General features: G+C 38.1%; 1 protein-coding gene across 1 annotated transcript; it reads right to left on the bottom strand.

The window, feature by feature from the left end:
- Positions 1-99,412: 99,412 nt before the first annotated feature.
- On the bottom strand, positions 99,413-238,503 carry SEMA3D (semaphorin 3D). The gene is made up of 18 exons (XM_062581305.1): positions 238,426-238,503; positions 193,842-194,031; positions 177,214-177,374; positions 166,002-166,064; positions 164,341-164,460; positions 160,213-160,306; positions 156,730-156,858; positions 150,575-150,717; positions 136,872-136,986; positions 136,423-136,492; positions 134,937-135,081; positions 121,762-121,984; positions 118,449-118,537; positions 116,695-116,736; positions 115,263-115,420; positions 113,006-113,070; positions 110,754-110,893; positions 99,413-101,141 (listed from the first exon to the last, which is right to left on the bottom strand). Exons 2-18 carry the CDS (start codon positions 193,954-193,956, stop codon positions 100,728-100,730), a joined length of 2,286 nt encoding a protein of 761 aa, XP_062437289.1. The 5' UTR covers positions 193,957-194,031; positions 238,426-238,503; the 3' UTR covers positions 99,413-100,727.
- Between the last annotated feature and the right edge of the window lie 49,855 nt (positions 238,504-288,358).

Below are 288,358 nucleotides of genomic sequence, written 5' to 3'. Positions count from 1 at the left end.
AAAGCTAAGAGTATTTTATATATATACCCCCAGACACTTGTACACAGGCAATGCTATCTTAACATTTCATTTTGAGGGTTGGGGAAGTATTTCAATTTCAATTTTTTACTATACTGCAAAAGAAGAATACCTACGTACGTCTACATTTGCTGCAAGTGCAGCCAAAGTGGGCTCTCAGACCAATATAAACCTGCAAAAACTTCACAGGAATTAATTAAATTATTGTAAATTTATATAGGTCTAAGTAAGATAAGAGCTAGTCTATAGAAATACGTCTGAAACGATTAACAGAAATATATGAACACCTTCCAACTATAGCAAATTCAGTTTTTCAAAAATGAACTGTGAGCATTAGAATCATTTTGGGTAGACTAAACTAAGGTGGATTTATCAACAGTCTACAAAAGCTTCCTATAAACACCATTGGGGAAACAACACTATTTGGTGTGGCTATTTTAAGCACTGATAAGAAATAATACAGCCTTTTCAGATATTTCCTTTCTGCTATAGCTCTACTGGAGTCCTAAATTATATATATATGTATATATTTATATCTTCCATATTTTTCCAAATCACCATTAGCCATAATCAGTACTTTAGTTTACTCAAACTTGTATTCTGATACTTTTGATTCTAGTCAAAGCTATTGCACATTGATTGTGGAAAATGTTCTAGATACTATGCTGCATGTAATTTTTTTTCTCATAATTCCAATCATAATATAAGAGTCAAAGTCTTTTGAAATCAATGAGATCGTTTTATTAGATGTTATTTTATCACAGACTTAGCTTATGTGTGCATGCATTTCCACGGCTGTCAAAGGCATTATTCATAGCCTTAAGATTAAGCATGTGTTTATCTATTATACTAAATCAAGACTTTCATGTCTTCTCTTCAGACAAAACTTTTGCCTTTTAATCAAGTCTCAGCTCAAGAGCATGTATGGATTCTGACATTTTCAACTAGCCAACACTTAAAAATGAAAACTCTGACTTGTGGTTGTGAGGCACTTCAGAAACCATGGCGTGTAAGGTAAATAATCTCGTCTCATTCAGTAAAGGTAAAACTCATACCCTTATCAAGTGTGACACTGCTGATGTGGAAAAAAATTAAGTATTGCAACAGGTTATTAAATTGTTAATGGCCACATTCTATTCTCAGGTTTGTGGTTTGATGCAGCCTGGGCAAAATGTCAAACTGTATTAACAGTAACAGCTTATGACAAGCTCAAGGAAAAGAAAAAAAAAAAAGGTTGAATGAATAAGCTGCTCTGTAAATAAAGAGACATTGTAACCTTTTAAAGTGAGACAGGATTTAATTAAGAAAATTAACACAGATTTTTGAGATGGCAAGATATCATAATTTTCTGAATCTTACTCTATTTGTCAAGGGATAAATTTATATTTCTTAATAATTAGAAACAGTGAAATACTGATAGTGCTATCATCTGGATAGAAAGGGAGAATAACAAAGACAAAAAAAGTGATATTAAGTATCAGATGCAAGAACTATAAGAAAAAGCAAATGTTACAATATTTAGGAATTTCAGAAATATTGATATTAAACATTTTAAATGTTTTCTCATTCAATAATTTTAAACAGGCTTCCGTGTGCAGGGAGGGTTTATTAACCCCTTTCAGAGACAAGAAAAATGAAGCACAATCAAGGGTGAACCAGTGGCCTGGCCAGGAAGAAAATCAAGAATTTTAGTTTCACAACTATTCCTAGTGGTGTAGCTGAGCATCTCTCTCACTTCTCATTTTAGCTCATAGAATTTATCATCTTGTTACTGCTCAGCTTAGAACATCAAAAAAGGGAAATTTATGTAATTTAGAAATTTAATACTAAGTCATTCTTTTTCTTAGAAAGTATTTTCTTCTCGGTTGTTGCCTACTGCCTAATATCCTGTGTAATAGCCCCTGGTCAAAGAGGGTCATCAGTACCTCAAATAAGTTAATGTTAATTTGTTAATGGTTATATCCTGATGTTTTAATTAGGCAAAACTAGTTTCAATAAAGGTTCATATGTTTATCATTGTGCACAAGGATTACCAGGCTATTAAAAACTTTGTCCTGGATAAGCATATTGTTTGCTTTTTTGCAAAAAAAAAATGGAATGAAATAATGAATTATGGAGGAATGGAAGGAAGGAAGAAAACAAGTAGGGAAGAAAGAAAGGAAAGAAGATAGGGAAATAAAGAAAATAATAAAATGAAAGAAAAGGAAGGAATGATTTTTTTTGTTTCAATCACAAATTAACACACTGATGCATTTTTCCAGATACTATCCCAATTTTCCTGATTGCAGCTTAAAATCAGATGCTTCTAATTTAGCTACTAATAGCTGCTTCTATGATCTTAAAAAATGGTGATAAACAAACATACTCTGATATTCATATGCAAAAGAAGTAGGAGAGATGTGCTGGACGCAAGGGCAGGCACTTTTGATTTGAACAGCTTTATTGTTTAGACTTCTTTAATTACGTTGACCAGGTCTTCACTGACTATAAAGGGAGCTGGTCATAGATGGAGACCTAAGTTTAGATGTCTAAAGTTAGGTGTCTAAATCTGAGGCTCAAATCCACTCCTATCATGTTTTTGTCTCAGTAGGATATACGAAGTTAAGAAAAGTTCTTTTTTTATGCCTTACAGGAAGGCATTCTAAGTCTTACAGATGTGGAAATCTCATCTTCGGAAGAAAATTTCATCTCTCTCTATCTTGGGAAGCTGAGACTATTCTCTGCCTCAGATTAATTTCACTCCATCAGCTCTTTCCAACAGCTGGAAAGGGTTTCCTTTCTGAATACTGAAGCAGCAATGCTTTGTCAATGAGACAGTGTAAGATCTTTACAGCTGATAGACCATGAGAGAGGACTCACGTGCCACCTCCCCTTCCGCTTTGTGTTGGGAGACATGTGGCCTTGTCGTAGAAGTATCACCCTCTTTCCTGAAAAGCTTGCATGTCACGCTTTGAAGACTGCTTTACACCACAAAGTAGAAAAGGGACTTGCACCTATGTAAACATTTTATTCTTTCCAAATTCATCTACCATTCATTTCAGCTTCTCATGACCATTTTCTCACGACAGTGCAATGTAAGTATTAAGAAACACTAGGGACTTTAGCTCTGCAACTGCATTTCTGCATAAAGGCACTAGCTGAGGCTGTTATTTTCAACACTGAATTCTTTGCTTGATAATATCTTAAAATGTTAGTGATCCTGCAGTTTTAACATACAACATTTGTTAGTTTTATGCGCTGCAATTCTCTCTGCTATTTAGAGAGATGTAACTGTCGTGGATGTTTCCTATTACAACAAGGAACTGTAATAACTGTAATAACTATATCATAGTTATTTATTTGGGGCCTGATGCTCCAAGAATGTGAGCAAGTCCCACAGAGTGCTAATCATCCTTCATTCGCTCTGATTGTTGACTGCCCTTATCATATTGCTGGATCAGATCTCAAATATGCAGCTGTTCTTTGAACTTTTGTATGTTTTGCACCATCATATTTATGGCAGCTGTAAAATGTTGTGTATCAACTGAAGCCTGTGCCAGCATACTCTCTAAGGAAGCAGTCTTTCTCAATAGCCCCAGCCTAATTTTCCATGAGTGCAGCAATACGTATATTTTTTATCATTTTTTGATGATTACCTTTATAACTTTGAAATTACATTTGTTTCAGCTAAAACAGAAATATAAATTGTTGTTATCATTTATGAGAATGCAAATGTTAACCCTGTGTTAATTTTGGCTAGATTCTGAAATACGAATTGTGGTATTTCTTCTTGATAGCTCTTTCCTACAGGCAATCAGAAACACTACCATGCCTATAGACATTTTAAAAAGAAATAAGGAGAGAGGAAATATCATCTATTCCTGTCTCTTAGGCTATGAAAAATATCATAGAATTAGAGGAAGCACAAAACATAATTGTCATTTATAAAACTATATTGTATTTTTAAAAGATATATATGTACAAAAACCCTCCATGCAGACTAGATATAACTGCAAAACTTTCTCTAGTATATTGGCAATTACATGATTTTAAGTTACTGGAGAGAAAAATCACACTAAGAAAATTGCTGCATGAACAAAATCTGAGCAAGAGTTCTAGATTTTACAGAAAACATGGTAGTATATCATTTAATTTACAGGAAGTGGTTTCTAGGTTTGCTTAAAAGAGACAGAAAACTTGAGCATACTGTTATTGAACTGAGGTCCTCTAACTAGATGACTTTTGAACCAATTGATTCCATGAGAAGAGGTAGAAGAGGACTTCCTTACTCCCTTCCCTCTAATTTCTGGCCAAAAGTAGAGAGAGAGGGAAAACAAAACAAAACCAAATAAAACAAACAAAACAAAACAAAACCCCACAGCACTGCAATTTTCTCTCTAGAATGAAGAAATCTTTCTTGGCAACATTCAGCTCCATGGATAACTTTTTAATACCTGGGCTAATGAGCTATACTTACCTTTCCAGATAACTGAGAAAAGTATTTTGTTAGCATAATTTGTCTGGCCCTGATGGAGTTATATACAACAAATATGAATCATTCCCTGTAAGTATCTGTCTTTTTCCATTGACTGCAAAGAAAATCTGGCTAACAAAAAAGTAGACATCCGCAAAGGAGATATCTAAGGTTATACACCAAAAATTCAAATGTTTTTTTCACAGATAATTTAGCTTATTATCATATATTATTATGCTTATTATTATATCAAGTACCTGAAGGGAGAGTGTCAAGGAAATGGGGACAAACTTTTCAGTGGTGCCACGCGACAGGACAAGAGGCAATGGGCAGAAACTGAAGCACAGGAAGTTCTGCCTGACCGTGAGGGGGAATTTCTTCCCTGTGAGAGTGACGGAGCCCTGGACCAGGTTGCCCAGAGAGGTTGTGGAGTCTCCTTCTCCAGAGATATCCAAAGCCCACCTGGATGCAACCCTGTCTACCATGCTCTAGGTGACTCTAGTTGAGCAGGGAGGTTGGACTAGATGATCTCCAGAGGTCCCTTCCAACCTCAACCATTCCATGAATCTGTGATTAAATAGTTGAATAGCTCTGGTCACAGAACACACAGATACAATCTCATCTTTTAGAGTTTGCAACCATTAATGTCCAATTCCCCATGACTCCCAAGATTTATTTTGTGATAAAAATGAGGGGCTAGCCCTCCACAAGTAATCTCAGTTAAAGGAATTAAGGCAAAAAAAATACTTATTGCTATGTACATAACATCTGATGAAGAAATAATATCACATACTTACAACCCCCCCCCAAGAAAAAAAAAAAAAAAAAAAAAAAAAAAAAAAAAAGACACCCCAAATGCCCATGATTTATCCTCAGGTTTCAATAAAAGTATAGGAAAAAAAAAAAATCTGGACAGAACCTAAGGCTTGATTTCACCTGTGATGATTAAAGAAGTTTACTGATTACTATATTCTTATTTCTCCCTGTAACTCAACATTTTGTTTAGACAAAATAAGCAAAGTGAGCCTTTTGCTTACCCTGACTACTAATGGGCAACTCATATTAATATTATCCTTGAATCAATATGTGACATGGATGGCTACAAAGTAACACATTCTGGAAAGTGAGTTGTCTAAGCGCATCTTTGCACATCTTTAACCATACCCGAGCTCAAGAGACTGCAACTAAACTACAAAGCTACCAAATTTACCCAGGCCAGGAGCCCTCCTGGCAGCACCGTTTGTGATTACACCCTGCAGACAGTCACTTTCAGTAAAAGAGTGCTGTTTGTAAAGGCAGGTTTTCTGAAAGCCTCCTTCACATTGGGATGAAATGACAGTGCTTCAAAGCTGTTGTTTCTTGTTTGCTTGTTTGCTTTGTTTCTCTGCTTTGTTTTGACTTACACTTGCAGGAAAAAGAAGATCCAGACTCCAGAACAGTCAGGAGACTAGTAGACTAGTGGTTAAGCACTGAATGGGAATATGGGAGGTTGAGAAAAAGTTCTATTCTGAACATCTCTGAACTGTGAGCAACAGGCTCACACTTCCCATATATATGTGCCATCATCTCTATGCCATTGTCACTCTTTCTCTCTCTCTCTTTTTTCCTGTACGAATTAAATACATTGTCTGCAATAATTTGGAATATATATTCTTATTAACCTCTATTCTCCAAATCTTTAAAGTTATTATCAATCTCAAAATATTTATGTGAATGCCTTGCCTTCAAATTGAGTTTCAGTAAATACCTTTTTTTTCTAATTAGTTCAGCATTTTTCTTCAATACTGACTTTGTTAATTTATTGGCAAACTTATGATTTTCTGCACTTCTATAAATTGCTTTGAGCAATTTGAAATGATCTATGAACAATCCAGAATAATGAAAGTCAGATTCTGTTCATCTTTGTTGTAAACAAATGGAAATTCAGATGGAAATGGAAAACATGCAAATTAATTAGAATAAACCTCAAGGAATATAAATAATTTTGAACTTCAGTGGACCATTGTACCTCTATGTCCATCTGTCGGAATAAGCTACACTTTATGGTCAAAAGCAAGATATTCATGTCCATGAAAGCAAAAGAGCTTGTCATACATTCAGAGGTCAGCAATCTACTGAGAAAGAAAAGCAGGATGTCAAACTTTTCAATAATGGTCTTGGAAACTATAGAGTATTTGAAATGTACTTTGTTAAATGACTTTCTAAAATGATGGCATCTACCAACAGAAGAGTTCAATATTTAAGAAATCCACTGAAGCATGAGTCTTCGTTGATACAAGCTGGACATATAAATGGAAGAGTGGAACAAATAGTGGAATCTCTGAGTAGAATCTCATAGATTTTACCAAGTGGTTTATTTGCCATAAATGCAACTAATGAAAAGCCCTTGAGATAAAAGATGCCCTTGAGAAAATAAATAGGTGTTGACCTATACTAGTATACCTCTTTCATCTCATTTTAGATACAAAGGCATTGTTTTGCTGTGGTACCGAATTTTGTGTTTTTAATACGCTTTACACCAAAATTCACATGTCAATAAATATTTGCAAGAATATCTTTATTACGGTAGGAGAGCTGAGCAATACGTTTACCATCAGTCACTTAGGAGTTAGTTTACAGACCAAATGGCTTGGGAATCAACTCTTCATACAGTGCACACTTTACTCATTTAGATACTGGTAAGTCTGAGGAATGCTGTTCATTTAGGTCAATTGAGAATCAGAGTTTCAAAAAAGAAGATGTTTCATCATTCTCAATTGTTTAGAAGACTCACAGAGTTTGATCTTTTTGGAGATATCCTAGAAGGAGTGTATGAGCTGGATTTGTTTTCTGGCTCACATACCTTGAGCAGCTAAGGTTCAGCTAAAGGATCTTTATAACTGCAGATTATGAGAGAACTGGAGTGACCACAAGTTGAGTTTTACATACCAGATTGTGCTGGCAGAGCTGATAGTTTAAAGTAAAAACAACCAAAGCACACAGCCCATCCTTTAACTTGTAATCTGAGCAAGTTTGATCAGCTGCCATGGAGGAACAAGGAAGGTGGAACCTCACAATTTCATTGACTGAGAAAGCCACTTTCTGGCCTGGTGCATTCCCTTTGCACTTCCTGAGCTGTGTCAAAGCAGTAGATATGAGCCATAAATCTCCTCTTAGATTTCTACCAGTTCAGGTTCTCCAGCAGGCATAGATCTGCTACAGCCTGCTTTTAAGCAAGCTTTATTTCTTCGCAACTCTAGCCACAGTGCCGTCTGGCTATGCTCAGCTGGCATCGTGCATGATAGGTTTTCTTGCCAGATGATACAAATTAGAAGAACTCCAGGCAACTTTACTGCTTCCTGGTGTTGGCTCTGGGAAGAGAATCAAGGAACAGAGAACCCGACAGCTCCACTGAACACAGGAGAAAAGACAAGCTGGAATATCTTTAATAAAGCATAATTATAAAATAGGTAAATCATGAATATATAAATCTAAACTGACTTTTCAGCACCCAGACAGATGCCTAAATGTTGATTTATGGATGACCTGCGGACATGATATTAAGTATCTCTGCTTAGAGAAACAGCTTGTTATTTGCCAACACCAGAAAATAAAATCTTTCTATCTGAAAATGTATTGCCAATGGAGCTCAGATGAATTTAAAAATATAAGTCCCAAGGATTTAAAACTAGCCATTTCAAGCTGACCAGTCCAAATGTTTAATGCAATTAATTCAAATCTTTTTTGTGGGTATTACCTTAATTGGAAATTAAAGTCTCTGTTACTGAAGAATGAGTACAATAATGGAAAATTAAACTAATGTTCCCACTGGGGCAGTATCTGTTGACTACTAATTCAGACCCATTTTGGTTGCAGGCATCAGTATTTGGACAACACCATCTGTAAAGTGTCAGTCACACATTCAAAACAGTAAAGGAAGAACAAAATTGGGTATGAAAATTGGCATGTTTAAGCCAGGGTCTTGGGAACACTTTTGATTGTGGGTTGAAGCAACACTAAGATGACTGCTTTTAAGCACAGAGCACACCTAACCCATAGACAGCTGTGAATGATTTGCTCTACCCTTAACCATAAAACTCAGCATGGTGTGCCAAGAATCTGAATTATGAGGCAGTGGGAAAAAAGGGAAAAGGCTTCCAGTAATGAAGTGTCACCCACAAAAGAGGGAAAAAATAATGGAAAAGCTATGGTTATCTCCAGTCAAGGACAATTTTCAGTAACATAGGATGACAATTATTAGTGTATGAATTCAATCCAAAACCATGTGTTTGGTTTTGCTTTAGTCTTGCAAACTGAAACCCTTTTTATGGTGAAAGGCATCCTGCTGAAATAGAAAAAGTCATTTCATTTCTGAACTTACTTTGCATTTCCCATTAATCATATTTTCTAAATGATGCAATAACAGATTGCTAATATAATTGGCATCTATATAACTTTGTTTATATAAATGCTCCTTACCCTTATAAAATTACAGAAAGCTGCCATGAATGAGATAGGTTGCAATATTTTGGGTGAGGAGAAGTTAGGAGGCAGGTGGAAGAAAAAAAAGAGAAATCTAAAGGCTATCAGTTGAGATCTGTAAACCACATTTTGTCTTTGCAAGCCCTCCCAACCTTCTGCTTTGGCAGTGTGACAATCCTGTAATAGAACATCCTTGTCGTACCTCCAGCATTAAGCAAACGAAGAATCAGTTTCAGACCAATTGAGTTTATTGTCTCTATACAGATTTCATAGTATTGCTTGGGTAACGAAGCAGAAGAAAACTGCTGGGAAAGAACAGCCGGAATTTGGCTGCAATGAAATTAAAGTGAACTGAATTGTTTCTCTATGGGGTAAGGGAACACAGTGGATACCAGCCCACAGAGCTGTGTAAGTGGGTACGTGCCAGGAAGGAGCAAACAATAAAACTGGGTAACAACTGAATTTATCACTACGTTATTTGTTCTAAAGTAAAACGTAGAACATTCAACAGACAGTCCTGGTTTCAGAGAATATATACACTGAGAAGAACTAAATAAGACAAAGGACACAGAACAGCCTGCAGTGAGTTAGAAATTTTAAAGAATTCTTACATAACACACATTCAGTAATTGCTAAAAAAATGCTCATTGAAATATTCTTCTTTTTTTTTTTTCAATAAGAATCTGGAAGAAAAGGTAGGACAGACTATTAGGCACATTAGAAGGAAAAAAAAAAAAAAAAAGAATTTTTGACTACTCCAAAGGTATCTCCATTGTACAGATTGTGAGCTGCAGCGAACTACAATGAAATGACATTAAGAGGTCACAGACGAAATTTCTGGATACAAAAGGCACTGAAATCACAATATGTTAGCCCTAGTCTGGTCCTTCAGCTGTAAAGGAACTGTCCTCAGACATTGCTACAGACCTACTTTTCCCTATATTACACATTGCCCTACAAGACCATATTAATGCTGCTGATTATGCACTCGCAACAGGCCTAGCTGTCACTTTCAGTTAAATTTTATAAATCGAGCAACTTTCAGGACCTTACTTGTCTCATAGCTTGTAAAATGAAGAACTGAAAGTGTTATTACAGGAACACTTCATGTAATGTTTCAATATATATTTTTTCTTCTTACTACTTTTTAAAAATTTCATCAGAATTCAAGTGTTCCTGCAGAAAGTTGTCTAACATTTTTTCTACTGCTCAATCAGATTATTTTAGGCCAATTCTGTCAAACGATCATAAGAAAATTTGTTGATACTAATTTGCTTTTAATAAACAATTTGTAAATAAAAAGTGAGACTAAACTTTATGGCTGAATGATTATGTCACTCTAAGCTTGTACAAATGCAATTCAGGACTAGGACACAAGACTGTTGAAGAACAGGAAGACAGAACATTATAAAGCTTTTACCATATGAAAAGTTTCAACAAATCATGTACTTCACTTCTAAATAATTCGTCTTCTTCTATTCCTGATATACACTGGTCCATATAGTAATAAATAAATTCAAAAGTAATTATTTTCTGTAAAGATTCCATTAAGAGTACATTCCGTGTCTAAAAACACTCTGATCCCCCCCTCTCCAAATACTACTCTTAAAATGATTTTGGAAGCCCAGTTTACAAATATTCTAGTTTTCTCCTTAGTTCTTCTATAGCTCCAAGCTGAGCAGTGTCAGCACAACCGAAAAGCGCTGCTAACAATCGTACCTTTATACAGCATCTTTCAGCTCGAAGGATTCCAAGGGGCTTTGCTTTTATTACTTCGATGCAAAGGTCATTCGTTTCCAAATGACAGGTTCTTTATATTCTCCTTCCTGTGATGCAGAGACGTAGAAATGAAAGATTCAGTGAGCTTACAGGCTAAGCTATATCGCTTTACACTTTCCCTTTATGATTTCAGGTGACTTTTTTTTTCCCCCTCCCTTAGCAATGAAGGAATGCAAAAATGGGATTCTAGTGCCTAGCCCAGAGAGCCACATTTGATTAAAAATGCGGGAACTAATGCGCTGTTGGCTTTCTGTGGGCCTAGCTTATAGTTTATTATCCAGTTTATAAGAAACATGTTATTCATATAAGTGGCATTATTAGAGGCATAAATTATTGTATAAACCTAGATCTCTATTTGCAAGTGCTGTGGCTTTCATTAGGACTGCTTAAGAAAATACCCCTGATTAGTTGTCTTAGGAATGATCCCTATTAATTTACTTGTCTTCTGTCTGTCATCTGGAATTTTTTGGCTTACTGGGGAAAAGTAAGTACTATTTACACAAAGAAGTGGAAGTAAAGTATTGATCACTTCATGTTTGTCATTTCAATACCACTTCGAAAATTAGAATGATATAAGGGACTTAAAAACAAAAACTACAAAAAAATCGCTCAGCAAATTAATTTGTATCTTTTAAAATTTTATAGTTTTAGTAATTTTAGTGCTAAAAAAGCATTTTATGCTTTGTTAAAACTGCCTGATATAAAAACAAAGGCAGTTGCCTTTGGAATGGGAAAAGTTATCACCATTCCAGTATTTTGTGCAGGAACTGCGTATACCTTTCACTTTTCGCCTTTTAATGATTACAGCAATGAAACATGAACAGGTTTAGGTTAAGAACAGGTTAAGCTCCTATTAAAGTCGACTGGAATTGCATATCCAGAACGTTCAATCTTATTTAATAATTCTTTAATACTTATTTTCCAAAATATTCCCCTTTGTAAGAATGTCTTGTTGTCCTGGACTTTGATACTCAGATAAGGGGACAAAACATTTAAAGGCACTTTATTATGTGTCAGAAGGACCCTGTCATCTTACTACTGAGCCAACTTGGAAAAGGATCTGCAGTAAGACCAGAATTAAAAAGGGTGATATAAAGGGCCTTTCCTTCTCTTATAATAATAGTATGTCTAACTTCACTCACTCAGAATTCAAGTAAGCCAACGGCTACCGTGTTATGTATTGCTATAAGCTACGCCGCAAAGATTCACGGAGCAATTCAAAAAGTGCGCATATAAAAATGTAATACTTTCTTGTCAGACAAATCAATTTAAGCACTTGCAGAGTTTGCTCCTCCATCTTACAGGTATACACACGTGCAGTGGACAAGTGCCTCCAGCTGTAGTCTACATGACCACTGAGTTTACAGAAATATCACCACCATAATAATTGAGTCATAGGTCACTGACCTGACCTCATTCCATTTACCATCTCATACGTCTTTCCACAAAAAAAAAAAAAAAAAAAAAAAAAAAAAACTTTTTATAGTTTTTATAGTTTTTTCAGTGTTTAGTCTGCTACTTCCTTTAAGGTGAATAGATTGGCTAAATTCTGCTTTTCTACCCTCTCTTGATATATTTTAACACGAGCAATCATGAGTCAACATAGGTATTCAGAAGAAATGAAATGTTTAGAGGATTCAGGCAGTAATACGACCAAAGCATGGGTAGGAGCTTCCCAGAAACAGGGATGGATTATGTTTCCTGCACTGCAGGTGGCCAAGCATAAGGCTGGTGCACAGGAAGTGTGGCTCAGCCGCTTCTCCTGAATCCGGTAAAAATCTTCCTGTAAGGATGCAAGAGGGTTGTATAGTGGTAAAAAAGTTTTGTTTTTGTTGTTTTGTTTGCTTTTTTCTTGAAGGCCAAGAAGGGAGATGCTTGAATGCACAAAGCAATTTTCCTCTTACCTATAGAAAACATAAGAGAACACACCATGAATATTAGATAGCTGCTGAAACTTGCTGCTGTCCTGGGAGCGTGTGGGAATCCTTCACCTCAACAGAAAAAAGACTGATTTTCTTAGTTGATTGTATATTCAGCTCCCTTTCCTTTATACCTTTGTGAGTCACTTATTTAATTTCCTCAGAGACATTATATATTCATATTGTAGAAATCAAAAAGCAATGTTATTCATATGAATATGTCAACTACTTCTTCTGGTTGACATAAACGAAGCTACTCCTTTAACACTTCAAATTAATGTCTGTTCACTGCTTTTGGAGTGTTAAAGGAAAGAGCAGAACTGCTAATAAAATCACACATTGTCCCTGTGTTTTCATAGGACTGACGCATTACACAAGTGTTTCTTTTACTAGCTCCAGCAGTGATCTTCCCTTTATTTTCTCGCATTGCCTTGTCAATCCTCACTAGAAAGTCCCTGTTTCACAGAGGACGTGTGAGAAGTGACACATTAACTCACAGAATATGCATAAATTAAGATGGCTGTACCTGATACAAAACACTGTGGTATTAGAAGACTGGAAGGGACATGTGACAGAGGATGAAAATAAGATTAAATTAAACAAAACCATACATTTTCCACTGATAATTATGAAGATACAACAGAATAAATGTATTATGTTTCAGCTATTATAATAGAATTTTTTTTTGAAACAGATTCCTAAGATCACTGTGAAAAGATGGTCCTTAAAAATCCATGGGATGTTTGCTGAAGCCACTGATGTCTTGCTTCCATGTACTCAAGAGGATATGCTGGCCAGAGGATTTGCAGCAGAGTTCATTGCCTTACAAAGAGATGGGACTTGTGTTCCTTTTTGCTGCAACAACAACAACAAAAAAAAAATATCCAGCATGTTGCATAGTGGTGCATAACCACCAGTGGTTTTCTTTAAAAAATACATGTATTTAATACACCAATTAAAATTTGGTTTCCTATTAAAATTTTTGAGTAGATACTAAGCAATGGAAATTTATAAATGGCCTCTGAATGTAAACTTTGACATTAGCATGTTAATCTACTTATTAGACGTATTCTGGAATCATTTTTAGGCAGAGAGGCCAAGTGACATGGAACAACCTGCAAATGTTTGTACACCTCTTATTCTCTAAGCAGGTGGACTTTACTCAAACTAGCTATTAAAACCAATGAGATGTTCTGACTCCTGAAAACGCCTGGAAATTCTCCAAGTGGATACTTCTCACCTTCCAAAATCAGCTCAGGGAATAGTCTATTTACCAATAGAGACAATCATGTTCAACTGTCTGAAAATGTTCCTGCATATTATTTAGTTCATTAGTCTATCACAGCTAACAATGTTTTTAGAAGAGAAAATAGCAGAAGATAGGTTGACCAGACTGTATTTTTCTTTGTTAATCAACACAGTTTTTCAAGCAAAGGCCTTAATCTTCAGTCACTTACAGAAATTTATAGGCATGGTGCTATCTTTGAAACCACAGCTGAGTTGTTCCAAATCTGCACCAATCTAGCCTGCAGCAGAACTGCATCCCAATATTTACGCATTTGACACTGTATTTACTTTTATGGATACCTATAAAAGAATAAATAAAGTAAACCATATTATCTCCTTCATCTCCATGGGCAGATGAGCCATATGGATTTCTGCTGTGGAGATGTGGAAGATCAGAGTATAAACCTCCAGTGTTGTGTTTCTAATCTTGAAAAAAATTCACCGTGTTTGTTTCAAGGTTTCTTAGGATTCATGAGTAAGAGTGGAGTCTGTGTGCAGGATGTTCTTCATGACACTGCTGTGCAGTGTTGAAACCATATGAGAAAAAAAAGGAAGAAAACATATCTATAGTTGAATTATAAGATTTCTACTGGATGTAAAAACCCAGGTCCAGCTTATCTTGGAATACAAAGAAACCTGGTCTCTGTACTCTAGGCACATATCAGAATTGGTAGATTATTTTGTATAGTCTGGGTACCTTGCCAAAAAGAGAGATTGGTGATAAAGTATTTAAAATGGTTGCAAAAAAGGCAAATTCAAACCTAGTATCTGTGTAACAGCAGGGATTTGCACTCTTAAACTTAAGGACAATCTGGCATAACATTTCTAAGCTGATTTTTTTTTTCCATTTTGTCCAGTTCGAGTTTTTCTACTTCATATAGAACATGCAAATGTTCACCAAAGCAGAGAAGACAACTGTGAGGTAATTCATCTGTTGCTCAGTGTTTAGAGTATTTACCCTAGAGATTTCATAAGAAGTCTCTGATCTGGAGAATATTAAGTTCGCTTACATAAAATCAGAAAACTGCTACAGAAAAGACCTAAACAGACCAGCTCCATCTTGGGTAAGTAACATGGTGGCTGGGAAGATGCTCTGTGCTTAGGTGCAAAACGCATTGAAAAGGACATTGAAAATATGTTCTTCCTTAATGGCGCATGGTAAATGCCATGGAGCAGTTACTCTGTAACATGGAAGCCATCATTATTTTATGAGTGCTATGTAAGTTCATCAACCAATTTTCTTCTGTTAAATATACTTTTTTTTTTTTTCTGTTTCACATTAGACAAAATATTTTGTCTGGCCAAGTATGTCTGGGGGAGGAGCTGCTTGCAAGTATAAAAATTCATACTACTTGATTCAGAATGGATTCCTTTTCAAGTTTTGTGGATGTCCTGGAAAATTAATTAATCACACAGTCTTTTTGCTAACAAGTATTTGACAATGACATGGGAGTAGCCCATGTGGAGTGTGTTAGGATTCAAAATATTAACAACAGAACCATACCAGTTTTGTTGAAATTTTATGTCAGAGTGATTACAGCTGGAAGCACACTGAAAATTAACAACACATCACATAGCTACACATATTAGGAGTTGCAAAACTGAACTGAGTCACCATAAAAACAAGCAAAGTGTTCTTTTAGTAGTTACCCTATCTGTTTCTTTTGAAATAGCTATGATACATTTTAATGTATTTATCAACATCTGGAATCTGCTTAAAAATGTCTCTATTGTGAAGTATTTTGTTCATATCTAAAAGTGATTTATGCTTACTTATGTGCACTGATCAATATGTTCACATTCCTAACGTCTGATGTTCACCCATATTTACCAGTTTGTAAAGCTGTTTCAAACAGGAAAGAGAAATATAAAAATAAAATAAAATAAATAAATATATACATATAAAATAAATAATCGAAAGAAAATCAAACAGGACTATCAAACCTGTATATCAAATATCAGTCCTGTATATCAAACAGGAAAGGAAAATCAAAAAATAAACTAAAAATATATAAATATAAAATAAATAACAAAAAAAAAAAAAAAAAAAAAGAGAGAGAGAGAAAAGTGGGAGGGAATGTTAACACAAGCTTTCTACTTTGATACTTTAAAGAGCAGGGATGAAACTCATGAATATGTCCCTGGAGTCTGAGTCATCCAATACCACTCAGCGTTATGAACAAATGACATGAGTGAGCAGAAGAGAAACAATAATATTACTACTACATTAGATTATTCTTAGTTGGTTTCTGAACTCTTTCTTTTCTCATTCAAGTGTAACTTTCAGACATATGAAACTTAGCAGCCTTGTCCACAGAGACCAAATTCAACAGCCTATACCGAGCTTCTCCGCAGAATCAAAGGAAAGACGACAGCTCCCACGCGGCCTCCAGGAAAGGGAGATGCTAACAAAGCCATCTGAGAGGATCCAGGGAAAGTACTTTTCCTGACAGAAAGCAGATCTGTGTATAAACTAGAAGGGAGCTTATCACCCACTGGTATCATATTAACGTAAATTGTTTTTAAGAAATGAAGTCTTCGGTTTTAGTAAACATCATTACTTGTAGCAATCCAAAGTCCCTGATTGAAAAACCACCGTGTTCACAGCATAGTTCGACAAGTGTTGTATTTCTAGTGCTGTCAGAACAGATAGGAATGTGTAGGAGGAGAGGTTTGGGGGAAAAAATATTAATAAAAAAATGTCCTGAGCAGATTATGGAGGTTAAAGCAAAAAATATGCTTGTAAGGAAATGGGTTCAGTGCACCAGATCCAGCTCTCATTGAAGTCATACAATATTCCTCAGTGCGGTGTTAGTTGCAACAAAGATATTGAACTACAAATCCAAAGCCCAGTGAGGATAAAGAGTTTTCTAGTTATTTTTACTCTGGTGTATAGAAAGTTTCTTATACAATTAATAGTACTGTGAGAATCCTTAAGTCAGCCCATGGTATAAATCAATAACACCGAACTCCGTGTTAAGAAAAATACATCCATCCCCTAACATGGTTAATATTAATATATTATCATGATCAACGTTCTCACAAAATACTGTTGACATCTTGTCTAGTACTAGTTTCAAATCTGATTTAATTCTGTTTAGAGCGATGACTTTACTTACACATGGTAGGGCAATCTTTATCTGAAATGAGCTCTACAGTCTTCCAATTCCAATTTGCACACAAAGCTTCCATATAGCATCTAGTCACATGATTTAGAAATGTGTTTTGGCCTGTTTGTAAACTGAAATTTGTGACTTCAGCAGATTTATTTTACTTTTAACCAATTTCAGTCCACTCCTGCCAGGATAGGGCGTTGAAGACTTATCTGTTTAGCTTTGCATCCCCCTCTGTGCACCTTTGTCATTTCTCAGTAACAGCTTCTTTGCAGCCAAAAGTAATTTATAATCAAGAATATCTCAGAGTACTTATTTCACTGAATTTCAGTGCAGGAGAGGAAATGGCAGACACACATAAATATCCCATAGAGAGACAACTTCTTAACAAACTCCAAACTACATTTAATATTATTAAAATTCTCCTTATTCCTTCTGTTTCATCACTGAAATTATTCCCAAGACTCAAACACTCTCCAGACAAAAGCTTCTTTGTCCAAAATGATATCACAGTTCACATTCTTTCAGTTTGGGTGGCAGACATGTTACTGGAGGTTTGGGGAAAACAGCCTAATATTAATGCTTGTTTTCTTTGCAGCACAGCATGAAAGAGCTGGCATGGGTTTTGTGCTTCCAACTGGAAGCATTTTTTATGTATTTTCTTGAATGTCCAAACTAAAAAATAGTAGTAAATTCAGGTGTTTTTTGTCATGATGATAAACTAGATGTGTAGCTAGATCTAGGCACCACAAAATTGCACCTGATGTAGGTCTTGTCAATTCAGGAAAATCTTTGGCATTTTAAATTAGGTTTCAATATTACGTAGTGAATTTCCATATGAAAATAATTTATTTTAATTTCCTAATTTCCTGGTTCAAACTACACTACTTTAAGCAAGAGTTAAACCTGATGAGAAATATCTACACTGGGGATGTGTACCGATTTAAAATAAATCTTTTAAAAACTGAGCTAGAAAAATAGGACTCATTTACATTCTAACACCAAAGTCTGCTCCAGTGAAAGTGAGGGTGTGAGTACGAGTGTGTATCCTGGAGTCAGCTGAGCTGCATGATTCACCAAGATGTAGAAATGCAAAAACCCTTGAAATGCAGTTTGAACTTAATTAACTTTGTTTTGCACTTGCGGAAATCTTCTGCAGTTACATTTGCAATTACACTTGGTCAGTTATAGTAGGTTACTCATGGAGGAAAAACATACGCCACACAGTGATCTGACGCCTTGCCAATCGGATGTCCAGGTCTTGAACCAAGCACTATTCAAATCATATTACAACATATTCAAGGAAAAGAGATTTCTTTCACCAGTATTATAGCCCATTTGGAGGTTAATTTGCTTTAAGAATGTTGCAAGTTAGTGCATAGCTTCATGCACCTAAAGAGGTATTTCAAATACCTACAGTTAATTTGGGAAAAGAGAAATAACTGTATCACATAAAGTCTGTGCTATCTCAGGCCTTTATTTTTTCATCAAGCTGTAACAGGTAATATCTGAAATCTACTGCATAGCAGATGTGCAGGACAAAATGTTGCCATTCCTTAGCAAGTCCTGGATAACAAAACAAAATTTAACCTGAACTACAGAACTTTTTAGGTATTACTTTTACTAGGTTAATTAGAGAATTGTATTCTTGCAAAATTATCTTTATTTGGCAGATTTTTTCTCCTATCTGTGCTAAAGTGGCAATTTGCTTAAAGGCTCTAGAAATGGAAGAGGTCATTACAGCTGAATAAGTATATATGTAAAATAAAGTTTTAAAACATATTTTGTATTTTTAATATATGTAAAATATGTAGAATATCCTTAAATATATACATTTCTAAACATAAAATTGCACAAAAAGACGATAAACCTATTGTGCTTTGTTTAGATTTCCTATAAAATATCAATAAAATAGTTATTACCTACCTATAAGCAAAAGAAAATCTTTCTCCAAAACTTGCATTTCCATGAGCCCCTTTTGTTTGTAGAGTAATTATAGGATACTAATTGTTTTCCCATAAATTTTGTACACAAATGTCAAGGGTGGAGCTCCAACTTGTGCCCTGAATGAAATCTGTCCCATGGCAGACGGAGTGCCATTTTTCTGTCTAGACAGGAAGCATGTAGAGGAGCTGTGAAAGACCCAGTATTTGCATTATGGGTGAAGTTATTCTTGTATTTGCATTAAAATTTGAATGTAGTGCCACTAAAATGCATATCAATAATTATTTTGTTCTGTTACCAAAATTATTTTTTAACCAAGAAAAAGCAAAACATGCAGATAAAGTACACTGCAAATGAACATATCTGTGGTAAGCATGGACCAAAGTTGTGAAGTCAAAGCTCAAAAGATGAAAAATAAGATCCTCTGAATTTCAAAACCGTAATAATAGCAAATGATACATTTAATTTAAGTTTGAAAAACACTAACATAATTTAAATTGGTTTGCATGTATCACAATGTTCCATATAAATACTTGTAATAATAAATTCCACAATGCTCTGTAATAAAAATTGTTTAAAGGCTTACAAAAAATAATTAGATTTCAGTCATTGTTAACAATTTGGATTAAAAGCTTCATTACCTAGTGGATCATCTAAACTCTATTATTTGTAAGGGAACCTTTATGACCAAGATAAAGCTCAAGAGCAGTAAGGGAACTTTTTTAAGCTCTCCATTATGCCATTTAACTCACCAAACTTTAATCTTGTACTCTTACATTTTAGTCTCAGAGCTTATTTAACTATTTAACTAAAACTTGGAGGATTTGATTTAGTTCAGTTGGTTAGAGTGTGGTGCTAATAATGCCAGGGTCGCAGGTCTGATCCTCATACGGGCCACTCGTTTGAGGGTTGGACTAGATGATCTCCAGAGGTCGCTTCCAACCTTACCAATTCTATGATTCTATGATACTTACAGGAATAACAATAGAAAATAATGTCTTTAATGAATCTCTGAATTCAAATGAACTGTAACTGTATAGGCAATTTGATACATTTTTTCTTGTTTTGAGAATTTTTTTTCAAGATTATTTACAAGATTAGTCTTTACTGAGTATGTATCAGCAAATCTAATTCATGCGTAAGAAAAAACGATGTCAATTTTGTCTGACTAAAGCATCATCTTGGATGTAGGCTAGAGAAACAGCAGTTTTCCTTCTCTTTTATTTAGGCAGTACTTTAAGTTTTAATTCTATAGTCTTTAGGATCAGATAGCGGATAAGAAGATGATAGGGTATATTCCAAGATGGGAAAAGATTGTGTCCCTCTCAGTTCTCAGGAATTCTGAGGCATTCGAGGCAGCCAGCAGGAGCACGCGTAGAGGGGCTGTTAGTGTCTGCAACGATTCACAGCCCTCTGTTTTGCCATGAGTGATGAAGGTATCTTACTCACAAACTTCCTTCTGCTGATCTTGCTCTAGTGTCATCACAGCAAGGTTTGCTATACAGTTAGTCATACCAAGAAAAATGCAACATTTGTAAAAATGCTCCAGGAGAACCCAGCTACTAGTCCAGTTCTGTTCCCCACCCAGGATTTAGGAGAGGAGAGAAGCCTGAAAAGTGGTTCCTCATCTCCAGAAACCACACTGAAGTCTCCAGATGCATATAAAACTAGCACTAAACCCTAAGTCTTGGTACCTACAGCCTTACCTCAGGCCAGGCTGGACCTGGCAAACCTACATTTAGAAGAGTGCTCCAGAAGTGACTATACAATCTAGCCTTCTCCTAGGACAAGATGCTAAGCAGACTAGTAATCTTAGAAGGACACACAAAAAAATATTAATAAAGGGCATCAAGAAAAAAGAGACAGTAAATTATCAGATTTTTAACTTGAAAAGGTCCGTAGAGTCTGCCACTGTTTTTCCAATCTAACTAAATAGTCCAGCAGGGACAGCAAGTCAGGCAAACAACTTATCTAAAAGAGCAGTTCCCTGATTAAACCAGCAATAATAAATCACAGTCAAAGTATTCTCTAGTGCAATGCACTGTTTTAGCCATATAAAAGGAAAGGATATGAGAAGCTAGGTCTTAGGAAATGTGTATGGTGAAACCCAGTTTTGAAGTCTACAGAGAAATGTTCATGTGTAAAAATATTTAATTCCTCAATTCCTCTTTTTATTTCTTTTCTTTTTTTAAAAAAATAATCTCTAGAGTAATTTGTACTTTTCATAGTTTAGACTCAGGGTCCCAGAAATGAGAAATGATTCTAGAAGAAAATCACTCTGAATGTGATCATGATTAGAACTATGTAAACAAAGACAACTGCACAGTTTGTAATAATTTAGTTTAATTTATTTAATAACCGTGTAAAATCTACAATTTAGTAGCAATTTAGTAACTATTTAAATCAAGAAATACTGAATTTAAATGTGAAGAAGAAAAATTATCTTAATTTGATCTTTTAATTTAGTGCTTATTCATATACAGATATATTTCAACCCATATTTATCTTAATTGTAGTCATACATGCATATGTATGGTTTGCCTGTCACATTTTACTTTTTATATAGAACATATCTCATTCACTGTGCAGAATAGGCATTGTTCAGATTATAGCTACTTCTTCACTATTAAACTTGTGTCCCTGGGCCTCATTAAAACACATCATTCAAACTATAAAGTACATTTTACACTGAAAGTAGATCCTTCCAGACCTTCCAGGTTTACACATATGAATGAAGTATTTTTAAAACCCCTCTAGGAGGGCACAAGAAGATCTCCGATGATCCAAGGAAAGCAAACAACCAGCTTTGGTATGTTATCCTACAAAGAGCAGAATAAGCATACTGCGATCAGCAGGTCACCAAAAGGACGCAAGGATGCGAGGCAGAAGACGTAATTACAAGACTGACATTAATCTACTAAGCTTCTTAGGCAATCAGGCAAAGTCCTCTGGTTCAAAGTGGTCCTAAGAACATAGTTACCACTGATAGCATTATATGTGACTAATTGTAAAAGACTTTGGAGAATAAAGGATGTTAAAGCACAAAAACATTAGAGCATTTCCAGAGACACATCTCATATCATGAGCAAAGGCAGTCAGGAGTCAGAAGCCAGAAGCTTCTTGTAGAGCAGAAGAAGGTTGTGCTTTTGTTAGTTTCCTCCAATCAATTTTCCATGAATAGGATGGCCAAAGCAGCCAGGAGAGAGAAGCATACAAGGGAAGTGAAAAGATGAAAAAATGTGCATATACAACTAGCACGAAACCAAGAAGTCAGAATCCTAAATAACCAAGTCACAGAAGGACACAGAAGAGAAAATATTGAATTTCCTATGTGTTATTGCTGGCAATCTAGGTAATAAACACAAGCAACTGGAATTGCTCAAGATAAGTTTGACCTAGTTAGGAATTACTGAATTTGGGTTACAATTTTTCAGTAATTCCTAAATGAAATTGTGTTGTAAGATTCATATTACTGGAATCTTACCATTGATGATTATAACCTATTTAGGAAGAACTCAGTAGGGAAAAATGGAAGGCGGGTGGTACGATATGTTAAAAGTGACTTTAACCGTTTCTAAGTTATCAACATTGTGAAACGAACTTTAATAGTTATGGGTTACTGTGGTAACAGATAAAGCACTCTATGTGGAGCTGCAGACTACCAAATTATGGTCAGCCTTATAAAGACCAATATATCATCTGTAAGTGGAAAAAAGATGCATTACCATCAGGGATTTCAATTTTTAGTGGCATATTTTGGAAGTTTCATAGAGGAAACTCTTCAATACTTTCAAGATTTCTAAAATTATAAAACATTACCTAAAAAAGGTTATATCTTGTATAGGGGAATTGCAAGTTCTTTATCTCCTCCTGTAAACAAAACAAAAAACAACATAAAGAAAATTGAAATCACGGCAAAACTTAACAATTGAGCAAGTACAAGAAATAATGAGTCAATTATAACAGAAAGTGAAGAGTAAAACCTCAACCTCCAACATATTTACAGTTCATTTAAATTTTATAGGCTTGCTTCATGAAGTGGATAATGTTTATGAGCAAAATCCCTTGGGAGAAAGTAATTAAATGTGATTGATAATTGGGAATTTCTTAAGTGCCCAAAATGTCAAAATTTCTGCTAAGGAAGAAGTCTATGCTAGTTAAAACAGACATAAAAGGGGTGTGAAAGCATCAATTAATTAACTAATAATTATCATAAAAAATAGTAGGAGGTAACAGACATAAGTATATACTAGAAGATAAGAAATATAAGGGAAAAAAATCTACACCTAATAGATTTATATAAATGGCAGATTTATTTATTTTTTTCAAAGCATTGCCATACTTTTTGGGGAGAATATTCAGACAGTTAGATGATAAACTAAATATTTTTGGTAGATATACTTAGACTTCTACATCTTAATAAGATAAGTGATAGAAAGCTGTATTGCACATTTAATAGGTTTAAAAAGCCAAATCTTGTTTCAAAGTATTAAAAATTACAGTCTTCAAGTAAAATTTCTAATGTAGGTCTGTAGATTCTAGTTCTTCAATATAGACTATTTAATCTTTTTAGTCAATCACTTGAGTAAAGACAATGTAAACACATTATTGTAAAATTCACAAATGACATAAAAATTGGAGGAATGATTAATGATGAAGAGATTATGTCATTACAGCAGGATGAACTCAATTTATTGGTAAACGTACTGTGGGAAAATGATTTGCATATCAATATTGCCAAGTGGAAAGAACGTAATTATGAACGAGGGACGCAAGTTATTCTTTAGGAGTGGGAATTCTAAGGAATGGGAGAAATATCGAGTGACTTGAAGGTCAGCATGGATAATTACTTGAACATGAGTTTTCATTGTGGAATAATATAGTCCTTGAAAGTTTTAGTAGGGAAATGCCAGATATGAGTGAAGAGATTATATGACATCTATACTGGTGCTGAGGCCACCAGTGTTGGATTATTGCATCTAATTATGCGTTCAAATAAAGATGATGAAAAATTATAAAAGAGAATCCATGAACATGATTAAAGGACCGAAGAATATGTCTTGGTGGGGGGAGAAGGAGGAAAGGAATTTAATTTCCTAAATTAAAGCTTAAGTGACATGATCAGTGGTTAAACATTTTTTCCTGGAGAAATCTGATAATAGAGCATTTCTCAACCAGAAAACATAGGGATGATAATCCTTTCTCCTTTTTCCTCCCAGACAATACCAGCATTTCTGTGAGATGATTCCGACTCCCAATGATCATCAGTTTTGATGTCTCAAAATCCTTCCCTGAAGGTAGTTTTTGACCTCCACATGATTCTAATTTTTAATCTCAGTGAGAAATGTCTGAGCAATTTCTGCCATAAAAATCTGCTGAAAACATCAGCCTGAGGCCGGACCCTGTAAACTTCAGGTGGTTAAAGTCAGGCTGCCTTCCAGCCACCGAAGAATACAGCCTTATGACACACAACCCATCCTCCACTGTCATTTTCTGAGCTACCTTTAATAAGTCTTCTGTGCTTTTCATCCGTGTGACCTCACAGCATTTCTCAAAGGAGGCCGAGTGCCCTAATCTACATTTTACAATTCAGTTCCTGTGAAAAATTGGGTCTTTGTGGCTTATCCAGAGTCACAAATAAAGCAGTTGCTAGCAATAAGAACACAAAACAGATCTCCTGACCTCTAATCAGTGCTGAAGTCACCGCCAGGCCTCTCTGCTAATAATATATAGCGATCAACAATACTTCATTGTAACTGCTTCGCATACCTGTGCTCCAGACTCTGAATTCCTATTTGGAGCTCCCTAGTCCTCAGCCCACAACTTATTTAGCCAAATGAAATAATTCGAGTAAAAGCAACACCGCAGCACTGGGGGCTATCTAATTTCTGGATAATCTCAGACTCTAAACCTCAGGCAACATGGGAATTTCATTGTTAAAAGAAAATCATTTTCTCCTATAAAATGTAGAAGAGAGATAGGTAAGGTCTGAGCAGGATTTCGAGGTTCCCAGTCCCAAAGATAGAGACTGAAGTCTCCAGCTGAGTATCTTAGACACGGGCACATGGTGCATATGGAAAAGTTTCCATGTGCTACAGTTTATGTTCTAATCTAAACAGTACAATATAAACTGGGGCATGTGTTATTTCACAGATGACACAGTTTTCAAGTTATGACAGTTTAGTAGTGTCCCAGGCTCTTGGTTCCCACACATTCCACACCTTTTTCATTTTCCAGAGCTGCCATCAGAAGCAGCTTCAGACTGCTGGAGGACACTGAGAAAAAAAGAGAGAAAAAAAGATACGTATTGTATTTAGATAATAAATTGTGATGGATTTGTGTTATGACATTATCTATTGCTGTGATGATAGGCCAGGATTGTAGGCAGGCAGTTTAGAGCAGTTCATTTAAGAAAACAAAATTACTCCCAGTAGATTTCTAAAGACCATTACAAGCAGTAAATAAAATCTTTTCGCACATCCTCTTCTCCAGCTCTTATTCTCTTGTCTTCTGACATAATGAATCCTAATAATAAACAACGTTTTTATACACACAAGCACATTTTCTTCAAAATAATCTATCTATCTAGTCTTGTGAAAACTGAAATGGTGTCAATATCCCCTTATCTTAGGGTTTTGTGGTTTGCTTGTTTTTAAATTAGTTTGATCCTAGTCAGCTAGCTGGTATTTTCAATACCAGTCACATCTGATAAGTGAATCATATACCTGTTTTAAGACACCTTGATTAACCCCTTGCTTAGAAGTTAAGACCCATGTTTCAAGTCCAGACTCTTAGTTTTTCCATTTTCATATATATATAGAACTGTCATTAGTCCTTTTGCAATGAATCAGTGAAAGCGATCACGTGCAGTAGAGGCTGGAGTGAAATACCACAGATCTGCTCAAATCTTAATCCAAATGAATTCACTAGAGTCTTTGGCTTTCTTAATGGAGCTGAACATTTTGCATTTACTCAGAATTTTTATGCAATGGAGAGTTTCGTTTAGCATAGCATACATTCATGCAGTTTTGTTCTCCTTGCAAAAGAGGAATACTCAGTGGGGATGGGCACCTAAAGGTAAATACATGACAGCGGAAAGGAAGCAACATGCTAAAACATTAGGTAAGAGATGTGATCTTCAAATGAAGCTTTTTAAAGCTCTTTCATTGTCAGATTCACCAAGAAAAACACCCCAAAGTAACAGATGCTTTGTATAAAGATATGGAAATAAATTTACAACTTCTTTAAAATACAAAAAAAAAAAAAAAAAAAAAAAAAAAAAAAAAAAGGCTCTACTTTGAACTGAGTCTATTAGAGTTATACCAGTCATAAACTATAAAAGACATAAAGACATGGATTACAGCCTTCTTTGCTAAGGGCCTGAGGGCACACATAGGTTTGTTTACTACCTGCCTGTAGTCTGTGTGTCCACATATTAGTCTATGGATTTAACCTAACACATCTTCCAGGGATGAAATGATATCAACCTGTATTTAGAAAATGTCAGTGGATTAATCAGCCTTTAATAGGGAAAAAAGCAACATAAAAATACATAGGATTCACAGTCCATCCTGGATTAGGATTATCATTTCAAGATTCAAGGCATGTGTGTTGTCTTCCTAGGTTCAGGTCAATAGACTAAAGTACAATAAACCTTTCAGCACAAGAGTCTGATAGGTAACTCTCTAGCCACACTGCATGTCATCATGCACTCTGAGTTTGCAAAATGTTACTGGCATCTCCTGAAGTTTAGAAAACATGGATTCCTTTAAACTGTCATCTGTAAGTAGATTTATTTTCCAAGTTTGTGCCACTGAAATTTTCTGTTCCAGTCACCAGTATTCAAGGCTTAACTGTGTTATCTTTCTCGTATTTACAGAGATTAAAAGGATCTTAGTGGTAAACTGAGAAAGATAAGTTTTCTTTCTACTCTATGCTTGTGTAAAGGCACTTTTAAAAATGCCTTTTCTTGCTGCCACAAAATCTATTTGAAGTAAAGCATCTTGTTTCAAAGAACATAAATAACTCAGAGCAAGTTAATGCGCCGTGGCTTTGATCATGCATGTCCACTCTCATACAAATAACATGATGCAGCCAATAGGGTAATTCAAGCAAGTACAGGCCTTTTCTGTCAGTAAAAGTTAACAGCTTTGTGCCAGCGTTCTTGTAATAACGAGGAGACAGATATCGCCACATCTGAACTCTAAAGTTTCATTTACTGCTGTAGGAGGAATGATGATCAAAAACAAGTATTTAACTTTTCTTGCTATTCTCTGCAGCACATAGGACTCCATGTTTCTAATTCTGACATGTTTCAAGGAGAGGTTTTGTTTTCCTCCTTTGTAGACTGTACACTGGCTCAGTGACTGTTATGTCCACATCCTGGGCAAAATTCAGCAGGCTCCACTCATTCACCACAGCAAACAGCAGACTCCAGAGTACCTAAGTATGACGTTTTTCAAGAGGGTTTGGAAGATACGCTAAATCTATACACTTCTAATCCATGTAATTAGTCCAAATGAACCAATAAGACTAATCAAAATTCCTCAGCTAAATCTTACTCATATCACTGGGTAAAGTTACCCTAGAAATATTTATTTCAGCATGTATATCATGTTTTTATGTTTTACATAAATGTGTTAATTGTATTTGTATCTTGCTTTAGGTTCATATAAAAAGACTTAATTTTTCTTACTTAATATTCTAAACCTGTGATTATACTTTATACTTTGTTTGTCTGCATCTCGTCCAGGTTGATCTTAAGCTTTCTTTGTTTCCCAAAACTCCTGTAGAGTTTTACATCCACACAGAGTCCAAGATGTGGCCCAGTCTGTACAATCTAGGCTACAGCTCTCAAAAGACAGCAAAAATGAAGTGAATGCCACAGCACTCATGGTTATTTGGAAACAAATGATGCACAGAAAATATATTAATAATAATCAATATAAACTGTTAGAACAGTATTAAGTCAGAAAATAACAACATTAGAAACCAGGAGTTTCCTCTTGAAGTTTGGCCATCTGATACTGTAATTCTTCCAATTGAGCATAATTGACCTTATGGTGGTGGCGAGGTGGTACGCAGAAGTGCAGCCAGTTCTCTGACAGGTGATTGGGAGTAACATCCACATGAGGTGGTGCAGGCGGAGGCAGATATTTTCTTAGATTATCGTAACAATTTTGTTAAAAGTTATGGGTAGAGTTTCAAAGGGAAAATCTAATTTCTGTCAGAATATCTCTACCACCACTTACCTTTTTCCTACATCAGAAACTAAGCACTATAGGTCAGCAGTCTACTCTTTTTGGTCAAGTAATTTGCTGTATTACTTCTGTGCCTCCATAGATGACCAGTACCCAAGCAAAGCACTATTTTTAACTCGTCAGCTAGTCTCCCACTAACAGAAAGTATGCAGTCATGACTCCCTCCGCTGGGGAAATCAGAAGGGGCAGCACACCCAGAGTGCTGGGAAGGTCCCAGGCTCGGAAAATCACCTTCTTGATTACAGCATCTCCCTGGCCGGGCAAGCGAAGAAGGCAGAATTCCTGCTGTGGCTAAATTGTTCTTAAAACAAACACTTCGGTGTCCATCACTGTCAGCCTGCAATCTTTCGTGTACCCTGTGAGGCTTAAACGAACCTGCAGTCAAAGCCAACAAAAGATTCTTACTGACTTTAATGGCAGCCAGCTCAGGTCTTGAACCCGTTCAGATCCTGAATTCCCACCATAGAAAAAATAATAATAATAGGAACTGAGATCAACTGCAGTGACATAAAGATTTTGACAAGCTAATTCCTTCGAGATTTCTGAAATTATTGGCTGATTGAGTGAAACTGCTCATGTTTTCAAGTCCACGAATACTTCCCAAATTAAATATTTTACAGAAGTATTCTCCAGGCTTGCTCCAGTTTTGTTTTCTGACAGAGTCGTACCTGCCTTTGGGCAGGTCAGCTTACGTATGCTTCACACAATCTTTGAAAATGGAGAAAAATTGAAGACTGATGGAGTGAAAGGCCGTTCTTCTAACAAAGCTCTTTGCCAAACAGAACGTCATCTACTGAAATCACAGAATCATTGAACGACTCAGTTTGTCATGAATTTTTGAGTTATGTTTACAGTAGTTCTTTTTTTTTTTTTTTTCCATCTCCCCCTCACAGTCTTTAAATCAACTAAGCACTGCTTTCTGTTCAAAGCTGTAGAGAGGTCATGAAAGCTGAAGGGTTTACATGTGGCTGAAAGCATCACTTCATGCATTTTAAACACATGTGCTTGACACAAGGAAAAAAAAATAAAAGTCAATCATTTTCCTTAATGGTGCACTATCTCAGCTCCTCTGTGCTGTAAACTATGGCCAGAGTCAATCAAGAACACTAATGAGACTACAGCAGAACGAGGACTGGAAAACTTTTTGGCTCGGTAATTGACTATAAGAGAGTCCCAAGGTGCTACCAGAATATAAATTTTAAATTGTTAAAATAAATTAGAACCCTCACTGCATGCAAAAAGAAGCCATGTTCTTATCTAGTTATAGAATTATTGCTTGTTTTACTGCTCAGGATTGGGTCTGTAGTTTTCCAAAGCAGCCTGAGCTAATAGTCAACCCCAGCAGGATTTATTCTAGACCATTCTTTCAATTTAGCATAAAAAAGACATTAAAAAATGACTATGTTAAATTAAGAAATGATCATATTTTCATTATTTAATAGTTTCAAGTAACACACTAGTCATCATAAAATATTCTTTCAATGCCCACTTCTTGAATTATACAAATACCCTAAAATGCTATCATGTCTGATTTGCTATCATTTTTGTATTACTAGACATTTTCCACAGCACTTCCTTTCAAGTGGCCATTGCTGTTCTCTTTTAATAGTCTCAGGCTGCTATCTTACACAGTCTGAAATTTGCATAATTTGTGGATAATGCATTTTACCCCCATAAATCTTACTTTCACTAAAAATGTGCAATTTTTTCAAAAAGAAATTTCGAACTCTGTTTTTCAGGTTCAGTGAGTTCACAGCCTCCTTGCATAGAACATTTCCTTCTACAAATATCTCATAATCATCTGAGTCACAATTTAAGACATAAGGCCTTTTCCTTATCTTTCTTTTTTCTTTTTTTTATATCACTTTGTTTCTTTTGGTAAGAAGAATTTTGAATGTTTGTTTTTCTTTTTTTCCTTATTTTTGCTTATTTGTAACTTCTTTTGTAGTTAGGTAGCATAGTGTGTAAATCTCCTTCAAGTTATTCAATTATTTAGTTATTAATCTGAAAAGAAGATTGAGTGGTAAGAAAGCCACGTTAGGGTGAAAAGGATAAAGAAGTGTGAAAATTGTAAAAGAATAGAACTTTATGCATATAAGATTGCACCTACTAGTGTTACAATAAATGAGTCAACTTTCATTAGTTGCAAAGAATTTCAAAGAAATCAAACAATCAGTTAAGTCTACTGGTTTGTCAACACTAGGAGGAGCAGTCATGTATAAGACATAATACAAAGATAAAAGAAACTGAACTGATAAAAGGAAAAAATATCATCCAGTGATTTTCTTCTTTAATTTTCCTTTTTCTCTTTTTTTGTTTTATTTGTCCATTTGCCTTCCTTGTGATATTCATTCTTGTACTGGTGGCAAAAATTAACAGCTGCCTACACAGAGATAAATTTGTAGTGATATCATCAAAATTATTTAAGGCATTGTCCTTTGGAATATGTGAAACATACTGCTCTGCAACAACATAAAAATGGGATGGATATTTTTATGAAGCACCCTATAACTATGTATGGCTTGAAAGAAGTCTAACTACTCTGTAAGCAGAAAAGGAAAAAAAAAAAAACCTACATTCATTAGTTATTACTACATCGTTTGTCCATTCATTAGTTATTACTACACCGTTTGTCCAGATACTTTCTGGAAAAAAAAGTTAATCAAAATAAGCTACTGGTGACTGGTGGTTGAGTTGAACAGAAATATCAGGGGATGGCAAATCTTCAGATACCATTCTCTATTTGTGTTTTCAGTGTCATTTAAAGAGTAGGAGTACACAGTTTTTAACATTAAAATGTTACTAATTTAGAACAGTATAAAACACTGTACAGTTAAATCTGTTATCCTGTGAAATACAGTGATGAAGTATAGCATTCTAAATTCTTTCCTTGTCTTTTATCAGTTTTCTATGGCATATCTGGCTAGACAAAGCTGTTAAATAAATATAAAAAAAGTAATACAGAAATATAAATCACAAAAGGCACCAAAAGGAAATCGCAGCAGCCACAAAAGGAAGAGAAACAGTTTCAAATGCAATTTTCCTCTTGTGAATCCTTATTTATCTCAAATTGTGGTTAAGAGACAGTTCGACTATATTAATAAACTATACTGTTCACAAAGCCGATGTCTCCGAGGACATTAGCAGCTTTAAAGAAGTGTTGGTTTGCCATAGTTAACTCAGAAAAAAGAAAAAAGAGAGACAAGGAAAAGCAATGCAGGAGCTTTGCACTAAAGGAGAGACTCTGGTCTCTCCTCGTGAGCCACATAAAATTTTTTGCTGATGTGCCCATAAAAGGCAGAACATGCTACAAATGTGGGGTCCTCTGGCAGAAGCTATTTTACTGCAGAATGTTGGTCACTGTATATACTGGGGTATAAGATAATTGTAGGGGATTGTAGCAGGACTGAACTTTGTTGAAAGCTCCTACACATTCAGAATGTAAAACTGAAGCCAAAGCCTATAAACTGTTGGACATTTCATGCGGATTAACCATGGTTTTGTTTATGCGAGTTGTAATTAGACCACATTGCAAGACATCATGACACAAGCAGACTTTAATATATCTAAACACTGCTTTTTAGGAGTTGGGAAAACCTATAAGAGTTGCGGAGTAGTTCTGCTTCCCGAATATATTGAAGAAATGTTGATACTATGTGCATACTTTGTTTATTGATAGTTTATTTGCTATTTATTTCTAAATGATTTTCTTGTGGTGAAATAGACAAAATTGGTCCATCCCTGAAATAGCTCAGTATGAAAGTTTAAGTGTCAAATGTCTTTATATTGCTTAGACCAATGGTAAAATATTTGCCATCAGAGCCAAACTTTAGTTAGCACAAAATGAATAAACTAAACTTTGCATTCCTTAAGTGCTTTACTTTATCTGTAAAAGACTAAAAAATGGTTTTTCAGCTGGCACCAGTGGCTTTGAGGAGTGTTTTACAGTACATTTTTGCAGACTGCTTATTTCAGGTTTATTGGCCTCATAGCAGAGATTACAGAAGACCACACAATCTGAGTGATCATTTTTCTTTGCATTAGCAGAACACATTTCGAATGGCAGGAGCTAACCTTAGAGGAACCTGGGCTAATGAATGATGCTTCATGGAAAATGTTTCGACATTTAAGAGGCAGTACAGAGGGGAATCTTCAAATGTATCTTTGAAACCAATGTCCAAAAGGCACAGTGAAAGCTGATGAAATTCTGTTTGAATTCCCTGGGTTTTGCTTGTGTTCTAATCTGGCCACCATCTCCCAGTCTTCAATCTTTTATAAGCACATTATGCGGAAAAAAGTTATATATTCTAATAGCTCATGGGTAGATAACTCTTCTTCCTTTAACTGCAGCCCAACAGACTTGTATCTGAAATAGAAAGAATTTCTTTGCTGCTGGTCTGCTAGACTTCTGAGAAAAGTATTTTTGAGCACAGGCTGTGTTCCCAGCATATGTGGATTATGGAGTTCTGCAAACTCCTTTGCAATTTAAGAAGAGCTCTTTGCCTTCTCTTGAAATTATATGTGTGTGTGTATGTATATGAAGTGATTTGACTCCTATTTCTTTGTTCTATGAAACAACTATATGAAAAACAGCCATTCCTTGGGTTTAAAAGCTCATCTTTTTTTATTTATCTTTTGGCTGCTCCTTTTATAATCATATAATAAAGAGTTGAATTAGAGTTAGAAAAAAAACCCTATTATATCATCACTTTAATCCTCTTTCAAAGTTAGTATACGATAAAGTTCTCAAACAGAGAATATAACAGACAACTGTATTTTGCAGAAATTATGTGAAAATATAGGAACATGGGTCAAGCTCATCCATATTCATTTACGGAAGGCACATCTTACACCAGGAATGAATTTGGAGACATAAACAGTAGTTAAAAATAAATGCTTAAAAGCTAGCCCCGTGTACTGTTTTCATTACATGTCTGAATAATAAAAAAATGGGGAATGAAAATGCAAAACATATTGCCATGATCTGTAAGTAGCACTGTTTATTAATACAGTAGTTATAACAGTTTTCAAATAAACTGTCAGCCAAATGAAGACGTCTTCTGTAAACGTATAAAAAATGCATACCACATTTTAAGTAAATAAAAAAATATTTTATGGATGTGTTCTGCATGATCTTGCCCAAAAAGGATTAAAGAAGATCAAAACCTAAAGGACTAAAATCATTGAAGTATGTGAGGCTGTCACCCTGGAAGCTTGTGCCAAAAAAAAAAAAAAAAAAAAAAAAAAAAAAAAAAAAAAAAAAGTAGGTTTGGAAGCCTATATCTTTATCTACCCAATGTTCAGCAACAGCAAGACTGGCTAATTTCCAGGCTGTGCAAATCTCCTTCATTTGTTCATAAAAGCATCTTAAGAAATTAGATATTTGGGGCCTTAGGTTTCTCAAGGTTCACAGGAAAATTTTATATATATATATGTATAGAAAAAAATATATGTGTGTATATATATATTATATATACATAAACGTATATATAGAGAGAGAGATGGAGAGGGAGACCTCTTTACCATTAGATTCTCAATGCAATCATCTAAAAATAAAATAGTCTATAGTTACTGACTGACAACACTACTTACATAAGTCAGTTTGAAGGCTTGGAGTAAAAACATTATGACTCCACATAGTAACAATTGTTTAGTTAGAGAAGGAATTTAACGGCAATACATTGATCACACCAAAGCCTCAAAATTCCTCTATTCAAACCAGAACAAATTATCCTCACAGAAAAAAAAGATATTTCAGTTTTTGTATCACATCAATCCTTGCTTTTTGCTAAAACTGAGAAGACATATTAGCTTGTACTTTGTTTTAACTTGTATTTATTTGCTTTTGAGGAATGGTAAATGAGATTTAATAGTCATAGTTTTTGGATGATAAGCTTGAGTATATAGAGATATTAATTAAAGATAAAAATAGAAACCTATGAATCCAAGACATGAACCACTTTATCAATCCACTTAACCATCAGCATTTAAGAAACATTTTAGAAGTGTAAGATATTTTCTTATAAAATTAAAATTTTTCCTCCCCTCTTTACATTTTGCATATCAAAATGAACTCAATATATGACTTTATGACAATCTGAAAACTCCATTTCTGGTTTAGAAACTTAGAACTTGTTTGTTATTTCTTTAAAATATTATTGTCATTCAATATCCATCCAGGCCATATACTGTTATTTGATACCCATCTGACAAGCAAAAATACTCAAGAGGCACTGAAAGTTGAAATAAAAATATATCTAACTTGTGATTCCAGCCATGTCCTGAAATATGACATCATACTAAGATCACTGATTTAATTGTGTGGTTCATATAATTGGCAGCAGTTGAAGCAACAGCGCAGAACTTGCAAACTTCATTGGTTTTAGTGTATTGTGGAATCTGTCCAACTTCAGCTTATCAGAAAAATATGGCTAAATGCAGAGCTGCTCTAATTCCATTAACATTACGACTGATAAGTCATTAACAAATTTGGAATGCTGAGCAGAAAAATGCAGTTATATTTACCAATCTGGAGTTTCCTTTTGTTTTGAAAAAATGATTTACTAAACAAACACATGTGATTGTCGAACTAATATTTTTTCTGCTTATAAACTTAACAAGCTCTTTAAAACTTTCCATATTTCTTAAACAAATAATATATCTCTTCATTTCAAAAAAGTTTGTTTTCTCTAGCTTTGGAAGGAGTAGTTAAGCACAATTCTGGAGTCTCTGTCTTTACTACATTAACTTCAGGAATTGCAGCCTGATCTTTTTCCTGATGCAAAATATTAACCTTTGCCAAATACATTAGACAGTAATTAAAAACAGGTCTAAATCCTTTATCAATCAAGATTTCAAAGATTTTGTAGCAGACAGATGTTATTTTGAGCTAAGATGAAAGCATCATATTATCATGATCACAATTTATGCACTATACGGCTCTACAACCACAGTTAAACTCAGGGAAAATTTAAAAATTCTGGCTTTGTTTGAAAAAGGAGAACTAGCTCCCTGCTTGCAATTAGTAGGTGAAAAGCCAGGAGAAGAATTTCACTGATATGTACTTCTTTGAAAAGGTACCTTACATATGTAGCTGATAGGCTGAAAGTGAGTCAAAGACTCTCCAGAGAGAATGAACAGTGGTTTTATTTGAAAAATGATCACGATACCTACAGGGAATTAATGTCTTCTAAGTACTATTTCAAACTAGACTGACCACTAGGCAACAGAAGCTAGAAATACAGATTTTTTTTTTATGTTGACTGCACGACCTTTTAATTTAAACCACAAATAAGGCAAAGATGAAGAGTGCCCTTCAACTCCAGAAAGCAGTATAAACAAGCTACAGTTAATGTAGCTCAGTAGGTTATTTTATGTCCCTTGAAGTGAATAAACGTCTCTTCCTTATGTTTATAAATGATGCATCTAAATACTCACACTATAGCCAAAGTTAATCCAACTATTACATGGTTATATAGTTATCGGACCCTCTGATTATTTGACTGAGACTGGGATCTGTATTATTCTCCATTTGCTGTGGTGATTTATGGCACGCTTGCATATATTTTAAATAGCATATGCTAAAAACAAATTTTGAAATTAGATGGCAGTTTTGTTAAACTATCATTAAATTCTACCAGCCAAATGCAAAAGCAATAGTCTTATTTTTAATAATCTTTGATTTTCTTAAGTAAATCCATTGTTCATTTTGAATAACAGGATAGTAATGACATTAACTAGCTTTTCTGAAAAATCCGTGAGGACTGTTCAAAAGTGCTTGCCTGAAGTATCATCTCCTAATGATACCAAGAACAAAGCACTGTACCTGTTGTCTTATCTCTCTGTTAGCTATCACGTTAAAGATCACCGATCATCGCCATTATTCTATTGCTTGGGTTTTTTGGAACAAACAGGTTTGTTGGATAAACAGAAATATTTATTAAAATAACTTACACTCTTTTGTGAATTTTCATTCCAACAGGAACGTATATAAAATAATCATTACGTATGATTATTTCTTAGTATTAGCACTATCCAATGTTGAGTGTTTTGTGAGGCTTTTTAGCATTTTTAGCCTTATACATGATGGGGAACTTTCTTTTTTACCTAAATGTGACAGCAATTTGCCTGAATACCAAAGTTGCCATATACAAGTTGGCATTATTCAGTACTCAGATAAAGTAACCCATTTATCACACCACTGAACTTTTCAGTCATTCTAAGACTGAATACATTTCTTTGGGATGCTTTTTCCAGGACAAGTATTCTGGATATATTGCTTTCATAGGTGATGTTAACCAAAACCACTGGTTTCCTTCAGCCTTGAAATTCTCACCTGGCAAATAAGAAATATGAAACACATTGTTTGAGTTTCACCAAAGCTAAATCACCACAAGGAGGAAAGAAGGGGCAAGTCGAACATTCACTAGAAAGTTAAATTAAAACAAGGCAAACCACCCAGGAAGGAAGCTTTTGTACGTTACTTTATGACAGTAAATAAGAAACTATTCTCTCATCAAAGACAATCTTTTTCCCTTGTCAGTATGACATAACATAAGAATAATATAGTGGGCATTTTAAAACTCATAAAATGTTGGATTTACTAAATTAAGGCTTTCTAATCATCTTTACAGCTGCTGTCTTGTTGCCTGTGAACCTGTTATTGAAAGAAGATTTGGAGGGACCACCCATTCAGAGCCCATATTGCCAAACAGGGAAGTGCTAAGTTTAATCCTTAGGGGCGCTTTTCACCCCCACTGCGTATCCAACACTTCCATTAAATTACAGGGTTGAGTGACAAGAGATTTAATGTTTTGTAATGGGAAGCTAATTTTTCAGGAATTATACTAGGGGCAAGGGGTCTCCGTAGCAGAACTGCGTCAATGAAAATGCCACAATGGTGATATCACATCCAGGTTGCAAAGATTACCACCTACTGATGTCCCAAAGGTGGAGACCAAAGAACGGACTTCATAGATTTAGTTATGAGTTCAGGTTACAGAACGCAACCATATGTTTGGGGGGCAGGTTTAGCTCAGTTGGTTAGAGCATGGTGTTGCTAAAGCCAAGGTCACGGGTTCAATCCCCGTATGGGCTACGCTGAGGGTTGGACTAGATGATCTCCAGAGGTCCCTTCCAACCTTACCATGATATGATTCTATGTTGGCATGTAGGTTGTGGAGATAGAATTCCCAGCAATGGAAGGAACTGATAAGACAAAGAAAGACAGAGAGATAACGAATTATGCACAGATATATGAAAAAAAAAACATAATTCTAACATGAGAAAAAAAATCAGAAGACATTTCTAGGTTGGATTTCCTAGAGCCAAATAACCTTCCACTTCAGTTTATTGAAATACCCACCTATCAGCCAGCATAAAGTAATAGATTTTTACTTTTATTTTATCACGCAGTGGCATATTTATTATAAGCAAGCAGAGTCCAGAAAATGGACTGGAATTATCTTTAATAGCTTTAAGCTTAGCATTAGATTTGTTTGTTTGAGTGAAATCTGTAGAAAAGTATCTGTTGTTAAAGATGTGTTGACGGTAAGTTAAATGCATGTGTACTCTGATTGCCTCCGGGCAGAAACAATGACTCTATTCTCACACACAAAAGTACTTGACCTAGGGAATGCATTCAAAAATTGGGGTCAAATGGACACCAGCTGAGCTAATTTATAAAGGCCTGGTTCCTCAGAAGAAAAATCAGAAAACGACGGGGAAAAAAATTGCTGAGGAGATCCTAGGTTTTTATACTTCTTTCAGGTGTAAACAACAGCGACTAAAGCAAGACAATACGCTACATCCACATAACACAGCTGAAACAGCTGGTAATAAAAACATACCTTAAATCTCTTCAAGTTCATTTAATTATTCCAGTGTGAAATTCCATAATGAAAACAATTTCAAGGTTTTGTTTCACTCAACTCTCCCCTAAGTTGTCTGTGGATGGTTCATTTACTCCTTGCTTAAATTTAACAAAAGAGATCTGGAAAAGGTTGGTGAAGGTTAATTAACAGAATGATGCAGGTAGCAGGGCAAATAAATAGAACAAAAAGAAAGAATAAGTTTAGAGGGAAACCTTTGAAGTCATCTATTTTTCAAAGCAATAAAAATCAGAAAAAAACAAAAATGGTTACTACATCCCTTAAAAAAGGTATAATAGAGAGTCCGAGTGGCTCTTTTCCTAACTTGTAGGATTGGTGAGTCTTTATCCAAAGTAGAAATAACAGTCATAACCACCTTATCTCTACTATACGAATAAAAATGTCAATTATAACTCATATTTGCGTGTTTAAATATTAAAAGTGTGATATACATTACAGGATGCTTTATGCAGAGGAATGAGATTCTCTTTTTTTTTTTTTTACTTTTGAGTGCATTTTTTTTGTGTTTTATCCCTTGGGGATAATGGATACAGAAATGACCTGGCCCAAAAGACAGGAAAATAGACTGGCATCCATGAGGTGTAATTTCATATTCTAGTATGAAAGTTAAGGAGAATAACACTTTTTCAAACCACATGGATGTTGAGAGTACAGTATTTTCTGGTAGTCCTCGCGTGCTTTGCCAATGGAAACTATGTTGAGTACTAAGCTAAATTTGTGTGGACCTGCCTTACAACTTTTGCTTGTCCATGTACCGGTGCTTAGCCAAACAGCAGTATGTCCATATTGTCCCCGTGTGCCATACGACCTGCAATGAAAGCCTTTAAACCAGGACAATCTCTCTATTTTCCATAAGAAATATGATAAAAATCTGACAAACATTAGTAGATGTGATATTTTTCTCATGGGTAGAGAATAGAATGGAATCTGATTTTTTTTTTCTTCCATATTTTCTTGCCTAGTATATAGTGCAGTTTGTAGGGAAGGGGAGAGGATGAGGGGATCTTAACAGTGCAACAGAGGAGTATGAAATCAGTGTATCTAGCACATTTGAGGCAGCTTTAATCTAGCAAACTGAGGTAAAAAACACAATTATGGCAGCAGTATATGATTCAGCACACAAGTAAATTCATAGAGTTGTTTCCCAAATTGATTCAGCCCCAGTTATAACCTGCATTTTTGCATCTATACTACAGAAATTACCAAGTACAGCATTGCTATGCTGGAAGACACGCTGTAAGTAACTATATATGTTTCAATTAGCATATATATATATACTAATATGTAAATAACATTTCAGCTGCAGTACAACTAGAGTCTATGAGTAGGAATATGGATATTCTTTTCTTCTTGACCCTAAGGTTTTTTTTTTCCCTATTGGTGGATGAAAACAGCAATAAAACTCAAACATAACAAAATGCATTCCAGATTAGAGTTGGGTAGGGCTGTGTTTACACTAAACTAAGAAAAGAAAACATACTCTGGAGGAGCTGATTTTATGAGCAGATTTGTGCCATAACTCATGTCTGCTCCAAATCTGACATATTTTTCCTCTTCCTCAACATATTCATGATTTGCAATGGACAGTAACTCCCCTTGGAGTTGCCTTCGTCCAGATCCAACAAGCTTGAGAGGCCAAATTTAATGTATGAATTTCAGATCGAATATATTCAACGGAAAGGTCGGATAAAGTAATAAGGGGAATGGAAATATTACCACTGTCTCTGCACAAGCCATTGACTCTGCAGCCTGCATTTCCGTGCAACAAAGATGGCTGATATTTGCCGTCGTCAAGCTACTGAAATGTATCCGTGTCAGTATTCTGATCAGCAGAAATGAAACATCCACAGCAAAAATGTATGAGTTTTGGGTCTGTGAAGATAGCATATACATTACAACTGTATCAGAAAATGAAAATATAAAACAATCACAATCTTGATCCTGCTTTCAGAATACTAGACACAGGAATATCTTTTTTTTGTTCATCTGATCATGGAACTGCTTCGTTACGGATTTATAGAAGAAGTTTTATAGAAGAAATCCTTCAGAAAGCAGAGAGAATGCAAAAATCTCTGATGACACTACCTAACTCACTGTAGCATTAAGGACTCAGCAAATACAATAATCTTTATCTTACCCTGGAATTAATTTCCTTTTACTAACTATTATAAAGGCTATCGAAAAATTCCTAATAATGTCGAATGTCTTTGCGTCGTCATTACTGGCTCTAGGAGGCTGTAGTTACATGCTCTGTTTGGAGAAGCTTCTCGGGATTCACATAAGTCTTGGTTTCCTTCTCATGGGTCCTGCTCCAGGATCTCCAGAGCAGTGGAGATAAAGCTGGCATGTGAAAATATGTCATACGTTCAGCATCTCTTCTGTCACTACCAAGATGCCTTCCAGTCATGGACATAATGTGAAATTGAAATTAAATTTACCCTATTTTATATCTTAACTTATTAAGCACTATTTATATTGACTATATATTTAGATTTAATGTATGTTCACATGAGACAGTTTATTTATATTTGTAATGAATTTAAGATATTGGCAATGCCAGCTTACTGCACAACATAAAAAGCAGTCACAATAAAGTGATGAATGGCAATTCAACTTTACAAAAACAATAGAAAAAGTTATAATTAGGAAATGTTACTTTGGAGTTAGAATCTAAATTTTAATTGTTTTAAAATAGCTCATAAGAAACACCAGGCTTATTATTCTCTGCCTTTTGACAGAAAAGCATGCTTACAGCTAGCTCTGCAAAGCTTCTTTGCATATCAGCTCAATTTATTTTCTGGTATTAACTTATTGAGCTATTATTAACAAGTCTAGAAAGCTACTGGTAAAACAAGGTTTATGATCTATTTTTGTTTAACCCGACTGACCTTTACTACAGATGTTCTCACTCTGTTCTTATATATAAGCAGTGTTACTCTTATACATTCCCTTGCAACAAGTGTGAAGAAAAGCAGACTATCACAAACAATTACAGAGTAATAATACCTGGTAGAGAGCACATACTAAGAGTCAACGAAGAGGAAAGAAAAGGAAAACAGAATAGAGTGCTGCGAACCCTCAAATAATATATATAGTATCAGAATTAAGAGAAAAAATAAAGAACCAGAGGACAATACTTGAGGCATCCTTATGACATTAGATTATGAAGGTATCGGGAGGGAGGTGGAAGAAGTAGAATTTGATGCACATATTGTCAATTCAAAAAAAAAAAAAAAGAAAAAAGAAAAAGAAAAGAAAACTAGGAAAGCAATCCTGGACTTGAGGAACTGAAAGCCAAAAGAACTTAATCAAGTTCTTAAGAACTGGACAATTTAGGACAGTTATGCTCCATACTACAAAGAAAAGCTGAACCTGATTAGACATACAAAATGAATTCTCTAATCACTAGTATCACGACAGTATATATACACATTTATTCTTATTTTTTGGAAGGGAGCGAATGTTCTCCTCTTTCCCTTCCAGTTTCAGAATATCTCATTAGCTTATAAGATGTAGCTTATATGGCGTGGAAAACACTAAATGATCCTTTCCCTTTGGAGTTTCTCAGCTTGTGGCCATCAGCAATTTAGAGTCTTGTCCATAAGGCTAAATTTGGATTAAAATTGCTGTGTATTTTAGATAACATTTTCTCACATGATTGTAAAGTGCAGGTGGTTGTCAGATTTGCCAGCTAGATCCCACTTTTGTAAGACCCTGCTTTTGCCAAATATCTTGCTTTTATAAAGATTGTTGATCCCTTCACTGAAAGAAAAAAAAGAATATCCATGACTATTAATCGTGATAATCAGCTTTCTTAAAGGCCGCAGACAGTTCCAGAAGTAGCTTCCTTTTTACAGAAATGTGTAGATATGTGTGAGTGTGTGTGTGTGTTTGTGTGTGTCTGTCTGTAAATAGAAAAAACATATGAAAAACTGTCTTACTGTACAGCTATGTCCAATTTTGAGTTCCATGAAAATAGGTCAAATTTCTTCGTGGCTTATTATCCACATCAGCTTAAAGAATGAACTTCCTACAATGCATGCATACAAAGTTTTTGTACTTATGAGGAATATTTTCATATTAGAGCATTTAAGATAATTTTTCATATCCAAAATGGCTATGAAAATGGCATAAGACACAGTGTGTGAATGCAAATATGAATAATCTCTTGATTTTTCTGCCGAGGTAAAATGAAAAAATGAAACTTGCAATTACTGTTCATTTGAATTAAGCAACTATTAGCACAAACAGCCTCTAAGGGTCTATTTGTACAGTAAAATTTACCATGACAGATGATCATGCTCATACACCACATTTTTTTTTTAGCCTGGATTCAAATGTTATGAAGTCAGGCCAAACTCTGATTTCATCTTTTAGCAAAATCTTATCCCAGTTGTGTTGATCTGAAAAAGTAAATAATAGTAAGATACAGTTCCTGATTATCAGAAGAATTCTACTTCATTCTTTAACACTGAGCTGTTTGGATGATGAACTTGGTCTACATTCATGCTTATGATATGTTGCACAAATGAAAAAACTATAATGACTTGGGCCAAGATCATTAAAAACACTAGTTTAGTCAAGCTAAACCCCTGGGACTACAGGGGGAATTAATATTGCTTTTTACAGTATATCATAAATAACGGTAAAAAGTGGGTTGTAAATAACAACCCAAGTTTCAACTAGCTTGAGCTAGAGCTGTGCGCACTTAACAATATCCTGGGCCTTACTGTAACCTGTAAGTAGGCGATCAAATTAATCATCTCTTCTGATGAACTTTGCATTGCTCCATTAGCAGATAAGCAGTGCAGATGGAGCTAACATCCGTGCATCAAGCCGGTATAATCTCCAAAAAAGACAAGACCGCAGGGGCAGAGAGTCCCTGTACGCTTTGTGGGAGGCAGGAGCGATGAACAGAGTCATGCGAGCAGCGATTAAACTGAGGCTCTTCATTCTGGTGAAATGATACTGCAGCGCTTCCTCAACAGCAATGAGACAAATCGATTTGCAAATACGACCACGCAGTTACACGGGAATGCATGCTCTGTAGGACAATGTTGCCCGTTTGCCAGCTAATCAGCACCGAGCTTTTGATCTTCGTGTTCTCTGTCTAATGCAGAAAATAACGAAGCTGCCGTATGAACTTGAAGAGATCGGTTAAGCCCCGAGCTTGTTCCACATGTTTGTCGCGTATTCCGGAGGGAGTCGTGATAAGCAGCTTTTCAGCATATCACAGCCAGATTCTGTTTCACCAAAGCTAGATTCCTTTTGTGTTAAAATGAGAAAATCCACATATATTTGCCCCAGTTGCCTCTAATTTTATCCAAATCTATTTTACTCTCATCATCCCTCTTCAATCAGTACTCCCAAAGGCCAGCGCATATCAACACTCTAAGAGCAGCGTCTTGCAAGGTCTACAATTATCCAATGACTTGATATGGCAGGCTAATTGCATAAAATTGCAGCTATATCCTTTCAACTGGATTCCCCAGCTCCAAATAATCAACATCACAGAGAGTAAGGTTCTCTGCTTTAATTCTCGCTGGGTAGTCAAAATGATCCCTGCATCATTCTCCCAGCACAGTATTCAGCATAACTCAGTGTTTGAAAAATCTCTTATTTTTAATCCAATTACTTTGGTTCTTGTTCACAAAAACAATAATTTCTTTTCAGCCTTAAGCTGTAAGCTAATTAACATGATGGTTCACTAGGCCATAAAATGCATATTAAAAAATGGCTTTATGAGCCAGAGATAAGTTTGTCAGCAAATCTGTCAGGGCTGCAGAGTAGATACAGGATTTATTCTCAATCTGAGAACACTTTTCCAATTATTACCATCTTTAATTGATATTTTGATCCTTAAAAAACTTTTTAGTGTCCAATATTGTTGCCCTTCTAAACATTGCAATTACTATATAAAACCTAGTAATGAACGGAACTGGAAGGAAAATATACTGCATTTCTCAAGTGCATAACCTAGATGTTTTTAATACAAAATAGAGTCATAGCAAATTTGAAAAGTTTTGTCCACAAAATCTAGTAACTTTGATGAACAATGTAAAGCGCACAAGTTTTCAGAAAACCTGAAATAAGTAGCCAGTAAAATAGGCTTATTTACATTACTTTAGCAGTCTCAAGACTGATTCTGAAAATCACATCTCCTATTCAGAACAGCCTCTGAATATATGGTATTAGGAGTAACAAACACTCTAGATAAATTATGAGGCAACATATGTACAAAAACTATGACAAATGACTAGACATTTCTGACCAAGAGCTTTCATTCCTTACAGTAATTTTAACTTAATTTATGTTGCATACTTGTATTTCTGTAATGTGCTAGAAAATCTACAGCAGTAATGGAACAATTACATTTTAAAACTGAAATTTTAAAACATCAAAAATATGCCCCATGACTTTGGTGGCCGGGAGGTTTAAATGTTAAATTCAATTTCTCCAACACTACTGCACAGGCAAAAGCATTTCAGAATTGTGTAATAAGAACTCCCAGCAGCACTGTAGCAGTTATAACTCGGCACTACATTAACCTGGGGGGAGTCAGATAGAGAGGTTAGCTGAGTCTCAGCAGCGAGAAGTTTAATGATGGCATTTAAGGGATCACTGGACTACTGAGAAAAGTGGCCACAGCTTATGTCTTCAGAGGTATGAGGTGTCTTGAGAATAAATTAAATTTAAATCATTTAAGAAACAGAGCTCTTCTTTCCCGAAAATAGCGTGTTACTAACATGCATTACAGTTGAGCCGAAAATCCTAATTGCTTAAGTACTTGCCCTTATGCATGTGCTTCCCAAACAGTTCAAACCAGCCAGTGCACACAAAGTAAATTCGTTATGCATCAGCAACACTGAGTTCAAAACAAAGTACAGCTGCAGCAGCATTTCCCTCAAAACCGTACATGAAGGAGAAGGTAACAATATTTTTTTCTCTTTTCTTAAACAATATCAAGTTAGATTATGTCTGTAGGAAATAGGAAAGCCATCTTCCTTTAGGCTGGATCTATTTGCAAAGGAAAAATTTGTTTCCTTTTGCCCAGCAGGTTTGGCAGTCTGCACGCACTTTAAGGATGCCTTTAGTTGAATTGCTATGGCAAAAAAAAAAAAAAAAAAAAAAAAAAAAGACTAAAATTTTCTTGGAAGAAAGCTAAGAAAATAAAACATATACTATTACCTCTATCATCTCACCAGAGGAGACGTATCTTTGGTTCTGCACTGCTTATACAACTTATTTTTTGCTTTTTTCAATGCATAGTGTATTTTTTTTTGCTTTTTTTATGCACAGTGTATAATTGCTAAAATATAGATCTGAACAAAAGAGTATATGCACAGAAAATAAGTCAGAGTAGGACAGGGAAGATAGCAACAGCACAAATCACTTAGTATTATTACTTGCCAACACTTTAGTTAGCATTAGAGTTAAAGGGCCTTGAACAATTTAGTTTCAAACAGAGTCAACCCGACAAAAGATATTTTCACACCAGTGAAGCACACATACATTTTCTAGATCAATGATATCTTGATGTCAGCTAGCAATGTTGAGTGCTATTGTGACATTAAATAATAAGGCAACAATTTTAAAGTATTTGTCATCCCTTTTTAGCAACCACCTTTCTACCTGGAAAACCTCACTAAGTGACTCTCTTGTTTGTCTTAGTGTGAAAATGGAGGTAAGGTGAATAAACCCCCCCACACCTGCATTCTGGAATTGAGCTGTCTTTGAAAAAGGAAGGGGAGGGCAGACAGCAGCTATAAAACAGGAAACTATCCCTTCAATTACATAATAAATTTGAGGTAAATGCCAAGAGGATGGCCGACTGCACAACTGAGGAGGACAAGATGAAACAAGAAAATTCAGAAATAAAGACATTAAGTGAACCTCTAGGAAGAGGTATGTTAACACCTTGGGAGGAGGAAGGAAGCATTAAGAGTGATTCCTCCCACTAGCATTTATTCCTCAAATTGCAGGTCTGGTGCTAAAAGAATTTAAAATATCCATTAGCCTTTCACAGAGGGACTAGGTCATGAATTATAGCTGATGAGGAAGCAGCTGAATGAATGTCCAGTCTGGCATATTTTTCAAGCTGATTTAGAGGTTTGTGCTGGAGATTAGATTATATAGTATCTTCTTGTATTGCAAAAAAAATTTAGAGTGCAGATGTTGGTTCTGTCTTTTTATTCAGGCTGAGGAATATCTCCTCAATAGGAATAGCAATGCTGCTATTAAGCATTCTCAATTTTGGTTTCAGAATCAGGTCCAAGAAGATGTTATAAACACTTAATAAAGTTGCCATTTCCACTGAAGAGGTGGCCACAAAAACTGTCCTTAATATATGGTTTGTTTTTAAACGACACTATTTGGAAAGGATAGATAAAGATAACTACAAAATCATTCCTTTTTTTTCTTTACAAGAAAAGATTTGCCTTCTCTAATGCCCACTGCAATGAAAAATAAATACAAAAATAAGTATTTGACCAAATTCTTCCCTCTTTCATTCTGAGCCCACACAGCAGATTCCAACTGGGGTTTTACTGCTGCAAGAGGTTAAGAGTCCAGCGCATTTCCTTAATGAAAGATACACAGCTTCTTTCACTTTTCCCTCTGCTCTGCCCTCACATTTCTAAATTGTCTAGCTGCACTTTTTCCATTATTTTTTCCAGTCTTTCAAAAGGTAATAGAGCCTACTGAGAATGCAAGTTATGCACCACCACCAATTCATGGGGCACAGAGGATATAGATTTGTAATAGCTCAACAAATAAAGATTCGGTATTTGGCTCAAGCTGCAGAATGTATTTTTTTCGGGTTCTTAATGTGCTGATTTTCCTGCCTTGCCTGGTGGCCATTAAACACATGGGGATTCAACCCTAAATCAGGAATGGATAGAGAAGCGAGGACTACTAGCCAGTGGATTATACCAGCAGTGCTGTAGCTGCCCTAAAGTCTTCTGAAGAGATTTCAAGTTCAGCAGTACTCGTGCTATCCTGGTGCAGAAGAGTGAATTTCACCCTCAGGGAGCTTATACTAGCTCGTATAGTCGTCTCATTGTGGAAACCTCGCTTCAGATTCAATTTACAATATTCCCCCTCTCTCTTTCTCCTTTCCTCAGCTAACAAAAGGAAGCCTGGTTTATATTTCTCAGCACAGTATTTGCTCTCGCCTCTGACAGGCACTCAACGAGCTCTACGTGCCAGAGCCCCGCTAGCGGCAGTGCCACGCTTCTCGCCTCGCCGTCTCGTCGCTCGCCCTCCAGCACCTTGTGCCCAGCTCTCCGCCGGCTCAGCGACGCCTCTCCTGATAAGAGCTTATCGGGGGTTTTATTCTGGGAAACGAGAAAACGCACAAGATCATCATTCCACCTTACATGCAAGCTTATCTTGTCAAAATTATGAGGATTACTTTCTAAAATGGATGTTTAGACAACCGTCAGAAGCCAAAGGCAGAACAACTTCACTGTAAATGCTCTGTGCTTCAGAATCACCTTTGTTTCAGCAGCAAAACTTTTTGAGTGCAATGGCTGAGTTAAACCTAAGCAAGTGGAAAATGACGTTGAGCTAAGTTTCCTACGACTGGTCAGTGACTGGCTATGAAAGGAAAGTAAAACAACAGGTGATGGACCCTACTTACACTTTGTCTTTGAAGATGGCTTGGCCTGTGTGAATTGGAAGGCTTGGTGTCTGGATCCTAACGGGATTTACCTGAAGCTGCATATGGAGAGTGATGCTCAACAGCTTCTTATTAAGTGCCTGAGTAACACAAAAGCAAACACGTGCAAAAACTGTCCTGTGATTCTGTAGTGCCATGAACATGCGACTTAATAAACATTCATATGATTAACAATTCAAGATAGATAGATCTGATTCTTAATTTATTATTAAAGCTATTCTCATCCTTTCTTCAACACTGAATTAAGTCTCGGCTAATCTTAGAGCAGCAATTCAAAATTTTGTTCATAATATATTGCCTTTGCAGGCATTTGGGGCCTCAAGTCCCATAAACATTTGTGCTCATGCATTCATTTGTGCATTCTCCAAATGAATCTGCAAATGGTCTCACTGCGACCATTCCTACAGTTAAAACTATGCATGGTAATGCAGCTGGATTAGGCTCACTGTTCTAAACACTACATACAGACAACTTCTCCTCAAGGGCATATAAGCTAAATAGACTAAACAGACAAAGTCTTCGTGGGGAAGCAGAGGCCTAGCAAGCACTATTTAACTTACAACTTGCTACAATTCCATGTATAAAACCTTGATTTGTTCTTTTAAAGATTTTTAGGTATTAGTCTAAAGCAGTCTGACTGCTTCTCTGCAAACTTTGTCTGGAAGAAGAATCATGTCACTTGCCCAAGCTGCTAGAGCAGGTCCTTGGCACAGCTAGGAACAGGACTGCAATCTCTGCAGCTTGATTTATTATCCCTCTTCACACTTTGACAAATTTGTATCCTGGTATCAAGAACTGGAGCCACAAGCAAACATCCAAAACCTTATTATCTGAAACTGTATCACTCTAGCGAGGTCTTCTAGTCTTGTGAAATTATCCACATTCTTATCACTCTTATCATTCTTATCTTTCCAAGCCCATGCATCTTTCCATTGCATCAAACTTTCTTATTTTCTTCTCAGGTGCTGATCACTCATCAGAGTAAATTTTCTCTGTTTGTTTATCAGACCAGCTAAGACCCCAATGAATGATGATCATTATCTAGATTCAAAACTGGGTTTGGGCACTTAATGCAACATAGGTAGATTTCGGAAAACTTAACCACGGAAGCCTGTTCAGTTACCAGTTAACCCTTGACTGCATAAAAGTGTCTTCTCCTTCCTTATTCTGAAAAGCCAATAGATATGTATGGCTTAGTTTCTTTGTGTGTCAGAAAAAATGGCCTTATATGACCTTTGCATGGCTTTAACAACTAAGCCTAATTTGAATCTGATAATGCTGATGTTGGTTTTGGGACATATCAATTAGGTACAAACTAATGGAAAAATAGAAATGATTTTTTCTTCCATCTGACCAGTTTGTACATTGCACAGTGTAATAAATTATGGTCTGATATATCAGCATTTGATCAGTAAGTTTTCAGTCCTATATTTTGTTTGATAAAAGCATTCAGAATCCATTAAAAATGTCATTCTATCAGTTTTAAATGAATGGAAATGTTGTGGTTTCTCCCTATTAAAATAGACCTTTCCGTATCTAGTAACTGAAAACTTGCTAATATGCTTTTCAGCCACGAAACATTGCTATTATACATTGGATGAAGATTGCCAAGTTACAGTTTATAAATTCTTTGAAGGAGCTAAGGAACTTTCAGAGATTTACTATCATTTACGTTTCTTTCAAACGTGTTTAAAAATAAAAAATTCAGTCTTAAACTGAGAACAATCTGATCTCATATGTGCTGAACTTTAGGAGATAATAAATTCAATAGGAGTAAGTTGCAGTTGTGGATTGTTGACAAATGATTGAGTCACAAATTTGACTCAGCTAAAAATGCATCATGACAAAGATGAAAACTGATAAAGATCTTCATTTACCTGTATGTATAAATTCAAAGACACTTGAATTTGTATTCATATTTAATTTCAGTAAACAAATTAGCCTTATCCTGATTGAATACATCATCTGACTTTTCAGAAAAATCCATATATAAGCAAAGACTGAAACTCCACAAAAAAGTAGATATGGATTACTACTAGGAATAATAATGTATCTTGATTTAGTATAATTATGAAGAGGATAATCATTTGGAAGTGAGCTAATGTTCTTCAAATCTTAGCTCTTAAAATTTCTTAAAATTGTAGAATTTATGTTACTTTAGATACAGCTGTGTAATGGATATTTGCTCTTTATAAATAGACTGGCATAGACCACAGAAATCTCCTAAATATTGAATCTGCTGTGTTGGGTTCTAATTTAGAGTTGTGGTAGTTATTTAAAACTATCAAATATAAAGAGGCATTGAAATGAATTAAACTTATTATAGAAGCTGTTTTAAGTAGGGCACTGCTTGAATAATACTGTTTATATCAGCGAAGCAGAATAGTACACATTAGAAAAATATATACTAGGTATCTGCCTTAATTTTCCCTTAAAATTAAACTTTTTTCCTTATTTTTCATGGAGCATTAATTCCAAAAGAAGAATTTTTGCATTTCCTCATTGGATTCAGAAACTAGACTCAGAAATGATCAAAAAACTCCCAAGATCCTTTATAATTAATTTTTACCGATGTAAAACAGATTACAGAGTAATCTGGAAGGAATGTGAGAAGAAAAAGGCAGAGAGAAACCTGGGCGCAGAAGGCACCCAGGGCTACCTGTCGCACACAAGTGGCCCGCTAGCTATTCTTCTGGCATCATGAATCGTGCACTCCTTCCCCCAGAGAGGTGGCATACCTTCGCATCCAGCATAGCCCTTAAATGTTAATGCGCTTTCTAGGACTCCGTCAGGAGGGTCTCAAGTCTCTGACCCTCTTGCTGTACAAGGACTTTAACCACTACGCTATTATACATTAAAGTGGAGGGTTGATAACATGTTTTAAATTAAACCTAGCTTGTTCTTTCCAAGCTTTATTGTGAGTATCTTCCCTCAGGAGCAATTTCATTACTGTGATTTCCTTTACTCTGATAGCCGGCACTGAAGCACGAGGAGGAAATCAAGGCAAACTCCCTGTGTCCTAGTATTTCCTCCTGGGTGGCATATTTGAGCTGGCTTTTTGCTGACATTTCTCTTTCCCTGAATGGCTCTTGAAGCAGTAACTCTCTCTTCAAGTGCTGCATGGTCAGATGGCACATATAGAATCACAGAATGAGTAAGGTTGGAAGTGACCTCTGGAGATCATCTAGTCCGACCTCCCTGCTCAAGCAGGGTCACCTACAGCATGGTAGAAAGCGTGGCGCCCAGCCGGGCCTTGAAGATCTCCAGAGAAGGAGACTCCACAGCCTCTCTGGGCAACCTGTTCCCATGCTCCGTCACTCTCACAGGGAAGAAATTCCCCCTCACGGTCAGGCGGAACTTCCTGTGCTTCAATTTCTGCCCATTGCCTCTTGTCCTGTCACACGGGACAACTGAAAAGAGTTTGTCCCCGTCCCCTTGACACCCTCCCTTCAGGTACTTGTACACATTGACCAGATCTCCCCTCAGTCTTCTCTCCCCCAGGCTGAACACGCCCAGCTCTCGCAGCCGTTCCTCACAGAGCAGGTGCTCCAGCCCTCGGATCATCTTTAATTCCCTCTCAGCAGACACCTCAGGCAGTGCTGCACCTAACTGTAAAGATACATTGGCCCAGATCTGCAGAGGTATATGCCTGAGTCCCTTGAAAAATCAGTTGCTTCAAATGGCAATAAGACACCTGATCCACCTTTGTGGATCTGGGTCTCCTGCTCTTTAACAGGTCTCAGCCTATTATCTAAACATGGAATCAACATTGCTGAAACTTGTTTGGATTTTTGAGTTATCATCTTGCTAATAGAATTAAATTCTCTCTGTACATATTGGCTAATTTTGCTTTCATTGGAAGAGTAATTTCTGTGGTAAATGTTGCATTCTTTGGGGTGCCATAGGAATGTGCTAAGTATTGTCATCAAGCTAACAGTATTTTCACTAGACTTTTAAACACTTCTATATAGTCAAAAAAATTCTCTCGTCTGAAGATTAATTTTAGTCAGTAGAGTACTTCACATCCATGCAGGGCTCCACCTTTTCTTTCTCTATATAGTTTTAAAAGCATAATCTCTGAGCATGTCTTATTTAATAGGGAGAAAAAGTAGAGATAATTCTCCAACAGAGGGAAAGAACTGGCAAATAACCATAGCCATGTCAGCAGATTCAAGTCCTCACTTTCCAAGCTGCTACAACTAAAAACAACATATCCATTTCATCCATGCTCTATCCTAAAGGTTCAGAAGGTGAGAGGCAACTCTTGTGATGTATAAACAGTCATCTACAGCATATTTGACAATGAATTTTTATTGTCTTAAAATGACTTTGCTTCTACCACCCACAGTGTAGAAATACAACAGTGAAGCTTGTAAACCAGCTTCCATCCTGTTCTAATGATAGTTTAACAACCAGAAGAACTATAATGTTTAAATATAGAATTATTTCTGTTTACACATTTGACTATCCCCAGTGTTCCAGGGACTTTGGCAGTTTACATAATATCCTCTGAACAATAGATATGTGCAGTCTGTACTGGGTGAAATGATACAGCCATCCTTTAAAGGATTAAAAGCTGTAGCATTTTGGCTATTTTTTTTTTTCAGTCGCAGTTGATTCTGTCTTTGATACGCTTTGATATGCCTGCGTTGGCAGCCTCTTGATGCTGACAGCATCTAGATTCAGTTCAAGAGCTCCAGCTTAAATTTGCCACCCAATCCAGACTTACAGGCACCAGGCACTATGGTGATGGCTACGCTAGTAAATAAAACAGGGTGCAACAGCCTCCTGTGAGCAATGGGATATTTAAACAAGACAAGGAAAAATGTTCAAAGCAACAGTGCGTCCGAAATCTTCTCTTTCTCTCTTCTAGATTTAAGTACTAACCCTAAATGCATCTGTATGAAACAGGCATAGGCCTTTAGGCACCTAATATGCCCTAAATAAGTTATCACCTTTAAATATGAATATCTAAATGTTAATATCTTTGAGCCTTTTACCTAGGAGCTGGAACATAAATGCAGAAGCCGTGCAGCCCAGGTTCAGTGTTTTTGTCAGTTTTTTCTTTTCATCTTTTCATTTGTTGAATCAATCTATTCTTCTTGAACACCCTGCAAAAAGAAAGGCCTTATCTGCAGGTAATATGGCCTAGAATCAATCTTGGATTTGTGTGAGGAATAGACAATATTGTGAAATTTGTGCCTATCATAGGCATATTGACCAAGTTTCTAACATGCTTGGATACTTAGTGACTCTCTTTGCAAATTGTCAATAATTTGTTTCTTTTCATTGCTCATAAAACTCAATCACTGTTAGACTACCATTTGGATACAGTTTCTTCAAAACCCCAGAATTTAGGGTTTAATTTAATGTGGAGTTTAATTTGACTCTTTTGAGATGGTTGGTAGAACAATTGATCCAATACCAATTTTGTAAATTAAAGTTGTTCTCAGCTCTTTTATTTGTGTGGAATTATCTTGTACTACATTAAATATACTTTTAGTACTGGCTGAATCACATTTGTATTAACCATACAGTCCTCAACTCACGTATTTTTTTTTTCTTCTCATACTTCTTTTGCATTTTTATCTTTCACGGATGTATCCAAAAGACTATAATATATTAAGCTCTAATTTTTAAAAAAAGCCCAATGTTTTCATTGTTTTCTCACTTTTGAGAAAACCAATGTTAGATGAGTCAATCTCTCACGCTTTCCTTATAAAAGTATGAACTGCTGTGCTTGAAATTTGGTCCAAGTTCACATAAGGTACAGCCAAGTCTCATAGTCTGAAAGGTCAGAAAGAAAGACAGCGAACCCCTGCCTGTTCAGCACAGCCCTCAGTACTTCTAGTTGTCATTCTTTCTTGAACTAAAACCTGGACATATTTTTTGTCTTAGACCCAAAGAACTACACCAGAAGGCTGTACAGTGAAGTAAAGTCCTCTGAGCTTGCCTTAGTTGCCCTCTCTAGACCCTCATGATTTTTCCAGGGAGCATGAGGGACATACAGGGTCCCAAGGATGTAAACCATTGCATTTGCATTAAAGTGTATCTAGGGTTTTAAAAGAAAGGAAAAAAAATCAAAACATCAAGCAACCTTGATTTAAGGAATTTGCCTTTATTTTACAGTTATAGTAAAACCAAAATCCAGACGGTATTGCCTGACACCATTTTCTATAAGAACTGTTTCTGATTGAAAAGAAAAATTATTCTCTTTCTCTTAATTGTAGGTGCTTTATTTGAATTGATGAAGAAAAGCCAATGTACTTCCACTGCTATCAGATCAAAGGTAGAAAAAATTAGAAACCAATCAGTTGGAGGTCTGTTCAGGAATTATGCTCTTGCAAGATCACATGGAGATAATGTATTTGGCCAGCATGTGCTCTTGGTTTATATTAACATGCATATTCTCCAGCAGTAAACACAGCTGTGAAATAGAGAATGAAGGAGGAAGGCTGTGCGGCACTGCGAGCACTTCTCCATTTCATAACCTGAAGCACATGTTTGTGTTGAGCACTGTTCGCAGGGAACCACAACTCCATTAGCCAGTTCGTTTCTCCACTCTGTTAGTGTTTTTAAAGAGAGCATGGGACATGGTCCTAATACTGCTACTAAAGAAGCAACAAAAGAAAAAGAAAAATGAAAAAAAAAATGTTGGAAAACTCAGTAAGAAAACACAGGACTAGATTTCAATCTCAGTTATGCCCTAGTAAAGCCTGTTAACACAGGTCAAAGGTGGAGACATTTTAAATTGTGATTTTGAAGGGTGGTGACAATTCTGTATCTCTATGTTTATCACTCATACATCTGGTTTATATCTGGGCATGGTTATAATTTGTTAGCATCTTGAAGTATTTTTCTTTCCTTTATTATACTTGAGTACACTCTGTCTAGATAGATGCCTTCACAGTTAATTGACATAAAGGAAAGGATTGCAAATATTAACATAAGACAAAGCAATATATAAACTAATCCCAGGAATGTAAGGAAGTTGTGAAAGACTGTTAAAATATTGGGTGAATGCAATCATAAATAAACCAGGGGACAAGTAAAGCTATTTCACTTCATTTTAATACAGGACAATAGCTTGATGGAAAAAAGATATAATTAATAAGTAACAATTACAGAGTTTAGTTGGACTGTAGAGATAGAAATATATATATTTTTTTCATATAAAGTTTATACTTCATAAACACATTGCGTGACTGCCATTAAGCTCAGGAATGGCAAACAACATGCTGCAGTAGCTTAAAAGGACTTGTTTAAGGACTTTGCTAGAGACATGTATAGCTAAATCTGGAGTAAAATCTATGACCATCGTGCGAATTGATATGACAGTAGACAATGAGCAAATAAAACTCAGTGCTTTGATACGTAGTATGCGCAACACGATCTAGTCATTAGGACACCGAACAGAGAAATCTACAGAACCGGTCTGCGAACGAGATTGCAAATACCAGGTCTCACATCTTAGTCTTCTGGTGAAAACTTTGGGGTACTAAATATCTTTTGCCATGCCTACTGCAGCTCCTAGCACAGTGACTGGAACCTGTGTGATACCTCTCAGCTCTTTCAGGGGTACAATGTTACTTGTGTAGCTCCAGTCCAAAAACTCAGAAAAAAATACACTTTAATTTTCCTTATATGAATTCACTGTTTCTATTCTTAAGATCACCCAGTGACATTCTTGTTTCTGAAGCCCATAAATCCAAAGCATTTAAGACCAGTTAACAAGCCAATTAATATCTTGGCATTTGTTTCTGGAATGATACAAAATTATTTTAAAGATAAGAAAAATATGTCACAAAAATCCTAATAGCAAAGATAGAAATAAATAAAATCTATGTTAACTAAAAGAAAATCATGTACAACTAAATAAACTTTGTTATAAGAGTTCATACTTATCTAGTACATCAAATTAATTTATAGAATATATTGAGCTAAACTATTTGATAAGATTTTTTAGAGGAGAACTTGATTACAATTAACTACCTCTGGGTAAATATATGCTCTCATGATGTCATGTAAATTAGAATAAATTTGTTTAATTGGTCCAAATAAAGTATATAACTGGTTATTTTTTTGAGATTTAAGTACTATATCTATTCAAAGATACAAAGTAAAAGTTGGAAATTTTACTTTCTGATAAGTAAGAAAATATATCCAAGACCACTGGCTCATTAGTCGACTCTAAATTCCACTTTCTCCCATACTTAGAAACATCAATATATTCTCAAATAATGTCCTCTGAAAAATTTATTGCTGTTTTGTCTATTCTGATTTCTAGACTAGCACATGACATACTCAACCTTAAAACATTGTAAATTCTGAAAAGGCTATAGAAATCTTTCATTTTTAGGAAAGCTGTCTGCATGTTTTGAGTTTTTTGCTTTCATTCACTGATACTGTATTGCCAGAAATGATGTCATGCTATTCATATCATATCTCACAATAACACTTTTCTAGAGTAAACCTTAATCTCCTAAATCCAGTATACGGTGGCTGTCCAAGCAGAATAGATCTCCTTCTTTTTTTAATAAAACCCAGGTGATAAATTAAGTGCTTCTGATAAATGAGAACCCCATAGTTCTATGGATCTAATCCTCCCATGGAGAGAAATATTTGACCAAGCATAATACGTTTCTTATGAGGAAGGTATCTTTCACAAAGGAAACAAGGCATGGAATTTCTGTAACATTCCTTGAATAAATATTCTTATAAATATATTGCATATGGAAACAATAATAAAAAACAACTAATTTCATCATTCTTCTTGGCCCAGGAAACAATAAATAGGTAGGAAACCTGGCCAGATTTTTCAAAGCTCTGCTTCTGAAGGTAGGCCTATAAATTGTACCTATGTGAAAGCAATTTTCAGAGGAGCTGAACGTTCATGGTTCTCACTAATTCCCATGTGGATACAGGTACTTCTTTTTACGCAGTCAATTTGGAAATTTTTGGCATGAGATTCAACTATATAAACTCAGGATTTGTCCCAATAAAAATATGAGTGAGATTCATCATTACTTGTCTTGATATTTACTGTCTCTATCTAGCTACTTATATGGTCCCATCAGCATAGTTTTTGAGAGCCTCCCAAGATTTAAAAATTAAAAGCAATAAATCTCTCTCTCTCTTATTTCCTGTCTTCCTGTCTTCTGAGTCTGTAGAGCACAGTTTGATTCATTTATTTGGCTTTACTTTTTCAGTTTGTGAGCTTGAGTTAAAGCTTGGGGCGGGGGGGAGGTGAAAAAACAATCTTTCTGACCTTGTGTTTTAGGCAGTTTTTCTTAGCAGTGAATTACTTCCAACTATGGCCATCCCGCATGTATGCTGTCCTGGTCCACTTCCAGCACTCACCTTGCTCGTGGGTTTTCATATATGTATTCATATACATATATATTCAGAGATATTAAGCTGTGGGGGAAGACTGAGATGAGAAGCAAACCGAGGACTGAAGGAAACCAGCCATGAATGAGTGTCCTGCAGCAAGGCTGGGTGCTACGCCATAAAGTCACACTGCTTGGAACGATGTCCCCTCCACCCTGGAGATGTCTCCTTACGTCCCTCAGGACAGTCCCCAAGTCTCCCCCTTCTCTCCTTCCGCAAGAGAGGACAGTTTCTACTTTGGTAAAGGATTAAACATAGCCTTAGTAACTTTAAAATCGATTTATTGTCTGTGAAATCCGTAGTAATTAGAACAACAACAAGAAAGAACAAGTAAGCACTCGTCCGTGAAGAGCCCCGCGCCGAAACGCCGTGGCAGCGGCCCTGAGTTCACCCTGCAGTGACCGTGCGGCCGGCGCGGGGCGAGATGGCAGCAGCGCGCTCGCGGCAGCAGCGCGCTCGCGGCAGCGCGTCGCTAAGCAGGCCCGGTGTCGTGCCCCAAACACACTGTGCCTCTTCTCCGTTCGTGAAGTTCATTCCTCCCTTCCCTCAGCGTCCCTGGGCACGGGGCGCTGCTTCGGGCAAGTCTGAGAGCGACGGATTTCTGCGGCAGCCCGGGCGGGGGCCTGCTCTGACAGCGGCGGCGGTGTCCCGGCCCATGCGGACGCAGATTGCCTTTTTCAGGCATTCGGTGGCACCGAGGAGCTGGAGAGGACTCCAGTGCTGCCACCGACCTCATCGCAAGGCAGCGCTCCCGGCGGAAGGGGGAGCCCAGCGAGAGCGTTCTCTTCTGAGTGCTCTGTTCTTCTTGACCTGTCCTTTCTCTTTCTCCACTTTTTTTCTTCTTAAAACACACACACACACACAAAACCCCATGTTGCTGCTTCACTTTGGCCCTGAGCAAGGTGGGGGTGATCCACGTTCTGCCTGATATACAGCTGAGCTAAGCTCTAATTGCCAGGGACGATCACTACTGATATATTAGTCTGTACTGCAGGACAAGGTTTGTAGAGATGTTCAACAGCACAGAGGAGAAGGTTAATGATTTCTCCAGGTAGGAGATTTGAATGTTGAAAAATATTCACCATGGAACCTTTTAGATGCTGCCTGAGGGAAAATGAATAAATCGGTTCAAGTTATTGCCATTTAGGTTAGCTCATCTCCAATTACTAGGGGAAAATTTTTAGTGTAGTCGAACAAAACTGGAAATGATTATACGTCTCCATGTGGATGCGGTGGAATCTGGCTATGCTCAAAAAAATAAATTTGCATTCTTCGGACATTAATACAAAAAACAAAAAAAAAGGTGCAAATATAAATTCACAATCACATGACTATTTGTAGGCCATGGCTTATAGAATTTTTTTCCAGTGATTCAGCAGAATTTTGTCCTGCTATTTTTGGGTGGTCATAATATGAAGAAAATAAACCATATTCAGTTGTCCCAGAACTGATTTTATCTCTTAGTTTGGCAGCATGAAAAAACTTAGCACCCAAAGGCCCGATGCAAAACAAAGCAGAAATCTGTTCTGTTCCTTTCTAGTAAAGTCAAAAGGCAACACAAACAAAACTAAAACAAGGACATGTTGTTAAATGCTGAGAGAGGAAACGCAGAGATGTCGCTAACGCAGTTGTAAAGCGTGGCCGTGGCTCTGGATTTGCTCACCACCTCATGGGACCACCAGGACAGACCGGTGGAGAGCCACGAAAGGAGGCGTTGGCCCCGCGCCGGGCTGGGCAGTGCCTGCCGGCGGTCTGCGCACCACTGCCACGTCGACCTTGGACCGCCAGGAGAAACACAGCTGGGGAATGACACTGCTTTCCTAATACGCTATATTTCCTGTAACAGCCTTGTATTGCATGATGCTTGAGGCAAAGTCAAAAATTTAATTCAGATATCTCAATGCAGTACTTCTACTTTTTTTTTGTCATAAAATCCATGAATACATCTTAAATATATTATCTACAGGTAAATTAATGTGGTTTCTATAGAGTTACTTCAATGTGTCTGGCACATAAGGTAAGCATCAAATAGTTACTCTATCATACAATGTTTTGTGTTTTATTGTTTTTTAGGCTGCTTAGATATTGCCTTGAGTCAAAACTAGGAATTATTCCTCATAGCTCTCTACAAACTATTTGTCTCTTTCCTTATATTTATTTTTTTAGCTGGCTTAGATATTTAAAACATTTTCGTGTGCATGGGTCTGAGGCCAGGGCTGGGAGATATTTCATCAGGATAACAGATCATGAAAAAATAATAGTTTTGTCAATGTTTGGAAATGGCACTTTTGAAAGTGAAGTCATTATTTATGGGATCAGTGATGCCCATATACAATGATCTCAGATCTAGAATATAAATTAAATAGATATAATATGATCTTTCTCAGATGTTATACCCTAAAGGTAAGAGGAAAGAAAGCAAGAAAGCCTCTTGTCTTTATATTGAAATACTTCAAAATAAAATTGTGGCCAGTTCAGATACCAACTTCCTAAAAGAGAGCTTGCATTTTGCACGCAGTTAGCCACTTTCTTGAGCCATATATTATCTTACAACATGCTTTTGAAAATCTTAATGGTCTAACTGGCAGAGAATCGGCAATGCATTATTCCTGTATCTTCAAATACCTACATTACTTCAACAAGCTAGAGGAGACAATTAGAATAAATATTTTACTAAAAATGTTCTAAGCTAAATAGCTGGGTCTGTGTTATTCATTCTATTTATGGCTTCCTAATGAACATTAAGAATGTGCTGAAGATATTTTAACAGATGGATCATAGGGAAGTTCTGTACATAATTTACATTAGCATTCTCAAATCATTCACAGCAAAGCTGGGATTTCAGAAAATTAAAGTTTTGTGTGGTTTCTTTAAACAATCTTGTCATATTAGGGATACAGTCTTGCCAGTTTGTACAGTTTTACTTCATTTCTCGTTATAATTGTTAGCTGCTTAAGATGGCTGCTCCCAAAACTGGGGGATGTGTAAGAATCTCACTCTTCACTTAAGAGGAAATGGAGGAGGAGAAGGAGGAGGAAGAGGCAACTTTCTCTCCTCACTAATCAGAAGCAAATGCCAAAGGCTCAAAAGCAGATAACAGCAACAATAAAATTTTATATACCTTCAAAAACTCCTTTAAAAACTCTTTATTTTATTTCTGAAAAGATTTATAAATGGAGAAAATCTAAAATAGTTTTATGATTATTGAGAAGATTTTAGAGTGCTTGAGGTTGGCAGTATCGGAAATGGCAGCTTCATACTTATTCAGGGAGGCAGAGTGTATGCCAAGCAGAAGAGGCCACATTAGTCTTAATTACACAGAAACACCATAATTATTATCTTGCCTGACAACTCTGAATCTTTTTAACTGGCCAGCTGTCACATTGCTGGGGAAATATCCAGCTCCTGGCTCCTTCATGGGTCCGACTGCTGGGAAAAGAAAAAGAAAAAGAGCAATTCAAGCAGAAAGATAGCAAACCCACCACAACCTTGGTTTAAGACATGAAACTTCTAACTGCACCATAGATTAAGTGCAATTAGCGCTTTTAAAGCACTTTTCTTAGATATCTCAATGTGCTGTGGGCTGGTTGCCACCTCGGTGAATCTACGCGTAGATCTACGTGCAGAGTAGGCTTTGAGAGAACGTTTCCCTGAGTTCGTAACCTGGAATTCTTCTTAAAATAGACGTCTGGATTAAGGCAGATGGCTTGGCCCCTGAAAGTGCCCGTTTCTCTCCTCAGACAGCGGAGTGACCCTCGGACGTGTGGCTGAGGAGGAAATGTCGACGCTCGCAGCAGATCGGATGGCTCCTGCCGCGGGTATCAGCAGCAGCCTATTTGCCGGAGGAAAGCTTCTGCAGACTACTGCATCCTGTTCCTCAGAGATTACGCTGCTTCTGGTATTTGAATTAGCTCTGTTAAGGCTGAGTTGGCCTATGGTGACTGTTTACATCTCAGACCGGTTTTGACATTTCTGTGAGCAGCAAAGCAGAGAAACAGTCTCAGCCCGTCAGGAGCTGGCGGGGACTTTCCAAAGCAAGAGGTGGCATCTATGGTCCAAAGACAGAGCTGGGTTTATGTAGTTTCTTGTGCAACTCTACACCTTGGAAATTCAGGTCATTTTTTTAGTCAGATGCCAATATTTTGAATTAGCTGCTTCACATCAAACAGCTATCTTTAGGTCAGCTCTTTCAAAGCCGACCACGCAGTAAAGCTGGCGAATAAGTTTCCTGCTATCTGAAACTAGTTGTGGACATGCAGTAACTGAGGAATGTACTTTTGACCTCTATTTTACAGTGTAAATCTGTGATTCATTTATGCAAACTAGCTAATCTCAGTACAATCTTAACTTCTCCTTTATGTGGCTGATCATATTCTCACTTTTTTTGGTCAAGAGCCCAAAAGGTATGTATGTTCTTTATTTTGTTTTGGCAGTTTGGTCATCTTCCCTAGTCGCTGCAGGGAGGAAAAAAAAAGGGGGGGAAAGAAAAGAAAAGAACGGAAAAAAACACCCTAACAGTGCAAGGGACTGACAGATGGTTACAGTTTCCTGACAAATTATTTATTTGAATTCTCAAACACTCAGCTCTTACTTATGACTTTTTCACTTAAGTTTTAAGAGTCCATTTATCAACAAGAATGATCACATATTGACTGGACCCCTACTCAAAGGCAAATGTATTCATTTGTTCACTATAAGGAAATGAGTCAGTGACAAGTGAACTGATTCAGACAAAACACCCAAACTAAGGCTTCAGTCCAACATTCGAACTATTATAAATAGCTTGTCTAGGTTCTTTCTTTCTGTCTTTTTCTAAACTTTCAGTGTAGCCTCCTGCTTGATATTGCATGCCCTTGTGTAGATCTCTAACTTTTTTCCCCTCAGAAAACTATTAAAAAAAAAATCTTTGAAAATGTTTACTAGACCTTTAAAGTTGTCTTCATTTGTATTTGCAGATATCAAGAAGAATCTATTTTTAATTTGACATTTTTAACAATTTTTAACACTTTAAAGTGAGGAAAATGCTTAAAATGTACTAATTTTTCAATAAATGAGAAATTTTGCTACTAGATTTGACAAAAGACTGCTGAACACAGGCTGAAATTTTTGAAAGCTGTGTTTTTTTAGTAGAAATAATTGGCTACACAAAAATAATTTTTAGTTGTTAAAACTTAGTTTGAAAAATTTTGCCTCCTCCTTTCCTCTCACTCTGTAACTGGTGTTTTTCCAGAATGCAAGCCAAGCAATCTTAAGTTCCCTCTACTTTCTATAGTAGTCTGGAAGAGTTTTAAACTCCATTATTAACAGCAATATCTAATTTTTTTGGTCAGCTTTTCAGAATGAATGATATTTTAATAATTATTGTTACAATTATGATATATTATTATATATACTAATATTAATTTTTTTATTTTGCAATTTCTTCCTTTGCATAATGGGAGATTCATAAGCGATCTTTATGTAATATAATTCATGGTTCATATGTAGAAGCAATACAATTATGTAGAAAACAAATATCTACACTAGTCTCTTAAGTGAAGTATAGTTACTATTAAACATCCACTTAAAAAACATCACAAAATTGAAATCCAGATTTGTCATATTTTCCTTGCCTGATTTCTCTTCCAGTGCAGTGAACTTTTGCTTCTTTTCTTAGACATATGGTTCTGTGTTTAATTTGTAAGTATATACGGATCATCTGTATACATTATAATTATGGTATTATACAATATCTGCCGATATCCAGGGACCACTCAGAGCTTCAGTTTATATTTTATCTCATTAAACAATATTTCAACACATACACTGAATTTTCATATTGCACAAATGGCACATTTTCTAACTCCTAATGGAAATATTTGGGAGTCTAAGCTGGAGAGGTTCTCTTCTGGATGTGGTATTAGGTGAGTGAATGTGTGTGTGCACATATGCAGAAGGCAAAAAAAGATGATCACTGACTCCAAAACTGGCACTGTGGAACGTGGGCAATCTGGGGTGCAGCCAACCTAAAATGCAACCTCTGTTCGACCAAGATTAGTTTTACAAAATGACAGCGTATTATTTGAAGCAAGAATGTGGACGATTAAGACTCAAGGTTCTGATATGCCTGTGCTAAACTACTGTCTATCCTGGATGCAACCTGGAGTCTCTTTTTTTTCTTCCAAAATCTCCACTAAATCTGTAGCAGAATGAAACCTAGATGAACAAAAAGAGGGGTAAGAGGAGTTATTTTGGGGTGTATGTGTGTGTGGGGGGGGCTTCCAAAGGAAATAAAAGGATGACATGATTGAACAGATATCTTAAAAATTAAGTTCTTCATAAGAAAATTGATTGTACATAGTAGTAGCCCTAGAAATGAAAATAAAAGGGTTGTCATAAACATCCAGATTCTATTAGCCTGGCAACAGGAATATTCTTTATTGATTCAAGCAATTTGGGTCTCAGTAACAGAGGATTCTAGCTGCAGAGTCAATATTTAAAACATACTGAATGGACACAAAACTAAGAAAACATACCAATCAGCCCAGCATCTGAAGGCCAGCTCTAATGGAAAAAAATACCTCAGTGCTGTAAACAGACGGAGCAAAGCAAGTGACAACCTGCAAGACCACCCATCTGGGCTAGGCAGCTTGTTTCAGGGTTATCTGACCGCTTCCTTTGTCCGGGTTCGCGCGGTGACTATTGCTCTAAGTCCTATTGACAGTGACCGCAGATTAATTTGATCAGTGCTTTTTTAACATGTAAACATTCCCAGGTTTGAAGACAAATCCTGCACGCAGTTCCCAGAATGTTTGCTAGGGAAAAGAATTTAACTGTTACCTTTCTACAATCCAATCTTCATTTGGAGTTTCTGGCAGCAAGCTAATATAAGTGATAGACATGGAAGCTATGCAATCACTGCTAATAGATATCTATAGCACACTTTTAGATAAAGACTTTGGAAGCAATTTTACTTTTACCACTCTTTGCCAAGAGTTACAAAAGTTGTCCGATGTCAATTCCAAGATGAGAACTAATAGCAAGAAAGTTCCATGCAGCCACTGTAGAAGAGGATTGGTATGCAATAAGCAAAAATAAACACTCTAAAACAACTATTTGAACATAAAAAATTACTAGCACTCTTTATGGTATACTTGGTTCTGAAATAAAATGATCAGAAGACTTAGATCATTTCTTTTTATCGCTAGCCATTAAAAATTGAAATATATGAGTCAGATTCTTCCTCAGAGAAAAGAGCATACACATTCCAGGAATAGCCTTCACAAGTTCACTGGCCTACTTTTCTGGGGGGAAAAAAGTGTTCTGCTTGCATCACAAGCCCTAAATACTGCAGCAAGCTGTTGCATGTCTTGTCTTTAAATATTTATTCTTCTCCCTCATTGCAAGTTCTGATTGCTAGTTACTGATGAACACCTGAGCTTTCTATAAGACTCATCTAAGGCCCATCTGTTCCTAGCTAAATATCTTTTTCCTCACCTGAAATTGTTGAATTATTACCTTTACTTCCCTCCTCTGGAGTGCAGGCAAAGTGCTACAGGAAAGTAACTAAAAGCTCCAACAATCTACTTAATTATTAAAAAGCACAATAATAAGGGGTTTGGGGCAGATAACTGCCCTTCTTTTTTCCCGCTTTGTGAAACGCTTTCCTGGTTTTATGGGCTCTCAGGCTGTAGTGTTTCCGAGGGCAGAGTGATGACCAATAAATAGTTTTCTTGATCACTAGCTGAGGGCTAAACTACACAATTATTTCTGTTTCTCCTGAGACAAGCACACAAGGGAGGGATCTGCAATACACCAGAAGCCAAAGTAACGCCCTTCTCCTTTTGAGAATAATATCCATCTCCGACAGCAGATATAAAAGCAGTTGAAACAAGATTTCATGGGTCTCAATTCCCACAGCTTTTTCTGGGCATCAAATTTGATCACCATTATAAAACATTCTGTGTGAGTAGCTTGGACACTTCTTAAAAAAATAAAATAAAAAAATAAAAAAAACTTAGTTCTGTGTAATTTAGAAAGTAGAATGGATCAATTTTGTGGAAGACATTTTGATGTGAACTAGGCGGTTTTTAAAACAATTTTCTACTAAGTAAAGAAAGGGCTGTATTCCTCTTCGCTGAGCTACTGTGCATTATTATTTTATACAGATCTACCTATTGTGACTCCATTTTTTAGATTAATGGAAAAGTTATCTGAACCTACTTTAAATAATGAAAGCATTATAGGATTACAGGAGGAAGACGACTACTGTAGTAAAAGTTAGTTTGTGGGAATATGACACTGAAGCAACTAAAATGACACATAAAACAATTCAACTGCAATACTTCTGTCTTGTTCCTTTAATGGAAAGGGTGCCCTCTTATGACAACATTTTTGGCAGAGGAGAAAGATAAGAGCTTCCAAATGGGACCTCAGTCAGTTGTTCACTCTTTTCAGAACCAGTAACACTGAAGTTTAAGCCCACAGACTCCATATGTCTTTTATTCCTGGGCCAAACTCAGAAATCATATTTTTTATTATTAAGCAACATGTATGGTTGGCTACCAGATAGTAAAGACTTGTTTTTTCTCATGTCACTGACAGATATTTGCATAAAAATTCAGTTAGGTTAATCTGACTGCATTTAAGAAAAAAAAATAATAATTTGAAAGAAATTATAAGTCATGGCCTTTTTAGCGTTTATTCCTGCATATACTGAAACTAAACACTATGGGAATGTCCCTATGCCTCACACTTGAACTCTGTGAATGACCAAAATGCAAATCGTTTCCCTGGCGTTGAATGGTGTTAAGTGTTATGTGTCAGAAAACAGGAATGTCCTGCAAAATATAGCAGGGGAACCAAACATTTTCATACGACAGGCACCAGCAATTACAGAAAGATCTATTTTAATCTAATGCCGAGCAAGAAACTTATCAAGACTCTAGGCAAATGGGCTTGGCTTGAACATCTCAATTCTGTTTAATACTTTCCTGAGCTGTATGTAGGGATTTACAGTGTGGTGACACCAACCATCATTCTCAAAAACTGCGTATTTTTTGAGAAAAATCATCTTTCAGCTTGGATAAGATTTGGACTTATTGCAATGTTAAAGAAGAGGTTGGAGAGAAAAGCCTTTCAGGGCTTAAATTAGTACTCTTTCTGCTTCACATCCGGACAAGCACCAGAGATTTTTCTCTAAAGCTGCCAGTGTTATTCTGTTCTGTTGACCCATAAGTAGCTGAAATTTGGTTTTACTCCAGCATGCGAGTTAGGGGTTACCCTCTCACCCGCAGAGTTAGCATGTGGTCTTCTTTTTTTTTTTTTTTTTTTTTTTGCTATATAATTCCCTTAGCAACCCACACTTCTCTCTTTGCCAGCCTTTCTCTTGTGGATTGTGAGGGCTTGAAAATACGTGACATCCAAATGTTTGGAGGTCAGAGCTGGCAAACTGTAGCTCATTGTCAGGAATTATTTTTTCTGGAACTCCAAAAGGAGGGAAGTTTGTCTTTTAAATTCTGCTGAGTTTTTTAGGGAGAAGTGTAATTTCTATGTATTTAAATACATATATATATATATTTCTTTTCCTTTTCATGCAAGTCGAGCATTATTATATCACAATGTCCTTTGGGAAATATTTCTAGATAGAAGGAACATTTTGCTTTTCTGATCATTTTTGTATAGAATAGTCACATACTATTATGTGATTCCACCAGACATTTTAAACCTTATCCTTTATTAATATACTCAAGTCTTTTAACACATATTCTTGCCAAGTTGTCATCCTACAAGTGCAATGATCCAACAGTATGATTGCCTAGAAAGAACTAGTTGGCTAGGATACTCCTAATGCTTGGCAGAATCTGGTTTTATACACTTGAATGTAGATCTAAATCTACATGAAAAGCTGGGGTTTTTTGTTTGTTTTGTTTTGTTTTATTTTATTTTATTTTTTAATATATGATCTATCACTTATTAGATACCCATATTGGTGTCCAAGTTCTCCTGAAACTCTGGAGGAACAGTTTGACAAAAATCTTCTTTGAGAAGATATCATCATTTGTCAGGATAATGGCAACCACGATGAATCGTCTGCTGATGTTTGACTTTTATTTAAGAGAGAAAACAGCTTCTGGCACAAAACACTGTGTCTCTGCTCCACTGGACAACCATCTTTTTAGGGTACACCGTAGAGGTTTTTTGGCTTATTCACTAGCCTAGATGTAAAATAAGGGAGAAAGGTTGGTGTACTCTAACTGATCCCAAACTGGGCGTACACTCCGCTGTAGGAACTGGGGATTGCTTCAGCATTCGATGACACTAGGCAGAGCATAATTGTGTCTGATCTACATCTTTACTACTTAGGGAAGAATAAGAATGGTTTGAAGACTGTTACCGTCTTGAGATTACCAAGACAAAATATTCTGTGAATTTATCACACTCCATATAAAGGCTAATATAATGGTTCTTTAGCTGTACACACACACACACATACACATCCTTACACATATATATGTATGTATGTATGTGTGTGCGTGTGTATACATGCATACATATATATATACAGTGGCTCAATAGCTGACATCCAGTGGAATAATGTGCTATATACATCCATGCATCTCTAGATAGCTGAAGTACCCATGCCAGAATCTTAGCAACCAGCATCTGCAGAAGTGATCATACTTAGAAATGTTATAAAACATAATACTGGGGATATGGTCAAGAGATTATTTAAGCCTTCCTTGCAGTTCAGAGCCCTATTATTGTCTTTTGTAAGCAGTTCATAATAAGAAAGCCTGGATTTCTGAGCTATCTTATACTGACTTTTACTTATTCTATGAGTATTAGGACATTGAAAAAAAAAACAATAGAAACTTCCTCCAAATATAAGTTAAACCATATAGGTTAAATCCTAGCATAACTGAAATCAATAGCAAAATTCCCGCTGACTTCTGTGTTCATAGATCATACTTACAAAAGCTCCATTTTTGAGCATTTCTCAGTCTTTAATGTATTTAGCCTTACACTCTCCTGGTGAGGGAGAGAACAGCTGTAATTTTACAGATGGCAAAGTAACTCACACAGGTTGTGATTCACTGAACCAGTTCCACCTATTTGAAAGTTACACATTTAATCTAAATTAGTCATCTATGCTCCCTCACTAGTGAACAGAAAGAGATTTTTCCTTGTAAGGGAAAACACTTCATATCTTTTTTTTTTATTTTTTATTTTTTCTTTTTTAAAAGGGGAGGGTCTGTATAAGTTGGAGAAATTGCCCAAAAGAAGTGCCTGCATTGCACAGTTGTGTTGGAATAAGGTGACTCTGCCTCTGGAATTGTCTATTTGTTTCCACTGGCTTTCCATAGAAGGAGCTCTAGATGATCAGGTTAAACTAGATACCTAGTTTTTAGAAGTTAAAACCAGAATCTCATAGTGAAGTCTGCAAAGGAACTTAGATATCATTACACTCAGTAATGACGCTTAACTTTCTTAACTTCTAGGTGTTTGCCCACCGTGTGGAGTCCGCCGGCTGCTGGTTAGGCATTCCGGTTCCATGTACTGTGCTCCTCAGGCACCGACTGGAGTAGACAGTAAGAACTGTTTAGAAAAAGAGCAGCCGATCCCCGGTCCTCCTCAGGAGCCTAGGAGCTTATGTTCCTGATAAAGAACATAGACATGTATTATATAGGATGTAATTACATCCAGCTAATGTTCAAAGTTGGGATTTGTCTCCTGGAGCAGGGCCCCCGAGCTGTCCATTTCTAAATGAGCAATGTAATTTCTTCTGTACATTATCTCACTGCCCAGAGAACTCAAGGAGGAATCAAAAGACTGAGTTCAAAGCTCATCTTCTCACAACTTTAATGAATTTCAAATTCTCACCTCCCAGCATAAAATCATGTGACTGTTGGACGTAAGAACGTTTTCTTTCTTTTGCTTCTGAAAAAAGACATCTGATTCAGTGAACAAAAGGGATTATCTTCATCTAAACCCAGTGATTAGGACAGTTATTGGATAAAGTGGAAACCTGAACCTTGGTCCCTGCTCCCCAACTTTCATATATTTTAGCTCTTGAAGCAGAAATGGGAACTCAGCTATCACTGCCTCAGATACCAGTTACCTAAATATTCTCTTGGATATTGCTCCACTTCTAAAGTACTGTTAAAGTTTGTGGGTTGGACTACAGCTCTCAGGGACATAACATAACTGTATAGCTTTAAAAAAGGAGAGGGGAGAAGAGAGGGAGACGGAGAGAGAAATAGAAAGAAAAGTCACTTATTTTCTTACAAAGTGTTTCCACCAGAAGCTCAACAGCTAAATCTCTCTCTTTTGCCCACAAATCCTACCAACAGTGTAAAAGGTTATAATTTTAATGCTTTAACATGGACAATAACAAGTGTTTCTTCCTGAATTACAAGTACTCTCTAACTGATGTTTGCAGGCAGATGTATTTATCCCATCAAGAAATCAGTGAAAGTTTCCTCGGAGGAAAAAAAGAACTGATGATATTTCCCCCTCACTCCAGGTGAATGTTAACCACAAATACCTGTATTTAAAATGACAGACATCTCAAGCATTATGTGCTTGAGATGAAATATCAACAAATCTTATCCTTGCTGCTGAACTTTTTGACAAATTTGTTGTATTTGCTGTGTGCCATTTTTAATTACAAGACTAGGGCAAACCTAGTCAGACAGAGAAAAGGAACACATTGTGATGGACGCACACCAAAAATATCAGTTTATTTTCACCTGTGGAGGTACAGTAGCTTCTTAAAAGTATTCCTTGGATTGGAAGAGTTATTTTCACGTTGTGGTAAGGTTTGCTCAAGGTCACTATTTTTCTAATCACTACATTTCACTTGAAAAATGCAAAATAAAAATCAAAGTCACATATAACAGATCATTTAGTTTTCAGTAAATGTACCATTTACATGCACCATTTCTAACTGTGAACTAAAAGATATTTGTCAATGGGAGCATGCAACATTTCCGTTATTCATATGCTCATGAGTGTCTATTACTCATGTTCTTTTTTTTTTAGTAAGAGATAAATATCTTCTGGATTTCTACCTAGCACGCATAAAAAGTAAAAATACAAAAAGATATTTTAAAATATATACCTTTAAAAAGTATTAATATATGGACAGTAAGCTTTTTTTTTCTGAATTTCTAATATTTAACAGCTGGAAAATGTTAGCAGATAAACAATCTCATTAATAAATCATATATGTCCTTTACTTAGACAACAAGTATGGAACGATGAAGCTTCTTTCAGTACAAATTAGTACAGAAATAATGTTAAGAAGGAGATGCATATCCAATTTAATAATGGGAAAGCCTATTATGTTATTATTATTGTCCATAATTATCAACATAATTTATATTTAGATTAATAAAATACATTTTAATTATAAGGCATTTCAATGAACAACATAATACAACAATCAGAGACTAGAATACAGGACAAACTGTAATGTTCCTTGTTACTGGAACAATTTTACTAGGGTTGTAATGAAATTGTCAGAATTTGAAATGCAAGTTATGATGAGCAAAATGTGTACTTAGTCCATCTGGACATGGCAAGCTCCGCAGAGGAATTACTAGGTAAAATGATGCATCTTGTGCTGCACAAGAATCATGATTATTACTCTCCTTTCTGCTTGCAAATCCAGGAACCACTGGACACCTGTCCTTGCTTGACTTCACTGTTTGGTGCAAACAAGGTATGTGCTTTTCTTTATTTTTGTACTGCTTTGGTTTTTGTTTGTTTGTTTATATATCTCAGTATGAAGAACTGGGTAGAGATCATTAAATTCATTGACACAGAGACCTATAAGTTCTCACCAGAGTAAGACCTAAAAACACAGTATCTGCCACTACTGACTTAATTTAGAATTGAATTAATGACCTTTTGTATAATTAATTAAGTGCATTAGAATATTAAATTAATTTAATGATTTCCTTTCTTGATTAAGATATTTTGTCAAACTCTCTTTCCTTTAGGTTTACAGTTTCAATTATTCCAATTAGTGCCATTTTAAACATAGCTAATTTCAGCTTAGAGGTGCAGTCGGTGATTTTTCATGAGCAGTCACCCAGTAGATTAAAGAGGTTGACCTCTTTTGGGAATTTTTCTTCTCCAATATTTTCTGGGAAACAGTCTGTTTTGAGGGCAAGTAATATTTTGAATAAGACACAGCAGTCTTGGCCTCTAGCATTTAACTGGAGTGTTATAAAAACAGGTGCTAATATCAAGCATATTATGCATATTATGCACACACTCCCAAACAGTTCTTAAGTGATAGTTAGGACAGGGGAAAGCACCTTTTGGAAGATGACATTTCCTGAAATGTCCTTGTATTCCGCAGGAACTGCATGAAAGCAGAGTCAGCAGCCATGACGTGGTCTGAAATGAGCAGCTTCAGGAGGCCGAAGTAGGAGTGTGAGCGAGTAGGTGAAATCCTGGCCACGGCAGAGTCCCGGGGAATGCTGCTAACAGCTTTAGGAAAGATCAGGATTTTATTCAATGTGTTTTAGTAATTAAAGTCAAGTCAGGGATTTCCTAGCAAAGACAGAAGCCAAATGAAGTGTTTTGTTGGTGACAGGGCAGTAATGTTTTCACTAAGAACCATTCAAGAAGTCACTGCTGGACAGCCTTCTTCTACATCTCCTTCCCCAACAAATATCTGGAACAAACCCATGATCTTATTAAAAAGCATCCTGATTTTACGTACCAGAGAATACAAACCTCAAAATTTCTGTATAACAAAATTTTATCCCTGGGGTCATGTACAGCACTACGTATGCTGGGGAAGGAGGCATACGGAGACACGTAGCAGCTGTTGAGGGGAACTGCTGGAGCGCTTGTATGGAGCCAACAGACACTCAGATAGCAGCGCCCGTGCCAGACTGCTCTGGTTCGCCAGGGAGGGTGATACCAGAACACCCCCTCCCCGGTCTCCAGGCTGTCACTGTTGGTAGAGCTCGCACTGTAGGCAAGGAGAGAGTAATCACCCCAAGGAGAGAGCAGTCACCTCAGTGCTGAGAGCATTGCCACTGAGAACAGCATCTTCTGTTATCTTGGAGGCAGCCAGGGGTCATAAGATCATTGTCCTCTTTCTCCCACTTCAGCCATGAACACGGACGTGTCTCACCAGTTACACCACTACAGACCATGGGCACAGCACAGGGCTTGCATTCTGGTGAAACACAACCCCCACTGGAGGAGCGTGTTCAGCAGTACAACACGTCTGCCCCTATTGAATAGTCTTGCATCAATACTTCTGTCTGCAAAAAGCAGTATTTTGAGAAACTTTCCTCATGTTCATGATGTTAATTCAAACTACCACACACAAGAAGAGCCAGAATGCTAGTTCAGGGGATGCCTCTGCTATGTTGACAAATAAATCAAAGGGAAATGGATAAGCTCTTTCCAGTGCATGGCTGCCTAACAGTTATTTCCTAGAACTATCCCTTGGCAAAAAAAAAAAAAAAAAAAAAAAAAAAAAAAAAAAAAAAAAACAATATCTGAGCCCTGACCAGCTTTTTCAGAATACTTGAAAAGGAGAGTAAGGATAGAGTATTTGAAATGGATTCAAAACTTGAAGTCGTTCCTTCGCAGTACGAGTTGATTGCTGGAGTATTCAGGATACCACAGCTATTTTCACTGATCTTTAAATAAGAGAACTCATCTGAACTTTTTCTGAGTTTATTTTTACTGAGAGGAAAGCTTTAGCATTGTGCTGCTGCATGCAAGCACAGAGATTCAGGCTTAGTGTTCACAACCTTGACCCTGTGGCTTGCACATATGTATCGTGAGAGGCTCTTGCATTACATGATCACATAACAAATTCACACCCCTATTCCTGTTAAATAATTTGCAACCGTTTGAACCTGAGAGTTTCTCACTATTCAGCCGAAGCTCCATGCCAGCCAACTGCGAGTGTGCACCATATGAGCAGCTAAAACTCTTGCTGCTCTGCTGGCTGTGCCACCAGAACACACTCCCCTTTGCAGCCTAGCACGTGCCCCGCTTATGTACTTAGACGCCTTGGTTTTAAGATGCTTAGGCAGGTGGTATTGTTATGGCCTGCGAAGCAGATGTGCATCCATGACTAACAGATCATAAAATGGAGAGGTTAATAAAGGGATAAGAGGTGTCAAGCTCGCAATATCAACGGTGAGGCAGGCTCAACAGGAGTCCAAGGTGTAACCGTTGTTTAAAGGATATTATGTGATTTGCGAGGCTTATTAAAACATAAAAGCTATGTCTCAGTCTTTCTCTGCAATTCTCTCTCACCTTTCCATTGTCTTCTCTCTGCAATCCCCCATGTTTTCAAAAAGTAATTTTGGAAATATTGCTGTCGGTTATAACATCACTTTTCCATACTTCTTTAAGAGCCTTAAGGCAACTTGTTTTGTGTATTTACTTGTAAATAATCTAGCAGCAAACATTTTTGGATTCCTCTCTCTCTTTCTCTCTCTCTCCATTTCCTTTCTTTCTGTTTTTTTAATTCAGAAATGAAAGCAATCTATGTCCACACATTGCAGCAGATACTGAATCCTCATTCAGATGACAAAAAATCCTATTTAGTAAACTTGAGGGGCTCAGGAAAACAAACGAGTTAAGATACCACTACATTCGCTGAACCTCTGTTTCTAAAGTCTTCTGACTTTTTTTTTTTAAGGTTTAAGAGTGGTTAGTAGAGAACTAATGGCAATAAAAATAGTGGTATCAATTACTAACAACAGTAAATTGGAAAGGAAGAAAGGTGATTGTAATATAGGACTCGTAGAAGTAAAGAGCACATCAATTAATGAAGGGAAAATTTTATAGTAGGGTGAACTGTCCTGATTTCATGGTTTTGAGCTCCAAGATTTTACAAGCCTTGCCTTTGCTTTTGATTCGTAATAGGATCTTCATTTAGGTGTTTCTAAGGTTGCATATTTGAACACAGGCACTACCCTCAACCTGGAACTGGGTAGGCTAATACAAGCTGGAAAGACTGCATCTGAGATAGCAAAGGGAGTAGATATGTTCACCCCCCCTCTTTTTTTTTTTTTTAATTTAGAGCTCTCGCATTGCTAGTTTAGAATTACAGGATAGCAAGGGACTCTTAACTGAATTTATTTAAAATGTGTATTTAAACGTCAAACTCTGAGACTCGAATCAGGAACTTTCTTTTAGCTGAGTCAGCACACCAGCAATAAGCTAGCCTCAGCTAGAAGTCAGTCTTTGAAGATCTTACAGATCCATTAATCTACCTCTACTAATTCACCAAACTGAAGAACATAATTCAGTAACTTTCAAACTGACTCAGCAGTCCCCAGAAACTTGTGAGTTATTTGACTTTCATCCTTCATGAATTAAAAGATAAATGTAAAAATATGAAGACTTTTAGCTACAACATCTGATTTCAAACCTTGCCACAATATCGAGGCTCTCCTCATTTCCCTCCTGGATTGTACTTAATTTAGTAGAGCTGACGTGTTTGGAGTATGGAGTGTACCCAGAACACAATTTTATATCTAATTACAGAAGTTGACAGAAAGCCGGCCAAAGACGACACTAGTTGACAATCATGCTGGCTCCTTGGCTTTGATACAATACTTTTCACTGCACAAATACTAAACATCAATCCAGAAAATATGATGCTTCCCCTTTGGCCCATGTAGTAAATGAGTCTCGTCCTCCAACACATGTGCTTCTGCAGTGTTGTGCAATTAAAGTGTGTGAGTAATGGAGTGTGAAAGAGCATCTCAGACATAAATCAAACCTGCACCCTCCAGATCATAAGAGATTTTGCCCAGACTTGAATGATCAGGAACGCCTCTTGGCAAGCAACTTGCATTTTCAAGATAAGGCCAACTGCAATTGGCATAACTGGGTGCCGTGGAGAATATCATTTAGCTTCACGTGGGAATACTCTAGCGTATAACACATCATCTGTAACTTATTCCCCTTCAAGAAAATGTATGGCAATTTTGGAAGGCTTGTTCTAAATTACCGTTAGAATGTAAAGATAAGCTCTGAGTCACCGAAATGTGGAGATATTCATACCGTGTGCTTCAATGTTGACATTGTACTATTTGGAAAGGACATGAAAGATTATGGCGAAACCTGCTTGTTTTGCTTTCAGCAAAGTTGTGTTAGCCCCGTGCTGACTGCTTCTGAAAATCTTGCCTCCTTTAACATATGCCTTAGTAGTACGTTGTGCTCTAAGGGCAAAGTTCTCACATTTGTGTAATTCTTTCACATTGCAGTGGGGCCGCATACATTTCTAAGCCATTGCTGAAGAGTTTCAGTGAAAACTGAGGGCAAAATTCTGATCTTTGCATATTTTTCTCATTTTTAGTGATGCCATTGGGGGTTGTGTTTGGATGAAACAAAAGGATTCGCCATGCAGAATAGAGGTCTCAAATGACATTTTTAAATGCCGCTTGAAGAACAACAGTCAAGGATAGGGGGAGAAGGGAGGGGAAACTGTAGTCAACTAGAGAGTTTTAAGTTTTGACATAGTTTATTTTTTTAATGGAATTTGAACTAACATTTCAACAACTCAGATAAATCCAAAATGCTTCTAGTTTCAAACCACACTGGATATCAACAACATTTTTACATTATCAGGCTACTAAGCACTGAGATTCAAGTCTTGCTCCTGTTAGTGGAGGTCACTATTCAGATCTGTGACAGTTCAGTCAAACTCCAAGTGGTCTGCATCTCAGCAAGAATAGACATGACACCAGCAATACCAATTCAAACATTTTCCACGTAGTTTGACAGTTCAAGACTAGATTGATCAGTCACAGAAGAGCTAGGCGTATTTTTTTCCAAAAGAGCAGTTTTCAAATGAAAACACTAGCTTGATGTTCTTGAAAAGTTTCAGAGAAATGGCACTTTTATCAATATTTTTATTGAAGAAATCAAGCAATAAGCATCAGAGGGCTTCCTTTATCTTTGTAAACAATCTTTAAAAAATAACCTACGATTCAAAATAAAACATCTACAAAAGTCAAAACAGAAATATCTCAGAATATTTTGTTTGTCAGAAAGTTCCAAAGAGTCTGGTATTTTACAATAATTTAGAAGGAAAACAAATTTCAAAATGTCAGATTTTCCCCTTGTTTTGAAAACTAATTTAGAGCCTGTCCTTAGCAGAAGTATAACAGTAAATTGTTTGAGGCCTGGGAACATATTTTTCTGTATAAAGCAAATGAAGACTGATAATCTTTCCAAAAGCTGTGACAGGACCTGGTAACCAGGTGCTGATGAAACTGAATGGAACTATATAGCTATCTTCCTTCACTTCTCTTGAAAATCTTAGCCAAAATGAATGAAAGAATGAAAACCTTCAAGTAGACTGGAGTATCATTAAATACAATAGATTATTGCCTTTTTGGTCCTAGAATCAGGAGAATGTTTTGATTCCACCCAAAATGTTGGAAATCTACATGGACATTTAAGCTTTATTCTTCTTTAGATAGTGGAAAGATGCATAATTAAACTTCACAGAGTTAGCAAAAACAACACCATTCAGAGTTTAAGCTCTAAATTCTGGAAGTTGAATCCTGACATTGTTACTCAGGCAAAGTGACTTTTCAGAGTGGTTGTAAAAAATTACAGCAGGTTGATTATAGGTGAAAACATAAAAATTTAGCTTATAAGTTTCTTTTTTTCTATGTTTTTTATTTCTCCTTTTGAGGTTGAAGGTGTATTTATATCATTTGCCTGGCTAGTTTTTATTTGGGTTAGTCTATTTGAGAAAGAGCATTTTTTTCAATAACAACACTTACAATAAATAAATTGCTGAAAACTACAAATTTGCTGTATCTGGTAGTCATTTATAGAAGAAAATAAAAAATATATATTTTCTGAGTCTTAAAAATAAAAGTGTGGAATACCTACAATGTGAATTCAATCTGCAAGCCTCGGGGTATAAATTGATCACCAGATGGGGTAAGGAAGAAATATCCCCAGTGGTATAATATTGCACGTGCTAAGTGGGTTTAACACCTTCCTCTGAAGAATCCAGAATTGAGACAAGCTGCTGAATAAGATTGATTATTGACTTACTCTGGTAAAGCTGTTCCTCTGCTGTCATATCCTTACCTTAACAAATGACGGTTCATTTCATGGAATGGATTCTAGTAGCTTTATCTTGTGCATCTCAATGCACAACACAGCAAACTGAACAAAGGAATAAGAATACTTCCTCACTTAACTCACATTGCAAATGGAAAGCTTTTTTTTATTATTTTTTATTTTTTTAGAATATTGGTAGCCAATAGGAATTTTATTTGCAAAGTACCTAAAACTCCAGGTACTGTTAGCTGAAGCAGCAGATGTACTAGTCCTTCTGGAAATTCATCCCTTGGTCTATAGCATGAATTAAATGTGTTGTAAAAAACAACAAAAAAGACATTAAAACAAAAATTAATGGAAAAAAGTTTAAAGGACCCATAGAAATCTTACTTTAATCAAGATATTATTCAAAGATGTGAGCAAATTTAGCATCATGGCTGCTCCTCCAAAGCACAGATATCCAAGAAATCAGACAGGAAATTTTCTCAGGGTTCTAAAGGGTTAGATCCCAAATCGTGATTGTTACAAAAATATGAGAACAAGGTTGGCAGCATGACCAATGCTGCTAAGCAGTCTCAGTCTCTATTTAACTTTCCATTCATTATCCATTCTTCCTGGAATTCATTACATTAGCTATTGAGCTATCCTGGCCCTATATTTTGCTCCCATTGCATTTAAAGTGAATTTGCTGTAGTAACTCCAATGAGATTAGAGTTCGGCCTCCTTTGGAGGGGCAATGAATGTGAACCCTTCCCCGTGAGGTGGCAAAATGTTCAACTTCAGAAAACACCGGCTGATTACACAGGAGCACCCCCACACACACATTGCTGTTTAACGTTGTAAGGCTGACAGGGGAATCGGGAACTCTCAGGATGACAACGTGAAGAAAGTTTTCTTACTCTGGACTCAAAAGCTTATTCTATCCTATAGAAACTGTTCAGGTCTAAAAAAAACTCTCCTCAGCAGCTCTCTTCTCCCTCCTAAGGACCTTGTGGTATGAAGGATAACTTCAAGAGTAAGTCATAAGTAATATTTCATAGTTGAACAACAGTGCACCAGTATCAGACTTGAAAATTAATGTTGTATTCAGTTTTAACACCAGCTAGAACTGCTTTTTCATTATCCCTAAACCTCAAGCAATGGCATATCGCTTTGACCAACAGAACTGAAAAACCAGCATGAAGACTGGTGTCACATAGAAGTGAATTAAACTATGTGAACAAAATTCATTGCCTCCCTCCTGTTCCATTGCTCCTAACGGGTAAATACATTAGGATCTGCGGGGAAACCTGCAATATCAATTCTCCAAATTAAGATAGAAGCAATAAGCTCCAAGTCTTGGGGCTACCAAAGTAGTATAGATACACGGAGGACTCGTAAGATGTGACTATATTTGATCAGATTTCTAAGCTTTTTAATGACAATTGAGATTCTGATCTCCAAGATGCAGCATCCTAAGCATGGGCTTGTAAATCTGGTAGTTTCATCCAACCTTAGTGTTCACTTGGCAGTAACGCATTCACTGATACAAAGGCTGACTGCACAGCTAGATACCTAAATCTTGTATTTGGGAGGACAAGAATTCAGCCAACAGTTAGCCAGTGCTCTGCAGCTGAGTTTCCTGGACAACAGCAACCATCAAAAGAGTCATATTTGGCCCTTCTACAGTGGATCGAGAACTAAGACTGCTTTTTTGTGGTGGGCTGGCACTTGTGCCATTTTTCAGTTGCTCTAAATCAGCACCTCCAGTTTTCAGCGAAACAGGACATTATTTTTATTAAAAAGGCAAAATTTGGTGCCCTTTTAATACAAGTCTGATTAGTTGAGGAGAAGAAAAGTAGGCAAGAACAGAACTCTGGTTTTCTATGAACTTACTCAAGTAAACAAAAAATTGTGAGAAAGATTTGCCAGATAAGACAGCTTTCCTGGTTTCTCCATGGAGCTCTTGTATTCCCATTCACGTCATGCTTTGTTCTGAATCCTTAAACACAACAAATAATCATGCTTTAGTAAGCACTTGTTTGGCTTACGTGAAGAATCTGTCTGTGACGGCATTAAATCCTGACCTTTGACTTTTTCTGTCTGATGATAAAGTGATTATTTCTGCTGATTCTTAGTTTGACATCAGGGAGCCTCAGACCCTTCAGCCTTGTTATCCACCATTCTTATATATGCCTGTCATGTTTCTGTGCTTCAGATTTATTAAGACAGATTTAGTATTCTAACAACTATAGAAAAAGGTACTTCAATTTCAACTGAGGTTAGCTCACCCCCAGTCCACAAAACAGTTATCCTTTCCTTTTTTCTTTTGTCCATAGAATCACTAATGAATGAAAGCAGACAGCTCAGTTCACAGATATCAAACAAGCACTCACGGAAAAATTTGAACCCTGTAGGAGAGCAGGTTACCTTTGTAGAACAAACACTGTTAATGGTGATTCTACTATTGCTGATGATTCAGGAAAAAAAGCAAAAAAATTTGGATAAATCACACATTGTAGCTTTGTGCTGGCGTAGGTCAGGACAAAAAGGAAACAACAATAAGCATTAAAACATTTTTAAAAAGCATCGGGGTCTGCAGTTTCAAAGTAAAACTTTCATTTTTAAAGTCAAAACAATGTTTCATTTCATATATATATGTATATATCACAAAAATGAGGTGTATTTCCATGTCGAGTATGCTTCAGAAACGATTTTTTAAAAATTAAATTATTTACATTTTGAAGACAATATATCTTTTTTTTTAATTCCAGTTTAACTCGGGAAAAACATAAGCTTGTAGCCTCCCGATATACTAGCTGGGTCAGCATGGATCTGCGCTAGCTTTGGCACCCTGCTACATGCTCCAGTGATGGATATAAGCATACCAGTGGGATTCCTATGGAAAGCTGATGTTAAGACTGCTTTGACACTTCTGAGCAATAGGAGCTAATAGGCTGAAGAGCCCTTACACACATCAAAGTCAAGAAGCTAATGCGTAGCGTGGGTAACAGCAGCGAGCACGTTCTGGGTGATTTCCGCCGGCAGTGCTGGGTTTTCAGGCAGATCCATTGCGACAGTCTCCCGAGTCGCTCACTCAGAGAGGCACGGATCGTCAGGAACGCGGTGTTTTAATTCGGACTGTTCAGTCAAACCACGTTAGGCGCCGCTTGTTCTTTAGTCAGGAGGCTGAGGTCGTTTCTAGTGTTGCTGTTTTCCTCAAAGCGCAGGTCACGCCGTCAGCTGCCGTCGGTGCAGGAGCTCCATTTTACACCAGCCCTGTGTTTGTCTTCTTCACAAAATGGATGAAGCCTTTCGTTTTTTCATTTGTGCTATCATCGGTATTACAGATGCTGCCAGAATTTGCCTTCCTCTATCCACTCTTGGGCATGGGTAGAGGTTTTAGTTTGAATTGACCTTTAGTTACTACGATTAATCCTGAAGTCCCCAAGAACAGAGTTCACTACTAAATCAGCATGCCTGAGTCTTATCCGTGCCCATACTAACAAAAGCAAGGAGAATGTGCTTTTAATACTACATTCAATCTGGCTCCAGTGCCAGATTACCACTGAGAGCAGGTAGAACGGCTCTGCTCTGTCGCTTGTCCAGCTTGAGAGACCAAAAGTAGATGGTCTCTCTTTACAAGTAGATGCTGCTGCTGTTTTTGTTCTCTTTCTCTGTTTCACTTTTTACCTCTTTCTTTTTACCTTATCTTTTTCTAATGACAGCTGTCATTGACTTTCTGTCCTGGACCGTTTGTTGGCCTTTATCACTTGGTTTAGCTGTTGTGCATTTTTAGGCATTCTCTGGCATGCAAACAATTTACCCGTTGAGCCTTTGCAAATTCTACGTGCACAGTAGCTCCTGGCCTAACGCTGTTCCCACTGAGGTCAGCTGGCAGCTCGCCACAGGCTTCAGTGGGAAGAGTATCAAGATGTTATTTTAAGTGCAAATTCAGTCCCAGATCTGCAGTTTGAAGGAAGACATTGTGTCGCAGCCTTGCTTAGCTTGAACGGTTCATATTTTCGCCATTTTAACATCTTAGATCATGATCTTGGCATGTTGCTCTGAAGTTGGACACTCCCACATCTTTTGTTACCATCATTATTATATTCTCCATGGGTTCCTAGAGTGCTCTCATCACTGTTGTACCTCAGGCCTTTTCAAGAGTTCATTAAGTGACTAACATCTGTCACATGTAATTCATTCCTGGTCTCCTGGGAGTTCAGTGGAGGGTTTTGTCATGGCTTCTTCTTCTCCACCACATCAAACAGAAGCTCTCCCCTATCCTCACCATCAACTAAAAATTAGAGCTGGTAAGAACAGTCTGTCTGGAAAATCCATCTCCGGTCATAACAAAAGTTTGAGATCAAGATGTTGCACCATTCTCTGTTTTTGCTGTAGGATGTGTACCCAGTGCAGATGTGCAGGCCATCTACTTCCACAGGAGGACATCTACAGCCCAGATGTGGATCCGTATTCAAATCATACCAGCGTCCACACTGTCATTATAGGTTTTGTCCATACAAGTAATTAAGTGGGACAAGGAGCATTCCCTGGGTTTCAGGGAAATGAGATGGCCTAATGTGCATATATATCACTATTTTTTTTCCATCAAAAACAGTGACCCCAGCTATACTGTCCACTGAGAAGAGTCTGTGGTCTACGCTGCCCTCTAATTGTGCTGGAACATAGTCTAAAAGAGTACTAGCTGATATGGTTCAAAGCAGCCTGATTACAGTGAAACAGCGTGGAGAACTGCATGCTGCAATCTTGCTTATTTTACAAATCTAACTCCCTTGCCTTCCAGGTCCTGCTACAGAAGTCCCTCACTGCCTCCACATGCTCCTCACTTCTGGCCATTCTAGCCAAAGCCACAGCATGTGTCTAGCACAGCAAAATAAAAAGGTGAATTGGTCGTACCACATCTCAGCCTGAATATCGTCCTAAGACTGGGAAGTGAAAGAAAGAAATGAGAAATATCATGGCAGAGTGATATAAAAATCACAGCATAAGTTAAACTAAGGAAAAATTATAGTAAACTATACTAGAATGCACTTATCCATTAGGAAAATATTAATTAACAAAAAAAAAAAATCAAGAGTTTCTGAATAATCAAAAATCCCTTTAATTTCAGTGACTAAAAATAAATCACTATCAGAGCCTATATGGGGGATTGGAACTGACTTTCATGAGACAGTTAAAAATTTCTCTTCATTCTTGATCAGAAGGGAAAAGAAAAGTTCACAGAACTTGCAAAACTCAAAATTGTATAAAATATCACTTTGGACAGGAAATCTTAGGATCTTGCTTCAGGAAATAATTTTAGCATTAGTCTGCAACTGCATGTGTAGGCAGTGTGTTAACATGGAATGTGAAATATTCAGATTTCCAGATATCTTTCCTGTGGATGTACAAAATCAGTCTGCTGCAGGCAGACTGAATTTAGGTCTCTCATACCTGCTCAGTGTCATTATACATTAATGCATAATATCATTATGCAGTAGAAAAGGAGGACAAATCAGCCACCTTTTTTCCTTTTGTCTTCACATCCCACAATCACATTTTGCAAAATTAAAGTTGAAATACTTCCTGCAGAACATTATGGTCTTGATGAAACGACATATTTTAACCATCAAAAAAAAAAAAAAAAAAAAAAAAAAAAAAAAAAAAAAAGAAAAACCTGAACATGTTCCCACTTACTCTTTTCAACAACAGCTGGCATTAGGTCTTAACAGCTTTTTAAGAAAATACTATGTAAAAAGTCTTGAACAACTATTTCAAAACAGTTCATCATTTAACATATGAATCATGCTTGAGGCAAATAAAATAGCTTTGGATGATTCAATCTGTGTAAAGTAGCAGCAGAAGGTGTAGGATGCCACTTGTCCTGCTGGCCCGCAAAGGCGCTATATTCATTAAAAAAGCAGATTAATAACAGTGCTAATGTAAAACATTCTCATCCTAGACAATCACCAGATCAATTAAAACAATAATAAGATTGTTATCTCTCCCTCCAGAAAAGCCTGAAGTTAGAGTAGTTTTTATGCCTTTTAAAAAAAATTCTCCTTTATTCACTTAACACCACAACTTTAAGAAAATATATATAAATATCACAAAAAAATCTTGACAGCATTGTTGAGAAAAGTGCAATATCCATAATGGGAATAAAATGGTCTATTTTTCTAAATATAAAGCATACTGGATCCTCTAAAGGAAAACATTATTTTCATTAGATGTCTTTATTTAAAAATGTGGACAAGTTTAGAAGTGATATTTGTATAAAACGTTCACATATTTCTTTTCATTAAAACAGTTCTAACCTTTCTCTGTCCCCACTGTTTATGCTTCTAATGGGTCCCCTGAACAAAGTACTCAGATATTATAAATAATCACTTTTGCAATTAGCCTTCCAACTTTAAAAAAAAAGTTATTGGATAAATCAGGAATGCAATAAGACCAGTTAGGCTATTACAGAATCATTTATAGGCAAATAAATTCTAAGATAGCATGGGAATGAAACCCTGCCCTCTTTCAGAAATGTGTTTTATTTTTACTTTTAATTAAAGTAAATTGTTTTAATGATTCATACCACAATAGTCAAATGTCTGCAGGAAATCGTTGCCTTTGAGGGTTACCTAAATAGTTACTCAAGTTAGTATAAGTTCATAATGGGGGATGGAATCTACATTAATAATATGATATATGAGGGGAAAAAAAAAAGATCAAAAATCTATGAGTGAGATTCATTATCCTCAGCTAAAAAGTTTTCCTTGGTTATAAGAATCACCTTAAGAAGTGAAATACATATCAGCAAAGGCTAGATTTTTGCCATTTAGAAAGGCACAGCAATGTAATGAACATGAAATTTGACTCTTTTTTTGGAAAGCAGAATTTTCCATTTCTTCCTCTGAAATACTATTTTTGTGAGTACAAATGACTTTTGTTCTAGTGCATCCCATACCTCACTCTCTCTAAGTGAATGAGGTGTAAATCCAGGGAAACTAAGCACATGAAAAGAGAATTTTTTGTTGTATTTCCAACTTCTTCTTTTTTTTTTTTCTGCAATATGTCTCTCTGATATTTTCTTTTATATTGTCATGGTAGCTACAGTACTGCTTTACACAGAGGTGTCAGAAGGAAGAAGGATTAAAAAAAAGTAATGTATTTTAAGTTTTGCTTTTAAATCACTTTTATATTTAATTTGAGGAAGATTTTTAATTTCATACCAATTGCTATACTACAACAGATTAAATTCTAAAGTAATATTTTGTCTCCAAATTTTGATGTCTCTTATAGAGGAAATCAACAGAAATGCACTTCGCTATTCTGTACTATTCCCAAGGGATAAAAAAAGTTTTCTGTTGTTGATCAGTATTTTTACTTCAAGGACAGTAGAAATCAGTAAAATTGGTCTATATCAGATAAAGACAAGCTTAATTACTAAATTACTCAGTGGTACTGATGGATATTTAGAGAGACGGCATACTAAAAAACTGGTCTTTTTCTATTTATAATATATACTGACAGTTATAGACATCCCAGACCTCGAGCTATAAAGGACAAGAAAATTGTATTTTTGACAGTCATCTTTTACCAAGTAAGAACAGAAATTCTTTGCCACAAATCCACTTAGGTAAATAACTTAGGTTCCCTAAGTTTTAATGTACCATATGTTTGGCCCAAGATCTTGATCTAACACAGTGACAGTTGGATATGATCTTCATTAGTCTTACCTTCGCAGAGGTTAAATGCACAAATGAAACCAGTGTGTGTGGTTTTACCTAGATTTTAAAGATGATATGAACAGGGTGGCAAAACGCACACACAGCAAATGCAAGTGTCTTTCCTTTGGTGACCTAGGTTTGATCCGATGTGCACAGAAGCACAAAAAACAGTAAAGGTCTGAGTTATGCTTTTGAAAGAAGACGCCATAGAAAATATTCACACAAATTACTATAATAGAGGACAGTTGGCAAAAATGGTACGAATGATAAGAATAAAGCCTGAGCATATTTTAGTCTGAAATAGTCTTTCACTATCACAGACCATCTGTTTCCACAGGCATTGGAATGATGCTTACCAGTGTTTTGCTAGCTGGAAATAAGAAAAAAGAAAGTAGTCTGTCATGATTCCTCATGATTAAGCTAGTAATTTTTAATACTATGCTTCTAAAAATCTTTTCTTTGAAGTCAGATTCGCTAAAAACACTGAGATCATATATTTTGGCAACAGCTTAGTGTAAATCAACAAATAATTCCACTGGATTCTTATTCCTGAGTTCCAAAGTGTTCTAAACCTATGCTTTTATAATAATAAAACAAAAAAAGCATATAACAAAAAGAACAAGTTTCACTTTGGAAAAAAGGAGGTTTTTTTTTTTTTTTTTGTTTTGTTTTTGGGGTTCTTTTTTTCTCCAGTTGATCCCAGGAAACACAGTAGCAGTTTGATATTTAGACTAGGTGACATTTCTAAACCATGAAATAATGAGACACACCACATTTTAAAAGTCTTCTATAGAAAGCATTGTAAAATTAAATGTGACTGACTTAGCAAAACATTTATAATATTTGGCAGAAAATCTAGGAAATTTCATCATGAATTCCAGCAATATCCATGCAAGTAAACTAAACATAACATATTTTATATCCATTTATAATTTTAGTAATATATTTCAATCAAAAAGCTGATGACTAACACCTCATTAGATGAAGTGACAGTTGCTTAGCATGATCTTTTACATTTATGTCATTTCAGTTGAAACTTTTAAACCAAAATTGCATGAGTTTATGGCACATTTGAAAATAACATAGATAACTAACTGAAACCGGCCTGATTCTTTTCACATGCTGGTGAAAACAGAAGCAACTTCATGTCAATCAATGGAATTATTTTCTGACACCAAAACTTTTAAGAGAGGAATAATGTCAGACCGTGACTTACAACCCATTTCTTCAACCATGGTTACATCATACGCTAAGTAATCACAGAGAGGTCGAAAGATTTCAATGAAACAACTAGTTTAATAGAATCCTACCTAGCACGGGTCAGACAGCAAAATGTGCTTCTCAAATTCCCCAGTGTAAGGGTGTCTTTAGCCAGGTCACACAGAAATAGCATGCAGCTCTGGGGCTTGTTTTCCATCTTCAAGCGCAATGAATTAGTGACCATGCCGTGTGTTGCGATAGATGTCACATCAATGCACAGAGCTGTAATATTTCAGTATTGCAAATGATTTTGTAGCTTGTTGACACACACAGCATTGCTAATGTTGAAAATGAATGCTTTCTCTGCCAAAAAAAAAAAAAACCATAGGGAATCCAAGTCCATTTCATCAAATGCTTAATTTTTAAAGAATTTGGAGTAACAGAAAGATCTCTTTATCCTCATTACATGATTTAGGCAATATTAACATGAAATATCAGAAATCATTGGTCAAGTACTGTCATTAGAGAATGACATACCATAGATATGACCATAGGTAGCACCACTTAGCTGTTCTTGCTGGATTTCTGTACCACTCATGGTACAGAATAATGTGCTGCTCTTCAGCACATTGAAACCTCATGGTGATGGAGGGACTGATCCATTAAGACAAAATTTTCAAGTGAATAAACTTTGAGTAAACATTTTGGGTAGGCAGAGCAGATAAAAGAGCTGTCAAGAGATCTTAAACCAAAGGCAGGTGAACCGAAAAGGTTCTTTAGAACTCCAAAATACCCCTAGTACAGAGTCTGGGAGTTTAGGGGTTTGTAAGGTTGGACAGATGGTTAGGAAGAGGGGTACAGGGCAACTGGTTGTGGAAGGAGATCTATTTATGGGGCTGACTTTCAGATAGTCTGTGGATTGCAGCATGATTTGGAAACTTTCCTGCTTACCAGTTTAAGTTCTGGCTACTAAATTGGTGAGACTGAAATACCTGATTTTGAGTGCTAATTCCATATACATAACTCATGCTCTTTAAATAAAGTTTTCAAATTTGGATCATTTTGTGTGGACCTTTTAGAATTTGTGACTGGATCAAGCCATCTGAGGAGAAAGAGCCTATTCTTTCCAGTCATAGTCAAATCCTTTTTTTTTTTTTTTTTTTTTTTTTAAAAAACACCAACTTCCCAGTATTTGATAAATCATTAATTTGGCCCATAACGTGCCAGATTTGTAATTACAGTGCTTAAAAAATTTGTAATGCACTCATTTCAACACTTGGTACTTACAACTGCAACAGAAAGGTAAGCTAGATTCAAATGTAATAACTCAGCACTGAAATAGAGCATACATTTTCCTAATACAAGCAAAGAAATCAAGCCTTTAAGCAAGCCTTGGAAATTTAGGGTGGCTCACACCGATCCTACTGAAGCTGAATTCAACCAGAACACTCTAGGTAAATCAGTGCAACCTAAATTAAGTCTAATTTGATTATAAGGAATGACTAAGGATCAGCGGGCTGTGATTGCACTCTGTTACATTTCTGGTGCTTTCGGATATATCATTTATAGAAAATGAGTGTGAATGATGGCTATTATCCCACTGTTGGTGAGCAGCTGGATCCCATATTTCAGTAGGAAACTACAGATGACACAGCCAGATAATGATGACTTTTGCCAATAGTCTTTGATAGAATATTGTTTGTAATAAAATAAGATACTTGCATATGGGCTATAAAGTAACATTTCAGAATATGCTTTGAAAGATTTTTATTTTGTTCTTTTAAAGATTATAGTCCTGCAACAAAGTCTACAAAGACATAGGAACAAATACGCAACATCTGTGCATCTTATTTTGCTTTTCTAATAGACAGTCAGCATGTTCACAGATGTATTTTTCCCCAAATAATACAAACCAGAAAACATATTACCATTTTTATTCATTCTTGATCAAGACTAAGGAAGACGTGGTATTATTTTTATTTCATCACAAGAATTTTTATCCATTCCGTCACCTCTGAAACCATGATGCTTATGATCACTACAGTATAGTCACTCAGCTAGTTTAGGACCTATCTTCTTAATGTTTCTTCTAATATGAATTGAGATCTGCCATCAAAAGTCACATATGCATGACTCTTTGTTCCCTCAAAATGATGACTGAGATTCCATTCCATATTCCTGATTGCCCTCTCTTACAGGTATCATATATCTTATCACCACCAAAAGTATTGGGGCAGCTAGAAGTGTTGGATGCTTCTTCCAATCTTAGATTTTCTTAAATCTTTTCAGTTTTCTTAATGCATATGTTGGCTTAAACATCTTTTCTTACACAATTCCTATTACTGTGACTATCTATATATATGCCTCAGACAAAGGTCAATCTTTTTAATCAAATGAAATTCTGCATTATGCAGAAAAACAAAGGCTCATCTTTGAAAAACTGTGGTGTATGACAAAATACTGTACAGTATAAGACACACAGCAGTCTTGCATATGTATTTTCCAGGTCTTTGAGTTCCTTTCAAATATATTAGCCAATCGGTTGCCCATCATGTAAAACAAGTTTGTCATACTATCTGAAATTTTTGGCAGTTTCTTAGTACTATATTTCCTTCTCTCAGATAACATATCCTTAGATGTAAACCTACATTCTGCTACTAATAAAGAGGCCTCTATGTTGTCTAAATAAAAGCAGAACATATAAGGCAAATTAAAGAAATAATAATAATAATAATAATAATAAACAAAAAGTTAAAAAACAAAACTCAGAAGTTTTAGTGTCTTTAAATAGGTTTGTGTGTGGAGAAAAAGGATAAGAGCATGTATGATGAAAAAAAACCCTCTCTTGACAGAAACAGAACGGAGCTGCATAAGTGCATCAGTTCTACTACTTATATTCCAAAGGATATTCATTTCTCATAGAGGACTTTCATATGCTGCTGTAATGACATCTGAAAGGATCAAGCAGTAAAACTAAAGTATGGAGTTATGCACATAATTATTTGAAAATTTCTCAGATAAAGAAGGCATCTCTAAAAATGAAATTCATGTTGTGTTAAGTTAAATAGAACATCGTTACTGTCTCTAAACCCTATAGTAAAGAATGCAAATTGAAGCATCCTCCTACGAGGATATGCCATCCCCTCACAAGTAAGTAAGAAACATGATAGCTGGAGATAAAAATACTCATCAAATAGAAGGAAAAGAAACAAAGGAAATAATATACAAATTCAAAATGGTTGATTGTAATCACTACCTATTCTTATTCTTCCAAGATTTTCTTTTCACAAAAGAAAGTCATTCAAAAGCAAAGGTACAAGATTCCTGTTTTATACAACATCGCCTGTTCTCTACTGCCACTACCTAGTGTGTGGACAAGGTGCAAATCTAGAGAGCCAAACCATTTTCCTGCTGAAACTTCCTTAATTCTGTGCAAACAGATTCTGCTGTTACTGGCCCACTCAACTATTTTATTCATTTGGAAAATCTTGACATTCTGAAAACTGGAAAATACCATACGTTCTTCCTTGTTTAAAACTGAGGATTCAATCTAAGAGCAGCAATACTCCTCTTTATCTATTGGCGTTCTGCAGATGGAATTGTAATGCTTAACTGAGACTCAAATATATCGATAATTTGTCTTTGCAATAAAAGGTAGCTACATGCAGAAAAAGGATAACCCTGCGGTTAGGCTCCTGGCCAAGTCTTAAGGATTGGAGTTCACTCTTTCCTCTACCACAAATGTTTATTTTGTGATTTAGGGCTAGCTTCATAATAAGCCTTACTGTCACTCTGCAAGACCGTTACACAGAATGGCCTGAGCCCCAGCTGCTTAGTGTCCAGAATGAAATTTGTAGTTTGGGATTTTATGCCTGGGCTACTTGCATGAAGTTGAAAAGGTGTTGGAAAAGTGGAAAAAAAAGATCTAACTGGAGAGTTAGATTAGCAACAATGGCTGGCAATCATGCTTGCTGCTGAGAACAGCCCTGCTGATTTTCAGATGACCATGTTGGGGTCATGATCTGCGCACCACTGACTCCTCCAACTACACAAACCCCTGGGTGTGCTGGAGTCCCAGCACCTTTCTAGATCACTTGTGCAAACATTTCAGGACTGACAGGCTTCACATCAAAGTTTCTGACCATGCTTCTTCTGGTCTCCCGTATACTAAACACTACTGTGTTTAGTATATGGTGAATCAAGCCAGGGCATTCTAGAAAAATTGCTCTTGTGCTTCATACAAGAAGCAGTTCCCGAGCGTGGCCATTTTCTGACTCTTTTTTGTTTTCTAACTGTCAGGTGACAAGCTGCTAACAAGCCAGCAGGAAAGACTGGGACTAGAGGGAGGAATGGTGTGGTATGATGTGGCTTGGCACTGAGTCAGCCCTTCCACCTTCACCAAGGCCAGATCACTGATTCCTGTGCGACTCCCAGGTCTGAACACATGCAGGAGGGAGTAATAGTGCCTTTTTCTTTTTCTATAAAAACCATTAATAGCTGCCCCATTCTGTTTGGCATTAGCTAAAGTAGCTGTCATGCAGCAGAGCCCATGCACACTGTAGGGACAAGCTGCTAGAGGCCAATGGCACTTGGGAGCCTTTGAGGGTAGGAGAGGTTCGGGAGCTCTTGTAGACTTTGCCATTGACATAATTCCCCAGGAGCCTGGGTGTTTCTGAATCAGCACTGTAGTAGTGACTGTTGTACTTCCTTACCTTACAAGGATGTTGGGAATATACCAACCAAGACACATTCTGAACATCATCTTAGATCAGATCAAGAGACAGGGAATTTCTAACCTCTTTTCCTGAAAGTGGAATTCCTAAAAGTAGAATTCCTGATGTTTCCTGTCATTTTTCATCACTTACCTGGAAGCTTGCTCTTCAAAAGCCTTACTCTGCTGCTGTGTTTTGGGGAGCAGAGTAGAGTTTACCTTCTCTGCTGACTTCTGAAGATTTTCACTTAAGAGGAGCAACAATTTGATTATTGTGACTGGTCTTCTTTGTAATACTGTGCTAACAAAAAATGGATATTATTGGAATTCATTTGCAAATTTCTGTGTTTTCAAGATAATTAAAAAGTTAATCACAATGACTCTCACATGTTTTTAAAGCGCTTGTTCATGTGCTTGTGCTCTCAACTTCGGAAGCTAACCAGCAGTCTCAGCCCTGCAAGTGCCAGCACCTGGGCTCAACAGGAAATCACTGAGAGTAACGCCAGACACGGATAGAAGCAAACCCAGTGTTACCAGAGTCAGTCCAAACACTGTGTGTTTGTGGTTGTTTTTTTTTTTTTTTTTTTTTTTTTAACAAGGAAAAAGCCAACAACAAAGTTTTACAGGGGCTGTTACTGACCACACCTATCTTTAAGAGATAAAAAGAGCAGCTGCTAGTGCTTTCACTGCTGATTTTCTTTCCTGCATGTGGAAATAAATGTAACACTGGCAGATGTAATTGCATATAATAGTGTCCTTAAAATTTTAATGGCAAGGCAAAGAATGAGACTTTGGCTATAGAGTCAAGGTTTGTCATTTCCTGACTTAACACACTTAAGTCTCATTCAACAACTCTTAAAAAAAAATTTGCTAACTTTTTCCATGGTATATTTAGCTGTAAATTGTTTTAAAGAATTTAAGTCAAGCTAGCGAGGGGGGTAATATTTGCATTTCATAAGTGGTTCTGTGTATCCTGATGTTGGGGGGGGCAGTTAAATGTGAGCTTTCTTATAGAAATACACTCGGGAACTCGAAGTTCGGTCATTATGTACAGATAGAGCTTTTCCCGCACATAGTAACTAGGTGGGCGCAGCAGTGCAGAATGTATGAACCTCGTAGTATCCTCTACACCATGTTTTACCTTACAGCAACAGAAATGATTACGAACAGACTCTTAGCTCCCAGATGTCTGCTGTTTCCACAGTACATGTGGGCCCTATGTGCGAACATGTCCCAGAATACTTCTAGCGATTTGAATCATGAAAGACTTGATTTACCTCTTACCTCTTACCTTAAGCACAGACTTCCTCAGCTAATAGCACTTCTGGTTTCTAAGGGCCTGAAAAAAAAAGGCACCACTCACTGAAAGAGTGGAACAGAACGAATTCAGGAAGCTAATCAATTTTAGAAATGTTCCTGAGCAACTGCAGTTTGCTTTGACAAGCAAACAAGCTTGTTTACTTGTTCCAGACACTCATCACTAATTGTCTTGAAGTCTGACCTTGCTAAATCATTTCAGATAAAATGACAGATTTCCATTTAATTAGCTTTTGTTTCTATGAGTGGACACAAAGCAGAACTGCATTTATGATCTTACCAAGTGTGTGACTGCAGAAAGAAGCTCAAGGATTTCTTTCTCTCTTCTCCCTTTCCCTCTCAACTCCCTCGTCGGCTAATGAACCTGGATAATCACTAGACTTTGCAAAGTACCTCTTATCCTGCAGGAGCTGAAAGTGCTTTACCAGCTGTACGGAGGACCAGATCTGGGGCGCCCTGGCAGAATTCCCATTGACTTCAATGGGACCAAGATTGATCCTACACGAGACGTTATCAAATGCGGCCACCTGTGGGGAGGGAGCGGGGGGAACACAGCAGCTGTTTAGCAGTAACGCAGAAACAAGAGTTCAGGCTAGGAAATGAAGAATGCCGTATCCAGTTGCAACCGCAGGTGGAATTTAGGTAAGCAGAACATTATTGCCGCAGTTGGGATTTGGCGTCGACTTTCAGGCCGGCGGTACCATGGGGTCTTTCTCAGCAAAGGGTCAGAACCACTGTGGTCTAATGGACACAGCATGGGACTGGCAATCAGACATCCTCAAGTGCACCGATGTGGATGTCCTTGGAAATAACGTGTTGACCGTCTGTTAACAAAATATTCTCCTTAACCTTTAATAAATCCCATGCAACACAAGGGGCTGTACTGGAGGCTAGAAAAGGAGGTAGACCAGGGAGTCCATTTATTTTCCTGCCTGAAAATCTTTTTCCAAAATTCCCCTTTCCTTATAACCATTGAGGGAGGAAACAACACTTGATTAAAAAAACAAACAACCTTTCCTTCTCCTAGATATATCCCTATCCTGAGAACACGCCTAATTGCAGGAAACGGTCACACTCCCTTAGAGCCAAGGTGCTCCAGAGGCTGTCAGAGATGGATGCTTGATCAATTTGGCTTGAGGGTAACCGTAAAATACCATGTCAGTGCAGTCTTTAAGGACGTCCTTGCTAATCATCTATAAATGCAAGCATTAAAAAGCTGTTATAGAATCAAAACTAACAAACAGAGAGTTGCCTTTTGTGCACTGTTTTGCATGTATTAACTCTAAATCACGGTGAGGCCTGGGGCTCCTCTAAGCCATTTTTGTAGGCTCACTCTTTTTATTGGTCTGAACCGTGTTCTCTGAGACGAATCTCTGACAATCCTTACTCAAGCAGGACGTTTTGGATGTCATTTGGAGAAGACGCTTTGGATGGCTGACCTGCTATTACTTCCATAGCCTTGCTATTTCCAACACATGCTGCAGGCTTTGTTTCTCTGAAAGCTCATAGTTTCCCCTGTAGTTGAACATGTGTTTAAAAAAACAAACACAGACTCAGAATTTGCTGTTTATTACAGTACAAATGAAATATACATTTAATGGTTTCAGTTACCTTGGAGAATAAGATTGGGTTCGCTAGTAAAATAGCAAGCATGGCAAACTCGTCGCTTATTATTGGTCTGAAGTGATTTTTCAGTTATAATATTAACACAATTAGCTGCAGTCATTTACAAATAGACACTCTTATCATACTGTTTCAGTCATATTACTCTATAAATAGGCTACAACAGTGAAATTCCCCCTGCCCCCCCAATCACAAGGACAGCCTGTATACCGCTTATGCCATACAAATCAGAAAGGAAGGTTTAGGGAATACAACTCATGCGCTGGGCTTCTGAAGGAGCGATGAATTTCACCTTAGGCGAAAATGTTAGTATTTATTGGTCAAATGTGAGGTACTAATGAAAATCATTATAGCAAGTCCATTTAGTTTGACTTTCCATTTTTGGAATTTGGAGATATCCTTTTGTAATCTTTTCCTTTCTTTCCAGCCAATATACATCCCGAGATAGTCCGGGGGAGAGGGGAATGGAGAAGCAGGCATCATCCACAAAGAAAAATTCATGTAAACATTTGGAGATAATCTATTTTCTCTTGTACTTTCCCAGATGTATGTTTATTATGTTTTGAATCCAGTTTTTACAACTGAGATATGCTGACAAGCAGTCTTAAAATGTGATTATTACAATTCATTTCTATAAGAAAAGTCTTTGACAGAAGTCATGTAAAGTTTCAAACGAGGACACAAGCAGTCTCTGCTGCTGCTTTTTCTAAGCTTTGAGTACACTACATTAGGATATAACATTCCACTTACAACTTTCCCTTCTTTTTTTCTAATTTTACCTACAGAAAAAGATTTCAAAGATTTGAAAGAAAATATATTTTAGAAAAAATATTTTCTTATTTAAAAATACTTTAAATAAAAACATACTTTAATGACAGTTAATTTTTAAATAAATGTTTTAAAATCTGAAAATAAATTTCTGAAAGTTCTGAAAATAAAAAGTAGAATTTCTGAAAATTTGTTAATGCATTTTTATTTCCAAATATCTGTCCAGTGGTAGATTATAGGCCTAATAACAGGTTAGATTTTTTCTATCTATTTACAGTGACAACTTTTTAGGATTAAAAAAAAAAAAAAAAAAAAAAAGAAAGAAATACACCTTCCTTAAATTTATTCTCAATTTCAGCCTTGGCCGGATAAATGGTACAGTGCCATTTATGTCTCAGTATAGTCATCCAACCAGTAAGGCATTAATCACTATGAACATATTATGTTATCTTTATATGAAAATATCTGCCTAAACCTTCTGTCCCGCTTACTATTTTGTCATATGTTGCAGGTCCAGAAGGTCGCTGGCCTTGGACATGGTTCTAGTTAGTGGCAGAAGTAGCATGAATAAAATGATTAGAACACACACACACACAAAAACCAACCAAACAAACAAACAAAAAAAAAAAAAAAAACAGTCAAAAACACTTCCATACCCCAAGAGAAAAAGGATCAGAGTGTGAAACATCACCAAAACTGAGATGTTTCTGGGCTCATTAAAAATACCAAGGCCATCTGTTACCGGACAGAGAACTTTCTTAGCTTGCACTGTTTAAAACTATTAACCAGCAATCCATATCAATCAAAAAAATCACCTGGAAATGTACTTCTGGTCCTTACACCACATGGAATATCTTATGTTTTAAAGCACAAAAGACTGATTTTAAATTCGTAAATCGGCTACAATGACCACATAGGCAAAGGGAGAATGGAGAACTCTAAGCAAGAGTCACAAAATGTCCATTGTAGGTGCAGACCCTACCTGGTCTCTAATTTATCTCACAGTAATTCGTTTACACCTGAAACCGAATGCAAAAGCTAATGCTTAGGAATGCCGTTTTCTGAAGTCAGACTATGAAACCGTGACTTTCTAGAGGCGTTTCAGGGAAACACCAGATCTTGCAATATTTCTCCGTATGGCAGCAGATTTGCTTGAGAGAATGAGAGCATCTCAAAGGCATGAGACAACTGCCTGAACTGATGGAAGGAAAAAAAAACAGACAAATAAATACCCACTCTTCCTACTCCTATCACAACAGGTATTTCAGCCATGCATTGGCAGGTGAGAATCTGAGGACTGTAATTTGTTACATACCCTTACCTGACCAAAAGAGAGAGAGGGAGAAAAAAAAAAGAAAAAAGAAAAGTCTAGTGTTTACAATACATTTTAGGATGTTCATTATTTTGATATTATGCAGAAGTTAAATCTTACAGATCTGTCTTGTGGAATGTATAATTAGATCCCTCTCCCATGTCTTCTTTTTTGTTGCTGTAATGAACTTGCTTTATAAACCTTGAAAACTGGATTACAACTGCAAGGAATTTCACACTTCAGCCGACCACAGAAGCCTAATTCAGGGTAATATTAGCAACACAATGGTAAATTATTACAATAGAGACCATTTAAAGTTTATAAAATGTAACAGAATATATTAGAGAGACGCGTGGGCTTAATTTTCCATTCATGCAGATGTAATGCCTTAGACCTCCACATCTCATCTGCAACTGTGGGAGAGAAGAACCAGGCCCGCGCACCGTACAGAACAGCACACAGTTTGGCGGATTGGCTACTGGGCTACAAGCAGGTTACAGTCTATTTAGGCAAAGATTCAACTCTGCTGAAGCCAACAGGATTTTAGTCTTTGCTATCAGTGGAATTTGATCTGAATCTTAGCTCTTAAAATCACATTTGTTGTTTGCAATTACCCTCTGTTACAAAAGAAACAGAAAATAGCACATTAATATAAGCCCTGCTATCCATACATGCTCCTATGACAAATAATTAGCAAAATCAATTTTCATTATTAAATATTGAGACATTATTATGAGACATATGGACTCATTATATGAATACTTACAAATAGTTGTTCATAATCTGAGATGTTAAACACAGATCAATACACATAATGGTTAGATTAAAGAGTCTGTAGCACTTAAACTGTAGGGATCTTCTGATCTCAAAAGCACGTGAACCAGAGGAACTCCATTGCATTTAACCTAATTACTCCATTATGAGTGACATACATAAAAACAAGTCCAAAGACCACTTATGATTTGGAAAATATTCAGATTCTTAGATACCTCAGATAAGTGTTAACTGCTTAGAGAAAAAAAGGCTATTTGCTTTTGGCCTGAATACACATTCACACCTGTTGTTAGAGCTGTTTCCAGTAACGGAACTGGTTTATCACAATAAGTGTTAATACTTTATTCCCTTTTCTGCTAATCCCATTTTCTGTTTTATTTTAACTGACTTCAAGGTTGCTGCAAAGTTTAGGACCCTGTTGGGCTTTAAAGCTTATGTCAGTTTTCAGTATTTTTATAACTACAGCTCACATTGTGCTGGTTATTCTAAGACTCGGAAACCACTGCACCTCGATGAAACTCCAGGCGTTTGCTAAAGTAGGGTCAGAGAAAGAAAAAGATGATTTGTTATTTATTAATAATCAGATTTCTGGCTGAATGCATATGTAAATAAATAGCTATATTATATCATATGCACTAAGGAGTCTGTTTAAAATCTACAGTTATTAAGGAGGAGGCAACTTTTTTCTGCTCTGAACCGCTTTATTCAGCTCTTGAAGCAGTCTACGTTCGGTTTCATTTTAACTATGAGCCTGTTGTGGCTTGTAGTACAGCTCACAGCAGCCCAACTGACCCCCAAACCCTCATTTTGAAATTTAAGTAGATTTAGGTTTGAGCCTTTAAATTATACACAAGGTGAAGCTTTTTTTGGAAAGAGGGGGACCTTTTCCAAACCTCTCCTGTTACAGCTTCTGGGCTATGTCATCCTTTGAAGCCCTGTCTGCGATGGCAGGCTGCTGAATGACCCACTGCTCCTACTTGTGACCTTGCATTACAGTGTCCTACCTAGCAAAATCCTCTCACCTTATTTAGTGATCCCCGGCCTGCCCAGCTCATTCACTGGTCTCCAATGCCCTCTGGAATTGTGCATGTGTATCTGCTGCATATGAGAACCTGTGCCAGCTGTGAGAGCTACAGGATATGTATTACACAATGTATCAAGCCACAGATTTTTGTCTGTGCCATATTATTAAATACTTCTCCCTCGGGTAGTATAAACCCAATAGAATGCACTGATCTGGAGGATATTTAAATTATTTCCCCGTGAAGAAAGTGGCCTTATATCTCATGTGGGATTTTACATGAGGTAATTTCTTTAAGAAGAATCTCATTTCAACAACATTTGGAATAAAAGAAATAATTTTTTTTTTTTTAGGAGTAATAATATTTTAATTCAACTACTTAAATCTAATGCTTCCAGCACTGTGACCATTAGTCATTCAGGAGTGAAGTCAATGGTGAGCTTCATTTGCAGAACACATACCCCTAACCGTTTTAAACGTAAATCAAATGATTTAGTTTTCATGGAAAAGGAAAAAAATGGAAGAAGGGATTGATTTGCTTGTTTATGAAGAAGGCAAGCATGGGATAAGAACTGTCTGAAATACAGTAATTAAAGTATTGATTCATCACAAGGGAGATGCAGACCTTTGACAGCAAATGTAAATGTGGACCGTGTGTTACTATCTACATTTGATGTAGATCCACTCATTTACTTAAAGTTTGAGAAATGGGAAGTTCACAGAAATGGGACTTTATGGCCTGATAAAAATCCAGTAGGAATAATTTGGAAGCTTCCGTAAGGTGACAGCATAATCTTCCAGTCAGGAATATTGAGTATCCCAGTCTTAGGATGCTTTATATTTAGTAGTTTAATACCTGCCATACCTCCTTAGAGAAAGTTTAATTGGCCTTAAAATCAAGGCACCCAAAATGATGAGTCTCTTGTGAAATGCCTAGCCTAATAGCCTAAGTTACTTTTGCAGCAAAAAAAAAAAAAAAAAAAAAAAAAAAAAAAAAAAAAGGCAAAAAATTCTATGCAGGTGCTCAAATATTGTACTACTGATTAGTATCTTCAGCATCAGTCTCCCTGCTGATTAAAGGTTCTTTACCATGAAATTCCCTCCTCCCCACAGGCATATTTTTATAATATTTAGCACTCAGTGCTTTACACTATCAAAGCATTTTATGCATGCTATCTAATACCTTCTAATTAACTCATAGATCTCCTATTAAAAAAAAAAGCATCTAAAATTAATGACATATGGTACCGCTGGCTTTTATATAATACATGCAAATTCAGCTTTAGGGAACAAACTTGGGTAAGCTGAGATTCCTTCCAGAAATCCGCCATACACATTGCAGTATTTGTATTTTTCAACAGGGAGGAAATGAACAATGATGCAAATTGCATCCGCACAATTAGGGAGCAGGGACTGAGCGCACGCACCAGCACCAGCGTGGCGAAGGGCAGCCTACAGATTTCAGCGTCAAAGTTTTCAGTGCCTTAATGAGTTGCACACCAATTACACGGGTTTCCCACAGACTTTGCTCTCCAGATCTGGAGAATGCATGAGAAACGAGTAAAGTCTGTCGTTTTGGTATCCGTCAAAGCTCCTTTCCATGTGAGGAAGTGCCTAATTTGTCATTTCACACTCAAAAAGGCGTGAAAGGCAAAAGGGAAGGAGGTTAGATGGAAGAGGGAAAGGGGGGAGGGCAGCAGCTCATGACAAGAGACAGTAGGCCTAATTTTGAGCTTGTGTTTGTTGCTGCAAATCAGGTATAAATTCAGTTAAATCATAGCAGTGTAAAACAGGTAAGAATGTGGCCCAGTGTTTCTGCTTACACAGAAAGATTAGACTTTTAAAACCGAAATATGAAACTAGGAACAAGGAACACTTTACAAATGAGATTATGGTCTATAGCAAATTTCTAACTTACATATTTTATTTACACGTGGACATCTTTTGTTTTATTTAATTATCATAAAAAGTATTAATTCCAACAATGCATTTTTTTCAACTTAAAAATACATAAAATCTTTGGGAGAAAAATCCCAAAGAATACACACATCTGAGGAATGTCTGCTCTGTGTCAAGAGCACTGGTCTCAGCCACTAAATATGTTTCCCTCATCGTCTTTTGTTTTAGCTTTGTTGTTGTCTTTTATTTTTCTTTCCCTCTGCATAAATTGATGCTAGCAAAGGGCCAGAGAAACAGTCAGATTAAAACCTTTAGAAAGATAGGAGAGGTGCAGGCAGGAATCCCATTATTCATTAATAGGATTTGTGCACATACCTCCCACGCATCACTTAGGAAATTTACTCCCAAGCATCTTGGTGGCAGTTTCAATTAGAGTCAACATTTCATTTCAGCAGATGGACTGCAAACTGATGGCTTCTCAAACTCTAATGGATAACGTTTTATAATTTCCCTCTTTTAAACTATGATTAGCTTTCTTCTTTTTGTGGGGAAAATGAATGTTGTCCCTAAGCCAATACTTAATTTGATTTTTTTGCTGAGCCTCTCTATGCTAGCAAATCCCACCCATGTGCCTTTATACAAGCCCCATGGGTAAGGGCGAGGGGGAGGGGGGCATTTTGCAGATCTCTCACACTTTTCTACAGTGCTTCTTTTTCAGAAAGATGCCAAAGAACTAAAATACCTCTGCCCTCCTCTGAAATCTAGCTACCTCTGGGGTGGAACATGGCAGCAAGTATTAACATGGGGACACGGACACTAAATCCTATGTGAAAATTATGCAAGAAGTACAGAACACAACTCATGTAGCCTCAGGCTATCCAGAAATTAGCTAAAGTGTACATCTTTTGTTCCTAATGAATGCATCTGAACATTATTGCCTGGTGTGTGGTACTCCAGTAAGAAACATCTCATTTGGTACCGTATCCCACGATACAATCTTGAACAGATTAACAGCGATGCTGAGTTATCTGATTTCAATAAGAAGCAATATGAATTCATAGGCAAGATGCACAAAACCATAACACAGTATTTTTTTTCTTTTCATGGAAAATGTCCTTTCTTTAAATAGAATTTCCAGACTACGTAGATGGTGGCCGGGCAGGCTCGTGGTGCCTTCGGTTTCGCTTTTTCTTCATCTCCTGCACGTGCTTCCACTTGGCCCCACCTTTGTTCCGCTGCCGCCGCTTCTCGCGGTGCCACATCTGTTCACAGTACTCGTCCAGGCTGAAGCTGGGGCTGCTGACCAGCTGGATGTAATCCTTGTACCTCAGCCGCGACTCGGTGAGCAAATCCCTCACCCGGCCCTCCTCGTCCTCAGTTTTCTGAGTGCTTTCCATTTGCCCGTTCTCAATGACGTTTAAATTCAGTTTCACGATGGTGTGGATGAAGGTGTGCTCCTGGGCTTTGCAGTAATAGGCTCCCGCATCCCGCTTTTGCAAGCTGCGGATCAGCAGCCCGTGCTCTGTTTTGATGATCCTTTCATCAGCCTTCAGCTGCATGGTCGGACAGAGAAGAACACAACACGTTAATTTAATTGGGAAAAGCAGAAGTACGCCAGTGCTGTGTTGAGCTGGAGGAAAGGCACGGCTGGCACATGGACCATCCCACCTCTTGGTTGCCAGCGTGCATGAGGCATATGAAGCTCAGGGAGATACCATGCAATCCTTCCCATTTTGGAGTAGTATTCCAAATTACAGCATCTCTATCAGTAACACTTCAGCACGCACTGGTAAAAGATGCACGCTGCACAGCTGAAAGGACCCCCACATTCAGCAGACCAAAATACAGTCAGGTAGCCTACACTCTCCACAGAAGGGTAGGCTTTTAGTGCCCACAAATCCCAATCATTTTTTAACTCATGAAGCAGAGACTGTTTTTCTTGGGGTATTTGTACTGCACCCAGTTTATTCAGGTCCTTGTATGTATCTGAATCACCGGGGCATTAATATATTTCCAAGAACTCCTCGTCCTGCTGATTTTTTAAAGTTACTTGCTCTGATTCTGATCTTAAACTGGGCTTTATAAAAGTGAGTTGATGATGGCTTTGACTCACTGAGACACAGTTAAAAGCACCCACTAAGACTAGAAGACTACAGCCCAACATAATTCTTCAATTATTTCATTATTTTGACTTTTAGATCTGTGAAAAAGAATTTTCAGGAAAAATGTAAATGTATAGGAAAAAATATACAGGAAAAGGAAAAAAAAAAAGAGATATTTCAAGTGAGGGCTGAAGTCTGTCAATGTGGAACCACACTTTGATTTATGAATGGAAATATTTTCAAAAATACAGCACAACATCCCTTGTTAAAAATCAAGGGAACCTTAGAGCAAAAACGCTGTCAGGCAAATCACATATCTGGTGATCTGAAAATGATTTACAAAATAAGCTAACTCCCACAAAACAACTGGGATGGAGCAACAGGCACCCAAATACTTTTGCAGCTGGCGAACATAGAAGGTAAGTGATTTGCCAAAGCCCATACAAAGATTAATAGCAGAGGTGGAAGTAGATACGAGAGCTTTAACTGCCAGTGTCTTCTCCTAACACCAATCTTTGCTTTGAAAGTGATCCTGTTCTAGGAGAAAGCTGTCACCTTGGGGCGTGCTATGTTCTGCTGCCACGCAGAGGCTGCAGCACCAAACAGCCTTGAACGGACCTGGAGTGCAGCTTGATTAGCCCACATTAAAGCCAGTACTTTAAATGCAGCACCAGCACTGCTGGTGGTATTGTTATAACATCTAAAAACTTCAGTGCAAGGCGGAGGGCCGGGTTTAAAAGGAGGAGGGGGCAGAGAGACCCGGCGTAGGATCTGGAAAATTTCCCAGGGTGCACATCTGACCCTCCAGCAAACTTCAGAGGAGGAAGATCAGGGAGGCATAAAGATGACTAAATTAGATTTATTCACAGTGGGTAAGCTACACACTGCTTCTTTATGTAAAAAATCTGCACATGATTCCCTCTGCTGCTCCATGGGAAAAGAAGTGTGTGTGCATGTGTGTGAGTATGCAATCTATGGGTATACATATGCGTATATACACAAAATATTTTTATAAATTTAGTACACACATATGATGACATTCAGTGGTAGCAGTTTTGTAATTGCTAGATAATTTTAGAGACCATTTCTAGATCCCTACAGAAAGCAATATATACATGGACATATTAATAATACATGCAGAGGGGGCTTTGGCTTGCTACTCTATCTACTATAACAGTCCTGAGTAAGGTATAGATAGACAGACAGACAAACAGATCCATTCCTGTGTATTGCCATTGATCTGACTGTATCAGAGATGTGAAATCAACTGCTGTAAAAGCAGGACACGGCTTTCGCAGCCTGGTTCTGTGACCAAACATTTGGCTCCTGCCACCAGCTGACAGCATGGAGTTGCCCCTCAATTTTAGCTTCTTTAACTGTAAACTGGATATATCCATGCCTACTGGCACCAGCAGCAGGAAAGCTTGCTAATTTCAGCAAATTCCTGGAAAACGGATTATCTTCTGACAACAGGTGCTACACAAGCACAGGCTAGTTTTGATTTACTACACTGAGTTTAAACCAGAGAACTCGCGGTCAATACGTAAGCACTCACACAGACGATAGCAAGGGGACAGACTAGAAAAGACCACTTTTCCATCTCCAGAAGCTACAGAATAGGGCAGCAGTTTTCAATCTTAACAGCTGGTGACACATCATTTGAAGCAAAACTCTGTTCCTTTCTTACAGTTGCAGTAAATATAGGCGCACAAAAGGTATTAATGAATTCAAAGATGAGTAGCTGTAGGCAGAAATAGGTCTAGGGCAAGTGTTTCCTTGTGGTGCTGTACTCCACAAAGAGAAGGGAGAGCAGGGCCAGGTGGAAATGATCAGGTAGAGCTTTGGTTGTCCCCACGCGACAGGGAAACCTTTTTCTTCTGCTAGGCTTCACACTATTGATGGCAAATCCTACACACCAAAGTGTGAGAAACTTGGGGAAAACAAAGTTGTGAAGAAGCAGCTAAATCCCAGACATTTGGGTTTCATAAAGTGCTACCAAAGACCCAGTTCCCACACTGTCTGAGTGAAAACAGGACCGATCTCTCCAGGTTCAAGGCTCGATGCAGTTGCACCAGTCGCATCTGCCTGTCCATGGCTCTACCAGTATCGTAGTCCAGAGCGGCTCGACAGCTGCGCACCTCCCACACTTGGACACCCTCCAGCTGGCTGCTGCAGTTGGCTCTGCGCCGCTCCAGAGAGCCCCCACTAGCGCTGCGCCTATTCACCAGTGAAAGGACGGCAGCAGAATGGAAGATCTACAGCTGAAAAGACCACCGACCCCCAATGCCAGCTCCCTGCGACTTGTAGCTATTTAACATTGTGCCTTCACTTTCTGGTCTTAAACATGCTAACTAACGGAGTTGGTCCCGCTCTGCCTTGGGATACCCTAGAGAAAGCTAACAGACTCTACATTGGTTGTGCCCCTTAATCGCAGCCCATCATGACTCCCATTTTTAACGAAGTAGTGCTCTTGAAGAATATCCTGTGTTAACCTTGGGTACTGATTTACGGTGACTGTCACCTCCTTCTTCTCTGTGGCTTCGTTGTTCATTCCTTTCTTATGCTCTGGCAGGATGAAATTATGGCTCCGATTTCACACCGATTGAGCAACACTTCATTATTGTTTTTCCTCCTCACTTCTCTTTTTGGTATCCTGTTTATGTTGTTTTACCCGCAGGTTCAGAACTCTTCCTGCCTTTCCTCTCTACTTGTTTCCCCACAGGGCTCTGGAGTTTCATAAACACCTGGCATTTCATTACTTGGTAGCAGATCTTTAACCTTTCACTTGAATTCTTAATGTGTTCTTTGGTTCCTGAGCTATAGATTTAAAACGTATTTTATTAAATTTGGGGGATAGTGAAAAGCCTAGTTAGGTAAAAGACATCATTTTATCTTGGTCAATTATGGATTCACTTTTTTTTTAATATACCCTAATCAATAACTCTTGTATTGTAACTCTTAAACTATTTCTAAATAGGATTTAACAATTCAGAAGTACAAAAGCCTTAATTTATAAAAGCATGTTGATATATGCTTAAATTTGGGCATACAATAAATATTAAACAAGAGGGAACAAACTGAGAACCACAAAAATGAAGCAATTGATTAGTATTGGCTTTCTTTTGTTAGTGGAGTGGGATCAGATTTTGACAATATTTTGTCAGCAAATGGTATTTTTTAATCACTACAGTAAGGACTTAAAGTTTCCCTAAGATACATTACATAAAGCACAGAGCATGTGAGAGAAAACAGCAACATTTGACAAAAGAAAAAAACCTCCACGTACATCAAATACTAAATTTTCACAACTTGAATTTAGCAACGGAAGAAGAATAGGCATTGCCAGTAAAGAAGGCAAATCTTTAAACAATCAGGAGGTGGAAAACAACCAGGATTTGAAAGAGCTGTGGCACCAGGTTAGGTCAATGCCTTTTGTCCTTTGCTAATGATGTGTTTAGATAGCTCCCTCTTTACAAATTCACATGTCAACTCTTTCACAGTTAAAACACTGCACCTGTCTGGGAGAAGAAAGTGGCTTCAAAGCCTGCCCTCCCTCATTAATCAACATGTGAAAAAAATGCTAGAGGTAAAGCTGGCCTAATCGAGGGTTAGCTGCAATGCCTGAACAAATTGAGAGTAGGAGAAAGGAAAATGGGGAACATTTGCTGAGAATTCACATTCATCTTCTTCTCCACATTGTCTTCTTCATCACCCTCATTTGACTGGAAATGAAGGTCAGTCTGGTTTTGTTGGAGTTATTGTTACATGCCACTTTGTTGCTTTTGTACTGGGAAAATAATCATTTAACTCCAATATGGCTGTAGAGTTATTTTTTCTCTCTCTCCCCCCCCCCCTTTTTTTTTAAAAAAATCTTCTTTTATTTACTGACAAACCACAAGAAAAACGAGGAATGTGTTGCTAGTCTAATGCCACTGTGGAGACACATGAGTCTTATTATTAGTAAGGTGAAGCTAACATCTCTTTATAAGCCTAATTTTTAAACTCCTATCCCCAAATATATTCAAAGCAAAACAAAAATATCACAGGACATATCTCAATTCAGATTTTTTTTTTTTTCATTTTTATGTTTGTTACAAAGGCGACTGTGGCCATCATGACACAAAAATCTCCAGCCACAGAACGACACGGCAACTTTTGCTTCCTTCACGGACGTAATCCCAGGACAGAGATCTGGGCTGGCTAAAATGAAAAATGCATTCTGAGTCTGGCTCAAACGCAGAAAAGAAACTTTTTTGCTCCTATGGGATAACTGGGTCAAAGTGTTGTGCCTAGCAAGACATCTTCTCTAATCCTGTACTAAAACTTGAGATGGTCATTAAGCTGGGTCTTCCAGGAAAAAAAACAGCCCGTGCTGTTGGGCAGGAGTATGGGAAAGAGCGAGAGCTGTTGAGGTAGAAACCAGGATGTACTTCAGCCTTCCAGTGGCTTCCTCTCCCCTCCTCCCTCCCAGCTATGGACAGAGCAAGAAAGAGCGAGTTAAGAGATCAGCGCATGTTCTGCATGTCAGACCGTATCACTTGTTCTGTCCCCTGCAACGGTACGTGGCATTTTGGCAAATCTGGGGCCACAGGAGACTAAGGGTAAAAACCTACATCAAATTGAGAGTGGAATATTTTTAAAAGCCACTGGATACCAAAACTAATGGCTTTGTATTTGCTAATGGCCCTGCACTTGCTTTTCCAGCCTCGACACCTATTATATACATAACACAACACATAGGAATTTTAAGAGAAATAAGCATCTGATTTTTAAGCTTCAGAAAACTTCAGAACTTTAAGATGTTATGAACAAATGACATCCCAGCATTTTTTTTTTTAACACAAATTCCAGTCCCGATAAAGCTCTCCCTCAACCCAATGACTAACACGGCAAGCACAGGAATAAACATGATCAATTGCGTGAGCACCGCGAAACACAAAAGCCTTCGATATTCGACTCGTGACCTTAAAACAGCCCCAAACTACAGGGAAATGTACTCCCACTGGCAGCCAAATGACCTGGTGACAGCTTCTGTGCCACAGGAGATCCTGTCCCTTCCCACAGGTCGTTCTGGCTGGAAGTCGGAGTCTGAACCATGACCTGGCAGGTGAAATGTCGGAGGCATCCTGCTGGGCCAAATGCTTCCCATCTAGTCTGGATTTTGCCCTTTTCCTTCCCTCAGGAAGCTGTACTGCATGTCATGGACAAGGCGTAACCATCTATTTGTAAAGCGAGGTTTGAAGATTTGCTGAGACATTATAGTTACCGCTCTGGAACTAAAAGTCCGTAACTTAAGTTCCAGGTGCAGAGTCATTTGCAAAGCATGGTATTGTCATCACAATAACTTATACCTTTAAGACACACACTAAAATAATGTATGGTGTTATTTGAGAAATCTACTGCAGGAAGAGAGAAAGAGCAGAAAATATAATTGCAATGGGAAAAATTATGGCAAGGCATTGGCTGAGCAAAGATCAAGCTACACATTAAATATGACTACACTGTTTCTTCCACATATGGTATTTTGGTCAAACTGAATAAATTAAAAAAAAATGCCAATTGCTCTGTCTATCTTTGTGTATTTTCTTGGGCCTCCAATTAGGCACTAACATTGATTAATTTATTTTCAGCAATGAACTAGATTTCAAATTAGAAAACATCACATTCTTAATTTCTAGATCCTCAAATTAAAAAGAGACTTAGTGTTTTAACCTGGAAATAGCCTTATTTTCAGTGACTGCTCAGAATATCTAAAGAGCTGGTCATTTATTTAGGCAGCAATATATGTAACTAGGACCATAGCTTCGGGTACATGCAGGTACATGGCATTCACAGATTAATATGTTTATCTTCAAAAATAACAAACAAAAAAAGCCCTTAAAAAAAATGAAATGTCCCAACATGACAATTCTGGATGTTCAAACTGAGTTTGATCTCACTGAGTTCCAGTTCTTACAACATTGAAATTAACCTGGGTGAAAACATTAGAAAATCTATTCCTAGAATAGAATTCTATAGCAGGGACCAAGCAAAGCTAATAGATATATACTGTCTTTAAATGATCTTATCTTGCGATTGCCAGAGTGTGTATGCATTTATATAAACTATAGTCTTCAAAGACTGAAAAAAAAAATATATATATATATAAATAAACTAACAAAATTACCCCCAAGGAATTCTGGAACACGTGCTCCAACTTGTATTTTATCAAAGCTAGATCACAGAAACACTGCTATGGCTTTAGGGACAATATGTGGTAATATTTGCCTACTGTTAGCATTCATAATGTAGACAATCTGTCTGAAGATTTCTTCTTCAAATTTTCTTCTAAATTTGCCTCAAAGGTTAATCTAGCCTTTTAGCAAAGCTTTACTTTTCTCGTACAAACAGATGTCAGACTGTTTACACAGAGCCAGCCCAGTAAACAGCGCTGTGCAAGGCTGCTCGTGTGCAAAGTAGTATGCTGGGCGCTTGCTAGAGATCCAAACGCCGTCACACGGCCGCACGTATCCCCTCGCTTTCTCGAGGTTACAGCCTCAGCTCCTTGCTCAGCAAAGCTGGAAAATCCCACAGTACAGCAGAATTGCTGCTTCTGGTATTTATAGTACTGGTACTTTGACCCAAAATAAGAAGCGGGTTCCCAGTTCACTGCCACAGCAAACCTTTGGAAATAACAAACGGTGGCGGAAAGTAATACAGCCTTAACACGGGCTGTATTAGATAGGCTTATAGGCCGCCTTAACTTTGTTCAAGAGCCGGTTTGACCTGCAGTCTGATCGATAATCAAACGAGAAAGTCAACTTGAACTTGGCTCCCTGACCTTCAGAGGCGTAACTGAAGCTATGATTTATAAGAAAATCTACTGTTTTGTTGGGTTTTTTTTAGTTTTTTTTTTCTGAATTTGGATAGACAAAACTCAGAAACAGCTCTTCATAAGGGTCTTTTAAATCTGGAAAATGATACTTATTGTGATTATGAAATACCCATTCTTCACAGGGAGCTGGCTGCATTAGGCAGAGTTTGTGGCTTTCTTTGAGAAACCTGGGCCCACGTTATAATTATAACACCTCATTTTTATAAGGGTTGAGGCCCCTCAAAACTTGGTATAAACTTCCTGTTCAGAAAGAGAGAAAAAAGACAGCAAGAAAAGAAAAAAAAGAAAGAAAAAGGAAAAAGGAAAAATTTAAGTATCTGCTTAAATGTATTTGAAAATGAGACTTAAACACATGGTTAGAATTAGGCATGTGCTTAACTTGTTTTCCCGAGTGAGGATGGGTATAATCAAACATGTAAGGGTATTTTCTGAAATGTTGCCTTAGGGAAGTGGAGCACAGATTCTTCTGTGCAGGACAGTTAAAGGTAAATCAATTAAAGCACAAACCATGAATGCTTATTGGCCTTTAAAGACTGATAAACATAAGTTTGAGGCAGGTTTTGAGTTCAACCACCTGTGGCTGTGGGCATGCTTGGCCTGCTGATCGGAAGTCCACTTTTTTTTCCCCAAATATGGATTATAATAGAGGTTAAAGATAATATTTCAAAGCAGTAATCTCCTTCCTTTGGTATTAAGCCTGCATTATGGGAAATACTGTGTCTATAAATTAATGATATGTTCTTTCTCAGCAGAGGAAGGAATCTTTGGCAATGAAAAGCACAAGGAAGAGAAGGGAGGAAAATTAAAAGTAATGCAGTGTCACAGTCAATATTCAGTCCAGGATTTTTTGTCTCATCTGGTGGAAAATCAGAAGCATCTTGAGGCCTCCTTACTCTGGCTTCTTGGGCCATCACATAATTGGGGTAGCAACTCTGGGGTGGCCTCCTGCTTGGAGGCTTCCCTTCATGTTGCAAGCAGTGCTTCTAGACTGCTGCAGCGAGCTACATCTCACCAAATGGGGCTGTTCTCACAGGCACTGCGCTGGCCTAGACCTCCCTGACTTTGCAAAACAACGAGCCCACGTTTGCACTCAGAAGGTCTCATAGGATGAATTATCATTGAGAGTGGAAGGCCAGGCCTGAAATCATGTTATGCATTTGATAGTTCCTGTCATTCAAACTAAATGTTATCTAGGTTGAACATTTAACAGAAAAGCCTATCTAACACCTGGGACCAGCTCATCGGAAAGGGCAGTGCTTTTCCCTTCTCCTTCCCTGTTGCCATGGTTGCAATCACAGCAGGACTTGGCCTCAGACACAAAACCACTCATGTGAGAGAAAGGCTATGAAGACTCCTGAGGTTTGAGACTGACTCAAAACGAGTCCAAATCAGTCCCAGCCCGTTGACCTTGGGCACTTGCTAGGGCCCCCTATATTTTGTCTCCAGCTCGGAGAGGAATCTGCAGGAAATTGTGAAGGGCGCAAGTGGGGAGCTGGCGTTTTCTCAAGGGCTGCTCCACCAGTGAGGACCCCTAACCTGGTCCTGCAGGAACGATGCACTATCGCAGATCTCACCACTTTCTACTCCAGATGCAAGGTGTGAATCTTTAACCTGACTTCTCCACATCAGCGCAGAGCAGCATTTAAAGAAAATCCTCAGGCTCCACCAAACAAAAAAAGTGAATAAAAGCTTTTGACTGCAGAGATCATTCCTTCCTCGAGCAGAGATGGAGGGAGGCAGGGAGCCATATGTGGCAATTCTTAGCTACATTGCTTAACATGATAAGGGAAGGCAATCAGACACTAAAGTGAATAGAGGTTTGATTGAAAAGAATGTCCTGAATGTATTGTTGCTCACAGAAATAGCAGTTGTGCTAATTACTTGGGGAAAAAAAATAGTACTCTGATTTTTTACCACTGTTTAAAGCCTAATTTATCGTTTTTTCTTTTTTTTTCTTCTTTTTTAAATGAGCAGGTAAGTTAGAGCAAATAAATAAAACTGCTTACAATACAGTGCAAATGGCTTCCCTCTTCCCCACTGCATGCCCGAAATGGTGATACCAGAATGCTATGCGATAGCTAAGGCACAGCAAGGAAAAGTAAAACATCTACTAATCCCAGTAACTCCTGCCTCTCAGTACTCAGCTGAATTCTCTGTAGAGGAAACTTGCCTTGATGGCTATAACTTACCTCTTCTCGATGCTCTTCTCCAGACCGTTGAATATACCACCTAATAGAGGCTTGCTGGGATTTAGGAATACATTCCAGAAAAGTTGAATTAAATTCAATGCCAAAAATCACCTTTTCATCAGCAGTTTCATGACTAATGCCTGGAAAGCAAACATGGTACAGGAGATTAACCCTGACCTGATTTTTAAAGCAATGGGAAAATAGCCTGATTCAGAACAGATGCTATACGAGTGAGTGAAGTATAAAAAAGCAAAAGGAAACTTAACTTTTAGCTTAAAACATAACTATGAGGATTTAGAGGCGGCTGCTAACTTTCCTTCAGTGCAACTGGTTTTTAAGGAGGTCAATAAAATCTGTATCATGGGCTTGCTCCATTTTAAAGCTGAGGCTTTCACCTTTGAGGAATTTAAAACCTGCTCTGTATTTTCTTGTACGTAACGCTACTACTGAACCTGACAGAGGTGGAGCAGGGACTGAAGGTAGGCTGTAGTCACTAAGGTCTGCTTTGGTCCTCCCGGACACTGCGAAGGAGTCGCAGGACCATTTCAGTTTACCTTCCTTAAGCGTAATTTGGAGTGCCAGGTAGCATGCCCCAGACAAAACGTTACGGTTGAAATGAGCAGATCTGGGTCCCCTTCGTGGTCGTCTGTAAAACCTAAGCATGTCGTTTCTAATCTCCGCTCTCCTTTTCCCTTTCTAAGGCTTTATCTATGTCTTATTTGCCTTATCACTAGGCACAAGCTGTTTCTTACACTCTGCCTATAACAGAGAGGAAGGTGAAAGCAGTGGCTTCTCCCAAATCAAAAGTCAGCTCAACAACAAAATGGATAGAATTTTGTTTTTTCAATATAATAAGTACTTATAGGAGCCCTCCAGAAATCCAGGTTCTCTGTTTTAATTGATTTTCTTCTATTTCACTGTGCCACAGAGATTTCAGTAAAGCCAGGCAACTTCATACTGCCAATACAGTCTGCAGGTAGAGAATCTCACATGGTGGAACACTAAACTTAAGTAGGCTTTGGGGCCATAATATTATTAATTATCACAAATACCATAAATAAGCCAAGAGCTTGGAGTGGTATAGGCCAGCTTCATGGCTTTATAGCACACAGGGGTCATCCACAGCTGGATAAATTTTCTGTTGGTGGCACTACAGCAGGGCCAAGGATTTGTTTTAATTTGTGTGCTAAGTGGTTTTACTTTTGTCCAGTAAAACCAACTCTTTCACTGTTTCTTTATCCTTCCAGGAAAATGTGACATTTCTGCTGGTACTGCTGTAACTGTGAGCTTTACACAGTCTCAGATACCACTATTTGGAGACTGACGGTAAACAGTAAGTGGGGAAATTCTGGCCCTTTGGGAATCAACAGGAGTTTTGCAATTGACTTTAATGGAAACGAGATTTTTACCCCGACTTTCTAATTATGTCTGCATGTACACATGCACAGAGTCCTGTATACTGTGCAGCAGACTTGGGCTTTGATCCTGTGGCGAGCAGCTCTGATTTCTGCAGTGACTCACGCTGAGATCTGCGGCAGGCATCCAGCACTGCCGCGGCATGAAAATAACCAGAGATCAATCGAAAGTGGTGGCTTTGCTCGAATCAAACTCCGCCATACAATCAATACTGTTTTGACTGGGCTGTTCACTTTAATAAGTGAATATAAGAACCCCAGACAAACCCCCGCCTGGGTCTGAACGCTTCCCGTCCATTTTGCGCTGCCGCAGAGATTGCTGCGCAACCGCAGGATTTCGTACTGACAGAGCACGCTGTAAGCGAGCGGCTGCGGTCGCCAACGGAGCAAGCCAGACGCTATGGCAGTCGAAAAGAGGGGCTGGGAAAGGGAAGGGGGAGCTGACCGGAGCGGGTCTGGGCTCCTGTTAATAGCAGGGTGTTTCAGCAGCCGAGGGGAGGAGGAGCTGCCCAGTTTGGCAGCTGGAGCTGGGCCTTGGGACTTTTGTCCCACGGTACGCGGCGGCAGGGAAAAGGATGGAGCAGTCCCCGTTCGCCCACACGGCTTTCCTTACGGGATTATCTGCTCCGTGCAAGGATCACGAGGGGTGTTGTACCACGCCTCCATGTCTCGGCACAGGTCACTGCAGCACGAGAAACGTATTCGAGGTACACCAACAGCGACAGCTTTAACGGTGTCAGTCCCTCCGGCTCAGCAGGGATGCGCAGTCAGACAGAGACACTTACAGCAAACCGTTACTGAAGTGACCAAAGGAAAAGAAAGGTGCAAAACACTCACTGTCTTCCACATCCCAGCACTGTGCAACGGGGTCTCCATATTTGACATCTTGCCTCCTGGCTCGCCTATGGGAAGAGCATGAAAACTTGTAACACTTCAGGCATAATTGCTGGAATTCAACAACAAAATGCAGAGGAGTTCAGCAGATGTGGACTCGCATTGCTCCCACCCTACTGCTGACAATTACAGTCTTAACTAAAACCAGCCTCACCCTCAAAGCAGCATGTGGCCTAGAGAGATTTGTACAACTGACATCAAGAGAAAGGCTTGTGATTTGGGGAAAACCACTGGGAAGGGAAAGAGAGAAAAGGAGAGAGAAAAAAGTCTGCCTAGAATAAAAGATGTGCAATGTGGTGACAGAACATCTAAATGTGCTCCAGGAGCACTGTCACAGATCTTCTGGTGGGACTGGCCATCCTGGGAATACTCAGAAATATCTTTAATGTTGCCTGTTGTGAAAAAGAGCTCAGGTTCAATGGGTAATATTCAAAATTGAGCTCAAGATCTGCCCAGCATAACTAGTAAATCAACCATTAAAATGAAGAAGGAAAAGTTTAAATTTTATTGTGATTTAAAAAGAAAAAAGTCAAATCTGATTATCTTTATGAAGAAATGAATAGAGTAAGCTCCTGAGAGTCAATAGCTCTGGACTGTCTACCCAGTTCCACGATTAACTGGCTTGGTGTGTTACTCCGGGTGTGTTACTTAAAGTTACTGTGATTTAGTGTTGTTTCATTGTAACAGTACTAAAAAAAATAACTCCTCCTGTGTCAACGAGCACTTTTATCTCCTGAGAGCTAGAAATGGAAGTTCATATTTTAATTTTTCAGTACAAGAAGTTGAGACACAGGAAGGACCTCACTTTCTCACAGTCACAGTAAAGGCAGCAGGGCCTTACAAACACGAAGCAACGCCTCAGCACGAAAGTTAGATCCTGAGGCAGAGGTGTCCGCTATGGTAAAAGCTTTAGACATGCTGGAAGCACAGGCAGCTAGACAGAGGGAAATATTTAAGAAACTGATCTACTGGAGGATTCCCAAGGCCAGTCACCCATCCCTTTTTTTTGAGCTACAGCCTTTTGGCCTACCCACCAGACTGAACATCTGTTTAAGAGCATGGACCATCAATCTCTGTATCCCAGTCCCACCTCAGACTTCAGCAGGCCTCACATGTGACTAACTTTGCAGTGAGCCTGAACACTTGCTTTTCTGTTTTCATTTACATTTCGCTGAATTTAGTTTATTTTGGCTTTGAGGGAAAATACATAAAGTTCCATGACACCATGACACAATAACCTATGACTCATTAACTTCAATGGTTTGTCTAATTGCTTAGTTCCAGTCCTGTAGTCCCTAAGGTAGAAAAAGGTCTCATTCCAGAGCCCAAGCTCAAACTGCAACCTCTGACCCTTACTACAAGAATTACTGTCAGGAAGGCTTCCTCCAAAGAGGAAAGAAGAGGCTGTGAAGGCAGCGAGCTCGGAGCTCTGGCTAAATCAGCCAACAGTCCAAGAGGGGCATCACATGCCAAATCAGCAAACTTAGTTGCTGCACTGCTGCAGCCTGTGACATGCTCTCCCCTCACACAGATTCGTGTTGGTGGGTAAAGGAGGTAGGTACAGAAAGTTCAGAAATAGCTCCCTTCTTTCCAGAAAAACTGCTCCTGATGTGCACAAAACATACCACTTAAATCTCTGTCTCCCTCCCATGGCTAGCTCATGAATACAACTTGTAAGTGATACAATAAGCCATATTTAGGTTAGGTTAATTATATGAGACAGGGGAAGCTCATTAGTTTAAACTCGATGAGTTAAGTGCATTTTGTTATTGATCACTCTGGGTTACCGTACTAAACTCCACCATATGACTATGACCCTACCCAAACTCCACCGTGTGCTATGACCCTATGCAAAAAGAGATGCTCCTGCACGTCTCTTCCATTGCTGCATTCAGGCAGAGTCAGCCACAATCAGGCCCTCAATCTGAGCATCTTGTACTTTAAAGCACTTGGCATAAAAAAGGGAAGTGATGGATTCACAATGTTAGTTGCAGTAGCTGAGTTATTGTCACACATGCCCAAACAGTGTTACATTGGCTTCACAGCTCTTCTAGCAGAAATATAAATATGCCCAAAGCTTGATCAAGATTTTAAGGCAAAAGGCATGCTAAGTAAAAAGGCAACACGTCCTGATTGGGAACGTTCTTATATTCTTGCAGTGAGGACGATCTTTTACAGCTCATTGTACTTTTCTCCTCACCTTTTAGAAGTGGGTGCATATCTGGAACACGAGCTTCCATCCCAGGCACAGTATGGGTCTCTGGCGAGGCAGCAGTCTGCACAAGCCTTCCCATACGTGTGACATCTGTGCAGAGAGAGCTGAACCAATCCATCCCTGGAACCAATGTACAATTGTTGCTGCAAATCAGGCAAAGCAAATGAATTAGGAACATTCTCCAAGTAGCCCTTTTTAAAAAGTTCCCTTCCGCAGTGCCACATATGCAGACTTTCAACCTTGTCCCAGATTTTATAAAACAAGGGAGAATCCCCCCCCCCTCCTTTGCTGCAAAATGTTTCTCAGGACTCTGTGTGAACTGGCCAATCTCCATCAATTCCTGACAGCATGACAGAGCAGGGAGAGGACTGCAGGCCTGGAAAGACACCAGCACTCAACACCAACACCTTTAGCCTGAACGTGCTGTATTAAAAAATCAGAAGCCATCCCCAGCGAGAGTAGTTTAACAACATGTTTATAAAACAAGGGGAAGGATAGCCGTGACATTAAGAATCCGGACTGGGAACTAGCGATGACCTTGTGTGGATAAAACATTATCTTCTTTTGCTTCTGTTCCTCATGTAATATGGGGATAACATTACTCCCCTCTCCCCAACGTGTGAGCGGGTTGCCTGCTGAGACAAGGGTGGTCCAGCGGCTGGCTGCTGAGCCGGATCTAGCTCCAGCGGCGCTTCCAGCTGGCCTGCCACCTTTTTCCAGGGGTGATGGGACGCAGCTGTGCGATGCGTGCCTGCACGGCGGAGCGCCTCCTCCCCGGCACGGCACGCACGCTGTGCCAGGGCTGCTCTTGCCACCTCGGCGGGGCAGGAGCGGGGAGATCTGGTGTCACGCTGTCTCCTGAGCGCGCACGTGGCCACCGCAGAGTTGCCATAAAGCAGTTTCCCATAGGAAGGTTCCCAACAGGGACTGGCCCCTGCAGTTGCCAGGATTGGACCACCCAGATTTAGACTGTGAATCTGGAGTACTGCGACCAGTTTTCAGTCTGTGTGCACACAACTTTTAGCACGAGGCCCTAATCTTAGTGAAGTCGCTTGACTACTACTAACATAATAACAGCAATAACAGTAATAATAATTTATAACTAGATTGCATAGAGCCAAGCATTTCTAGTGACAGGAAAATGAAATGCGCATTGACTTAATTCACAAATCCCACAACCATATGACTAAAGATTTGTTTCCATGAATAATTACCAGCTTGGGTACACAAATTACTGTTTGTAAGCAAATGTGAATTAGGCAGGCAAACAAGTTCAAATATATCTTTCTTTCCAGATACACTCTAAGAGTCATCCATGGAAAGTTGGCCAATAAGTAACAGATATCACCTGAATTTACTAAGCTGGATGTCAAGTATATGCTATATCTTTCATTGATTAAATAAGCTTCTAAATTACCTGCTTTTGAGAAATCTCCATAGTCGAGATAAACGAAGGGTGCTGAAAAATAAATCAGTAAAGCTTATTAATTTACATATTCTTTTATTATTAATGAAAAAGAGAACAGAACTGAACATCTGCTTGACAAAAAAAGTGAATACAAATCAATCAAAGATTAATTTACTTGTTTTAAACAGGTATGGGAAAAAAACTAAAAAAAAAATAAATAAATAAATAAAAAAAAACCCTCCTCCCTCCAAAATCTCTACATATATGCTTCCAGAAATTCCTCCTATTAGTTTTCCCTGCTACTCATGAGATGATTGGTTTTAATTCATAGAGTTTGCGATTTACCCCATCCCAGGGACGAGCAATGAGCCTTCACATCAACTTAAGTTCTTATTAAGCATTATTTGAAAAGCTTAGATGGCACTTAAGAGATACATAGGGAGATCTTCTGCACCAGGATATACTTCACATTTATGAAAGACCGTGCAAGTTCTGCCAGTGACTGATGGAGGAATAGGACAGAGCTCAGAGTATTAGCTACCCCCTAATAGAAAATGATTAATCATCTAAGCCTATTGTTTAATTTTAATGTAGTCTAGGAAAAATTGAATGTTTTTTCAGCCCCTCACCCTCTTCAATTTTCTGTATTCAAAAGCATAAAGGTAACATTTATAAATGTTACCGATACAAATGTGAGGGAATGTCTGCTAAGCAGAAAAAAACAAAAATCTATTTTTTGCGTATTAAATATGATATGGTGCAGTTACCCTTGACGTTATATTTTAAGAATGCAGCAAATTGATGCACATACTGAAACTCATGATTACTTGGCAGAGCACCGAGTAGTCTTGGTATTTTCAGAGTGATATTTATAATTAGTGTCCAAGACAGTGGAAAGAAGACATGGAGATACTTTTTAAAAAGAAGAGTAGTTTCATCATATGCATGACATATCAAAAGATATATGTAGAAATGTATTCCTTGAAATAATGTTTAAAGATCCAATCCTTAGGCTCAGGAAACAGTGTCTAAATTTCAACTTCATTTATTTAATATGAGTTAGAACTTTTGGCTATGACCTCCCATAGTACATAGGAGAGAGAATATATGAGAAAGTGATCAAAATGCCAGGGATATGAATTAACTTTAATGACGAAGTAAGGTGAAAACTGAGGAAAAGTGAGATTAACAGTAGGGAAAATGCAGATCTCCATTTTTCTACTGTAAATATACTTCAATGTCAGATCTCTCACCAACATTGAGGTTAATCAGAAATTGTGCTGGTGCAGCAGAAAGGAGGTTTTGGCTTTTTAAAACTTCTGTTTATCAGGAAGTCATCAGTGTTAGCAGAGTAACTGTGACTTTTCTTTTCTATCATCCAGCCAGAATAACCATATCAAAGTGGTCAGTAATGTTCAGCCAGTTCTCATAAAAGAATTAAAAGACATTGACAATCAAAACTTTCTTCTTTTTATTAAATAATGGGTCTCACAATAAGATTGCAAGATGGAACAAGGCAAAATAAATGAAAAAGTCTTTCTATGAGTTTGAAAAATCATGGATTTTTTTTTCTTTCTTTCTTTCTTTATTTATTTTTTCAATTGACTTACCCAAGGAATATCAACATATTTAAAATTTTAAACAGTGCCCCTCTGGAAATTTGAACTAGTTCCAATAAACAAACAAACAGACAGATGAGGCCAATCTGGGCCTTAAAGTTTCCTAAAAAATATTTAATTAATATAGTTTCTATTAACACTTACCTTGAATATTTGCAGCTCTTCTAGGACTACCTCCTCCTTAGTCCACTTCTCCTTTGTGATACTCACAACTTTCAGTACTGTGCCTACGTCTGAAACATATGTAAAACCTACAATTATCTTTCAGTATAAAAGTGCTACTTCATTTCTTACTTCATATCAACTCGATCTCAGATTCTTAAAAAAATTGTGAGGTTCTAAATTTGGATTACAAAGAGAAAATTGGAATAATGGGCACTGGAAATCAAGTTACTGCATCAGGGATGTAGGCTTCAGATGACATCTGTCCCTGCTGGGTGACTGCATGGTCTCAAACACTACACTTGTGGCTTTACCACATGCACACACACGTAGGCACACACATAGGCACGCACACGCACACGCTCATGCACATACACACTCCCAGCTACAAGTTTCTGCATATTTCCTTGTCCCCAGAATTGGGGCCCATCTGACCTCCAAAGAGACCTAGCTTGAGGAGTTGCACTGGCAGGCAGTTATTTGCTTTTGTTTTAGAGGATTAATTTTCATCCAGCTGAGCTCTTTAATGAGAAGTAGGTTTCATTTTAATGCGGGGAATAATGCATTGTGTTTTTTTCTCATTTATCTGGTCTCTTTAGGGAAATTTTTGAACAAATACCTCTTTCCACATCAGAATTTGTATTTAAAATCTGTAGAAATAGCTTATTTGGGCTTATTCGGATTTTTTTTTTTTAGTTGAAATTATTTATTAATTTCGACCTGAATTCCTGGTTTGTGAAGAAAATAGCTACCCAGCTTAACTCATATCACCACAAATATGTGAATCTTGAACTGCCTTAAAAATAAACCTTGAAAATGTGTTGGGGAAGTTGGGGAGTGAGTGGCTGGAAAATGCAATGTGGAAACGACCTAAGACAACTTAATCCTAAATATTACGCGCAATATTGAAAAGATAGACTACAAAATGGAAAGAGTGAGATTTTCATTCTTGGTTTCTCCCAAACTACAGAAGATCATATCTAATCACACTAATCAAAGTTAAAAATATTTCACTTTGCCCTATGTGTTGGCCATTTTACCACACTAGCCAAGGTCTGCGTAAGTAGAAAGAACTGCAGTTCGGTTGGGTGTACAGAGCTGCGGGCGTTTCTAAACTCTGCAGCAGGATAGTTGGTTACATTCAAACACACAAGCTCCCGACCTGCTGCTGCTCAAAATCTCTTGAGTATTTGGTATATTTGTGTTCAATCTCTACATATAACATCTGAAATTTTATCTTCGATTGTATCTTTCTTTTTTTTTTTTTTTTTTTTTTTTCCATAGGACAAATTTAAGCGGGTAAGATGGAACAAAAACATGTGCTTCTGGAAAAGAAAACTCTCACTTTTAACGAAGGTAATGTAGACAAAAAACGTTTGTGTATTACAGAGTGCCACCTAGTGACTACATGGTACTTGCTGGCCTAGAGATCTCCAAACTTGAAGAATTAATCATTTCTGCTGGCCAGTAACAGTTAAGCTGTGAGTATTCTAGCTGCTAATCTTTCAATAAACTTAATTCCTATGAGAAACTATTATAATCGAGGATAGCAAAATCCTGAAAGCAACCTTTACAACCACCAAAAAGGATATTTTCTATATTTTAAATAACAAACCTGCCTGACAGCTTACGTTTTAAAATGTTTATGTCTACATTATTATCACATGGAAAGTAATTTTTAGATGGCGTGGGCACTCTCTCAAATCCTAGGCATCACACAACTTGGAAACGTGGTCACTTCTCCACTTTGATGACTAGAAGAATGACTGCCTTCAGAAAGCAACAAGGATCTTCCACGATCACGGGCAAAATTTATTCCTAGTCTTCCTAGCCAGCAGGTGGGAAAAGGCCATATTAATGTTCTTCGACATGAGTAAGCCTCTGTGCTTGCATCCTGGCACCCCCGTATCTGACAGGCGGGGATTGCAGAGGGACTCCTACACTTTTTTTCTTTGAAAGAAGGAGTTGTGAGAGGGCTTGAGCTGAAAGACATGCTCCAAGAGAGGCAATCTCCGAACTCCTGCGGCATGATACAGCTGTGAAGCTCTTGAAGGCTGAACCGACTCACACTTTGTAAGAGGTGACGCTCTGTGACATTTTAAATTCACTCTTCTCCAAAATACTCAATTTTATCACGGTACTCTGCAGAACACAAACTTTGCTTATAAGCCAGACCAAATACAGTGCAAACCAGCAGCCTCCAGGTAGATTCAGACAGAAACCTTAGTTTCTCCACAGCTCATGCCAGTAGTAGCTTAGCCCTTGGATAAATCTTTTCACCTCTGCGTACCTCAGTTTCTCCTCTTGTGAAATGGGGTTAATGACAGCAATCTCCTTAGCAAAGCATTCGGATCTACTAATGAGAAATGCTTTCTAAGAGCTGTTAATACTCACAGAACCTCAAACTGTGGATTGAGAATAAGGAATTTCAGTAAGGATTTCGGAATAAGTAGTAAGAGAGTGTATAATTATTTCTGAAATATTATGAATTGGTATGTTAATATTTCTTTGCATATCATGCTGCCGGGTGGTCCTTCCAGTGATCCTAAATTTAATTACAATGGTAGAAATAGACTTTTTTTCTTAAGGGATACAATAATCATAAAAATGTAAATAGATACATAATTATGCATAATATAACTGCAAAGCAGGTTTCTTCCCTGATAGAGTAGTTCAACCTCAGTTTGTTCAGTCCTGGACCTCTTATTTGGAGCTATGCACATTGCAAAGTAATATTTTTAAAGTGTTTAAGAGGAATAAGGCAACAGCTTTAGCTCCAATTTTAAATGTTTAGTGTCACATAAAATTTGATACTGAAGCACTAGGTCACTTTTGATAATGGAAATTACTCCTTCAAGTTACTAAAGGTTTTTGCTTGTTTGTTTGTTTTGTTGTGTTTTGTTTTTTAATGGCTGATTGACATACTGCCACCAGGAATCAGAGCCAGAGCACTACGCAGTATAAAGTCAGGTACTGAATGGCACTCAGATAGTAGGACAGTCCAGTTACACTCCACCTGAGTTATCTCCTCAAGAGCAGGATGTGCTCATCTCAGTAGCAATTCCCTAAGCCAACAAGTCCATCTAATCATAGTATTTCTAAGAAGCTCTGGCACAGACTTGAGGGCATCTAAATCCCCCTGGAAGCTGCATGTAGGACAAAAAACATTACTTTTAAAACAATATTTTAAGCTTTATGATGTGAATGAAAAGGTTTACTGGGGCCTGCTGGAGTAAAATAAAATTTTCTTAAGGGACAAGCCTTGTGCAGAACGATGATGGAAGCTCTCCTGTACCTGTTCCTAGGAATATAACATCGTATTGTCCATCTTCTGCCATGACGTGATCCACCACAATCTGTGTCAGCCGATAGTCCACATTGATTCGAGTGAATACTGGTCCTCCTGTCACTGGGTAAACTGATTTGTACATCAGTGGGTGGCGTTTTATAAAGCTGATGACTTCATCGGGAAAATCTCTGGTAGACTTTATAAGTGGGTCGTAGGTTTTGCTTGGACACTGAAAAGAGAGGGAACAAGAAGATGAGAGGAATATTAGGAAAGAAATAATAGGAGTAATTGCAGATTTGTTTGTGTGTTTTGAAATCTAGAGGTTTCTGCCTAGCTCCTCAGTTATCTTGAAAAGCAGGATACCTACCCATGTGCCTAGGTAGGCATATAAGTTTAGTCAGTTGTTTCCTTAACCTAAAACCTTGGCCACAGAAGGCTTGTTTTGTAGACACCTAAATACACAAACCCATTCAAAGAATTGCAGCTATCAGCTGCTAACAGACACGCCTTTAAAGCACTTTTGCCAGGGACCAGTTATTTACCTTACAACAGAAATAAGTTGGTGTTTTTTTGAAAGTAGGGAAGCACACTGGGATATTTGGCATTCACTTTCAGTATATATTCCTTTGGCTCTTCAAAGGGTCATTTTCTTCCTTGTTTCATCATTTTCTTCTCTTATCTTTTCATTTCAAAAATGTTTCCCCTTCATCTTCATTTTCCTTTGTCCTGCCCCCACCTGTTTATCTTTTAAAACTACTTAAAACTTGCTAATTTGTTTCATCATGACCATTTGTGCTGCTACTCAGAATTATAAATCTTCAGTTCCTGTTGGTAATATCTCCACACCCACACCTACTTACAGATACGTGCATGCTTTGAAGAAACAACTCCTACAGGTTTTTCTTCTTTCCCAGTCATAACTTTTGCTAACATAAATTAAAATATAGAGAGGAGATGAATTGCTTCTCTAAGATACTAAGGAAAAGACAGTATTAGAAAAAAGAGATTGTTTGATGTTGGATAAAGTGCTAACAATTCATATTTACATATATGTAAACCTCAATTATTAAAAGCTAAACATACTTATTGATGTATATCACTGAATGGCTTTTAAGACTATAATCAAGACTCTTTCTGTTTCTTCATCTAGCAGTATTCCTGAGTACTCTGCAGAGTATTAGATATGACATTAATAGTCTGACCATTATCACTAGTCATGACAATACAATATTATTATTGACCTGCTGCTTTCACATCATACATCCAGTATTATGACTGATTTTTAACTTTTTTTTTTTTTTTTTTTTTTTTAATATATACTGGAGTCATCAAGATTTAGTCATTAATAATTCAACAATGTAGGATAATCTCCAACATTTTTTTTAGTATTTTGGAACTACTGATAATACTATAATAGCCACTGATACTGTAAACTACATCAGAAATTTGGTCTTATATAAGTCACAAATTCAGTCCATACTCAATTAGAAACCAAGTCTTCTGCCAGGACAGCCAAGAACTCCCTCCGAAACCAGTAAGAAATCAGGGTGCTCAGTGCTTCGTCTCATACCACTGGCCCGAAAGCAACACTTGTGCCCATCAGTCATTTATTGAAAGCATTTTTTTTTAAATCAAGAAAATTCTCATGATAGGATGGGACATCCATAAAGAGTTTCACCTTCCTCATTCTCTAACCCAATCACAGTAGCTTTATCACTTCAGATATTTTCCAGGATAAGTAAATCAAGTGGATGTGAACGGAGCGAGCGAGTGACCTATTAGTGTATCTAGCTCGCCGTTTCAAGGCACAGGTATCCACATACAGTTCAGATTGCTCTGTGCTGAATAAAGCAGTTTTGCGGAGACAGAAGACGTTCAAAGGTAAGTCTGCAGTGCCCTCCGGTGGCTGCGCCTGGACAAGCTCAGCGACTCAACCCGCAGGAGCTATTCGCAGACAAACTCTTTTCTGCTTTTCTTACTTCCTCCAGGTTCAGCAAAGCCACCGAATACTTCCTCTCCGCATGGAAGAGGAAAAAATCAAATGCAAAAAGCCTAAAAAAAAAAAAAAGTGGAATGTAAGCAGAAATATTCCTGCTAGTTCCCTTTTGCTGCGTGATCGGTGATGTCCGACTGCCCCTCTGCTGGAGGCTGCTTCTGCCCTGCTGTGGCAGTGGACCAGATGAGGCAGTGCCCTGCTGGCTTGCCTTGCTCGTTGACTAATGCTTGATTCCTCTGGAGAATGTGCCCAGAGTCACTGCAGTAGAAGGCCACTAGTAAGTGCCTTAACAATTTTCCCTTTTTTAAATTATTTTCTTGTTTACTTATTGCTGGACTGAAATGTCCACATTTATCTTTTCCTTCTATAGGCAATTGGAGGCAGTTTGTTTTTAACAAACTGCATATGTCAGCTTCTTTTTCTTTTTCCTGTAATACAATCATATTCTGCAGATGTCAAATGATCCCTGTAGCTCATTATTTCTCAGAGGCAATTTTTGTTACTCATTCACGTAGCTGAAAGTTGTGTCCTAGCTCACAGCTCCGCGGCTGCAGCATCCTGCTCTCTAGCTCTGACCAGCGCAGCCACATCCTCTTCCCAGGAGGAAGTGATCCCTCCCTTAGACCATCCTTGCCTGGTGTCTCTCATCCACTCCTGAGTTTGGCTCTCACCTGCTATCGACAACCTAACCAAACTCAACCGTAAACTGTAATTTTTCTTACACACATCCCTTGTGCTTTACTCTAGGCTGGTCCTTACACTTCCTGCTTGGAGAATAATGTAAACTTTCCTCCTCAGCCTTCTTCAAATCTTTTTAATATGCCCTTTGGTGTGAGCCCAGGAACTCTTACATGTCTGATTATGTTGGTGCTTTGCAACCCACAATCTGTCGTGCTCAACGTGAACCTGCTTTCCTTCCCATGGCTTTCTACATCCCTTCACTGTCCTTTGTCTTACACTTAGTCCATCATCTGAGTATCAGAAAGCTTTTCTTTTCAGTCCAGATGCATCTAAATGCATTACTGGGCAATGCAAATCCTAGACAATAATAATAACTGGAAACTATATTCCAGCTGATGCCATCCCTATATGTATATACCACAGTTTGCTTAATTTTTAAAATTACTTCTTCCCTGTGCTTCCTGCCAGGTGGAGCCCTAACACAGTCTGTGAAGAAAGAAATATGATGAAATAATGACTCTGCAGTGTGCGGGGACAAAGTTAGCATTTGCAGTGAAGTTGCTTTGTAATCCTCCTTCATAGCTAATCCCTACAAACAGAAAGAACTTCAGTTTGCATCCCCAAATCTCCAGCTCAACATATCTTCTATGTATGGTGTCAGTTAAGGACTTGCTATAAGGAGTTGTTCCATGACACAAGGTTTGGCATTATCCAAAACATTCACATTATGAGTGAGTGATACACACAGTGCCAAGGGCTGAGCACACCCCTCTTCCTTTGCTGGTGCTTATTCTCATGGTGAGGCAACTTCGGTTACTGATAGTACAGCTCTCCCTGCAGGCTCAGTACCAGACCCGGACCCTTCTCTCCCTTGCAGACCCTTCTCCTCCCCACTGCCAGTTGCATGTCTGTGCTGAGGCATGCACACAGGACAGCACATGTCAGTAGGACAGTGCACATCAGGAGCTTTGGTCTTGCAAATTTAGCCTCCAGTTGACACAGGTATTGTGTACCCACGCCTAAGGATAAATCAATTTAAAATTCTTCACGTGATAAATACAGCTAATACAATGCAGAACTGTTCTCTTCATATACAGTTCTACACAAACATGCACCTGAATATCTAAACTAAATAAAAAGATATAGCAACTAATTAAGCAAAATCTTCTGACTGAGGATAACATTCTCAAAAACGTTAGAGATTACCTTTGATTATTCCTAAATAAAACAGGTCCGTGAAGCACAGACAGCTAATGTTCTTCTGGTTTAACTCTCTTACCCTCCAAAACAGAGCGGCAACATCTAAATGTTTGTAGAGGACAGTTCCTGGACTATCTTCACCCCCAAAGAGTGCCACGGCATTGTTTGGGGCATACCAGTTATGGCAGGTATAAAGTACGGCATGGCCCATACTAGCATGAATCAGCCTGGTGGCTGTGGGTCAAGGCTCGAAGCTGATTTCTGGTTTTGTTCAGTAATTGTGTAGCCTGAATGATTTAAAAGACCATAACCTGTTTCTTGAACTTGCTTGGACCAATTTGCATAGCTATCTAGAGACCTCATAGATTTTTTGAAAGTACTGGCTGGCCTAGCTCTGTTTCAATCAATAGGAGTTAATCCTTTGTTTCCGTATCTTTACAAAGTCTCTGAAACTGGCTACTGAAAATAGGGCTTAGGTTGCTGAATCACACAATGGCTTTTGAAAATTTCTCCGTAAGACTATTCATAAGACCAAATCTGTGCCAATTTGAATTAAGATATCTTCACCACATGTTCAGTCATTTTGTTTCAAAATATAACCTAATGTACACATGTGAAAGAACTGACAAGAAAACAAAGATGTATCTCTATTATTGTCTTGAAATACCTACTCAAAGGACATTCCTTGAAAACACAGCTTAATACAAGTAGCAAGGAAGAAGATGAAAACCTTGTTGAGAAAACAGTTCATTTGGAAATATATGTACTTCTGCTGTGAGTTAATTCTATGGACTATCTGCTAGGATTTGCACAAGAAATGTATTCTCTGGTTTGCTAAGTATAATCTCTCATGTTATGTTTTCTGCTGCACTTTCACAGACTAAAGGCTTTACAAGGTTACACCCTTGAGATGGGCTGTAATCAGCTTGACTTTTGAAGATAACAACGTTAGTTTAATAATTTGACATAGAAATACATGCTTTTTATTACATAGCAAAAGGCACTGAAGAATGGGTGTGACTAAAAAGGTAATTTTGATTTTATATTTCTTGAAAAAAAAAGAAAAAAGTGAACTATATTATAAAAGAAATGATTTGGACAGCCCAATAACTACACAAACACCAAGTCATATACGCACTTGCCACATAAGGAGTGCTTCAGAAATGGACTTTTCTTCTTATCTTTAGAACACTTTAGTCTGAGTGTCTCCCCACTCACACTGGATTCAGACCTCAAAAACCCTACTACTTTCAAAAATAAATTTATGTTTATGGGGCTGAGCTAAAGTTTTTTGAACTCAGTAGAAAGAGATTCATACTTTGTAATGACCTTTGAATCAGAACTTTCTACCAAGTTATTCTACATAGGGCCAGAATCAAACTCATTCTTCTCTGTGTCCTCAGCTGTGCAACAACCCTTTTTTTCCCTTACTCAGTACTACAGCTTGATTTTCCCTTATATGTGCATGTTCTGTGGTTCATGCTGTCACTCACTAACTTTAAGATACAGTTTACATCTTCTGGGGCTCCATTTATTGTTCATCTATCTGCAGCTGAATCCCAGAAATCTCTTTATATTTGAAAAATGGGAGTAGCTTCATGAGTCTAAAAAAATGGCCTAGGTTTTCCCCAAATTTGAAATGTGAAATGTTTAAACACCTTATCAAAAATGTCAAAACAGATGATGAGAGTAGTGGCATCACTTACTAAAAACAACTAGGATAAAACATCTACCAATATGGAATTATAAAGCTATTACAGTATTTCCAAAAGCCCAAATCCTATCATGCATGATACAGAGATATCTCTGCCAGCTTGTGCAGCACATTTAGTAGAAATAAGGATTAAAGTCTGATCCAAAGTCCACTTGAGTCAACCTTTTCCAACTATTTCAGTGAGCTTTGGATCCCATCCTAAGACAGCATGACCACCAAGAACAGCTGGCCAGGTGTGACCGTGTTATGCTTGGCAAAGAGAGCCATTTCCAGAGGCATCACTAACTGTGGCATGATGAATGGAACATGGGAATTTTGGCCCCCCTTTGGCAAAGTCCTCAGGCAGCTGTTTAAAGCTGTGTCCACCCATCATTACAGAACAATTCCTGTAGGCTTGTGCTTCCTTTCCAAGTAATCAATAGGATGTATGATGATAAAGGCTGGATGGCCAAGTGGGTGAGTGAAGTAGCCTTTCACCTCTGAAAATGTGAGTTCACATCCTGGTGCATGTCCCATGTGGTACTGGTATGGGTGTTTTCTGCCCAGTTCACAGAGGACATTTACTCACATCAGCAGCACCAGATGCGGTCTCAGATATGTGACATCATCTCCCACTGGAGGCGACGAGAGATCTGCATTCATATCAAGTGTCACAGGAGTAGATTGGCAGGGATGTTTCATGTGAATTACACAAGCATCCAGTTCCACAGAAGATCTTGTAATATAATCACTGTGCTATCTCAGCATCTTCTGCTTCTGCCATAAAGGTGAGATTCATCTCACCTAACTTAGATTCTTACCTTATGTATGTATGAACTGCACAAAGGAGGTGTCTATCTCTTTCTTTCTAACACTGAAGTCTAAACAGCTAGCTCAGATACGATGCTTTTCTTCTAGATAGTTAATGTCAAGAGAATGAGTCATCCTCAACCAATACTTCACATGGAAAAATTAGTTTTGCTAGAGAGGAATCACTCAAAGAACACACTCACCGCATAATTTATCCTTCCCAAGTCTCTTACACCTTTGCTGTTATGAATGATAACTTCATACAATGTGCATATTAAGAAATGACAAATTTAAAAAAAATATAAACCCAGCAAAATAGAGTTAAAAGTGCTATACATATCTCTGTTCAACTGCTATACAAAATCCAAGCCACAAAATTTTTAAAGAATCAATTCAGTATTTATTAAATTCTTTTCATTGCCCTCAGTGTAATCTCAAATTGACAATAATCTTTCTGGATCAAGTTCTAATCCTAGATGACCTGAAAATGTACCTATGTTCCTTATCTCACTTATCTATATCAAATTTGATCAGGAGGTGGTAAATTAAAGTTAAACTTTCTCAATTAAAAGTAAATACACACTAACACAGCTGCCCTACACATAGGTGAGATTTTCTTTTTTCACTTGTCTTATTAAATTTGCAGCTTAGCATAGTACTGGATGTGTAGATCTCACACAATACTAAGACATACGGTGTGACTGTGTTAACATTATGTGGGAACTCTGGCCAAGATTTTCAAAGGCTGGTGCCAGAAGTTAGGCTCCTAAATAAATGTCTGATTTGCCAAAATGCATAGTGCTTCACACCATCCACTGAAGTCAGTAAGACCTGCTGGATCTAACACCTATTAAAATTGTGCCAATTATTTGGGAATCTAACTTTAAAGTCTGTAAAATAATATCCTTTTCATCTAGTGGGGTATCTTTAATTCAACAATGATGTTGACTACTGACAGTTTTTAAACACAATGCTCTTCCCAGTGTGAGCTTCAAGGGTTTCATTTTCTGCTGTGCCTAAAGCCCTAGTTTAAAAGTGACTTACCACATTTAGCCTTAGAGCCACTTAACAGCTAAACACCCATAGGCTGGGTACACAACAGCGACTCGATAACACTGACTGCAGAGGGCACCTGCTTGGCAAATATCACAGCATCCAGGCTAGAATTTTTTATGCCATTTACAAAGAGAATACTACCCAGCTTCTGGGAGCATCTGAAGTAGCCAGTAGGAAACCTTAAGGATGGACAAACCTTAAATCTCTCCCATACTGGAGAATTAGATACTTTAGTCTGGGCTTCCCTCCCAGGGGAAGGTTCCCTCTCTTCCAGGCTCATGGACCTGATCCATCCTGAGGTCTCTCCTCCTCCTTCCTGTTGAACATGTTCCATTTTTATGGAATAATTATGCATTAGTTTAACCAAAAGTAGTAAGAATGTTAGATATTAACCAAGGAGGGAAAAGATATGTTTTCCACTGGAAAGCTCTTTCTTTTACATTAAGTGCAGCAGGAAGTGGGACAACAGGCTCTGCCTTACAGGATAATGTATTAACCACAGCCAGGCACTAATACAGACATGGTCCTTTTCCCTACAGTTCCCAGGCAGTGCACATTTGACTAGCAAGAGGATACAGTAAAAAATAGGGTGCAGTAAAAGCCTTACAGTCTATCTGCATTCTCCGATGGCATGAAGTTCTCCCAATCTCTAAATGGGTTTCCTTGTCACTGAATCATCAAAGAGAAAGAAGAGAAACAGAAGCACTACCTTCAACTAGTCACTTCGGTGTTAAATGTGGACCTTCCCCCACCCCAAAAGATGTACACAAATGTATAAAGAATTGCAAAGTCTGAATACTGAGGGCAACCCTGATGACTGAAGCCTGGTGTGAGCTGTCAGGATGCCAAGAAATACCTTAGGAAATGGGGTACATGGCATCTAAATGATGATTCTCATGACTTAGACACTTACTTATATGCTCTTGGAGATTTAGCTGTAGGCCATTCTGAAAATGAGGGCTGGGTTCCTGAGTCACTTAAAAACTGTGTGGTTTCTCCCGAGCCATTTGATCAGAGCTGCACAATACATTTGGCATTTGGACATGCCTGCAGAAAGCCTTAGTGTTTCTCTACAGGCTGGATGGGTTGTGCCAGAAAGAAAGCCTGGACTTTCAGTGGGAAGAATTTCTTGCTAACCTTGTAGGTACTCAGAGCAAGACTTGAAGAGGTTAGAGGAGAAGGGATGAATCAGACTCTGAAGGGAAGAAGCAAACAGTACAAATTTTTAGTGGAATCAAGAACAAACCTCTTCCCCCCACTTAAAGAGCATAAACAAATTAAAAAAAAAATCTCTAAAATAAGTTTAATGTCCCTATTTGTTTAGACAGAGGTTGGATCCACCTGACACAGGAAATTTACTCTGTGCTGTTCCAGCATCTGCACTTAACATTTAGCACACCTGTACTGTTGAGTAGTAGAGGCTGATATAAGAGAGCATTAATCTGAGGCTAACCAGACTGAGAACTGGGTGAATGAACTGGACTTTGCAGGTGGTGCTTTGTGATTCTCTGCCAACCTCTGCAAATGGGAAAGGTGACCGGGTTCAAAGAGTTTCAAAGGCTGCTAGGAGCTGAGACATGATTCATGCTGGGGAAAACATGTTGGTAAGTAGGAGGAAGTGGAGGAGGACTTCTCAGGAAAATAAACCCCTAAACTGAAACATTTAACTTAATTGAGCAGCCCCATTTACAGTGGGGAGATCAAAGGAAAGAGGAATTGGAGAAGTGAAGAATGCATTCCACTCCATGAAAGAGCAGGTGAAAGAGGAAGATAAGTTTGAAAATAACAAAGAAAACCTGTGCAACCCTCAGTGTTTTATGAACGCACTTATTAAAACAGCAAAACTAGCCAGATGGGAGGACAGCGGGAACCTTTTTGGCAGACAACGTTGTAGCATCTTTCTCTGTGGCTCAGCCCAAGTCCCAGTGAGATGAACACAACATAGCGATCAGCCTGTGCACTGCATTAGCGGAAGAAATAAAGGAAGGGATTTCATTGAAGAAAGGGAGAAAAAGCAACTGAGAAAGAAAAAAGATGAAAAAGACCACAGAACAGTCAAAATGTTGTCAGACTGTAAGGTTTCTGAAAAACAAAGCAGCTCAGGGCCATATTTTGGTGTTCAGATTGAAAATGGAAAGAGTTGAGAAATAACACTCTAAAAATGGACAAAAGGTGCATCTTCCATGCCAGACAGCTTCTTCTTGTGTCTAAGAAATGAATTAAAATGCAAAATTCTTACTTTGCTAATTCAGATATTCTTTTGAACTTTCAGCAAAATAGTTAATAAGAAATCCAGATCCATCTGAGAATATTTGGTGTTGCCTGGAATAAGAATTAAAATCCATGGTACTTTGATAGATTGGATTAAATGTTAATCAGTATCTTCAAACACTGACATTCCTCTAAAAAATCTGGCCTCAGTGATGACTTATTCATCGTCAATAAAAGGAGGATGGCTCCCATAAGAGTTTCCAAACGAGCTGAATTCACTCTGAGGTGCTCTGATACTACAATGATTACAGCTATCGAAATAGGCTACAAAATGTTCTCTCCTCCTAATTTCCTGAAAATCTCATTCTAGTGCCTTCTCTGATCCCTCATAGGGATCTGTTTTAGGACACAGAAGGAAAATTCAGAACACTTTTTAAACAACACTTCTTTATCAATGGATAATTTCCTGGATGAATCCTTAAGACTGAAAGAAAACTAGTTTTGTTATCCAGGGACAGCTGCAACCATATAAGTCCAATTTTTAAATAGCTAAAAAAGACACAGTAAAAGCTCCCTTGGTTTTCAGTTTGCCCTGTGTGCTGGGGCTGCCAGCTGCATGTTTCCTCTGTCTCTTTTTGAGACATTTAAGTATATTTCCAAATATGCTTCCAAATGTAAGCATATTTCAAGCCTTGCTTCTGTTTAATTTCTGCTATTCCTGCTTCCTACCGATACAGCGTGGGGAAGCTGCAGGACCTGGGGCATCAGCGCGTGTCGCATCCCAAGGCGGCAGGTCGGGGGTCCCCGAGCTGACACCAGAGGGCAGGCGGACCACGGCGGTCCACGGGAGAGCCCCGAACGCAGCGCTGCTCGCATTGCCAAGGCATGATCTCACGGCTGTGCTGGGAGTTTATCTCCGACACAAATTGCCACAGGAAGCATTTTGTCAAAATTTCAGTATCAAAGTGGTCACAGCCCCTGTAGTGAACAGCTTTATTTACTTAGGAGATAAAGGCAGCTGAGCAGAAAGTTAAATTAGGGTAAGCAGGCTCCTGCTTCTGTATAAATGCTGAAAGGAAGTCAGTGCCTCTCTGGAAGCCAATCTTCAAAGGAAATCTATTTGATAATATAGCCATTTTTAGACATGGCCAGTAACTTAAAATATAGGGAACATAAAATGCTAGCCAAGCTAACAGTAGGCAACTCCTTTAAGGAGTGGTGTTTCAGCGCTTACACGAACTGCAGTTTTCTGAAGGTGTGCAGCATACCACCTCCTTTCCTTACCTTTGAGCACAGCTCCCCATTTTCAGACCACACCCTAAATCTGTTCAGGTCTGGCATAGCCCGCTACAAGATGAGAGCATGGCATAAGTCTGCTTTTTATTTGGATACCCTGTCTTAAACCACTGAGCTTAAAGTATGTTGCAATCTGAGACTATTCCAGCTCACTAAGAAAAAAAGATAAATAACTATGCAGCAATACATTTACCTTATCTACATAGTAAATATTACAGATATCCTCCTTCAGAGAGGTTTCTTCAGTAAAATCCATTTCCCTTCTCAGCCCTTGGTCAGACAAACTCCTACAAAAATTCACTAAGTAGGGAGGTCCTAATGATTTTTTGGGGATCATTTTCTCACAGCTGTTATCAGGTGCTTAAAGGAAGCAATCGGAGAGTTAAGGGGTGGCTTATAGAAAATATATGTTTATCTTTAAACTTCTTAACCTTTAAAATACTTTCATGGATACTCAAATCAGTGATAAAGATCAGCATTGACATGCTTCAGCATGACATGTTTCCTTCCTTGTGAATCCCAGTTCAACCATGTGATGGCTAATACACTCAAAAATGCAATGAGCTTATGACCCGTCTGTCTGTGCAGAGTGTTCATCCTTATGGGGCACTGTGAGTTCTGCAAGAGAGTTATTTTAATCTCTTTAGATACCATGGGACTAGCTATTGTTCTCATTGGCACCATTTTTATACTTGAAATCAAAAGCATCTGCACTTCTTGACCAGTAATGGAGTTGCATGTGCTAAAAAAAATATAACAGTTAAAAAATAATCTTCTTTTGTGGGGGTACTATACATTTTTCATGAGAGAAAGATATGTAAGCCTACAGTGTCTATATTAGGAGTCTACTTGCTCCCGCAGTTCAGATCCTAAAAGGGCTGAATCAGGCTCTGAAGCTGCTTGCTCTTTGCTGAGTGTGTCACTGTTTCTAACTCGCCAGTGGTTAAAGGGGTGCATTAAGGTGTGGGACCTTGGAAAATGGGAAATGTCTAGTTCAACAATCAGCTCAGGCCTATATCTTTGTATAAAAAAAATTCTGAACTACGGCATCCAGAATTCTGCTGAAAATTATACCAAATGCATATGTGTCTGAATGCACTATTAAAAGATAAGTTGTTCAAACATGTATTATAGATGCCCCATTCCTGCTAGTACTACTGATCACTCACAAATATAGGACAGTAGTGGACTTAGCAGTAGGGTGCATTAACATTGATGATGAAGAATACACAGGGACACAAGTAAAAATATGAAAATAAGAGCTAAATAAGCTACAGAACATGGCCTGAACTGAATATCAGTATAACTAAGGTTATACTGATAGTGACATCCAGAAATCATGCAGAGCCACCCAGGTGGCTTTTAGCCAAGGCATCAATGCTAGCCTAACCTTGTTAGCTTGGTACTTGGGTAGATTTACACAGCTGCTTAGTACTACTTTACTCAGTAGTTGACCTAGATAAAGTATCTTGGATATCTATCTTACTCTTAAATTATTTCTCCTCTACTTTCTTAGTATAATTTTCTGTTTTTTTTTAAGTGGTTTCAGTTTTGGAACTATTTCTTGTTCAACTGTAAATATGAGTCTGTAATGAACTTTTTCAGCATTTTCCTTTTTGTTTTGTCCTACCGATTACACCCGAAGTCTAATAGATCAGGGTTTATAAGATATTAAGCTTAAGATACATAAGCTATTAAACTTTACTTTTCTTTCTATTGCTTATCTTTTTTCACATAAGCTCTGCAGCAACTAACTATTTATTTTACCTCGTAACACAACATGTGGATACGCACACATGCACAGCAGAATCAAAGATCAAATCACATGGAACAGGACTGCAACAGGCCCAAAGACAAAAAGAAACATGAGAATTCAAATAAAATACCTCTTCATAATTTAATACCCTGAAAGGGGAAGTATTTAGCTTTTTATGGAGTGCTGATGTCTAAGAGGTGATCTCTCCCAACAGACGGGAATACAGCTGAATAGTAGGAGACAACAATATGAGAGGCAATCAGGAAATACACAGTCTGGACACAATGTTATCTTAGAGAAGTGGAAAATGTATATATACTTATAAAGGGTAGGTAGAAGTCTGAGCTGTCAACAGCAGGGAAAGGGCTGAGAGGATAATTTAAAACATCCTGAGCGGAAAATGTAAGTTACCAGTCCAGAGGGGAGAAAAGCGTAATGACCTTCGAGTAAAAATAGAAGTATGTAATTAAGGAGACACTTACTGTACCAGGCCTGGGATATGGGATACGACCTTCGTATTGTACCCACCGATGATCCGCGCTCTCTTTGTGAGCATAAGGGCCATTGAAAACAGCTCTGATGTCTGCCATGCTGTACACACAAACCGCAGAGCCCTTGAAGACAGAGCTGAAAAGAGAAGGCAGGCTGATACGTGAACTGCAGGAGCACACTAACGTCGTCTTCAGCGCACGCCTCACCCACTGGATCGGATAATTCCACCAAATCCGATGGGTTCTGCATCAAGTCCTGCGCCTGAGAGTTGTTATAAATGGTGCTAAACAGCAGACACTGTACACTGTGTGCGGATCTGGTACCTTCACACACTCGCTGCTGCTGTCGCTGCAGTTTAGAGCTCTGCTCGCTTGGACTTGCTAGCCTTTGGGATCACTTGATAGTCATTTTTCCTAGTGGCAGTCTGGTTCCAGGTGTCATATATTGACTATGATTATGACTTTCTGCAGCTGAAGGGCATTCTTTTATATCACGTTCATTTCTGGAAGTCTGCATTTGACCAATTTTATAGGCAACTAGGCTTATAATTGCAGGTACAAAAGGAAAGATAGAGAGGAATGAGCATTCTGAGTCTTTCTTCTAACAAAAGCAATTCATTTCTTTAGTGAAAACCACAGCAGGTTGCAGAAAGATATGTATTTTAGTTCTTTCATAGGCCACTCTGGGCAACATTTCATTCAATTCTAAATATTTCATGTGATTATATGTTCTGTGGAGCTACTGTAGTGGCTGCTTCTCCCTTAAGGAATGTCTTGTCAATCTTTCACCGTACTTGCACTGTTCAAACTATGACTAGTCCTTACTAATTGCACTAAAATCAGAGATTCTGGAAACAAAAGAAATAATTATTAATTTTCTGTCTGACAGTTCTGTATAGTATGCCTCATTATCATATCTGAGATGTTCATTAATTAATTAATCTATCCCTGTGAGATAAAGGTAAATTATTCTTCCATCAACTCTGCCTATAAAAACGATGGCACTTTATGATTTTTTCATCACCAAAAATGGTATCTTGGTATGTTGCTTTAAAGTAGAATACTTTTTGATCTTAAGACAGAGCTGATGTCAGGCTGTTGCTTACAGAAATGATGACGTTTGATGACAATAAATTGTCTTAAATAGTGACTATTTAGTACTTAATAAATTGGGTTGTAGTTTGTAAATTCAACTGAATTCAGTTGATTTAAATCAGCATGTTTTTGTTTGTTTTTAATTTTACATGTCACCGTTTTGAAAAGTTAGGTACACAGAAGTTCAGGGACTTACTTACATTTTTACTTCCATTTCTGAAAATATTGGCCATAGCACTTAGAGTCCTAATATTGTAAACCTTACTCAACAGTCTCCCACCGCTCTCAAGAATCAAGATCTGGTGATAGCAGGGTTTTATTAAAAGGCCTGAGCAAAACCTTCAGGACTGCCTCTGAGGGGCAACATAATCCTAACACATACCTTGTTGTAGTGAAGACTCCATATACAAGAGGGTTTCTCTCATCTCTGGTAGAAAGTAAGAATATATCTTCTGTAATGGGAAAAGGGCTTTTTTATTAAACATTCATTGCATATTTCTGTGTTAACTACTTTTACAATACATAATTAAGTTTTATTTTTGAGCTTTAACTCTTGCTGCATGAATTCATGCTAATATTCTGAGGTTTCTCCATTTGCAGATAGTCTGTTTTCTATATAGAATCATCTGGACATTTTCCAGGTAAGGGAAAGAAAGGAGAAGGGGAAAAAAAATGGAAATTCTGAATTGAATAATTCCAGGTATAATCAGGGACCTATAACAAAAGACAGTGATATTGCCAGCAGTGGAAAATGAGTGAAATCAGAATGAGACACAATCCTTCTACAAAGCAGAAACAAGCAAGCAAGACTGATCATTCAGGATAACTTACGTAATTCATCAAAATGTGTGTCGGTTCCCTCCGGACCAGGTATCGAGCACACAAGCCTAGCTTTTAGAAAAGTAGTCCACTTGTTTATTAGGCTCCGCTGACCTCCCATATCATTCTAGTAAAAAACAGAAAAAAACAAAACCATGATTTTTTTCATCTTTGTTTTTTCAAAGTACAGGACAACCTTTTAAAAGTAGCTCCAGTAGTTACTTCTCAGCTCAGAGAATGAGCAATTAAAATTTCCTAACTATATCCAAACCTGTTTACAATATTCTCTGAACAGCTCCACAGCTGGAACGCTCCAAAACATATGTCTATGTCATGTGATTTCTTGATCGCCCTAATGCAATCCCCTTTGCAATCAACGGTTCTTCAAGAATTGTTTACACAGTCAGTAATAGTACAGAACATTTTGGATAGATTTCTCAAAAATGAAAACCTATATTTTCAAGCGTTCCAGGGATGTAAATACTGCACTGTTTGTTTTGTGTATGGATCACACAGAGATATGCACTCCAGGGAAAAACAGTCATATTACTTTAATAATCATTGTTATGGAAATATCACTCTACAAAAGGAATTTTCCCCCCTATCTATGTATCTTTAGTTTTCCAAGATATTAGGACACTTACTCAGATTCTCTGTAGTCAACAGAAGAAGGTTCACTGGAAATTTGAACTGCCCTTCTGAAGGATAGATGTCCTTCTACTGACTATGATCTTATGATCCTATGTGCTTCAATTAGGTGCATAAAGATAGGTGAGGGAAGGTAGGACTTGATAATTCCATCTAACTGCATTTAAGAAATTAAGTTATTTCTAACATGTTTGGAGTTTTTCAAAAACGTTCTTTTGAGGGAAACAGAATACTACGACAGAAGTGTTTCAAAATATGGAGATTTGTAACAAGAAGTATGACAAGGTCAGTAGTAATCAACTGTCAGGAAAGAAAAAAATGGGGGGATAATGGATCTTAGGAAGTTTTAAATTTTAAAAAGCTAGTATTCTGCTTAGGAATTTACTTCCTTCTGCGGGGTATATGAACAATCTAATGATTTTGTGTGTTCCCTTTGGCCCCAAATCACAGACATATTTCAGTCCCAGGGTGCTATTTAGTTTAGGCACCAAATTTTACATATAGACATTCCCAAGGCAATGATGCTCGAGCAGGAACCAAGAATTCAAACATTTAAGAGAAATGTTCTCATCTCTAACTGGTCTGTTACAAACTAAGGAACAGAAGGGGTCGGGGCTCCAAGGTTCGGCACTGCAAATGTGGTCATAAATAGTCGTCTCTTCCAGAGTCATCAGAACACAGAGTTTGAAAAAACCTATTGACTCTGAAGGTCTAGAACCAGCCAACAGGAAACACTGTGTAGAGGAGCTTAAGTGATATTTCCATGGATTATATTTGGCCCTTCAGGGCTGTATCATAAATATTACAGGCATTCAGAAAGAAGGTTTTAAGTGTTGAAATTCGTTTCACAAGGAGTAGCAATTTTCTGGTAATGTACTCTAACCGTCTTCTCTTTTCATGTATTTGTTAATTTTAAATAGTTTAGCTCAGCTGGAAATATTTTTTGTTAATATATCACCTTTGAAACTCTTGTTCTTACAAGAATTGCTGCCTCCCCTTTTGATTTCCCGAAGTCCTGCCAAGCCTGAAGCTTTGCATCTAGTCAACAGATTTATTACAAAGGTGTCAAAATTAGCAGCCTTAAGCCAATAGGAGAAGCCAGCTGTGCATGTGTGTGTTCTGTTCAAAGGCATGGCAAATAAACTTTGTGGCATAATTAAAACCAAACAATTACAAAGATATGACAAAGTCTCTAAAAAAGAATGAAAAAAAAACGTGTTAAGCTTTTCCTTCCTCTGTTAATTCAGATTGGCTAAACAGTTCTTGTGTTGCAGTGCTTCGACTTAGGCTTCTGGGAGATGCCCACATGGCTCTGAGATGTGCATGACTGCCTGGGGGAGGAAGCAAGAGGCATTGGGGTTGGAATAGGGAAAAAAAAAAAAAAAAAAAAAAAAAAAAAAAAAAAAATCATTGTCTAGCTCCTGCTCTTGTCATCTCAGACATTCAGCTCCTGCAAGAGACTGGAAAATCCATACTTGTGTTTTACACCCTTAAGCTGTGATCCAACAGAGTATTTTTGCAAATGTTTATTTTAAACATATCAATAGTTCCACTAAGTGAGAGAGTCTACTAAAAATTAGTGCAAACTAAACACTTTGATGGAAGGAAGCAGTCTTAGCAAGTGCTATGTGTTTTGAAATATAAGATTCCTTTGGATTTAAAATATATCCATATTTCCTCACATTCAAGCCAAGACATGATGCTAACCATGTTACTTGAATTTAAGAGACATTAGTAGAGATATTTAGTAAGCATGTTTATGTTTGAAGTATGTATCCAAACGTTGCCAATAATCCTATACCAATTATAAGGGAACAAGGAGAATCCAATGACTAGCCAGCACTCCAAACCAAGTCCTTCTGCAGCCAGAGACTGAAAAACTCACTGTGAAAAATTTATCTGAGACAGAAAAGGCCTTTTACTGGTTTTTACAGTTCTGCATATAATAGGCTGACACACCCTTCAACATGCTTCTACCTACCAATATCTAAAACGTACACTTTATTAGACTTTAAAAAAACAATTGATTAGCAATCATGTAATACTTTCAGCTCTCTTCTGCCATCTCCAAATAATGTCACATCTTTGCGTGTCTAATTATTAACTGACTGTGAAACTTCAAGAATTGATGATGGCTGTGACAGTTTTATCTACAAGGGGGACTTAGCTCAGCTCAGAGCAAGGAAGTTTAAAATTCACCAGCAATTTAGGCACATCTCTACCCCTGGATTCCCAGGTAGCAGCTGTCTTATGATGAAGATCTCCAGGTCATGAAGAAAAGGCAGCCCGCCCTTCCTAACACTATTTCTTTGGTATATATTAGGTTAGTCTGAGACTTATCTTGAAATTTCAGCTGCTGGAAAATATGTGATTTTCTTTTCTTCAGATTTTTTGTCAGACCATGTTGGCATGAACTCATTAGCCTTGCATCCTATCTGCTGACTTTGACATAGATTCCTCAGGTCATCATATTTCATCATTTTTAGCCCCTGAAAGGGTAAAGGAGATATCTGCACAGTATCTGTTTGAGACAGGGTTGGTACACAAAGAAAACAATCACTTCTGTGGAAAAGTTGATTTAATAAAATCAGTTCACAACTGATTTAGCACTGGCATGCGCTAAAGTGCTGCAAAGCTGGATGCAGATCATTATGTTAATGTAACGAGTTGTATAGGCTGAGCAATCAGTGGATTAGAAAAAAGGTTGAATAAGAAAGCAAAGATAGCATGGATAGGAGAGAGAAAATCTCCAAAGGAGAGGCCAACCAGTGCACAGGGGAACAGAAAGGGGGAGTTAATGCAAAGTAACACAATCCTAAAATCCCTATTTGACTGATTTATACCAACCAAGGACTGGGCTCAGCACCACTGAAAGCGTGTGGTATGTTGGGTACATTGAAACGATTCTGACCCAGAGATATCAGGACTGAAGACAAAGAACACTAGTTATTTCAGTGAGATGAAACGAGAAGACAAGACAAATTCAAGTGCCAGGAGGAGAGAAAGACAGCATGAACAATCCTTTCGTTCCAAAAATAGGGCTAATCTACTCGTAACAGATGAGAAGCCAAAGTATCTGAAATCTTATCTCACAAAATATCACTTCTAAGCACACTGGATTAACAGTGTTTACTATAAACTTTGTTACATTATAGATGAAGGCACTTAAGACTGCGTATTTCTTTTTGAATATAAATAAAGGTTTAATTAGCACTTACTGCTTTGCAGTCTCACAAGCTGCAACAGATACCAACACTTCCGCCTGAAATACCTTTGTTATAATAGAAAGAAGCGCCTGTAAAAACTCTGTTATTTGTTACTTGCGTTTGTCTGACTTAGGGATTTAGATAAATTGTCAGCCAGAAGGCAAACAGTTCTATGTGTCATGTGTAGAGAAAAGACTAAAAAAAAATAAAGAACTCCAAAGACTTAAACAATGAAATTATCTATGTAAGTGGGGAAATATTTCATTATGATATCAATAGAAAAAATAGAAATAAATAAAATATTTTAAACAAAAAATAAAGACTTTTATACTACAGAAAACTTCAGAACTTCAACCTTTTGCTATGATTTGGTTCTAAAAATGATTAGATTTGGAGTGAGAAATCAGGTTTCTACCGAGCGACAGTAAGAATTAAAATATCTGACGCACAGCTTAGCTGAGAATAGATACATCTGTAAATATATGGCTTTCTGAAACCACAAAAGAATACTGTTTAAATGCCATCATGTAACATTTGTGAAGTAAATTAAGGTCGTATCATATATTTTTATTGGGAGAGCTGTATGCATATCTGCAATTAATGTATAGCAGAACAGAACATATGTGACTTTCTAACACTTTGGTTAGAGATGTTACCAACCTATTGTGAAAATAAAAACTATCAGAAAAAAAAGAGCTAAGAACAAGTGATTTTAAAAAAAAACAAGTTATTTTAAAGAGTTTCTGTTGCATCAGTTTTCCATTGTGCTGTGTCTTCTACATGATATAAATTTAGCTTCCTCAAAATGCACAAATGTAAATCTTAGAATCCACTAGGCAAGCAAACAGATGGCAACAAAGCTAAAGAACATCTGCATCTTGGGCTCTAAATCTTTTGTTTGTTTCTAAGTAATAGTGACAAATTGAGCATTAGAACAGAAAGTGCAGGTATTTTGAAAATCAATCAACATCAAAGATGTCAAACACTGTGATTCATAAAAACTTTTTAAATAGTAATTATCCTGAACAGCTACTTAAATCAAAAAAGACAATGAATGGAATTTCTAGAAACAGGTTATTAATTAGAGCCAGTGGCAAGATGTGCAAAAGGATCCTCCAAAGTGAATTCTTGGCTGAACAAAAGGAAATGCTGGAGAAGAGATGAGAAAAGTGCTGAAACTGCAAAAGGCCCTAGAGCCCTACTTTTGTTTGCAGTCTCGCTAAGTGGCAAAGCCACTATAAACAGATTAAATCCCCAGCAGCAAAGTCCTACATTATGGAAAAACTAGCAGACTTCAGTCATTTTTATAAATGGAGAAAAAGCCAGTATTATCAGTGGACTTATGTCTTCCAAGTCATATTTCTTTTTAATTATTATTTTTCATTGCATACATTCTGACCATACCCAACTCTCTTAGGTGCTGTCCATACACAGGAAAGTAAGATGAAGTCTTCCTTTACAAATCTAGCTTCAAAATCTCTGGTCTGAACCTGAGGCTGAAAGAAAGATTCCTCCCATGATTTCTGTGGCTGTGGGTCAGATCCAAAAGCATCACACAACACATGAAGTGTGACTGAGAGAGAGAATAAAAATGCAGTTGAAATATAAACAAGAGAAACATGGTTTAAATATTGGACTGCTTTGTTATGGAAGTCTGGACTAACTTGAAGAAAGTCAGTTCATCTTTCTGTCTCCAGGTCTTATCTGAAAATGAAGATAGCAATTCTGTCTAGCATTTCTGTTATTTCTATGAGATGACAGAACCTTTGCACGGGAATACTTCTTACTATGGGATCGTACACTATTCCATACAAGGCAATTTCATCTCTTTTGGGCACTGTGGATATTGCTGGTTTATAATACTTCTGCTACTTGATCTTCTATACCCAAAGATCAGGATTTGGGTGGGACTCAGCCACACCTGCCACATGCTTACTCAGTAACATGTTACTGAATACAGAGTAGCCGAATGGTATAAATCTTCAGCATACAGCCGATGCACTGCAAGGTCTCTAGCATGGCAGTAGAACTGGCACATAATTAGAACTAAATTGAACCAAAAGTGAGAGCATGCACAGACAGCTCAGATGAACCGCTTAGAGATGCACATCAGCTCCACAGGAAGGCTTAGGAGAAACTGAGTCCTCTTGATTTCTAGGGTAATACATCAGCCTGATACCTCTACAGCCCTCCTCAGGCCTTCTCAAACTACAAGCTACATATCTTTTGTCTCCTCCAGAGACATGGTCAGGAGTTCTTCTAGATTTGTGAGGCTTAGCGGTTGAGCTTTCCACTAGTCAAGCTTGCTTTCACAGCTAGTTTGACTGTTTTCCACACCCTTCTTCAGGGCTGGGTATTGTCACGACTCAAAACAAAAAGCTCAGTCTAGAGTACAGCTGTGCGAACTCCAGACTGTCACTTGGTCCCTGGGGGCTGTCTTGTCTGAAAATCTTTCTGAACTCGGAGTCTGTTATAGCCCAGCACCTAACACATCACTGGTCCTACCTGTCCCATCCTGAGGCAGTCACATGGTCAGGCAGTGACCCTAAAGGGTCCTCATCTCTAACACATTACATCTACTACTCTCATGCACTGTCACTGCTCTGTACTGGCTGCCCTCATTCCCTTGGCATAAACCATGCTATTTGCTGCAAAAGGAATTGGAGAGGAATTGGTTAAATAGTATCTTCTGCAGACTAAGATTATAGGTTGTGGATCATATCTTTCAGCAAGCTTTGTGCAAGTATAAAGCCAACTGCACAACCGGTATTAAATACAGATCTCAAAAACAAAACAAACAAAAAAGCTAAACATTTGTCTCAACCTGTGCCCTTGCCCAACTAGACACCAGGCTTGGGCGGCAGGGTCCACAAATCTTTGTAACCAGTAGCAACCGTGCTGCAGCTAGTCTCACGGCTGATTTTGACTCCCTCTGCTGAAATGAGAGAGTGCCCAGTAGGACTAAGGGAAGCTGTTGGCCTGAGTCCAGAGCAAAGCTCAGAGAGTGCAGGACGAGATGACTTAGTCCCTTGACCACAGACATCCTAAGTCATCAGAAAGCTTACATGAGACTTGCAGGGTAGGGATGCCATTCTGGGCATTCACATAGTTCTAGCCCTTAAGACAATGGGAAAGAGGTTCTTTATCGTAAGTGAAAATCATAGCTAAAACTGCAAGAATGCAGTCTGAATGGGCCACATCCACCATGGAAATGTCCTTTGTCTGAACTACGGGTCAGGGAAATGGTATTTATTTTAGCTTTGAGTTCCTGCTCTTCAATTAGATTTGCTGCTATTGCATTCAGAGCAGTAATTTACTCATATTAAGCATGCAGTTATTTGGTTCACTATGGAAAATGTTGACTCTTATCTTGGAAGATATTTAAACATCATACCCAGAGGTTTTTACTGGGTTATCTTTGGATGGGATACAAATTGGAAAATCTAACCATAAAGTAAAGAAATCTTCTGGAATGTTGCTATGTCTACCATGAGAAAAACAAAAACCAGAAATAAATGGGCTCAGGTGAAGAGAGAGAGATGACAACAGCATTCTTGAATGTGTTTCAGGACAAATGCAATAATAAAATTAAGCTTTTCACTGATAAAGCTCCACTTTACTTCAGGGCCACTCAGTAATCATGCTAAGATCACACAACACATTGTTTGTCAACATTGAGAGTACTTCCACAAACTGTTCAAAGACCACCACAGACTACATATACTCTACTTCACTCATCATTGGTCTGTTCACTCTAACGCTGATGATGGGAATTTAAAATGAGCAAAAGATGATGACTGAAATGAACATATTTTTTAATTAATAGTCAGAAGCAATCTTAAATTTTGGGTAACATATGTTTATAGTTTATTTCACTATTTGATTTGCCTCTACTTGTCTGTTGTTTGAACTCTCATATATACTTTAAATCAATGATATGGTACAAACACATAAAAAATATATAAAAAGACAAAAATCTTCAAGTTATGAAATGTAGCACTCCTGACCACGAAGCTATAGGCAAGCTCAGTGACTAGACAGATCATACAATTAAATACAATAGCAGTCCTGAATTTCTAGGGTTTGAGTAGCTGTGTTGTGAAACCTTGTATTGAAGGATCGTAAAGAAGTGGGCAATGCCAATATTGGGATAAGCTATTTTCTTTATGAACAATCAAGCCTGAATTTATTGCCCAGAATTTCATGTTCTTGAATAATCAGGGAGCTAATTTTACGATATCAGAAAATTTCTAGAAACACAAAGGCATCATTACTACTTTAAAGATGTTTAAAGATCTGAACCAAAAAATCTGAAATCAGGAACTTTGGATTAAGCCCCAGAGATGCACAGGATTCTCTACTGCAGTAAATTTTGAAAGCTCTTCACTTCTCCTTCAGTGGAGTAAAGATAGTGTGCTCTGAAAAGGGTCTCTCTGGCAACTACAAAGTTTTCCAGACTTTGTTTCAGACATTTTGCAGCTGCATTTCTATAATCTAGTTTTTAAAGCTATATCCATAATGTATATACACTACAATTTCTTTTCTATTTTCCCTGAGGCTCAGTAAAATTCAGTCACTCCTCTTATACATAAGCATAACTTGCATATTTTTGCTTCATTGGTAAATCATGAAATTTCACAGAAAAAATGCTGATTACATTGTTGAAACACACCCATCAGAGACAAAAAATATACAGAACTTCCTATACTCACACTTGTACCTTTGCCAAGAAGGAAAGATGGAGCAAAAGACCTGACAAAGTTTGGCCTTATAACTCATAATTCAGTACAGTTAGAAACAAATATAGTGTGGAACTGGGCTTTCTCCAAAGCATCAGCCCTTAAAATGACATCATCTTGATGAGCATCTGCTTTTTTACATCATTTGAAAACTTTCAAATGGCACATAACATTAAAATGTAAAACTCAGAAATCCAAGAGGAGCTGGCTGCTAAAAGACAAATTGCTGCAAAGATGCATAACGAGCAAACAAGGGCCAAAGGGGTTTTTTGTTTTTTCGTTTTGATTCTGATTTTTTTTTTCCTGGGGTTGACATTTTCTTAGTGTTTTTAATTATGATCACTGAGAAACCAAAAAAAAATATATATATATTACTCATGCTTAGCATTGTGGCTAGGCAACGTTATGCTGTCAAAGTATGTAGGCATGTAACAGACAGTAAGTTCGGTCTCCCGGCTCGTCTGCAATGAGGCTGGATAGCTGCACTCACCTGGTGCTGAGCCCAGGCTAATCCGCCCTGCTGAGAACACGTCAACGTAGCTATTTTGCTTCTGGGACCTGAGCTAATACAGCTGAACAGTATAGCATCACGCGATAAGGGCGCTCGGACGTTTTTGGAGGTAGCTCAATTATCTATACGCAGTGATGCATTACACAATATAGAAACAGAAAGAATGTTAATGATCTGATTTTCCCAGCTCACACTGAAGGGATGGCTAGACTATTTCCCATGCAAGAAAAGCACCTCCTAACTCTTACACCCCACCAGCCCAGCTCCGGAGCCCGCTGGACTCCCTGTGCTCGCACTAGCAGGAGGAAAGCTCCCTCCAAGAGTACAAATTGCCTTAAAGCTTCAGACGGGACGCAAGGTCACGGCCTTGAACTCTTCTCGCGTTCAGGGCTTTGGAAATAAATTACGTTACCCCAAGGTGGAATGCAGGGTGTGTCCCATGCTCTTGACTCAGGAGCTCTTAAAATGATTACATTCCACTGTGCTGAGAAAGTACCGTTTAACCAAGAGGGCTGTGCCTAATTGCTATATTCCTGTCCCCAGGTACGGACTGCTGTACGTCGGCGTGGTGGAATGGCATACAACCAAGACAAAGAGCCCCACTGTTCCCACCAGAACAAAGCAAGCTTCTGGATACTGAATGCTTTGGGACATACGGATACACATTAGGGGCCGAAGTCTAATTTCTTGGCAGCTGAGGTCTCTTAGAAATCAGTCTCTAAACCCACATGCAGTAACTTTTGCAATACATCACCAAAACCATTAAAGAGAAGCTTGTAATACAAGAAATAGACGTTGCTGTAATAACAAACAGGATTTTCATACTGTAACAGAGAGACTACTGCTTCTGGCTAATTTACATTCCATTCCAGTGGAATGAGGTTGTAACTGAAAAAATGCTATGGAGAAAACAAGCAAAGAAAAATTTCAACAACCCTCTCCAAAAACTTTATGAAAAATCTTGTAAGATAGGATTTTTATTTTACCTTTTATTTGAGTGAGGAAAATAGGAAAAAATCCAGGTCTTTTCTAGGGTTATTTTTGCATATATGAAGTGTGCTTAAATACAATGACAATTCTGTCACTGCTTTATAGTAAGTGTGTATACAAAAGTGTAGCTGACTTGTTATTTGACTGCAAAGGGCACCGTCCATGGACGTTGCATTTTGTTCTCAAAATCTGGCTCAGGTCCTTAGCAGATGCAAACTGGTGCAGTAGCATAGACTTGAACAGTGTAGCTATAACAGTTTATGCCTGTGTTTCCAGAAACAGAAATATATGGGTCTATGCATGCCATATATGTGAGCGTATCTGTGTATGTTTTAAAAAACGGATAAAGATTTTGTGATGAATCTTTGATAGTCATTCTGTCTTTGCACTTACGACTTTACTTGAAAAGAAAGCAAATAACCCAACATATTACACTTCATATGAGCCTGAACACATCATAAAACCTATCAGGTATTACAGATAGGCCTATGATACATTTTTTCCCCTCCCTCAACTCAAAAATAGGAAATGCCTTTTGCCATGATAAATGACACAACTGGATCTGAAAGTGACTGTTGAAAGCACTTCCTCCCAATTTGCAATGATATCCCCTGGTGATATACAGAATGCAGATGACGTAAATCTAAATTAGTGCTATTCAGTGCTATGGTGCCTGCGTCATTACGAAACATGCTGCTAGATGGTAAACATAAGGATGGGCTGAGGAGCAGGACAAGCGACAGCTGTTTGACTCTGGGCAAAGAACTGCCAGGGAGAGTACAGCAATCTTCTGGGTCTGAAAGTATCCGGGAAGAGGGAATGCTTTCCAGAAAAGACTTTCCCCAAGGGAGACAACCAGTGAGAAGGCATATCGTTCAGCCAGCGAAAAACTAGCCAAAGGATAGGCTGCATTGACTAACCTCCTTATTAAAAACAAAGCCTATTCTAATTTCAGCATGTGTCTCTGACATTAATTTACAGGAGCCCCGAGGCACTCTGAGGTAGAGAATAATTAAGCTCTAGTGGAAAGAAATTGGGTTTACACCAAGCAAATGATTTTGAAAGCTGCTGGTCTCCTCCCATATACATATGTTATTCTACGCTTGCTATGGAAAGAAGGCAGAGGCTTATCTTTATGCAGTACAGACCACATTAACTAGACTGCATGAGTAGAAACCGTTATGTTATCCATCATTGTAACCACAGACATCAATTCCATATCAGAGAATTAAGCATAGCAGCTATATCACAGCAGACGACAGATCCAGAGCTCCTTAGTGGGTTAGTCTGTAAACAACAGAGTATGTTTATATATCATTAATTTATATTGAATAATCATAATAATTTTATTTATACTGAGGCTTGGCAATAATCTAGATAAATGCACAAAAAAAAGAAAAAAAAAGCAATACTCTGAATTTTCAGTACAAGTCTACATCCTTCGGGAAGTTCTCAATAAAAAAAAAGACAGTGTAAAACTAACAGTAATTATAGTCACCTTTACCTATCAGTTCCCATTGTTCTGATTAAAAAAAAAAAAAAAAAAAAAAGACTTGTTGGATGCTGAACTCTTTTGGGAGTTCCCTCTTTTCCATTTGAGGGTAATAGACACTCTTGAACATCTGGCCTTATATGTATTTGTGTGCCCATGCACAAACACACACACACACACACACACACACACATACACATTAAAACAAGTGTTCATACACGTTTTGCTACACAGAATAATACATTTCTGTTGTTACAGATTTGTATGCATAAGTATAATAAAACATGTTCAACTATTTCCAAGGTTTTTGTGTTCTTCACCTGAGTATTAAAAAATAAAATTCAAGAAATTTTTTTCCCCTTAACATGATTACTCTACAAATTCAGTCTCAGTTGAAGTACAATTTTGTCTGGTCATTAGGATTACCTTACAATACATCTGCTTTTGCCATGATATCTTATCTGCTTTTTTTTTCTAGGTAAAGGATGCTGGAGCTCTCTTGCTGATATATCTTAGTTTAATGTAATCTCCCATGTGCCTTGGGTTCAAAATGTTACCCACCAAATTTTCCTAATGCATTAAGTGCTTTCTCATAATCAGCAAATGCCATGTCTATAGCAAATCATATATGTTTGCATTTCCAGTCTGCCATTAATCATACCTATGAGAAATACCCAACTAAAGATTATCCATTCTTTTGTCTGGCTAAAAACCTCCTAGAGAACTGATTTATGAATGAAGTCTTTTTTTGTTTTCTTAACATTTAGGTCAAGGACCGAAGTGTGAAATGTCTGTGATTACTGAAATCTCAATTAATAGGGGTTCCCTGGACTGCAGAAGACTGCGTAGATTTACATATCCATACATGTCTAGTGTTTGTTTTTATCAATATGCATCCATTTTTTCTGTTTTTTTCTTAGACATATCTTACAGCAAATCATAAACTTTTTGTTCATTTATTTATTTTCAGTATTTTTCTTAAGAAGATCATGTTCACTGTCAGCAATGTTTCTCAGAAAATACATGTAAATGAAGACCTCTGAAGGAAACATCACAGAAATGCATTACCAAATCATGTGATTACCGTGATGGTGTTACTGAGAGCGGGATCATCTCAGGAGATAAACATTTGCTCAAAGCTTATATTTTGTTAAATATGATGATAGTTTCTAAGCATGCTTTTCCTGACTTTTGGCAATGACTCCTTGCTACCTATATTGATTGAAGGGTGAAGGACAGGACAAGAGAACCTACACTGACCCCACTCCTACAGCTCTAAGGGTTGTAGGAATGGAGAAAGAATACATCTGCCAGAGAAGTCAACAAACCCTTCTGCTGCAACCAGAGGAAGATATTAGCAACAACAGCAGGCTGCTAAATAGCTGACTCTTTACTGGTCACCATTGTCATATAACAGTAATTGATTTACCTTTGTGTTAGCATTTTAAGAGGCTCTTGGCCTTGGAACAAATGCTTCTTCAATGAGTACAGCACATGAAAATCAAGGTCCAGGTTAAGTGCACCATAAGGGCAGATATCTTTCATAAAGGGCAATATCAAACATAAAGAAAGAGAAGTGGAAGGGGGTAATCTTCTAAAGCAAGCTGGATACTAATAGAATTAAACTTTTAATGCTGGAACCTCAGGGGAGGACACCTCCAGATGTGGATGTAGCTTAGAAAAAAAATAAAACTTCTTAACTTCCCCCCACCCCAACCAATAATGAGGTATGCTCAGAAACAAATGAATGATCTCAGCTCCCAGCAGTGCCCAGAGATGCTGTACTGATGTATGTTGAATACACATACTCCCAAATGAATCCTCACTGAAAGCTAATGAAACAAAAGCTGTCACTGTTGCATACCGGAAAGTCAATACATTATTATTTAGATGCAAGGTTATCACTTATATTATTCTTTAAAAAAAAATAGTAACACATATTCAATATCAAGTCTATTTTTCAGTGAAGTAAATTTCAGAGAGCATTAGTTATCAATGCTCTGAAAAATTACTTGGATGGCCTGTTGGGTATCATTATTTCTTTAATTTAGAAGGAAAATAAAAAAGATATATCACAGAAACACATCAAACTTTTCTATTGCAAATAAAATGTAAGAGAGAGTCCTCACCTTACAAACCCTCCCAACTCGGGAAAGGATTGTCTTGTCAGATGTCCCACTATCTTGTGATATTTCTCGGAAAAAGAAGTAGATTTTGTCATCATCTGGGTTATAGGTGTCCGGAATGGGAAAAGTTCCGATGAATTTTGCTCCTGGAAGTTCCCCAAATAAGTTTTAAAAAGTATGAAGAAAAGTTGTAATACATGATACTACATTTCTGCTTTTATAGCTGTTTTTACATTACATCTTCCAGTGAAATTTAAAAAATACTTATGTAGACATATAGTAGCAAATCCATTATTAACTGTGTGAAAAAAATACCACGGATTCTGAAGAATTTACTCCTACTATGATGGTTTTTGTGTGTATACGTTATTATCTTCTGCACAAATATGCAGCATTGACTATCGTTCTGCATGTGTTTCAGTTCAAAATAGTTTCTTACGAAAATCTGCCTCACTCCTCTTGCCACCATTATCAGCCTTAGGTTTTCCAAAATCACAGGGTGGAATTTAAATTCATTTAATCACACATTACAGCAGTTATGAGTACAAAAATACACTACTGCTTAGAAGAGAGAGCTTACAAATGAATGAAATGAATGAATTTATTGATTTTCTATATTTATGGATTATAAATATATATAAATATAAAACAACAACTTTCCCAAGCTAACAGTTTCCTAGATGTTTGTGCTGTAACAAGCATACTGACTATATCTACAAAATGCAATACAGCATCATGCTGAGATCCCTGAGTTAGCATACCAAAGTCCACGACGGACCTGTATGTCTTAGTGGCACAGTGCCGTGCTATGCCGAGACATTAACTTGCATCGCCCAAACAGGTGAGCTATCTCAGCGTAATGGTCTGTTTGGGCTATTTAAATCTGCTTTTTTTCAAGGAATGTCATGGCATACCTTGCCTTGATATGGTGATTGCTTACACTGCTTCTGGTGTCTCTCAAAGCAAGAGACAAATATCAAGCAAGCTTTGATATTTTTGCCAGCATCGTACAGGGATGCTAACTGGCCTAAGATTTGATACATATCCTTCACTGGATACCTGTACTCCTTATTCAGTTCTTCTGCTCATAATCTCCAGTTCTGTTCTGCTCACTCACCACATTTCTCCTTTGCAATAAAACCATAAATCAAATTCCAGGGCCGAGGCACTGTAGCACAGCAGGCAACACCACCTCTGCACAAATGAACGAGGAAGTATTTGGGGAAGTGATTTTCGAGATGTTCCCTGATGTGCTACAACAAATGACCTCTTCTGAGGACCCTTGGACCACTAATGTTTTCCTTTAAACTGAAAAGAGCTACTGGCTAGGCAAATACAGTGCAAAGAGACACTTGACTCTGAAACACATTCCTTCACGAATAAAGTGCACAGCTTTGTCCCTTTGTAACAACGCAGACCACAGGAGCAAGTGGTAGGGGGGATATGGGATGCTGGAGTAAACAGAGCACATTAGTGATTTGTGGGGAATACTATTATCTGCTTTTAATATATATTCATGTTGTTGTCCCTATTGCTTTATATTAACCTTGAGAAATCTACAGTACATAAAGAATAAAAAAAAAAGAAAAAAGAAAAAAGGGTCCTTGATTCACAATTTCACAGTCTAAGACGAGAGATAAAATTAAATGGGTTTAAGTGCTGAATATGCACCTTAATGACAGAAAAAGGAAATTTATGGGTTGAAATAGCCACAGTGTTACTTCCATTTGAAACCTTTCTGACACTATAGAATGGAATCAGCAGGAAAATGAAATGATGAAGGAATCAAGCCCTATAAATTTAAGTTAGGATTTTGAAATGAGCCTAAAGAAAATATTAAATTACTCCTGAGGCCCTTTCAGTCTACTTTGAAGATTAGATCTCTAAGCATGAATAAACACATTAATATGCATCCAATATGGTTTCCAAAATATATAGTTAGTTAAATAACTATTTAATAGGAAAACCTGTGAAATACTTTTATAGCATTCTTTTAATTTTCATATAGATTTTTTTAAAATCCACATCTACAGAACTAAACTCCGAATATTCATTTTTTTTCCTTTTTTAACTTAAATTTCATTGCTTTGCTTGGCAAGTTAAATACAAAAACAAACGTCTCAATATCAATTCCTGGAACAGATTTAGAAGAATCTCTAACAAATTAAAGGAACACAAATATTTAAGGATTTTAAATCACAATTGAAAACACATTGAAAGTTAAATCCAAACAAAAATACATTTTAAATGATATGAGGACAAGGAGATTGAAAACAATTTAATAAAAGAGCTCATGATCTGAAAAGCACATTATGATTTGCAAGGGAGATCTATGTCTCATCTTTTGTAATCTGTCCATATTACATTAAAAAAAGTAAATTTAAATCAATTGGGAATTAGGTTTTTTGATTCTTTGCATGGGAAACAAACTATGATAATCATTTTAACCCACAGTTTGTTTTCTCATATACACATTTTTTCTCCTTTCAAAAATCTTTTTTTTTTTTTTTTTTTTTTTTTTTATTTCAACGGAAACTTTTCCTTCATAGCAATCTCATGGTTAGATAGTATGTAAGCAAATAGGAGATTACAGGCATCGTAAGCTCTGAGAATGGCAGGTATGGTAAATTTAGGCATTACCTTTTTTTAAAAAAAACATGCTCCTGTGGCCTATTGAGAATAGTTGTTACACCTAGGGCATCGCTGCGGTCTTCTCTGAGGTGGTCACGCATTTGCATATTTGCTGCTACAACCCCCTTCTAGGCCGATTTGTAGGTCAATGGCACACGCCTTAAGAAGGCCTACACTGAAGTAAGATTCATCAGGCCCAGAAAGAGAATACGGCGCATGAATAGCAAATCCCAGAAGATAAAGAAATGACAGAGACTCCCGACCAGTTGGAGTCTTTCCGCAGCACCAGGTTGTAGCTGGGCTTCTGGAAACGCGGGTCATGACGATACAAGGGATGGCACTCAACTTGGTGATCGGTTCACTTTAACCACCTAGAAGTAAAGCTCTCGTCTACACTCATCTAGGTCCTGCCTCCTTCGGGGAAGGACACAGCAGAGAGGAAGAAAGGGACAGCGAATAATCCCATTTTAGGACAGGTTCTGGCAATAGGTGGGGCGAGTCACGCTCTGGTAGCGCGAGTTATGTAAAGAGACAACTGAAACGACCGAGCTCAGACAGGATGCTAACTTTTGCCTTTTAAAGCTAAGCGAACTGAAACCCATCCGAAACGTGCAGGCTATAAAGAAAGCCCAGTCATTGCCTGCGAGTATCCGTCCCTGGCAAAGACGACTAAACTGCAACCAAAGAAAAACCCCCCAAAGGTTAATTCTATTCATGGAAACACTCACTCTAATGATGACTTTAGCTTCCTATAAAAGAGGGAGGAATGTGCAGCTGCTTAGAGCGTGCTTGCGTGCGCAGCTCGGGGGACCCGCCGCGGGACGCGTCCCCCCGCGCGGCCGAGGCGAGCCGGGCGCCTTGTTCTGGGGCTCTGCGGGAGGGAGAGGGGCTGACTCGCGAGCAGAGACGGCATCGCCTCCGTCCTCGGTGTCACTGCGCGCGGGAGTATGAGCCCGGGTGAGTCATGGGAAAGATTAGCTGCCTTCCTCCCTTCTCTTTCGTAGAGCTGCTATTCAGTCATCGAGATTAAGACATGTCTTAATTAGTCAAGATAGAGATGCCCTGCAACGAACTGGAAGGTGTCCTACGCATTTTTCCCTTATGCTTTGTCTTTCCCTCCCTTCCCCCAGGAAAGAATAATCCTGTTTCCAGAAAGGAAATAAGACAAAACTTTTATAGCGTTAAGATGCATTAAAGCAAAAGCGCCTCAGCCCTATGAAAAAAACAAAAAAAGTTATGCATTTTATGCTTAACCTAAGTAAAACATGAGTCACGCTTAGAAATAATTATTTCTAATTGTACAATTATTTAAGCATGTACAACCATTCCTGGAGGTATAACTCATGCTTGGTAAATGGATGGTAGATGTAGGGGACAGGAAGGTTAGATGATAGAGGCGTTTTAAACCTGAAATCAAGTAAATATTTTTTTTACACTAAAATCTGCTGAAAGCACAAAGTGAATGCAATTGATAATACTACATAATAAACTAATAACGCATGGGCTAACATATTCCTTTTTGCAGATAAGATTCCATCATTTGTACTTGCACTCATATTTTTTCCAATCCTAAAAGGACCACTTCAACATATTAGAAGCACCTAGTTTATACCTATGCCTTTTAGTATAACATTTCACAGATTATATATGTGAAATTTTAGACAGTGTGTGGCTGTAGGATTTTATATAGATGGAAATAGGGTAAACTTGAAGAATATATAGGGTCTTCGGTGTTTACGTAATGTGGGGTAGTTTTCACACTACAGTCTAACACACAAAAGCTGCTTTTCAAACCCAGACATATTAATATATTTTATCTTTTGGGGAAACTTTCACAAATGCAGCCATTTTCAGTGAAAATAGAATAAAAAAATGAAATGATCAAACAGAAAGGAAAAAGGCAGACCCTGCCCCTCCCTCAAAACTAAAGCATATAAACAATCCGCAATCCTTTAGTTTATCCTATGTTCTTGTAATATTCCCTTGTCTCAAACTGCTCAGGAGGAAACATTCATAGCGTAAAGAAATGCTTGGAACAGTGGGTATTTAAGCTCTAAGTTCTTTTGGGCTGAGAACTGAGCCTTCTTTCATACTTCTGCAATGCACATCAAGGTGGATCTATACTAATGATAACACCAGATGCTCCTTGGTTCCAAACTGCAGTAAATCTTTCTTTTTAGGATATTACAGTATCCCTTAGGAAAGAAAGCAGCCCCCCCCCAAACATCTTTCCATCTTGAGCACCAGCAGGCAGCCAGCGATAAAATGGTGGTGTAGATGCACGAGTCAAGAGCGGGCTGTTGGAAGGACCGTGTCTATATCGCATTCAGCCCGCTTCTGGTCTACATCGCACAAAGGGCTTTTTGCGGTGTGTAGCAGTAGGACGCAGAAGACAGGAGAGAAGGGACAGGTTTTGAGCCATTCATCTGAGGAACACCAGAGACGAAAGGGGTGTGGGTTATCAGAGTCAGAAGAACGTTTTGTTCAGATCAGAAAGACATTTGCTCAGAAGGACTGCTCTTACTGGGAAAGGTGAGAGGACTTTAGGTGTTTCTATCCTTTCCTCTCCACCCTCTAGGATTAACCCTGAGCTTAGGAAGTTGCATCTAGTCAGAAATATAGGGAAACAGGACTCAAAGAGTTAAGATGTGAAATTATCCCTTTCAGAAGATAACTGCTGGGAAGACAACTTAACCCTGTGGTCAGCAGGCCCTGCCTTTACAATATGCCCATAATAGTCATACAGGCATCCTGAATCAGGGCCAGTGTTGCCACATCTTTAAAGACAGTTGATGGCTAAAAGGGGGATGCTTTAATTGAGCAGGGTTAGCTTGTGAGTGAAGTTTTCCATGTTACTCTGTGTGTGGTTTGCGACTGCCTGGGTGTAAATGCGGCCAGTTTTTTAGAGAGTTTACTAGCTCAGAATGTTTTTAACAGGCAAGAAAAAGGCATGTTTTGCTTGGGAAGCTATTTTAGGGTGCCCTTAGTGGTTTTAAAATGTAGCATACATAGCAACATAGGGTGTTTTTCCCCCTTCTAAAATGGAAAAAAAAAAAAAAGAAAAGAAAAAAGAAAAGAAGGAAAGAAAGAAAGAAAGACCTCCTACCTAAAAACATGGAACTTCTAGTCTGTCATTTCAACAAGCTGTAGGGAACATTTTTTAACAAGTGATCGGAAAAAAATGTTTTAAAAATAATATTCCAACAACACTGGAAATAGAATCATTTAAATCATGATATTATCCCAATTACTGTACTATATACAGATGTATAGATCAAAGACGGAAAGAACTATTAGGTCTTATTCTCCTACTCCTTCCTTAATTAGCATTTTCACCTCTGTGACATTTCTCAGGAGCTTTTTTTTTCCACTGAACTTTTTAAAAAGGAACCTGCATAATCCAAAAATACCACAATACAATATCTATATTTATAGTTGCTGGACATGTATTTATATAGAAAAGGGACTATTAACTTCAGAGAGACGGGGACAATGCAAATGACAACAGCATATGTTTGGGATCTTACCAGTAAGCCAGTAATGTTCTGAAATGTCAGTTCTGATGTAATGGTGATCGTGAGAAGGGCCCAGAGAACGTGTTAGAGCGGTATCTTTGCCAAGGAAATCAGAAGCTGTTCCAGCATAAAGATACTCATCTGTAAATGAAAAAGAAATAGGGTTTCTACAGCTATGGGGTAAACAATTAAAACTATTTATGTTTCGTTGTGTGAACAAAACCTGTATCTAATTTGTCTACGAATTAATTTAATGTTTTAAAGTGCTATTGTCTTAAATTTTAATGACTTGTTGTTCTATGAGGCTACTTACATTTAAATGGAGGCAATATTTGCAATTACATACCTAAGTAATGAAGAACCAAGTCCAATTTCTGAATGCTTTAGGCACTCAGGAAAGTAGATATATCCCCTTAGGCTTTGATGAGTACTGAGATGGCAAGGACATTAAGGCATACCTGAACCTGCCCCATGAGAAGGGACCATGAAACTTGGGGGACCATGGCAAGGACACAGTCATCTATTGATTGTAGCTAGCCCTGTCCTCGCCTTACAGCGGTGTTGCTGGCTTCATTGCTCCTGGACTCGAGCTGGCTGAGCCTAATGGATGCTTCACTATGGGAAATGAGTGGCTTAGCTCATTACCAGTTCAGGGATCTCTGTCCAATACTTTTTTCACAAAGAAGAATTCAGGCACTATGGGAATTCTCAACTATGTAACGTGTAAATAGTAGGAATATGGCTACAGACCCACATCATGATCATTTCAGCATAGTGAGAGATTCCACTAAAATAAATGAGACATCTCACTTGACTAGGGCAGCCAGAATTTGTCTCATAAGAAAACTATATTTGTAATACAGTACAGCATGCTTGCTAAAATTGCAGTTGCTATTTATTCTTCTGCTAGCTTTGTGGGCAAGGTAAAACTCTACAAATTTAAGCATTGCGCAGCGTTTCCTCTTTTCATTTGGATCGCATTACTTTTGTAAAAAAGAAGTAAAAAAAAAAGTTGTGAATGGTTTTCATTGCATAGTGCATTTTACAACAACTCTATTTCTGGCCAAACAAAATGATAGGTTTTTCTTTTTTCTTTTTTCTATTTTTTCCTTTTTTTTTTTTTTTTTTTTTTTTTTTTTTGATGGAGGAGTTTTATTTTTACTTGTTGACTTGTAAGGTTAAATCCCTGGAATTTGTAAAAAAAAAGAAGACACTTGTCATGTTCATAAAGCATAATCACTTACAAAACAACATGATATATCAAAAATCCTCTTTACCTCCCTTCCCCAGGTTGTGTTGCTACCCTGTCTGGAAACATTTCACAAAATCTGTTAAAGAGGTCTTTTGTTGAGAGTGAATACAGAATAAATGCCATTCAATAAAGTTGTTGTGTGTTTTCATTTTGTATTAATTAAAAAACAAGACCAGGAAGGGGGTAGGCGGAGGTGGGAACTAAAAACAGAACAAAAAACCCAAGCCCCGAGCATGATATCTGTCCAGAAAAAAGATCTACCAGATTTCTTTTTCACCTCATTACTATTACTTATGTATTATTTCCAGGACAATATTGAAAAACACATCTTTCAGACAGCATGTCGCCTTTGTGAAGGAACAACAGTGCATTCTGAAAGGTATTTGTCATAATGAGGAATGGGCAGGATAATTGGTGTTTGCTAACTGACAGGCACTCAGCGATTGATAAATCTGAATAGCTAAAAGAAATTGTCCATCTTTGCTTAGTCTCCGCTGACAAGGACTTTTCAGCACTTCTCTCCGCTTTTGGAATCACTCATTCCAAGTTCCAGTTTTTCCAGAACAGCTTTGGTGAGCAGTACTTTGTAATAAAGATGGATGATGAGCAGGTGACTTAATTTTACAGTCAAAAAAAATAGCTTTTCACATAGCATATAATTTATCTGTGGAATTTACTGGGGGCAAAATACTTTGCAGAATTCAATAAAAGATTTGGCATTTCTACAAAGAATGAAAATTACCAGGTGTATTAGCTGACATACATATATGAATGAAAATAAGATGAAATACCATTTAGCTCAAATATTTATAAATGTTTTTAAAGTGCTTTCTGAAAGACATAAGAAATTTTTATCACCATTTTGCAGAGGAATAAAATGAGGCAGAGAGAAATAGCCCTGAGAGTCTCTCTGTGGCAGAGGGCAGGAAGTAAGCTCCCCTGAGTCCCAGTGCAATATCTGATCCATGAGCTACAGTGTTTTGGGAATAAAATGATCCTCAAAAGATGAGCCAAGAACACATTCTCTGGTCATGTCTGTAACTCTCTACAACACCCCTTTCGCACTTGACACTAGGCACAGTTAGAAAAGGGACATTGGAATAGCCTGATTATTAATTTTCTCTAGCCTGAAAATTCCTACATATTTAGGGATTCCTATGTATTTATGTATTTCCTCTTTTACTTAGCTAAAACATGGCAGCTTCTTCATTTAACAGGATTTAAATAGAGCAGTCAAAGCACTCGAGCGCTACTGAAATTAGCCAACAGGATAATAAATCATGGAGTTCTATTGCATTAAAAGAAGAATAGTTAAAGTTTCTAGAATTCTATTTTATAAATAGACTTCACGGTCATTATATAGTACTAGGGGTCCCTGAGAAGAATAAGCACTAGCTTTAATCTATTGTTTTTAATAAAGGAAGTCCTGCCCCATCTGTTGGGTCAGCATCACAAATCATCTATCTTATTATCTGAGAATAAAGACTGAACATTAGTCATATTCTTTTTATAACACAGAGTGACCGATACTTCAAAGCATTGTCATCACCACTCTTTGGCTGTAAATGAAAACGTCATGGTGCTTCACTCTTATCTTGTATTCATATGCTTGATGGACAAGTTAAATGAAAATTGTCCAAAGCTATGAACCAAACCATGACAAAAGTAGCCCTTATAGTGGTTTGAAATCTGGAGGTCAAGCTGACATTCCGCGGCACCGAGTGTCAGACCACACAGCACTGCAAGACATGCAGGAGGCCGATTGCGCTATCTTGTTCTGAGACTTAGAGCCTCAGAAGTGGCTACTCAAGTAAATAGAAACCTCAAAAATGTATTTTTGGAAATAGTGGATGTCAGCAGACTTCAAAGGGGAGAATATATTGATAATTGCAGAAAGAGGCCCAGAAACATTTGAAACATTTTCTGCCCGTGGCTCTGTGTGTCTGTCTGTGTGTGTGCGTGTCTTCTTAAAGGAGAAATAACTGGAAAAGGATGAAACCGCCTCCAATCTAAACTGGCAGCATTTTCATGCCCGCTCAAACGTCTCTGTATTGCTGCATTTCCAATGCATTGGTGTCTGCACACTGAAGGCTCTCCTAGCTCAAATAGCAGAAACTAACATCTGAAACTTTCCCTACACCAGAGGAGCTCTGCCGATGACGTCTGCTGGGCTACTGTCTCTGGTGTCTAGCCGTGAAGTCACTGCATACGAGAGAGGAGTGCCTGGCTCAGATGGGTCTTACCTGCCATCACTGAAGCAAAAGGCTGCTGAGGATCGAAAGGGCATTTCAACCTGCCAGATTCCAAGTTTTGAGCATCCAGCCTGAATATTGTTTCCTGAGAATAAACACATAGTCATTATCCTGGTGCGGCTGCAGAGCACAACCCACTTGGACAACCTGTCCTGCTAACATACAAAGTGAAGGTGTATTAGATCACGCAGCTATCATCCCAGTGCTGATGTCTACAGTTTGTGTCTCTGTACAATGAGTTTGTGTCTCATTCTTTTAATGTATCCTTCTCATTCTATAGCCAAAAGTATATCTTAGAAACATAAAATTATTTTCAGAAAAAAAATGCTTTGTTCATTTCTATTCAAATTAAAAGCAGGATTGTACTTAAAAGGCTCTGGCTTCTTTTTAGGAAAGTGCTGATAGACTATGTTGCAACAGGAGACCCAGAAGAGATTCTGTCTGACTCCTAAATTTCTCCAGGGACTGCTGAATAATGTTCACCACAGACACAGCTCAGCCCCTTTTAAATGAGAGTAGCATATGATCTCTCTTGTTATTTTTAACAAAGCTAGTGATATGAGAGATATCAGAATAGATCCTTGGTTGTACTTCCCAAATACATTGTGATTAATTCTTGGGTCACAGAACTAGGGCATAGAGGAAGATAAGGAAAATAAATTGTATAAAAATGATTTCTGGTGTTTTAAATGGAGGATTTTATATTTTTAATTCATTTTTTATTAAGCATTGATTTGAAGTATTATTGCAGCTTTGAATTGCCAAAATGGTCACTTTTACTTCTTCTCTTTATTATAATTGTATACTTAAACTGAAACGCATCATGAATCCTACTGAAGGCAAATAGCTTATTCAGAAAAGTAAAATGATGTCTTTGAAGGTATGGAGGCTTTCAGAATTTTGTCATTAGGAAAAAAAGATTATGAACAGAAGTACTGTAACACATCATATCTCCACAAGGATATTTAAAATCTTACTAGCATTCAGAAATCAAATCACTGTGGGCTTAATGTCTATTGTAGAGGCACACATCTTGAAAAATAAACCTCTGATATAACCCAATACTTTAAAATGGATGCAATGACTTTAAACGTTAATTTCTATACCTCCACCTTATAGGAGGACTGAAGAGTAAAAATGATAGCTAAGTATATCTAAAGATGGCCACATAGGACCAAACTTCACAGCACACTAATTCAATTCACTATCAGCATACATCCAATTACAAATGATTAAACCTTTTTATTTCATTGGGATGTTGAGATTCTATACTCTCCAGGCTCAGAAGACAAAAGCCCAGGATACTGAATAATCAAGATCCTTAAAAGAAAAAAAAATCAATCCCAATCTATGCACTTAAATTCCATTTCCGTTATTTATCATGGTATGAAGCAGAATTTAATCATCAAACGACAACCCTTGTTACTATCCCAAACCTTTGGGATAGCAGGTAAACCAAAATCTCAGGCTAGTGAAGTGGTCAGAGAACAATACAAAGTACAAAACTAAATTAGTACAAAACTAAATTAAAAAATACATTTTTTTTTTCTGACAGTAATATGTTCCAATCCCATTCTCATTTCTCCGAACAAATGTAAGCGTGAGCTGCTTGGAGAAGCCTGACAGTATCAAACACCAATAGATTGTCTCCAAGTTCAGCATTCAGGTGGCTGATAAATTTACTGATCAACATTAAACATTTTAGATTTCACCCTGACAAACTAATGGACGCTAACAGGCATTCACACAGAAATTAACTTCCTGCTTTCACTCTGGACAAAGCTTTTAAGGAAAAGTATATCCCTTGGAGAACTGTGGCTAACGGCACGGGCTGGGCCAAGCCTCTTCCTTACCAGCCAAGAGAAGTTGGCAGTGCCTTCAGGAAGAGCAAGACGAGTGTTTTAATCCTCTTTAATTGCATGATCCCATGGGGGATTTGTACGGCTTCAAAAACAGTGTGTGCTGTGGTTTTGAGTCACCTGATCCGTGCCGACTCGCCTGGTTTCACAGCGCTGGCACCAGGCAGCAGACCGGCGGCCAGAGCCAGCGGCAGCCTTCGGCGGTCCCCAGGGCACTGCCTGCTTTCACGGGCTAGGCTGCCTCAGGCCCTGGATCTCCCAAGCATCCCACAACTTCCTGTAGAGGCTGTTAATTACCAAATATCCATTCTTGTAATGGATTAAAAAATCCAGAGATTTTTTTAAAAAAAAAAAAAAAAAAAAAAAAGACTAACAGAGACTAACAGATTGGATCTAGAGAAAGTGCTTTGAATTACCACGCTGGAACCCTGGTTTCGGTTCCCACAACCAGGACACATTTGCAGCTTCCTATCAAATTCAAAGCACTGTGTTTGGAAGGAAAGGTGACCTGGCATCTGCCTGCAAATCACTTTTCTCTGGAGAAACAGTGCAGGAACAGTGGCTATAGGGTGTTTGGGGGAAGGGAAGCGGAAAAGTATTTCATGCCATTCAAAGTTGTGAACTCAGTAGGAAGTATAAAAAAATGCACCACAAGACGAGACTTAAGTAGTGATGAATACTAAAATTTACCACACTGCTGCTGAGCAACCGCTGAACCAGACAGGCAGGACTGGGAAGACAGGGAGGTGATTAGGGAATACAACATGGGAATCTTCTCTTCTCCTCCCACAAAGCAATTGATCAGGTCTAGTCAAGAAATAGCCCTTGTATAGACTAGTTGCCAGACTGAACAATTAGATCAACTCCATAATTTTATGATGTCTAATGAAAGCATCTTTCACAATGAAGTCCTTACAGATGGGATCTAAAAGCTGAGTTGTTTCAATTGGAATATTCAAAGTCCTGAGGCAAGTCTACAAGTTTATTTCTTTGCAAGACCAATTATGCAATGAGTAACAAGCAATTCTGAGAGCATTAATGATTTCCTAGGAAAGGAGCAACATCATGAAGATTTCAAGCAGCTTCAGATTTCCATAATTTAGGCAGCTGCCCTGGGTTGGTCAACCAGCTCACAGATTAGTAGATGGAATGAGAGATGGGTCTCAGCCTGGGCAAGCATTAATATTTTTTAATACATTTTTTTATCTGCTTGTTTGTTTGTTTGGATTTTTTTGTTTTTTGTTTTGTTTGGGTGTTTGGGGTTTTCTTAAAAAAAAAAAAAAAAAAAAAAAAGAAGCATTGGCCCATGATTCTGTCTGTCAGAATAATTCTGATGTGTACGTATTTCAGGTTATTGCATTTAATAATGTATCGTTGAACCTCATTTCTTACATTCTAGAATTTCCCTTAGTCCCAGGGAGAAAGAAGCTATAGCAGTATGGAAAGACTGCACGGCAGGCAAGCAGCCAGGCAGGTCACTTCTAGACACTGTCTGAGAAAACAGCCAAAGTTACAAATATAGCCAAGGTGTTATATGTATAGGAGTTAAAAAGAGACTTGTGTACTAAGTGTCTGATATACACAACACAACAGCAAAATTTTTCTGCTGTGAGGGTTTAGTCTAAAACATTTACCACTTAGGACAGAGATTTCTGTGTCACCAGCAAATGAAAACCAATCAGTTTCTAACTTCATTTCGGGAATATGCCACTGGTGACGGAGGATACGAGGACATTCACGCAGCAACAGTGTTGTAAACTATCTGCAAAGGGCTGAGATGCTGTCCTTTGACTCAGGCTCTGAGGAGTCCATTTACAAACTCTACGTTATCTTCATGCGCAAGGAACAGTAAATCATCTTTGAGATGAGAGGAATACGTATACATTAAAAAAATAGAATTATGAATCCTGAACTCTGCATGTGTAAGCAGAAAATATGTGAGGAAGTCACTTACTAGAATGTAAGACATCTGGATTAAATGTGCTCTTCACTTAGTTAATCACTGAAAGTGTCATTCTGAAGAAGTTTGTGTATTAAGTCTTTCTAAGAAAAGTGCTTTGTTCGAGAGCGATATGCACATATCAAATGTGAGCACACGAGTTGTCTGACCTGTAAAATCCACCATTTACCCTGTTATTTATATAAGCTGTTGTCAGTTCATTTTTTATACACTCACATGGTATTTTCAAATCTATGATGAATGCTAAACAAGAAGAGGGTTATTCCTTGATACGTCAGAGCAGCGAGGAAACTAAATTACCTCTTTGTGAGTTCCAAGTTCAATGTATCCACAGAGAGGGTGAAATGCTCCCGTGCCACAGGCATAAACATGGGTTCGGTTGTAGGGCTGAAGAACTCTGATAAAATTGGCACATTCCGTCTATTGAGAAGAGAAAGAAGTGTTAATATCCCTGCTTATTCTTCTGTCATACTGTACATCATACAAGGCCATCGTATGACTGTACTTAGGTCAAAACTACTGTAACAGTGATTGTTTACTGAACAGTTCAAAGCTGTGATGGCTAAAATCTTGCAGTGGCCCTCCACCAGGCAGCTCATCCGTCAGACTCGTGAGCCGGTTTTAGTTATAAGGCTCACAGTCACGAGCCATGATAAGCTGCGTGGTAACATCGCAGTTTGGAGGATATCTGTTCACTCGCTCGTAATAAACATCCCCTGTCAACAACTGCTCAGAAGTCGGATAGCCGCGGGATTAGTCCATCAATTCTCCTGCTTCTGCTCCCAGTTAAGGCTTCTGCACAAGCTTTAACATCAAAGATACATGATAGAAATCACGGTGGCAAAGTAAGAGGAGCTGTAACATACTTCCAGAGGGTATTTTTGTGTATGAGTGAGCTCTCTTTGCACCAACCACATCCTACTGGACTGTTCCTGAGCATTTCTGAGTCCACGGGGATGGATGCTCAGGTGAATCCTGGTCTAGAATACAAATATTCTCCTTCTCTTTTGCTTGAGCATAAGGATAGATCAGTACAAATCCTACATACAGAGCAATATCAGAATTTTCCCCGTGCTCAGGAGAGGTGTTGCTTGGTTCTTGTCTGCTGTAAAGATAAGAGTAGTAATGATTTACGATAAAAAGTTGAAATTTCTCAGGCAGAATGCTGAGAGAGTATTTTGAGCTGGAGTCCACATTGGTAACAGACAAGCTGGATGGAGAACAGAGGATTTGTGGAGAGAAATGGAAGAAATGCTATTATACAGCTAGAAAATGCTTATATTTATGGTGGATTCTAGATGCATGATACAATCTGTGCTATGCAAAAGACCTACCAGAGTTTTCATGTATATATGAATGCACCTTCCATACACAGAACCTTTTAAAGAAGAAGATTTGTGGTTGCAGAGAAAAGTTAATGAGTCTGAGATTATGTTTTAACATAATGTCAACTGCAGCTGGCTACAAATTAAGTTAATTTGTAATATGCACTGCTACTCTGTTTCGTTAATGACTTATAATTAAGTTAAGTTCAGGATGTTCCCAAGAAAAAGGAGCATCTGATGGGAAAGAAATGATTGTGATAACAACAGCAGAGTCATAGGCAGGCTCCAATGGATTTCAAATCAAAATCTCTCAGAGCATCTCCCAGCATATATTTCAAATGAAAGTCTTCTCTCAATGGTATCTATTACATACGTTCATTGTTAAGCATGTTTGCTGCCTACACTGTTCAATATTATTCTTGAAGCATTAACATTTAAAGAAAAGCATGACAGTGTAATGTTTTTTAAATGAAGAAAATAGAACTTCCTTTTTTGATTTATCTTTTGTCCATTCATTAGGAAAATAAATGAAAATTTAAGAATAGTTTAATAACTTTATTTCGGGCATTTATAAGCAAATATTCGGGTATAAAACATTATTAGCAACAATTAGGTAAAAATATATACTATACTTACATGGGCATCTTTCCCAGCTAGTTTGCACAATTCCACCTTTTCTTTTGCTGCAGGCCAGTAAATCTGTAACATAGTTACAGTTAAAGTTTTTTTTTTAAAAAAAAAAAGACAAACAAACATTATGAATATTTTCAATTTTCCTATGATAGCAACTTAACTATTTTTTTGAAAGAACAATTAAAATGTACATATACATGTTGAAGGAATTTACATGCGAATAGAAGTGAGTGTGGCTATGAATACATGTTGCTGCATAACAAATACAGAGGCTTTAAATCAAATCCCCTGTTCTTTTTTTTTTTTTCACTTTGTGTATCTGCTTTTTAAAACTGGTTAGTTGATCTGGCTAGTACATCTTCTCATTATCATGAATGTTTCACATATGTTTCAGAAAGATGAGCCAAATCATCTTCATTAAAATGACTGCAAATGAGGGTAAATTACATTTCTGATGAATTTGGGCCAGTCCACTTGGCAAAATAGTTATAAAAAAAAGCTGATTAGCTGTTACTGCCAATTTTCAAAATGAAAAGAAGTTTTGTTCTAGAAATTGAAGTTAGCTTAAGGGAAAATTGTAAAACAAAAGGTTCATTTGACAGAAATCAATAGCATACGGTTTAATAACATCACCTATCAACAGCAACTGAGTTTACTGTGCAAGGCATACAGATTTAGAAAATGACATTGGCGATTAGTGGAAAATCATGTTCCATACATAATGTGTAGTGTTCATTATTATTATTTCTGTTTCTTCTTTCAACTGCTCTGTAGAATCCAGTAAATTAGGTTTTGGGGTAGACAGAACCAGAGGTCAAATTACTATTAGTTATTGTAACCCCCCGATATTAATAAAGATATGTTAATTAATAGCAGCCGAGGCTCTGACCCACTGATTTCAATTAAACAGACAAAATAGGATATTATCAAGTGTATATTTAATTCTATTAAATTCAAAATAAAAGCTAAATATAAAGTCTTCCAGAATCACCATGCTAACCATGGATCTGTTTTTGCTTATTCTTATTTTCACAAGAGAGACCTGTAGCCATTTTTCTTAATTAATTGTCAGAAGGCAACCAACCAACCAACCAAACAGCCCTACTAATTTTTGAGCAAATGTTGATTAGAAAATTTTCTCTCAATTTCAGTTCTTTCTGTTCTCTTCCAAGTGAAAATGGATGTGCTGGTTTTCTGCATGGAAATTAACTTTCTCTCAAGTGAATTTTCAGTTACCTGTGTGATTAGAAGCTATTACTAAAGATAATGTATTTTACTTTATTTAAACTTTAACTTTTTACAGCAATATTTACTTAAATTAAGAGATAAGGCAGGATAACAACATTTCAGAACTGGAGCACAGATTTACTTTCCCAGAGCATTTTCTTGGAATGATGTAATGACAGCATCTAGGTACCAAAGCTCCATATGAAATTAGCTGTGCTATGTGTCTGGATCACAAGTAATGCCAGAAACTACAGAAAAAAAAAAATATTAGGAAAGTTGCAAGGCCATCCAGAAGAGCCAAAAGTAGCACCATTGAATTCATCTAGTCTCTGTATGGGCAGAGCAGGGCTGCTAACACTTGCAGCAATGATAACATTGGGATGAAGGAGATGGAGAATCTGCAGGCTTACGAGGCTTTCTTCTGGTGAAGAAAAGCTGATGAGAAGGAACCCGCCAAAGGAATGTAAGACCATGGTTCTACAAATACATTTGGCCAGGTTGAATTAAGATAAGATCTATTTTTTTTTTCACATAAACCTTAGGTCCAATTCTGCCCAAGTTCTCTGTGTCATCAAGAGAGAAGGGTAGAGGGTTTTGAGAGTTCTTGGAGAAAGACTTTCTTCTGACTACAATTAGGCATCAGGTTATGCAGACAAGATCTCGCTCCGCGGACTTCCCACTGACTGCACGGCGGAACCGGACCCGCACTGCGGGGACTTGTTCTGCACACGCTGGAAGACAGCAAACATATTAATGGACTTGACTTTACCCCTCATTCCTTCATGGGAAATAGTCTTTGTTGTACAAGCTGGACCAGTCAGGCTGAGATATACACATTCCCTGTCTTGCTGATTGACGAGAAGACCACAGCCAATTATGACAGAAAAGTCAATTGTTTTGTTTTCTGGCTACTCAACAGCCTCGTTATTTAGCATTCTGCAAGACCACATTAGTCAATGGAAAATGTAGCTAAATGATCCAACTTAAAAATCAATATACAATTATGTATGGAGGATTTAAAGTGATATTTATTTACTTTCTGTATGAGAACTGAGAGGTTCCCAGAAACTGTCATTTCTAATCTGTAATAGGTCAAGAAAATTTCATAATAAATAACGAGCCAATGTGCTCAGCCACAGAACGTAAATTCATTCCCTCTTAGATCACATACTGCCTAACAAACAGGTCTTATTCCCCCAATCATTGATACACGTAATTTTACGCACATGAATAGTCTTACTGGCTTTTCACATGCATAAACTTATTTACACGAATGTATGTTTACTTTTCTGTACAGATAGAATTAACGTCCATTTTTTTTCAGTCATCTAAGTTATTTGGTTTAACAATATGCAAAAAATAAGACTACATGTTTCAGTAATTCCTTTTGTATTTAAAATCTTTGAGTTTGTGGATGGTTTAGTGCATTGAAATTGGTCTTTTGTTTCATAAGTGTTTTCTCAGTTCAGATGCTCATTTCACAATGGTAATCTCTTATTAACGAAAGTCTTTTAATTAAATTCCTCAAAGAAAAATGCATAATGATGGTAACAATGACAGTAACATGGTAAATTAGTATCATTTCATGTTAGAAGCTGCATAAGTTATATATTATATATACAACAGTTAGAAATCTTAGAATAGTTAGGTGGTATTACTTTTAAATGAAGAATGTAAATATTTTAAATACATGAGCCATCTACTTGAAGAGGATTACTTTCACCTTTTAATCTTTAGTTTATTTTTCTTGTAAAATATCTATATCAAAATTCAAAAGGTCACAGCTACTGTAATGGTTTCCTAAGTTTATCCTTTATAACCTAATCAAAAAAAATTACGCTGTTATTACTTTTAAATAATTCTGAAAATATTTTCTTAAATTTAGTAACAGGAAAGAAATTAAAATATCCTAATGAATGCAACCCAATATATTCTCTACTAGCAGAATGAAAGAAAACCTCCCAGGAGTACAAAATTAAGTAATACATAAATATAGGACAGATAAGGTATCACGTTAAAGGGAAACTGGAAATTGATTTCTGATTAAAACAAAACATTAGAAGCTACAAACGTCTCCTTCAGATTAGCAACAGAGTGATTTCTAAAGGTAACACTTTTATTTTTTCCAAATATATATTTTACTATGAAAAAAAGTGCAAAAAGAAAACTAAATTATAAAATAGACAATTGAGATGATAGATACATAGATAACACATATATATCTGCATATATGTACTATATAAATCAGCTCAACCCAATTCTACATGTAGTAGAGCTCCTCTTAAATAAATAAATGAAGCATTTCATGTTGCCGCATGGAAATGGATCGTTTCAGTTTCAGAAAATAGGTATTATTATAAGAAAAATGATCTAATGAGTAAAGAACTGACTAAAAGAATGATGGCAATGGACTGAGTTGAAAAGAAATAAGGGTGCAAGGCAGTTACTCATGGAGTTCCTTAAGAAATGGTGTCAGCCTTGTCTTATTTCATATATTCTTCAGTAGCCTTGGCAAAAAATTCAGCACTCTACAACAAAATGTGAAGATGATATGAAGCTGGGAAGCCTCACTAATACAAGTGAAGACTGGAAATACTATGCAGGAAGAATCAAAGAACTCTGAAGACTAGAATTACAAACAGTGAGAAGAAATGAGTATAAGCTGATCATAAATAAATATAGACTGTAAATAAAATAATAATAAAAAAACCAACAACACTGAAACATCAGAGTAGCATGGTTCTGGGAGTGATGACCTTCTTGGAAAAGTTACATGACATATCCCGTAACTCTAGTTATGGCAGAGTAGATCAGTCTATTAAAGGAATAACTGCTACATGAGGTAGTCGCGGGTGAAAATCGGGAATGAGACCATCTGATGAACGTGGTTCTTGCCAGCGCCGTGTCCCTAAGATAGCCGTGCTCTTACCACCAGTGAGCACTTGAACGGTCCCATTGAGGTCAACAGCTTTCAGCAGCCCTCCGGGTTTCACCAGAGCCACTCGCATGCTTGACGCAGTGCACGTGCTTAAGCACTTCTGTATCAGTAGAGCCTTTGGTACAAGAAAAGCCCCAAGTGTTTTATTAGCGGCACATGTAGCACCAGCAGGATGTAGCAGCATCTGGCATGAGGAATACCAGCGGACTAGCATGTCGCGTAACACTCACTTAGTGACTTCGAAAAATCCCTGCGAAAACAGGGATTGCTTCCTTCCTATTTCAAAGGAATAAGCGTCACCTAAGAGAAAATAAGTTGATTTTAAATAGCTATTTGCTGCAGCCTCCAGAAAACAAAGCGAGATCAAGCTGCAAGACATCCTGGCACTGAGAAATGATACACTCAATGATGTCTCCCTGAGGAGCTCTCCTCCATGAGAAAACAGACCCCTGCGTGAAAAAGAAGTTGTGACTTAGTCCAGTGTAATCACAAAGTAAGTGCAGTAAAGGGGCCAACACGATCCAAAACCGCTAAGTCTGAAGATAGTTTACTCCCAGCTTTGCCACTGCCCTACTACGTTACACTCAGGTCTCAGTTTTTCCACCAGTGAAACAAAAGTAATATGACTCTTTTTTTTCCCTCTTTTTTTCTAAGCACAAAGTAATTCATGGTTGAAAAAAAAGAAGAGCAAAGAAAAACAGCAAGATCAACAGCACAAAGGAAATATATGATGGTGATCCAACGAAATAAGACAAAATATTAAGACTGTCACACAGCAGAATAAGACAATATCATAAATATCATAGCCCAATACCACAAAAAGGAGTGTTCATAGATTGCTTCCTGAGCACCAGGACATTTGTCACTCCTGTCTTGACCTGGGATCATTTCACTGAAAATTATTACAAGCACTAGAACTTTATTGAATTTCCCAACAAATGTCAGAAAGAATTTCATGCTTTTTTAGTATTATTTTTCTGAAAACAAAAGAGTGTTTTAATTAATGGGAAATGGAGCTGATTTTAGCATACCATGCGTGTGTACCAGTTGGTCTCTAAATACCTCACATCTGTTACACCAATGCGTCTGGTATGGGAAGTTCACAGCTCAGGGAACTGCACAGATTGTTCCTAAGAGGAAGGTTACCCTAAGTGGTTCTTGTATCTGGCTCCTGCTGTACTGGCCATACCCTAGAATTCAATATTTTAAAGTCATCAGTAAGCAAAGGAAGTAAATTCATCTACGTTCCTTATTTGAATTTCTCCCTGTATTTAAAAAATCTGAAGAGATTGTCATTTGAATTAGATTTTCAATTTAGTTTTCTTTTTAATAGCTTTATCAAGGTAGCAAGATTTAGTTAACCCTCAGGGAGAGTTAGATATCCCTGAAAGCTACGAATATACTTTCAAATATCTTTTTCTTTGGTTTCTGCCAAGGGCCCTCTTCATTTTTTGAACAGGTATTTGAACCTCTGGCACACTGATTCCCATATGGAAAATATACTTCCAGGAAGACATTTAACAAGGCTTTCCAATTCCAATTATTTTATAGTAGCAGAAAATTGAATTTCTGAAAGATAAAATACAATATATATAGTGGGAGGAGAGAGGATATGAGGAATATTCAGCTTGATTTATTACCCTCTGGAGAGGAAAGTGCCAGGGTCAGTATATTGCATTCTTTATTTTCACAGTGCCATCAATCTGAGCAAAGTGCACTGGAAATCACGGGCACATAACAGTGGTGTATTTCGATGCTGCACTTCCCAGACTTTTGGTAGCTTAAATTTGGAAGGTGGCTGTTAGAAAGTAATCTCTGATTAGAATCAAACAGACATTTTTGTATTGTATCTGCGTCAGTATTAAAGTGAGATCTCAGTGTGCTACAGTTCTCTTCTTAAAGTTAGATCCTCTGTCAACTGCAATGTTAAAAAAAAAAATGAAGAAGGCTATCTTTCCAATATTTGGGTTATTTGGTTTTTTTTTTTAACTGCATTGTCAGACATGTATTATGACCATATGTGAAAACTGAAGGAAAATGGATCAGATGCTGATTTCATTTACACTAAATCTTGAAAAACTTCGCTGTATTTGCACTTGATTTTCCACAGCATAACTCAGTAGACGTTAATCTACACTCAGAATTCTGTACACAGAAATTGTACACCAAGGTTTTTAGGGCAAACGGCATTGCTCCTTACATGTTTATTGCTTCAGATTGAAGACAAATGCTACCTTTGAAAAAATCAGGGCCCAGTATGAGCAAGAATCTTCAGACAGTAGGATACTGGTTGTTCTTTATATCAAACCATATGAGGAAGATACGAAAAAGGCAGAGGATATTTACGGAAGAGTAATTTATGGTAACAATGCAAAAGGAAATAATAGAGACACTTTCTTCCACCTAAAATTGCTATCATTACTGTTAAACAATGATATTTGGCTCCTTCTGTGGCAAAATCATGGCCATCAGCATGCAGACAACACCCTGTGAACGAATGTGAACCTTCATGTGAGGAAGGGCAAACTGTGTCCAGGTTGAGTAACAGCCTCATCATAATCTCTTCCTCAGAACTGTCTTTACTAATGGAGATTCAGGACAAACCAGTGTAAACCCAGGTGGACTCATGACCGTCCTCCTCCCTTGCTGCTTGGATTATTTCAGACTGTTTATCCAGAGCTTTCCGATCCTCATATCTTCACTTCCAGAACCTCAGAAATCTTCAAAGTCGTCTTCTGTGTGACTCTTTGGCCTCTGCTCACATTCTCTTGGAAGCCTTTTTCTCCTGACAGGTAAAAAAAGCCTCTTCTCCTTAACATTTTACCCTCAGACTCATCTACGTCTTTTCCTAAGAGACAGAAAGCTAAATTACTTGAAGGTACAGAATAAGAAGCAAGTATTCAGTAAGGAAGGACCGGTCTTGACGTTACTGTGTTTCAGGGCTACAGAGCACAGCTCAGTTTTTGCATATATATTCTTTGAGTCTCTGGCTTGAAGGCAGAACCAAAAGCTTTGCTTCAAAGCTGGCTAAATTCCCACTGTATTCAGTCCTAACTGAGATACACTTACATGGACTGGCAGGAGGTTTCCGGAGGCAATGAAGGTAAAACTGGGCTTTTAACTCCTGAGGATATTTTTTTTATAAATGTATACACACACACACAAACACACACACTCTTTTTACTACCAAATACACAGAATTAAATTCAATCCAAAAGGAGATTAAAAGATAAGTCGCAAGGCAGTTGCACCTGGTAATACCAAAAAAAAAGTAACTATTGCAAATTAGGGATGCTCCGAGCGACAATTTGTGACCCGGTGCCAATACACCCCGGGCAGATCAAAACAAGCTGCTGCAAAGCTGCCACTGGGATCTGACACGTTTATCTGTTTGGCCCACATGTGGCTGTGTCTTCTCGCGCTGACAGCTCCTGCAGGCTGGCAGCGTTTCAAGAGCTTGCTGGCCCTCGATAGCATTCCTGTTCCCGCAGAGACGGGCGGGTCGCGCTGCCGATGGCTCCCTGATAGCAGCACCCACGCATAACCCTGCCTGCGCTGCGAGCGAGCGCCGGAGCCACCGAAACGAAACGGTGCGCAACTGCCTCGCGGCTCTTTCACGAGCGTTTACCCAGCTGATCCCATTCTGTATGCACTGTTTATTTAGTTTTCAAATAGTAAAATAGCAAAGACTTTCGGCAAACTGTTAGGAAAATTCTAAGTACCAAAGTCATTCTTTCATGCAGGCTCTTAGAAAATAAGTTTCCTACAGAATTTCTTCTCTATCTGCTATTAAATATGTTTCTTTTTAAATTGCCCTTCTACTGGTTATGATATAGTTGTCTTCAAATTTATTGTCTACATTTGGAACACTACGAGAAATATAAACTGCCACTCTTCTGTGCTTTCTTTCCCTGAACGTACTTCTTTTCTTTATTCTACTCATGAGAATGAACCACAAATCCTCCTATTTATAAATAGCTTGAAATACTTGTCAGGCATCGCAGGATCTTTCAGGAAAAGACTATGGTACAGATTATGCTGTCCTTGCAATAGAAGCTGTACACTCCCTTTCAGTACAAGCTCATAGAAATTATATTCTTACTACAGAAAAATGATTATCCTTTATTAAGCGTTAAATATTTCTAGACTGCTAGCATTTTAGTCCTCTCCGTTCTTGTTTCCTTTGGGAGGACTTTTCTGTTATGCTATAGAAATTACTGTTGTTTTATAATAAAGTTCGCAAGCACTGCACTAGGAACTGGGTAGATTTTTTTCAAGCTGCTAGCTAAGGAAGTTTTAAACCAATTATACTATATATTGAATAAAAATTACAATGATTTAAGAAAATGTGAACTCAAAAAGAACTATTGATTTATTTCATTAGGAAAAAATACAGCAGGAAGTAAAACCATAACCTAATATATGTAAGTTAAATTAACTAAGTTAAGTAAATAATTAGGTTATAAAAAGGAAGTTATTAAATGATATATATACATACACTTATATATCATTTTATTATAGAAGGGGACAGGATACAGTGCTCTGAATGCTTGCATTTAAATATTATTGCAGAAATATCTGAATATACGGTATCAGACTCCGCAATATAATTTTGCCAAGTGATTATATCCACAGAAGGGGATATTCTGAGAGCAAACCGTTTCAGAGGCTCTGCTTTTTAGGTGGATCAGTAGCATCCTAACACAACAAATCTCTGAGACTGAGAGCTTCTTTAGACCTCTGTGTCCACCCAGGACACAGTATTACACAGTTAACGCTCAGTTTTGCTTCAAAGAAAGAAAAGAGAAAAACAAAACATTGTACAATCTTCCATTCTAGTTTCAGAGCTGTTACATCTGGCTCACCCTCTCAGCTAGTGTCTTTTAACCCTTCTCCTTCGGAGTCATTAATACACCTCTCATGCATAGGAACAAATTTAATATTCTAATTAACTGCTTCTATCTTCAGTGACTACATCGAATCCAATAGATTTTTTCTTCCCGATGTCCCTTATTCCAAGGGACACACTTTAGATCCGCGTCGTCCCGACACGTGTGGTTTCCTCGCACCAGGAAAGCCTGGAAAGGAGCCGCCTGGCCCGGCGCCAACCCAAACCGCGGGCAGTCTAAACACAGCGTCCCGACACCGCGCTGCTACCGGCGCTGCCCCGCAGCACCGCGGCCCCCGAGCGACCGCCGCTGATCTGAGCGGCCTCCTGCAGCCCATCTCTGCCCCCACGAAGATGCTCCGGCCGGCCCCGAGCAGACGAACCGCAGAGCACGTTTGTGCCGTTTTGTCTCAAGTCGAGCAAAAAGAAAGATTTATGAAGTCACTGATTAGCCACAGACACCGTGGGAATCGGTACACCATGAGGCGTTGCACAGCTTTTGAGCTTGTTTTAGCTTTTTAAATATAATTTGCCTCCATGTCTTATCCTAAAAGTTGGACAGCCTGAACAGTTTAACTGAGAAGTAGGCAGAAGGAAATATATTTGAACCTCCAGACTATTCTTTCTTTAGTACCGATACACAATTATTTACGAATTTTACTCTCTTTTTTCAGGTTGCCACAGTTATCTAGGCATACATTCTCTATTCAGTTTACCAAATGCAAATTCCCATTCAAATATAGAAGTTTTGTCCTACAGTCTCTGCATTGAATGACGTTGCCTGATTTTGCGTTAATTCTCTTGTCTCGGGTTGTGTTCTGGGCTTCTTAAAAAGCACGATGTCCATAATAATCAGTGGTGATCTAGCAAAAGTGAACGCAACCAGCTGGGCCAGAGGGTCTGATGGCACAAGGTGCTGATGCCTCCAGAAAGCTCTGGACTAATCAATCCCCACTGAACATGATGGGAGGTGACAGCTCTCAGCATCTCTCAGGAGGAAAGCAGCACCCCACAGAAAGAGAAATCCACTTTTCACACAAATTTGAAATATGAATAATACGGTTACCAGTAAAACATCCTGAAAAGGTGACATTTTCTGAGCAAATTACTGAGCTGGAAGATGCAAGTTAACTGATAGAGCTTTCTCGGGAAGAAATGTCCTGTAATGCTCAGAATCTGAGTTTTAAAGAACGAATCATTGTGGAAGTCAGAATAACATGTTCAGTTTGGTACTAGAAACTGTTGCATGTAATGGCAGCATGTGTTGCATTCAAACATGCGGCGCAAAATTCTCTCCTGTTACACCTGCTAAATCCCCAGGCTTCAGCTGTGTTAATTCAGGCTCAGTTATACTTTAGAACTGACAGCAGAATACAGTCATTTAAAACCTCCTGCTTGTGCTTAAAGAATATATAAAACACAGCTGGGAATTTAAATTTCCCTCAGTAAGTAGCATATCTGTAACAACCAGGAAAGCAGTTTTCATGTGTGTTCTTACACAGGCATCTGTTTTATATATATAGCAATCATTTGTGCTTGCAAAAGCACCGGTTTGTCATGTCTACTAGAAATACCGAAGGCTAAATTGCCGCTCTGCTATCCAGAGTTAACACGTCGTCGCAGAGTACGGGCAAGGGAGAGGTGTAATAGTTCCCAGTGGAAGCTTCTCCTCTCATTACTCATTCTAAATACGAATACAAACGTTAAAGTTGTCACTGACATCCTTATTATAATTTAAACCAACAAAATTGCTGAGCAATATCACGGTAACGTAAACTCAGGGATGTCGGGAAGCAAGGAAAGACCTTTCCTGAGTTTTCTTCTTTTGGGGAAGGGTGTCCATACCACAAGAGAAAATAACAAACAAACACTCCGAGCTGCATCTTTGCTGAGGTTTTGGTTTCCCTGCGCTGCAGAGGTGCCTCCAAGGCAAAGGTGGTTTGCCTGCTGCAGAACTTCAGTCTCACAAGAAGGCACAAGAAGGGAAATTCAGTTTATTAAAGTTAATCCATGTAACAACGAGAAGTGAGATTACTAAAACCCAGTACAGTGCTTTGCACAGTGAGTCTATCAGCTACCCAATGAAGCCAAAAAGGGGGAAAAATGGAGAAGAAAGGTGAAAACTAAATTTATCAGATGAAATCTGTGGAAAATAAACTGACCTTTTTTACATTTTTGTTTAAATCAACCAAGTTGAGCAGGAAGACGTGGTCTTTAGCCCCGATTAGCAGCCGGCCTCTCTCCTCATCTAGCAGCAGGGTTCGAAAATCAAGCCCCTCTGTTGAGCCCAGGAATGGGATGCAGCTGTTTGAAAGCAGCAAGTCTGTGGGAAAATGAAGAAAATCTTTATAATCAAAATGTTTACATATGACTCATTGGTGTCTTTTATAAATATATGCAACCAGCATGGAGTACGCCGGTGAGATAACTGCAGTCTTAGAGCATGTCTTTCTAGGGTCAAAATACAGTTCCTGTTAACCTTGGTTTTCTTTGGGGATTTTTACTTCCAAATTGGGTAATATTTACTTTCACAAAAGATTTTTCTATATGAAACTTACTTAATAAATTATATATGTGACACAAAGGAATTACATCCTTAGTAATTAGAAACAAAAAAAAAGACAGAATTTTGGAATATATGCACCATACCTTTTCTCCACTGTAAGAAAATTCATATATGTTTATATCACCATATTGATGGTTGCACATAATCAAGTATCAATATCTCACAGTATCTGATGCTCTACATACAAACTTCGACATAAAGCTCAGTTTGTCCATTGCCTAATATTAAATGTTGATGGCAATACAAAGAATTACTATATCGAGAACTGAAAATGTGAATCATCCCCCATCAAAAGCAGGTATATCCATATGGCATGGTATTAAAAGGGGGGAATTTAGAGGCATATTCAAGTCAGCAACGAGTAGCAGTGCCACCTCTGCGGGCCTGGGGACTCTGCCCTCCTTATGGAGGTGACAATGGGTGGCTTTTTCTGCATCCTTTTCCTTTTCTTTTCCTTGCCCGCTCTGCTGGGGAGCTCAGGACACAGTTCTGGCTATAGCTTGTTTAATTTGCCATCAAACCTTTCTCTATTAAAAAAAAAAAAAAAAATCAGCACTTAAATTTTACTGTAATTTAATAGTGGCTTCCAATCTCCTTAAAGAGGTAATTAGGAAAAATACATTTCTCTATGAAACTACTGAAAGAATGTATACTTCTCATAAAAAAAAAAAAAAAAAAAAAAAAAAAAAAAAAAAAGAGCTAAAGGGCCATAAAATAAGAAGTCTGAAACTCTTTGCTTAATGAAGACTCTGCGGACCAAATTCTGGATGAGGACACAAAAATCGTATGGAAAAGAGCATAATGAGAGTATAGTCATGTTGGGCAGCTGTTAGTTTGGGGAGAACAGAAATCAACACGTGATTCAGTTCTTCCACAAGCAAACTCTCCAAGCTAAACTATTCATTAATCTTGGGACAGAAAAGCAAATTCTATATTTAATCAAATATAAAATTAAAGATATTTCCACCTTCCTGGCACTGATTGGATAGTCTGTCCTTCCTGCTAGAGAGGATAAGCTTACTTAGATCAGCACAAGTTATTTACGCTCCCTGATCATGATGAAAACCATGGTCAATGTTTCGCAGAGACATTTCAGAATTGATCAAAATACAGAGAAAATATTCCTTTGTCCTAAGGTCTTTCACAAACTATGTGACAGGAAAAGCAAAGATTAAGTCCTGTTTTGGGGTAATAAATGGTACTGAGGGAGGAAAAAAAATAGCACCGACTACTTGGTATATAATTATTACAATTATTATTTGGCTCTGTCACTTCTATTTAAGCTTGTGTGGTTTTGCATGGCTTGCTGCTGAGTGTTGTAAGTGTACAATCTGAAAACAAATTTTATTGTACTGCAGCTCCTATTCCCCTAGGTGATATTTATTTGGCAGTACTTTGAAAAATCTTACTTCACATTGGGAAATTAAATCAAACGTTAGGCTCCACATTGCTTTGCGTCAGCACTGTCCTTACTTACATTATTTTCTGTGTAGCCAAAGATGTTGTCAGTGTTTTGCAAATTAGTAACATTTTAAAAGACCTGCTTATTAATTGATAGTAAGATCATTCAGGGGCAAATAGCATGGTTTCATAAACACCTAAGTCCCATCCAAACTACTTCTTCCCTTAGAACTTCAGCAGAGGCTGAAGAATAACAAAGCCAGCATTATAAATAAACAGAAATTTCCTAAAATAAAAGGAAAAGGCTCCCTAGACCCTAGACTTTCAAAGTTTAGCTCAGTCTACTAGAGTTTTTTCGCCCAAAAGAAACAAAGATTCAGTCCTCCTGACACATGTGTTTATTGGGTTCTCTGTTATGGGGAGCCACTTCCAGGGTTAATATAAATACGTATATATTCTTTTAATCCTGCTAATTTTTGTGTGTGATGTAAGTATGTCATCATTAGACATCATACTCAATACAAACCTCCTCCTCTGTTTTTCTAGACTTGAAATTCTTAGTGCCGGGTGTACTTTCAATTGAGAGAAGATCCTTTGACGCTGACCACAGTATAGCAGGAGGTTTATGTCAGTGATAGCTTCCTTGGGCTACTCAAACTTGTCTCAGCTGTAATTCAAAGTATTGTTTATCAGCTGAGCGTCACTTAAGCATATCATTTCCGAATAAACTTCTTCCTCTTCTCTGCCCATGACATCTTTGATGATGTAGGGGTTGGCTGCATTACAAGTTTCTTTATCTATCTATTTATCTGGTCCATTGTATATATAAATAAATGCCTTAAAAAAATTGCAGTCTAGATTAAATCTCAATTTAATGGCTGGTTTTGCACTTAGTAGATAGCATGGAGGAAGGAAAAGGAACATGGGTGACAACATACAGTACTTAGTCCTTCGCAGGCATTAACTTACAAATAAAAAGGAGAGATTCATGAATTTTCAGGCTACTGTATTTCAGCAACTCATATCACTCTCTGTTATGTTAGTCTTAAATCTCCTCTGAGGACAGACTTCCAGTCATATCATGTTGTTAGGCTGCATGACAGGGGTAATTCGGATGGAGAATGAGCTCTTGCTCCATCTATAGGAATTTGATCTTAATAAGAAATGTTCACACAGATACTCTACAGTACTCAGTTTCATCGTCTAGAGTCGTGCAGTCCACTGGTCTTTGCAAGTGTGACACTTGCTTTGCCAAAATAAACAGATCTAGTTCTCCTCACAACTGAAGGGCGACTGAGGCACCGCTTTCCACTTTCTCTCTCTCTTTTTTTTTTTTTTAATTGGAAGGAGCATCCCCAAAGGACAATAGTTATCTACTGCTCAGCTCTTGTAGTATTTCTCAGTATAGAATCCCTCAGGACAGCCACGCCACAGAGGGAAGAGAAAAAGTTGTCTCATGACTGAAATGCCCGACCAGGAACGAGCATTGCACAGTCCCTTGTACAGATATTTGTCTCACTGCATCATAAGAAAAGCATCTGTAAAATGATCCAAACTGAAATGACAGCATTGCTCCCTGATATATATATATATATTTTACTGACATAAACAATAACAAAAGCTGCAAAATGGAAAAGAATCAGGTTTGCAAAGGTTTTGTCCAGTTATTTACTATCTACTGAAAAGAGATTGGAAATAAGACTCTGAGCATGCTCACTGATAAGATTAAAACTGAAATTTGACCTAATAAAAACTGTCAAGTAAACATTAACAGAGAACTGATTAAATTACAGCCAAATTAATCATTGTACTCACCCAACAAAAACAATCTGACCTTAGGGGCTTGAAATTACCCTTCATGGCTAGATATGTTAAATTTCATCAAGGATATTGCCCTGAAAAAAATTACTATGGAAATATGACATTCATTGAGGTTCAGAAAAATGTATTTTGCTTAGAGAAGACTATTGAGTTGAATCACTGTATCTCTGTGGATAGCCCAAAATGGAAACAGCGTTCTCAGCGCACAAAACCAAAATTAGTTACAAGGCAAAGGTGATCTTTTATTGTGTGTGTTTTCAGTATTCGGATTATAATGTGTTTGCTGTTTTACTAAAGATTACTTTTTTTTTTTTTTTTTTTTTTTTAATGTTACAGGCTCCAGTCTGTCCATTAAATGAGTATTCAATAAACTTCCTATCTGGGTTAATGTTTCATGCCTAAGTAGTAGAGGCTGAAATAGTTACTGTTTCTGTTCATTTATGAAAGCATCTTGGTAGAACTGGCTCACAACAGCTCTACCATTACTTACATGATCTACAGCAGCAGAACCATAGCAAAAAGGTTTCTAATGAAAAATTGTCCTTCTGTTCTGGTACCATGCATTTACATTTACATGGTATATTTTGACTTCTTAGCCTCAAGTCGTGCTCTTGATGACTGTGTTTTCCTTCCTCAACTCCAGCACGGTGTAAGCATATAGATATCTGGAACTTGTTTGGTCAAGATTCAGAACTGCTGTCATGGCCAATCACAGAAATTTCTCTAAATTATGGACTAAGTCTAAATTGAGGGAAGCAAACCCTTAAACCTGCTTCTAAACATCTACTTCTAATGACTTATTTGAAGGACCCTAAATTTAAAGTCCACATATGTATAATTCTGTAATTTTTTCCATACAGTGAAGAATAAAATGTCATATCATTTTCTTCCAGAAAGGCTTCAACTCTCCTCTTACTCCATCACATACTTTGATATTAAACAAGTCTGTTCTGTCTTTCAAAATTAAATTGTCTCCCAGGAGGGGTTTAGTCTAGGAAGGTAACACAGGAGAAAGAACTTTCTCAAAAGATTGTTCCAGAATTCAGGACCTCTCTTGCTGCAAGACTTAAAGTATGTCAAGGCACTTTCTACTTCAAGCTTCAGTCGCTTCTCTGGGCTTATTCAGCAATCTGTAAAATAAGTAACATTCCCCATATCTCTATTTGCAAATACTTATTGAGAGACACCAAATTTGTCAGCATTTTCCAACTCAGAAAAATCCAAAGTAATTAAAATAGCTCCACCATGCGCCGTGCTTCTCGAACCAGTATTACAGCCAGTGGTAACTAAACTATACTTATATCTGTTGCAGCGCTGCCAAGACTTCTCATCAGGAATGGACTGCTCATCTTATCTCCAGATATGCTTTGCAGTGGCTATTCCACCCTCAAATAAAAATTATGAAATTCATATCAAATCCTATCGTCCTGAGAGATCTGCTTCTGTTTTCCTACCAGCTCACTTGAGAGGAGGCGCTCCTTCAAGATCGGGACTGAGACCACTGCAGTTTAATTAGTCCAGCTACTTCAGAGCCTAGTGTCCAGCCAGTCTACGGTCCTGGCGGCGTGTATTCTGAATCTGGAGAAACTGTAATAATGCGGAACAAAATATATGCTAACCACCAAAAATACACCCCATTTAAGCTTGGACTAAACAATTCTCACTTATGTTTATGAAAGTGTATTTTAGTTGTATTTTAACTCCAAACAAATTTGACTAGTGAAACAGCTGCACGAATAACTTGTAAAGTGTTATTATTGCAGAGATGATTAAAAGCTGCCTTGTGACTTCATGTTATTGGTGAAAAAGGCAAAGGCCCAGTTCACAAACTTCACGGAGCCAAACCAAATAATTAGCTTTAGACAGCACAAATGAAAATGTACCCGAGTGAAACAGTTGTTTTTGCTGAAGAAGACCTAAGGCCGTGGATTTGCACAGGTTCCCTTTCCCTAAGTAGTTTATCTTTCTTTCTTGCATAACTGCCAAAGAAAGCAAATTCATTGTTGTTTCCAAGGATAAATTAAGTCACTGTTTTTTTTGTTCTTTTTTTCGTTTTTTTTTTTTTTTTTTTTTTTTTTTGCTTTTTGTTTCTAACTGATACTGTATATATTAGAAGGCTACGTAACACAAATTTAATTCAGTGCAAATGAGTTGCAAGTGTATGAGGTTTGGTACAGTACCAATAATTGCTGAACACATACTTGTTTATTAGGAATACTTTGGTACTTTAACGGACTCAAATGTTAACCACACCTCCTCTCCAGATGAAAGACAGGTCATGTAAATAAGGGCCCTATTGCTTCTATTTCCTCATTTTCAAGTGTCAGGACTGAACTTGCCTTTCCTAGATCCTTAACCTGGCTGCAAGTCTCATGTGTGACAAGTAATTAATCTGAGTTTTGTAACCGAAATTCATTTTTTTTTTCCTCTCCATCAGACTTAAAATGCCCTTCAAAGTATCCTGAAAGTGCAGGAAACTTATTCTATGAGAGCATAAAATTCTATTATTTCTAGTGGAGTAAAATTTTAGGCCACTGTTGAAGCTGGAGGCTCATTTTCTTGACTGCTCTTGACTTAACAGAACAGGACAGCTAACCTGACTGGAGAACAAGCTTTATTCCTATTTTTTAAATTTTTATTTCAGTTTCTGTGTCAAGTAGGCAAGGCAGTCAAACTGGCCAATTTCTAAAGGCATTCTGAAGATCTGTATTACTAAATGCTGCCAAGGTGGCAAATGGACTATGAATTCGCTGATCCTGGGAAAAGACACCTTTAGATTAATTACGCTGCTCCCGCTCTTTCTAATTAGATTTTCAAACTTCAGACATCTTGCACCAACTTAAAATCAGCAGTCCTCTCAACTTGCCCTGCCATAAGTGCTTTCCTTCCTGCCTTACTTACCGTTTCCCAGCCCCTCATCCCTCCCATCTCTCAGGAAGTCAAACATATAGATAGCAATAGAGAGCTGATAGGCTTCAGGTGGAAACAACAGCAAAACCCTCTTTGGCTAACACTTGAGTGAGCTGAGTTAAAATCCATCGACTGAGAATCAGTTTTACTGCTGCAACTAGCCTACCATTTCATCTCACAAAATCTCCAGCTTCTTTTAAGTGCACAATCACGTGATCTCCAACCCAAATGGCACGAACCCCATGAAGGACATGGCCACAGCGAATTCAGCGTGGAGACCACCTGCACTGAGGAGCGGGCAGCACAAGCAGTGTGCACCGACACCAGGTTGGACCTAGTCTAGCAGCAAAGTAATTGCGTTAACTTCCACGAACGAACGCACTCCACTAGGCAGCAGTGGATTTACTCTTTTTCACTTGCACGGAGATGTGTACTGCACTTTGCAAGGATGTGCAGGTGTTAAAAATGCAACGTGAAGATTATATTTAGCAGTTTTAGGCACATCACTCTTCCTTTGTCAAACTATGGTATGTCAAATTATATGCAGTAGTATCCATCATTCCAAAACAGATGACAGTCATTATATTACATTTGCCTTCAGAATAGCACCAGCCTTTCATTTCAGATCCTTTTTTCTTCAGGGTGACCCAAAAATGGCTAGAGTATTTTCAAGTACCTGTAACTGCAAATTTCAAGTAACTTCATTCTCAGAGAAACACATTTATTATTCTGAAGACACTATATTTCCTGAGGCTTCACACAGGACCTGGGGGCAGAGAAAGCAGTTCTCTGCAATAACTTATGGCTCGTATTTCTTTGGGCCGAAAATATAACAGCAGGTTGTGCAATTTCTTTTGTCTGTGCTATTTGACAGCAGCTGCACAGAACATGACACATTTTTAAATCCTTACTCAGTTTTTACTCTGTAGATAAAATTCCATGCTTTTGGAAGTAAAACACTTGAAACAAGGAATCTGGATTTGGTTCAGTAATTTCCTTAACAGTATGATAGGTGCTGACAGATCTTTTTAGGAGTTCTGCTTTTTAAAGCAGGAGACTTTAGTCAGACCTGCTTTCTCAGACTGTGTCTATCACCAGGGTTTGCTTCATTGGGCTACGCTGGTTGTATATGAAAGGTATTGTTTTTAAAAGGGTCACATTTCCCAGTAATACTTTCATATTGCAACATTTTCGTATCAGGTTCAATTGTATTTGCCAACTTCCTAATGAGAGAAATGTTCCTAACAAACCAGGCAAGGCTAAAAGACGAGAGACCTTCAACTGCAGTGACATGAACAACTCTGCTGTAATAAAAGTGTCAAATAACGTGGACCTGTGAAGCACATTAATATCAGTTCTGACAGGCTTAGCAGAGATGCACAGTAGCACAAGCTATTTCTGAGGAAGGCAAGTTGACAGTGCAAAGGAGAGTTAATATCAGTCAGATTTACTTGCTTATTTACCTCATTAGCACTCCAGCTGTGTTCTCTACCGCTGCTGTCAACGAAAACTATCTGTAATTTTTATTCAAGCGCAATCATATGCTATACATTAGTTGTATCCAGAGCCTGTGAGCAACACAGATTTTTATACAAATATTCCATAACTGTACGTCCCACCCTTCCCCATCTTCCTCATTCAAACGCACATGCACAAACCCTAACTCTAATTCAGACTCAGAATCAGATTCTCAGTTTAACCACTGGGATCTGTAAAAATTTTATCAGCTGAGCATCCAGCCCTCAGCATATAACAAGAAGCTGTGGAGACTATTTCTCTAGCAAACTCTAAGCTTTGGACCAGAGCCTCGACAAGTTGGACTGTAATGCTGAATAAGATATAGAGATGAAGTCCTAAGTACTAACTGCATGTGTCCAAGCCAAAGATCTGACAAGAGCTGGAGCTGGTGCAAGAAAAAGGGCAGGTCCATTCATTTGGGAACAGATGAGGAGAAAAAGAAGTGCATATATGTGTTTGGGGAGAAGGCAAGAGGGAGGGACACTTCCTCCTTTCAGAAGCAGCATGCTCTCATATTGGCTCAGCTGCCATGAAACCACCGTCTGAGACAGCCTATAAGACCTCTTAAGTGTTGATGGTCCTTCAACGCCCTTCCCACAGTCCCCTGGAGGGCAGGCAAATTTTCTCATAACCGACTTCGAACATATCTTCTGGTTTTTCAATTCGACCAAGACAGGTCCTGATGAACAGAGAAGCAGAACGGATATAGTAAAGTAGGTGGGATCAGGTCTGTAAAACGACAACCAATTCAGCTGCTCCTCAAAGCGCAGATGCAACATTTGGCACTGGCGAAGGAGCAGCGGCGAGAGGGAGTGACTGAGCAGGAAGGGAAGGGAAGGGCAGGAACCTCCGCGAGCAGATTTACCTGTCGGCGGATTAGACACTTCCTCTGCTGGCAGCGGATCTGCTGTATGAGGTTCCTGCTTGCTCCCACCACACGCAACTGCTTGTTCCTGTCCCTGCAGAGGGGTTCCCCATCTGAGTTGGGCCAGATAATTTTTTTTTTCCATGCTCAGAGCCATGTGCTCTGAATGAGGAAGGAGAACTTTTATAATGACGGTGGGAGTCATAATAATATTTGATGGTGGGAGTCATAATAATATTTCAGCTGTTTCTTCCAGCTACCGGTTCAACTCCCAAGGCAAAGCTAACAGCCTTACACTAAATTGCTATAGAGTTACAGTTCAGAAATGCAGTATTCCCTAGGTCAGTTAGTCATTATCTGGGCTAGCTGTGCAGAATCAATGTTCTCTGATAGAACTGTGAAATTTAAATGGAGAGAATGGCTCTTTTTGAGAAACTTTGAATATTCAGGAAAATATTTTTCTCCTTATATTGTTTTTTTCCAGCTTTCACTTCTAAATATGCAACTAGACACATTTTATTTAATTAAAAAGCAAACAAGTAAAGCAAGATGATTCAATTAGTTGTTATGAAGACAAGTTTCCCCGATAGTTGTGCACGGGTAGTAGGAAAGGGTCACCTACAGCAATGAAACTAGAAATGATTCACATTATAACAACTCAGACTGTTGCAATGTTTGCTCATGGCGAAGTGAAATACAATTATCAGTGATACTTTCTGATACTGACAGGAATTATAAAACCATTGAAATCAGAAGTCACTGAATTGTTACATTAATTCTCTTCTGTGTTAGTTGTTTGTATTGGAGCTGTGCCCAGTAGCCTCAATCAGACCCAGTCCCGTGCAGGAATGTACAGTCCCGTGCAGATGTGTAGGTGGACCCAGTCTCCGCCTTGTAGGCTTCCTAGGCAACATTAAGACAGGAATGTACTAAATAGAAGATACATGGCAAGGGATATCAGAGATTTATGTCTGCACAGGCTAATGTGTCCTCTCCAATTACCTCTTGCCAATTATTTTTATTATTATAATATATGCACAAGCTATTATTTAACATTGTAGGCTTTAAAAAATTTTATTTAATTTTTATTACTTTTATTTATGCTTTCAGGCACACCCATGAGTTTCATATAGCTAGTTGTGGTGTTATATAATATATTTAGCCAGAAACATTTTATAAAGAGATCCAGATTGCATGGATGAAATAGAGGGAGGAGTAAAGTCTTCCCAAATTTGCCAGTAAAACCTTGATGTCTTCAAGAGCAGGACAATACTGTAACCTCTTGTTACCTGCTGTAGCCAACAAACTCCAGTGGCACAACTCAACACGCACCTCTTGTTTAAGGAAAGCGTCTATACTGGGAACAGCAGAGATGGAGAGGAAGGAAAGGGAAACGTGACTCAAGACCGGCACTGCAAACACAGGTGTCGACAGCTCGACGTTCACTGACCTCAAGAGAAGCATGCTCTCGAATCAGGCCATACAAAGACAGCAAGGCTGGGATTTTCAAAACTACTTAGCACTGGTTTTGTTTTACAACTGCCTTCAGTAAAGGCATATGTAGATGAACTTTTCTGAGAACACCCCCTTTGAAGCTGATGCCATTGATCATCTTCCCAATATCCTTCTTCTGGGGGAGCAATTCTTTGGTACTGCCTTGTCCTGCTTTTTACAAGGGACCGATCATTCCTCCAGAAGTCCTATTCTGTTTTTCTCTCATCTTCTGGGATTTAATCAAGTGAACATTCAGCAGAATAGTACAGTATTTTGTGAACACATTTTTTTTTTAATCCAAAAAAGAAAACTGTTGTGAGCTACAGGCTGTTTACACTGTTAAGAGGTTGACACGGGTCAGTTCTCTAAGGTTATTCTTAGTTCAACTGCTATGTAAACTGCTGATGTCACTGACTGGAGACTGCTCTCCAGGACATTATATATATGATAATTATATGACAGAAAATGCAACATATAGTTGGATCTGACCTCCAAGTTCACTAGCTAAGAAAAGGGAAGAAAAAAATCTTTGTAAGACATCTGCTGTTTTTCCAGTTACTAAAATATCATAAACACCATCAAGTTTATACTCAGTCTATAGTATAGAGTACAAAGAATCCTTCTAGGCAGGAACAAGAGTCCATCCTCACCGAGGATATGTTTTCAGTAGCAGTGTTCACTGCCTCCAAAAAACATTTTTGAGGCAACAGTTAGGGCAAACTCTGCTTCATGACTAGACCACAACCTGAACATAGGATCCTTTCAATTCTCACATATAAATCTCAAGTTACTTAATGAAGGAATCTAAGTCACAGTTTTTTTTTTCTTTTTTATAAGAAATCAAAAAATGACCAAAAATGAATAAAACAACAAATAAAACATGAGATTAAATAAAAAAAAAAAAAAAGAAAAAAAAAGAAAGAAACCATTCCCTCACTCAGTAGATTTTCCTTAATCTTCATGGCATTTAGAATTGTAGCTGCTGATATTGCCACAGAGCCATGGCTTTTACTGATTTTTTTTCCTCTTCCTGTACAGCTAGCACAGCTGCAGAAATGCAAGCTGATTTCTAGGCTTTTTGTACATCATTGGTTTACCATTTCCAGCCTTGATATTTGTGTAACCCCCATTCATAGTAGCGGGATTTCTGCAATGTCACAGACAACTTAAATGAGGCTCACGGGGCTACACAATTGTAACTATATTTTACATGTGTAATTAAATGATGCATGTCATGGAAATAAGTCAGCTTTACTGAAACAGAACAAACTGACCGCTCTGATGCAAGAGTTAAACATTTCTTCAATCATAAACTGAACATGTTTAAAGCAAAAATAATTTAGAAAACAGGATGCTTAGCATTGTAAAGTATTATGTTCAAAGGAACATTTTTAGAACAATAAGGAAATGTACTAACCCAGTAAAATTTTCAGAAGAATTTCTGGCACCAAAATGTTATCCTCCTTTTTCTTTTCAGCTGTCATAAGAATGGATCATTCTTAGCGGGGTTTATGCAAAAGACTACACAAAGCTAAACATTATTCTTAAACATGGCTAATTTCTGTATGGGCCTGATGATTTAATGTCACTATCCTTCAACAGAGGACAAAGACCTGTATGTCTTCAGTTTACACATATAAAAAAAAGTGAGAAGGAATGGAAGTTTGATCCTGCTGCAGTCTACTTTGTTGGCAAATCTCTTGCCATGAGTTTAGAGGAAAACAGACTGCATCTTAATTCATTTAATGTGAAAAAGTCTTCAGCCCAGAAAGCAGGTGCACACTTACATAATATAAATGTATCCTCAGAGTCTGCAGACTGCTTCTAAGGAATCCATGAAAAGCAACCACATAAAGCAAGCCAGTAGGCCTAACTCTGCTGTTAGGCATCTGTACCTACACTGAAAAAAAAAAAATGGGAGCTCTTTTTTTTTTTTTTTTATTTCCTTTTTCCTAGGAGGAGATTAACCTTCTGGTCTAGTTAATCTCTGTGAATCTCCCTACGAACACGTACACACACAAATCCATATAAAAGTACCCACCAATAAATTGGCAGAATCTTTTACACAAAAGATAGAAATAAGACTGTCTACAGAATACAAATTCTACATTTTTATACCTACAGTATAGTAATAGCACACAGAATTAACCCTGTCAGTAACAGAAATGACACTGTCCTCTAAATGACAGTAGTACGTGAGTACAAAAACTCTTCTGCATTTGTTGTCGAGGTTGAAATGAGGGCACTAAATGAGGTAGTAGATAACACAAATAAAAGGATGCACTGGTTAGGGAAGCTGGACGTCACTTCTGTGCTTGAGTTCTTCTGTGATTTGGAGAACAGTCGTAGGGTATCTCCAGCCACAGCAGAACAAACGATGAATATGCATTGCTGCTCGGAGACTGAGCGTAGCATAACACAAACGCTATTCCAAAATCTCAAAAACAGTACTCAAAAATCAGACCTGAGGTTTTTAAAGCAGTGCCTATTAGCAGATGGTTGGTTTATCTTTTTCCTAATTTTATAGCTATGCTAAAATAAAGATATCTTGTAATCTTGCAAAAGTATCTAAAAGGTAGATAGGTAGATTGGTTGAAGTCTATGTAGTGAGCACACTAGAAGCATCAAGACAGCAATGCTAATTTCTGTGGTAGGAGTGACATACACCACTATCTAAAAGCTAAAGATTGAGTGAGGAAGATAAAAAGAATCTTTGAATTTTTTAATTAATGAATCAGGTAAATGTGGGAATACAGGTATGTAATTAAAAATCTTAGCATATTATATCAACATAGGTGGAGTATATATATTCTGGACTTTGCAACTCTAATGCAGATCTTTAAATTGAGTGTGTGTTCGTAGGTTTATGTGTGTACAATCTTTTAAACACATATTTTTAGAACTAGGGCAAAGAATAAAGGAAATTCATCATCTGGCATAATGTTGATACCCACATGATTCACTGGAATATCTGGAATCTTAACATTTCTGGCACAGATTTCTGCTACTTAAGCTATCTCGCAGAAGATGAAATCCTGTAACTGCCACGCAGACAAGCTCTGAAGTTTTAATTGCTGTCTGAAAGCAGAGGGCTGGTGAAGCACTAAGGTTTAATGAAGCTCTAAAGGGACTGTGCCCTTCTGGTTATAGACACTTCTTTCCACTACCCCACCCTGCTCCTCCCCCTCCTCCTCCATCCACTGCTGACTTCTCTCTTTCTCAATTTTCTCCTTCTCCATGCTCCTTTACTACCGTTTCCTCTTTTCCTCCTCTCTTCCTGTCCCCTGTACTTCTTCATCCTCAGCATTTGTCATCTGGCTTGCTCTTTCTTCTCTTTACTGCTAGGACGTGGGAAGAAACAGGTTTCTTGCTTTCCACTGCGGTGCCCAGTGCTGCAGCTGTGAGATGAAGCAACGGAGGGGAAAGTCCTGCTTGGTTCCAGCAGTCCTGCCCTAGCACACGCTCCGCAGATCTGGGAAGAGTGAGCTACTCCACCCTATAAACACATTGAACTGGAAAGGGATGAAGCCATTTCTTGAAAGACAACCTCTTTCACAGCCAGATGAACCGGCATGTGTGATTAGGTTTTCAGAGCCTCCTGATGTGGCCAGGTTTAGTCTGTTTTCCATAGAGATGGAAAAAGGTCTCGTATTAACCTCCTCATGATATTTTAGGTCTTAACTCCAAAGAATGGAGAAGTTAGGTCTTGTCAATCACATGACTCTAAGTATTTGTAAGTATTATTAAAATATTAAGTAATAGTAAAATACGTATATTTTATAAGTATTATATAAGAGGGTTCATTTCCCCTACATCTTATTCTCAGCAGTTGTTTTAGCTGAAATACTTTAAAAAAACATGTAAGTTTAATTCTCACATCTATATTAATAGTCAGGACATCTGACTTGGTTATAAACAACAAAATGATTAATTATGATGAGTACTACCTGTACCATCTACAGTACTAAATCCATCAAGGAAGAACTTCAGAATTATTCTCTAAATATTAAGATATGTGGATGCAGAGTGGTTATTTGACCAGCATTAAAAACAAGTGAATATCATCTACTGTTTAATCAAACCTGAACTTAATTGTTTTTGAAATAGAAGTCCACGGTATTGACCACTTCAAATAACAGTTTATGAAGACATACTGTTTCTGAACATTGAAGTTAGTATCTTAATAAATAAATAAATAAATAAATAATTTTTAACTCTCTTCCTGAGTAAGAAAAGTGTGGTTTGCTTCAGAATTCAATCAGCTCTGTGTTTTCCTTTATTTCTTTATTTCTTCTCTCCTCCTCTTTTATCCATGCTTTTAGTCAGAGACATAGGAGCAAGTGAATATAGCAGACAAGGTTTTTTGGAACACTTTTTCCCCTCTCATTTCTATTTTAATACATCTGGAAATGTGAAAACAATGCAGTTACTTTTTTCTTGTTCCCTACAGGAAAAGAAAAGTAACTCCTCCAAAAACAGAAAAACAATAACATCTGATAATTCTCTCTCTTCTTGGATTTTAGTTATATCACAGCTTTCCAAATGAAGATTTATGTACCAGTTTGTATCTGTTGTTGCTTTTTTTTCTTTCTTTTTTTTTCTCCCTACAGGGATATAGGTGGAAAAGTTTGGATAGGAAACGAGAAGCCTCAAGCCAAGCAGAAAGGTTTATAAAGTTCCTAATAAAAGTTTGGGTTACGGCCTAAATATCAATCATCTACTCATTGTCTTTTTTAATGAGCTCAGGCATTTTCCCAACCACTCCCAGTAGGTCTCTGCCACTATTTTAAACTGAGATTTCTTTTCTTTTCTCTTTTTTTTTTTCCCTGTGTTGACCTTAATATTTTTTATCTCTTCTTCTCTTCTACCTGCCAAATTTATCCATCAGGATTTTGCCAAAGGCTATCTGCCTTTGAAGTACAGAGGAATTCACTGATCATGAACGTCAAATCCACAATAAATGCCATCACCATATGGTATACACTGCTATTGGGAATTATCTCGAAAGACGTAGCTGTGAAAAATCTGGCTATATGTTAGAGGGTTTTACTGCTAACGTTCATAACTCAAGTCATGTCTTTCAGTTTCCGTGTTCATTGGCGTGAGCGAGTGTAACTATTTCCTGAAATTATAAAAATGTTGTCAAGATCTCTTGATCTCGCTTCCTCTCTCTCACACACAGACACGTTGAAACGCATGTATGCATCACACGCAGTGATGTACAAAAAGCAGAAACTTGTAAATAAGTAGTATTTCATTGTGCTTACTCAATAAATTCCTGTGTGTGTTACAGCCCATGATAAACATATCAAAATCACTAGTGAAGGCTTTATAGCCTCCTGCCCCATCAGACCATCTTGAGCTTAATTCTACCACGCAGAGGAAGAGCTATGTTTGAAAATCTGACAGCAGAATTAGCTCCCATAAGGGCAGAGTGCTGACATAGTTGAAAAATAACAAACTGGAGAGTATTTGCTTTAACTAAAGAAGACCATATCAAAGTAATATATCTTCATGTCTTGTAAAAACTCTAGAAGTGTACTGTACATTCAAAACAACAAGAAATCACTTCCTATAAGAAGAAGAATTTGACATCCTCAACAGGAAACAGATTTAAGGTTAAGGAATTCAAAAAAAAAAAAAAAAAAAAAAAAAAAAAAAAAGGATTTCTGATCCAAAGAGGTAAGAAGAAAGAAAACAAAATTTTGAGTTTCATATACCAGTTTACTGTTAGAGAAAAAAAAATTATGAAAATAGGTGCTTAAACATTGACATCCTTTGAAATGCTTGGGATATTTTACCTCAAGTACTTCTCTAGAAGGATGTGGGTATACATGACATGGGTCCCATGCCATCCCAAACAGCCACATGGGAGTGTCTACAGTGAACTTGATGGTGTTTCAAGGAGCATTAGAAGCCTATGTTTAGGCACGTGAATCCCACCTAATTTACGTATAGCATATTGATTTCCTTCAAGAGCAGACTAAAAAAAAAAAAAAATAAAAACCCAAAAGACCTATTATTTCATGAATATATGCCCTTCCCCTCAAAAAAGACAATTTAATACTGTCCCAGGGCAGTAGGCTTCTGTTGTATGCTCAGGAACTGTAGTGACAACCGTGTTTCATTTTCCTGTTTAATAACAAAAATGAACTGCTGGCAACATCACATCAAAACAAAAGTGGCAGAATCAGAAAAAATGCTGAAAAGTTTACCTTTATAGGAAAGCTTAAGTCTTGGGATATTTTGTTTTGACGTTCCAGTGACTGGAAGGAACAGCATTGCTAAAGATAACAAGCTGCAGGCATGTGGTACTTGGGAAGCTCTCATTCTGCTCTCCTCTTCTGTATCTTTTTTGAACTATGGTGAAAAATCTCTCCGCTTTTCAAACAATCCAAGTTTAATCTGAAAGCAAAAACAAAACATCTGTAGATCTTTTACATCATCATATAAATAATGTTTCTGAAAGCAAGCCAGATATATCTTTAAGGAGTAGCTTAAACAGTTAACATATTTGCTACAAAGGACTTTTCTTCTCTAGTAGAAACCAAAACATTGTTAATCTGTTTCTTTAAAACTAAATTTACACATTTTGAGGTTGAAAGAATATTTAAGCTTTTAAAGAACAGTGTCTAGCATAGCTAACTTTTAATCAAAAATTAAATTAGTATAACATCCAAAAAAAGAACATTTGCCATTCATCTCATTAATTCATACTGATCCGCAGGATATCTTAATGTTTTATAACTCTCTCTTTATCTTAGTACAACAACTATTGTATATTTATGCTATGACTAGAATAGACTGTAAAATCTCAGATACCATGGGCATAGAAGCTGAGTTAACAGTGAGTACATATCCATCACAAACATTCATACATAAACTAAAAAAAAAAAAAAAGAGATATGACAAGCAGTTGTGCTTAGTTTTAACACAAAAAAAATCAATGCTCAGCTGATGAATTTAAAAGTACTTTTCAATGTGATGTTTTCTGTAGAATAACTATGAGGCATAGCTGCCTCATTACACACACCATAATGTCCTATAAACTTTAACGAGTGGTTCATGCTGAGGTCAATAGGCTGATATGGGATTATGTTAACACAGTGTACAACTAAGCCAGCTTTGTAACACTTTTCACTTAATAACAGTCATTCATATTTCATAAATCTTAAACTGTTTTACAAAAGAAAGTAATAATCACTGTCCTTATTTTCCCTATGCAAAAATTGATTCATAAAATTACAGCGAACCTACTTCCTCAAGGTCACACAGCCACCCTGGTAGCTGAACAGAAAATAGCAACAGTTCTCCTGATGTCCTGTTTTGTACCAATTGCATGGGAACCCTTTGTCCAATAACTCAACTTTCGCATATGTAAGTATTTGAATTTGCATGCTGAGTTTTGAAGGCAGAATTTGATGGTTAATAAATCACGGAGGTCAGAGCATGAAAATGCCTGTGAGACCAGATCTGTCCCCCTTCAAGTGCACCACACCAGAGGTTAAACAAGATAGTGAAATGACAAATGTCAGCGTTCAAGTAATGCTGTAAATCAGTGAGTAAGCAAATGTTTTGGTTAGTAGCTAGAGCTGGAAGATTAATGGCTCATGACTTTTCATGAATAGCATTTCAAATTCTTTTCTGAACGGCACTGAAAACACCCACTTGACAGAGTAACGCTAGCACTGCACAAGCATCGAAGGGACGCTCTCCGCTTGCCCAGCGGAAGTGCAGCACAGCCTGTTTGCAAGGGCTGTTGTTTGCAAGGCCCTTTCAGACCTGGGACACTCCATATGTCCTGCACTCAGCCAATGCAGTTAATATAGTACATCTTTCTTGGAGCAAAGTGATTTGAAAGAAGATTCCTTTGGTTTTCTGGTGTGTCTGTGCCAGAAGGATCCTGTCTCAGGAGAAGCACTTCTGCCAATAGTAAAAGACAAGTGAGTTTATAGAAAGGGTGTGATAGAGAAGAAGAGAGGGAAAGGTTTTGTACAAATGCCTGGAGTATCCTTCCTACCACAGAACATTGAGCTTCTTTCTTCTCAGTTCCTTCCTCAACATTTATATTCAGTGTCAATGTACTCCTTTTGGCCAAGTGCCATTAAATATCCATGAGATGATATGAAAAGAAAACAAAATAAACATCAAATGACTCTGATTTGCATTTCTTCCCCTTCTCTTTACTAGAGTGTAGGATCCTGAGAGGAAACCCACCCTTATTCCATATCAGTATATCTATTTGTGGTTGGAATACAAACGGTTAGTGTTGACTTTTACTATTGCAGGGTTATATCACATTAAAGAAATCTTTCTGGAGGGAAGAAGGGAGAAATAAAAAAGGAAAGGCTATGTTAAAGATAAGAAACACCACCCCAGTTCATCTTCAGTGGGATGATAGAGACAAGCCACTCTTCAAAAAGAAGCAGTTAGCAAGAAGTCAGTCTCACTGCAAACATGCTGAGAAGTCATGGCTTGAGGGGTCTGGGTCTCAGCCAGTAGCGATCTCACCAGAGGATTTAGACTCATTTTCTTGAGGCAAAGTACGGTGAAGAATCAGGACTACAGTTACCATTGATAGAATAAAGTAGCTGCCTGAACATACTGTCATTTGCTTATTTTGCACTGAGTTTGGCCTTTTGGTTGTGAAGAACCTGACATTCTCATGTAGGAGTTTTTGGCTAACAGAAGCCTTCCTTCCTTTTCTTTTTTTTTTTTTTTTCCTTTCCCTCCCTCCTTTTTCTTCTATCTGAATAATGCCTATGAAAAGCCATTTACTTTAATGTCTGACCCAAGGCATTTAGTTTACACTGGAGACAGCTGCTCTGTGAGCTTCAGCCAACCCTGTCGTGTCCTAGATTCTTTGCAAGCTGGCCAGATCGTCACATATATTTTTAGTTTTTGATGATCTTCTAATACAACTCCAGCTTCCGCGCAGATTCCTTCCAAGAATCGGATGACTTGCTCAGGTTAATGAACTTCAGACCAACTAACTAGTCATTAATCTTCAGGAAATACCCTTCCTCTCTGCAACACATGCAGTGTCAATCAGTGTCCTATGCTTACAGGAGCTGTAGTCACACAGATCAGAAGCAATTAGGCCCATGAACAGAAATAAAATATGAAATCTAAAAGCAAATCCCACTCTCCCCATCCTTTTAGCCCCCTACAAGTCAGAAGAGTTTTGCCAGAGATAGAAAAGTTGTTGTTTCCTTGATTTTTTTGATACTTCTGCTAAGCACCCCACATACTCTAAAATTGCCTCCTGATGAACAGACCTTAAGTAAACGAAGAAGAATAATCTGAAAATAAAAATGCTGTGGCTAAAGCTGCTTTCTCACATTAGCTTTAGTTAGTCTGTATCTTCCCCCTGTTATCAACCGTGAGACTGCTCGAGGAAGGAAGCTCTGCATACATCTGGCTAAAACATGGAGTATTTCCACCAGAATGAAGGGAGCCATTCGCCTGCTCCCTGCTGGGGTAGGAAACGCATTGCTGAAGAAGGGCTAATGCACCTAACTTAGGCCTGGCAGAACTTCCCTGGGGGGATAGGAGGTCATAAAGTTGTAGATTAAACTGCCAAAAGACCAAAATGGAGACCTGCTAGTATTCTGCCATCCTGCCAGTGAGAGCCTGCTGGAGGTACCTGGCCCATGTGCGATGTCACATCCATGAAACGAGGTGTCACCTCCCTGCAATAGCTCAGATTTAGTGGAGCCCATAAAACAGATTACTCTGAAGCTACCGTCTAAAACAGGAAAACCTGGAACCAATTTACTAAATATAATTTATTCCAGGCCTGTTGTTGCAATAAACAGAGCTCTTCAGCCTTTGCAAATATGCAGCCAGTAGGGAGTTCTGTGCTTATATGATTTTTTTTCGGATTATTTAACTAAACCCTATCAAAATGCAAAATCCAGCATTCACAGATACTCTGTAGCTTTCTGACTTCCCCTGGCACCATGAAGTTCAGAAGTTAGAGGACCCTAACCCACCCACAAAAACACACTTGTTTCAACCATAGCTCATATAATAAATGTGATAATCATGTACTTATAAGTAGGTTGAATAAATTACCTAGGCCATTTAGTTGCAAGATGTAAAATTGCTGGGGTTTTCTTTCTGCTCCTCAGCTATCCCCTTCTGAGATTGTGGGATTTTACTTTATTTTTTCCATAGAGTGAGTAAAGAATAAATGAGTATATCCTTTACTGGTATTAACCAAATGATATGAGTGGACATATTATTATATGACATTACTATATGACACACTATAGGACAATATAAACACACTGCTTGAATTGATTTAACACTAATTAATTCCCAAAAGAAAGAAATAGTATTCCACCTACAATTCAAATATGTATGTCTACTCATATTTGTACATACTTTACTTACATATATTCAAATAAAAAGCATATAGTTCTAACTACATGTGTATATATGTATGTGTGTGGGTGTATATATATAATGTGTGTGTGTGTGTGTGTGTACACAAAAGATTTGTTTTCTTGTCAATGTATCACTGCTAAGTTGGTATATCTGTTTACAAGAGGAATATTTCTGTGGCTGTCCACTTTGTACTTCGAGACTGTATCATGAACTGGATATTGAACATTCTGCTGAGAAAGAGGAAAAACTGCAAGCATACATGAGTCAGATTAATAACTCATCGGATAAAATAGACTAAAAGTAAAATTTAGTCTCCAGACTCACTTCATATCCTCAACTTACTTTTTAAATAACAAAGATGACATTGATCCAGACCACAATGAAACTGTGTTCTTGTACCACTTAGATGGACGGTCTGTTGATTTGGCAGAGAAGGCTTTTCTCTTCATTGTGAAATCTCAGTTTAAAGCTAACTCCATCCAAGAGCTGGTAAACAGTATTATTCATAGTGATTTCTCCATTTATTATGTAGCTTTTGTGCAGTTTATAGCACAGCAAATTTTCTCCTCTTCTAGGATTCAGAGAACTACTTCTCCTTTTTACAAAAAAAAACCCTCAGCTCAGTATCACGTCACTTCCCACCACTAGCAGAAATAACTGAACAAAAATACAACGATACAATCCAAAAAATGAAGTGAGTCTGCAGTGGGTGACTAAGGGTTGTTTTTTTCTTTTTCTTTGTGTGTATGTGTGTGTATTTAATCATTGCTACTAATATATCTAATTTAGATAGGTTTTGCCATAAAAAACGAATACTGTTAAATACTCCAATGAATAGTAGCGATTCATATGGTGCATACTCCAGCTTTGGTCTTTACCTTTGTAAAGCTTCTCACAGGATTTTTACCCCACCAATTCAATACCAGTGTTTGGAAGTCTGGACAGGTCTCTGCTCTGGATCCCATTTGAGAAGAGCCAAGCGGGGGGGGGGGGGGGTGGAGATTGGGAGACAGACAACTAAGAGTTGCCAACAATCTTATTTTCATTAGAGAGAATCAGCTGATAATAAATAAAGTTCTCCAATGGGTGGAAAATATTTTTGAGGATTAGACTGGATTTTCAGTTCATTAGGACAAAGATATACTGAAGCTAAAGTAAAAAATAGAGAGAAAGGAAATGAAACAAAAGAGAGGAAGGAGAAAGATAGGGTTTTTTTGGTTTATTTTTACAGTTTTCTGCAACTTTCTAAATATAGGGCTAAGTGAAGCTAGTTTACCGATGGAAACAGTTGTAAAAGGCACATAGCCTGTTAGGAGATAAACACTGATAGAAACAGATTTCCTCTATAGTCTGCATCATACTGCTGTGTAGAGCTTTTCTGAACATAAACATTAATATATATGTCAAATTATACATACAGGACATGAGCAATTGATCCTTAAAAGGCACTAGGATTTTTTTTTCCAGGTCCCTCATGTTAATGAGATCAGCACTTCATCCAATGATTTCACCTAGAAATCCAAGTAATATTTTCAGCATGTGATAGATAGCCTTGCACACACTCGCATGTATCATTGCGTATCATTAAAAAGAGTGCTTCTGGGAAGCTGTATCTATAGCGTTATGCCTTCTGGACATACAGCTCATCAACCCAAGACTGAGGATAAAACAAAGGCTACTCTTTTGCAAAGAGCAGATAGGCAGATGAATGAACAGTGTCTCACCAGCCAGATGTGCAACTGATGTCATCCACCCATAACTATCTACATGCTTTTCACTTTAATGTCAGATGCATATACATTTCATATGGATATTTTTTCCTTGTATGTGTGTGTGTGTTTAAGGAACTGTGACTTCTGATACTACATTTTTAATAACAGCTTCCCATAGACTTCTCTACTAAGAACCACACTATATTTCTGATTTAAAAAACAAACAAACAAACAAAAAACACAAGTAAAAAAGGAAAGCAGTGTACAGCACAGTTTAGGCACACACGTAAGAATCAAACTGAGCCAAACCTCAGCATTACATTATTTTTGGTATGGCATGACCCAGCAGACCAAAAAACCCTCTTACGCTATGAAAAGTGTTTCTAAGCTGAGGTTTGTAACTTTTCTTTATCCTCCAAAAAATGAAAAGACAGTAGGAACAAAATTCCTTGAGACCTTAATGAAAAGATAGAGCAGATGAAAGCCACTTCCCGACGAGTGCCGTGACGTTTAAAGGTTTCCCAACAGAGCCAGAGAATTTTCCTCTAAAACGTCAGTCACCACCTACAGCACTTGGAGCCGCTTGGCTCGGCTCTGAGAAAGCAGGCAGGGAGAGAAAGCAGCCGGGAGCTTGGCCCCCGCCCGCTGTCGAGAAAACGACAAAAAGCCAGGAAAGCGTCATGGTGGCAGTCAGGAAAGAGAAATGCTCATCCCGGGGAGACTTGCCTAAGCACTAACAGATCACATTTGTCCCGCTAAAACCTGAATTAACCCCAAGCAGCAATGTCAAGCCGGCTAAACCACTGACCCCGCAACTACCATTATTTTGCTGGAAGAAACATGTATCTCTAGCAGCCAACTCAAAGGAAGGATCACGGTCTTCTTTTTCACCTCCAGGAATCCTTGCCAGTGTTTTGCTAAGGAAAAACACATACTCTGAGCCTCCTTTCATAGGAGGCCGTCCAACATCTGCAAGGGTGGAACAGGAGTCCTCCAGCAGTGACAGTTTTATTATCAGAGGTTTGGGCTCGCTGCTGTTTCTGGGATCACCAATAACTAGTGGCAAGGGGTTACTTTACAGATGAGTTGCTTGCAGGAGACATGTCCTGTCATGTATTTTTCATGCTTGTGAAACAGCTGGCTTGACAGGAAGGCAGTGTAACACACTGGTGAAATTTGAGATGAACCTCCTGAATGGCCAGGCCACAGGCAAGGTGGAAGCTGACCACCGTCAGATACAGGAACTAGCAGAGGGCTTCAGGGCATGAAAGAAATGATCTTCTGAAGATGAAAGAATTAAATTTTTAAGTTACCAGGAGGTTAAAAATAGTTAGTCTACAAGATTGCTGTTAGCAGGGGAAAACTAGAAGTGAAAAACATATCTGGGAGTCTGAAAAACACTGCAAACAGTATGTGTTTTGTTTTATTTCATTTTATTTTTTATTTCTATTAACTCTGAATCAGCCATGTTTACACTGATATTACTCTAAGCTACTTACTTCGAGGCATTCTATGGCAATAAGGTAAATAACAGTCCATACTCCAAATATATGTCTATATGGCTATGTCTATAAAAACAAATAGATAGGGCACTTCTGTCATTGGTTCAAGCAATCCAGACCTAAGCCAACACCAGCTTTTATTTGGCTCCGTTAGTTAGTATACTATACCACAACATACTCTGCATTTCAGCTATCTGTGCGTTAGAGGCACCACCAGCCAGCCAGCTCTAAGTATAGGCAGAAATAGCTCGATTCTACCTCCAGCCACCCAGTCTGTCCATACAAATGCATCCCAACAGACTCTATAAATAAGTAAATAAATAAGTAAATAAATTGTAATAAAGAACAGTGAGAAACAAGACTTAAACTTATATACATTAAATACATACATTTATATAAATTTATACATATTTTATACATTATAAATGTATGTGAATATTTAAGTTCACAGTAAATGTTTGATTTGATGTAGACAGAAATTTATTGTCAATTTTTTGTTTTTGAATTTTACTTCAATATTTGTAGGCATTCAGAGATTTCTCAGTTGTATTTAAATGCTACCTATGGGAGTCTTAGAGAAAACTAGATTGTCACAAATATAGAGGATAGGCAACTGATGTTTCAGTTTGCCTTTAACACAATTAACCATTTTACAAATTGTTTCTATTGCACTAATCCTGATAAGATGCTTCATTATCTGCCAGTATTAGGTAGTTCATTATCAGCAGTGAAAATCTCTGATCTGATAATTTTCAAAAGCATCTAGTTTATTACTGGGCCCACATTCAGGCTAATATAATTTACTGATGGTTACAGAAATGTTAATTTCATGTGATATCTGGTCTTTGATCAAATATGTTTGCTGTGTACCAGACTGCATGTTTTCACATAATTTCTTTCATCAGTGTATGGCCTCATTAGTTGATGCACTGTCGGTGAACTCTGTACAGAATAGTTTGCAGGGCTTTAATACATAAACTGCAGTACTGGGAGAGACATGCTGGAAGGATCTTAATTTACATTTCCAACAGATTTTGGTTTAATAATTCATGATCATATATTTGAACTCCAGCTAAATTTTGGATTGACTTTTTGTGCAGCCTATTTGTAAACTGATATTTGAACAGATTTATGACAGGGTACATTGCAGTGGAGTGGTTTGTATTTGTATGTTAACCTAGTTATTATATTGCTAGGCTGAATGCATTTGATTTCTTCCTCGTTTTTTTTTTTTTTTTTTTTTTTTTTTTTAATATTTGGTTTGGTTTACTCTTGGAGGATGTGGGAGAGGGAGCCAGAATGGTCACTAAAACTCATCCCACTTGTAAGTTTACACAACTCATTGTATCCTAACTCAATGTGGACCTATTCCTATTGATGGGGCTCCCTAGCGTACTCATCACCATAACACCTGAATGGCCTTAAAAGCTCTAATGCCTCCATCCTCACCATTATGAGGCTACTGATTTTTTTAATGTTACCATAGGAGTGGACATCACTTGAGAAAGGTCACATCAGCAGTTAGGATCAGTACCCACATCCCCTCAACATCCAGCCAGTGCCTTAGTCACCAGGCCACCCTTCTCACCAGGGACTACATGCTGTTGGCCGTGATTCCTGTGGCAAGATCACTGACTCACATACCACATCTTGCAGTGTTTTACTCTCGATTCAAGCTCTTATGCAAACTGCAGAAAGCTACAAGCGACTGTTGTTTCATTCCCTGTAAACTCACAGAGTCTGCTTAAGAAGTAACATACAACCAGGATGAGTTCATCATGGCAGGTTATCAAAGTTTTAACAATGTTACGGTAACTGTTCATCAACTTTACCATTTTCAAGGTTCAGAACATACTGCTTTGAGACCCTAAGAGAACTTTCTGTATGTGTTGGAGCAGAAATCAATTTCTTTTTAGTGCAATGAAGTTGTTTTGCTAGTCTATTTTTAATCTGTTTTGTGAAGGGTGATAGCATGAAAGTTCCTGGAATCTAAAACAGCCATACTGAAAAAGCAAACAAGAATTCAGGCATCACCACCTCCATTCAACACAGAACTATTTCCACTTTGGTTTCAAACCACAATAACTTTCCTTTGTCTCGTGAGGACAAAGTGAGGACACAGAGTGCACAGATGAATCAATACTTAACTGAAACACAGCACAGCTTTTTAGACTGTTAACTAGTTAGTTACTGGGGAGGTTCAGGGTATGAATCCTTTCTTGCAGTCACAGGTTTGAATGAAAACCCTGCCATATTAATTCACACTTTTTAAAGCATTCTTAAATTTGGAGTGCAGCATCTACAGTCCCGTGTAAAGATCCAGTTCCCCCCACTTCCCCCCAGCCGATGTATGGGGCTGCCTTCACCGATGGTTCTTTGACAAGCCAAGAAATCCCCTCTGCAAAAAACTTAGTTACCCACAGTGTCTGCACTGTGAGGACAGACACTTTTTTCCTATCTAAAATGGACAGCAGGATACACTTGAGTGAACAGTCTCCTGGGTTAATCTCAAACAAGATCACAGCTATTTTTGTCACCACATCATCAGCAGAGTCCCTGGTTTTCATACTATCTGGGTGGTTAGAAGTAGGGGGTCCAGACAGACCTCATTCTTAGAGTGACACCTGCATGGACTATCCTGGAGGAGAGTGCTCCAACTGTGAAGTTCTCTAAAATATAATGAACGTGATTTCTTCTAGGATTTCCTCACCGAAGCTGGAAGAGGAAGATGCCATGCCAATATGGGAAATATCACTGGACAGACTAGTGTCACCAGCAAGCTCTATTCACCAGAAGAGAAAACATAAGACTTGCATTCCAGTCTGACCTCTTTTCTCCTACCATTTCCCAGAAGGATCAAGATGTGAATTCCACTATACTTATTACACTAAATGATTTTTAAGAGGGTGAGGAGAGAAGTGACTAGAAAGGATTTGGCCTCCGTGGTGACTTAGCTAGAAAAGGGCTGTAGTGGAGTAGATTAAGTTATGTTTCCACAGCCACTGCTGAGCAGGTGGCAAACATCCACCACAGGTGCTTGTTCTAAAGAGGATCCCATTCCCATTCCCAAGGAAAGTAGGCATCCCTCAAAGGAACCGGGGCCTGAAGCTACCTAGCATTCTTCAAGTCAGATGAGCCCTCAGTAAGTTTATAAAACCCCTTGGGATTCTCATGATTAACTATCTTCTATAAGCTATTCCCTACTGGGTTTTAGTGCTTTTAAACTGCTGACCCTTTGAATTAAAAAGGTAGATTTCTCTTTTCACAGCTGTGGCTCAACACAGGGAGGAATTCAGAAACATCTGAAAACAAAGCTAGGCAGAGTTTAAAACAAAATCCTTCAATGACAGATTTAGAGAGTGATGGCTGCAGCTTAAGCTTACAAATATAACAACCAACTAAATGAACATTCATTACACAATAACCTTATAAGGAACGACTTCCTGAATGGCATTTTTTTCATTACAAAAGATACAGTAAAATTAGATATTGTCTCTCTTTAAAAGGAACCTCAGTCCAAGAATCCTTCAGAAAATTGAATGCCAAACACCTCTAAAATATGGAGAAAGGTAATAACTTGTAATTTATCCTTGATCCTTTTTGTATCTGCAGTGCAAAACAGTGAAATCGCTGTAGATGGAGAAGCATAAAACTCTGAAAAGATACAGCATTTAAAATGCATATAGTTTTCACTGATTTAATTCCAATTGTATAGTAACTAACATATGCATTGTTGAATCTTCACTAAAGAGATGTGTTATTATTCCAATTTCACAGCTGGAAAAGCTGATACTAAAAACATTCAGTAGCCCTGCTAGGCAGGCAAGACGTGGAAATAGATTACATTCATTAATAATTATTGATGCTATCACTTTAAACATGATATCCTTCTTTCTACCCATTAAAGTCGGCTATTTGATGCAGTATATCAGTTTTAAATTAAAAAAAAAAAAACAAAACAAAACATAAGAGTGAAATATAAAAAAGAACATAATTAATATGTTGAAGATACTTGAGCGTGAAACACAGATGCAGGGGAATAAGCCAACAGACTATCTTCTTACAGCATTGCAAAGCAAAATGGAGATGACTACTGGAAACCTTGTTTCCCTTGTCTGTTTTAGCTGGAGCATGTGACTTGCATTAATGGCACAGGGAATAATGTGCTTGTGCTCAAATCCAGGACTGGTTGATGTCAAGTGAAGTTCAAGCATTCATATTAATGGGATGAGAACCGGACTTAGGGAATGGAAGTCTTGTGGACCTTAGGGTCACGCATCGACAAGCTATTGAACATTTCCCCTGTTGTGATGACCACCCTCCATTCTCCATGAGGTCAGTTGTCCAGACCTCAAGTCCCACTACAGCTGCTTTGTGCTCTCCCAGCAGTTCAGAAAGAGCTAATTGAAAAATTGCGCTATGTAATGTGCAACACAGGCAGAAACCTAAAAACTCCCCTTCCAGGGCAGGGCAAAATAGTCACATTTCTCCTGAACCTGGAAAAAACATAGGCACATGCATGCAAACTCTGCATTTTATTATTCTAGATATCTGCTACTAACTGAGACATATGGTGACAGGAGGGCCATTAATGATAGACAAGACTGAAAAGTTTTATCTAGGAAATAGAAAGATGACTAACAATTTGTACCAAGAACAACATTGCTTAGTTGCTCTGGTCTCACACCATTAATAAGCTGGGAGGAGGTAACAGACAGTTATTCTTTCAGATGGAATTTATGGAAACTGTGGAGAAGGAAATACCTTCTCTCAGTATTTTTCTTGACAGATTCCAGAGTATCTCTAAACTAATGGGTTATAATCACTGTAACAAACATCAAGCAGCTATTTCAGATAGGTGACAGAAATCTGTAGCAGATATAGTTTACCAAATTGTTAACACACACAAATAAAAATAGTGCAGCAGAATTTTGTTGTTCTTCATATTAAGCACAGAGGTTTGGGGAAGTAAGTGCAGCTATAATTTTCACCATACTCATTATACTAACAGCAACAACAAGAGCACTCACAGATTTTTTTTTTTTTTTTTTTTTTTTTTTTTTTTTTGCAACAATGATTCTGTCAGAGGCAAACTTAAATTTTATGGATGATAAGAAAGTTGGCTGTTTCTACTGAGAGAAGTTATAGCCCAACTCTGGCAGTTAGGACATTCAGAAAGAGTCAGTTCAGAAAGCCCAGTCAAACCTTGGCACCTCTATCCCTTCTGAGGCACCTCAGTAACATTCTTGTTTTTCAGAAGTGCTTGTATAAACATTAAAAAATACAAAATAATAAAAAGATAAGAATCCAGCTTGCAAGGCCAATCCCAACAATGGATAAGACAAATAGAGAAAACAAGATTAAAACAAATGCCTTATGTGCATAATAAAAAAATTCAGTTTTATGAGTCATTGAATTGACTCCTGAACTATGAGTTGACCATGCCTCTTTTAATTGTTCCCAATAATGATCTCCTCTCTGAAAAAAAAGATGTGCATTTTTAGCAGACATAGTTGCTACAGTTGATTGGGGTTTTTTGGTCAATAATATACGCGTGCTATAGTGCAACCCAACTTAAGTTGGGCAGAGGTTGAAGAGGCAGTGCATAGCAAATGCGCTGCTAGAAATGCCTTCTGTGTATACTTCGAGAATTATCAGCAGAAATCACTGACAAAACATTGCAAATCCATTCCTCATAGTAATATAACATGAAAACTAAAATGGTAAGAGTGCAAACCTATGCAATCAGTAATTGAGACATTTGAGCTTCTTTGAATATTAATGTTACCTCCTAGTTTCCTTTCCTTAGCAATATGCATCACTAAACATATTACTGTTTTCTGCATTTAAAGAGTACTGGGTTTTCTCTGCTTCCAACATTCATTTCCTGTTCCCCCCAAAAAATCCCTCTCAAACAACAGCTCCTTATCTAAGAATCTGAAAATGTTTGTACTCATCCAGGCCAAAGGTTCATCTAGCCAAGTCCTCTATTTTCATCAGTAAGGGTAAGGAAGAATAAGAATGCAGAATGTGTATATGATACTTCCCTCCCTAATACTCCTCCTTCTTCGTATCTATTTTCAACTGAAGTGATTTCTTGAGCCAATCTTTTGCTTCCCTGTTGTCTAGCCCCCAGCAGACAGTGCTTTCAAGTACTTTTCTTGCCTCTATTTCTGCTTTTGTAAACCTCTTGCATCTTCCACACCAACTGACAACCCATTTTGCACGTCTGCTACCTAATGTGTTATGAACCACCAACAAGAAACTGTGACAATATATTAACTTCCCCTCAAATACTCCCTCCTTCCAAAAAGGAATTTTTTTTTTTAGGTAAAAATCAGATCCCATTGGACTATAAAAATGGGAATATAATGATTTAGTTGTGAGGATCATCCAAGTATTTTGCCATTACAGGCACTATGCATATTATACCATTATTTTTATTTATATAACAGAGTCAGAGATTGGCTGGAAGGTCAGAGAAAATTACGAATGTGGTAGCAGCGGTCAGCTCCAATGGATGTCTTGCTATGATCAATGCCCAAGACGGTACATAACATTTCACAATAGATTCTTTGGTCTCAGTCCAGGACCAGCTTTACAAACTCAATTAAAGAGGCTTTTGTCAAGGTTGGCAATTATGTGAGTGTGTCAAAATCATTGTTTATATTAGTAAAAGAGAAACCTTCCAGGTTTCACTGCCAACGGTGGCTCAACACCAGCAGCAGTAGAGCTCCCACACATTGTTCTTGGTGAACACCACTTGGTGAAACGGGAAAAGCATCCCATTACCAGCAGTTCTGTGGCTAGGCCACCTAAGTGTCTGACAAGGCCCTTTGCCACAAAATTCAATTTTATTCTACTGAAATGGCTAATTTTCTCCACATCCAGAACTTCAATTCTCATTGCAAAAGAAATAAAATGGGAAGTGGGGTCAAGGATTTGACTTTTCCACAAATTGGTAACATCTCTGAAGTATATATGTATTTTTAAAATTATTAGGATAAGTAATTTAGAAAGTCTATTTTTAAATTTATGCTATAAAGGGAATATGTGCAGTTAAAAGTTCTATAAATCTTCATGTTTCAAGGTGTGAGTGTTGAAAGAAACAACATCCTACAATTTAGAGCAGTAATGTTGTGAAGATTTATGTTTTCTATCGAAACATCTGGTCCTGCAGCCCTTGGTGCTAGAATGGCAGACTGGATGAGCTACTTGTTTATTCCAGCCATGTGTTTCCTTAACTCCTGGACTTTATTTTAAGACATAATGAACATCTTACTCCCACTGGAGAATTTTTACTCTCATGAAGTCAGTAGGTCAAAACTTAAAATTTACAGCTCATGAAAGAGATTCCTAATTTGAGCTTGTTATACTATAGCGGTCCATTAGGCAAATATAAATACTAAGGAACAATTGTACTTTATACACTTCTTGCTTATACTTTACACTGCACTAGCATTAATTTAAGGGCCTGTCAGAACATAGCTTTCTTTAGTGATATCCCACATAGTGAATCATGAAGGGTACTAAATATCCGAATGGGTTACAAAATCATAGAAATACTACAGTAAGCCCAACTGAAAAATAGCACCTTTCCTTTCACTAAGAAAAAACAAATTTTAACTATCATAAGCTATGATTATTCTAAAAGGATCAAATTAGTTATATGTACTTATTTATAATTAAAAGTTGTTTAGTTACTTAGTTACTTATCTATCAAATTGCCAAGTTTCAAGCAAACTAGTGTTTGGAGAGGATCATGACAATATGACAATTCTGCCATTATCTAGAGCGTTTCAGAGTGCTTTGAAAAAATCCACATATTGAAAACTTCCATGACTTTTTCATCAAAAAGGTGATGGAAAACATTACACTCATTAAGTTAAACAGAAAAATTGCACCTCCTTTTTCAATTACAGCTATTTTTAAGATTTTTCCAAAGGTAGCTACAATTTGGCTTTGATCCTGCTATTGCAAAGTGCCAAAAATACCTAATTATAGCAGGGAAAATGTTGTGTGCACACATATGTATGTGTTTGTCTACAGTCTGTCTGAGCAATTGAAAATTATCCAAAATACACATATAGTAAAACACATAATTAAAATTACTCTTATGCAGGAGCAAATTTCTCTTTAAAGTAGAGAATAATGAAAGGACAGCAAAGACTTCTCAGTTCTAAAACATAGTGCTTCCTTTAATGAGTAATCCCTAGTGAAACGTTTACCTCGCAATCCAGGCAAGCTCAAGTGCATGGACAGAGATTTACAGAAATTCTGCCGATATTCGGTAACTTGTGAAGTGACTATGATGCCTCTGTGTGTGTGTGTGCATGTATGCATGCACACATATATTCATATCCTTGCATTCTTATCTTAAATTATTAAAAAAATATTAATATGCTCAAGGTTAGAGTACTTCAAGCTTGATTCACAAATCGCTAGAGACCAATAAAACTGAAACCTACATCCAAAGCCTCTCCAGTATCTGAATCCATTCTGACTTCAGGGAAGAAAAAAAAAAAGAAAAAAGAAAGAAAAAGATAAAATTTTGCCATAGCAACAGCACAACACAGTTATGTTGTATTGTTTCACAGGTGTATAATAGCTAGATGGGAGATTCATTAACAAGACTAACGGGTTGAATAATATTAAAAAAGTCATAAAATTTAGGCATAGCAACAGTTATAATCAAATGAACAGTTAATTTATAAAGGTGCTCTTGAAGGTAGAAGGAAAAAGGATATCTTCCCCCACCTTTTTATTATTTATTTTTCAATTTTTTAAAAAAGCTCCTACCAAAGGCACACAGTCAAAACAGTGCCTACTGCAAGAGCAGAAGGGATGCTTCTAACACTCCTCTTCCACCCATTTCTACGCTACTGCGTCTTGCCAGTGCAGGACAAGCTTTTGAGATCAGTATTTGGCTGAAGTTATAAAATAAGCAAACTTAATGGATAAAGGGAGAGTTCAGCTGTTCAATAAGCATGGAATCTCTCAATTTCATGTTAGAGCACTTTCAACTGCATTTTAATATTTCATTATGTGCACAGGACGGAGCTTTCACTGCTTTGGTCGATCCTACAGAGGCCATTGAGCAGCTTCTTCAGTGTGTGACTGCTATTTAACTTCTCATTCTGTCAGTAAAAGCAGAAGGCAGTGAGGCAGTCTACTCAGCAATTTTCTATGCTCTTAGGTTTTATACAAAAATCCCCTCCCCCTTTTTTTGTATTTTCATGTTATTAGGAAAGGGATATTAAATGCAGGCTCAATATACACCATATCCCTTTGCAGCATGTGAATTCCAGAATCGCTAAATTCACATACCTTCTATATATCTCTCAATGTATTTGCAAACTTCTGGCTACCAGCGCAAAAGCAGCTTTACAGTGACCTGTAAGGTTGTTAAAGCCATGACAGACCAAGGAAAGGCAAGATAGACTTAGAGGAGGCAAAATTCATAGAAAAGGAATACACGCTCAGATGTGGGTAGGCATAGTATGTATATTTGTGTGTTTTGTTCCATGGGGAATAACCACAGTTCACAGCAACTGAGTATGAGCTTATAGCTTATTATAATCTTATTTCTTAAATAAGAAACTGGAATGCATTTTACAGATTTTTTCCCCCAGGAAAAGCATAAGTACCAATCAATGGTCATCAATATTTTTGTTGGCATAATTCTGTATTTCATGGAAGAGACCTTTGATATGAAAGCATGGCTGAAATATCAAAATTCCTTCAAATATTTATCTCTTTTAATGATAACTGCAGCTGCACTCAGAAGCTGCTGCCCTTGGTATCACTTACATTCCCACAGGAACATAAATCTCTGTGAGGCAAGGCTTTTGAAAAGGTATTCTTCTTAGGCCACTGCTAAACACACAGCTTTATTCTTTTGATGCAGCATAGTAGTTTTATTGGGTTATGCAGGCTGAAATATGTGTTCTTTCTACTTTTCTTTTTCTTTAAGCTTATCTACTCTCACAATATTAATCTGAAAACAGGCCAAAAGAAAAGCCAGGATGAGAGATCCAACAAATTCGGAATTCAAGTACTGTCATTTGGGCCACTGAGTATCTTCAATGGAAGCAATTTAGTTCTATGCATGGGAACATTGAAAAAGAAACATTATAAAGAGACACTGCTGAAAGCTGGTTGTTATCTGCCTGAGATCAAAGGGGATCAAAGCAAATATGAAAACGTCTTTTGCGGATGAGCTAATAATGTACATTGTGAACTTGAAGAGAGTTGTTTAAATATATATATTTCAATATTTTATTTTGAGAGATGCACATTTAAATCCCATGAGTAATCCAGCAATGATAGTCACAATGTAGAAATATAGTATTACATGCAAAAATAAGACCTATTCCATCCTTGTGCACTAAGGTTAAGAGAATCTAAATGATTTATTTTGTCATGGTAATGCCATATTGTTTTGAAAACCTAGTGGCCATATTTGTTTAATTTAATTTATAAGTCTCTGGCTATCATCGCAATTCTATTCATACAAAAGTCATCTAATGTGCACTGCTATAGCTGATGTATATTTGAAAAAATCAGGAAAAAAACCTTAAAATAATAATGACAAATCTAAAGACACATCACACCCTTACAGAAATCTCAGTCATGTCTCGAGTGAAGTGTCAACTTAGAAAAATATCGTCACCCAAATAACAAACAGCATTTGCTGAACTGAATACATGTGTCTTGAATTGTGCTCTCAGGCTAATTGGTCTCAGGCTCCGGTGCTGTACAGCAGGATGCTTCAGTTGAGAAATCCCTCCAACTGGTCACGTAGAGTTCAACACACAGCCTAACAGCAATTGCTTAACTCTGGTGGCAGGAGACACAGCAAGAGATCTCCAAAACTGGGCTGAAAACCAATACTGCCGTTTGCCACAGACAACTTCAGCAGCTCAAGGAAGCAAAGCAGCAGCACATGGACCTGAGCAGAAGGGGCAGTAACATGGCAATACGCTACAGCAAAGGGAGAGCACCCAGCCTCGGGGAAAGCAACGGCTGTTCTACAGTGGTGGAGCACTGGGGGGATATGAAGATCTACATAAGGACGGACGGACCAAAGCCTCCTGAGCAAATTGCCCCCACTGAGCAAATTGGAGGCCAGTGCTGGTTCCCACAAGCCCGTCCCTAATCAACAGCCATGACTCCCTTGGTATCCAGGCTAAGGCAAGCAGGACCGAGCAAGCCTACGCCCAGGCCACCTCTGGTATCAAAGTGTAGGGAGAATTGCCTGCTTTTCATTAGTTTTGCCTTCAAAAATGGAGATGCATCTAAAGAAAACAAAAATGAATCATTATTCAAATAGCAGAAGTTGAACAACAACACGCATACCCACTGGCAGAAGATTATCTTCTTCAAGGAGACTATCATCTGACTCAATCATAATAGACTCAGAACATCTAGGCTAATTGTAAGCACCTAATTTTAAACTAATGTTTAATTTAGAAGACTACTTGGTTATAACTCCTTGGTACATCCAGTGGCAGACAGACACACAAACAACTAAAAGGAGCTTGGTCACTCTCAGAAGCCTGTTCTAATCTGTTAAAATTCATTGGGTACAAGCAGTGAACTAGAGGACCCAGTTTGATATCCAAGCTGAAGGAAAGAAGAGTCTTAAAGTTGGGAGCAACTCCTGCCCTGTATGTCAGACCAGCCCAGACCCTGAGTGCATCTTTGAGTTCAGTCATCTCTAGCCTGTGGCTTCAGATGGTAAGACGCCTGTAAACCCTCATGTTTTGATTTCAGTACCTGAGTCATTAAAAACTGACCGTTCTGAGGGAGATCAAACTGCAATGTTGCCTCCCAGCTGGTAGCTTGCTGTCAGCAGCAGCCAAGGTTGAGAACTTGGGCGTTAGTGGGCTATTGAACCGACATCTCCTCACAAAAAAAAGCATTTGACTCAGTCAGCCAAACTGGGGATCTTGGTGTATCGGTCCGACAGCTCCACTCAGTCTTTGCACAGGGCCCCAGCTGGGCAGCTGCAGAACATCTCTGTGAAAAGCACCTGCAGAACGCAGCAGAGGGAGGGAAGAATACCTCGGACGGGGTAAAACAGGTCTAACAGAGCTGGAAGTGGAAAAGGGCTGAGCTGATCACCCTGAGCGGACCGACCACAGGAACAATAGCTTCCGAAACAAAAGACAATATCTAACACAGCTCTTACAGCACAGCCAGTTCCGAGGGACAACATCGGACAAGGCAGCATCTTTTTAAAAAATCCTCAGGATATTAACTACATATTTGTGTGTTGTATTAAGAAGACTAACGTCATGACAACAGCTCAATTTAGCACAATCCATACGCCAATAAATACAATACTAGAGCCTTAAAATAATTAATTTGTTTTTGTATTTGTGTTGCTTCCAAATACTGACAGAATTCATCTAAATAAACAAACATATTTTTTCTTTTTAAATTTCTAAAGATTCCATGTTGACTGCAATTTAAGCAAATCTGGAACATTTGTTCCACTCATCTGAGGTGAAAAAAACAAAGACACATCTATCACGTTGCATTTTTCACTCCTAGAAAGCCAAAACAAGGGCCATCCAAGGAACAGGAAGTTTAATTATAAACTATCACTGCAAAACAAGATAGATTCTGGGACATATCTCTAAGCACGTATTCAATACACTAAGCCAATATAATCTTAAATGTAATTTTTGTTATGTAGGGCCAAGATTCTCTCATGGTGTAAGTAAACAAAAAAATAAGAAAAACTCACCAAAGCAGAAGCACAAAATCTAACGCAAAATACTGTTCATAATGCAGCTAGTGATTATTCAGAAGCACTCACAAGAATAGACACACATGAGCAGTCTCCATGATCAACAGCCTGCTTGTTTATAAAAGTGGCCTAAATTTGTGCTGTTTAATACCAAAAAAATGTGAAGTACAAAGTAAGAGTCAGGGGGTACAACAACATCACCTTTTCTGTATTGTAGTTTTCAGTTTAATTCACTCCTAATAAAACTTATCACAACCGGTGTATCAAGGATCACAAAAGAAGCATTTTAAAGAAAAACAGAATTACTCCAATATTTTTTCTTTTTCACTCTTTCACCAAAAAAGATCCACAATCTTCACTTTAAAACATCACTTAATCCTACATGATATACCAATTAGTTTATTCATTATTTTTGTAAAGATCAAAACAGTTCTGATAAAATTCACTCAATAGTAAAATGTGTTTCTTTAATTTTAAAAAAAAAAGTTGAGAGAAGCTGCAACCTTTCTGCAACTCATTGAGGCTATTTAATAATGCAGCAATTTGGATTTCAATTATTTAACAGTGAAGAAAATGAGTTATGTCAATAACACTGTCAAGGAGGTCAAGCCCCATAGGAATCCCTATGAATTCCCTTTAAAATCCTATGTAGATCTGTAAACTACTAAGTCATGATCTTACCCACCACATCGGCAAAGCACGGAGCTTATTTTAAACTACTGCCTCCTGACAGACTAATTCTGTTTTCACAAAGGTGAACTGGGTCTCTAGAAAGGCATCTAGCTGTCTCGTACTACGAGAAGTGTCCATCTGGTAAATCGATTCTCCTGAAGAAGTGCGTTACAGAAGTAAACATGCAAGTTTTGAATTGAATTTACCTTAGAAAAATAAAAACCAAGAAATCCACTCTTCAAAAATTCCCACTTGACACTAAAGGTGGATGCTAATTTTATTTTCTAAGAAGATACATTTCTACTTAGATCTAATAGTTACAGTGGTAAGAATACTATTACTTATGAATATCAGTAACACTATTGCCCATGTCCACTGACTTTAATGAAGTTGCCTCTATATGTTAGGAAAGGGTCACAATCCTACAATATTGGTGAAACTTGTGACTATTAGTACCTAAACATTAAATTGATCTTCTTAGCTCCAATTTGAAATTCTTTAGACAGAATCATTAACAGACATGCTTGCTCAGACCATTTCAATGAAAGTAGAACTTATCCTTAATAGATTTTGTGTAAAAATAGTTTTTGAGATCTCTGAAGTTCATGTTCCCTCACTTTAGCTTAGGTACCTGGGAAGTACAAGTTGGCTGGCAGCCTTCTTACCTAAAGCTACATACAAAAACCACTGGAGAAAACCAGGAATCGCTAAAAAAAAGAACCACATGAACTACATGAATGCATTGCTTAGCCCTTTCTGTTGATTCCAGTTTGGTATTACATACTATACGGGGTGAAAAAAACACCTACGTCCTTACTTGTTTCTCTTTTGACCATACCAGCCCAAATAAAAACTTCCAAAACCAATAAATATATAACGATAGCAATTACTTCCATTTCTCTATTTCTCCAGTTCCAGATGTATAGTTACTCCATACATAATTCACTGTGGATCATTTGCTGAAACATCATAAATGGTCCTCTACTGCAGGAGGTAATGAATCTCTCAGATGGCAGCAGTAACAGGCTGTTATCCCATTACTAAAAAAGGAAAAATATATTAGCTATACGAGGTGCATCTGCCATTAGTGGGATAGTAGTCTCACTTAAGAAGAAATAAAATAAAATAAAATATCCTGCAACACAAAATGGATTCCATGATAAATTAAGCATGAAGATTACAGAGTCAAGAACTGGAAAGTTAGGAATGTCGGAACTATAGCTGGAATGTAATGGCAAACAACGTGATCCGGCCTCTTCCTGGCAAATCTGTGCAGCAGACAGAAAATAAATGCAATAGGCTTCTAGGTCTTACTGAGCTCTCTGAAAAATAACAGGACAACATTTCTTCTTCCTTTGTTTTTATCTCCTTCAGTGTCCACCCGATGCAGTAATGACCCAGAGGTCCAGAGGAATACACGCTTTCTGATTGCATGGTTAAAAAATGCAGCCTAGTACATATACATTAGCGAGTGGGAAGGAATGAAAGTGCAGACAACTATCCTTTGGGATCCTGATAATGAAAGCACTTGCAAGGGATTTGTCACTGTTTCCCACTGAGGGGAGGACGGCTGCAAATCTCTGAAAATTAACATATCTAAATGTCTGTTAGTGCTTCATTATTATTAATCAAAATAAGAACAGTATTTTCTGGTTTTATCTCTGCAGATGTCCCCTCTGCACTCAATTAGTAAAGGAGAGGTCTGATTAGCCTTGTATATTATTAAGGGCCATGCCTCCGCTATAAAAGAATGCATGATATTATGTTTCCAAGCAGATATCCTGATTACTTCTTGTCAAAAAACAGGACCAGTTGAGAGAACTGTCACGTCAGGTACTGAAATCTTCTGAAGATGTGATATAATATTATTATCCTAGAGATAAGGGAAACAGGCTGGGGGATTTGCCCCGGTCCTGGAAATGGAAAAGTAAAGGAAAGAAAAACTTTCTTATTTTCTTTATCTCTTTTTTTTCCCTGAGCTTTTCACTTTATTTAAAGCAATTTTAGCCATTTTATTTATATATGTATATAAAATTGTGAACCCAACCGAAGCAAACTGATTTAAGGAACTGAAAAATTTATCATTTCCTAAAACTCCAGGTTAGCCAAACCACCCATGCCTGACTTCTGGTAACACTTCTGTCTCTTAGTTTTGGTGAAGGTGCACAGCAGTTTTCTCCTGGAGGTCCCAGGACATTTCACTTAATCTTCAGCCTCCCATTCTGGATCTCAGTCACATATTTCTGTGTGGCCATAGCGAGAGCACTAAGAAGCTAACCCAAGGGAGGACACAGAGAAGAAGAACTGCGAGACAGCCTGCCTGGCCATCCTGAATAACGCTCCCAATTTGTTAAGCTCTAGAAGAAGACTGAACTTCCCTAGTGTTATTGTTTTATTCTTCTTTTCAAATCATAACTTAATGTTTTTATCCTCTATGAACTATTGCACTGCACACAATAACTTAATGGTGAAGTATTTGAAAAACACTAAAGTAAATATATAATAATAATAATGTAAATGGACTGACATATGTTTATGATTATTGTTACAAATGCCTTTTAGAGAGGCCATATAGAATCCTCGAAATTTATCTTCTTTAACTGTGGCCCAAAATTCAGGGTTCTGTTAAGTACATTCAGCCTGAATCTTTTTGAGTTTCCATGTCAAGAAAGTATAGGCTTTCAAAACAGACTGAGTCTGACCATAACACCGCAGGATCAGAGACATACTTCTGCCGCAAGGGAAAGCACTTCAAACATCAGGGTGCCAGTCTGTCAACACTTATCACTCAGTGGGTTACACTATCTCTCAAGCAGATTCTCCCTCCGAACTTATACTTCATCACAGTCCTGACCTTGCCAGATAAGGCCCCTTCAACGGAGTTCAAGGCAGTATCGTGTAAGACGTGAACAGTTTATTCACTGCTTCTCATTATCATCTCAGAGTTTTGTTCTCTAGAAGCTAAAATGATTTCCTTGGCAGTTGTTGGGGTGTCTGTGGAGGAGAATGGGATGAAGAAAAGTCGAACCAAGAAAGTGTTACAGTGCAAAGGACTCGAGCAACACTCACCAGGTCATGAACAAATGATTGCTTCTGAGCCCATTTGGTGTGCAGAGTCCCAAAATGGGATGGAAACCATGACATCCAGGGCATATTGTGCTTCAGCTAATAACGTGCTTCAGATCAAGAAAAAAACAGGCAAGGCTGCATCATTCTGGGCTGTGTCATATGGACTTTTTTTTTCCCCTCTTAAATATTCCATTTGCTTTTCATGCCAAAACAAGAAAAGAAATACTTTTAGCCTTAGGGGCCTGACATAAGCCTGCAAGTAAAATAGCCAGGGCTGAAAAAGGTTTTACAGTTTTTAAGCAAGTACCCTTTTTTCATTCCTTAATCATATAGTTATAGTCAGGGAACTCACCCTAAGCTCTAAACAAACAGTGAAGTTCAGATTCAGCTGCCTTTATTTGCACTGGCATCTATGGAGACCAGGGCAAAATATTGTACAAACACAGCATAAGTGTCAATACCTTCCCTGATGAGCTTATAGCTAAAAAGACAAAACAGACAAAAGGTGAGAGGAGGCTGTAGGCATGTGTAACTGGAATGTGGTACAGTTACCCTCAATCTAGCTTTGACTTGAGTTTCTAGACCCCAAAGGCTGTCTATATCAATAACTAAAATGTGACAGATAATATTTGCAGGTCCTGAGACAGAGCAGCCTGGCTCAGCTAATTATGTCCATACAGCTAAACTTTCCCTTCAAAAAAGATTGATCTCATTCATAGTGTCTTCCGGGAACCCTCTATAACGCCATAACTTTTGCTAAGGCACTTCTTGGGAAAGTACCAGTTAACAAGGGCCCAAACCAGGCCAGTGAGCCTATTTGCAAACATTATGGACTACTGCAGTCCAATACTGTGTCTTGGCCTCGTTTAACTTACAAACGCAGATGTAACCCATCTGTCTCTCATGCGGTCTGCCTGCGAGTCCCTGCTCCCATGAGGAAAACATATCCTTAGGTGATGAGCAGAGCAAGAAAACTAGTCAGCAAGAAAACCAGCAAAGAACTACACCAGGTTTTGACGATTAAAAAATACTGTCTTTCGTCGTGTAGTTTCAACGGAAAGAACAGGATGGCCTGAAACCCTGTAATTCTTCAATGTGAATTCAGATACCAGAATCAGACCAATGGGACCATCAGCTAGAAAGGAAAAAATCAAAAGGGTTGGTAAGTTTTGTTAGGGAATGGATAGCTAAACTATAAAGAAATCTTTGAAATTTGAGAAATCCTCAAATAACAGCAAATAGCTCATATTCACTGCAATACTTAAAAGTGTCCGGCACATAGATATGCTTTTAGAAAGAACTTCACCTACCTCTCCACAGACATCCTTTGTTCAGCTTCCATGAGATATGGACCCCCAAAAAAGAAACAGTGGAGACAAAAGCCATACAGGCAGCGCTGTGACGTTGGCTCTAACACTTGGAGGGGCACTACTGACCTCTGGTACTGTCGCAGCCCTCACACCACATGTCACCACTTCTTCCCTTCTGCTCATGCCCTCTGTTTCTGTCAACATTGGCTGGATTAATTTCAGAAGCTTATGTACAATAATGCTATACCTGCTGGAAATGGATCTGCAAGACTGAGAACAGAAGGATCACTATGACTAAATGTGAGTGGAAATGGACATTAAGCTTTTCAGCTGTTAGAGCTACAAAGAAAGATAGGTGTTGAATCTCTTGATCTCTTCAACCATATGCTCAGGAGAAGTGATTAACACTGATTATACTTAAGATACTAGCAAAATTCTTGCTGGTATCCTCTTTTTATGTCCCAAAGATGTGATGCTTATTTTTTTAATCCAAATTCATGAGAAAGAAAAAAAAAATAAAACAAATAACAGCATGTATCTGTGAAGAAAGTTTCAGGAAATATTTTATGGCAAAGAACAATCCTTCTGCCATCCAGCTGTTTGTTTTGTTTTAACAATTGATGAGAGGGGAGTGTCTGCAGCTTCTTTTCTTCTTCCCTTTCCAAAAGCCTTGGGGATGTTTCTTTTCAATTTTGAGCCCGCTCTTCTGTTGGGAATTCTTTTACCAAAGTGGAAGTGTGAATGATACGAATGGAGATCATGCTGCTGCTTACCTCTTCTCTTGCTGCTCTGTGCTATTTGCCTACTTCTTCTGGAGAACACAGAAATAAATCTTTTCTTTTTACAGGTTTATCTGCATCTGTGGAAGCTAGAGACTCTGTCTCGCTAAACCATTTATAAATTCTTCTGCAGAACTGAAGTAATGTGTCTAGTGTGGAGAAGGTCTGGAGTCAGGAGCTACCAATTTGTCTGATATAGAAAGCCTGACTGCTGTAATACTCAGCCCTCACACCTCCAGGGCTGCTGAACCTCCTAAAAGCTAACAAAGCCAGAATCAACACAAGGGCACTCCAAACATTTGTTGGAGAGTCTGGTATCTCTTACTTACATGTTAAAATGCTGAAATGTGGTTTCCTTTGTTGCTGGTTCTCACCTTCACAACCTTGGGCAAAATTTCTCCCGAGTGATGCAGAATCATGCAGTGCCCCAGAGAAATTTCCCTCTCCCTGCTCCAATCCAGGTAAAAGGACAGCAGGAAAAAGGTACTATGGAGCTGAAGAGAAACTATAAAAAGCTAACACAGGTGCTACAAAAAGCAGAAAAATAGAGAGGTTTCTCTCTAGTTTCCTGTATGTGTATGTTGTGTCTGTAGACACAACTACTATGGATTTAAACAGGCTCTCTCCAACTCTTTGAAGTCAAGGGAACCACTCCAGCCTCTTTAATCAGATTCTCTTTGCTTTAGTCATTAATGACATTGGTGATGTGACATAAAAGCACCCAGCAAGCTGTTATAATCCCTTCAACAAACAGCTACCCAGATGCTCAGCAGCCATGGCAGTGATCTTCCTAAATTAAACTCTATGTAGTTTTTCCTACACTAAAATACCATACACTCCTGCAGCACTGTCAGTGATCAATAGGAAATACCAGCTCCAGCAGCTACTAACCAGTGATACAGAAACCTATCCTAGTTCAGCAGCAGACTGGAGACACTGTGGTCCAAGCTGCAACAGCATGTTTCTCTAAAGATGAAGGGAGCAGAAAAAAATTGCTGCAGAGATTATTTGGCTGAACCTGCTGGCACTGAAGCAGGCTCCTGTGTTGCCAGTTGAAAGGGTCACCCAAGCCCACTGCCCCAGAGCACTAGAGCCTAAGTGAAAGTAAATATTTTGGACTATGGTTTGCTGTCAAAGATGCTACTTTCCAAACTCATTTTTTCATCCATACCCCAATATATTCCTAGTGGGGAAATGCAGCTGAGAGGAATTAAAGGAATACTGTGATTCTAAAGCTAGGATTCCACCATCCTAAACTTAGTCATCTGAAAACTGGGTTTCAATTCATGTAGTTTCCATTTACAGTCATTAGAGAGACAAAGCCACTTCAGGGGCTGATTCATCCCAGCAACTTTAGATTCTTAGTCTGTTCTGAGGATCTCCCACTCTACTAATCAGACAGAGGATCTATGTGACCAGCCTAGGTTGTATACTCAGAGTTTTCCCCTTGCAACCCTCGATCAAAGTTCCCAAATGGACACAAAGTTCTAACAGTTGGAGTCACTGTCCCAGTAGGAATGTACCAGTACAGGCTAGGAGCTGACCTGCTGGAAAGCAGCTCTGCAGAGGAGGACTTGGGGGTCCTAGTGAACAATAGGTTGACCATGAGCCAGCAATAAGCCCTTGTGGAATACTGTCACATGTAGGCCAATGATATCCAGAGGTGCATTACAGAGAGCTTTGTCAGCATACTGAGGAGGTGATCCTCCCCTTCTACTCATCCCTGGTGAGGCTGGAGTACTGTATTCAGTTCTGGGCTCTCCAATACAAGAGCGACACGGAGCTACTGCAGCAAGTACAGCAAAGGGCTACTAGGATGATTAAGGGACTGGAGCATATGAGGAAGGGTTGAGAGAGTTGGGACTCTTCAGCCTGGAGAAGACTGAGGAGGGAATATTATCAGTGTATAAATATCTGAAGGGAGAGTGTAGAGAGGATGAGGCCAAACTCTTTTCATTGGTGCCCACTGATAGGACAAGAGACAGCAGGTACAAACTGAAACACAAGAAGCTCCATCTGAGTATAGGCAAAAAATCTTTACGATGATGGTGACTGAGCACTGGTCACCCAGAGAAGTTGTAGAGTCACCTTCCTTGGAAAATTTCAAAAGCCATCTGGCACAATCCTGGGCAATGTTCTCTATGTGGCACTGCTTGAAGATAGGGATTGGACTAGATGATCTCCAGAGGTTCCATCTAACCTCAACAATTTTGTCATTCTGTACTTGCACAAGAGAATCTTTCTATTGAAAGTGGACTGAGGGACTGGAAACAATACTAGAATCAAATTCCTCTCAAAAACTGTCCAAGAATCAATGCTATAGGTCCAAAGTTTAGCTGCTACAGTGAAAAAAAAATCCTCTGTAGCATGAATGAGCTCATCACGGACATTTCAGTCTTCCAAAACAACACTAAGCAACCCCTTCAAATCAGCTGCAAGCAACAACTACAACAACTATCTACAGCTGTGAAAGTGCAAGTCACTTTATCTTTGTGACTCAGAGTGAGGATAGTACTTCATTCTTGTGGTAAATCTGTTTTCTAATATACTTTATAGCTTTTTCTGAAGAGCTTTAACTCATGTTCTTTGGACATAGCATGTAGCCTAGTGGGGCTCTGAGCCCAGATGAGCCTTACAACAATGGCTGCAGTACAAACAATAATAATAACATCTAGTTCTTTTATGCATTGCCCTTACTCACCTCAAAACCTGTCTGTATTACTGACATAAATTGCCTTGCTTGATTTGATTCTGCCTGGTGCAGCATGAACAATCAATGTAGTGCCAGAAGAAAGGAAGCTGCTGCAAATCCCTGGGCAAGAGCTGCAAAAACATCAAAATCTCTAATGAAATGTGGTCTGATTGCTTCAATTTTAAAATTTTGTGTTTTTTCCTTTTTTTTTTTTTTTTTTTTTTGCCATTAATCCTGGAAAATCTCCAAAATGAACTTGATACAAGTCCTGAGTATCACAAAAGATGCATTCTTCCCCATACCTATAAATCATCTTTGGCAGACTTCCCAATTTTAGTAATTATAGACTAACCGCAAGTCCCGCAGACATAGCACAGAGATATATGGCTTTGAGTGTGCTGCCTTCTGTTTTTAACTCAGATATCTACAGCAAGTTATTACATGAACCACACATTAGACAGTAGAGCAATTCAATACCAAAAGTCTGTTTAGGTCTCTGGTTTGCTTGATGGATGTTATATTGCTGATCTATTTTTATGTATTATTTATACTGGTATAGTATCTAGAGGTCCCAGTCAGGGGCAGGGCCCTATAGTGCTACACCCACCACAAAGAGGGATGAAATAGGCCCACCTCCCAGCAGTTAATAGTTTAAGTATGTACTGAATGACATCAGATGGATAAAAGAGTCAGAGGGAGCCGAAGATGGGGGAGTTATGAATAGGATAAGTAATGAGCAGAGCACATCAGCTCTGTAGCTATATATAGGCAGCCTTGTGTGCCTGTCACTGATGTCTGTTTTCTCGCTGTTCTCCGTATTGTGTCTTACGGCCACCTGCTGTGAGGTGTGGATGAACAGGGCTTTACTCTGTGAACAATTATGCATAGAGTTGTCCTCCTTGTGTCTGAAGCACTGGGCACCTGGAAGTGCCTTTCACTGCCCACATTAGGGATCTAGGTGAGATTCCTAAGCCAGAAGAAAGAGGTAGGTACCTACAGAGGGTGACTCAGAGCCCCTGAAGTAGGTGCTTATGATGTGAATGCACAGGGTTGGAGTCACAGAAAGGATTAGGGCTCCTGAGTGTTTAGAGAGCCTGGGACAAGTCGGTCTTGCTGGAAATTTTATAATCTTCATCTCTATTTCCCTCAAGTGTTAACTATCAGGCTTTAAGTGACTCAGCTATGATCCTTTGGCAGCAGGAACAGCCTTGAGTCCTAACAGTGCCCAGTAACGTAATGCCTAGTTCATGTCTAGGCTCTCTGGGGAACCAAAGATTGGCACATCTCCCATCCAATGCACTGGCTGAATCCTGCCGAGATTGAAGATGACCAGAGACATTTGCAGTGGTCTCATAAGTTCATAACCTTGCAACCCAATGATTGCTCTTGAATGTGAGGGTTCTTATTTCACATCCTTCCTTTATTTGAGAGGAGGTGAATCACGAGTGCTCCACACCTGGCAAAAGCCCCTGCAGCTTTTAGATCCCTTCTGTGAACACTAAATCATCCTGTAAACTTAGGACAACTCACCTCTGATTTCTTGATGATGCAGGGCCCAAAGCAATGAGTCTGAAAGGTCAGTAAAAAGCAATAAAATCAAATTCCTGAAAAAAAATATTTTGCTGTTCTGAATTCAGCATACTTTGACATTCTTTATCATAAGTTTAATCTGATATCATAAGTATCCACAGGCTCTCTGACATCAGATCCCTACCACTGAAGGGGCTCGTTGCTCACTTTTCCCTGCTTCTTTACTAGAAGTTGAACCAGCAGGTAGGGTCCTGCCATAGCAAAGGGACTCACTCTCCCCTTCCCTGCAAAGTCAGTGAAGTAGGTAAGTGACAAGCAGTTGTGAGGAAAATGAGCATCCAGCTGTGTGAAGATGAATTCTGTCGAGGCTGGAGGTGGGACCTTCCAAAACAACAGGGACAAAGCATGAAAGCAAGTGTTTTCTTTGAAGAGTGGAAACCAAAAAGAGCAAACTAGTCACAGAAAGAGACTGCTGTCCCACGGGGTAACCAACTTAATAATACAAGGGAGAACTCTATCATTGAGTCACGCCTACAGAAGGGTAAACTAATTAAGCTCATCTTTCTTTGAAATGCAAACTTGTGCAATTGTATGGGTTAGCAGGGGCCTCAGATGGGTCATCACAGTCTTCTTCATTCTCCCTCATTGCTTAACCTCAGAGCCTCACCATCCTACAGCTGCTTTGCACATGGACCTCCAGCAGCTCTAATGGAAGTTCCCAGCATTTTTGTAGTCTTTCCATCATATAATTTTCATTTTCCTACTTTGTGAGTGTTTTTTTTTTTAACTCACAGTGCCCCAAATTGTAATTTCTGTAAGGGTAAGTCATTGTCAGGTAGGTAGTATGACTTAAAAGTAATGGACTGTTCCAGTTAGCATGAAGTCGTTTTATTAAAGAAAAAGACATTAGAAATAGTTTTCCAGAAGAGTTCGGCTCACACTGAACTACTAAGGTCCAGATTTCCAAATACAGTATTATGCAACTTGGAATATGTAGTCCTTAATAGATACAGTATTTCTTACTAGTTCTTGCACGGTGGAATTTTGTTGGGATGTTGCTAGTCTGCACAAAAGGACTGTGTCACAGAATGTGGAGGAGTGAGACCTCTATCATGTTACTGCTTTTTCCATAGAGGATTTCCTGAACTTCTAATAAGATATAACAGCAGGAAAACACAAGTTCTTTGAGATGATTTCTGTAATTTTTTGAGAGAACATTTCAGAAAGCACACCAAGAGCTCTCCCCTCCCTCATTAAAATCAGGTTGAGTTGATTCTATATCATCCTTAAGACATCATTCATTTTGCGTAGCTTCAGCCATCTAAAATACAGACATTGTCTTGGCTCCCTCCAGAGAAGGAGACAAGCACTGCTGGGGTGAATTCATCCCCTGCCTTAGATAACTATCTCTGAGTGGGATGCACTGTCCTTAAGAACACCTTATCTCTCTGTACTGAACGTGGGGGAAGCTTAGCTGGCCACCTTACACTAAAGACACGTAAAATAAATCCTATTTTGATTATATTTTCTTTTTATTCTATTCAGTGTAATTCCATGGCTCTCATTATCACAACTTCTGAATGCCCATATATTCTGAATCCATCATTCTCCTGACCCTATATATAGGGTGATTGTATAGCCATTTACACACATATTGCTGAGGCAAGTAGATGCCAAGATTCAGACCTGCAAAGGTATTTAGCAAGTTAATTGTCTAAATTAGGTGGTTTGCAACCTCAACTGACTAACAATTAAGGACATAGACAAAGAAGTAGCAGTTGGGTGCCTTTAGGAATTTGCTAGGATCTGAACATAAACAATTTTCTCAGGGACATATATCATGGACTTAACATGAGGTCTCCTGAGCTGATAGCCTAACTTTACCACTAGGAAAATCCTCTGCTGTTTTTTGGAATTAAAATTTTGAAGTATTTACAGTCAGGTCTTCTTTGTTAAACAAGCTATGAACACTCAAATCCTTAAATTTTTCTTCATAAATCTAATCTGACCAGATCCTCCCTTCTCATTTTATTGCTTTTATTTGAGCTCTCTCCTCAGATGTTAACTGAGCAAATTGAAGCCATAATCTCAGATTGGATTTTTATGTGTTGCTGTGATACAAATAAATACACAAACATCAACAGAAGGGTTGACATTCAGTGAAAATATTATATTCACTCCAATGAGCACAGAGCTCTGCTTCGTAGCATTTGGGCTCTCTATATCTCACAGACACTGTTTGTGGCACTTGTAGGAATAACTGAGCAAGACCTTACAACTGAAATCCCGATGGCTTCTCAACAGGAGAGCGTCAGGGCACAGTGAGTGAAGGAGCGGATTAGCAGCATACAGACTGCCCTGAGTCACTTCCCATAAAAGTGTACATTAGAAGCCTTTTAATTAGAGAAGCAGGCTTGCTTCTCTTGGAAAGCAGAGGTAGCATGTATACCCCGAGACTGGTCATGCAGAGTGTCGGTGTAAAGGCACCGCTCCGTGCACCCAGCAGCGTGCTGACTTCTGCATGTAGACAAACCTTATCAGGCCAGGGCAGGCTTCAGTATTAGGTGATATCTTTCTCTTAGAATAATCTTGGGGAAAACTGCTGAATGCTAAGCACGTCCTCTGACTTCACTAGGACTTCTACCTGGGCATCCCAACACAGAATATAGTGCAATTAAGTAAAGTAAGATGAGTTGATTTATAAATTAGGTTCTACTCAACTCATCTTTTTTCTTTTTTTTTTTTTTTTTTTTTTTTTTAATACTTTCAGTATGGTAGAACAGTACAGCAAGTTTCCATAAGCAGACAGGTGACAGTCTCACGCTATCCAAACAAATGACAAGATTAAAACATTATTTCTAATGCTACACAAGCGCAATTTTCCCTTTCAGGCCAGAAACCTTGATCTCTAAACCATTCAAACCCACCCCACATTGCTTTCAAAGGCCATCCACATTTGTTTCCAGAATCATTAAGCACAGAATATGGTCAGTTCGTGGGAAACATACAGCCAAAGTAACGTACATCTTTCAGGCAAAATGTTTAAACGATTGTGAAAAGTTTTTCACATTGCAGATTCATAGAGGGACATTTGAGCAATTCCTGTGTTAAACAGACCACAGAACTTACCTGATTACCCTTATACTGAATCCAATAGCTTATCTGTAGACTAGTGCATAGTTTCCAGATAGGACTCACTATCTGAGGACACTAGGAAATGGAGATTCTGCTACTCCCTTAATAAAAATGACTTGTCCATTTTTTGTAACATCTTTTCCATCAAATTGCATCACCTGTCATCTGAAATTGGAAAAAAAATAATAACTTCCCACACTGAAATGAGAAAGTTTTCGTCAAACAACCCAGCTTCAGAAAAAGGAAATAAAGTTGTTCTGTATCAGCATTTCCAAGCTACATTTTGTGAACCACAACTGGAACACACTACTTCAAAGGTGCATACAAATCAGAAAACCTCAACCGCCACCATCTCTTTTTAGGGACACAAGCACACTGCAAACACTGGTCAAAATTCAAATGCCTTTTTGATACCTTCTCTCAGCCTAATGAAGTTCCAGATAGCAGAAGAAGGAGAGGAAAAAAAAAAAGCACCGCCCTGAGACCACATCTTCAGTTTGAGCATATTTGGGAAATAAAGAGCTCTCAGCAGCTGTTGCTGCCTCCACAGCCTCACAGAGCTTTATTTTGGAGCAGTGGCACACAAGCAGGCCAAATCTGGGAAGCTTTCTGGGAGGCCACATATTTGAAACTCAGATTAGGTCCCACCATGTGGATCTAATAAAACTAGATAGATTTGATCAAAAAAGCTACCTATATCTAGGAGAAAACACTAGAGAGTCTGAGGATCCCGGTCCATCTGAATATAACATCCTGCAGAACACTACAGAACTATATACAGCTATAGAACAACCTTTGTTTCCCCAGAGGTCACTCGAGTTTCTCCAACCACTTCCAGCACTATTTCAACGTTTCTAAGCACTTGCACTCACACCTTTCCTCCTGTGTAGCTGAAGGATGAATGAGGAGAGACAGCAGTTTGAAAAGGCCATGCCTTCCAAGAGTCAAAGTGCTATTTTGCTGAGAAAAGAATGAAAACAAATAGACAATAGGGATAATACTGTGCCCGTGGTGAGACCTTGTGAGATTCCCCCAAGGGCATCTCAAAGGACAGTGGTATTCTTTGCTGATGCTTGCACCAAAGATAGCAATGTGACTTCTCCTCAAAGTCAGTGTGTCCCAGTTATTCCAGCCTCACACACAAAGTCACTTATACGGACGAGTCCGGCACTTTATAGACAGTCTGATACTTTTATCTTGGAGGTGTCAGATCCCACTTGTCTTTGTGTCATGTGAATTCCTGAACAGAAAACCATCATAATGAACCCAAACACATTCCAAAAAGATCTTCTCATGTCATTTTAATGGTATTTACCTTACTTGCAGGGAAAAAAAGGACAAAAGGGACAAAATGGATTTTTTTTTCTCCTGTCACTCACTAAGGTAGATATTATTAAAACACTGTGATAATCTACAATAAAAATCTAAGTATATCCTGCTCTGTTCCAAGAAAATTACCATGCATACTTCAGCTCAGATCAATCATAGTAGAGATACACCAGCGAGATGAGTGGTGTAAATGCTATCACAAAGAAAGGCTTTTTTTTTTTACCGGTGTCATGAAAATTTGACACTAGACCAGAAACTGCCTATTTCTGAGTTGTCTGCCTTTTAACACCTTAACACCACACACGTAAAACCACGGCTGAGTGCGGCACCCTTGGGGAATGGAGCTTCCCCTGCACGACTATCACTAGGATTTAACAGCATGCAACAAAACTGTGCCTGGAGTTTTCACCAAGGCACTGAAAGAGAGTTAAATTGTAACAGCAAAAGGAGATAGAATTTAAGAAGGGAAGAAGATGGAGGCTGGAGAGGGGTGTACTGCGGCTTGAAACTACCTGGAGAAATGCTGCAGCAAAAGCATGAGGGTGGGTAACTTCACCTAGCAGAAGGAAGTCCTCGTGCCGCAGGAAGACACACTGGCAGTCACCATGGGCTCAGCACAGTGGAAGAGACAGAGATAAACCAAGATCATACTGAGAATATGACAAGTTTGGCTGCCTTTTTTCTTTCTCTTTTTTTTCCCCCTCTTCTTCTTCCCTCTATGAAACCAGGCATTTGGGACTAAGAGCAGTAATTTCCCTGCACTGTTCACTGCTGCCCCTTCCAGCTTTGCTCTCAGGCTGTGATAAGGTATGGAAATTGGTATTTGAGCGTTCAGCAGTGTTTTGTGCTTAAGTATTTTCTCCTTGTTCTTACACATCTCTGCACAACAACAAATTAAAAAAGCAAGAGGGAGAGAAGCTGCCATCACTGTGGGAGCCAAAGCACAATAATTTCTCTGCATACTCAGCACCACCACACTGGATTTTAAGAACCATCAAGGCAATTGATCTCCATTTCGTTCTAGCACTCATACTGCCATTTAGGAAAGCAATGATCTACAGCGAACACACAGGCGCTTTGGGCTTGTGAGCACAGCACAACATTGATCCGTACTTGAAAGTATAAATCTCTTTGAAAATTCCTACCTTTCCTTTTTCCTCCTCTCCAGAGGAATACCTTAATAACAGAGATCTATCATTTGCCTCCTCACATATTTTATGAGTGAATTTAAGCAGTCTTCAACGTGTGCAGTCTATTATGATTTTATCTGAAGGTGGAAAGTCTTCCCATAAGATGACTAAATTTATTTCACTGAAAGGTGTTCATGCAGCCTGGGTATAATATTGGGAAAGATATTTCTTTACTATAGATTCATTTTTGCCTTTTTCTCTCTGAGGCAGCTTTATGACATAATATATGTCTGCTTTTTGTACATGTCACTAGAGATTATAACCACAAAGTCATAACTCCAGAATAAATCTATACACTGCAAACAATATTATCCAGGACACTCATCTTAAAAAGATAGGTAGCAAGGAACAGCACATGTAAATGCATCCTTTCTTCTAGAAAGAGGGCTTAAAAGACCCTTAAACCTGGACAATGTTAGTAACTCACTGGGATGAATCAGTTCTCTCATTTTTTCCTCAATTAGCTGGGACCAGCCTTCCAAATATGGCTCCCAGTGAGCTTTGCCTTAAAGCCTTTAAAACTTTGAGCTCGATTTAAAAAATAATAAATTGAGTCTTAAAATAAACACCTTGGATTTACTCAGGTCTGAGAAAACCTCAGTTCTGACAGTGTTATATACTGTATAAGACACCAGATAAACAGACTACAATGATTCAATCAGTAGTTTGCTAAAGCATCCCTGTTTATAAAATTGTTTTTGCCAAAAGATCAGATTCATAACAGAGGTTTATGATATTAACTGCCTCTTTAGCCAACCAGGTCCAGACCAACATAGGAAAGCATCTTTTTCTGTTGCTGAGACCTGTATATAGTCAAAGCTCCTTGACGAGGCGTTCTCCTCGGTACACAGGCTCCCACTCCCGGGTGCACATACACCAAAGCTGTGGTCATCCAAAGCAGGTTGGTGCTTGTGGCATTCAGAAAATAGGTGTTGCTCTTCCCCTGTTCCTTGTAAAACCCAGGTGGGTAGGCATGCTCAAAGCACACCCAGTTCTCCCACAAAGTGAACCTAGAGGAAGATCTCCCAACCTCCTTCACCCAGCAACTCCGAGTTTAGAGCTCCCCTTCCGGAACAGATAGGGTTGGACCTCTACTCTAACGGCTGATTCAATTTGTAGTTCTGTATCCAACAGTAGATATCAACATCAAATTATTAACGAGAGATCCATGAAGAGAAATCTCTCGGATGCTCTAACCACTGAGCCATCCAGCTGCTCTTTGTCGAGCCACTGGTAATGAAGCACTCACAGAAAAGCAGAAGTGCAGCGACTGTGAAAGCCAGAATACCCAGCTGCACCAGGACTCGGGCACACTCTTGCAAGTCACAATTTCAGGTCACCTCAGAGAAAAGCAAGCATGTGAACTGCTAAAAGATATGCTTATAATATGCATATATATACACATACACACATGCATATATATACACACTTTTATATACATATATGTATATATTTTTCGAAACAAAGAAAAGACTGACCTTACATAGACACCGGTCTGCTAAGACAGCTCATAACTGTGATCCCAAATAGTAGCCTTCTGCCAAGACTTCTAGCTTTTGGGGATCGTATCTTAATCACTCATCTCACCCAGGCATGGCTTGAGGAGCAACAGCACTTGCTTACTAGCTTCTCTTTACAGCTCTATTCCTCAAAACACTTTGAGTGTACGCTGAAAAAGTTGCTGGCTGCTTCTAAAAGCATACTACATCCCTTAGCTATTAAAAATTACTCCAGTAATTCCAGTTAAGCTTCTCTAATTTACACCAGTCGAAGATGTAGTTTGTTACATCTTGAATTTTTCGCAACCTAGTGGTTGTTCTATGCTGCCATCATTCCCAGCGGAGACTGTCCAGCTCCTCAGCACAGCAGCTGCATCTACAGGTTCTAGCATAAGTTCATCTCTCATCTCCAGAGCGCTTCATGTTAATGGGAAATGTATTGTGACTTGTGTAAAATTTAAAGAAACAAAACAAAACAAAACAAAATCCTCTGTGGATGGTTTTCCTATAATTAACGGGATCTTTATCAATGCCCTCACACAAGAGTATTTTAATGGAATCCCAGCCAGAAACTGTGTTTTCTTAAGTTATAACTCTCAACCAAAGTCATGCAGATTTAGAAATCTATTGGAAAATAACATTTTACAAAAATTATATGTTAAATTTGGGGTTCAGGAAGGGAATGGAGGCAATAAAGATATCTTCTCTGATTAGCTCAGCCTTTTGAGTGAACTAATAAGACTCTGGGTTTCTGTTCCTTTGAATTAATCTGTTCCTGCAGCTTAATGGCTTGCAGTATTTTGCTTTCAGATAGCTCCTTTCACCTGGGTGACAACAGCTGTCCTCGCCGTAAATGTGCAGAGATAGGTGCAGATCAGGTGAAAATTGGTGTGCCTGTTCCATAGATGAATAAATTGAAATATCTTTTCTCCTTCTTGTTAAGCTTATGTTTCTGTATACTATTTCTAATAGATATTTTCTAAGATAAGGCGTTCTACTCCAGTTGAAACAAAAATGTTAAGAGCCTCTGATTCAAAGTATTATGTGGCTCAATGGATCCCAGAATTCCAGATTTCTCATGTGGAAACTTTGTGCCTCCAGAAAATCCTCTAACTTCCTTATAACATGCCTCCCAAGAATAAAGTGAAGCTGTGTCATTCAGAAATTAATCTGCTAACCTAAGGAGGCCACAGGAACCAAAAGTCATGTTAATTCAATGTAAATAATTTATTTAGGCACTAGGCCAAATTGGATATTTATCTTTCACAACAGGGGATCTCATCATGAGTTCAGGTCTACTGTGATGCTTACATCATTCATCAATCAAAAAACGGGCTGAGACTGCTGTTTATTCTACCAAATAAAACTATTTATTATTATTTGCTTTCTTGATGCATCCATGACTCTCAGTCTCAGTGCTTGCTGATCCTTGTCCCACATTATGGTTGTATATGTTTTGTTTGTCTGTTTAATTAGATACATCACTAGAGCTGAATACAGGAGGACCTTCGTTACTGAGTGACTGGAACCTCCTGATGCTGCTGTAGTTAATAAATTAATAATAACGTTTTTGAATGAGAAAAAAAGTCCACTGTTTTGCAACTAATTAATACATAAAATGAAGCAATAAATCATGGTGATCCATATCTTATGTGAGCTTCACACTAAGATTTTAAAAAATATGGAAAACATATTTTTTTTTCTGCTATCTCCCCTGATTTCTATTAAATGAGGGATTTTCACTGAGGTAACATATCATCACACTGTAAGTAGGACACAGTGTAGTTGCTTTGAAGATTTATTTATGTTTTTAATAAACATTTTCAGGTACCTGCCCAAGCAAAATAACAGTCATAGAACTGAATAAAGGATCAATATCTTATATGCAGGTGGAAGACTTCTTTTAAAATTGAGAGCCTGAGTGTGGGAATGTTACATCCTCTAATGGCACGGATTGTGAAGAAAGTCAGAAAAATAGTGGGAGAACCTTGTAGTCGAGACTGACTCTTTCTGGACTTCTCCAAGAAAACATATTTGCAACAGCATATTGCTCTTTGCCATTGTCCACTCACTTTATTTACCTTCCATTAAGTGTAGCTGTTTAGCTCTTTTCAAGCCAAACAGGATGTTATGAACATAGATTTCCTTTATTACACCGCTCTAAAGCCTTTTATAGTATAAGTCTTCACAAAACCTCCCATATGTATATTATAAAATTACAGGGAATAAGTTCCATATGAAAAAATCATCATATTTCTTCATACTGTTTTTTAGCAGGGATTCTGACATTAAGCATGAGAGCAACAGACATTGTTTTAATTCTTCATTGTGGAAGGAAAAAGCAAATCAACTTTTCTTCTTTGGTTGAGAAAGAATTTTTTACATTCTCCCCCTTTGCAGTCTCTCCCTTGCAAAACCAAAAAAGGATTTCAGCCACACAAAAAGTAACCACAATTATATGGATTGTGTCATTGATAAATTCCAAGGGAATATAACAGGCTAGGTAGGCACATACCATTAGATCTAGCTCTTCAAACTATTAAAATTCTAGCCAAGATTAAGCTGGAATATTTGGCCACATCAGCCCTCAGAACTGCATTTAACTTTTAAAAGTCTTGATCTGACCCTAGATTTAGACTTTAGGAAAGTACTTCTTTCAAGAAAGCATTTTCATAGCAGTCTATCTTTAAACATGTGCTTAGGTCCCTCAAAGTCACTAAATACAGATAAGCTGAGAACAGGCACAAGTCTCTCATTTCATGACAGCCTGCCTTAATTTTGTATAACTTTTAGTTAATCCTAGGCTTTCTGTTTGGAGTGAATTTAGTCCTGAGTTATGCTGATGAAAGATGAGATCAGACTCAGGGCTGCAAAGTGTCCAGGATTTTTGGAAGGAGACATTCCAGGAAAATGGATAATTTTACTCTTCTCTACCCCCTAGAAGGAAATAGAATAGAATAGAACAGAACAGAACAGAACAGAACAGAATAGAAGAAAAGAAAAGAAAAGAGAAAAAGAAAAAAGGCAGCATATCATTGGAGTATTCTCAGATATTTTTTTTCTCTCCTCTTCTGCATAATAACTGCTTCCTGCAAGGCTCCTGATTCACTCACCAACTAGATTGGAAAAAGTTTAATTCTGGATATTTGTTTTGCTTTTAAACTGACCACATCCAAAGGAAAAGCTCACACGACTCTTCTTTCTGTTTACACTAATACAGGAGGAAAGAAATAAATGCAAAGACATACAGAAAGCATATGTGTTACTGAAAACAGAGTAATATCTACAGTCTGCAATTCATGAGGTGCAGAGGGTCCTAACCAGTTAAAAGTCTACATCTACATATAAGCTCTAGAGTATGAATTTTTTTCTAGCTATATATATCTTGAACCTTTTAGGATTCTTCTTGTAAATGAAGGTTGCAAATAAATGCCTCTAACATACGGGGCTTAGTCTGTTCAGTGAAGCTGACTGTAGGTCAACTAGCAGTTAAAGCTGACTATGAGGTACCAGCAGAGCTCTGAAACTTAATCATATTTTCCAGTTATGCTGTAGGAAAGTGCAATGATCTAGTTAAGGTCAATATACTGTTCTAGACCTAAATGCCACACCCATCACCCTGGTAATCAAATCGAGTCAATGAGTCAACCCAGATGGGAATCCAGGTTCTTCTTGGCTTGCTGTTATCTACTCTGCCCATTAGGCTGTATGACTTCCATAACTTATTTTGGAGTTGCCATGAAAAGAAAATAAATCCACATGATGCTAAATGCCGCTTCCCAGCTGTAGCGTAAATTGGAATTTTGGAATACAGCACTGCTCTCTGACTCATTCTGGATCCACTCCATGTGATGCTGGATCCATCCATGCTGGGGAGAGAAGAACATAAGGGATTTTTCTTTCTTTTTTTCTTTTTTTTTTTTAATCAGTTGCTCTCAGATAACACGTGGATGTTCATGTGGTATGTCTCCAGGATGCAAAAAAATAAGAATACAAGAGGCAGTCTTTCTAAATACACAAGGATGGAGAGAGGATAAAAGGACTAAAGATTTATACCAGGATAGTTTAAGCACTGACTCATTGTCAATGCTAAGTTTATAATTAATACATGAAGCTCAGACAGAAATGTGGCGGGGGCGGGGGCGGGGGGGGGGGGATATTACTGAGGTGCAGCACTATATAAGACAAAAGACAGCACTCCCAAGGAGCAAAAATTTGCTTCACACATAGGTTAAATACAGCCACCACACTTCATATCTCATGGGCATGGCTTTGCTCTGAGCTTCTCTATTGCTTGTTTGTAGTTGGAGAAAGTCCAAAAAGCAAGGAAAACAAACACATCACACATTCACTGTGTGATTTATTGGTTTAACAACACTCATCATGCACCTTAAACAGTTGCTATGCGTTAAAAAGACAATAGGCCAAATATAGCTCCTGGCTTTCACGCAGACTGCCTTGCCAGGATAAAGCGGTAGGAAAGCCTGCCTAACCAGCACCGAAGGATTCCCTCATCGAGGAAACCTCAAAGCATATAGAGGTAACTCAGTGGCCAATTCCAGCACAAGAGGTTTCAGCCAAAGAAATGCCGGTATGTGCTGGGAATTCAGCTGATACTCAACTGAGGAATCAGCCTCTTGGGAGCCACAGGTTACTGGCATGTCTACACTGCAGTGCATACACTGAAGAGACACCTGAGATTACAATTTCTGTACATTTTTAACAGCAAAACAAGAACTAGAGAGGAAAAAACAGAGATTCAAAAAGAATCTAGAAAATTGTCATTACTTTGAAGACTCCAAACTGACAGCTTGCTTACAGAACAACTCATTGAATGCTTATGACTTTCTGCAAATTAAACTACAAAGACTAATTTGGTGGAGCATTCACAACTCCACTTGTTCTGTGATGAGAGTATGGAAAGAGCAGATAAACACACATCTTGACCTAGGACCGGACGAAAAATAGAAATAGGTTTTGTTGGGAGTGATTCATTCTTTGGATCATGCTTTTAATAGTTTAGTGGTTGCAGTGCTGATTTATTTATTATTATTATTAAATCACTGAGCAATAGTGATGCAGTGTCCTTGAATACTTAAAGAGCTCTCTCTCAATGAAAAGCATTTACTTCTATTTAATATTCTAGTTTAATTAAAATATTTCTTTTCCTAGGGCCCTATTTCATTTAATTCAAGTGCAAAATCCCAAATGGCTTTCAAGGATGCAGCATAATTTGCATAACGAACATAGAGACAGCTACAGAGAAAACATCATTTCTTAGGAAAAACATTGAGAAGTAGGGGGAGAATCGGGCTATTATGTACAGTGTTTGGGAAGCTTTTGCTGACAGTAAATCCTAGAATTGGAGGGAAACAGGAGCAGGTGGGTTCTTGAGAGTGAAATCCAACACAAGCATCACTGTTAAAGAATCTATCTGTAAGTACCCAGCAAGAAAAAGCTGAGGACAGGAAAATGATTCAAAATCATGCGTTTCTGAGATTTATTCACCTTACTTAGTACTATTGGAAGGCATTTCCCTTTAGCTGGGATTAATGTCCTGAGAGCATCTTAGAAGACAGACATGCCAAGTCTTTCACCTGAAGTCATTCTTATCTTTTGAGCCATGGCAGAGGGTTACAGGGGGGCTGCTACTTCCATTTCATAGGTAGAACACTCATACCCATGGCTGGGGGAAACTTGGGCTCAAATCTCTTCCACCTGATATGGAGCACATATCTCTTCCAACCTCTGTGCTTCACTATTTTATCTAATGCAAAGTCCGCTCTGTTTGCCATACCCTCAGAATCCCTGTAGCACTGATCCAGTGGTAAGAAGAGGGAAAGTAAATTTAGTTCCTGGATCTCCAGCTAGTCTGGATGTCCAAGCCAAGATAAAGTTCAAATAAAAGTGAAGGCAAGCTACTCAGCCTGATTAAGGCTGAAATGTTTCTATTTATGAAGCATTACAGAGCAGAACTTGTTGTGAAAACTTTAAGAAAAAGAGATGTGACACCTGAAGAATTTGGGTATTAATTTTGGTAGTAGGATTACAGTTATGGATTAAAATACCCAAATTCCATTTAGAAAGATGCTTTGACATTCAGCTGTCATTGCTTTAGCAAAAGACCTACCCCTCTACATACTTTGGAGGAGCCGATGAGTAATTCTGTTCTGTATCAGGCCCATTATGAGCTAAAAAACCTATCTAAAAGCCAATGATGCACAGATGTCTCAAATACACTAAGAGGGCTTGAAGAATAGAATAAAAATATTGTTCCATATGGTAAATCATTTACTAAGCGTCAACAGTGAAACAGTCACTTTACCTGCTGGCTAGACCTGTAGTAAGTGAAAGTATAAGTAAGTATAAAAGAAAGGTGACATGATACAATTGCTGCAAAAGTTCTAGCCTGCATCTTGAATGACCAGCTTTGCGGGGCAGGGAGATGCAGGGTTTAGCTGCTGCCTTCTCAGCAAAGTGCTCTCTGGGGTATGGTCAGATTGCTCCACTGATCTCTATTGTTCTTGGACAAGTCTTTCCCAGTTCAAATAAAAGCGGAGCATTTTTAAAGGAAACATAGGTTGCTGCTTAGTGATTCTTTGCTACCCAGGCACCAATGACCTCACGTGCTCTGGAATGCTTCTTTGCTAAAAGCAGCAACTTTCATTTTGTAATATTCGCAGAGCAAGAAGGAGCTTTAACACCCTCCGTGTATTGCTCAAAGCAGAGGTTGCCAGTGCGAGAAGAGTAACCGTCTCCAGAGCAGTCAGGTGCTCGGACACCCTCAAGGCGACCGCGCTCCTGGCAGCGCCGGCGGAGCGCACGCAGGAGAAGCGATTCTGCCGCGGGCCGGAGGCGCCGCCGCGCCGGAGTGCAACAGTTTCGCTGCTTTGCGCGGGGCGCGTTATGCCCGCACGGTCGCCCCGAGACAGCTCCGCCGAGGCGAGGCGGGGGCCGCGGCGCGGAGGGCGGCGGCGAGGGAAGCGCTTCTCCCGCCCGCCCCGCTCCCCGCGCCCCCGCAGCCCCCGCGCCCGCGGCTCCCCCCGGCGCCGCGCTGCCCGCAGGTGCAGCCCGGCCACGGCCGCGGGGACGGCGCGGGGCCGCTCCGCGGGCGCGGCAGCCCGGGCACCTGGCGGCAGCGGCGCCGGGGTCGGGCGGAGGGTTGGGGGGTCCCGTGCGCGCAGGCTCCGCGGCGGCTCCCCGCGCCCGCGGAGCCGGGGCTGGCGCTTACCTGCTGGGGGTCCGGGGCGGCGGCGCTGCGCGGGGAGCGCGGCGCAGGGCGCAGGGCGCTGCGCGGGGCCGGCGGCGGCGGCGGCGGCGGCGGCGGGAGGGGTTTCGCTGGCGCTGCGAGCGAGGCGGGCTCCTGCCGGGCTCGGCGGCGGCCGAGGGTCTCCCTCCTTCTGCGCCGAGTGTCAGACTTTCCCCTGGCTTCCCTGCCTCCATCCCCACCACCCCTTTCCACTCCCTCACACGCACATGCACACCCCTCCAGCAAATGGGCTGCCTGGCGCCCGGGGGTGTGTGCGCGTCTCGGCGAGCGTGGCAGCCAGCCGCGCCGCACCCCCTCCGCTGCCGGCTGCTCCCGGCGCGGCTCACAGCCCCGGCCGCCAGCAAATACCAGCTCCGCAGCAGCACCGCACCGTGCACCGCGCTGGCAGCCGCAGCTTGCCCACCCGCCACCGAGGGACCCCGGACCCGCACGCTGCGGCGGCAGCTTCGCCACCGCTCGCCCTGGACCCCGGATCTCTCCTGCACTGACTGACCACGCACCTGTGAGTTCGCTCAGGGGCATCGCACCCAGTGCTACCAGCACCCTGCGCAGGTGCTGGTTCGGGTCACAGTGTTCAGGGCAGCCTCAGGTTCCCTCGCGGTGCCGTACATTACTCCCATGACATGTTCCTACTGGGGCTGAATTGCAGTTCAGTGGGTCGTAGACTGAGAATGAAAAAAAGGCAAGCCGCTACACTTTCTGATAAAGAGAAAACATCTGAGCATTGGCCCAAAACTAGAGGTTGGTTAACAGTTAAGAGTAACTCATGTGCAAAGCTGTAGCTACCAGGGATACATCTGCCTTTTCATTTATTTGTTTTGCCCATGGAATGTGCTATATCGGTGGTTCTCCAACTTTTTCATTCAGCAGACCACTTCCTAAGGGAGAATTCCTCTCCTGGACCAACCCCCTCCTACACCAAACCCTTCTCTCCAACATGTTTCCTTCTGTGGCTACCCAAGGAAGAGCCTTGCTGCCCACAGGCTGAGAGCCATTGAACACATGGCATAGATAATATCAGACACTTCCAGACAGGACACACTAGGGCTCTTTCAAAAACTGGCATCATTTCCATCAGCAAAGAGCTCAGATTGAAAGCCTTCAGCTGGCAAAAATGGTTGCAGAACAGACTGGGATTGTTGCTCCAGTAAATGAACAGCAGAACCAAAGTCCAGTGGAGCAAACATACTGGAGTTTCCACCACACTGCCACCTTAGCAGTTCCTCATCCTCACCTAACATGCCTGTAGAAGTCAGATGGGTGGTATGAATATACAGCATAGGATTTAAATATGCTTTTCACATGTCACCAAATTCCAGCTTTGCACTTTTTATCTAGGTTTTTAAGCAGTTCCCTACTACAGTACCAAGCTGGTAGTGTTTTCATAAGCTCTGCAAACAGAGATACACAGACTCTGTTTGCCTACTTGTGTCTTATATTCCCACTAAATAAACAGAGGAGTTTGAAGACAGGTTGTTTCATAGTTGCCAATGACTTCTGTTGTTTGAAGAGCTTCAAAAAGGAATTTTGTTCTTGATTTTCCACATTCATTTCATTATCAGCAATAGCAATTTCGATTGCTTTAGTCTCTGGGTGGCTCTGTATAACGTACATATATGTATATATATTATACATATACATACACACACACACACATATATACACAATTCTGATTGGTATGATGCCAGATAGAACCCAATTTGCATTTTAAATTCATAGGAAATGACACTTGTATTCTACTTTGTTCCCATATCCTAGCTGAACATCACAGGTACTCGGCAAGTACCCACCCTTCACAACAGATGTTCAACAAAGAAAATGAGGAGGAAGTTGAAAGGAAAATTCTTACAGATTTTTTCGGAGCTATCTTGGGAACTAGAAGATTGGGCTTTCTTGCATTCTGAAAACAATAATACTGCTAGGAATAAAACATGTCAGGAACATGTTTCATATATTGGAGAAGTTTTAGACTCAAGTGAAAAGGAAAGTAGTATGAATATCTCCACTTCTTACTTGTAGAAACGGTTTTCATTCTCTGTGAAGTGTAAAAGAAAAGCTTTTGGAAATGGTCTTGTTTTAGTAGCTACTGTTGCTGCAGTACACATGTCCTTGGTGCAGTAAATAACAGAAGAGTCATCTTTCAAGAATTATGCTAAACAATTTATGAAATAATTAAGCTCTTCATTTACTCGAGTGGAAGAAACCAAGAAAAAGATGCCCTCTTGTGGCTATTTCCTGTATGAAAACAGGGAAAGTTCTGAAATTTTCTGTGTAGAGTGAACATGCCTTTTTACTCCTTGTTAACCAAAGCTGTAAAACAAGGTTACACAAGGTCATACCATGGACAAAGGCAGAAAAAACATTCGCTATCTGCAACGTATCATTTTAGATGATCAGATAATGCATTCCTCAGCACTGTATTTTAAACCACTGTTCAGAAAATCTCAGTGTAGGTAAATACAGCTTTTCTGGGAGACATGAGAAGGAACTTTACTTTTCACACTGCCTGCATTAATGCTACCTGTTGGAGTGAGCTTTTTGTTAGGGCTGCATTTGTCCCATACATGTGGTTACCAGTGCCCAAAACGTTATAGGAGTTTTTTCACAATTTATAAAAAAAAAGGCTGAATCTTTAAGAGAAATAGCTTTTTTTTTTTTTTTTTTTTTTTTTTTTAATTTTGTAGGTATGTTGATTATAATGATGGTGATGATGATGATTCTTTTGACTGCAGAAGGGATTATGACTACAGGATGAAAGATATACACAACAAGTTCTTACAAATATGAGTAAAGAATTGAAAAGATTTTTCCTCCTTTTTTTTTATCTTTTATAGCTCAAAAAAGCATTTGAGGCTCCTCTAAGACTAGATTCCACACCCAGTGCCCTGGGCAACTGTTCAAATTTCCTATAAGGCTGAGTGGCTCATAAAAGAGCAGAAGCTGAACATCAGATATCGATCTTTTTCTTCTCTCATTGAGCAATCGAAGAAGCATGAACTAAATGACAAAATAGATCATTAGCAAATAATTAAAAATAGGAAGAGAGGTAAGCTTCTTTTGTAAATTTTTATTCCCTTCCTTTTCAGCTTGATCGTAAGTCTGAATACTGTCCAGATACTATAATGCCAAACTGGTATATTGCAGAGAAAACTCTTTTCATCGGAGAAAAGTTGTCAAAGCAGATAGATGATCTCTTAGAAAAGGTTGCAAAGAAACATGAGACAACAGCATGCTGCTTCACTGTGAGCCTTTATCTTTATGCTGAGCACTATTAGTGCTTCCGTAAGTAGTAACAGAAATGCCTGCAGCACTATGCAATGCTTTAAATGACTGTTGCTTAAATCTCTTAAGGCAAGATACCATTTGCCATATGTAAGCCTAAATAGTATCTAGTGAATCTCTTCTAAAATAAATATCAAACTGCCTATGCATTTGGTGTCTCTGAGGTTCTCCTGGTGTCTTTGAGTGGATCCTCTCAATCAAATTTAAAAATATAAATTAAGAATTTGGGATGCTTCTGAAAAATTTCAGATAAATCTTTCATCTCCATAGACAAGGTGAAGAAATTAAGTGTTGACTTCCAAACCTGGATGACCTGGAGTCTTGGCAGTAGCTATTCTCAGGCATCCACCTCTGCCTCTGTTCCCAATAGCAGAGGTGAAACTCCATCTCTGGCATATTAAGCCATCTGAAAACTTGAGCTGCTTTACTCTGATATTTTCTGGATTATGAACTGGAGTGGCAAAGGAGCTCCTTCATGCACTGTTTGGCTCCTTGTCCACAAGCAAGGTAGTCTTTGGGTGGAGAGGAGGGAAATCGGCTGAGGGAAGAAATCATCTCATCCAGTCAACCTTGTATTTATGAGTCAGGTGCCAAATGTACCTGACTGAGCCCCACACTCCCAATCCTGTCAAGGTCATATTCTGACATGATCCCAGAATCCCTGTGAACATGTTCTGAAGACAACACGTGTATTTCCCCTGACAATACTGGGAGGTAGACTGATTGCTACGGGACTATGCAAGGGAAAGCTTTATATATCACAAAGCTACTAAAAACCATGTGTTTTAAAGAGGATAGAAGAGAAACAGAATAGTATTAGCAAGGTTTTGAACTGCAGTCTTGCAATCCCTCTGAAGGTAAAGGCAGGCACTCTTTCTGCAACTCAAGATCCTGCCTTGTGTGAACTGAAATGGCCAGTTTACCCACTGCCCTGTGCAAATTCACCTGAGAGACTCTAGAGCAAAACAAGGGACTCAGCTTACTCCCTGAACTGGAGAGTTTATTTTACTCCCACTGTTGATAACATTAATACAGCACCTGCACAGCTGTGTACAGCGATTTCATACTCCCCACTACCTCCCTCCAGCCTTAAAGCCAGGGGTTCCTCTGTTCTGGGTCTGTGCTTGGGGAACACAAAGTTGCAAAGGCTGACGAAGCCTGCAAAACCTTACTGACACAGAAGGTTTCTTTCAGTATATTTATGTTATTTTATTTTGATTTAATATATTTTATTTTCCTACTGTGACCTGGTCATCCCAAGTTCTACCTGATCCAAAGCACTGTGAACAGAAAGTACTCAGAGCAGAGAGACTGTAGGTCAGGACTTCTTCAGTCTACCAGTCTGTAAATAAGCTCAGCATATATTGCAGGTCATAGCAGGAGAAATCTCACTGAATGCATGGATGCCTGAAAGTGGGCATTTCTAGCTCCCAGGCTCCCAGGTTTCACTGGGTTCAATGCTTTGAGATGTAAAAGATAATCCATCTCCACTGATTTGATGTTCCACGAAAAAGACAGAAGGAAACTGTATGACAGGCACAGAGAAGTCACAGATGATCTAAAAAGGGGACAAAGCCTTCCTGAAGAGATTAAGTAAAAGCAAAATACCCCGCTTTGTCCTGCTGCCAAACTCCTGGCTAATTGTGAAGCTTTAGTCATTGGGGATCTGATCTTGTATTACCAAACATGTTCAAACTCCTTTGCATCTAGCTTTGCTCAATATATCACAGGTCTATATACAAATTACATTAAATGTCATGTTCGAGGTACCTTCTCGCCATAAATCCTGTCCTCCAAAGAACTCCAGCTGTCTTGCGGAGCACCTACCGTTTCCACTAACTTTAGTCCAAGCTTAGGTGCACAGTACATAGATGGTATACGGCGGTAAGAATGGAAATTTTGTCTGTAGGTCATAGTTGGGATATGAATTCAATATCTAGAAAATAAATACTGTGAGTGCAAAACGGTTATATTTCCATATGTGTCCTGGATAGGAGAGGAAAGCAAACCAGGACAGCACACAGTGCTATGTATTTTATGACTCAGACAAGAAAGTAATTTCCAAGGAGAATTAACAAAAGCTCATTTTCCTGCTTTATAACAAATTATGTGACAATTCTACATTTCTGGGAAGGTATTTCTACCTTCAGTGAAGTCAGTGGTTGAACTAATTGATTTAAGATCTTATTCGGCTCTCACTGGATAGTAACAACTAACCTATTGATTTAATGGCTTCAGCAGCAAGCATGAGAGTAGAGGAATAAATTCTACTCTGAACTGTGTCTAAAGAACTCCAGTTCCCGTCAATAGTGGTTGCAGAATAATAAAATATCCACTCATTTTAATAAAACATGAGTGCTGAAGCAAGAAAAGATTCCATGTATTTTCTTATCTCTGAACACAGGATATCTAGTTCTGTTTATCCTTAGAATGAACAAACCTTTGTATATGCCTGAAAGTCACTTTTTCTACTGAAAATATGTACTTGTGGTTAACAGAAGACAAACATCCAGGCAATGATTCTATAGATAGAAATGTTCTTTCTGGCTCTAAAACATAGCTTTGTCCAAAACATCCCCTATTTATTATTTATTCTTGGATATTTTTGTTTCCTACTCAATTTAGAGCAAATCTCAGCTCTAGGTGATCACTTTGCAAGCAAAATATTCTTAAATAAAACCCACATGCCTTAACAATTTACGGTGTACATTGCATGTTCTTGCTCATCGTTCCCAGTAAATGGCTACTTTGACTGTATGAAAGGTTTTCTACCTTGAACTGTAAACATTGAACTTGTTATAACTTCATTAGTGAGAACAGATTGTTGCTAGTAGGTAAAGATAATATACTACTGTCTAAGAAAGCACAAAATTTATCTGAAAAATGTGAGTTATAAGCACTGTATCAGAAGGATGAAAGCAGTAACTTGGTACTGCAGTGCGCTTATTTACACGTTCCCTCTGTTCTGTATTAGTATGTTGTTTAAATCCTTTCTGGTTATACCTGAGCATCAGGTTTGAAGGAAAAAGACTCTTTACTCAAAGGTCAGCTCATCATTTTTAATGCACGCAGGCATAGTTTCAAGGGGGTTGTGGATTTTGGAGACTCTGAAGGGCAACTTCAAAGATTTAAAGCTGGATTTCTCTCTACAAAGAACATAGGCTAGCCAAAAGAGGTTATTGAGGCATCTAAATCCCCCCAAACAGATGCCAAATCCTGAAATCTTAGCAAAGTCCCCACAGCACAGATCATATTTTGAGTATCTCCACTGTCCACAGCAAGCTGCATTTTGAATTAGAAATGTGTTTTGGGGAAGTTCCTGGGAACCAGTGCTATTTCTTACCTTTTTTTTTTTTTTTTTTTTGTTTCACGATTCAATACCACTCTTTTTTTTTTTTTTTTTTTTTTTTTTTAATGAGAGCATAGCTCACTCTTACCCATATTGTCAGGTGTAAATTTATAGCAGATGAACTGGTTTCTGTGGGAGCTGCAGCCTTCAGTCCCCTGTTTTGGTCCACATGAGGAAGAAGTAAGTACTTCTTGCAGACTATGCCTGTTTGCACCATAGCTGCATCCAGGTTTGACTGTGCTATAGCATCCTTGCATCCTTTAGACCATCACCTTTCTAGACAAAGGAGTCATCAGTCATTGCTAATGTATATTCCACACTAAATATAACGATGAATATTGCACTGATTGCTTCTTTCTGTAAGCTCAGCTAAACACCGTATTGATCCCAGGCCTTGTTCATCCAACACATATGTACTCAGATTTACACAAAAAATTATTTTCCAAAAGCTAGGCTTTTGGTCATGCATGTTCCTTCTCCAGTTGATAGAGAAGGATCGGCATCTCCAAGCAGTGATTCATTTCATCCTAAAAAAAAAAGTACTTGAAATAGGGAAGACGGCTTGCTCCTTAGTACTTTCTATATCTCTCCTTTGACTGCAGAGGGAGCCTACATGACTGTCTTTGTCTAAATGCCTAACTTCTAAATGTCTAATATTAAGTGTGTGAAACCCACCCTGAAGTAGTACAGCTGAAGCCAACATAATTACATACAAAGTGTTTTCAGGATCAAGTCCAGAGGTTACTGAGGACTCTGTTATGAAAGGTGCTATTCATCTCGACATTACAACCTAGAAACAGAGTGACCACATTTTGGTGTTCCTTGTAGATCAAAATTACCTTCAGAGTCTGACAGAAACATATTTTATTCAAAATAAACAGATTTTTAATTAATTCAGTAGAAATCATTTATTCATTTTTATACTAGATTTAATTCAGTTTACATCAGCAGCATGTCTAGATGTGGCTATGGTTGGCTGCCATTCAGTCTTTGGGGGTATGGCTTAAAAAATTTCAAAAAGAAAGAAAAAGAAGAAAAACAAGCTAATAGGTTTAGCATCATTGAAACCATGTGCATCTATATCAAATGCTTATTCACTGGCTCTATCGGCTGAGAATACTTGAACTAAAATGTGGAGGATCCTAGTGCATTCAAGACTTGGAATATGATACTGTGGTTTGGGTAGATATCTTCTGGCCTATCAAACTGTCTCTAACAGTTTATCTTTCAAATTTTCTTCTTTCAGTAAGTAAATGGGGATTTTTTTCATTGACTGCAATGAAAGTAGAATCTGAGACCATAGAAAGGAAGCTGCAATGCGTGAATACTTTTAAAAATTGATCTTTACAAGAACTGTATTTATAGGTGGAAAACTGTTGTATCTACAAATTCAATGCATTAGCTCCCAGTGGTTTCAGTTCACAAAGAAACAATAATAAAAATAATAGACAAGGAAAGCAGTGTTTTAGATTAAAAAGGAATTGTGGAATTGCTATAAAACAGATAATTTTCAACGGTTTTGTTCAGCTTAGGAAAAAAAAAAAGTTTCTACCAGTTTTATTTTTCCATAGTCACTTGTTGATCAGATTTGTAATAGAAAAAAATATCAAATTGAAGTTTAATTAATATCTTGTCTCTTTGATATTAGTAGGCATTTTTCCACGATTTTTTTAATGATTGCAGTCTATATTACTTAACAGCTCCACATTAGTGTCAGTCAGATAAAAAGGATTTAGCTTATGTAGAGAGTTACAAAGAAAAAGATTTTAAGCTTAAACTATGGTTTGATCACTTGTCTCTGATTTAACTCAGGAATTTCACTGGATGATCAGAGTCTAGCCTTCAACCTTTGGCTGAGCTAGAACAGATGCATAAGAAAGAATGCCAATCCTGATCTAAGTTGATCAGGAAGACCTACTAGAAGAAAGGGAAATCCTTTGGTCCCTAAGGAAATAACCATGATCATTATCAAGATAACTGATTTTTAAAGTAGTGTTAGAGTGAACCCCTTTGCAGCAGTGTGGTTCAGTGTGGTTCATCATCCTGATTTCTGGAAAGCAGAAGTACAACAGCAAATCATTTTGGCATCCTTTCATAAATGTGAAGGTCTGCAAATACATGAGACCCTGTAGTGCACTTACCAGACATGAATGTGTTGCTTGCAAAATCAGAAAACAGAGAAGATCCAGATGTATGTAAAGGAACCCGCAGTTATGTCCAAACAAAACTAAAAATGCCTGTCAGTATATCCGGGAGCATCCACAGCTCTTCTATATTTGTATAAGACAGATGTCAAGAATAGCTGAAGAATCACACCATGCTGCTTAGGTACTTGTCTGCTAAGAAAGACAGAAAATATGATTGAAAAATCTGGGATTCAATAGAAAACAATAAAACACAAATAGAAAGAAGGAAATAAATGAAGTGATTGCTCACAATAGAAGCATCTGCAAGGTCACAAAGAGCACTAATATACATCCAAGCTGTAACTTATGTGACTAGGGGACGGAGACTGATCCAGCTTCCTACATTCTTCCAATATGTATATTGCAACATCAAGGACTCATGCCAAAATCACTTTGTAATAAAGCAACTCTTTTCCAGAAAATTGACCAAAAAAAAGAAAAGAAACAAGAATATTTTGATTGAATAAGGCATTTCTAAAAATATTGATGAAAATATGCTTTTGTTTCCTCACTTCCTAGATCTCTTATTCTCCAGTCTGTGACTTTTTTTCTTTTGTTTTTTTTTTCCTTTGGCATATTTCATGGTAGTGCAGAATTCCTAACCATGCAACCATGAGAAAAAAAGCAATATGTTTATGATCTAGTCACCTGAGAACCCTTATTAGTCAAAGACGTGAAATAAACACCTCCAGAGAGTATATCTTGCTCTACAAGAGGTCAGATGATTTCTTCTGTTGAGGACCCCCATAAAGGCAGCCTAAGATGACTAATTCATACTCAAAACATTAATTTTCAGATACGTAAAATCAGATGAGATGAATCTCACCCATAACTAACTTGCATGTGACCTTTTCGTGTATACTGCCATTCTTCTTCCTATCATTTTTGATGGTCAGTTGCGAGTTCCTGATTAAAATCAGATGTAGTCTGGGAAAAGAATGACTTTTCCTGTGCATTTGTATAACACCCGATAAATAGATCTAATTCTTTCTGAAGTCTTTAGTTATGGTATCAATATTTATGCTTTACAAAAATGTAACTGAAGGCAGATTGAATTGGCAACTACTTTGAAGAACTGAAAGGAAATTTTCACCTGCATATTTTACTGGTGAGAGGGTTTAAAAGCAGTGTGTGCCTTTGCTGATTAATGCTGGGTCCAGTTCCCTTATTTACATAAATTTGGGAATGTATATTTTTATTTAAGTTGTTCACTGATATAACTCTAGAGATCACTGAGGAATTGCATTCATGCACTTGAATTATTAGGTGTTAACTCAAGCAGAAATTTTTGCATATTTCTATAGCTTAAATTATGAAAGCGGTCAGTCTGAGTTATCATAATCTTTCTTCTGGCTTTAGTCTGTGAATGAAAACCAAGTTTTCTACCAGAAATTGTAAAATACTCCCTTTCTCTACAGTTCAATGGCAGAATTCAACAGCATGGCTGTCAGTCTCCAATAACAATAAAACTACTCGTTCTACATAAAATTTCACAAACCATAGCCCCATAACTTTACTGTCAATAAATCAATCCAACGTAACAATATATTCCAAGAATCTTAGGAAATCTGACTGCAAAATTTTGTCTCAGGATCGTTCACTAGCCTTTAGTAGCAGAAAAACGAAGTGCTCGGGTTTATTCCCCATCTTATTTGCTTTTGTTTTCTTCAGGCTGAATTTTAATATGATTTTCTTGGTCTGCAGAGCCTGTTTGGAACTATAGATCTTTGATATTTTTATTCATCCCTTACACATAACAGCATTCATCTGCCTAGCATTATAAGAAATTGGCTGTTTGAAAGTACAAAAGCTATTTCTTTTGGCAATGTTGTTTAGGAGCTAAATTTCAAAAGAGGACCATAGCTAAGCAATACAGATTTTATGTACACTTAATGTTGCATTTTAAGTTTTCAGAACTCCAGCAAATTTATATTGCAGGTGCAAGATGTCAAAATTTGTAGTTCTTTCAATTCAGCCCAGAGACATCACTATATCCATGTTTTATGAAACATCAGTTGCATGTTCTAATTACCTAGCCTCTGTTCATTTGATGGCCTTTTCTTTATGTTTACTGAATTTAGAATTAAACTGTAAAGGAAAACAGATTTGGCAAGCATCTAGATGGTTTTTTGAGAGAGCTAAGGCAGCTCACTCCCAGGTTTTGTGGTGGCTGTGGCCAGAATGGTTTCTGTGCTCAAGGTTTTATGGAATTTCTTTGGATGCTTATATAGAGATGCATTCTTCTTTTTCCATAAATGTAAGCCTGAAGTTCACTGAAAAATGTAAGCCCTATTTTGGGATATCACACCACTGAAAAGGCAAAAAACAAACTATGCATCAAGCTAGTATTTTTGTAATGGACAATGCCCATGAGTTTCAGCTGGGGTTGATGGAACATTTAGCTCCACTCCTTTCATATGTGGCCATAAGAATCAAGTTCTGTCCATCAAGAGAAGCAGCTAGCACATCAGGCTTATTTATGGGCTATAACAATGAGAGGTTTTGAAAACCCTACAGAGAAAGAAACTTAGAATAAATCATTATAATCATTTTCTCAATGTAAAACAAGCACAAACAAAAGCAACCAAAGAAAGATCCCTTCAGAAACAGAATTTTATATTTTACTCTCATTTAGAGGCAGTCAGGAGAGCCAATTTTTTATTCTAATCCACAGGAAACAAACATAAGAAAATTTCAGAGATTCAGTCTTCAACACTCAGTAGTTTTTCAGCCTACCACTTTGTTCTGTTTGCCAATGACCTAACTTGCTCAAACACCAGAGTCTAGATGGGGCAAGGTGAAAATAGTATTGAAGGTGAGAAAGAAGGATGTGTGGAAGAACATACCACTGCATAAAGCGGGTGGGTGAGGGATGCACTAATCCCTAGGCCAATCTAGAAGGAATAGCTGAAAGCCACAGAAGCTGGAAGGATCATGTGAGCCAAACAGCTGGCCCCTGACGAAGGTGGGAACTGCTACCTTGCAACCACCACTCCACAAGTCAAGACCTCCATCAGCCTTTCACCCTAGTTACCACTGCAGCAAATGGACGAGGGCTCTCAAGATATTTTTCAAGCTAGGAGTGTCATATCCCAAGAATGTCATCGTTATTCCTTCTTGTAACAGTAAACGCAGGTCAGCAGCTATGGGCACTTCAAGCCACAGGCCACTCAATTCTTTGGCTTTTGTATATCCACAAATTCTGTGCAGTCCTAAGGAGAACACTGGCAAGGTAGAAGTCTGCAAAAAGTTAAGACAAGATAGAAGGCCAGAAAGTCAGAAACAGAGAAAATACTCACAACCAGACAAATTTCACTACTTCTCTGCAAAATAAGGAAGGTGAAGCCTTTTGCTTTGCTGAATCTGAGGTTTCTTGGGTCACAGGATACATTATTTGCTGCTAATCTCAACTTTTAGGGAGGGATTCTAAAAGACTTGCGTAGTCACATCTTCAGGTCGGTGGAGACAGCAGATGATTTTTCTCTCAGGATCAGCCACTTAATTAAATATAGACTATCCACTCAGTTATAGCCAGCCAGACTCTTGACCTCTAATTTTCAGTCTCACAGTATTTCTTTAAAGTGCATTATCCTGTCCACGAACACTCAAGAAGAAAAAAAAATGCAATTGAATTTACAACTATCGTATTACATATGTTCTGTGCAGAACAGATAATTTTCTGCCAGACATAAGCTCACCAACATGTAAAGAAAGCTGTAATATAAAAATCTCACATATTTTTCTTAACTGATACTACACAATGGTACTAACATTTGTCATTCGTGGTTTGATATGTGTTTTGAAAGATGATGTGTAAAAGTAAAATTGAAGTTCATTTCCACCATTTTTTCAGTGAAGGTCTCATTCAACAGTGACAAACCTTTTTCTAAGTGAACTTCCTTTATAGCAGGTAATTCTGCATATGTCCTTTAGAAGGGCTCTTGGATCTTCTCCTGAAACTTGGAAAAAAAAAAAAAAAAAAAAAAAAAAAGGCATCTTTTGGAGCCATGATGAAGAAAAAAATAACTATTTATTTGAATGGTAGTGTAGTTTTCACATTACTGGAACCAGAGGATGGGTTTTACTGAGGTACCTTAGATGCTTGGAATTGATTAAGGCAAATATACTCTTTCATTTAGAAACTAGAATGAAAATGTTTGTATTTTTTCTTTTTCTCACATCAGCTCTTTCTGACAACACGAACAATAGCCATCTGGGAGTTTTCATTGCACTTTTTGGTCTCCCAGGTAGCTCTACTGAATGATCTATTTCTATGTTTCATTATGTCACTTTGCCCCTTCCGTGACCCTTAAGCTATGTTATTTTCTATATCACAGGGACATAGAAGCAAAATACCCCAGAATAGCTACTGAGTGTGTCTTCGTGAGGACTGAATCCTGAAGCCATTGACCTCAATAAGAACTGCAAAATCTGTTGGTTGCAGAACCACAATTTTCCCAACTAGGCACCAAAGCCTTTTTTCTTACTTTTCATTACGAGTAGGGCTGGTTTTTGCTGCATATACGCTGCACACTAAATTCACAGTTCAGTCCAACAGCAGATCCTTGGCTTGGCTGAGGTAACTCGTTGCAGCAGCGCTGACCTCGGTGGAGCTACGCTGAGGCATTGCGCTGGACTGAAAGTGTGAACTCTGCTGTGCATTTCACAATGTCCTACCACTTATGCCAAGTAATGTGCTGCGTTTTCTCACAAAACCAAGTGGTGAAATGATTTATTAAAAAGATGTTATAAATTACTCATTTTCTGTTGCAAGAAAGGGTTAGACCTCAAGTATATAAAACACTTTAGTCTTCTGTGTTGCTAGCCATAACTTTAGAAAGATCCTCTTCAATACAGAATGGTTAATTTGTATCAGCTTTAGGCAGATCCCACTGACACATGAAGTGAAAACCATAAAATGTCCTAAAAGTGTCAGCAGTTTGCTGCTAGAGGTCTTCCCCCACCCCCGAACAAATGGAAATACATTATTAATAAATCAGAATTTGAACCATCTTCACTCTACGTAGATCCTGTTCAAGCTGTGAACTGAGGGAATCAGTTGTGAGAGATCAGCTGTGTTTACGATTTAATTCTTGTTCATATAAAAGCATTTTTTTAGGTGCTCGCATCCGTGGTGTTCTTTTTGTTGTTGCTGTTGTTCCATACCAGTCTGATCCTATTTTTGCTTTATCTTACTTCTGTTTCGCAGATAAACCCACACTGTAATCTTAGTTTTGCCTTTTGATGTTTTATCTTTCACTCATATGTGTGCAATACTCTGAATTTCTGCCATAGATCAGTGGAACTTAAAAAGGTACCACCAATAAGAGTAAAATTCTCTGTGTAACATATAAAATTTTTCTCATATAGATACTTTTTGACACTTACTCTTCTGTCTTCATTAATACTAGTGCAGTATATATAAAAACATATTTTAAATATGACAGGAGGATGCCCATTTTCTTTTGCTGATGAAAACAAAAGGTAGCGGAGTTTGAAAAATGGTTTCTGAGGGAGTCTCCCACCAGCCAAGCCCACAGTCTGCATTGAGTCGCTGGTGGCAGCTGTAAGTTGTCATCTCCAACTCAGCAAGCGCAGGAGGGAAAGACACCCCGTGCACGCTTCGGCGCTACTGTCCTCACGGCCAGGTATCATCTCCCGCGCTCGTACAACACCACTGACTATCTTTACTAAAGGAACAACACCACTGACTTTCTTTACTAAAGGAATTGTACCAAGGGGTGCAATTTTCTCCTAGAATTTTGTTTCAGATCTGCAGGGAACTAACAGCTACAAACCTAGTGAAGCGATGTTTGCAGATGTGTGTTTTTCCAACTCACTGTCAGTCTCCATTAGTTAAAAGGTCAAGCAAACTCTCCATATATTTATCCTGCTGTGCATTACCAAAATGCAGAAATTCAAATAAAGTAGAGACTTGCTGAGAAGCCCTGAAAATTTTGTCTTTTATTCCAAATAAAATAAAATGTAAGCTTATACAAAACAAATTAAATTATATATGGATTATTTGCCATTTTGCAGCCAGTGGGAGCCCTTCCCTTTACAGCAAAAGATGTAGCTAAAAAGATATTCCTGAATATCTCTCTATATATGTTTTGAAAAGTTCTAAATAGCCTTCCCCAATGCCTCACTATTTTTAAGACTATCTTACCCTTTAAGTGACCTGATCCCAGTCACTTATACAGCTAGCTAATTCCCTGACTTGTTCATTAAGATTATTATTGAAAACCTTAAAAATTCATGATGTGTGATCACAATGAGAACATGACACCTTTTTGGCTTACTGCTAATAAGAGATAAGTTTATTTTTTTACCTTGAAAAGGAAAAAGAAAAAATTCCCAGTCTAAGCCTAAAAAGAAAATACTTGAATATCTTAAATTTATGCAGATAAAAGACATGTAATTCCACCATATAAAAATAAATCTCTGAATGAATTTTACTCTAGGGCATAAGTTAGTGAGCTTATCAACTGAATTAAAGTAAATCAAAGGAAAAAGATTTGTGAAAGAACAAAGCAGCTATTCAAACTGTAGGAAATTGAACAAATGCATCCGAGGGAACTTCTGTTTTTATAAAATTTTAGAATTTGTAACAACTTATTGGCAATAGAGGAGTTGATTCCCCACAGAAGAAGCCTTTTTAGATTTGTTTCAGGACCTAACTCAGTTAGAAAATAAATTCAGTCAAAGTTTTCAAGATTCAAGGAAGAAGTTGAGGTGGAAAAGCAAAGGTTTATCTGTAAGGATAACTATGCACTGAATAGATTAAAGGACATTGCTGAATCTGACTGGGACTTCAAAATATTGATCACAGCTTTTTTCTCTCATATTTTCCTTTTTTGTTATATTTTTATTATTAGTTTTTACATGATTACATATGTGTTGGTTAAAAGACTGTGTGACATGCCCTGCCAAAACTAACATACAGGATGAAAAAGCATAGTAGTTTGCTAAGGATATTTTTTATGTGGTGATAACTGAAATACCCATTTTTCCAGATCAAAGCATCTCCTGTTGGAAACAACATAACGTGTTGTATTTAAACATATCAGTTTCATCAAAACAGCTTTTTGTGATGAAAAGCTATTTACAGCACTTTTATAACCACTTCTCGCTATGGTGAACAGCTCTCGCATGCAGTTCATCTCTGCCATTGTCTTCTGCCAGGGCAGAGAATTAAATGCCCTGTGCAATGTTTTTCTAGGTTATTTCTTTGATTGGTTTTGCTTGTTCTGTGTTGTTAAAAGAGTAGATAGAGATACCCCTTCAAAAAGCAGACAAGGTTTGTGATGTCCCTTACATCCTTGAGGCCTTCCTCAAATGCTCCAGATGACCTCACACATCCTTCTGCCATATCAGAGCCTCCTCTGGGCTTCCAGATCTGCCTTCTCTTCTGCACAGCAGCTGGGAGCTTCCATTTTGCCTGAAGATCTCATGTCCTACTCACAGTAGAAAATAAAATTATGGGATAAAGATGAAAAATGGAGCAAATTTAATACACAAAGCAGAGCAGAGAGGGCTGATCTGTTCTCCTATTACAAGGTCTGCATCTGGCACTGTCAGAGGTTGAATTGTCTCTGGATGAAAATAGTAGAAAAAAATTATGATAAGGACACTGAGAAGTCAGCTAGTCCAGATGCGTGCAACATACAACTCAGACTCTCCAAACAGCAGGTTTAGTTTACCAAATTACACTATTAAAATTCCCTTTTCACCCTGCCTCCCTGTAAACACGTGGTTGGCTTGGTGGTGAGCACCTCATCTATGCAAAGCACAGCCAGGCCAGCCTGCACTGGCTGCTGAGATGCTGAGGGGCAGCAACTCCCAGTCCTGCCAAAAGAGACCACTTGCATCTTCAAGTGAGACCCAGGAAGGGGCAGTGGGGAGGAAGACCCGCTATGGAAGTAATGGGCTCAGCATCACTGAGGAAGGAGAAAGTGTTTAGGAGGGGTTTTAAAGTGGTGGGACAGCTCTGAGACATGAGAAGTGCTGAGAAAGGGGAGTGATTGCTCTTTGCCCCCTCTAATATCAGAATTTCAGAACACTTCCTCTTATGTGAAAAAAGTGGTTATTTATTATTCAAATATTCTAGTTTTGGTTAAAAATGGTTAAAAATATTTCTCTACACTTTCATTTTGTAGGGGTTTTTGAAAATAAATCTTTCCATTTGATTTATATGGATAACAGTTCTTTAAGAAAAAAAAAAAAACATGAACATAGATCTGTTTATGACTCAACCTTTTAGCTAATTCTAATAAAGATGCAGATAGGAATGTACAGCAGATTAGGATCCACTTGCTGCTCAAATGAATATTTCATGCAGAAAGGGTTTTAATTTCAGATGGAAAAAGAATTTCTGCATCTCAAAATATATTAAGATAATATTTATATAAATTATAATATGTATAATACCATACTATGCTATACTGTAATTTAAAATAATATAATATAATACAATGCAATACAATACAACATAATGTGATGTATAAATGAAAATACAGATATATTCTTCTGTTTCTTGTATGGAACTAGACATGCTGTAAGTGGGTCTACTGAGTCAGGTCATGCAGGTGGGATAAGAAAGAGAGAAGGATGAGGACATTCGACAGTATGAAGATACGAGTTTAACACCTTACTTCTGGACATCCTCAAAACAGACATTTGCTGCGACAGAAATTCAAATGTCTATGGCTACATTTAAACTGACCTTTGGCTCTGCACTATGGAAGACCCTGCAGTGCTTCAGAGCAAGGACCTCATTAAAGTTCACTGTGGATGACAGCCAGCCTGTGCCTCAGTTATCTTTCCACAGTAAACAAGATGTGGGAGATGTCTGGGATGTGCTTAAATCCCACTTTCATGTGGAGCTAGGGCAGGCTAAGATTTACACACGGATCGGGATCCTTATTCTGCTCTGGAGTCTTTCAGTTTATATGTCACATGGGAAACTATGTGGAAAAATCACAAGGGATAGCTTTAGGGAGCCTAGCATCCTTAGAAAAGTTTCTTTTTCAGTCCTGCCTAAGAAAAGGATCCACCCTTCAGGACATTTCAGAACAGAGGCTTAATGCAGGGAGGCTTCAGTGAGGCTGCAGAAGTTTCTCTTTGCTCATTAAAGACAGAGAAAACATCACAAGACTAAGTATTAACTTTATGAGTATTTAAAGTATTTAACTTCATGACTAACCCTGTAATCTGTTCAATTAGGCACTTAATGTACCTACAGGGTTAGGTGGGATTTTGATGAATGTTAGTAGCACCTAAATGATGGCTTGGGATCCTTAAAATAACGTTTAGATGCCTGAATTGTCCTCTGCATATCACCTGTCATCTTTCTGTATCTAGAATACTAAGTGAAGAAAACTCTGTTTTTGTTTCAACTAAGAACCTTCCTGACACACAGTATTTCAAACTGACTGCATGCTTCTTTATAAACTTTTAAGGGAAAAAGGACATGCTCTCAGAATATTGGTATAAAGTTTTGAAGATTTAAGAGAAATAAAACACAGTAGTTTTTCATATATGTGGTTAAAAATAAAGCTTGGAAGAAAAGAGAGGGGAAATGTTTAACATCTGAAATTCAGAGTTGTATTTCTCACATACAAAACTTTCTATACAATCAAATAAGGTCAGAAATGAGAGAGTTGTATTGAAGTTAAAGAGAAGCGAAATTCATTTGTACCGGGATGCATTCTCCTTTTAGGAGGAGATCATTCTGAAGCTTTACAAAAGCGTCCTGCTTCAGAAATGCTACATGTGGTTACTTCTTAGCTCCATGCTCTCAAGGCACTTCCTTTGTTCTTGCCTTCTAAGCCAAATGCTACTCTAGCATTCAGATTAAAGCACCAGATGAGGTGGCTCATGTTGCATCACTGAACCCAAAATGAAACATAAGCTATTATAGTAAAGTGGTCAGGGCAGTCTCTTTGTTCAGGGATGAAAAAATGGGACTTTTCAGAAGGCCTACTTCCTTGGAATCTAAACACAATGGTAGCAAACTGGAGAAGAAGGGCAGGAGGAAACTTTCTTAAATGGCCAGCTTCCTCCGTTGGCATCAGCACACAGTAACCATCTGTTCAAGCTGGTTCCCAAGGACATGTCTGGCCTACAAAACAGCCCATGTCCAGGATGGCTTTGTTTTGCTTGATTCACAGCTTGGGTTAAACTGCCACATGGCTCCAGGAAGTCAAATATTAGAGTTCACTTTTGACTTTTTCCTGCTTAAACTTCATCCTTCATACGTTATCTGAATGGTGTAGCCTTTTGTGGTTTAGCACGGTGAAAACCACCTCTAAGTTAAAAACAAAACAAAACAAAACAAATAAGTGAACAAATCTTCCCAGAACCTAAGAACAAGATTCCTGGAACAGATCAAAGACCCTTCTGTACCAGGCAGTAGACTCGGTCGGTAGTCTCCAACAGCAGGAAATCTCAGGAAGGTGTAAGAATAGGGAAGCAGGTGGTATTTTCATGCTAGAACACTCTCCAAGACCTTATTCATGACTAATGGATTTCTTAAGCTTGAGGTGACATATATGAAAAATCCCCCAGTGATTTCACGAATAGCCTTTCAAGTATTGTATTTATAAACACTATATTCTTCTGCCCTTCTGTACAAAGGTAGATGGACCATTTATGAAAGTACATCTTTATTAACTTTTTTTTTTCCTGTCAAAATGTTTGGTGAGTATAAATAGCATGTTGCCAGAGAATGTCTGGAAGCATTATAAAATATCAAAGAAAAAATTGGAAAGCATGTTTTCACTTACCTAACCCAATAATTTTATTTATTGTTCCTAAAATGTTCAGGAACTATTATGTTCTTGTTCTCCATCATGTTGTGTATGGATTTTCAGATGCTAAAAGAAGAATTAAGAAGATAGAATACAATGCTTATTTCCTAACCTGCATTGTTTTCTGCTGCCTTTCTGTAAACAAGCCATAATTTTTTACCGTATTTTTCTCTACTTCTCCCATCCTCTGTAATCTTTCTGGTGTCAACTGGCATGTTTTCATGATTATTAATGCTGTAGAATTGTATATGAGTATGCAAAAATAAGATAACTATAATTATTATAATAAAATACTCAAATTGGAAAGATCATGGACAATAGTATTATCATTTATATATTACATGGAAACAGAGTGGCTGAATATTAAATCTAATTTTCGCAAAGAGTAAGTCAGGTTCTGAAATCTGTCTTTAGACCCAACAACTTGTGTGCTGAATTAAATAATATAATGTGTTGTTGGAACCCCCGGACAGTCACTTTGTCTTGGAAGAGACTGAGATATCCGTCTTTGAGGATCTATGAAGACTTTTGTCTTGCTAACCCACCTAGCCATAGATAGACACTATCCAGCTCCAGATCTCTATGTGGCCCTGTGCATGAGCTAGAATATCATACTATTCATCTGTTACAGATTTGCAGAGCTGTTTTGTTATTTTCTTGTATAACTGATGGGAACTCGTGCTTACAATATATGCCTGCAATTCAGAGGTGGGACTACATAGTTAAAGAAACAGAGCTGTGGTTGATAGCACAGTTAGTCACATATGATCATGGAAAATCCATTTTTGACTAAGTAGTTAATTCTAGGATAAATCTTACCTAATTTTAACCAATTAAAAGATGGGGTGGAAGCCTTCAGCATTTCCCAGTATTTTGCTGTAATCGGTGGAGAGCGATGAACACCTGTAGAGGAGATATCCCACTCACTTATACGGTTACAGTAGGACGAATGATTTTTTCCCCTAGAAGTGTCTCTCTTTGAGTAGACTGTAGGTTTATAATTGATTTGTTACAAGATACTTGGAGATGTGTGCACCTAGGTCCCTGGGTTACCATACCATGTCAATATAGTCTGCAAAATCTGTGGAGCCTAGAAAGAAAGTTAATGACTTAATGTAGTCCTCCATTCTGGGATAATCTGAACAGTTCTTTATACACTGAACTCAACATAGTATCTTAAACGTAAGAATTTGGTATCTTTGAGGTGCACTAGAATATCTGAAATACCTGGACGGTCCATTACAACGGCAGCCTCACATATAGGTTCACAGTTTGGCATCTACTTGTAGATATCTAAATTTAGATTTCGTAAGCAGAATACCTTCCTGAGAGATAAAATAACTAATTTTGATTTTGTCCAAAGTTTTCAGATTTGGGAACTTGAATATAGCTCCTAAGCTGTTTAAATACTAAGTATCCTAACTTACTAAGGATAGGATATTGTGTAAGGATACTAAGGACATATTCTAACTCTTTAGGTACTAGGAGAGACAAAGTAGAGTACTCAGTGCTGAACAAAAGCATGCAATAGGAAAAGGAAGCCTTGCTGATAGATTAATACCAAAGTTGGCTAGAACTCCCACCTAACCATTCTCATGGCAAACTGGCAACCTTTCAAGTTTCACAATGTGATGTTCTGCGACCGGAAACAGTCACTTTTTCCAAACTATCCTGAATGATTAGATTAATAAACAGCTTGGAAAAAGGTGGGAACAAAAATTGAGCATATTAACAGATGCATATTGAACATTTCCAAGGAAATCCAATGCTGCTACTTACATTGCAGCGTATAGAGATTTGTCACAGGTAACCTGGGAGACATATTCATTCTAAGAAACATATTCACTAAGGAAGAGCAGACCAGACACGTGAAACTCTAATGACTCTCTCTCTTGTTTGTAGCTCTCTGCTACAATGAGAAGTAGAACAAATCCAGCAGGCATAAAAATAGCGGACAAGATGTTAGCTATGAGTGAATGCTACTCAGAGCTGCTGCATGCTTCCACTTTGCCAGACTGCAAATGATTCTGAGTGTATGTTCATATGAATCAGTGATAGGTCTGCAGTGCTGACCCAGCTGGCATGGGTCTTTGTGAGCGGACCAGCCAGTCTATATCCCAGAGAGCATCCAGGGACCACTGCCAAAACATCCCTCTGCCTGTTCAACCACCCTGACATCTGCTGGAAGGACTACACAGCAAGGCACAAGCAGTCCAGGAGGCTCCCGCAATGCAGTGATGGTAACTTCTTGTCACAAATGGTGGAGGAGCCTACGAGGAAGGGTGTCCTGCTGGACCTTGTCCTTACCAACAGAGAGGGACTGGTTAGAGATGTGAAGGTTGGGGGCAGCTTTGGTTGCAGTGACAATGAGATGGTGGAGTTCAGAATCTTGCAGGAAAGAAGTAAGGCCACAAGCAGGATTGCAACCCTCGACTTCAGGAGAGCAGACTTTGGGCTGTTCAGAGACCTAACTGGTGGAGTCTCATGGGTTAAGGCCCTAGAAGGAAGGGGGGGTCTGTGAGAGCTGAATAGTATTCAAACATCACTTCCTCCAAGCTCAAGAGCGGTGCATCCCTATGAGTAAGAAGTGCAGCAAAAGGGACAGGAGACCTGCATGGGTGAGCAAGGAGCTCTTGGCCAAATTCAGACAGAAGAAGAAAATACACAGAATGTGGAAGAGGGGACAGGCTACTTGGGAGAATTACAGGAATGCAGTCAGAGTATGTAGAGACACGTCGAGGAAGGCTAAGGCCCAGTTGGAATTGAGTCTGGCAAGGGATGTCAAGGACAACAGGAAGGGCTTCTTCAAATACATCAGCAGCAAGAGGAGGACTAGGGAAAATGTGCGCCCGCTACTGAATGGGGTGGGGGCCCTGGTGACAAGGGATACAGAGAAGGCAGAATTACTGAATGCCTTCTGTGCTTCAGTCTTCACTGCTAAGGGCAGCCCTCAGGAATCCCATGGCCTGGACGTGAGGGAGAAAGTCTGGAGAAAGAAGACTTTCCTTTGGTCAACGAGGACAGGATTAGAGACCTTCTGGGAAGATTAGAAATCCACAAATCCGTGGACCGAGATGGGATGCACCCTGGGGTACTGAGGGAGTTGGTGGATGTTGTTGCCAGGCCACTCTCCATCATCTTTGAAAGCTCATGGAGAACTGGAGAGGTGCCTGAGGACTGGAAGAAAGCCAATGTCACTCCAGTCTTCAAAAAGGGCAAAAAGGAGGACCCAGGCAATATAGGCCCATCAGCCTCACCTCCATCCCTGGAAAGGTGATGGAACAGCTCCTTCTGAATGTCATCTCCAGGCATACGGAGGAAAAGAAGGTGATCAGGAGTAGCCAACATGGATCCACCAAGGGGAAATCCTGCTTAACCAATCTGATAGCCTTCTAGGATGGAATGACAGGCTGGGTAGATGAGGAGAGAGCAGTGGACGTTGTGTACCTTGTCTTGAGCAAGGCTTTCCACACTGTCTCCCAGAACATCCTCCTACATAAGCTCAGGAAGTGTGGGTTAGACGAGTGGACAGTGAGGTGGCTTGAGAACTGGCTGAAAGGCAGAGCTCAGAGGGTCATCATCAGGGGTGTGTAGTGTAGTTGGAGGCCTATGGCTAGTGGAGTTCCCCAGGGCTCAGGACTGGGTCCCATCCTGTTCAACTTCTTCATCAATTGCTGGAAAGAGGGGACAGAGTGCCTCCTCAGCAAGTTTGCTGATGATACCAAGGTGGGAGGAGAGACAGACACACCTGAGGGCTGTGCTGCCATTCAGAGAGACCTGGACAGGCTGGAGAGCTGGGCAGAGAGGAACCTCCTGAGGCTCAACAAGGGCAAGTGCAGAGTCCTGCAGCTAGGGAAAAATAGCCCTAGGCACCAGCAGAAGCTGGGGGCTGACCTTGTGGAGAGCAGCTGTGCAGAGAAGGACCTGGGAGTGCTGGTGGATGACAAGTTAACCATGAACCAGCAATGTGCCTTTATGGCCAAGAAGGCCAATGGTCTCCTGGGGTGCATTGGGAAGAGTGTTGCCAGCAGGTCGAGGGAGGTGATCCTGCTCCTCTACTCAGCCCTGGGGAGGCCTCATCTCAAGTCCTGTGTCCAGCTCTGGGCTCCCCAAGACTAGAGAGACATGGAGCTATTGGAGATAGTCCATGCATAGGGCTATGAAGACGATCAGAGGGCTGGAGCACCTGCCATATGAGGAACAGCTGCGAGAGCTGGGCCTGTTCAGCCTGGGGAAGAGAAGACTGAGGGGGGATCTGATCAACGTGTGCAAGTACCTGAAGGGAGGGTGTCAAGGGGATGGGGCCAAACTCTTTTCATTTGTCCCATGTGACAGGACAAGAGGCAATGGGCAGAAATTGAAGCACAGGAAGTTCCGCCTGACCGTGAGGGGGAATTTCTTCCCTGTGAGAGTGACGGAGCACTTGCACAGGTTGCCCAGAGAGGTTGTGGAGTCTCCTTCTCTGGAGATCTTCAAGGCCCGCCTGGATGCAACCCTGTCTGACATGCTGTAGGTGACCCTGCTGAGTGCAGAGGTTGGACTAGATGATCTCCAGAGGTCCCTTCCAACCTTAATGATTCTATGATTCTGTGATTCTTCACTACACACCTATCATTTCGTCTGTTTTGTAGGTCTTTCTTTTTTACTCCTTCTCATCATGTCTAATAGCAAAGACTTTCATTTCTTCAGGCAGTTATGTCATAGACGATTTCAGAGTGATGATGTAGAGGAACAGGTTGTTTTTCTAGTACGTAAACTTACCATTGAAGAAATGGAATATGAAACTTAAGGTCATGACCAATGTTATAGATATAAAATTTTAAAAGTTTATTGCTTCTAGAAAATGAATAGATAATATTTCCAGGTGAGGGGCTGCCATAAAGGTAAGCAGTGAGGTTGCCGATGTTCTACTTAAGTGGTTAGCAGTTATCCCTGAGGTACTTGTCTGCATCTATACAATGTACAAGCTATGATATTCTTGGTCACAAAATGTTGGAAATGACTATTCTTTGTTTTCGGTAGTACAAGAAACAATAAGCATCAGTGAAATAACCAGATGTCAGGTTCCAACAGTCAAGGAAGCATCTATTCACATAGCACAGAATTAAACTGTGCAGCACACTGTAACAGGCAGTTGTGGGTGCCAAAATTTACAGGAGTTAAAAAGTGATTAAACAAATGGAAAAAATATATATTAAATTCTGAAAGTCCCTAAGTTGCAGGAAAAGCTGTAGACAGATTTGTATTTTAATACAATGCATATGGTGTCGTTTGGGAAGTGCCTTGATTTATTCTGAAGTCTATTTCTACAGGCTGAGAAAGAAGAAAAAAATATTTTACTCTCAGAATTATTGATAGAAGGATATAGATATGTCAGCAGGATCCCAGTACTCACTTGGGATTTTCCAGTATGAATACATACAACAGATATAAAACTTAAATTCAGATTCGCCTTCTCAAGGCTATTCTTCTGACACAAGCTCCAATGCAAGACAGACTTCTAATGAATCTTTTAGGGTTTATCCTGCTTTGGTTAAAATATCAAAGTCTTAACTATTCAGTCCCATGAGAATGACTTTTGTGATGCTGAAATTTTCCCATGTGCCTACAAACAAAACCAGTAACTTGCATGTTTCATTTCACAGTTCCCAAAAGTGACAACACAACATACTGCTGTGTTAATACCGTTATAAATTAAAATCATGTTAAGCAACCCAAGACCTAGTTGTTAAGAATGATTAAAGCAAGCCGCATGTAAAAACACAATTGTAGCATTAATGTTCCAAGAACACAATCATCATCAGACTTAATAATTCACCATCTGACAGTTTTCCTCCTAGCTTCAAACACTGGAGAATTCAATGCCTTCATTATTTCAAGTATATATTAACCAATTTCATATGAATGTACATAATTATACACTGTAGCGCCTAATGTATAATAGAGGCTCCCCAACATTTGGTAGTTATGTAAATCCAATACAAACACAAAAGGTGTTTTAATTACAATAAAAAGTTACAAAATTATTTAGTTAAGCCTACTAGATGAATATTGAAATTCTGTATTTATGTGGATTTTTTGACAACTTTATAAAAAGTAAAAGCTACATTACTGTTAGTCTTTTCATCACCTTTGATTCCTTTAATATTTTCCCACAATTTCTAATGACAGTTTGATATATAAAAAAGAAACAAAGGAGTGCTGGGAAGCACTAAAAAAATCAGTGATTTTCGATCCGATTTTCCCCCTGTTTTTGAATTGAGACAAGTGTGAAAAAAGCAGTTACATGGTGGTGGCCTACATTAAGTGTTCAAATTCACCAGATCTCATTGCAGAAATGTCAGCTAAAATTATCAAAGCTAAATGTAGAAATCTGGGAGCTTAGATTAGATTTAAAGCTGGCTCATTCAGAAATTTGAGTCTAATGACTAGTGGTTATAATGTTCCTTCAAGCATTTTTCACTATTCACAGAGGACTAGTTCTCTGCAAGCCATTTTGCTCCCACGGAGTAATGGACTCAGTGGAACAACTCACATGTGCAAGTGTTTGGAGGAGATGTTAAAAAATGCTATCCTGTGAATGAAAAACAAACAAAAAATGCCCTCCTTTCTACCTCTCATCCCCTGCTCACCCCGATATGTGAAAATAATACAAAGATCATCCACTGTAGATGTAAGGGAGAGAGGAGATAATCAACTAAAGAAATCGTTATAGTAGAAAGTTACACCAAAAAAGAAAAAAAAAAAGAAAAAAAAAAAAAAAGAAAGAAGACCCTTCTGCATGGAATTTCCTCTTATAAGAAACTGCAATTGCAAAGAAAGATAAGTGATGTAAGCAGAACGGAGGGGTGGAGGGTAACAGTGTAAGGAATTAGCTGTCAACTCTTGTAAATCTGTTTAGTTCCACTCAGCTCAACTGAACCGTGTCGGTGTATGCCAGCCAAGGAAATTACTCTGTGGTTATAAACAGATTTAGTGAAGGGATAATGGAAGTCAATGTGCTTGGGTGTCTAAGTTTCTTTGGTACTCTTAAAAAAATCTGTCTAATGCATTTATATGATGTCTTAGAATAGTTACTATTATATATTCTTCATGGCTAAGGGATGAGCTCAAATTTCACATCAAATGCCCTTAAATAGTTTCTTTCTTTTTCTTTTTTTTTCCCTGTTATTTTCACTGTGACATTAATTTTGTTAAATTGCTCATTCTTCCTTTATGGCTCCCATGATATTAAATACCACTATATATGCTACTTAGATGATCTCATATCTCCACTTAGCATCATGCTAACATGCATGTTGTTAGAGCAGTGAAGATGAGTGATGTCCTCAAATCCTTCCTGGTTTTGCTGAAGCAGGACCTTTCAACAAATACCATTCTTCAACTTAAAAGATGGAAAGAACTAATCAGCTTCCCACCAGATTTGAGTGGGAATCTCAGATCACCTATCTCAGTAATAATGTTTACATATACAAATACTAATGTTTAAAATCAGAAATGAAGAATGGGATTCATCTCACCTAACTCTGGGTTCCAAATAATTTAAGAAGTTAAACTAACCAAGAACTTGTTGCAGCTCCTAATTCCCTAATATAAGACATGCACCTTGCTCTCCACAGCTAGTAGATAGTCAGATAAAAACAACAAACCAAATTAATTGAAGTTACCATTGTGGTACCTGGAAAGTGTCTATTTGGTCTGTGGTTTTATCTATATCTGGCTTCAATGTTTTGAGTGGGCTGGTAGAAATGAAGCAGATTTTTTCAAAGAAACTAGGTTGTGGTATTTTTATTAAAAAAATGCCTGATCACTAATACTCTAAAACTATAGTTTTCGATGACCCATTTATTGGAAAAGTCATATAGCCGACCAGAGATATGCAACCTAGGTGATTAGGACATTCATCAGAAGTGACGGTCAAAAGTAAATCTGATCTCAGAGCTCTATCTGTATAACCAAAGCAAAAAGAGCACAAATTCACCTTATACTGTGTGTTATATATAAAAAAGATATGTTTACTCTCTTCTTCTGCATGTAACATTATGCTCATTTTGCATACTTACCAAAGCTCACATCTTACTTACGTCATCTTTTACCTCACTGCTGAAACTGGCCTAATGACCTTTTTTGTGTTACAACCGAGTACACAATTTCTAGTTTCCCATGACTGGAAATCCTTCATCTTCAAGCTCACTAACCGTACAGTGTTCGGTTTTTGCCAAATTGTAATATCATTTTAGTCTTACTGATGCCAGATGAAGATGGGAAATTCAGGGATGCCCTTTGACAACAAAAAAAAATATACACATAAGGAAGAAGGGGATATTGAGTCACAAAAAGGGTTTGTTTTGCATCAGGTTTTGGCAGAAAATTATGATGTATTAATTCCTATCTAAGACAAATTACTTTTAGCTGGGATTTCTGCATTCTTTGCTGTCAATCAGAAGCAGAGCTCAAGGCTTCCAGGTGAGTGTCCTCCTTCAGACAACTAGTAACACTAGTCTGGATGTGTTCATATTCTAGAGGTGCATCCTAAAAGAGCTGTTCAGAACAGAAGTCAATTTAAGTTTAAACAGATAATTCCATAATTTCTAATGCTACACACGTATGAGCTTAATTTTCCATATACAGTGTGGAGAACAATTGCTGGTGAGTTGGTATTCCAGCTGATGGATGTTTCCATTACTGATTCCATTAATCGAAGAAGAAAAGTGACAGTATTTTAAAAATGACAAATATTATAAAAGAAAATGTCAAGCAAAGTGTCTAGAAAGAGTATGAAAAAGGATCAATCAATTAAAAAGCCACATCAGTGAGGCCAGAGCATGTAAGGACAGAGTATGGTCCACTTTCAAAAAAATAAAAAATAAATTTAACAAAAGTTTCAGCCACACTAGACATATGAGGAATAAGAATGGACTGTGCAAGCTGTACAGTGCAAATTAAGTTGAGAGTTAAGGAACAGCACTCAAGACTCTATAAATAATTACCTATTTCCCAGAAGACATTGTTCATAAAGGCAGAATAGAAGTAAGGGTGGAAAATAGGAAATAACATGTGAACTGGAAGGAAAGCTCAAAGTGTTAGATGTTCTAAATTTGAGGGAGGTGAGAACAGTGATAGAATCATTTGTGTTCGAGACTTCTACAAATAAATAGACAAAAATGAAAATCCGGATAAAATTATAGCTCTAGTATGAGGAGTTTTAACAAACTTGCCAGTTTGGAGTGTTATCATGTAATGGGAAACTAGAAAAGCTAGTTGCAATATATTAAAAGGAGATAAAATGAGTTAAGGCACTATGCTGTTAGTAGTCAGTTAATAATTCAAGACTTAAGAAAGTTTAAAAAAATTCTCATTAAAAACAAAAAAAGACCTGAAGATGCAATAAAAACATAGATTATCAAAGACGTTGTATATTAAAAGCATTCGATCTTCCTTTGATAAAACACTTCATTTTCTCGTAAAGGAAATACACTAAGTCCAGTCACATATCTGGACTTCAGCAAAGTATTTGAGGTTGGGTCATAGGGGAAATTTCTTGGGCTTTGGACAATTAATACGAGAACTGGAATTTCGCTAAAGAATTGCTTAAGCAGGAGATGACAAGCTGTATCTAAATGGTAAACCTTGGATCACATGGACATTACAATGGAATTTCTTGAGGATCAAACTTGGACTAAGTTCATATAATATTTTCATTTTGCCTTTGGCACAGAAACCCAGGAGCGATCTAATAAAATATTACAACATGAAGTTGGAAGTCACTGTCACTATAGTGAAGGATGGAGATGACATATAGAAAGAACTGGATGGCCTTTCGTTAGAGAAACCAGAATGGGAGAAAATTCAGTAGTATGAAAAGTAAGAAAGTAAGAGCATTCATTTAGGCGTTATTAAAACTTTCTGCTAGAGGAGTTTAACACTGAGGTCTTGAAAATAACAAGAAGAGAAGGCTGTGCATACAAGAGACTCCTAACACGACTATGAGCTGCTCATGTCACAGAGCTGTGAAAAAGGAAGAGGAGACCCATTAATACTAGCGTAGAAGGCAATGGTAAGACCACATCTGGTGCAATGCACACGGTTTTGACACTCATGCAGAAGAAAGATGAACTGAAAAGGGAATAAAAATAAATGCCAGGCAGTATTGTAATATGGAAGTCATTTTAAATTTTCCGGATACTGTGGCAAATACGTGTGTTTCATATAGTGTCTCTGGGCTGCCTTTGATGGTGCTAGTGTTTGCATTAAGCCTTTCCGTCGCTGCAGTCTGCTGCACACAACCACAGCCAGGCGAGAGCAAGGGCAAAAGCACCGTGAGCCTGAGGAAGCAGTGATCAGACATGTTTCTTTAAAGAAAGCCCACAGAGCTGAAACATTAGCAGGGAATGGCAAAAAAAATGTTAATTTTCAGCAGGGGATTTTCTGTACAAGCTATGTTTTAGTCTCTTTGTGACTATGCATTTTCCATATTCACATATTTAATACGAATCTGTAAGAATAATAAGTGAATTAATACAGCAATAGTAGAGATCCCGCCAGTTTTACCAGAAATCCCATGTGGTCTGTGAAAGCTCAACTGTCTCTGGAAATCTATCAGAACTGTTCAACCCATAAAACTCTAGTACCTACAAAGGAAGATAAAGCACGCTCGTATAAAGAATAAAAATACAAAAAAAAAAAAAAAAAAAAAACAGAGACTGAAATACAAAACTTAGATGTTTGCAAGAAATCAATGAACTAGGACTTTAGACTGCATCTATTTCTTCTGTCCTTCTTTTCACTAAAGGATACAAAATCCATAGTCAGCCTGAATATTAGGTTAGGATATTATGAGGAACTGATCTGTATATTGAAGTTTACATTGTTTGTCTTTTGGAGTAGGATTTTATGATAGATTCCTTTTAGTGTGTTCATTGTGATCATTCATCATCATATATTTTTCAAAGTGATTTTCCAAAGTTGGACAATTCTTCTCAGAAAATATTATATTTCTGCAGTTGTTTAAAAAAGAATTAATAAAAAAGCTTCAGTGGTTCAAAAGTATGAAACCGAGCTGTATCTGAAAAATAGTTTCATCTAAAACAAAGATCCAGAAAAATAAAAAAAAATCTTCAAAATTTTATTTTGAGACATAAGCAAATATGTTTTATTCATTCCTCTTTGAAATTATATTCTACATTTCAAAAGTTGAATTAAATTTTAAGGGGGAAAGAAACCCACAGATTTTGAAAAGGGTTCAGTAGCTAAATCAAACCTTCCTGGGTGAACCACAACCGAGGTTTGTGGTTTGGAGATTTTGTCTATTTCGTCTGAAATTCTGATCCTGGACATACTTTTTTACATATTTTTTTTAATTTGGCCACTAACATCAAGACCCCAGGGCTAATTTGGCTCCAGTGACTTGGAGCTTCTTCAGACATGAGCAGTGAGAATCAGTAAATACCTTGGAACACTTCAGCTGGGAGCATTACAGTCAAGCCAGTGTTTCCCAGAACAGCTACTGCAAGAAGCTTGCTAAATACCTGTTGCCTGTAAAAAGAATGAAGCAGTAATTAAGGGTTTGCCACAAGATCTATGTCCAACTTTACCAAGCAAGTTTAGAGAAGCAGGAGCGTAGGCTTGCTCTTTGCTTTCTTGAGGGACGAGTTTGTCAGTCAGCTAGACAAAGGACTGTGAAAGTAGGTGTTCAAGGGTTTACAAGAGACAAGGAGAAGAAAACCTGCTCATACCACCAGTGTTTCTGTAACCCGCGCATGAACTTTCAATTAAGTGACTTTGTTCATAAGCCTTAGTTATCTGGCATAGAACAGCTTGGTAGCTAATGCCAAGAACCCCCTTGCATTTTAGAAAAAGCAGTCAACTCCTCATGGCCCTTAAATATACTAATCTAAGAAATAAATATATAAATGTGTGGTAAAAATTCGTATTACCCGAAATTTGTTTTTAAAAGCCCAGTTGTTGAAGGCTTGAGGGTCTTTTTCATTAAACTGTTTGGGAGGAATACAAGAAAAAAACAGGTCTTATGTACAGAAAATAAATGCCAAGCAGGGGTGTTTCAAAAAACTTAAGTAGCTTGATTTAAAAAAGTCCTTTAGTGTTTGTCTTTGACTTAGAAATATCACAGCAGGTCAGCTGGAAAAGTCAGAAGAACCTAAGGTTGCACTATGAATTTAATATGTCCTTTACTTCTATCGTGAAAATAATCTTTGAGAGTGTAATTACTTACACTCTACTTTAAGCACAACTTAAAGTAGAAGGGTAGCTACAAGGATCTCTGTCTTTGTGAGATGGAAATAAAAACTGAGTGCTACCTGGCTTAGTGTGGAAAAAACGTGTGGTCCAGTGATGGTTCAGGTTCAACTTTTTTAACAACTCGGCCAAGGTAATCTAGTCTCTGTGCCCCAGCTCCCGCTTTACAGGAAGATTCCTTGCTGCTTGTTGAGAGCATAAATGCATACGAAGCCTGTGAGATAAGGAAGACATCATAACGGTTGTACAAGGAGTCTCTTCCTACATGTAATGAAGGAAATGGAATGGATTTTGATGAAACACTTTTCAAGTGTCTTGCAGTCCTCTGCTGTGGTAGCTTGCACATTTTGTTTGCTATTTCTTCTTAGAACAAACATAAGGAAGAGCATAAGAAATACTGTAAGGAAACAGGGGAAAAAATAAGATATAGAGCAAGTGAAGACTCTCTTAGTGCTTCTTGGACAACCACGTGTGAGGTCAGAGTGAGAGGGCTCTGCAGAAGCAGTCAGGTCTAATGAAAAGATCCTGAGAGATGATTTCTTGGGCCATCCTTTGTCAAACTATTGTAGTCCTCTATTTTGAGCAAGCTTTTTGTCACCTTTCAGATTATCAAATGGAAAATGTGTAGCATGTTGGGATCCCCCAAAGTCACCACTACCGAGCTGCTTCCCACTCTCATATACCCGGATGATGGCTCAGTTATTCACTTGGTCAATAAAGGAGGTCCAGGAATGTTTTTAAGAGATTTGAATGCAGCTACCAAGAGCTCAGAACACTTTCAGCAATCTGTAGACTTAGAATCTTACTAGGAAACTAGAAAAACACTGCATAGAAAAGCTCTGCATTAAAAAAAAAAAAATCATGCAATCTTACTGATCTTGTAACTTATACATCATACACAACGAGTACTCAGGGTTAAGTGGGAGATTTTTTACCTATCTCCATCATGACACCTCTCACCATTTGATCTCAAGCTTTACAAAACTGAAGGGTTTCTGAAAATGGCAGCTCCAAGTCCTGTGATTATATGAGATCTATTTCCATTAAAAATAGATAAAATATCATTTTATAGCCTCCATATCGGCAGAGAAAAGCCTGAAAATGCAAATCATATCAAATTAAAAATTAGAAAGGAAATAAAGATTCCCAAAGACCATGCTTGGGAAACATTATGTATTTTGAGTCTCTTGATTAGGTTAATGCCTGATTTTTGTTTGTGAATTTTAATGATTAATTTTGCCTATAGAATTCCTATGTTACTATCACTCATTTCATGTTCTTTTGAAACTCCTGAGGGGTATCTTCTCATCCTTGTAATTTGTTCCTGCTCATATAAATAATTTCTTTTTTGTTTCTAAGCCATAATTGAGCAAAGCAGACATAAAATTAAGACCATAAATAATGCCTTATACAGATGATGTTATGACATCTTTCTACTGAAATACAAATCTTCAAATTACAAACAATCGAAAATACAAGAAATTTTGATCAAAGTCAGTGAGAAATTGGAAGAGAAGTTCATTTTCATTTTGCATATAAGTATCCTTGATATTTTATCTTTATTTATTCCAAGGGGATCTTTCTGCATGGTTCCTTAAATTCATGTCCAAAACTTACATTAATTGTTTAATCTTAGCTGTATGTCTTAGATTAATATCTAATCCAGACAAGCTAGTCATGGCTAATAATCAACTTGTGATCAGCTGTCATGGATTTCTGTTAGTATAGAGAAGCCCCAAAGCTGGAGTATGGTCTACAGTTTAATTTTTTTTTTTTTTTTTTTTTTTTTTTTTTTACTTTAATGGGACTTTACCATGCTTAAAATACAGTGTATTGAGCAACAAGTGACAAACTGGAACTTAAATCAAGTACACTGCATCAACTGAACAAGGATATGTGTGAAGAGAGTGGAAGAATGAACAAGAGTTAAACATCACTTTGGATATTTGTATTGAAAATACTTCAAGAAAGCAAGTTTGTTTTAAAAAGCTAGGATTTTCATTCTGAGTAGGTCCTCTTTCAGCTGCAAAGATTTATATATTTTTAAAGCTATTTTTTAATATTAAATGTCATCTTACTTAGCATGACAAGAAGCAAATAAAAACTCTGATGTGCTCTGCAAGCACTTAATCCAGCTGGACTCAATGAGGTACGAATACAATTAATATCTTTTTACCAGGAAATATGTTATGTTTTATTGGGTCTTATTTTTCAGAAGTGATTAAAGGAAAGCATCTTGGATAATATCTAGTCTAGGAGACAGGATTTTTTTAGCTGTTAGGAATTCTGTGGGTAATGGAGAATGGCAATTCTCCATTTTGTAGGCTCAGCTGTCAAAATTGACTGGTGATTTTTTGTGCCACCTCTTCGATATCTGTGCTGGAATCTGATTTTCCAGGTCAGTGCTCAGCACTATTAGGAGTCCTTTAATGTTATTGAAGCTGGACTCTTAACTCGTTCCTTTTGGAATGTCAATGTTTATGTTTAGCATCTCCTTTCACGCTAAGGGGGCTCCTTCAAAGACAGCAAGGAAGCTGCTTGTATTTCTTTTATACTCTTTTGTAAGGAACACAAGAATTAGAATGATTTCCTTCTCCATGGAGAAAGCATCTACAAAATGCCACAGGATCCTAAGAGCAGCAACTTGTGAATGAACACTACTGCCTGCCGTGTCTCTCCAGCTTATGGAGTACATTGTTCTTGAAAAGGTCACACAGCCAAACCTTTCCCCATTGCCACTGCTACTTCCTTGAGTAATAAATTTGAAATACACTGAAGGGCTCAGGAAAAAGAAATAATGCTGACAAAGAAAGAACTAACAAGGAAAGATGATCTCTACTCTGAAGCCTTGAGTATTCTCGGCGTCTTTCAAAGGTCTAGTGCAAGTGTCTTGAGATAGCTAAAAGGATAAAGCAGAGCAAAGATCACTTTATGTTTGTGCTGTTTCTCTTTAATTTTTTTCCCTTCACTATAGATCAAGTATTAATACCTGGATGAGGCAAAGTTAGACAGACATTTTGCCCAATCTCCTATGGCAATCTTTACTTTCTGATTTGTCGTGTTCAATACCTTGCATCATTTGATATCTGTGTGAAGGAGGATCATTGTTGACAGATGTAGAAGCAGTCACCAATGGATGCCTTTTATTATTAAATACATTTGTAAGTGTGCCATATACTCAGCAGACATCAATAATATAGTTCCAGAAACAAACATGATTGCAGCAGTTTATATCAGTTCAGGATATGGGAATCTTCCTTTCTCCATCATTTTTCCAGAAAGCATGTAAGTCACTCCCTGGCCATAAAACTAGGGGCCACAGACTTATAAGTGTTAATTCTCACTCTTTCTTTCCTTTTTTTTTTTTTTTTTTTTTTTTCCCTGCAACTTTGACTATCTTAAGGGAATTAAGTTGTTAAAATAAGCAGCAAGTTTCAGATATTATTTCTCAGACCTTTTATATCAGAATTTGGTTTGTTATGCCTATGCTTTATCAGGTATACAAAGGATCTGTGTTATACAAAATAAATTATATTTTTTGGCCTCAATATAACATTCACAAACTTCAGATTGCAACTGTGCTTGAGAAAAATGCACATCCATACATTGTCTATTGTATTCTATATACTTTCCATTTTTTCTGCCACTTGAGTTAGGATTTCAGAGTCATGCATAACACATCATTCACAGGGATTATGCAAGCTTGCATTGATGGATGAAACTCAAACTCACTATGGCTATGGGAAAAAGCACTTTATGTAATCCTTATAAATCCTACAGTGATGTGAGTGCTGTTTTCGTTGAGTGAGAACTGTTTAGTTCCAGGGGAAAAAGAAAAATCATACTCCAACTTCTTGTGTTAATTGTATAATATCACTTTTTGTACCATTGTTGTCTCAAGGGACTTGTATAAGAATAGACAAATGTGTAGTTAACTGTGGTAGTAACGGATTGTCTCTGGCAACCTAAGTTAAAGTCCTGTCGAGAATCACACCTTTAGTGTATTTAAAATCCTTTTAATTGTCCATTACACAAAACAATGACATAATGTGTTGCAACTAATTCTTGCTATTCAAGAAGAGGTCAAGGGTTGGAATGGCAGGGATACTGCAGTTCAGGTCTGAGATGTGTTGGAAAGTTTGGAGAGAGGAATCCAACAGTGCTCCTTCCCATACTATGCTCTGCTTGAGCAAATGCATCTCCATGGGGTAGTGAGGAGAAAAGCTAGATGAGCACCAGGAGCTATTTACACAACTGGAACCATTCCATCCTCAGTCAAGTGTAGCAAAAAAGGCTGTAAATGCATTCCATATTTCAGTCATCCAAGAACAACACAACAAAATGGACATCATGAGAAGTCACTTGCCATGGGCATATAAACATCTAATTTGGAGGAAACAAACAGTGTATATGGATACATTGAACTTTGGTTCAGAATCACCATCTAGTTCTTATTCTTGCACATATTGCTATTTCTCAGCTTTAAAAGTAACCTAGGAACTTTAAGGGAAATATGTATGACGACTGGATAAGGTCCACCTTTGAGATGAGACAGGAAAGATGCAATACACCCAGTTTAAACAGAGGTGAGATCTCTTGTTTTCTCACAGCAGGCTCCTAAGACACTAGTTCTATTTGACTAACTCTTCAAGTCTGTGTATCTAACCCTTCTGGAACACACTGCTGTCGAGTGTTCATTTCTCAGGGAACCTTTGGATAAATTCTGATAAGGGTGGTTAACTCTTGTAGTTAATACTACTAGAAGGCTCAGACACTTGAATGAAAAGGTCTTGTAAGCTTTTTTAAGCTTTTTTTTTTTTTTTTTTTTTGTAATCCACTTTTCCATGGTTGTTCAGTTTAGAACTCAGGTAACAGGTTTCTTCCTCTGCTTCACTAACCATAAAGCCCAAGGGCAACAGAGAAGAATTTGACCAAATTAATTGGTCAATAAAGTCCTGCTTTTACAGATTTTTAAAGCTGGCTCATGTGAAAGAGTCCTTCTCTTTGTAGATGCTCCTGCACATTCATTTTATTTCAAAAATGAACCAATGATTCAGGTTTTTTGTTTGAATAAGGCATGAACATAAATTCCTATAACAACTCAGCCTATCAGTGCCAAATGCAATAAAACCTCATGACAACAAAAGAAATGATTATTCACAAGTCATAATTTAGCTCCACTGTCTCGCCTCCTCCCAACCACGCTTTATTCTAGCTCTGCAGTTCCTCCAGCCTTCCCCTCATCCTCTCATAAAAAAGATGGGATGGGAAAAGAGACTCTTAAATTGTGGTCAATGACTTTCCTCAGGCTCTTTTGGGTTTGCATCTTTCTGAAGAATACAGCACTGTGCCAGCTGTAGAAGTAGAGGTTTCATCTCAGAGTCCAATGATCTAACCTGGAACACACTCGCCTAAAGAACATGCTCTGCTCTAACCTCCCAGAACAATTTTATGGCACAGCCAAGGCAGATTAAGACTGATCCTTTTTGGAAAACATGATATGCAGCTATGTTACTCTGGGATATGGTCTCCAAAATAAGCAGTTCAAGTATTTAGTTTAGGAACACCTAGTTATTGTAGATCATTTTTCTAGTTCAGCTGGGGTTAAGCTTCTCTCTAAGCAAATTCTACATATATATTCAAGTTTAGATTTGGGAAACATTGTGCCATGGGTGTTGCTTCTCTTTAAGTAAAATAGATCACAAAGAAAGCAGTGCAGACAACAGTGGTACTGTGATATCACCAGGCAGTAAAAATAATCTATCCAATATGTACCTTGTCACTCTCTGATTGGTATTCTGCAGGTTTTTACCTTCTTGCCTTCTCAGAAAACCCTAATGTGCTTCCCATCAGAAATTATTGCCTTGTGATATCAGAACGGCTATGCATTAAATGTGACTACAACATGAGTGACGAAATGCAGCAAATTTTCAGATGAAACAAATGGCAAAATATTGATGTGTGGACACAGTGATGAGACCCTGAAGTATCTAATGTATCTGATAGCAATGAACAGTTTGGGTTAGGTTAGGTTAGAATAAACCCACGAACAAGATTTACAGTGAAAGCTGGGCAATTTTTCCTTTCTACTTGCTTTTTTGAGACACTCACACAGAAAGGGACAACAGAACGCTTTTGAATGTTTATTTATAAAAAAAGTGGAAGGGCTCCAACCATGCTGCCGTCAAACTACACTTGTTGCGTTCTCCAAGCTTTGGTCAGAAGGACTGTAAATCTAACCTTTTTCTTCTAGATTGGGTTATTTTTCATCTGCTTGCCTCTTCAGATTCAAACTGACTTTCCTCCTTTACTTAGTCTATATAGACATACAGAAACTCTCCTCTCTTTTTCTCTCTGTTTGATTCAGTTGATCAACAAAGTAAATAAATAAAAACTCCATTATTTTCACAGACCAAACAGAACCTATGCTAGCTATTTATTCGTTATTTAGTGTTTTATGGGCCTCACAGCTGATCCAACTGCAGGAAAGACTGAAGGAAAGAGAGGGCAGAGACCATGTGGTATTTACTGTTGTCCTTCAATGCACAAGGGTGGCACAGGGCAATGCTCCAGGCCATGTCACTTGGGACTGGAGCGAGAGGCAATGAGAGCTCAAGCTGAGTAGGGGTAAAGCAGATGCTTTGACAGCATGAAAGAGGTAATGGACACAGAGAGAAGGATGAAAGGGGGCCCATCCATGCACACCAGAGACTTGACTCTCAGTAGTCAAGCCAGCTTCAAGATAAGTGTGGTTTTCTTGCCAATCACAGATAAAATTGGATTTACAAGAAACAGTCCTATGTCTCTGAAGAGGCTGTACCGTTCAAGAATAATATATGATATATTTTACCGGTCTGGATGCATTTGGGTACTACTGTAACTCAAATCCCCTCCTGTTTTTATGTAATATTTACTGGCTAATTTCCCTTTCCCAATACCAGAGCATTTCATACGAGAAAGTCAGCCAATTTTTTTCCTCTATTAAAAAGAATCAGAATTGTAAGAAACATAAGAACTCTATAAGGGATTCAGCCAAAGTATCTACCCATGACCAGTTCAAAACTTGTCCTCCCATTAAGAAAAGGTATATTCTCTTCACAACACACCATCCAGTACCATGTCATCAAGAGATGCAGAAGTGTAAAATTGGAGTGGTATTAGCGTAATGTTCACATTACAAATTTGTGCTGTGGTAATTCCCATGAGCTGGCCTTTAAGTTGTTTCAGCTACTGTAGCAGAACAAAGTAGTGTAGGAACAGTAAAACAAAATTACATACCACAGCTTTCCCTGAACTTCCAATGGCTGTAGCAGGGGTCTCGCTGTAGTAAACAAAGTGAGTGCCATGGTCTCTGAACAAATCTACCAGTTAATGTCACTACAACTACAGTTCCTGTCAGAGAGGACTCTGTTTATTTTATTTTATTTTATTTTATTTTATTTTATTTTATTTTATTTTATTTTTATTTTATTTTATTTTATTTTATTTATTTATATATTTATTTTTGAAAATTACTGAGAAGACTGTGACAAGCATTGTCCCATTGTCACAGAGGTCTAAGCCAGCCCTGGGGAATTTTTCAGAGGAATTTTAGTGGTTCTGCACACCCAGCTGTGTGAACAGAGTCTGAGAACTTGGATTTCATGTGGAAAAAGAGTGTTTTTCTCCCATAGCTTTGCAATAATAGGCTTTGGAGAAATAAAAAAGAAAAAGACTTCAACTTTGCATGTTTTGAGTCATTTAAGAAACCCGCAATAAATATATTGAGTAAAATCATCTGCTCCTGATAGCTGTAGTCTTAGTCTTCTTTCTTAAAAAAATCCCAGAGGATGAGTGGCTGTGCTTGCATATACTAAAGCTCTGCGGCATCTAAAAGCTATATTTACACCTCTAATAGCTAAAAGGTCAATGTTCACACTGTGTATGTTCAAGAGATGGTGATATCAAGCTGTACTTTCTTCACTTTACCACAAAAGTCTCTAGGTAGAGTAAGGAAAAAAGAAAAAGGAGAGAGAGAAAAAAAAACCTCTTCAGTATACTATTCTTTTTTTCTTGAGAAAGAAAAGTCTCCAGGGGAGTCCATATTGCATTGTCTTAAGGCCAAACTTTGACGAGTGGAAGGTCAGGATATTTGTGGCCTATAGGGACTGTGCTCTTTGTTTGTGAATTATCCAGATCAGCTTGGTCTGGAACAGCAGCAGACAATGGCTACAGAAAGAATGGCTACATTTGTGTTAAAGTTCACATCTTCACCAAGGAGTGACTTTAAAAAAAAAAAAAAAGAAAGAAAGAAAAAAGAAATAAAAAGAACAACAAGAAGAGGAAGAAAAAACTTGCTCCAGGCTACTGTGAAAAAAAAACAAACAGAAAAACACCTTATGTACTCACTCACAATTTTGGGGTCACAAGTCCCTAATTAAAGAGAAGACGCTAACTGAAGACCCTAACACAGAATATTTGTAGTGGACCTGTTCTGATCTCTACAGAAGAACACTGTAATCAGAAAGAGAGTGATTTTGCTGGAGGTAGATTTATTTTTCATTTACTCACTGAAGTAGTCTGACAATTTTTCTTAATGTCTTTGTCATTCAAGTACAACTCTGCAGAGACCACTAGTCCAAATTCAAGTGATATATTTGACTTTCTGTTCTGTGTACTTTTCCTTGCAGATTTTTTTTTCCCTCTTCATGGATCTTTTTTTCAGTACATCAGATATATAATTTACTTGCTCATATTTTCAAACTCTCGTGGCTATATTTCTAAGTTTTCTCGTGTCCCAAAGAAGATGTCTGTATCTATTGTAGGGCGTGGTATCCAGTACATATCTTAGAATCATAGAATCATAGAACCAGTAAGGTTGGAAGGGACCTCTGGAGAGAGGGACCTCCACACTCAGCAGGGTCACCTAGAGCATGTTAGACAGGGTTGTGTCTGGGTGGGCTTTGCAGATCTCCAGAGAAGGAGACCCCACAACCTCTCTGGGCAACCTGGTCCAGGGCCCCGTCACTCTCCCAGTGAAGAAATTCCCCCTCACGCTCAGGCGGAACTTCCTGTGCTTCAATTTCTGCCCATTGCCTCTTGTCCTGTCACATGGGGCAACTGAAAAGAGTTTGTCCCCATCCCCTTGACACCCTCCCTTCAGGTACTTAACCATGGTAACCAATTTATTAGAAAATTGGGAAATCTGGAAATTGGTAAATCTTTGTAAAATTACCATTATAGTATTGTTTTAAGATGTTTCTGATCTGTGATACAATATTCAGTATGCTAGAGAGTACTGAATGTGTTGTGGAGTGTGTAAGAATGACCATCTGGGGAACAGTCAGGACTTCTTAAGGTAGATAAACCACAAGTGGAACAGAAATGTGCTTTACTTTGTTCTTGTTCCACTTCATCACTTGTTTCAGCTCCTTGTATGTAGGTTTCTGCCTCTTTTGTACTGCCAGAGCCAAATGAATTTTTGAGTGACTGTCCTCCAATAGAAAATGTGCATATTTCTAGTATGGGCAGTGGGCAATAACTGTATGGGCAGTAATAGTTTCTTTGCCATATTTAAACTGATGTGTATCTGTAGCTAAAAGGCAAAACAAACAATCTTACTCTATCATGCATTATCAGTTCTTCAAACTAGTCTTCATTATTGTATTTTATTATTCATCTTGACATCACATTCTGGAAAAACTCTAAAACGTTCAAAAGGCTACATCACGTTTTGTAGTGTTTCCCCAGTGATGCACTGCTTCCTAAAGTTTTCTCACTGCAATACTCAAATGTAGTTTCACTGTAATGCTCCATAATACTCACTGGAATACTTCACTGTCTTCCTCTGTTGTCCCTTTTCTCATACTTGAGCTGTAGACTCTCTACTGCATCTATGTTACAAACAATAGATAAAGGCTGGTCCGTGCTCCTGATCTCCAATGTCATGGCATGGCCTGCCTCCACGCACCTAAACTAGCTTCTCTCCAAAGAAAAACAGGATGAAAATACCCAAACTTCTTACAGGAAACAGACCCAGACATGTGCCGTCTCCTGGACTGCGCCAGGTATTGCCTGGACAACACTAGCTGGCACAAGGCAAAACGCGGGTAGAGAGCATGCCAACTGTTAAACAGCACATTTTGGTGCTCTTGGTGGGCTAGCACACTGACTTGTTTGCTGGTCATGATTTTTATTTCCTAGTTGAGCATAATCCCTAGGGTTGGAATCAGCTTCAATTTTTGGTGGTGAAATACTGCTTGCCCAATACATTCCTTATTACTGACTACAGCTCTTTGGAATGGTGCAAATAGCATCTTATTACTATAATACTCATCTAATTTTTCAAGGAAATTTAATCTGTGAAATTAGAGTAAGATAAAAGGCAGTTTGAAGTGATTTGTTTGTTTGTTTGTTTGTTTATTTTCTAGAGGACTTTTTCATTTATTCATTCATTTTCCCTAGCTTGAAGTAATAAGAAAGACCTGGAGTCTTCTGTGTGAAACTACTCAAAAATGTCCATAATGTCTTCTATTTTACTGGAAAACAAGAATCATTTTTCTTTCTGAGTCCCATCGAAAGTGTGGCTGTCTGCACAGTCTCTGTCAAGGATAATATGGATGATCTAAGAGAAAGAAAAGCAAATCAGGAAACTGCCTGCAGAGATAAGAGGGAGGAGGATTTAAAAGGATTGTGTTTCCATAAATCTAGGCAACCGGTGACAGCTTTAAAGTAAGGGTCAAAAACATTGCAAGAGGTGTCACTTGGATAAGAAGTTAATCCAAGTTTCCATCTCTCTGCTTTTAGTGCTTGTTCAAGTGGAAGTTAAAGATCCCATGGCATTATTTCAGAATCATAAAAGATTGTTATGCTGCCCAAATTCTCTCTTTCAGGATCATCACAGACCTCTGCACCAATATCAATACACACAGATTTATGTGATTGCTATAAACAAAGGAACACATTTTTCTGCATTCCTTTGCTACAGTTTATTCAACTTGTTTGGATAGTAGCAGAGAATGTAAAATCTGTAGAATAATGCTGAGTAGTGTACATACTATTACAATGTGTCTGCAATGAGAAAGAAGAAAAAGAATCTAAAATGGTGCATCTCCATTACAGAGGCTTGCAAGAAACCATGAAAAGAGGGGATCAGAGCATCTTAATATGAACTAAGCCAAAGAAGAGATTTTGCATAAATTTCTCAAAATTTATCTTTGATATATTACATATGGAATTGTGCTTCCACATTGTCCTAGAAGTTAATTGTCCTCTCAAAAAGAAAATTCCCTTTATACTATTGCCTTAAGAGTCTGAAACTAAATAGATGAAGTGACAAAATTATAATTTAAGGGCACAAGTTCTTATTTTCTTGCACAAAAATTGAGTTGAGAAGTTTTGAAAGGGAAACTGCATAAGACAATTGGTCTAAAGAAAAGGAAAGTGATGTTTTCTGAGGACACAGAAGCCAAATATCTGTGTTACTCCCACAGAATATCATCAACAGCATAAGCAAGAGCTCTGATAATGTTAAAAATAACTCTTGAAGCTGTTCAGTAGAAGTGGAACCTGGACACTAGACATGATCCAATCCAGACTCAGATGCCCTTAAGCTTCTTCTGGACAATCTGGACATCCACAAATCCATGGACCTGGATGGGTCCACGGGTACTGAGGGAGCTGGTGGATGTTGTTGCCAGGTCATTCTCCATCATCTTTGAAAGGTCCTGGAGAACTGGAGAGGTGCCTGAGGACTGGGAGAAAGACAATGTCACTCCAGTCTTCAAAAATGGCAAGAAGGAGGATCCAGCATCTATAGGTCAGTCAGCCTCACCTCCATCCCTGGAAAGGTGATGGAACAGCTCATTCTGGATGTCATCTCCAGGCATACGGAGGAGAAGAAGGTGATCAGGAGTAGCCAACATCGATTCACCAAGGGGAAATCCTGCTTAACGAGTCTGACAGCCTTCTCTGATGGAAGGACTGGCTGGGTAGATGAGGGGAGAGATGAGGACGTTGTGTACCTTGACTTCAGCAAGGCTTTCCACATTGTCTCCCAGAACATCCTCCTAGAGAAGTTCAGCAAGTGTGGGTTAGACGAGTGGACAGTGAGGTGGCTTGAGAACTGGCTGAAAGGCAGAGCTCAGAGGGTCGTCATCAGGGGTGTGTAGTGTAGTTGGAGGCCTATGGCTAGTGGAGTTCCCCAGGGCTCAGGACTGGGTCCCATCCTGTTTAACTTCTTCATCAGCTACTGGGATAAGGGGACAGAGTGCCTCCTCAGCAAGTTTGCTGATGATACCAAGGTGGGAGGAGAGACAGACACACCTGAGGGCTGTGCTGCCATTCAGAGAGACCTGGACAGGCTGGAGAGCTGGGCAGAGAGGAACCTCCTGAGGCTCAACAAGGGCAAGTGCAGAGTCCTGCAGCTAGGGAAAAATAGCCCTAGGCACCAGCAGAAGCTGGGGGCTGACCTTGTGGAGAGCAGCTGTGCAGAGAAGGACCTGGGAGTGCTGGTGGATGACAAGTTGACCACGAGCCAGCAATGTGCCCTTGTTGCCAAGAAGGCCAATGATCTCCTGGGGTGCATTGGGAAGAGTGTTGCCAGGAGGTGGAGGGAGATGATCCTGCCCCTCTACTCAGCCCTGGGGAGGCCTCATCTCAAGTCCTGTGTCCAGTTCTGGGATCCCCAGGACAAGAGAGACCTGGAGCTACTGGGGAGAGTCCAGCGTAGGGCTACGGAGATGATCAGAGGGCTGGAGCACCTGCCCTGTGAGGAACGGCTGCGAGAGCTGGGCCTGTTCAGCCTGGGGGAGAGAAGACTGAGGGGGGATCTGATCAACGTGTGCAAGTACCTAAAGGGAGGGTGTCAAGGGGATGGGGCCAAACTCTTTTCAGTTGTCCCGTGTGACAGGACAAGAGGCAATGGGCAGAAACTGAAGCACAGGAAGTTCCGCCTGACCGTGAGGGGGAATTTCTTCCCTGTGAGAGTGACGGAGCACTTGCACAGGTTGCCCAGAGAGGTTGTGGAGTCTCCTTCTCTGGAGATCTTCAAGGCCCGCCTGGATGCAACCCTGTCTGACATGCTCTAGGTGACCCTGCTGAGTGCGGAGGTTGGACTAGATGATCTTCAGAGGTCCCTTCCAACCTTAATGATTCTATGATTCTGTGATTCTTCACTACACACCTATCATTTCGTCTATTTTGTAGGTCTTTCTTTTTTACTCCTTCTCATCATGTCTAATAGCAAAGACTTTCATTTCTTCAGGCAGTTATGTCATAGACGATTTCAGAGTGATGATGTAGAGGAACAGGTTGTTTTTCTAGTACGTAAACTTACCATTGAAGAAATGGAATATGAAACTTAAGGTCATGACCAATGTTATAGATATAAAATTTTAAAAGTTTATTGCTTCTAGAAAATGAATAGATAATATTTCCAGGTGAGGGGCTGCCATAAAGGTAAGCAGTGAGGTTGCCGATGTTCTACTTAAGTGGTTAGCAGTTATCCCTGAGGTACTTGTCTGCATCTATACAATGTACAAGCTTCCAGCCTCAGCCATTCTGTGATTCTGTGATTCCTGACTTCAGTCAGTATGGTTGCTAAAGATATTTTTTCAAATACTGGCCTATATGTATCAAATTAAATATTTTTGAAAATAGATAAAAGTGTTTCCATATCAGGGTTTTTTTTCCTAAAAAAGGAGATTTTATGTTAATTTTATTTACATCAATACTTTTCACAGATGTATACAAATTGACTAACGAAGCTTGAAGCTCGGGAACAGGAAAGTGAAAGCAGTGTTAATATGCTTTCTTTTCTATAACACAACCATGAATCTTACACTCCTATTTTCCTTCTCCAGATGGAAAGTGGTAGTGTGATGGTGGAAGGCCAGGAAGCGACTTTTTTTTTCTATATTAATAGCAAAAAGGAAATTAGTTCAAAGGTAGTTAATTGCTGGGGAAAAAAAAGAAAATTCTGAATCTGGTTTTCCCACATACATGGATTTTACACCAGTAGAGCTCCACAGGATCATACTTTTGGATAGGTTTCAGGGCATGCCTCCCAGAACAGTGATGAAGTGGAAAAGAGTTTCTGTAGGTGGCTAAGTTCCTGTGTAAATGACTATTTGAAGTTTGAAGAGAATTTGTTCTAACTGCACTGTAGATTATCTGCAATTTTGCATAGAAGCCTTTATTATTCAAATCTAAATATAATAAATCTTTTTGGAAGACTCCTTTGGCCTCAATTAAGTTAATTATGACATATCCCAATGGAGTGAAAGCTGTTCTGCATAAAGGGAATAATATTGCAGGTGAAAGGAAGAATTCAAGTGGCTGCTCTTAGCAAACGCAAAAACTGGGAAAGTTACAAAGAAAAAAAATAAATTTATATGCCAATTCACACAGTCCCTAGGGTGGCAATTGAAACACATGTGAGTCTGAAACAAACTGATCGTATCTTTTTAATAGAATTGGAGACGATGAGTAGCAGGAACTGTGTGACCCAGCGGAGCACTAGTGTATAGTCTTCTCATTGAGATAGCAATCAAAGTAATGAGTAAACAAAAGGAGAAAAAAGGCTTCTTGAATGATGCTTCAGTGATTCCCAAGATTATGGCTTTGATAGTTAATTTTTGGAGGAAATTGAGGGGTTGCTTTTCTGAAAAGGTGTGGAGATAGGAGGAAGACTCAAAAATTTGAAACATGCTTGGTTGCAGCCATGACAACTTAAAGGAATTCAAGACTCAAACTAATTAATATATAATATCTCATGATGAGGAAGCTGTCAGGATTAATTCAGAAATATAGAAGAAAAGAGTCAGAAAAGTAATTTCTGATACGCTCTATCTTTGGCGTCTTTTGAAACAAAAATTAGGTATATTGTGATATTTTTAAATAGGCAAATCCCTATCATTAATAGTACTTCTGAATTTTAAAGGAAGGTTACTAATTTAGTCATGGCACCTTTACATTACATACAAGCTGTAGTAGTTTGTTATTAAACAAATGTTGTAAAAGATCTTTAAAATAGGCATGAGCAGCACAGCTGGACAAAGTAGGAATCACAGGTGTCTGTTTTGCAATTTATTTGAGCTCCTGTGAGTACCAGAGACGGTATTGCCTTTTCAAGATGAATCCAACACTCAGGGTAAATAAATCCCTCTAATTCCTGGACTGTTATTCTGTATTATAAAAGAGTTCAGGCAAGCAAGGGTGTTAAAATATTAATGAGACACAAGGAAGGAAATATCAACTGTCGTTTCTAAACAAATGAATGATTTTCTGTAGAAAAAATCTATTCTATCTGTTGTCTATTCTAAGTATAAAGAAAATAATAAACAGCCCTATCAGGGCTGGTGTCAGTTCTTTTCACACTCTCAGAGAAAACGGGCGTTCGTTCCTGCTCTGTGACTGGAGCAGCCAAGCCCTGCTGCTTCCTCGGGCTCGCACTAGCCTCACAGTCCAGCTCATTTCAAAGTTGTTGTTGTTGTGGTTGGTGGTGGCAGCGTGGTTTTTTTTTTTTTTTTTTGGTGTTTTGTTTTGTTTTGTTTTATCTATTCTATTTTTCCAATTCCTCTCATTTTCCAGGACAGTTTAAGTATCTTGGCTGCATGACCAAAGTTAAGTTTTGCTTAGTTGGCATTTTTATCCCTCGGGTGATTTACTGGGTTACTCTTCCAGTGTCTGTGCTGCTACACTGTGAGGGTGTAAAAGTGCCAGAACAAATGCAGGAGCATATGCAAGTTCTTGGTACACCATGAAGAATCCCAAAGCACCAACATTTAGCAGAAACAGAAATACTGTTCATACAATTAAACCACTAAAATCTGTATTTAATCATTGGAGCAGTATCTCCCCACATTTGCAAGAGAGTGTTCAGATGAGAGGGAAACCAAAAGACAAATTCAAATGTCACAGCGGGTAGGAACAAAACAGATACTCAGAGGCTTAACTCTTTAAAGCTGAACTTCAGTTCTTGAGCCATTTTTGTTTTACAAGTGGGGAAACGATTGTGCTTGGATGTGCATGTTTTTATTAGAATGTAAGTGAAATGACTGTATTTCAGTTAAACCCCACGACACCCACTAGACCATGCTTATGCTGAAAGAGTCCAAGAAACTGGGGGTAAAAGAGATGTACTAATGTTACTCTTCCTGGTTGCCAGCACAAAATTCTTTCCTACGGACCATTATCTAGCATTTTGGATGGGATGGTAGAGTTCCTGACAGCTCTAATGAAGAAAACTCCTTCTGCTGTGAATAAGGAACTTTTCTCACTCACAATCCACTCTGTCCCTAGATTTTTTTGTGCATTTGTCTATAGGTCTAATTTGTAATTTCCCTACCACACACCACTGAAAAGGAAGTTTCATACTCAGAAATTGCTGTAATAGCATAGGAATGCAGAACAGTCAGCAAGATATGACAGATATAAAAGGCCTACTGGCTTGTTTCTAGTCTTCCTCCGTTTCACAAGAGTGTTTGGGGTTTTTATTGTTTTGCTTTGTTTGAACCTTACCAGGTTAGATATAAGTCAGTTGTTGATTCAAAAGTGTGCAGAACACATGGTAACTGGAAATGTGAATGCTCCTCTAAATAGAAATGCCAGCCTCAGATTCCCATCCCCTAGATCTACAATTCAGTTATGAAGACAGCTTTCAAGAATACTGATTTTTGTTGGATATTTAATCATATATTCATCTGGAATTTATCATTGCTTCTCAGTAAAATTGGTGTATCTATAGGAACTGAGAATGGAGACCTTTTCTTTATTCACCAAGAGTGGAACAGTTGCTTTCTACTGAAATGAAGCAGGCAGCTGTTAAATGTTTGCTGGAATACACAACAGAGCCGGAAAGATTAAATGTATTGCTATATGTGTCACCCTTCAGCCAAGCAGTTATGTAGATCAGGTTAAGTTTCTAGGGATCATTCATACGTACTAATTATATTCCCCGATGAGAAATTCAGCAAAATTCTAGCAAACTATCTAGGTGCTCAGTGAGCTAAAATTCAGTCTGGCAATCAATGAACCAAGTGGCTTAAATAGCCTTTTGTAGGAGATCTTACAAACGGTTAAAATTAAAATAAACAAAGTATTATACAATGAACAGCTGTTATTTACCCAAAATAGTTCTCAAAACAGTTTCAGTCTTCTTTAATTTCTTGGTAAGGCAGCTACTAGGGCAGCTGACTGCTTCCCAGACACTGTATTAATGTTCCATTCACAGTTTTCAATTATCAAGGTTTTGATACCAGCACTGCACTTTAGTGAGGACATATCTAAGTTAAAACTGATTTAGAAGTGTGAGCTTCCATTCACTGTGCTGAGCTGCTCTTGTTCCACTAATTATCCCTGGTTTTCAGTGATTTTTGCACTTTACTGAAAGCATAAATCGGATGAAAGACCACACACAGTTTTTCCTAATGAAAGACTTCTTTAACAGTCTCTTCCACATTTCCTTACAGTTTGTGATTAGTGCACCTCTAAACTACAAAATATTGTCTTAAATTGGGGTAACATCTCAGCCTAGGCATGCCTAAACTAATTTGTTCAGACTTTCATAGATTATTACAACTATAATTTCTTCCAGGTTACAACAGGTTTACTTAAATAGAATTGTTCCCAAACACCTTAATGTGGTAAAAATGCAAACTGAACATTTTTCAAGCCTTCTCCTTGGTCTCACTCATTCAGCTTTCATCTTCACCATCAGATTCCAACAGAGAGTTCCCTCATTCCTTCATGCTTGGGTTTCTTTTACTCTTGAGTTCTTTTTTTATTTTATTTTATTTTTTTAATTTCTAATTTCAACCACCAGAATTGTATGCATAGAAATTACCTCAAGCACTGTTACAATATAAACAAAAAGAGGCATACAGTAAGGTCACGTGTTAAGGTTTTTTTAAAAGTTTTTGAGTTTCTAAAACATAGAAAGGAAGTGTACTAGAGATAGATTGAGAACTGGCTGAACTGCCAGACTCAGAGGTTGTGATCAGTGGCACAAAGCCCAGCAGGAGGCTAGCCAC

This window comes from Rhea pennata, chromosome 1 (genome assembly GCF_028389875.1).
Source record: "Rhea pennata isolate bPtePen1 chromosome 1, bPtePen1.pri, whole genome shotgun sequence".
Lineage (NCBI taxonomy): Eukaryota > Metazoa > Chordata > Aves > Rheiformes > Rheidae > Rhea > Rhea pennata.
The sequence above is the reverse complement of the archived record's forward strand: the minus strand, read 5'-3'. Positions and strand labels throughout refer to the sequence as shown.

Excerpts from the sequence above, each read along its gene's own strand:
- SEMA3D (XM_062581305.1), bottom strand. The coding sequence starts at position 193,956 with ATGAGAGCTTCCCAAGTACCACATGCCTGCAGCTTGTTATCTTTAGCA. Across the intron at positions 156,859-160,212 it reads TTTTGCTTCAGTGATGGCAG|ATGAGTATCTTTATGCTGGA; the intron begins GTAAGACCCATC and ends TTTCATTTACAG. Across the intron at positions 136,493-136,871 it reads CACACATTTTGATGAATTAC|AAGATATATTCTTACTTTCT; the intron begins GTAAGTTATCCT and ends TTCCCATTACAG.